This window comes from Macaca mulatta, chromosome 14, assembly GCF_049350105.2.
Source record: "Macaca mulatta isolate MMU2019108-1 chromosome 14, T2T-MMU8v2.0, whole genome shotgun sequence".
NCBI lineage: Eukaryota > Metazoa > Chordata > Mammalia > Primates > Cercopithecidae > Macaca > Macaca mulatta.
Genome location: NC_133419.1, coordinates 54,736,401 through 54,947,612, shown reverse-complemented (window position 1 = coordinate 54,947,612; position 211,212 = coordinate 54,736,401). Strand labels below are relative to the sequence as shown.

Genomic DNA, 211,212 nt, shown 5'->3' with positions numbered 1-211,212 from the left:
GGGTCTCAGTGTTCTCATCTGAATCCTCTGGCTTTGGTAGGCAAAGAAGGGAGTAAAAAAAGGTGTGAAGTATTGGGCGGGAGAGTTTATTTTTAGGGAACTAGATTTGGAAAGTCCACATTCCCCTGCAGCTAACTGTAAGAAAGACCAAAAAACAGTTCAGCTGTGGAAATCAGGTTGGTTAAAAACTCAGCAAACTCAATCACAGCAAAATGTGTTAATTAAAAAAATCATAGACCAGGAAGATACAGGAAACTGGGATCAGGAATGGGGAAGGGAAGAGGAGTAGGAACTGATTCAGCCCCTGTGAGGTAGCCCATAGTACAACGACCAAGGGTTGGGGACCTCTGACTTGGTTCTGGGATGCACTAATATATCCAAAGGCATCTAATTCTTGGTTGGGGTAAGACTGTAACTCAGCTCCATAAAATGAGGAGGCATTTGGCTGCTGCCAGAGGTTTGGAAATGTGCTTTTATTTTCAAACTCAGGTATGTGACACTCTACAGTTCAATGCTAGCACACCTGTGTGAGGCTTAACAACATGAGGAACTGACAGCCAGTGATACACGAATCCAGCACTCCCTCTCCATTTACTCTGTCAGGCTGTATATGGGGAGCAACACATATGGCTTTGTGGCAGCCAGAAAGTGAAGGTCTTTTTAGGAGGTGACATCAACAATGACACAAACACATTACTCTGCAACTGAAGACAGGGAACCAGACTCCTAGGGCTAAGCAGAGATGTCAGACTTCAGAGGCATTTGGGGCGACTCTTCTTTCAGATCCACATCCTCATGGAAAATCCAGGGCCTGTTTCTCTCCAGTTCACTACTGCTTGGGCAGCAGCTCCCACTGCTTCAGGCTGGTCTTTGCTTTCCAGGAAAGATAGACCCATGAGCACTTTTTCAGTCTTGCCCTTGCACATATGGCTACTCTTATGCTCCCTTTTGGAGATGTCCTTTTCCTTGACCTCCCTTCTTACAAATGGAATAGGGTGGGAGAGGGCCTGTGCCTGGAAGTACTCTTGCAGGCCTTTCTGTGGGGCAGCTGGAGGTGCAGGAGCTTCCACATCTGCCTTCCTGGCCGTTACTCATCCAGAAACAAAGGTGGGAAAATTGTGACCAAGTGAACAATAAGAGAGGCAGAGATTGAACATTCCCCACCCGGAGTCCTGCTTCCATGGCCACTCTCTGGAACTCCATTTGCATCCTGTCTTTGGCTCTGAGGGCCTCATGTAGCTAAAGCTCCTTCAGTTGTATCCAGACCCCCTGGAAGAGGCCAGGAAAATCATCCACTTGTGCCTCCAAAGTCCCTCTGCCCTGCTCTGTAGCTCTTTACCTTAATGGCACATCCTTGATCAACCCTGGCTTGGGCCTCAGTCATTTTCTAGCTACTGTAAAGGATGCCCCCTTCGGTAAACATCCTGTTTTAAAGTGGGGCATCCTTGGGATGGGGTCTCTCTGAAGGAGTGACTGCATTGAGCCCAGTCCTTGAGCTTGGAAACGATGTTGCTAGTCTGGTCTCATTCCTGCTCTCTCACAGAGTAGACTGAGAAACAGAATAAGCTGAAGTTAAGAGAGATGTTGCTTTTTGCATTGTGATGGTGGTGATGGTGGTGGTACTGGGAAGCATGCAGCATGTCAGCTGTCCCCAGGCTGCTCTCCACCACCTTGAATGTTTGTTTGTTCTTTTGAACAATATTTACCGACCAACATTCGAACAACGCTCCCAAGCATCAGCCACCATGCTAGGCACTCACCCGAGAGATGGGTAAGACATGGTTCTTGTCTTTGAGGAAAAATGCTAGGGGAAACATAAATAAATAGGCTGTGATATACTATAGGTAAAGGTCAATAATAATAATGTTTAAAAAGTGCCAGAAAACATAGAGGAGAGTGTGACCTATTACATTGTGTCTGGTAAGGAGTATGGAAGGAAGGTCATCAAAGTTGGTATGGAGGGGATAATTTTTGCACTTGGTCGAGAAGAGTAACCTGAAGAAAAGAGAAGAACAGCTGGAGAAAAACTAGTGAGTGGAGGTCCAGTGCTATGAGAGAAACTGTTTAGTTTGGGAGCCAGAGATGGAGTAGCTGATGGGCCACTTTGGGGAGTAAGACTGGAATGTGAGGCTTCCAGCTAGGAGACTATCAGAAGAGTCAAGGAGAGCACAGCTCTGGAGCCAGCCTACCCTGGGGTTGAGCTCCAGCCCCATGATTTACTAGTTGAGTGTCCTTGTCAAGTTACTTGTTCTTTTTGTGCTTCAGTTTCCTTATTTGAAAATGGGAAGGGTAGTATCCACTTCATATTTTTTTTCTTTTTCTTTAGGACTTAAATGAATTCATGCCTATATAATACTAAGAACAGTGCTTGGTTCATAGTAAGTCATATATGAGTTTTAGCAATGAAAGCAAACAATATCAATAACAAAACAAAACCGCAAAACAATGACAATAAAACCCACATGGAAATCAACACCCCTACAAAACTGATGAAGGCAGTGGCTGTAAAAGTGGGGAGAGAAGCTGAAGAGGGGATGTGCTCTTTCCATTATGTGCTAAACAACTGGGGATGCTCTAAAACATCCCCAATTATACTTGGGTTGGAAATCCTATTTGAACTGAAGCACTGAGGTGCAAGTTTACCCTTGCATGTAGTCACACACAGAGTAAGAGACTGAAGAAGAAAGCACATCTTCTCTCCTCATTCACCTGTGAGGTGGGTTAACTGTTTTCAAAGAGAGAATAGGGAATAGATTGTGCTGTACAGCAGCTCAGAGTCAGCGTTTGAAATGGAGACTAGTGAGTCTGCCATTGAAGCCATGAGTTTTCAGTGTTTTTAAAACATCTTCAATCCATGTGGACAGCTTATTGAACAGGTGTCTGGTAACTGCCCCACACTAGTGAAAATCTGTGGGTTGGCTTGGCATGCATCTTATTTATCCAGAGGTACATACCCAGAGCACACTTTTGAAGGGTTTTTGGCTCTGTGCACATGCATGTTGTATGTGTGTACACAACAGTGTGTGTGGACAGATGCATATATATAATAATTCATATCTTCCCATTTCAAGCACTGAGCTAAATTCAGCCTGTACTTTTTTTTCTGAGAGCCTTTCCTACTTCTGTAAAAAGAAACTCTCATTCCAAAGGAGAGAATGGGAGGCTGAAGTTATTGAAAATGAGATGGGAAATGGGAAGACAGTCACTTTGCAACTCCAAATTCCAGGTCTGATCCTTAGGGTATTAATCATTAAGCAAATTCTTCCTGATAACTGATTACAGAGAGGAAAAAAGAGAGTAAGTTTTTTACTGCCCGCTACCTCCTCCTCCCCTATGCCCCACTCCCTACCCCCAACCACCAGTGAAGGTGTTTTAGTTCTCCCCAGCCACCTGAGCTAGGGGCAGGAGACCTTCCCTTCCAATAGAGCTCCTTGGTGAAGGTGACTTCTTTATCCACTGGATGCTTTCCCAGGGCAGTTTTGTTGATCCTCAAAGAATATCAAGTCACTGTGTATGAATAGCTCCCACAGAAGTGCCAAATGTTAAAAGAAACCTTCCTCATGACCTGATGGGATGGGATGGGATGGGATGGGATGGGATGGGATGGGATGGGATGGGCGGCAGTGCGTCCACACCTGGGCCTGACGTTATACTTAGGGAAAGGGTGGTAGTCTGAGTGTCTCACAGCAGGGCACTGGCTAGGTGTGAGGTTTCCTACTGCTCTGTAGGCTGCTCATGCTGGAGTCCTGAGCTCCACCAGGAGTCCCTCTGGGCTGCAGAGCAAGTGGATCTTCCAAGGGGCCCATCAGCCTGCTCTGCACAAGAGTTATAGGAATTGTAGAGCCCCAGCACAACAGTCAAGACCAGCATCACTGCAGCCATCATCCAGATCACTTGCCAGTGCTGACACAGTTTGGGATACATGACTTGTAAGAAATGGACCAATTCTTCAAATTTGCTGTCAATGAAAAAAACAGGCAGAGGCTTTAGTATACGGGGCACACATATGATACGCAGACCCATAGTTCTCTCTGCGGATAGCTTCTATGCTGTCTTGAGCAATAGTTCTCAAACTCAGCTGTGCCTAGATTAGGTTGGCAGTAATTGTTCAAAATACTCCAAGCATACTGAACGAGGATATCCAAAGTTATGGTCTAGGAATCATTGGCTACATTTTCCCAGGTGATTTTGATTCCACCAGTCCACAGCCTTGATGTTGAGAGCTACTTGTCTAGATCATTCTACCTGCTTGTTTGATCATCCATCCATACATGCCCTCATCTATTCATGGGGCGATTCCTGATATCTGCACTCTCCCAAGCCTGGGAGTACAGGTTTGGCTGGCCATGTATCTTTTTAGCACCTAGCTGCATTAATGGTCAGTTCCAAGCTCTAACCTGTCCCTTGCCTCAGATGCATAATTCATTGTTCTCAGTTCCACATCTAACTGTGTCCAGAGTGGAAGGACTGTGCTAAACTCTAAGAAGCTTGATATCTAGTGATAAATGACAAGGGACTAGATCAACCTCAAGAGTTCCCTTCAAAACATTCAAGAGCAGGCAGAAGATTAGAAGCCTCTTGCAATGTCTGGGTGGTTTGTTCATGATGTTATCTCGACCTCATTAATATTTATTCTCTAATTTCTCCCTCTTCCTCCTTTTCTTTCTTCACTCTCTCCACACTTCTTTCTCCTTCCCTTTCATGTGTCTCTTCCTCTCCATTTTTGCCCCTTTCCCCTCTTGATTCCTTCCCAACTATCTTTCATTTTGTCCTCTCTCTCTCTCTCTGTGGTGTGGTGAAAAGACAACAGGCAGATGGCCTGCTTTGACAAGTCCATTCTAGAGCTCTCTGAAGAAGCCCTGAGCCCCTTCATTAAGCTAGGATTTCCTGCTGTTTTTAACCTCTAATTCAATTTAAAAAAATAATATGAAAAATGAGAATACTGAGGATTCCTAAACCAAGGAGGTGGGGAAAGAGACGAAAGTGCTTTCTGAAGATCCTGAGGCTCACACACACACTGCAATGACCAAGCCATTGGCTGAGAAGCAGAGAGCTCAAATTCAGAGCTAGCAGAAAATGCATGACTTGCAATGGATTGAAAGACCCAATAAATGCCATCCTTAGAAAGGGACCAGATGCTCAGAGTGCCTGCCTGGGATGCTAAGGCCACAGGGAACATTGACAGGTTTCTCTTCCATGCGGGAACCCCATCAGATCATTTCAGTCACAATTAAGGGAAGCACGAAAGTGAGCACATTTGCTGATTTGAAAATCATTAACTATTTTCACAACTGTTGGGAAGGGAGGGTTTAGAAGTGGAAGCTTTTTTTCTCTCAGCCCTTTGTAGATTCTCTAGATTCTATTTAGACAGAGTTGGATGCTAAAATGGAGACTTTGGGGCTGTATTTCTATCCTCCAAAACAAGCTGCCGGAGTGGCCTCTCCCTACTCTAATCCCACTCTTAATTGTGGCTCCAAAGGAAGAGACCAAGATCTGGCTGTGTGACCTTAGCTGGTCACCCCATGCCTGGCCTATAAGAGAGGTTAGAAATAGATTAGAAATAGAATTTCTTTAGAAGTCAATTTTTGGCTGTTATAAGTAAACTTCTGTTTCTTGAGAGTTATTGGAAAAGTAAAGGAACCAGAATGTCCTCTTAACCCCACAGAGCTGGTTTGAACAGCTGTTGGGAGAAAAGACAAAAGTTTTATTTTGTCCCCTTATGAGTCTCACTTGTTCAATGTCAGAAGGCTGTGCTCTCTTTTTTAATATGGTTAAGATATTGGGGTTCACCCAAAGTTTATTTAAACTGATCCTCAGGAGAGCAATATTTGTAATATAAATTGTTATATATAACAGATATGTGACTCAGACAAAAAGACTTTAATGTGTGATGTTGAATCTCTTAAGTGATCAGCAGCTGGGCTGAACCCAGTGTTTTAAAAATGCACTAAGTAGGACATGGAACTTTTAATAACCTCAAACCTTGCTTGTGAGTGAGGTACCAACATTTCAGGGGAGAAATCATGTTTGAGAGCAGGTGCATGATAAATGTTACAGGCACCATTGCCACGCACTGATGACCAGGAGCTGGACAGAAAGGAACCAACCTAAGCCTTACTTCCCCGGGGGTTTCATGAAATGGGAGGGAGCCAACAATTGCCTGAGATTGAACTAGCTAGATAAGACATTGATCCCCTTGCTTTGCAAACCAGACTGTTTATATTCCACGTACTCTCTCTCTCTCTCTCTCTGTTTATTTCTCTTTTGTTCTTTCTCAGTGTTTGGAAGTGTTAGAGGTTCCAGTTGGTTTCTGCTGTATTCACGGGTGCCAGAGGAAGGGCTTTTTGTCCAGGGCTTTGGTTGACCGCATTAAAGGGGAGGAGGGCAATGTGGTGGCCTGAGAAATACGAGCAGAGAACCCTCAGGAGGGAGGTGAGGCCTAAGGAGAACAGGATCTGGTTGCTTGGAGTAGGGATTGCACTTTAATTGTTAAACCTGGAGGTTCTTTCACTGGGAAGGCAGTGTGTGATTTGTTTTCAGTGGAGAAGCGTTTCTCCAGTTCTCCTAGTGGCTCTTCCCTTGAACAATGGGGTTGACTAGCATGGGTGGAGACCTCTCACTTTAGTTGAATCCTCCACCAACTGGGCTCTGTTGGTAGCTCCTGTGTGCCTATCCATTTTGCTTCTAATCTTCACTTCATTACCTATTTGTTGCATGCATGTGGTTTCCAGAGTTTTCCAGCAATGAGGCACAGATACATACCCGGATTAGATAATATTTCAGCAGCTGGTTAGATATTTTGTCTGGAGCTGCCCTGGACCCCAAGATAGCCCAGGGGTCTAAAAGCAAAGATTTTGGTAAAGTTTTTCCAAGGTGGCTATTACTACATTTTAAAAAATCAAGATTCAAGACTTGTGGTTTAAATACACTAATAGAGACAACACAGCTGAATAAATGAAATTGGGCTGTCCTGAAAATCCAGAATGTTGGCATGGTTATTATATCTATGGGGTAGAGTGTACCTCTTCTATGGGTGCTAGTTTATCCTATCCCTAAGCATGTACTTCTGCGGGATAATTCAGGCCAGGTGGGGCGAGACCTCATTACCATAATACTTTATTGCATGGAGTGCCCTGGAACTAAATGAGGTCATTTCTATGATTCTGCATCCTAAAGGCCAGGCAGGAACCACAAGTGGGACAAGATACAGGTCTATATTCTCTTTATCTACATGTTATATTCTCCTCCCCCAACTTAGGGGAACGTACCTTTGAAATAGAAAGTATTTTAAAAGAAAACCCCAAGTATTTCCAAACTAAAGTGAAAACACTGTCTGGGTGACCAAGCTTGATTGGTCAGCATGGTAGGCACCTGCTGGAGACTCACCTTTGCCACTGAGCTGAGTTTGCCCTCTATTCCATGTGTCCTCCCTGTCCCTGTTCTTGTAAGAAACACACTCCAGGCCTTCAAGTCAACTCTCTTGGTCTTGGGCCTTTTCATGCGGATGGCTACCCATAATTTCGTCTGGGAAATGAGCTAACCATGGCTGGGCTGGGAGGGACTCCACTTAGGGCCCTTCTCCCTTCCCATGACTGCCCCTGACCTCTCAAGCTCTTGCAAACTTCTCATTGCTAGCTATCTTGGCTCTTTGGGATTTCCTCTACTTCCTTCCCAACATGCGTGCCCTCTTGGTTTCTTTGGCTACTCACTGGGGCCCGAGATTCACTGCTGCCCTGGACTGGCAATTCCAAATTAGACGAATTGTAACCCATTTCAGCAATGGCAAGGACTCCAAACACAGGCTTCCTACCTGCTTCTTGGGCCCTTTTCCTCTTCCTCAGTTTCTTCTACCTCTTCAGGTTCCTCAGGACTCTCACTCTTCTGTTCTTCCTCCTCCTCCTTCAGGTCTTGAAGTTCTTTGGTCTTCTTTAGACCTTCTTGGAATCTGGGGGGCAAAAAGGAACAGTTGAGTCTGGAAAGGCCAGGTGCAATGCATCCTCTCCTGAGTTCCTAGGGGAGGGGACTTGAGCAGCACCTCCAATAATTATGCGCTTCCTGTGGTTCCACAAAACAGGAAAAAGCTGGGAAGCTCCACTGAATCCCAAGGCAGCTCGTGCCAGTACCATTTCCCCTCACTCCTCAGTCATCCTTCCTGTTTACGTGAAAGTGTGATAAAACTGACAGGGAAAAAATGTGGCACAGGGTCTCCTGACTGGGTTCTTAACCCACAAAACATTCTGTAGGGCTGAGATTGTATTTGTTCTCCACGTGACCATGGAGCTTCAGCCTCTCATCTGTAAAAGAGGAAGGGTGACACTCATTTCGCAGGGTGTTGGAATGTTTTTTGGAAGTGCCAGGTGCATGGCTTAACCTAGAGAGGTACTCAGTAAATGTTTACAAAACCAATGAAGGAGTTCATGCCTATGCATTCCAAGGATAGAGGACAGTGGTGGGTGAAAAAGGCAGACTTTCCAAGAGAAACCTTTGTGGTTTTTCTCCCCCAGGATCAATATTACCCCAAACATACTCTGTTCACTTGTCCTACGCTGAGTGTCTAACACTAGCAATTTGGCTGGGCAAACCTACCACTGAAGTCCATGGGTTCTGTGTCAGTGGGAAGCTACGTCTTTCTCATGAGCTATGGAGACAGGAGACGCTTAGGGCACCATACATGGTTGGAGGTCATTCTCTACCTTGAGGCTTGGGCCCTGCTCAGGACTTGGTCTCTCCAGTGCTGACAACTGGCCATGGGTGCTATTGAAGCTCAAATGGAGGAGGAGGCAGTTGGAAGTTGAAGAGACTCCATTTATAGGAGGAAGGAGTAACCAAAGCAGTTCTAGGAAGCAGAGCTGCAGCTGCTCCTGGACACTGCTGGCTGCAACATGACTGCTCTGAGCACGTGTCAGGAAGCCTCAGGCACCACCAAGAGGAACCCACCCAGGGCCCCTGATTTCCAGACTATTCTTAGCGGTGGCATTCTGGTGGCTCTCTGCCTAAAAAGAGGGCAGTCTCGTTATTGTCTAACCACACCCTCTGACCCTGCTTCCTCCTGTCCTTCCTGTGGAACAGTCTTGCTATTTCCAATGTAGTTCCTTCCCGTGGCAAGGAGGTCCTGTGGCCACTGGTTACTTCCCTAAAGCCTCTAAGAAACGGGAAGGACCTGTGGGAAGGCATCTTCTGAGACCTGCCAGGTGCCCTCCGGGTGGCTGAGGTCTGACTCACCCCTTGCTGTAGGCTTCTTCCTGCATCCTGGCCTTGGTCTCCTGACTAAGCTCCTCCAGGCAGCTCAGGGCCAGCGCAGGAGCACAGGCTTCACAATCTGGGTCCCCATTTGTCTTTCCACTAGTGAGAAGAGAGAAGTACAGGGCATCATTTCAGAAAAAGGTGGAGGCCTAAAAACAAAACCATGTTTTTGGCCCAATTCCTGATGAGGAGTGAGGAAACTCAGGCTTTTTCAGTAGCTTTCAGATTTTTTCTCAATCCTTCTACCCTGAGACAAGATTTTATAAAGGTCCTAGTCCATGAATAGTCCCCAGCCCATTAAATACCTCACCAGCTTTCCTTCTCCTCATGCTCCCAAACTGGCATTTATTCTTATTCCAGGAGGTGCTGTAATGGGTGCTCTACAGCACTGAGATGAGGAAAATGGGGGCAGACCAGCATGTTTAAGGTCATTCCATTCCTGTTGTCTTTCACCAGAAGACCCTCACTCATTTTTTCAAATATCCACTTATTTTCTCAAATAAGCCACAGGCACATTGTAATGTGCTGGGGGCACATTAGAAAATAAAGAAATGGTTTTTTACCAACATGGAACTTAGCAGAAGGAAAAACCCCAAAAAAGGAAAGAAAAAATATGTGATTAATTACAAATTATAACTTTTATGAAAGAAATACTGTACAATGACAGAAAATAACAAGGAGAGAATGTGTTTAGAGTGAATAGTTAGAAAAGGCCTCTCTGAGGTGCTAAAGTTGAAGTACAGGCCTGAAGCATGAGAAGTCAGATGTATTAATAGCAGACAAGAGGGCTGGGAGCAGTGGCTCATGCTTGTAATCCCAGCACTTTGGGAGGCCGAGGCAGGTGGATCACCTGAGGTCAGGAGTTTGAGACCAGCCTGGCCAACGTGGTGAAACCCCTACTCTACAAAAAATTCAAAAATTAGCCAGGTGTGGCGGCACATGCCTTTAATTCCAGCTACTCGGGAGGCTGAGGCAGGAGAATCACTTGAACCTAGGAGGCAGAGGCTGCAGTGAGCTGAGATCGCACCACTGCACTCCAGCCTGGATGACAAAGTAAAACTCAGTGAAAAAGCAGAGGAGAGATCATTCCAGGAAGATAATGCAGGTTATTTAAAGACTCTGAGACACAAAAGGTGCTGAGTTGTTTGAGAACTTAAAAAGAGGCAGAGTGGCAGGAGTTAACTTTTGGACAAGAGATATTTGCAATGCCTGTGAGGTATCCAAAAGGAGATGTCAAGTATACAGTTGAATTCATCAAAGTGAGTCAGGGAAGAATTTTAGGCTGGAGATATTCATTTGATGTCATCAGAACATAAATGTTACTTAAAGCCATGGGGATGGACAAGATTGCTTAGGGAGATAATATGAGGAAAGACAAGAAGAGGAGCCAGGACCAAGCCATGAGGCTTTGCCACACTTGGCTCAGGTGGAAAAGAAGGTATCTTCAGAGGAGGCTGAGCACTAGCAGCCTGAGAGGTAGGAGGAAACCCAGGAGCGGGTGGAGTCTTGGGAGCCAGGAGGTAAGAGCACATCAAGGCGGGAAGAGTTAACAGTGCCACACACTTCTGAGTTTGAAGCACACAGACAAGGTGACTATTAGATTTGATAATACAGAGGTCAAGAGGAGCCTCTATGTAATGGTGGGAGCCAAGCACAGGTTGGAATGTAAAGTAAAGAAGGGGAGGTGGGAAAGGGGAAGTTACAGACACAGCAATTCGAGTAGGAAGGAGTGTAGAAGTGTGTGTTGGAGGGAGTGTGCAGCTGAAGTAGGTCAAGGGAGGATGCACATTTGAAGGTAGGTAGAAATGATCTAGTGGAGAGGATGAGAGAAAGGGATGCCCAAAGGAACTCAGTCTTTGCAAAACGAAACAGGGACAGACTTTGGAAAAGTAGAGAATCTCTCCTTGTTTGTAACAAAGGGAAGATGATGATGAAGTTGTTGGGCTGGAGATCTGGTGAAGGAAAGTGAGAGGGCTCCTATGGGAGTGTAGCTTAGGTATTCTCTATAAAGTAGACAGCAAGGTCATCTGCTGAGAGTGAGAGGTAGAGGGGTCTAGGAAGGTCTGTGGAGAGAGGAGAGGTGTAAAAGAGTTATATGAGAAAGAAGAAAAACAGACATGCTAGAACATCATGGTAGGATGTCTGGGTGGTGCTGGGAGATCATTGCGGGTATGAGATCACAAGTTTAAAGGAAGTATCCAGACGGCTATGCTTTCCCTAGGAATCCTGCAGCCCACCTTCGTGTCCTGATTCCCAATGGGAGCAACGTCGTCATGGAGGAGTCCTCCAACAAGGCAACACTGTGAGCAGAGCTTTCTAGCCAGGACTCTGAAAGATCACAGCTGCCACCCTCCCTGACCTCTTAGACAGGGTTTATGAGTGAGCCTTGTATCTTCTCCTCATTCTTGGCATCAGTTTCCCATCTCTTAGTTTTCCTCAGACCTTTTAAAATTTACATTTAGTCAGGCTGGAAACCACAACCCATTGTGAACAAGAAAGATAACGCTCTAAAAATACCAGCTATTCATAACATTTCTCCTTTTGCAAATTACATTATCCACTCCCTTCCATGTGACCTTGGCCTAATGTGCAGTTTCCTATTTATCCAAATCACTAGAGCGAGAGGAGAAAAACACAGCTACAGCCAAGGGCAGGGAAAGTAATTCTTTCATGAAATATATATATATATATATATATATATATATATATATATATATATGAAATGAGATACTGGTATTAGACTTTTGATTTATACATAGCTGTCAGCCTTAGAGGTTCCTTAAGGTTAAGCATGCATGAAGGAGGACAGTGTAGTATAGAGGAAAAAAACTTGCCTGAGGCAAACTTGGATTCAAATCCCAGCTCCAAGACATGTAAATTATTTAATCTTCCTGAACTTCAGATTCCTCAACTGTAAAATGGGGATAGTAATACATACCTGATGGTGGGGGTGTAAGAATTAATGAAGAAATGTAAATAAACTTTCTGGAATATGTTTATTTACATACTCAACAAATTATTATATCTGCTATTATTATTGTTATATAGGAAATGTATTGGTTCATTTTGGGAGCAATCTGAGCTACCTCCAAATATGACTCATAAAAAATCCAGGCAATTATTTATATCATCAAGGAAGAATTTGTTATATATTACTGAGACACGTCAGAGTCAGAGGAACCCTAAATGTGAACCAATTTAAGGTATGGTAAAATTAAAATTACATTTTCATAAAATGGCTTTAGGAAATTTCTCAGGTGCACATGTATTGCATGTCATCACACACTATGCACCTTAGAATTTTGCAGAAGAGTGACCGTAAACAAAGCTCTCATTGTCCTTGGGTCATTGATCTCTAGAGAAGAAAACTTTTCCTTACCAGGGCCAGGAAGCCCATTTCCTTGACCCTTTTACATGCAGATCTTCTGTCCATTTCAGCTCCCCTATAGGGCTCTCATATACATCCTCTCACTTGATCTTTCCAATGATGAGAAGAGCTAAAAATTAACTTATATGTATCAGACTGTGGTCTAACATCTCACTTACGGCTCACAAATGACCCAAGAAGGTTTTACTGTTCTCTGTTTGACAGATGAGGAAACCAAGGCTCAGAAAAATTAGGCTGAGGCATGAGGATCGCATTTCAAGTGATTTCATATCTGTCATATGATCTTGGGACCAGCCCAAGATCATACAACCAGTGTGTGGTAGAACTCAAATTTTACCCTGTGCAGTCTGATATGCACCCATTCTTCTGACTACACTATCTGTCACCTAGGTGGGGTATTATCCCATTTCACAGATAAGAAACCCGAGCTCAGGTTGACTAAGTGACTTGCCTAAATTCACGTTATTGGTGCTGGGACTCTCATCTTGGTCGTCTACGTTTGTGTCAAGATGGACTTTCCAGCCCCCATGAACCCCTGCCTTTCTTTCAATAGAAGTCTCTTCCTTTCACTCTGGTGAGTGAAGCCCTTCCTGCCCTCAGACTGGACTGTGGCTTCTATGGTGTCCCTCTTTTCAAGGCTGCTTGTCTAGAGTGTAAGTGGTTGGGAGGGCCTTTGTTTAATGTGTGTGTGGGGGTTAGGGGGGAATGGAGGGGTTGTGGGTAGGGTGGGAAGTGGGGAAAACACAATATGTAGAATGTTTGCTGTCCTCTCCTGACCTCTGAACTGAGCTTGTAGTTTTTTAAATATCTTATCTAACTATCTGGAAGTTTCTCCCTAAGCATCTTTAAGACTAAGCTCAAATGTCTTCTCCTCTGTGAAACCTTTGCGGGTGTTCTCCCCTCCCTCACACCCTCTGGTTAAAGTTGATCTCTCCTTTTTTTTTTTTTTTTTTTTTCTTGAGACAGGGTCTCGCTCTGTCACTCAGGCTGGAGTACAGTGGCATGATCTTGGCTCACTGCAACCTCCATCTCGCAGGTTCAAGTGATTCTCCTGCCTCAGCCTCCCAAGTGGCTGAGATTACAGGAGTGCACCATCATGCCTGGCTAATATTTGTATTTTTAGTAGAAATGGGGTTTCACCATGTTGGCCAGGCTGGTCTCGAACTCCTGGCCTCAAGTGATCCACCTGCCTTGGCCTCCCAAAGTGCTGGGGTTACAAGTGTGAGCCACCGCACCTGGCCCTCTCTCTCCCTTTATTCTGCAACCACACCTCTATGACAGCGTGACTCACAGGGAGGGCATTGATGTTTCAGATACCTGCATATGACTGTAATCATAGGAAGGAGGACGGTGTTTAGGTCAGAATAGTGCCTGGCACACAGTGGATACCTTTAAGTGCCTGTCAAGTTGCATCGGTTTCACTATGACTTATCCAGTCCCCACCTAGGAATGTTGTAAAAGGCACAAGTCCTCTCTGTAAATGGTTATTTCCTGAGAACCCAGTGTTTGGATTGGGCTAAAGAAATCTGTAATCATGGCTGTAAACTGGAGCTGAGCACAGCCTGTGCCTACCCTAGGGATTTCTGGCCCAAAGGCTCATGGATCTTGGCATCTGTTCCCTGCCTGAAATCCTATGTGCTTTCTTTCTGAGATGATTCATGGAAATGAGGCTCATTGTTCTCACACATGCACCAGGTCAAAAATGTTTGTCATTGTGCTCAGCTCTCAGTAATGTGAAGAACTATTTAGTCAAAATATGTTTTTGGACAGGCAGGTATATTAGATTCAACTTTTCCCATGTGGAAAACAATATTTGAAAGTGACTACTATCCTTTGTGATGGGCATATCTTCTTGGGCTCAGCAATGTTTCCAAGTCACCCCCACTGACATGGTTCCCTCTGACAAGCCCAGCCCAGGGAACCCAAGCTTCCTTACTCCCCGTTACTCAGTCCTAGATACCTGGGGTCCTCCACAAGTTTATTGGGGTGGTGGGGGGAGGGCGGAATTCACTCCAAAATACTACCAGCAAAGGGGAGTTGCTGACTGTACACATTTAGCGTCCTACGAAATCTTTAAGGAATTTACCCTGGGTGCTTCAAGAGTATAGAAACATGGCTAGTTTTAGACAGTTAAAATTGCTCTGTGATACATTAACATAATAACCCCTTTCTGACACTAACGCTGTGCATCATCTACATCCTGGTTTTGCTGATCCCTCTGTGAACGGTTCCATGCATACCCTGTCTCTCACCCAACTCTACTCTCCATTCCATGCCCAGTTGGTCACCAGGCTCTTTCAAAAATAGCTCTTAAATTCATCCTCTTCTCTATGGTCACACTGAACTTTGTTTTATCCTTCCAGTTGGGCCGTCTATTAAAAGGGTAAGGGCATGTGCTCTGCTATCTACCAGCTTTGTAACCTCAGGCAAGTGACGATTTCTCTGAGCTTCAGTTTCCTCATCTATAAAACAAAGATATTAATAGTATACCTACCTCATGGGATTACTGTGAGGATTAACTGAGATTCTTAATACAAAGCAATTAGTAAAGCACTTGGCATAAAACGAGGTGCAGTAAATAGTTAGCAGTAATTGCCATTGTCAACAGTGCAGTAAACAGTCAACAGTAATTACCATTGTCATCGGTTATCATTGTCATCCTTATCATTATCATCATTCCTTGAATACTCCATACTTTGTCACATGGACAAAGCCTGGAATGTTGCTAACCTCCTGGTCACCTAGTTAATTATGTACCCTTTAGATTTTACTTTAAAAGTAAGTTCCTAGAGGAAAACTTTGTGGGGTTTTTTGTTTTTTTTTTTTTTGAGACAGGGTCTTGTTCTGTCACTCAGGCTCCAGGCTGCAGTGCAGTGGTGCAATCTCAGTTCGCTGAAACTTCTGCCTCCTGGGGTCAAGCCATCCTCCCACATCAGCCTCCTGAGTAGCTGGGACTACAGGTGCATGCCACCATGCCTGGCTAATTTCTATATTTTTTGTAGAGATGGGGTTTCATTATATTGCCCAGGGTAGTCTCAAACTCTTGAGCTCAAGTGATTCACTTGCCTTGGCCTCCCAAAGTGCTGGGATTACAGGCGTGAGCCACTGCCCAGCCAAGGGGAATCATTTCCTAAACTCCCTCTTCCCCCTACTTCCCCACTTCCCCCAACCTTACACCAAAATCGGATTAGGTGCTCATTTTCTGCTGCGTCATTCCCTTAGCAACCTACACTTCCTTACGATCCCACCCATCGTGTTGTATTAGAATAGGCTGCTTCCCATCTGTCTTTCCCGCTAGACTGTGAGCTCCCTGAGTACATACTATGTGCCTGGCCCTTGGTGATTAATTGTTAAAGGAATGAAAGAACAAAAGACTACAATTACATAGCTATTTCTACTTGCAGAACTGCTCTTGGGCTTTGTTTTCTCTTCAAGACTAATTTTAAATATCACTCTCCACCCATATGTTTAAGTCTACAGATTTCTAGGCCCTTGTTGAGTGAAGAGCAGTTCATTACTAAATGACCTCCAAGAACAAGGCTCAGCATTCTCTGAAATCTCACGGAGCAGTGTAATCAGCTCTCAAGTATTTTCCTGTCAACTAGCCACAGGGTATTTGACCTTCTTATCCTTTGCTTAGCCAGCACCCTTCCTGCTTCGTCACTGTATGCTTAGGAAAGGTGAAATCATTTTAATACAAAGCTGAATACAACACTCTCTGAAGCAATGTATATTAAACTATAACACATTATTTCTCTTTCGCAATATGGCTAGGGCAGCTAGAATTGACTAAGTATTTGTGTATAGGACAGAAGATAAGAATTCACTTTTACTCATATATTGTCTGATTGTTAGTGCACTGGGAATCAAGTAAATGTTTCCAGTTTTTATTTATTTATGTATTTATTTATTTGTATTTTTAGTAGAGACAGGGTTTCACCATCTTGGCCAGGCTGGTCTTGAACTCCTGACCTTGTGATCCACCTGCCTTGGCCTCTCAAAGTGCTGGGATTATAGGTGTGAGCCACCATGCCTGGCCATGTTTCCAGTTTTAAATGGAAATCACTTAACATCTTTGAGAAATCCAGAAGGGGAAGCTGTTGTTCATCCTGAACCCCTCTTAATCTGAAGATGCCCTCCCCTCTTTGCAACCATTCTTACATGGGTATATTCCCAACTGGAGAGTCAACCCCAGTGTGCTTGACTTGCCTTAATCCCCACTCTGTCCCTATCTCTTCAGGTTCTATAAGCCCCTGGAAAGGTGATGGCACTATTGACCATTACCCATTGACGCTCCTAATTTGGGGCTGCTGCTTATTGTCTCCAATTTTGTACCTCAGTTTCCCTTACCAAGGATAATTCATGTTTTCATGATCCCCACTGCCTTGGACAGAAGTGCTCAAATGGATTGGCATAAGTTCTACAGAGTTCAGGCCCTGCTCTGTCATGATTAGAGTCTGTTGAAGAGATCTTCTGCCTTGAGTGGCTCTGCAGGCCTAGAGTTGGGAATGGGGCTAGAGTTGAGGGTTCTCTGAAGTAGGGATTCATGCACCCAAAGGGAAGGTTGGCAAGGAGAATTTTAGTGGGTTTCTCAGTCAGAGCATCAGGTGACCATTTCTGGAGAGATTCTATGACTCTAGGGTGAGGATGAGGCCCTATGACTCTAGGGACTTGGTAAGTTTCTGTAAACTCGGTCACTTCCACGTGGTCCACATGGTGGTGGTTGTGTCACCTCTTGACAATTTCCCTGTAGTGATCAAGAAAAGGCAGAGAGAGAGACCCCAAGAGACCCTCTATAACACGAAGGACCTGTGAGCTTATGGGGGTGAGGTGGTAAAGAGAAGAAATGCTGGGCAAACTTCAAGACTAACAGGGGACAAATCACTGGGTGATAAGCTGGTGGCTGCACATAATGAGAGATGTAGGAAACAGGCTGGGTCTGGAGGTGGGAGCCTGTCTGTATTGAAAAGGGTCCCAACATACACTTTTCCTGCCAGATAGCAAAACTTTTCTCACAGCAAAGAAAAATGAAGGACTAAAGCTGTCTTGAGGCAAGAAAGAAGGAAGAATAAGGTATATGTTCTACCAAGTGAGAAAAGACACAAGGGGAAAATTCCGAGAGGCAGCAGGTGTGATCCAGATGTTTTTCAGCAAGCAAATGAAAGAATTTGAAAAGTAAGCTATGAAGTCCTCTGAGTGCATAGAAACAGCCTCCCTTCCTCTGGCTGAGGATGAAAAGATCTGCACATTGCACAGATGCCTAGAAAATCACAGACACTGCTGGCTGCCAATCCAATATGCATTTTCCTTCCTCGTTCCCAACAGCAACACGATTCTGTTCAGGAATTTACTCTTCTTTATGGAGTCATTTTGCTTTTTGGGAAGCTGACCCTCTCACCAACCCCAGGGAATAGTGTAAATCCCATGATGACAATCCCATTCCCAAAGTGATTCTTTTAGAAAGGGACCTCCTTCCAGATTTGTCAATGAGATAATAGGGAAGACTGGTGAAAGGTTTCTGGGTTTATTCCTAAGAAAGGAACACGGCAAGAAACAGGCCCTTTTCTTCCTCTAGGTATTGTCTTGTCTGGAGGGGATGCCAGTAACTACCAGCCGTTTGCCACAATCCTGATGATGAAGTTAACATACAACGTGGCCAGAGGCAAGGAAGTTGTAGGCATGCTGAGCTAGAGCCCTGCTGTGCCGTACCAGAAGCAGCTCTACCTTGGACTTACTAAGTCCCATTGAGTTGGGGCTTTCTTTTGTCTGTAGCCCAAAGAATCCCAACTGGCAGAGAAGGCTCCAGTCTTCTCTGGGCTCTCTCATATTGGGTACACTTGGCCTCAGTCAGGGCATCTTCCCGGTTCAAGAATCTTGCAAGCGGATTCTGAAATCTTTGTGGGTCTCAGACTCTCATTCATTTCCCTTAAAACTTAATTTGCTTTCCCCTGCATTTTGGGGATGAAAATGGGAGGAAGGAAAGTAAAATGGGGAAATTTTCCTGAGAGATCCCTGAAGCAAAGAGGAAAATCAACAAACTTACTTTTCCAAAAGTGCAGGCAGTGCTGAAGTGACAGGTAGGCTGCCTTTCCCATTGGGTGATTCCGACTGAATGAAAAACAGAAGACAGAGAACTGAGGATGTGCTATGCAAGGAAGAAGCCAGAGCTGCTGGGTTTCTGATGATGGGAGGGGGGCTGCTGCTTCTCCTCTTTCCTCCATGCCCCCACTTTCCAATCTTCATCTGAGCCCAGACCTTGGCCCTTTCCCTCGGGCCTTCCCTGTCCTCCTTTCCTCAGCATTCCTTTCCTCTAGGGCACATGCAGCTTGCTCCTTTTCCTTCGCCTCTGCTAAGTTTCCTTAAGCAAAGAGGAGAGTTTACATCTTGAGGCTCCATTCTGGAGAGAAGCCATCAGTTTTTCTCTGTCCTGTTTACTGACTGTGACTGAACACCAGTGGGCCTCCTACAAGTGCAGGTCCCAGGCTCCCTGTGATAGATTCACACACGCCCATCACTGTCCCGAGAGACACAGCTCCAGGTACAATTCTCAAGAGATGCCAGTACTATTGAAAGCTCAAACAATCAGAAATTTCATTACAATATGTTCCCCAGGATTTCCACGTTGTGTTGTTGCAATGGATTTGGTTTAAGTAATGGTTCTCAATGTTGGCTGCACATTAGAATCACCTGGGGGAAGTTTTAAAAAAGTATTGATCCACTCCAGAATCTTGGTGTGGGGCCTGGGGGAAGAATGTTTTAAAAGTACCCTGTGTGGTTTTTAATCTATGGCCCTGATTGCCAGCCCCTAGTCTAAAGGAACATATGTTTGGAAAATAAATTTATGCTTTTAGGCAAAATATGGGAAATAGAACTGTTAAAACACACTAACCAGTCCTCTCCAATATCCTTAAACATTTTTTTCAGGTTGTTCTATTTTAGTGGGTAATTTGGGAGTTTAGGTTGATTTCATACATGATTGAAATGCTTGAGGCAGGAAACAGTGAGTACCACCCATTGGTATTACATAGGGCTTGAATTTCCAATTGCTTACACAATCAGATTGTTTCCTTATATGGTAGTGCTAGTCATAGGCAGGGGATAGAGAAACCACTGAAGAAAGAATTAGAGAGAATTAACCAGATGCACAAAGGCCTGGGATACAGAAAATATTTTGTTATATTCAAACTGTCTTTGCCTAAAAGAAATGGAAATGTATTTTTCCTGATTATTACTAATACATTCGTATTATAGAAATATAAAAAGGCATCAGGAAGAAAATAGAAATGAACTATTTTACCATTGCCTAGAGATAACCATTGTTAGCTGTTTCACGTATCTTCTACCAGAAATTTCTGTCTACGCACAGAAACACACTCTTTTAAAAAGTACAAAACAGAATTATACTGTTCATACACTAGGTTTTGTATATCCTATTTTACTTGCTTTTGATTCATAATAAGTTACGGACCATTCTACAGAAACCCCTTATAGGGATATCCATTTGCTTAACCAGTCTCTTATTAGTGAACACGGAGTTGTTTCCCGCTTTTCATTGTTATGAACAAATGCTACAATGAACTGAGGCAGGAGAACAATGGGTTGGTTGAAGAACTCAGGCTCCTGAAACAGAGAACCTAGGGTTCAAAGCTGTTCTACCACCTATCACACATTACAAACTTCAGCTACTTAAGCCCACTGCAGAGTAGAAAAAAATTATAACCACCTTGGCGGATTGTGGTGTAAGCACAAAAAGAGTTATCGTTTGCAAAGAATGCTGAGCTGCCAACACCATGCTCAAGGGCAGTAGGACTTCCCAGAGTAGTAGAATACATGCAGCCTGGTCTGTATTGGGTTTTTGAGCCTATCACTCAGATTCTATTCTGGAAATTTCCTCTCCTTGTTGACCCTGCTCCCATTTGGTCACCCCCCTAGGACTGAGTATGAAGGAAAGGTTATTTTACTATTCCGTGCTGGGAGGCAGGCATCATCATACTTACCAAGGCTGGTAAGGAGGGGATGGGTGATGAACTGGGAGTTTGGCCAGGCAGATTCAGGGCATTAAACTTAGGAACAACGGCAACGCTGACCCTCCGGCGAGGCATATTCTGTGGGGAGAGAAGTGACCAGGCTCATTGTCTTGGAGGTAGCAATAGCCATAATTCAGAAGGGCTTGGGAAAAAAACCTACTCATTTCTAATGCTGAAATGGCATTCACTGGATATTTTGGTTTTGCAGTAGCAATGATGGAATTGGTGCGGAGAGAGTGGCCAAAGTTGACCCAAATTTCCCAAATTGGTGGTGAGTGAACGCTCAATCTGTTCTATTTTAGCTTATGAGATCTTGGAGATACAGAATGGAAATGACCCCACAGTCTCTGGGTAACACCCTGGAGACTGTATTAAAGCTGCCTGTAGCAATATGAAGGCTTATGATCATTTCATGTTGATTTAAGGGATGTATACATAGTTAAGGAAACCACGAGCAAGAAAGGTAAGATGTCAGAGGCTAAACTTGAGACCGTGGGAAGCCGAATAGAAACTCTGTTCAGAGATTCTCTGGCATCCATGGATCCCAGAATGAATGATTGTTTGGGTGACCATGGAAACTTCTGTCATACTCTTTCCAGGAGCCCTGGTATTCCTTGAACATGCATACCTTTCCCAGCGTGAGGGACATGGACCGTGCCGTGCGAGGGACCCCATCTTCTGCAGCAGGAGGGAGCAGAGAAGAGAACACAAGTAAGTTTCAGACTAGGCACCAGCAGGAAACAGAAACTAGGCTATGGTATCCATGAGCCAGAACTGGCCCTCAAGGGATAGCCCAAGGATCTGGGTGTTGGGGACGCTGAGTTTGGCACTTCATCCTTTGAGATGGGGCTGCAGAGTGGGGGTTTTTTTGGACAAAACCTTTATCCTAACTCCGCTTCTCACTATAGGAAGCCCCAGTCTTGGACCTCTGATCTTTATCTGACCCCACTAAACACACTCTGCATAACACCCTAGATAGTGTATGACAACTACTCAGCAATACCAAGACTTATTGGGTTATTTCATGCTCGTTCAAGGATGTACAGTCAGAGAAACTATGAGCAAGGAAGGTGTGGTGCCAGTAAATAATGAAAACTTGCTGACAAAAGTAGTTTCAATATGTTACCTACCAAATGACTCAGAACAAAGGAAGCTACCACCCCAGGATTTTCTTCTCCTTACTGCATACATTAAGTGATATAACTCATGTAATATGTTTAAACTTCGCACCTGGATAATACTACCACCAGGAAACACCTGAGTACTTTCAGAGAAAGGTATTTGCTAGCTCAATTCAATTTGATTCAGTTTGACCAATATTATTTAGCCTGCATCTCTCTCTCTTTCATATCCATGCATTTTTGGTGTGTCTCTTGAAAAGCACATAGCTGGTTTTTTTTTTTTTTTCAAAAAAAAATTTTTTTTGAGACTGTCTCACTCTGTCACGAAGGCTAGAGTGCAGTGGCACGATCTTGGCTCACTCAACCTTTGGCTCCTGGGTTCATACGATTCTTATGCCTCAGCCTCCCGAGTAGCTGGGATTACAGATGTGTGCCACTATGTCTGGCTAATTTTTGTATTTTTAGTAGAAACAGCATTTCGCCATGTTGGCCAGGCTGGTCTCCAACTCCTGAGCTTAAAGTATCTGTCTGCCTTGGCTGCCCAAAGTGCTGGAATTACAGGCATGAGCCACCGCGCCTGGCCTGTTTTTTTCATAATCTAATCTAAGATTCTCTATTAACCAATAGATTTATACTAGTTATAGTTCTTGTGATTAATATATTTGTATTTATTTCTACCACGTAATTTTATATTTTCTATTTGTTTTATTCATTGACTTTTTCCACCCCTCCTCCCACCCTACACATTTGTTTGGAACTTATACATTCTATTTTTAACCTTCAGCATGTCCTCTTAACTTTTGAACATATTGACTTTAAATTTAAAATTAAACAAGATCTCTATTCTTTTCTTGAATAAATCTTAAAATAATAACCCTCCCTCTTAATTATATTGCTTTCCAGTATTTTTATTTCACCTTGCTTTTGTATTCCTAAATTATTCATTATGTTTGTTGGTTTCTACAGAAAGTGCTTATTTAGATTTACCTACATGTTTACAAATGTCTTTGTTGACTATTCCTTCTTGTATCCTACTTGTTTCTTTTGAGCTCAATTTTTTTTTTAACTTTTATTTTAGGTTCAGGGTACATGTGCAGGTGCATTACATAAACTTGTCATGAGGATTTGTTATACAGATTATTTCATCACCCAGGTACTAAGCCTAGTAGACAGTATTTATTTTTTCCGTTCCTCTCCCTTCCCCTACTTTCTACCCTCAAGTAGGCCCTGGTACCTGTTGTTCCCCTGTTTGTGGCCATATGGACTCAATGTTTAGCTCCCACTTCTTAGTGAGAACATGCAGTATTTGGTTTTCTGTTCCTGTGTTAGTTTGCAAAAGATAAGGGCCTCCAGCTCCACCCATGTTCCTGCAAAAGAGGTGATCTCATTCTTTTTTATGGCTGCATAGTATTCCATGGTGTATATGTACCATATTTTCTTTATCCAGTCTGTCATTGATGGGCATTTAGGTTGATTCCATGTCTTTTCTATTGTGAAAAGTGCTGCAATGAACATTTGTGAGCATGTGTTTGAGTTCAATTTCAATCTTCCTTAGGTACATCCTCTAGTTGTTGTTTCAGCGGGGGTCTGTGAGAGGTAAACTTCCTCAATTGTCTCCAAATGGTCTTTACCAAGCCCTCAATCCTGCATGGTATCTTAGCCATTTGTGTTATCTCTAGGTTGACCGTTATTTTCTCGTAGTTCTTTTAAGAGATTATTCCATTGCCTTCTTCTACTATTGCCATTGAGAATTGTCATTCCTTTGTAAATAATCTTCTCTCTTTGATGACTTTTAAGATCTTCCCTTTGTCTTTACTGTTCTATAGTTTCTCTTTGGTGTGTTTTTATTTTTCCTGCTTGGAATTCACTGTATTTTCTGAATCCAATGATTGATGACTTTCCTTAGTTCTGGAAAATCCTCAGCCATTCTTTCTTGGAATATTTTCTCTAGTTGTCTTTCCCCTTTAAGGATGGACCAATAAATGTATTTGGGACTTTCTCATTCTACATTCTATATCCCATATCTCAATGCTTCTTTCATAATTTTAATCAATTTATTTCTCTGAACTGTACATTGGGTAACTTCCTCAAACCTATCTTCAAGTTAACTAATTTTTCTTCAGCTGTGCCCAATTTGATTTAAATGTTATAATCAATCAGGCTAAGCTAGGTTATACTAGTTTAACAGCATAGTAATAATAAGCAACTCCAAAGTATTAGTGGCTGATAACAAGGAAGATGTGATTTGCTTATGCTACACGCCCATTTACTTTTGAGTCTGTAGCAGGCTTGGTTCAGTGTTTCCTCATTCTGGACTCAGCCTAATATTGGCCTTCTAGTATTCTGGAGCAATGATGGTTATCACGTTAGGAGGAAAAAACATGGCAGATTGCATACTAGTTCTTGAAGGCCTAGGTTCAGATGTGACACGTCCTTCTACTCACATTTCATTCACCAAAGCAAGTCCCATGGCCTTGCCTTGTGACTTTAAGGGGATGGGAAAATGTGCCCAGAAGGAGATCTGGAATAACGAAGAATAGCCTCAAATATAGTAACTAACACACCTAAACTCTTGAGTTTTTAATTTCCGTGACTTTATTCCTCACTTTGAGAAGTTCTATTTTATTCTTCTTTGATAACTATTTTCTTTTACTCTGTTTTTGATCCATTCTTTTATGTCTCCAATGATTTTTAAGTTAGAGACAGGGTCTCACTCTGTCATCCAGGATGAAGTGCAATGGCACGATCACAGCTTACTGCAGCCTTGACTTCCTGGGCTCAAGCGATCCTCCCACCTTAGCCTCCTGAGAAGCTAGAACTATAGGTGCCCACCACCACATCCAACTAATTGTTTTTTATTTTTATTTTTTGGAGAGACAGGGTCTCACTTTGTTGCCCAGGCTGGTCTCAACCTCCTGGCCTCAAGCAATCCTTTCACCTTGGTCTCCCAAAGTGTTAGGATTATAGACGTAAGCCACTGTACCCAGCTACCCCTAATAATTTTAAGCTTATCTTTAAAAAAATTATCAGATCATTTTATTTTCTGAGGTTCTTAGGATATGATCCTATTCTTTGGGGTACCTGATGATTTTTGTTCATGATGAATTGTTTTCTTGCATATTTTATAATTTTAGGTTGTGAAGTCATCTTCAGTGAGGCTTTATTAGAGGAATCCTGTGTGTCTGGGTGCAGCGTCTGTCTCTCCAGAGTGCTTTTCTACTTATTTCTAATATGTCTTAGAGGCACCATCTTGCTGTTCTTTTCAAATCCTCTGCATATTGCATCATCACTGCTGTCACTTTGTGAGTATGTACTTTTCCTATGAGGAAGGAGAAAGTGTTTTTTCCTACTAGAGCCCAGGGTGAAACAAATTTCCTTGTTTCTCTGCTGGTTGGTGATTATTATTTTTCCTTATCCAAATTCCATCTGAGGATCTAGTCCTTGGACAGCCTTAACTTTCTGTGGGAATCTGTGTCAACTCTCTACCATAGGTGTTCCAGGTCTTGTCTCAGATCACAGGCAAGTGTAAAAGCTCAGCTCCCCGATAACTGAGGTTGCCACTTGTCCCCAAGGAAGCTGCAGGGTCAGCTTGGTTTCAGTTCTCTTTTCTTTTCTCGTATCTGGATATTTCAATTTCTTTTCTTGTGGATTCAGCTATTTAGACATAGGTTTGCTTTATTTTGTCCAGCAGAAATTTCTAAGTGCTTGTGGTCAAAAGATTCTCAAGTTTTCCAGTCAGCCAAAACAGCAGAACCAGAAAATATTCTTTACATGTGAAGAGTTCATATACATTAGTAAACTACCAAGCTTACAAGTGGACAAAGATCATAAATACAGAATTTTTAAAAGTAGAAATACAAATGTTCCATAAACATTTGGAAAGGCCGAGAAATACAATTAAACCAGTAAGATAAGACACAATTTTGGTCTATCGAAGTCATGGATACTTACCAAAAGAAAGAACAAGAATGGTGTCAATGGCACAGTGAATTGAGTATTGTAACCCATTCAGTGAAAACATAAATGGGTTATTTGAAAATAATTTGCTTTAAGAGCCTTAAAAAATTTCTTTCCCCTGAGCTAGTATTTATACTTCTAGAAATCTACATTAAGGAAATAATCCAAAATGCAGACAATTGGTAAATTTCATATTCAGAAAGAAACATATTATTTTTAAAAAATGTATATCACCTTCCTTGAAATCAGGGATATTTTATTTACTGTAGTCTTCAAAACCCCAGGCATAGACAAAGATTGCAGAGGTTGTATAAAAGGCTTAAGACACAAACACTATTAGGGAACGGTCATAGAGTGTCTTATGGAAACACCTGCTGAGTGGGTACGGCCCCTCTGCCTAGCCCAAGCTGAGGTATAGCTTGGAAGAACAACTGGAGTGGAAACAAATATTGGAAAAACATGTACAGCTATCGTTGACCTTTGCTATGGTAAGCGTTTTATCATCCTCCTAGACTGAATATGGGACTCTGTCGTGTGTTCTCCTTGGAAGTCTGCTTTCTTCTGTCATAGCACTGGCTACACTGCCTTGACTTCCCAAAGGTTGAGAGCTCCTTTGGGTCTGTGACTGTGTGCCCTTTACCTCTATATTCCAGTATTATATGGGGCAAGCCAAAGGTACTTAGTAAATGTCTGTAGAATGAATGAATGAGACTCATGGGTAACTGCTCATCCTATAAATCTTAGATAAGGTAGTTTGCAGGAGGCCTTGTGCAGCAATAAACGTAGGAGCCCATGGCATTAGGATTCCTTTGGCGGCAGCTTCCCCAGCTTGCAACATGGACGGAAAATGGTTTGTTAGAAGCCCAGGTGCATATGGGTCAGGAGCCTTGCTGACAGATCCAAAGCAGACAGTCTGGAGCATGTGTGCATGCTGCCTTTGGACTCTGGGACGTGTCACTGATATTCTCCAGGAAACTTGTGAAACCTCCTGTTTATAAAGGTTTCTCCATCTGTTATACTTTCTGTACTTTCCCTTCTGCAGCTCTTGGTAACACGGATGTTTGCATTCCACAGGGATTCCTGTTGCTAAAAGGTCTGTTTTCTCCTGCTGGCCACCCTCATCAGCCAGAGTCCAAACCCTGACAGTGCCCACAGAGAGATCTGGTCCAAGGCACCAACCTCTTCCTGCTGGACTGAGAAAGAGTCTCCGACTGTGTCTTTCTTTACCTCAGCTTTTGCACACCTCCAATATATTGTCCACTGAAGTCAGAAAAATCTCAAAATAAAGCCTGATTACATCATGAGGTATAAACTTACCATTAACTCCCCATTGCCTAGAGGTTTAAATTGCTAGCATGGCCTGGCATGTGGCCCTGGTCTACCAAGTCTCACTTTCAACCTGTCACTACCACACCCCGACACTGCCACTATGGAAAACTGTTTGTTTCATCTTCTTTTCACCCCCAATCTCCGCATCTTTGTCCATGCTGGTTTCTCCACCTGGGATGTATCTTCCTCTATTGACTGGAGAACTCCTATTTTTACTTTAAAACACCAAGATACCATCCCTCTTTGAAGCCTTCCTTGTCTCCCTTCAAGCAGAATCAGGTGGGCCCTCCTCTGTGCTCCTATGGCAATTCATATAGAACTTCTAAACAAGAATATTTCTTTGAAACATTTGTCTTATCCATGAGTCTACTGTTTTTCTCTGTAACATCTTCAGCCAGACTCGCACTCCACCCTAGCTGCCCAGGTTTCACCCCTCACCTGGACTGTTGCAAGAACATCTTCATGGAGTTTTCTGTCCCTGGTTTGTCCCAGTAATGTAATTGCCACACCATAGTTCAAGGGAATCTTCTTAAGCTACATATATGATCAAGTCATTTTCTTGATTAAAATCATTGGCTGGATCCCTAATGCTTTCCAGAATAAAGCCCAACTTCCTTAGCATGTGCTGCCTAAAAGGGGGTCCCAAAGCACACAGACTTACAGGGTCTAGGGTCACTCTCAGACCCTATAAGTCCAAGAGTTCTAGTAGCCTGTGGGCTTTGTATCCATGGTCAGCCACTGTGATTTATTGCTTTGGGAGTTAGGAAGTCACTTTGGGAATGCTCATGTTTCCTGCTTCCAGACTGCCCTGCCAGGCCCACTGAAGCAGCTGCTGGGAGGCCCCTGTGGACAGTACTGGACAGGGGTGCTGCTCAACTGGAAATAAGTCATGGGGCTGCTCTGACAGCTCCAATCCTAGCCAAGAGCTCTTGGAAGTCTACCATGTAGGGCCAAGATGGGGCAGGAGCCTAGGTCCTTACCAGAGGGGCCACAGCTGCGGCTTGAATTCTGATTTGCAAGCTTTTTAAACTCCATGAGCTCCGCATGGTCCTTCTCATACGTCCTCTTTAGATTCTCCACATACTGCATCATCACTTCTGTTGCTTTCGACATGCGCTTTTCCTGCAGGGATGGAGGGTGTGAGTACATGAGGCCACTGGAGGAAAGGCTCCATTGGCACTTATTTGCTCTGATCAAGCCCAAGGGTCTGGGCTAGGAGAATCAAAAGGATACAGGGACGAGACTGTGCCTGAGCTGAGAGGTGGACTCAGCACCTGCACTCAGGGAGAATGGGAAAAACACAGCCACCACACTGCAGGAGGTGACAGGCAGAGGAGAGTTGTTTCTGCTTGCAGAGAACAGGTCGGGGAGGCTTCATGGAGATGGAATGAAGTGGATATAGGATGTGAACAGCATCTGGGCACATAGACAAGGGCAGGAGGGACAGAGCATTCAGGCCAGGGAACTCCAAGAGGATTCTAGAGGCAGGGAAGCACAGGGCTTATATGTAGATGAGGTTTTATCCTCTGGATAGGAGTCCTCTGGAGAGTGAAGAAAGGCACTATGACAAATTGTGCTGGGACAATCGACATAAACCAGGGCTGCCCAGAAAGCCCAGACACTACAGGTCTCCTGCCTCTGTAGGAATCAGCAAGCAGTTGGGTCTATTTGTAAGTCTGGGTTGTGAAGGACCTCGAATGCTAGACAAAGGAACTTGAACTTACTCTGAAGGAAAAGGGAAGCCATTGAATATCTCCCTTAAAGTAAGAGAGTAACATAATCAGGTCACAGATAGAGATGGGACTCAAGGGAGTGAGACTGGTGTCAGTGAGAGCAGCACGGAAAGACCGAATGAAGCCTGACCTGGCCCAGTGGAGCCAGAGAGGAAGGCAAAGACTGAGGCATAGAAGCCAAGACGAGGGAGCCATTTGGAGAAGGGAGCAGATGGCGTGAGTGGCAGTTGGGCTTAGGCACACGTTTGGGAAGCCTGCACACAATGAGAACAATTTCTCTCTGCTCATACCCTGGTTAGATCCCTCAGAGGATCTAGCTCAGGCCCTGCCTGGCCACAGAGGGACACACCCAGTGGCTTTGCAGGAACAGGTCCCACAGCCATGCATGGCTGAGACCAGCCACTTCCCTAGAGTCCTCCTGTGTTGCTGCTCCCAGCTGGAGTGACTTCCTGCGCACCACTGCTGAGTCAGGTGTCCTTGTCCTGAAGGACACAGGGTGGGACGGCCCAGCGGCAAGTCCTTTAACAGGAACTGCTCAGGGCTGCACCATCCCAGGAACCTCCTCTCTTGTAACCAGAGCAGCAGGACATAGATTCATGTCATAGCAACATAATAACAACATCTAAACGCTTTACAAGTACGGCAGCAACCCGCTATGGGAAATACTGTGACCATCCTCATTTTATACTTGAAAAGACTGAAGCAGAGAGACCTCGGTAAGCGGCCCAAGGTCACACAGCGAATGAAGGGTGGAGCCCGGATTGGAACTCAGGCAGTGTGCTCCTGCTAAAACATGCGGGGCCAGGGCGGGGCTCTCTGTGGTTCAGGACTTCAAAGTGGCCAAGAGAGAGACAGACCTGGGCCTGTGTCCCGCTCTGCCACTCACTAGTGCTTTTACTTTCTGAGACTCTGCATCTTCATCTGGGAAACAGGATATTTATAGGGTTGCTGGGTGGATTTAATGAGACAAAGCAGGTTTTCCTAAAGCATGTTTTGCCAAATACTAGCTCGATGGGAGTTGAATAGGTATTTTTTGAGAAAAATAAAATGGAGGGCTGTGGGGGGAATTCTTCAGTTCAATATGTTTGGGAACTACGTAGGTAAAGTGAACCAGCCTTCTCCAATCAAAGCCTTGATTAGGCCAATGTGTTAGACACCACTATCCTCCAATCAAAGCCTTGATTAGGCCAATGTGTTAGACACCACTATCCTCCAATCAAAGCCTTGATTAGGCCAATGTGTTAGACACCACTATCCTCCAATCAAAGCCTTGATTAGGCCAATGTGTTAGAAATTTCCAAGAAAGAAAGAGAGTATGCAGTAGTCCCCAAACTTGTGCGTCCACAGAAACCTTTTTCCACAAAGCCCCTTGAGGGTTCAGTGATCTGCCAAAAATACTCTGAATAACACTGCAATGGTATACATAGGATGCTTGGCCCAGAGGCAGCCACCTCTAAGTGGTATCTGTAGTTGCTGCTGCTTGGGTGATTGCTCTACTTTATGTAAGTGGAGCAGAGTCGGCAAGACTGGGGGCTGGAGAGGCTCACCTGGCGGACGGCACCCACCACCTCAGCTCTACTGGAGAGGCGGGCAGCCAGGCGGTGCAGGACAGCGATGTCCTCCAGCAACTTCTGGTAGGTCTCCCGGTGCTCACAGTGGTGCCAGAGTGAAGCTGAGGACTGAAGAGGAGTAGGAGCATCAACTGGGGTCCTCAAATAATGTTATGGAGTAAATCAGCAGTCCCCAACCTTTTCGGCCTCAGGGACCGGTTTCATGGAAGATAATTTTTCCACAAACCTGGTGGGGGCGATGGTTTGGGGATGAAACTGTTCCACCTCAGATCATTAGATTCTTATGAGGAGGGTACAACCTAGATCCTTCGAATGCTGGGTTCACAACAGGGGTCGTGACCCTGTGGGAATGGAATGCTGCTGCTGATCTGACAGGAGGTGGAGCTCAGGAGGTCATGCTCTCAGGCAGCTCACCTCCTACTACGCAGCCTGGTTCTTTTTTTTTTTTTTTTTTTTTTAATTTATTTATTATTATTATTATTATTTTTTTTGAGATGGAGTCTCGCTCTGTCGCCCAGGCTGGTTATTATTATACTTTAAGTTGTAGGGTACATGTGCATAACGTGCAGGTTTGTTACATATGTATACTTGTGCCATGTTGGTGTGCTGCACCCATCAACTCGTCATTTACATCAGGTATAACTCCCAATGCAATCCCTCCCCCCTCTCCCCTCCCCCCTCCCCATGATAGGCCCCGGTGTGTGATGTTCCCCTTCCTGAGTCCAAGTGATCTCATTGTTCAGTTCCCACCTATGAGTGAGAACATGCGGTGTTTGGTTTTCTGTTCTTGTGATAGTTTGCTAAGAATGATGGTTTCCAGCTGCATCCATGTCCCTACAAAGGACACAAACTCATCCTTTTTGATGGCTGCATAGTATTCCATGGTGTATATGTGCCACATTTTCTTAATCCAATCTGTCACTGATGGACATTTGGGTTGATTCCAAGTCTTTGCTATTGTGAATAGTGCTGCAATAAACATACGTGTGCATGTGTCTTTATAGCAGCATAATTTATAATCCTTTGGGTATATACCCAGTAATGGGATGGCTGGGTCATATGGTACATCTAGTTCTAGATCCTTGAGGAATCGCCATACTGTTTTCCATAATGGTTGAACTAGTTTACAATCCCACCAACAGTGTAAAAGTGTTCCTATTTCTCCACATCCTCTCCAGCATCTGTTGTTTCCTGACTTTTTAATGATCGCCATTCTAACTGGTGTGAGATGGTATCTCATTGTGGTTTTGATTTGCATTTCTCTGATGGCCAGTGATGATGAGCATTTTTTCATGTGTCTGTTGGCTGTATGAATGTCTTCTTTTGAGAAATGTCTGTTCATATCCTTTGCCCAATTTTTGATGGGGTTGTTTGTTTTTTTCTTGTAAATTTGTTTGAGTTCTTTGTAGGTTCTGGATATTAGCCCTTTGTCAGATGAGTAGATTGCAAAAATTTTCTCCCATTCTGTAGGTTGCCTGTTCACTCTGATGGTAGTTTCTTTTGCTGTGCAGAAGCTCTTTAGTTTAATGAGATCCCATTTGTCAATTTTGGCTTTTGCTGCCGTTGCTTTTGGTGTTTTAGACATGAAGTCTTTGCCCATGCCTATGTCCTGAATGGTACTACCTAGGTTTTCCTCTAGGATTTTTATGGTATTAAGTCTAACATTTAAGTCTCTAATCCATCTTGAATTAATTTTCGTATAAGGAGTAAGGAAAGGATCCAGTTTCAGCTTTCTACTTATGGCTAGCCAATTTTCCCAGCACCATTTATTAAATAGGGAATCCTTTCCCCATTTCTTGTTTCTCTCAGGTTTGTCAAAGATCAGATGGCTGTAGATGTGTGGTATTATTTCTGAGGACTCTGTTCTGTTCCATTGGTCTATATCTCTGTTTTGGTACCAGTACCATGCTGTTTTGGTTACTGTAGCCTTGTAGTATAGTTTGAAGTCAGGTAGCGTGATGCCTCCAGCTTTGTTCTTTTGACTTAGGATTGTCTTGGAGATGCGGACTCTTTTTTGGTTCCATATGAACTTTAAAGCAGTTTTTTCCAATTCTGTGAAGAAACTCATTGGTAGCTTGATGGGGATGGCATTGAATCTATAAATTACCTTGGGCAGTATGGCCATTTTCACGATATTGATTCTTCCTATCCATGAGCATGGTATGTTCTTCCATTTGTTTGTGTCCTCTTTTATTTCACTGAGCAGTGGTTTGTAGTTCTCCTTGAAGAGGTCCTTTACATCTCTTGTAAGTTGGATTCCTAGGTATTTGATTCTCTTTGAAGCAATTGTGAATGGAAGTTCATTCCTGATTTGGCTCTCTGTTTGTCTGTTACTGCTGTATAAGAATGCTTGTGATTTTTGCACATTAATTTTGTATCCTGAGACTTTGCTGAAGTTGCTTATCAGCTTAAGGAGATTTTGGGCTGAGACAATGGGGTTTTCTAAATATACAATCATGTCATCTGCAAACAGGGACAATTAGACTTCTTCTTTTCCTAACTGAATACCCTTGATTTCTTTCTCTTGCCTAACTGCCCTAGCCAGAACTTCCAACACTATGTTGAATAGGAGTGGTGAGAGAGGGCATCCCTGTCTTGTGCCAGTTTTCAAAGGGAATTTTTCCAGTTTTTGCCCATTCAGTATGATATTGGCTGTGGGTTTGTCATAAATAGCTCTTATTATTTTGAGGTACGTTCCATCAATACCGAATTTATTGAGCGTTTTTAGCATGAAGGGCTGTTGAATTTTGTCAAAAGCCTTTTCTGCATCTATTGAGATAATCATGTGGTTCTTGTCTTTGGTTCTGTTTATATGCTGGATTATGTTTATTGATTTGCGAATGTTGAACCAGCCTTGCATCCCAGGGATGAAGCCCACTTGATCATGGTGGATAAGCTTTTTGATGTGTTGCTGAATCCGGTTTGCCAGTATTTTATTGAGGATTTTTGCATCGATGTTCATCAGGGATATTGGTCTAAAATTCTCTTTTTTTGTTGTGTCTCTGCCAGGCTTTGGTATCAGGATGATGTTGGCCTCATCAAATGAGTTAGGGAGGATTCCCTCTTTTTCTATTGATTGGAATAGTTTCAGAAGGAATGGTACCAACTCCTCCTTGTACCTCTGGTAGAATTCAGCTGTGAATCCATCTGGTCCTGGACTTTTTTTGGTTGGTAGGCTATTAATTATTGCCTCAATTTCAGAGCCTGCTATTGGTCTATTCAGGGATTCAACTTCTTCCTGGTTTAGTCTTGGAAGAGTGTAAGTGTCCAGGAAATTATCCATTTCTTCTAGATTTTCCAGTTTATTTGCGTAGAGGTGTTTATAGTATTCTCTGATGGTAGTTTGTATTTCTGTGGGGTCGGTGGTGATATCCCCTTTATCATTTTTAATTGCGTCGATTTGATTCTTCTCTCTTTTCTTCTTTATTAGTCTTGCTAGTGGTCTGTCAATTTTGTTGATCTTTTCAAAAAACCAACTCCTGGATTCATTGATTTTTTGGAGAGTTTTTTGTGTCTCTATCTCCTTCAGTTCTGCTCTGATCTTAGTTATTTCTTGCCTTCTGCTAGCTTTTGAATGTGTTTGCTCTTGCTTCTCTAGTTCTTTTAATTGTGATGTTAGAGTGTCAATTTTAGATCTTTCCTGCTTTCTCTTGTGGGCATTTAGTGCTATAAATTTCCCTCTACACACTGCTTTAAATGTGTCCCAGAGATTCTGGTATGTTGTATCTTTGTTCTCATTGGTTTCAAAGAACATCTTTATTTCTGCCTTCATTTCGTTATGTACCCAGTAGTCATTCAGGAGCAGGTTGTTCAGTTTCCATGTAGTTGAGTGGTTTTGATTGAGTTTCTTAGTCCTGAGTTCTAGTTTGATTGCACTGTGGTCTGAGAGACAGTTTGTTATAATTTCTGTTCTTGTACATTTGCTGAGGAGTGCTTTACTTCCAATTACGTGGTCGATTTTGGAGTAAGTACGATGTGGTGCTGAGAAGAATGTATATTCTGTTGATTTGGGGTGGAGAGTTCTATAGATGTCTATTAGGTCTGCTTGCTGCAGAGATGAGTTCAATTCCTGGATATCCTTGTTAACTGTCTCGTTGATCTGTCTAATGTTGACAGTGGAATGTTGAAGTCTCCCATTATTATTGTATTGGAGTCTAAGTCTCTTTGTAAGTCTCTAAGGACTTGCTTTATGAATCTGGGTGCTCCTGTATTGGGTGCATATATATTTAGGATAGTTAGCTCTTCCTGTTGAATTGATCCCTTTACCATTATGTAATGGCCTTGTTTGTCTCTTTTGATCTTTGATGGTTTAAAGTCTGTTTTATCAGAGACTAGGATTGCAACCCCCGCTTTTTTTTGTTCTCCATTTGCTTGGTAAATCTTCCTCCATCCCTTTATTTTGAGCCTATGTATGTCTCTGCGTGTGAGATGGGTCTCCTGAATACAGCAGACTGATGGGTCTTGACTCTTTATCCAGTTTGCCAGTCTGTGTCTTTTAATTGGAGCATTTAGTCCATTTACATTTAAGGTTAAGATTGTTATGTGTGAACTTGATCCTGCCATTATGATATTAACTGGTTATTTTGCTTGTTAGTTGATGCAGTTTCTTCCTAGCCTCGATGGTCTTTACATTTTGGCATGTTTTTGCAGTGGCTGGTACCAGTTGTTCCTTTCCATGTTTAGTGCTTCCTTCAGGGTCTCTTGTAAGGCAGGCCTAGTGGTGACAAAATCTCTAAGCATTTGCTTATCTGTAAAGGATTTTATTTCTCCTTCACTTATGAAACTTAGTTTGGCTGGATATGAAATTCTGGGTTTAAAATTCTTTTCTTTAAGAATGTTGAATATTGGCCCCCACTCTCTTCTGGCTTGGAGAGTTTCTGCTGAGAGATCTGCTGTTAGTCTGATGGGCTTCCCTTTGTGGGTAACCCGACCTTTCTCTCTGGCTGCCCTTAAGATTTTTTCCTTCATTTCAACTTTGGTGAATCTGGCAATTATGTGTCTTGGAGTTGCTCTTCTCGAGGAGTATCTTTGTGGCGTTCTCTGTATTTCCTGGATTTGAATGTTGGCCTGCCCTACTAGGTTGGGGAAGTTCTCCTGGATGATATCCTGAAGAGTGTTTTCCAACTTGGTTCCATTTTCCCCCTCACTTTCAGGCACCCCAATCAGACGTAGATTTGGTCTTTTTACATAATCCCATACTTCTTGCAGGCTTTGTTCATTTCTTTTTCTTCTTTTTTCTTTTGGTTTCTCTTCTCGCTTCATTTCATTCATTTGATCCTCAATCGCAGATACTCTTTCTTCCAGTTGATCGAGTCGGTTACTGAAGCTTGTGCATTTGTCACGTATTTCTCGTGTCATGGTTTTCATCTCTTTCATTTTGTTTATGACCTTCTCTTCATTAATTACTCTAGCCATCAATTCTTCCACTTTTTTTTCAAGATTTTTAGTTTCTTTGTGCTGGGTACGTAATTCCTCCTTTAGCTCTGAGAAATTTGATGGACTGAAGCCTTCTTCTCTCATCTCGTCAAAGTCATTCTCCATCCAGCTTTGATCCGTTGCTGGCGATGAGCTGCGCTCCTTTGCCGGGGGAGATGTGCTCTTATTTTTTGAATTTCCAGCTTTTCTGCCCTGCTTTTTCCCCATCTTTGTGGTTTTATCTGCCTCTGGTCTTTGATGATGGTGATGTACTGATGGGGTTTTGGTGTAGGTGTCCTTCCTGTTTGATAGTTTTCCTTCTAACAGTCAGGACCCTCAGCTGTAGGTCTGTTGGAGATTGCTTGAGGTCCACTCCAGACCCTGTTTGCCTGGGTATCAGCAGCAGAGGCTGCAGAAGATAGAATATTTCTGAACAGCGAGTGTACCTGTCTGATTCTTGCTTTGGAAGCTTCCTCTCAGGGGTGTACTCCACCCTGTGAGGTGTGGGGTGTCAGACTGCCCCTAGTGGGGGATGTCTCCCAGTTAGGCTACTCAGGGGTCAGGGACCCACTTGAGCAGGGAGTCTGTCCCTTCTCAGATCTCAACCTCCATGTTGGGAGATCCACTGCTCTCTTCAAAGCTGTCAGACAGAGTCGTTTGCGTCTGCTGAGGTTTCGGCTGTGTTTGTTATTGTTTACTGTGCCCTGTCCTCAGAGGTGGAGTCTACAGAGACAGGCAGGTTTCCTTGAGCTGCTGTGAGCTCCACCCAGTTCGAGCTTCCCAGCGGCTTTGTTCACCTACTTAAGCCTCAGCAATGGTGGGCGCCCCTCCCCCAGCCTTGCTGCTGCCTTGCTGGTAGATCACAGACTGCTGTGCTAGCAATGAGGGAGGCTCCGTGGGTGTGGGACCCTCCCGGCCAGGTGTGGGATATGATCTCCTGGTGTGCCTGTTTGCTTAAAGCGCAGTATTGGGGTGGGAGTTACCCGATTTTCCAGGTGTTGTGTGTCTCAGTTCCCCTGGCTAGGAAAAGGGATTCCCTTCCCCCTTGTGCTTCCCAGGTGAGGCAATGCCTTGCCCTGCTTCAGCTCTCGCTGGTCGGGCTGCAGCAGCTGACCGGCACCGATCGTCCGGCACTCCCCAGTGAGATGAACCCAGTACCTCAGTTGAAAATGCAGAAATCACCGGTCTTCTGTGTCGCTCGCGCTGGGAGTTGGAGACTGGAGCTGTTCCTATTTGGCCATCTTCCGCAGCCTGGTTCTTAACAGGCTATGGTTTGGTACTGGTTTGCGGCCCAGCCCAGGGGTTGGGGACCACTGGGCTAAATGTGCCCCCCACAAAATCATCTGCTGACTTTTGGGGGGACATATCCTAACTCCTCAATGTGATAGGGAAGTGGGGCCTGGGCGAGGTGATTAGGTGAGGAGGGTGGAGCCCCCATGAATGTAATTAGTGCTCTTATAAAAGGGACCCCAGAGAGTTCTGTTCTCTTTCCACCACGTAGGATATAATGGAAAGGTGGTAGTCTGCAAGCCAGAGAGGGCCCTCACCAGAACCCGACCGTGCTGGTGCCCTGATCTTGGACTTCCAGCCTCCAGAACTATGAGAAATAAAGGTTTGCCATTTAAGCCACCCAGTCCATGGCCCTTTGTTACAGCAACTCAAACTCACTAAGACACACACCAAGCCTAGACTAAGCTCTCATGAAACCAGCTCTGGGCCCCATCCAGGCTGAGAGAAGTGGCCTCTGCCAGGCCTGGGCCACAGTTTCTTCTGGTGCTTGGAGAAGCTCGATGTGAACACACTATCCCTGGCTGGTCTGAAAGGAGGAGTCATACCCAGGCCACCCTGCCCCCTTCTGAGAAGCTCCCAAGGGTTCGGAGGACTTGCCCACAGCCCTGGGGGAACCAGGCCTTTGGGATCTCTGCCTCAGTTCCCCCCAGCTCTCTGAGGAACACTCTGTCAGAGTCTTGGCTCAATTTTTCACTTCAGGAGACTCTACTTGGTACCTGAGAGAAGGATGACACCCTGTATGGCCCTTGGAGACAGTTCCTGCTCCAAAGATTCCTCACATCAGGCTCCACAATTACCGTAATGGAAGCTTTGAAGTTTTCCAGTTCCTTCTCAGTGTTCTCCTCTGTCAGGTTGCGTTCCCTTTCAGCCTGGTGAATTCTAGATTCCAGAGTGTAGCTGTCATTTCTAAAGGCCAAGGACAGTTGTACAAACACGTTCTGTTGGGAACAAGAGTGTGAGAGAGGTGCTAGGAGGAGTTATTGCAGAGGACAAGGCTACAGGTGTGTTCCTTGTACGAGCATTTTGCGGCAGTCCCTGGAACCAGCTGCCAAAGCAGCCATGTGCAAGTGAAATGCTCACTTCATAGGAAACCACAAAAAAGATGGTAAAGCAGTAACCCAAGGCCCATGCTAGGCCCTTCCCAGAATTAGAGGGCCAAATGTATTCTACCAAAAAATAAGAGAATAACACTTCACTTTTCCCTGAATTTTAAGAAAATAACATCCTGTATCTGGATTTAGATAAACTCAGGCCAACACAGCTAATTGTGTAAGCATTTGGATTTATGCTGGGATTTATTGCATGGGGGGTTTTGGAGATTTTGCATGAAAATACTGTGTTGAAAGAAACTCCGTGTGAGATTTAAGCATTGGTGACTTAAAGCAAACTTCAACCAGCATCTAGCCCGAGTATTCCAAATTGTATATCGATAGGAGCTTTAAGTAGCTGCCAGGATATTAAATAAGGCCAGGTATGATTCTGTTAGGTTAAGCTTTCTGGAATAAATAAATATTTCATGCCAAAATTGCAGGCTGCATGAACAGACTTTGAAAAGGTAGTATTGGTTATACATGGAATTCCCGGAATAGTAGGAAACTACTAGGGAGAAGAAATAGACAGATGGACGTCACTCAGGAAGGAAGCAATGGTCTTCAATTTTTTAGCCATCATCTGCCCTGAGTGGTAGCAGATTTATACCCTGCGGGGTCAGTAACCACAGGGGCTTGTGAAGTTCATGTAACATGGCCCATGGAAGGCAATCATCTCCAGATACAGAACTGAAGGCACAGAATTGACCCAATGACGATGTTTATGGCAATATTGAAAACTACTCCTTGTTGAGCATCTACTATATGCCAGCACTGCTATTCACTCTACAAATTCATGTGATCTCACAATAACCCTCTGGGGTGGGAACTGTTATACCTGTTCATGGGTAAAGAGACCAAGACCAGAAACATCATTAACTTGTTCAAGGTGACACAGGGAGTAATGGAGCCAGGATTTCACCTCTGACTATCTGATTTGAAGCCTGTTTTATTTCCACCGTGCTGAAAGCTGTGTCCATATACATCTGTGGTCAGCATTTGGACATTAAACAAACCGCCCGTGGCCCATCTTCACAAATGTCAGGGGGTGGGCTTTGAACTCATAGCCCAGTGATGGAAATTTTCCGCCTTATCCTGACTTGGCCAAGTCTATGAATAATGCTCAATGCTTAATTTTCTATACTTTGATTACCCCTTAACAGCAGTGTGACGAAACAAGTTCTGAATTCAGTGAGAACACTCGGATCCAGGTCTTGGTTTTGCCAACTACAGTATCTAGAAACTTGGTGCGGTTATTTACTCACTCAATTTCCTCTTTTGTGCTGATTCTTGCTTCTTTTCAGAGCTGCTGGGAGGATCAGCTGAAAGGATGGCTATGAGTGTGTTATAGACCGCAAGTGCAATGCCTATGTGCAAGTTATTGATACTATCTGCGGTAGATACTTCATACTGTCTGTCTTCCTCTGCTCATCTGGTCCACATCAGCGGTTCTCACTGTCTCACCTCTGATAAGTTCTCTTTGTCCACCACAGAATGAAATGCAGATTCCCCTCAGCTCTCTCACAACCCTGCTGGGACAAGGAGGCCCCAGTGAGGAATCAGGGAAGGCTGGATTGCTGACAGCACAGCTTCCTGGCTCCGCTGAGCTGGCATTCTTGTAGCTGAAACCCTGAGGTGGCCAGCCCCCTTTCCCACTAAACCAAAGCTTAGAACTTGAAATCTGATCATTGTTCAGTAATTTTGAAATAAATTTGAAACAATTCTGCAGGCTCCCAGCTGGTTTTGTGTATCTAAGTCGCACATTTAAAGAATATAAACGATCCTTACAGAAATGTAAAATTTCCAGCTACCTTCTCCCCTCTGCCCAAATTTGTCAAAATCTTCCATGAACGGATGTGGGAATGGGGATCTCATGGTTCAAGAGGGCTGGTCATGAATGTTCATATTATCCCACAGTCACTCTTTCTCATTTTTGTCTAAAAATGTCAGGGCTAGAGTCTGGAGGAAGAAATGTTTTAAATAAGCCCAGTCAAGCACAGGCACTAAATTTCATAACACACTTGAGCCACTTACCTCAACTTCCTTTTCAGTGAGTGGAGGGGCACTGTGAAAAAGAAAACACACAGTTGAACTTTATGCAACCTAGTCAATAGACCCAAAGGTGACTCTGAATGACCAGCAGACCATGTGTTTCCCGGGGTGGAGTAAGCTGTGTTGGTGAGAAGGAAAAGATGCAATGTCCCCTTGCCTGTGCTCTGTCACCTGTGAGATACTGACTCGTACAGCACCACAACTATCTCTGTGACTTTGGACAAGTTATTTAATCTCTCTAAGCCCGGGCTTGCTCATCTGCAAAATGGGAATCATATCACCTACCTTACAGAGGTGCTATAAGCACTATACGTACTCATGTATATATGTATATGTGTTTGTATGCATAAATATATGGCATCCACACTCAGTGGGCTCTCAGAAAATGTGACCTGTTCATGTTAACTATGAACTCACAGCCTTGCTGTGAGAAACAAGAAAATGCCTGTGATAAGGACTTGATAACTCACACACATCTAAGTTGCCATTGTAGTTGTTCTGGGGATATCCCCCCAGGTCTGCAAAGCCTCACCCTCCTCTGTCTGAGGGCCATGACAAAGGTGCATTCAGGCCAGAGAATAAATGGTAGGAGAGAGTGACCAGGGTTCTTCTCCACAGCAAGAACTTCTGATGGCTAGAATTACAGAGTGGCAAGAAAGCCCCAGCCGACACAGAGGTGTCCTTTTGAGCAGCTCCTCCTCTGTGCCATTCCCACAGCCAGGGCTCTCCAGCCATAGGCAGTCCCTGTATCTGCACGTCCACTCGGTGTTGCTGCTGCTGCTGCTCTTGCTGGTAACTAAAGCTGGTCCCATCTGAAGCCCAGACAATGTAAATAATACACAGGCCCTTTCCTGTGCTGGGGCGGGGAGGCTTGGGAGGGGTCCTACCAGCATCACAGGACTTGGCAACAGAGCATGCCATTGATAAGCTTCTCAGGAAACACAGCTTCCTCTCTTGAACGGGTGTGAAGGGACCCCAAGAGCAAAGGTAAGGGTCAGCCATCTCTGCAAGGGGCTGGTTCTCACCCCGAGGGAATGATATGAGTGCCTTCCTGTCAGGATGAGGTGACAAGACCCCATGGCCATGAAGTCAGCAGAGTCCAGAACACGGGACAAACAGCTGCAGGGATGTTTGATGCTTACAGTTCTTGTCACACCCATCAGACCCTTGCCTTAACTGTCATCTACAGCATACACATGTGATTTAAATGATTTGGCAAAACTTGCCAGGTTTGTTTCTGACTCCTGGGTTTGTTGGGATATTATGTGAAATGTACGTATTTTCGTAAATTATAAACCAAACATTTTTCTATTTCAATGACTAACATTCTGCTTTTTTGCTATAGAAGACACCCACCTTATTTTTATTTTATTTATTTATTTTTGGGGACAGGGTCTTGCTCTGCTGCCCAGGCTGGAGTGCAGTGGCAGGATCACTGCAGAGGTGGCTTACTGCAGCCTTGAACTCCTGGGTTCAAGCAATCCTCCTGTCTCAGCCACCAGAGTAGCTGGGACTATGGGTGCATGCCACTGCACCTGGCTAATTTTTTCTTTTATTTTTTATTTCTGTAGAAACAGAATTTCACTCTGTTGTCCAGGCTGGTCTTAAACTCTTGGCCTCAAGTGATCCTCTTGCCTCGAGCCTACAAAGTGCTGGGATTACAGGTGTGTGAGCCACCACAGCCAGATAGAATATACCCACCTTAAAAAAAAAGTGGGGGTCGGGAGGAAGCTCTGAGGACTCAGAGAAGTATGATTTAGGCAGAGAAGCTACATGGCATGTCTGGTGTCTGATACAGATAACTGTGCCTCATAAATGAGCATAGGTACCCGGGGGCAGAACTGTGAGCCTCTAAAAGGACAGAGCATCTTTTTATGTGACCATTTGTATATCTTCTCTGAAGAAATGTCTATTTAAATCCTTTCCCCATTTTGAAAAATTGGTTATTTATCTTTTTATTGAGTTGTAAGACTTCTTTATATGCTCTAGAAACAAGTTCCTTTTCTGATAAGTGATTTGCAAATATTTCATTCTGTGGGTTGCCTTTCACTTTCTTGACACTGTTTGCAGCACAGAAGTTTTTATTTTGAGGAAGTACTATTTATTTTTAAAATCTTGTCTCTTGTGTTTTTGGTGCCGTATCTAAAAAACCCAAAGACATGAAGACTTACATTTTTTCTTTGAAGAGTCTTATAGTGTTCTCTCTGACATTTAGGTCTATGATCCATTATGAGTTAATTGGTGTGTTTTGTGTGAGGTAGGGGTCCAACTTCACTCTTTTGTATGTGGCTATCCAGTTGTCCCAGCACCATTTGTTAAAATTATGATTTTTTCCTCTGTAAATGTTACCAAAACCCTTGCATGAGTGGCTTCTTTTTGTCATTTGTCATTTGCACATCTCAAATTATTACTTTATCACAGAGGCCTTCCTTGACCTCCTACCCAATGTCCCACTCCCATGCTATTCTCTAGATGTGCCCTATTTCATGGTCTTTCTACCAACTTTACTTTTTCAAATCATTCATTTGGTTACTTAAATGTTATTTGTACTTTGGGAGGCTGAGGTAGAAGGATCACTTGAGGCCAAGAGTTTGAGATTATCTTGGGCAACATAGCAAGACCCTATCTCTACAAAAAAGCTTTGAAAACTTAACTAGTCATGGGTAAATGGTGTATCTGGGATTGAAACCCATGTCTCCTGGCTCAAAGTCCATTCTCTGCTGCCATGAGCTTCTGGTGACCTTCATGCCTTCATGAGCTGTGCCCACCTAAGAACCCCACCTGGTCTTTGAGTTGAAAACACCCAGCCTGGCCTTTCATTATTCTTTTTGTTTTGAATGCATTATCCCTATCTAGACAATTGGACTTTGGCCCTTCTGGGCTCAAGAATTAATACTGGTGTTCCTCTGTGTCCCACCTAGAATCCAACACAGGGGCCACTCCGTACAGGGTCTTCTGTAACCCACATCCTGATTTTACCTTCCAGGGAGACTCTTGTGGACCCGCAGTTTGCGCAGCAGCACATCAGAAATATTAGGCATGACATCTAGGCCACTCTTTGACTCTTCTTCCTCAATAGCTGGGGAGAGTTCAGAAGAAAGCCCTGAAAAAAAAGTGCTTACTTATGAAATGTCTCTTTGAAATCACAGTAGTAGTGTTGGCAGTTAGCTTCAGGGGGCAAGGAAGAGCTTTAACATTTATAAGTATCCAGTTCTATGTTATGGGTTTTTTATTTGTTATCTTACATTATCCTCACAATAAGCTAGAATTTAGTCATCCCATTTTACATGTGGAAAAGCCAAGGCTCAGGAAGGTTAAGTCACTTGCTCAAGATTACAGAACTAGCAAATGGCATGGCCAGACTTCAAGGTCTACCTGCTTCAAATGTTATGTTCTTCCCTTTGCTTCCCACAGTATTAAGCTGGCAATTGGAAGCTGGTTGGCTCTTTGGCTATAATGTTTGGGGAAAAAACCTACTCCTTGGCAGGCTTCTCAGGAGACCTGTTGTGCAATTATTCCTCCTCAGATAAATTAAATTGTTCTATATTCTGTATACTACTTAGAAATTAGCATCTGATTCCATACCCCATAGATAAGAGATTTTCCAGAGTAAACCTAAGGTTGCTAGATCTTTTACAGATCTCAGAAACATAAGTGCCTCCTAGTCAACAGAGACAATGAATAGCTTTTTGTTTTTTAACCTTCTAAAACTATCTTGGGTCTGTGCTTTGAAGACAGAATGAACAAACCAAGTGTTCTCTTTTCCATAAATCTTTCTCTGTTTGAAAATAGCTCCTGTGCCTCTCTAAAGCTTCTCTTCTCCAGACTCCATTTTTCCAACAGCTCACTGTGGTCCACTGTGGCCCATGGTCTCTAGACACCATCCCATTCCTGCACACATTCTGATTTGTTGCTGTTCCAGAGGCCCAGATGTTCTCTAACAAGCTCTTAGCACAGGAGGACTTTGGTAAATGTCCCTGGCATTGATGTTTGTTATCCATGCAGCACAGATTTTGTATGCCTGACTACAGGCTTACAGTATACTTAGCATTAAGCAAAACTCTCAACCTCTTTAGTTGACCCAAATCAGGCATCCTCATCCTGTACAATGGTTACTTTCCATTTGCATGCAGAACTTCATATTTATCCATGTTTTACTCTTTCTCATGGATTTTAACCTAGTATGTTTCCAATCTGCTCAGTCATTTTCCAGGATCCTAGGCTAGGCTAGAGACCAGGACTATAGGCATAGTTGTAGCCACCTAAAGAGTTAAGATTGGGAATCATGTGAATAGAAAGAAGTCTCACCAAGGGAGACCATGAAGAAACAAGAGGATATCTAGTTTGGCTCAAGGTAAAATATATTTAAATACTTTGAACTTGCCAATAAGAGAATGGTAGGCATGGATACCTTGGTACTCAAGGTATCCAAGTGAGTTGAAGGATCATCTGTCAGAGATGGGTCAGTTAGCAACTCTTCTTTGGATATAAGATTGAACTAGAAGTTATCTTAGCTACCTGTTACCTCTGTGGTTCTGTCCTGGCATTTATAGCTCTCTGACAAGGTTTCTGTGGTAAACCTTGTGGCACCCCTGGCATCATTCTACCTTTATGTTTGTATCCCTATCACACTCAAAAGAGAGTCAACTGAGCAGCAAACTCCTGAGATATCTATAGGATGATTGAAACATGTGAGGTCTAATAATCAAGTGAAATCCATACCAGGGTTTTTGCCTAGAAAAGTTTCCCAAAATGGTGCCTGAAGAGTAATGCCAGAATTGGTGGGTTCCAGGAACCAACCTCCTTTCTCTTGAATCCAACCAAATTAACAACAAAACACTTCAGAACAAAGAAAAAATATACCAGAAACTCTAAGATACAAGAAAAGGCAATAGTCTTTAAAAACATTGACTACAGAAAGAATAAACATGACTAGGAATAAATGTAGGGCTTCCACCCATGATAGCCCTTTCTTCTTCTCCAAAGAAACAGTATTGAAAGGAAGATGGGAGAGAAAAAATTCTTACAAAGAGTGCAACACCACAGAATAGAGAGGGAAAGGGATGGAGGGGGCAAGTAGGCAGTTGTCAGAGGAGATTCAGAAAGTTTCCCTAGAATAGAAGGTTCGCCATTCCATCTTGCCAGCATTTCAAAGAGAGAAAAAAACCGCCTGGGCTGCCTGCCATTTTGCTTTTCTTACTGATGAGAAGAAGAGAGGAAAGTCAGAATGATTGCACAGAGTGGATTATCTTGAATGATATGAAGGGATTTATAAGGAAGGAAGACTAAAGATAAAGTAAATAAAACATGCCCCTCTGAAGGAGTGAATGGCAGGAGACACATGGAAAGCCCCAAATACCATGTTCTCCCCCAACTCCTGAAAACCAGTGGCTAAACTCCTTGGAATTGTCTTTTTTTTCCCTTCCTTTCCTGGCAGAGGAGTGAGAGGCTGTTGGGAAGCATTGGGTCAAATCTGGAAAATAAACCCATGGACAGCCTGTCTCTACAATTCCAACCCAAATTGGTGAAACAATCTGAAACCCACTACTAACCAACCTCCAAAGGAATAAGATGTGCCCCCAATTTGGTATAACAAACTCATGTTTTGGACTATGAAGAGAGTTATGGAAAAAGAGCAGAAACCAATTCTACAAACAGCTCTATCTTAACTTCCCCTTTTCCCCACCACCCAAGCAGTAACAAAACAAACACAAAATATATAATCCTCAACTAAAGCACTAAAGGGAAGGCAAAGAGATCTCAGCTAAGGTGGGAAGGAGTCAACAAAAATTAACTTACAATACAATATATCTAGGGAAAAGGAATCAAGGTAGAAATGTACAAATCAGAAAGAAAGAAAACGAAAACAGATGGCATGGCAACTATACAAAAATACTACAGACAAAAGAGGAAGGATGGTAGAAAGGAAGGAAAAGGGAAACTTGAAGGAGACAGATGTCAGGATGGAAACATAGTTGCAAGAAACACATCAAAAAATGCAAAAGTACACTTTTGTGCAAAATATATACCATAAATACTTTGACTCTAGAAAAAATAAGAACTTGAAAAAAAATTAAGAAATTAGAGTTGGGATGAGAAGATCATGCAAAGATGGAAGATGATTGCTATTTAAGGAATCAAATTGAAGACCAAAATAAAAGGACTAATCAAGAAATTGGGAAATATACAACCAACCAATTTATTGGAAAAATGAAGGAATAAAGCAGATATAGCTTCAAATGGAATTACAGGAGGGTGGTAGAGATTGGGTAACCATAAGGAATGCAAAGAAGGAAAGAAAGATTGAAGTATATAGAGATAAAATAATGGACCTGGAGTTGAGACACTGATGATCAATCTATGCGTTATGTCGTCTCCAAAGTAGTGAACAAAACAAATGGAACAAAGGACATATTCAAAGATATAACAGAAGAAAAATTTTCCTCACTTGAAGGGAAAGTTGAACGCTTCGGGTTGACAGACCACATCATGTTGAAAAATACATTCAAATGCTTCATACAAAAAAAAAAGGCAGACATCTACAAGGGAAAGTGAAGATTAAGAGGTGCTAGAAATCAGCTGGTCCCAGCCTTCTCCATAACTTTGAATACAGTGGAGCAACATCTACACAGTTCCAAGGAAAACAGTCGCCCAAGAATTTTATAACCATGCAAGATGTCCTTCAATAATTAAGACAAAATTTTCAAATGTGATAGAACTCAGGGAACATAGCACCTCTGAACTCTTTCTGGAAAATTGTTGGAAAACAAAATCCAGCTAAACAAGACATAAATCAGAATAAATTTGGGAAATATGAACCATGGTAAAAGGACCAGTGGTGAACGTGAGATCCTTTTACATTTAAGTCTAAGGCTAAATAACTGTGGAAACCATAATTACAGAATATGGAATGTAAATGTTATAACCTTGACGATGTACAAAGAAGAATTCAAGATGTGTAGAGGTAGAAATGGAAAGGTAGGAAGAAACGTGAAGGTGGGAAGATATTCGGCCATTCTCATCTTTTCCTGCAGGAAGTCAGTAGCTACCACTGTAGTGACTAAATATTCTTATCTTCTGTATTCTTGATGTTCTGTCACTTGATGACTTAATCCTGGAGAGACAGCCCCTCTCAAGGCTAGCTGATTCTTAGAGTTAGGAAACAACTCTCCTTCAAGTGCGTCTTTGAAATACAAACCAACCAATACAGAACCCATACCTGCAAACATCGCCTTTATCAAATTTTCACACACCAAGCCAGTACTCCCCCTAAATCACCCCAGGGCCAGTACCTGACAACTGGGGGCCTAGAACCTGCCAAAATTATTCACACTAGCCAACTCTAAACATACTCAGGGTACCTACCCTGCCTCTACCTTTCCTTCCCAAGAAAACCCCAGTAAAGGCTTGGGGCCATCATTCCCCTCACCACTTCTACCTTCTGACCCACCTTGGTCCTTCCCTAAGGGGCTTTGTGTGATGTGCCACATGTCCTGCTATTAGGCATCTGTGAGTACATTCCTTCATGAGAATCATTTGCAGGTCTCTATGTCATACCATACCTGATTAAAACAAATGCCAGGTCCAAAGTTTAGATCAAATTTAAAACATATAGTACAAAAACACTACCTCAGTAACTCCAAACCCTTTATGCATTTTATAATACATTTTTTGTACTTTTAGAAACCAATTTCTCTTCTTTGGAGGAAGCAATTATCAAAATTCAGCAAGTCTTATAGTTCCACTTCAAATTCAATTAAATTCTAATACTTTGAATTTCAAAAAAGTATATGTAGTATAATCTCCCTCTTTTTCCCTTCTTCCTTCTGTATTTGTGGGGGAGGAGGTGTTTAGTGTAAGCTATTTTTACTTTCTTCCTTGTATTTTTCACTATTGGTTGAATTTTTAGATATGAAGATAAGCCACTTTCAACAAAAGTAATACAATTATTTTCAAATATATCTCCCAGTACTATCTCATTCCAATGAAAATATTTGTTTCTGACCATGTCAGCAACTTGCAAAAATTGCTTTTGGGGCTCTGGTTAAAGATGCTCTGAGTCCTAGGATGGTTCCTAAAAGTCAAAGCTGCTAGTTGGGGATAAACTTTCTTTACCTCTTTCTTCTCAGGGAGGCCTCTTTCCTGCCCGAGACCTGAGGCTCTCAGTCTAGACTGGGGGTTTTGGAAGGACTGTCCATTCAATGTACTTCTCTGCCTCAGCCTACATGTCCCTCAAAATCCAGGTCCAGATAGCCAACTACCTCCTAGATATTGCCACCTGGATAAGGAGAATAAAAAATCATTTCAAGAGCCACCATTTACTGAACATCAACTATGCGGTAGATACACTTTGTTACTTCTTACAATAGTCCTGCAAATAAAAAATAGCTTAAACACGTCCTTATCCACAAATACAGAAGTAGCAAGGGAAAAAGAGGGAGATTCTACTAGATATACTTTCTTGAAATTGAAAGTATTAGAATTTAATTGAACTTGAAGTGAAGTGAAACTGTAGGACTTGCTGAATTTTGGTCATTGCTTCCTCCAAAGAAGAGAAATTGGTTTCTAAAAGTACAAAGAATGTATTATGAAAGGCATCTTCTGGAGAAACTGAAGCTCAGCTAAGTTAAAGTGATTTTCTAGGGTCCAGCTCATCGCTGTAGAGCCAGAATGCAAAACCACGTTTGTCTGTTGCATTCAAGTTGTTTTCCATGGGCATTTGACATGTCCAAACTCAAATTCACTGTCTTCCTTCTCAAGCAGACTCCTCCTCCTGCCTCACAATTCATCACCCTCACAGCCATACAGACAGGTACCTGGTGGTATTCCTGGTCTGCCTCTCAGCTCCATCTCCTCGTCAAGTCCTGACAAGCTGATCTCCAATAGCTGTCAAACTGTCATGTCCACATTCACTACCACCTCATTACCTCTCACCAGGCTACTTCCCTATCCTTTTACCTGGTGTCTCCCTGTCTCTAGCCTCTCCTGTTTCAGGCCAGCTCTCACAATCTGTCCAGAAGAATTATTCTAAAATATAGATTTGATCCTGATGTTTCCTTACCTGCAGGCTTCTCTGACTTTCCAAAGTGTCCTAAATGAAATTCAGACACATTAATTGGCCTTCAAAGCCTCCACTTACCCTGGTCCCAGCCCACTGTTCCCACCGTGTTGCCCATCTTTCTGGGACATGTAGCTCACACTTAGTTCACATGACATTCCTTCTGTTCCTGAAGTATGCCAAGCACTAAAAGATGCCTACATGCTTTTGCTTCTGCTGTCGCCCTGCTTGGGATGACTTTCTCTTCCCCAAATCAAGGTGGCTCCTCCTGAAAGCCTTCCCTGACTCAACCCCACTGAGCTAGCTGCTTCTTCCTCTTTGTTCCTAGGTACTTTACGGCCTGTTAAAGTTTTATCATAATTTATCGTAGTGACTTTTTCTATCCTTACGTTTCCTCTCCTAGACAGTGAAGGTGAGCTCATTTGTTCACACATTTATTTAATGTTTATTGAGTGTTTACTATGTCCCTGACAATGAGCTGGGAGCTAAGGATACAATGCTAAGCAAAACTGACATGCCACATCCTCTGGAGCTCATTGTCCAGAGGGACAGAGATTAATCAGAGAAACATCCAAACAATTTCACACTGAGAGATTTTACAAAAGAGAAGGGATCTGAAGGTACCAGCAAACCCTTCCCAAGAAAAGTGACGTGAGCAGATATCTAAAGATTGAGTGGGAGTTAATTAGGCAAAGAGGGAGAGAGGAAGAACATTCCACGCCGAAGACAGCATGTGCCATGCCTAAGAAGAGGAAAGAATGAGCTGCTGAAGGCAGGCCAAAATATTGTGAGTGAGAGAGTGTGGCCCTAGAATATTCTGGGGAAGGGGGTGGGGTTAACCACCCAGGAACTTGCAGGTTCTACTGAGGATTCAAGTGCTCTTCCTAAGAGCAGAATGAAGCCTCTGAAGATGCTGAAACAGATTTGCCTTTTAGAGATCCCTGCAGCTGCTATGTTGGCCATGGTGTGAGCTGGGTTGGGGGTTGGGAATGCAGGGAGAGGACTCAGGTTGCAGGCTGTTGCGATAGCCAAGGGGACTGATAATGGTAGCTGGGACAAGGCCTTCTCCCTGATGGTAGGGCCTGAACCCTTTCCACTTAATGCATCCCCAGCACACAACCTAAGAACTGGCCCAGTGTCAGTCTCACATCTTTGGCTTGAAATAACCTGCAAATGATCAAAGATCAAAACAGCATACAATAGAGTTTCTGAGAAGGGAACTGATTGTGTTGTTGGAAAGACTAGATGCCGCATAGAAATGAGCCTCCCAGTCCTCACAAACTGAAGCAGAGCCAAAATTCTTCAGACTCCAGAATGTTCTGATAATTATCTTTTCCCATTTCTCAAAGGAACAGCCAACAACCATCATAAGAGACTGGAGTTTTCCCCACGAGTTCATATGCAGGGTTGTATTTAGAGCCTATAAACATAATCTGAGCCAGCTCTCATAAAATGCTCCCAAAGCCTTTTATCCTGGGTATGGGAGGGGATGGGGCTCTTTGATGGGGCTTTCAGAATATGAGAAAAGAAAGTCACAAGTCTGCAAGTATTCATTAAACACAGAGGGTTGCCCACCACATCTCTAGCACTGTGGAGCACAGTGTACGAAAATATCCATTTGGCTGGCAAGATAGAGTTCTGCAACCTAAATGACAGAAATGAAAATGTATGCCAGGTTCCTGCTGGAATAAAGACCAGTATCACATGCAAACATTACAGCAGCTTAGTAAAGTAGGTACTATTATTAACCTCCTTTTAAAGATGAACAAACTGAAGCATGGAGAGAATTAGAACTTTGACCAAGGCCTTGCAGCTGGTAAGTGACGCAGTTTGAGCTCTTAAGCATCCAGACCCTAGAACTGACAGAAAATGAGAGGGAGTATATGTTGTTGGACACCGACCATGGTTAATTTTAGTTTTAAAATTTGGTGCTTATAGGAATCAAATTCATTTGACTGATAATTTTACTTCTAAGATCCATCTTATGCCCTATTAATATTGGATAATAAAGTTTTGCTGTAGGTAGTAGATGTCTAAATTGGTGTATTTTTTGTAAGTTAATCTGGCAGTATGCACATATATATTTAAAAGTAAATACTTTTAATAAATCAATTGCAATTCTAGAATAGTAGCCCATGGAAAAAAACAGATCTCTATAAAGATCTATGTAAGAGTGTATTCATTATAACATTGTTTTTAATAGAGAAAAAAGTGGAAACAACATAAATATTAATGAGATAGGTCAAATAATACAGTGTTTCTTACATAATACAATAAAACAGTTAAAAATGTTTAAAGTTCCATATGCTTTAAATGAGAAACTGTCTACAGTATGTTGTTCAGTAGAAACGACAATGCGACAGAAGCACCTAGTCATCCCCCAACATGTCTTGTCTGCCTTCCATGCGAATGGAGTTTAATTTGGGCATAGGGCCAGCTGTCCCACCAGCAGTCACATTCCCCAGCTTCCCTTGCTGCTAGGTATGGACATGTGACCATCTTATCACCCACGCAGTGGGAGCTGAAGGGGTATGTGCAACTCCTGTGCTAAGAAAGGAAGCTTGGACTTCCATTCTCTCCCCTTCCCTCACATGAGAAGCCAGATTTGTCCATAATCCAGCTTTGACCTTATATCAAGTCTGACACCTCAGGGCATGGCAAAATGACAACAGGGAAGGAGTGAGGGTCCCCAGATGATCATATGGAGCACTGCCTGCTGCTAACCTGATCAGTTCACCTTGGAGTTGTTTCTTGAGAGTGAAACAATCTTCTCTCTCCTATACATTATTGTATTTGGGCCTCTATGTTATAGCAACTTAGATGTTATCTTAACTAATGCAGGAAAGTTGCAGAGTACTTTAAAAGAAATACTCATGTATAGAATTTGGTAGTACATATAAAAGAAATAAACTATGATCAAATGAGTTTCACTGTCACACCACAAGGGTTTATTTCTATGGAAAATCATTTTCATATATGGGAAATATTTATTAAATATAATACATGATTTTTCAGTAGATATCCATAGCACATTTAACAAAATTCAACATATATCTTGAAACTTGAAAAATATTTTCTTAAAGAAATAAAAAGTTTAAATTCTGTATTTTAGTATTTTATATTACCTATCATATACTTTAGTTTATAACTATAAAATAAAAATTGAAATTGTGCCTCTATTTAGTAACAAGATACAACATGATGCTTGACAGAAAAATATAAAAAACAACTCAGTTAAAAACAGAAACAAGGCTGGCCGTGGTGGCTCACACCTGTCATCCCAGCACTTTGGGAGGCCGAGGCAGGCGGATCACGAGGTCGGGAAATCGAGACCATCCTGGCTAACATGGCGAAACCCTGTCTCTACTAAAAATACAAAAAATTAGCTGGGCGTGGTGGTGGGCACCTGTAGTCCCAGCTACTCGGGAGGCTGAGGCAGGAGAATGGCGTGAACCCGGGAGGCAGAGCTTGCAGTGAGCTGAGATCATGCCATTGCACTCCAGCCTGGGTGACAGAACGAGACTCTGTTTCAAAAAAAAAAAAAAAATCAAGGCACATGTTCTCCTTATCACCATTATTGAATTAGGGAATATTGCCAAAGTAGTAAAACATATACAGATACAGACTGAGAAATACACACACACACACACACACACACACACACACACACAAGCATACAACTAAGACAAATGGCGAATTGGGTAAAATAAAAATAACAGATGGTTTGATTGTGAATTTGAAAAAGAAAGGTGTTCTGCAAAGTGGTCAAGAGTCTTTTAAGTTAGACACATCTGGGTGCCAGTTCTGGCTTTAGCAATTGATAACCACGTGACCTTAACTTCCCCAAACCTCGATTTCCTTATTTGTAAAATGAGTGAAATAAGGTCACCTCCCAAGATTGTTGTGAGCATTAGGTATCAGAAGGCACTTAGCACAGTATCTGGCATGTAGTAATCACTCTAGTAATAATAATCATACTGATTAATCACTATAGTAATCACTCTACCATTTGGTAACAATATTTTTTATGCAAGAAACATGTATGACACCAAGCACTATTCACCTATGCCACAAATTATTAGCTAGAAAATCTAATACGAAAAGAGTCTTAAGCAAAAAGCTGCATAGAATGTGCCCCAGTAAGAGAGATGGAAGATGTATACAATAGAGGAGAAAGAAGGAAATATGTAAATTAGTAGCGGAACAAACCATGTGCCTGAATGAGAACTAAATGTCTGCAAAGTACTTTAAAGGTCTATAAACTGTAAAGCAAACAAAACTTAGACAGTTCTTCTGAATTCAATGTGTAGGTTTACAGCAAACACAATTAGAATGTTATACAAAATAGTGTACATTTCAAATGGGAATGGAGGCCCACAGAGGTGGAGGAACACATTTAAGGACTCTGTTAATTGGTGTCTGGACTGGGACATGAGCTCAAATCTCCTGACTTGTAGTCCAATTGCTCTATTATTTTGCACTGAATCGCTGTATCTAGAATATCAATGAATATTCTGAAAAAGAAGAGCAATGAGGAAAAACTAACCCCATTGCACACTAAAATATAAGGCAGCAGTAATTAAAATGGGGTGGTATTGATCCCAATAAAACAGAATCAGGAGCCCAGAACTAGTTTTTGGTGTATATATGAAAAAGAATGTAACATATGACTAAGCCACAAGAGAACTATAAACACTATTAAAATATTATTGAGGTAAAAAGACCTTAAATCTTAAAATACATATATATTAAAATAAGTTTCAGAGGTATTAGCAAAATAAATATAAACTAGTAAAAAATAGATCTATTATTACAACTGGGGAGAAGTAGTATTTTTATAATGATTGAAATAATAGAAGACTTCTCAAAGGGAAAGATAGGCAAACATGATTATATAAACTCCTTAAAATTCCTCTAAAAAAACACAAAACTTACTAAAAAGCAAAAAAAAAAAAAAAAAAAAAAAAAAAAGACTGAAAATATATTAAAATACAGACCCCAAAAAGAGTTAAAGCCAATTAAGGGCTATTATCTATAATATATCAAGTTTACATATGTTACCAACAAAAAACAAACAAATCAATGAAAAACCCCAGACCCAAATGGATACACGGGCAAAGAAGTGAGAAGTTAATTCATCCAAAAAGAAAATAAAATGACTATTTTAACATTTTAAGTTTGAGCTTCCTAGCAAATTAATTGAAATAATAATGAAACTTCACACTAATAATAATAAAGTTATAACAATGATAATTACTGATTATTCTTAATATATTCTGAATAACAAGGAGCAGAAGCAAACACCAGTGTGGGTAACGCGTAAGAGAAAGATGTCCATTCAGTCTTTGTCAGTAGCATTATTCATTGCAAGTAATTTGGGAAATGCAAATGTTTCTATTCTTTAACTTTGTGATTCTCAAGTCTGAACATTTATCTCAAGGGAATAATTTAAAGGAAGAAAGAAAAACAGCTAACAGTCCATAATTGTTTATACTAGTGTTGTTAATCCTAGTTCAAAGAACAACAGATATGTTAATACAAAAGGAATTATGCACCCATTAAATCATAACTGAGGAGAAGTTACTCAGTATAAAATAATAAGAAAAAGAAGCCGTATCTATTCATCGAATCAACTGAAAACATTATAAATACAGGCAAATATTGCAAAGGAAAAAAATTGTTTTTCAGAATTTATGGGGTTGTGGGTGAAATTTTAAAGTTAAGGTTTTTTTTCCAGTGTTTTAAATATGCTTTAGTAAATTTAAAATTATAAGTAGAGAAGTATATACTGCATTTTCAAAAGATCCCTCTAAAGATGGTTAATTTATTTAAAACATTTAGCCCTCGAGGAAAAATACCATTTGAAATTTTACTTCTGGGAACCTTCTTACTAAAGCTGAATAAATAGGTAGGTGTAAGTTACTATTGTTCAGACTAGGGGCTTCCACCATTGTTAGTGACATCCTGGACACATTCACACAAGCATCCATAAACAGAGGGCTCTTATGCTGAGACTGGCTCCCAGCAGCTTGAAGCGGGGCAAGGAATTTCAAATGGTGCTCTGTGAAGCCTGGGTCCCTGGAGGTACCTTGGGCCCACAGTCTCAGAAGATGCAGGATCCAAGCCCTTCTATCCCCTTCAACTAGAGCAGCCCCACTTGTGTCTCCCCAACACACTGGTCTCCTACAAATCAGCTTGTCTGAAATGTTGTACAGCTAAAAAAAAGTTGTAAAACTGTTCATGAGATGGCCAAACCATGAGATTTGGAGTCAGGAGATCCTTGGGCCTCAGTTTCCTCAAATATAAGAGCAAGAATCCCTGCTCCTCTTAGCTAACTGGGAAGATTACATAAAATCAGAGGTGAAAATGGTTTATACTGTGGAAAATGCCATGGGAAATTTATTAATTAAGATTGAATTTAAAGGAGTAAGTGACATGGATGAAACTTGAAGGTGTTTTACTAAGTGAAATGAGCTCGACACAAAAGGACAGATACTGTATGATTCCATTTCTAGGAGGGATCTAGAACAGTCAAATACATAGAGACAGAAAGTAGAAGGTGATCACCAGCGGCTGGGGAGGGAGGGAATAAGGAGTTATTGCTTTAATGAGTGTGGTGCTTCAGTTTGCGATGATGAAAAAGTTCTAGAAATGGATAGTGGTGATGGTTGCATAATATGAATGTACTTACTGCCACTGAACTGTATACTTAAAAATGGCTAAAATGGCAAGTTGAAAGTTATATATATTTACAATAAAAAATAGTCCCCCACCCCCTCTGAAAAAGGGAATAGTATATAGAGTAAAATACAAAAGAAAGTCAAGAAAGGAGGAAGATTGCAGAGCTGGTGGGACTAACCCACTGCTTTAAGGAATAGGTATCATAGATTCAGAGAGGAAGGCAACAGCCCAGCAGGAGGGAGATGCCGCGGGGACAGAGGCACAGAGGCAAGAGGGTGAGTGGCCACAGAGAAGAGGCCCTGGGAAGAGGGAAGAGCCAGGAGTCTCGCCTGTTGGAAACACTCATTCCTCTCCACTTGCCCATGCCTCTTTGTCCACCTCACGGCACTATGGTTACAATTACAGATTATTTTCACATACCTATCTCAACGCTGCTGTCACATCTTTTTAAAAATTTTTATTTTGAGACAGGGTCTCACTCTGTACACCAGAGTGAAATCCTGGAGTACAGTGGCACGATCACAGTTCACTGCAGCCTTGACCTCCCAGGCTCAAGCAATCCTCCCACCTCAGCCTCTCGGGCAGCTGGGACTACAGGTGTGCATCACCATGCCTGGGCAATTTTTGTATTTTTTGTAGAGATGGGGTTTCATCATGCTGCCCAGGCTGGTCTCAAAGTCCTCAGCTCAAGCAAGCCACCTGCCTCCCAAAGTGCTGGGATTACAGGCTCACCTAGGCCCCTGCCACATCTCATACAATTTCATTAGTTCATTCAACAAATACCTATGCATGCCCTAGTAGTGCCAGGGATTGTTGTAAGCAGTGGACACACACACACTCCTGCCCTTGGGGACTTCTTCTCTAGGGATGATAATAGCTGACACCTAGATAACACCTGTCATATACCAGGTACTGTTTTAGGTACTTTACAGATATTAGCTGCTTTAATCTCCATAATCACCTAAGAAGGCAAGTACTGTTCTTAGCCCGGTTTTACATGCAGCGGGGATCAGGCCCAGGGAGGCTGAATAGCTTGCCCGGGTCACATGGCTGAGTGATAGCGGGGCTTACAGTTCCAACTCGCAGTGGGGCTCGACATACACATGCTGGAGAACGGGGCCGAGGAAGGGTGCTGGGGGCACTGGGAACAGGGCTGGACCTGCCCAGCCAGATCTAGAGGGATCAGAACCCTACTGAGAACATCGGCAAGGTGAGTGCAGACAGGGAGGCAGGGTGGGGACTGAAGCCTCATTTTCAGAAGATGGTTCTGGCAGGAGGTGGGCGGGGAACCGGAGGCTCGGAGGAAGGCGCCTGCAGCTACCCAGCGGGGCAGGGCTGGGATATGGACTTTGTGGTGACAGCAGATTAGAAAGCAAGAGATGGTCGTGATGCGTCGAAAAGAGGAACTCTTCAATTTGGGCAGCTTCTTGGGTGTACGAGGAACAGGAAGTGTCAAAAGTTCAGGCCTGAGTCACCCTTCCAGGCCCACTAGATGCCAGCAGGGCTCAGGGATGGCTGGCAGCAAGGCCTGGGGGCTGGCTGGAAGGAGGCAGGTTTGGAGGTGCTGAGGGGGCAGAAGACACAATCGGATTCATTCATTCACCTGCAAATGTTTCCTGAGGAAGACACAGGAAGTCTTGTGTTTACACATTCACTTTCCTTGATCTGGCACAGATAAATCAGCACTCGCTGAGACAGTATCTGCCCCAATCCCACCTACCTTTTTCCTGCTCAGTCGCTTCACTAAGGTCCGGAAGCTTGAGCCCCACTAAGTTCTGATTTCTCATCAGGATGTGCTCCTTTGTGGTAAAAGAAAGAGACAACATTTCAGATGATGACACTGGGCTGGGTTGTTCTCTTGGCTCTGTCTATGGTTCTGTAACCACTATCTGAGGTGGGAAAGCGGGGCAGCCTGAGAGGTGGGTGGGCAGGTATGGCCATGGTGAGGCCTGAGAAGCACCAGGAAACAGTTCCTCTCCCAGTCCGTGAAGGTGCCTGAAACACTACTGTCGGCACCACATTCCACAGGTGAGGGACTACCCTTGGCATGGTCTTTTTAAACAAGTCTGTGGGCTTCAGGGTAAATGAACTGCTTGGCCTCACTGTGGCTGAGGTTTGTAAAGGACATACAGAGGCAGAACTAAGGGCTCTGGGACAGGAGCGTCCCCTGGGTGTGTATGGCGCTGCTCCTGGAAACAGCTTTGGTGCTCTCATGGCTGGCTGGATCTTCCTGACTGCTCACTTCCAGGAGCTGCAATTAGCCTACACACTCGGGTCCTAAATGGCCTTTTATGGAACCTCTTGAGTTTTTAAACTCTCCAGAAAAGTGAGGCCTGAGAATTGCTGGCTTGGGGCCTCAGCTGGCAGAGCCCAGGGAGAGATGGGATGCTGACCACAGGTGTGCGGCCCAAGTGGGCTCACACCTGCTCTAAGCCAATGAGCACCAGACCAAGGCCCTGAGTGAAGGCACCTGGCAGAGCTCCTTGCCCCTGTGACTTATGGATCTTCAGTCTGCTGTGTGGCAGAGGGCACTTGGGAATGGTTTGTGCCCCGAGAAAGGAGGAAAGGAAGGGGCCAGCAGAGGGTGCTCGTGATCCAAGTGGAAGTCATGGTCAAAGACCCTTTACCCATTTGCTTAGCAAGTCAGAGGCCCACAGCCCATCAGCTTCAGCACTCTGGAGTCGGGTAGGGGCTGGGCGCTCAGGTGCCAGGGTAGTGGTTAGTGACATGGGGCCTCCAGGTTCCCTGTAACTTCACTGGGTGAGCAAAACCTACAGAAGTGTAGGGAGTGAGGAGGCTCTGATGACCAGAGGCCCATGAAGGCAAATCCCTGGCTGTCAGCCCCTTGGCTCCAACTTCCGCTAGAGATCTGGGACCTTGGCAACCCCTCTGGGCCCTGTGCTGTTCGATCCACTAGTTAGTTGGGTCTTTCTGACTAGGTAGAGTTTTGTGTGTAAAATGTTAACATCAGCAGCCACACCCCAGCTCCCCTGAGCCTTCAGTTCAGAGTATCATGAAGGTTTCTGAATAGGATAGTGGCCAGCATTGGAATGTGTCTGTGCCAGCACAGAAATCCCCTCACTTGTACTTGAGTGTTATCGGGCACATTCTTTTCTTCCTTGCCCTACATTCCCCTCTGTAGAGGAGCCAGGAGGAACCTCCCGCTCTGGGGGTGCTGGGCCCCACTCTGTGGAATCCAGGTGCCTTAGTTTGTATTCCAAGTGGGCCTTCTGGAGGAGACAGGACTGGTCAGGATTGCTTTGTCCTGTTATCTGGTCTCTATCTCTGGATGCCCCGCCATACCCTGCGTAGGGCGGCAGCCCCGTGCGAGACCGCTGTGCCTGGTTTGATGGCCAGCAGAAGCTGGGGGGGACACCATGGGCACTGGAAGAAACTCACCATGGGCGGAGCAGCCGTCACACTTGCAGATGGACTTAAAGCCTTTGTTAACAGGCATCAGGAAGGAAGGCTTGGGGCCATCGCAAAGGAAATCACTATTTCACCCTTGTTAGCTAATCCTAGGCATGACTGGGCATTCCATCAGGGGATTCCTGTTTATGAGCCACTGCACTCCAGTTGGAGGAGGAAAGCAGCCCAGGACTGAGGGGCCCACATGTCCCTCCACACGTCTGCCTTCCCCTAGATTCTAGACTGAGCTCTGCCTGGTAACTGACATAAAAAGCACCTAAAACGGGTGTTTAGGAAAGAGATGCCACATAAATAGGCCTGACTTCTCAGAGTGGCAAAATTTACGCCTCCACAAGGCCCAAGTCCAGGCCAGAGCTGCCCTGGCCAGGGGCCCTAAGTTTACTTTGTTCAGCCCTAAGGTCTTCAGCCCAGGGGGTACCTGGAGTACACATTCTGCCCAACTGGCCCCCAGGAACCCACCTCTCGGAGCTTGGTCAGTTTCTGCATCCGCACGGGCTGCACTTGTATCTGAAAGTCTTTGAGTCCAGGGGCCTTGGCCAGCTTGCCACCGGCTTTGCCTGCAAAACGTTTTTCTTCCTCTGCCAGTGGCAGCTTGGCAAGCACTTTCTGCAGCCGGGGGCCAGGTTCTTCAGGTCCACTGTCCCAGGAGAGCCCTCGCAGCAGGGGGGGGCGGGACACAGTGGGTGGAAGCTCAGCTTTGGAGCCAGCCTTGGGCCCCATCGGCTCTCCAGCTGGGCTTCTCCCCTGGGGGGCTGGGGGAGCCACTCCTCCCGCATCCTGGGTTGGACTTCTCGGCAGAGGGCTGCCCTCCCAGGCCGTTTTCAAGAGCTGCTTCCCCAGCTCGCTCTCCACGGGGCCAGACTGAGGGCTGTTCAGGGCCATTTTCCCACTGCTGTTTGTGACAGGAGCTAGGCCTTTGGGTGTGGTCTCCCGGTACTGGAGGGGATCAAAGTTTTCCTTTTGTTCTATTGCAATCTCTTTGGACTTCTCAACTGGAGGAGGACGAGGAGCCAGCCTGCCCTGAGACACTTTCCTCTGGTCATTCTGCTTCCTGTCAGCTAGCCCTTTGGGGACATTCTGAAAAAGACAAGGTAGAGCTGGAACCCTGGGGGCAGGTTGAGGGGAAACAGGTGGGGCCACTTCTGCTGTGGAGTCTCTGCCCCCACACACCTTGCCAAGGGGCCCATTTGTATAAGTGTGTATGGGGTATGAGTGGATGATGTGGAAGGAGAGGGCTTCTGCCTGAGGTTTGTAAAACAGGAAAATGGAACCTGCAATTCAAAACCAGCCAAGAATTTCCCAAGGGATAGGAGCTGAGGAAACTTGAATAGAAAGCAGCTTTGGCCCTAACTCAGTTGCCCCAGATCTAGCCTTGGTGCTGCTTAGCAAGGCCCTTAACTCTTAGGGACCCAGGTTGGTGAACCCTCTGAAATGACGTATGTGTATGTCTGTGTGTGGAGGGGCGTTTTTCCAGGAAGAGCATCCACAGCTTTCAACAATTTCTCAGAGTTCCATGATCCAAAGAGGTTAAGGATCATTGGATGGGGCGATTCTTGCAAAGGTGATGTCTTCCCGCTCAGAAGCTCTAAGATTCTGCAGTGTTAGTTTACTTTGTTCATTCCCCAAGGGAAACCTGGGCTGTGAGCAGCACGTGGGTCTGGAGGTCTGTGTGGCTGCCTCAAGTGTGCTGAGACTCTTCCAGAGGACTGTATCCCCGACCCAGTTCCAGGTGACACTAAATTCTACTGCCGCGCTTGAAACACTGAGCATGTGGGCCCCTCGTTGTGAGCAGGGTGGGGTGCTTCTGTTGCTCATCAACAAACATGAGGTTTTCCCGGCTTCCTCAGACAGAATCCCAGGCAGGGGCTGGCGCTTTCCTGCCCTTTCCACTGGAGCTGACAGGAGCCAGTCTCACCTGGCCTGGAGGTCCCCCTTGTCTCCAACCAGCAGCCTGACTAGGGGTCAGCGCTGTGAGTATTGCCTCCACGGAGTTCATCCCCCTGAATCCTGCCTCCCCACCCCTCCACCTTAGACTTCTAGTCACTATAGGGCAGGGGAATCTGCTGTTTTCCTGGCCCTGACCCTCCACTCATACGTGTGCATGCACACACACTTGAAGGCTGCCCAGGGGCCAGCCTAGCCTTCTAGGAGACTGTGCCTCCCACACTCAAAACATCCAAAGGGAGCAAAGCTCAAACTCACAGGCTCGCCAGGGTGAGGTGAAGAGATGTCGGCCTCATCCCCCTTCTGCTGGAGAAGGTGAACACGAGTCAGTCAGGAATGGGAAGAGACCATGTTTCCTCTTGAAATATCCCCAAGGAGGCCCCCTAGCATGCCCTCCACCCAGCACCCTCATCTCCAGTGGGTCACGAAGGGGCTCCTGGTATTCGGAGTAAGGGGAGAGACCCATTGGCATAGAAACAGCCCAGCAGCGGGGAGGGGTGGGTCCTGTCACCTGTGGTGGCGCTCCAGGCAGAGGGGATGGCGGACCACTGCACACATCCAAACCTGGAAGGGTCCAGACACTAGTGAGTGAGCCCCAGCAGCCCAGGCCCTCAGCCGTGCTTTCAGCCACATCTCCCTCCCCAGACTATCCTCCCTTCACAGTCTCAGGCCTGGAAGATTTGCTGACTACTTCCCATGTGCCAGGTTCTCAGGTGGGCCCTCACCGAATGTTCAGAGACCACAGAAGGAAACTGAGGCACAGAGAAATCAAAGTCTCATGGCCAGGAAATGTCAGCACTGAGATTTGGGCCCAGCCTGCCTGGCCCCAACCTGAGCGTGCCCCGCTGTACTGATGAGGGCCAGCTGCCCTTCCTGGCACCCTCCCTCTTTCCTTGTTGGCTGGAGGGTGTAGTTCTGGGCACAGCCTAATGAAAGGGAAGAAGTCAGACCCCAAAGAGGCCTTTCCGTATAAGCTCTTGGGGGCTTCTCTGAGCCTCCCTAAGCAAGAGAGGCTGTCCTAGTCCCCTTTCCCACCCAGCCTTCCTGACCCTGGGGTACATCTGCCTCCCAACACAAGGCCAAGACACTAACAGAAAGTCTATCTGCCTCCTCTGGGTGGCCCAGCAAATGGCCCCTGGAGAGGGGTCTTGCTGTGGGTGTGAAGGGGCCAAACAGAGTTCTTGAAGGAGAAGTCTGCAGGCTGGCAGACTTCTGATCAGTCCAGGCTGAGTTGCCACCCAGAGCGAGAGGCAGGGCGGGAAGTCCCCGGGCAGCTGGGCCTCACCTGGCGGGGTGGGGACTGTAAGCGAGTTGCTTCGAGAGGATGTAGGAGAAGCGCTGGGGCTGAGGTTTGGGGAAACAGCTGTGAAGACAGACACAAATTGGCTGGCATTCGTAAAGGTTTAGGACTTCAACCTGGCAAAGACATCCTTTTAGGTTTTCCCAGGCCCTGGGAACTGGGTCTGCCTTGCTGGGCTCAGGGGCTGATGCTGGACTGCCATATGATGCTCCTGTTACAGCCCAACCCCTCCCTGCTGCTGCCCAAGAGGGGTGTCCTCAGGCCATTTGGGGGTTCGAGGATAGAGTCACACTCCTCAGCCTGTCTGGCCTGACCTCAAGGCACTGTCCAGAAACTGAGGCCTGGCGTTGGTTGTCAGGTACAGCTCCAGGGGCTGCTCCTTCTAGACTTCCCAGGGTAGCCCTGACTTCAAAAGCTCCCCTTGTCCTCCTAAGTACACTTACACACTTGCCCAACTTTTTGCTCAGGAAGAAAAGTGAGTCTAGCATAGAGGAAGCAGGAGGATTTCTGGGCCCAGGAAAACGTTCCCTCCAACCCGGAAATTCCCCGTAGACCATCTCCCCTTCCCCAGAGGGCCTAGGATCCTTCCCAGCACCCACAGTTAGAGATCAGGGGAAGGGAGCCCAGGACAGAATCCCTACCTCTGCTGAGAGGAGCAGGCGAGTCCAAGGCAACCTCCTCAGAGGTGAGGTGCCCCCTGCAGCTGGTGCCAGGCCCTTCTCTCCCCACCCTAGAGGGGCTCAGGGTAGCCACCTGTACATCCCGGCCCATCCTACCTGATGGGGAGTCTCCGGGGCTGCTCCTGGACTTCCTCCCACGGCGGGTCAGGAATCGCTCACTCACTAACTTGGCTTCTTCCAGCAGCGCCAGGTTTTTCTTCTTGTCCTCCTCTGAGATGCTGATATCTGGCAGCTGGTCATTCACCAGGTCAATGATGTGCCCCGTGGGATCTGCAGAAGGAGGGTGAGCTGGGGTGAGAGCCGCTGCATCCATGGCCCCAGGCTGAGGCCATGCCACACCATGCCTCATCCCAGGGACTCTGCCCACAGCTGACCAGACAGCCAAACCTCAGCCCAGTGCCATCAAGAGAGTCACATAGGGACAGACACTGGCTTCCTCTCTAGGCCTGGTGCTTCTGGCTTATGGCCTGTGGTCCTCCATCACAAATGGTCCTGGAGCCATCTCAGGTTCACAGAATTTTCCTAAACTCTGTTGGGAAGGGAAGGTCACCCAGGAGCCCTACCTCTGGTGCCATCTGCACCCCCAGTGCATTCCTGTTTCCGGTCTGTTTCTTTCACAAGCTAATGCGCTTAAGGTTTGTGAATAAAAGAAGGAGACCAAAGATCATCGGCCACGGCCACAACCCCGTGACCACCTTCCCTCCACTCACATTGTTCACGCCCGTTTTTCTCCAAAACTGCCCCTCTGGATGAGGTGGGTGAATGGCACCACCTCTCACTTGGCTGCTCAGGATCACGGGAGTCATTCCCCACTTCTCCCTCCCCCAACATCCAATCAGTTGATCAAGTCCTCCCTGCATTTACCTATAAACATCTCTGGAGCCTGTTCCTCATCTCCATTCTTGCTCATTAGCTTTTTTTTTTTTTTTTTTTTTTTTGAGACAGAGTCTCACTCTGCGGCCCAGGCTGGAGTGCAGTGGCACAATCTCGGCTCACTGCAACCTCCACCTCCTGGGTTCAAGTGATTCTCCTGCCTCAGCCTCGCTAGCACTCATTAGCTCTTACCTGGACAACTATGTCTGCCACCTAAGAGGTCCCTGCCCTCAGGCAAGCCCCTCCGTCCTATCCCCCACTGCCTATCAGAGTGGCTATCAGAGCCATATCTGGCCAAGCCATTCTCTACCTCATCTCATGGGGATTTCTCATGCTCCTCAGTGTGGCATCCAAACCCCAAACTGATCTCAGCCGATCTTGCTGGCCCCACATACTCCCGAGTCCCTCCACTTCAGCCCTGCTGGAGTGAACAGCTCCCATTTCGCCTCCATCAGGTTCTATTCTTCTTTGGGCAGCAGCTCCTTGGTTTTCACTTGGTAAAAACCCCTCTGATTCCCCATTAGCTAACCCCCCTCCCCTGTGCCAAGAGTGGGAATGTGGACCAGTCTTGGCCAATCAATGAACCCAATCCTCTTGGCCACAGAGATTGGCTCAGGGACGGCCATGTGAAGCCATTGAGAGGCAATCCTGGTGTGGAGTATATGGGGAAGAGGAACTCTCCACTGATGGGGCGTGAGCTTGGAGTTGCTGGTAGCTGTTGGCTACCATGTGTTGAAGAGTCTGCCAAGAAGAAAGCTAACACACAAGAAAAAAGGTTCAAGAGATGGAATAGGACAATTGCTAATAATCCACTTTGAGCACCTGGATCTAGCACTACCTGAAATCACAAGTGCTGGCTTTTGTAAATTTTTTTTTGGTGTGAGGTAGTTTGAGTTGGGTTTCTATCATTTGAAAAAGTCCCAATTGGTACACATGGCAGAGTTTCAGTTGCCAGCAACACGCTCCATGGAGGTTCCTGCTCTTTCAGTGTGTTTCATATTCCCCCTGGCATGCCCTTCCTCCCTCACCTATCTGTCCAGCTCTCTAAGGCACAACTCAAGGTATTCCTCCTCTGGAATACCTTCCTAAAACTTCCTCTCCCCAGAGAGACTTGCTTGGTCCCCTTCTTGCCTTGGCTGGCCTAGCTCTTCTGTGCAGTCCCTTATCATACAGGGTCCCAATTATCTGCTCATTTCTCAGTCTCTTCATAGTCTATGAGCAGCATTAAGGCAGTGACCAACTCTGTATGATATCTATGTTCCAACAGCCCAGGGCAGATCGTGAGCCACCATCTGGGGATGAGCAGATGACCAGGGTAGCCGGCCTTACACTCAGGCACCCACTCCAACCTGGATGTGGGCCTCTCTAGCAGAGGCTGGAGGACTCTGCCCCCTAAACCTCAGAAACAAGCTTCACTCAGCTGTTCTTTCTTTCTTTCTTTGACTTCTGCATCTTCCTCTTCGTGCCCTGGTCTTGTCTTTTGAGCAACGAAAACTGAATTAAATATGTTTCTCCTAGACCCAGATGGGCTGATCTACCCTGTCTTGTTGGGCATATAGGGAGGGACCACCTTGAAGAGAAGGAGAGAGTAAGGGGTCAAGCCCAGCCATGCTGCCAGACCTCAGTCTTTCTACTCAAACATGACTTAGATTGCCCTGGTCCTTACCCACAGATGTCAGGGAGGCAGTGGACACCTTCAAGTGTCTGTGAGAAGGCCTCTTGTGGGGACTGTGAACTCTGAAAGACAGAACAGTCATCTTGTTCAGAAAATCAATCCACGACTTGAAAATAGGTGAAAAGATGCCTGTATATTATTTCTTTCTTTCTTTTTTCTTTTTTTTTTTTTTTTGAGACTAAATTTTACTCTGTCGCCCAGGCTGGAGTGCAGTGGCGTGATCTCGGCTCACTGCAGCCTCTGCCTTCCAGGTTCAAGTGATTCTCCTGTCTCAGCCTCCTGAGTATCTGAGACTACAGGCATGCACCACCACACCCAGCTAATTTTTGTATTTTTAGTAGAGATGGGGTTTCACCATGTCAGCCAGGTTGGTCTCGAACTCCTGACCTCGAACTCCCCTGCGGTGATTTATGCTTTTCTTAAAGACTAGCCCTTTCCATGGGAGGCCAAGAAATGGAAAAATTCCAATTTCTCTCTCATATTTTGAAAAACTGCTTGATTATAGTTTAGTCAATAAAATGATACAAGAAAAAAGAAAAGATTTATTTAAAAATATAGCTGTCAGATCCTCATGTTCTAGGACATATTGTTCGTCACAATGCAAGGATCAGGCACCTGTACCTGTTGGCCAGGTTTTTGTCAGTTTCTCCTTCTGGTGAAGTGGCATCCCCAGTCAGGACAATCGTGGGGGGTGGACTGTAAGATATCCCTGTGGTAGGAGGACCCTGCTGGTTTAGAACAAAAACACAGAGTTAGGCTTGGGCTGGTGGGAGCTTCCAGGGGCAGGAGCCGGAGCATTTATTCTCACATCATGATGATCAGAGCCATCTTGATTAGGGGACAAATGCAGTTTACTCTTTATTCCCCCAGCCTTATTGAGGTATAGTTGACAAATAAAAATTGTATATATTCAAGGCATACGATGTGATGTTTTCATTACCTCGATACAATGTTTTTATACAATGTCATATATTCCAGGCATACAGTGTGATGTTTTGATGTGAAATGATTACCACGGTCAGGCTAACTAATATATCCACCAACTCACATAGTTACCTTTTTGTATAGTGGACAATACTTAGCAAATTCCAAGTACACAATACATTATGCTGTACATTAGATCCCCAGAACATATTCATCTCATAACTGAAATATTAAGTTGAATCCTTTGACCAACATCTCCCCATTTCTCCCACCCCCAGTCACTGGCAACCACCATTCTACTCTCTGTTTCTGCAAGTTTGACCTTTTTAGATTCTACATATAAGTGAGATCATGCAATATTGTCTTGCTGTGCCTGGCTTATTTCACTTAGCATAATGTCCTGCAGGTTCACCCACATGGTTGCAAATGGTGGGATTTCCTTCTTTTTTAAAAGCTGAATAATATCCTTGTGTGTGTGTATGTGTGTGTATACAGATACAATATTCTATTGTGTATATATTTTTCACATTTTTTAATTCATCCATTGACAGACATTTAGATTGTTTCCATACCTTGTCTATTGTGAATAGTGCACACATACAGGTTATTTGGTTTACTCAGAAAACAAAAAAGATAGGCAGTTTCTCCTTTATTCCCCCAGCAGGCTCTCACCTGAGCTTAACACAGTTCACTATTCATGCATTAAGATTAGGGACACTACAAGCTATCCCTCGTTAGTTCTCACTAGCAATGCAGGAAAAGAACTATACAGAGTCCTCAGATTGAGGCCAGCCTGGCTGGGGAAGAATGATGGCCTGGAGAAAACGTAGTGGCACCCACACACCCCTGATGTTCCATGACAGTCCTACCTTTGGGTAACTTTGACATTTCAGTAATCGTAATTTGTTAGAAGAGACTCTTTTGGAGTTCTCTCTTAGGTCCCTCCATCAACTTAAGAGGGTGCCTGTCATTTTCCTTCTCCTCCTTCCCACCCCCTTGACTGGCGTGTGCTGCCACTGCTCCCTCTGTGAGCACCCGACTGCCTTCGCCAAAGACCTGCCTCCGAGCGCCTCAGAGTCGCTGCCACCTCCACTATTGGTGCTGCCTCCTGCAGCTTCAAAGCAGTGGGTACCCACTGTCCCTACTGCCACTTTCCCTGGGGGGCCAAATCCTTCTAGAGCCCCTGCACATGAAATGTTTTCACCTCCACTAGCCCTGCTGGTGGAGGGTGCTGCCGATGGGCTGGAGCCTCTGGCAGAGCCAGGCTGTGTTCTTGAGCCCTCGATGCGCAGGTGTTGGTTCCCTGCAAGGTAGGGAGGAGGCCCGCTCTCCTTTTCACATTATGCCTTGTTGTGAAATGGGTCTCATACTGCTATCTGGACTTCTTAAGTCCCACAATTTTAGTGAACCCAGCTTTTCCCATTTTCATTTTTCATCTCTTCCCTTGTTTGGCCCCAAGCATAAGGCCACATGAGCTGGAGAAGTCTGGGTGAGAGTCCAGCCTGGGGAGCACCATGCTGCTTCTCTTGTGGAAAGGATGCTTTTATGTGGAAACTCAGAGCCAGATCCTTGAGGAGATGTTCATGGGGCTCTGTGTTCTTATCCAGGAGCTCTTCAGTGCAGGGAGCTACAGTGGCTGAAGGAAAAGGAGGCACTCAGAATCTCCCGGGACACGGAAGGGAAGCTTGGGCTGTGTAGAAGCAGTAGGAAGCAGCATTGCCTATTGGAAGAGTCAGACAAACCTGGGCTCAAATTTAAACTACTAGCTGTGTGTCGTGGACAAGTTATTTAACCTCTCTATGCTCCATGATTATAAAGTCTAACTTACAAGGTTAGTGTGAAGATTAAAAATAACATTGATAAGGTACCTACTGCATGATTGATATTTTTATTTATTTAATTTATTTAGTATGGAGAGGGACTCTCACTCTGTTCCCAGGCTTCAGTGCAGTGCCACAATCATAGCTCGTTGTAGCCTCTGCCTCCTGGGCTCAAGGGATCATCCTGGCTCAGCCTCCTGAGTAGCTGGGACTACAGGTGTGCACCACCATGCCTGGCTGACTTTAAAATTTTTTTCTGCAGAGACAGGGTCTTACCATGTTGGCTAGGCTGGTCTTGAACTTCCAGAATCAAGCGATCTTCCCATGTCTGCCTCTGAAGGCACTGGGATTAAAGGTGTGAGCCACGATGCCAGGCCATGATTGATATTTTTAATGTGCTAGGCTTCTAGCATATGATTAATATTTTAAATAAATGTTTATATTACTTCAGATTTCTTTCTCTTTCATTCAACAAACACTTTATGGTTATCCACCATGTGCCAAAAGCAACTTGAGATATGAAGAGAAGACCCTCAAGGGCTCGGAGTCAAGCAAGGGATACAAGGAAATAACTCATAATAAATATAAGGTAACAAGGGATGGACCACATTCTGTGAAAGTTCAGAGGAAGGAAAAGAAAACTCTTTAGTGAGAGGAGTTGAAGAGGACTCTATAGAGGAGTGGACTTTTGAGCTGGGTCTTGAAGGATGAATAGGAGCTTGCACAGCAAAGATGTTAGAGGACAGGATTCGGCCAAAGGGAATAGCATTAGCAAAAGGCATTACTGGGAATCAGGGATTTGTTAGTGTAGCTGTTGCAGGTGCATGGACTATGACATGTGAGATAGGAGAGGTCAGGGCTAGGGGAAATGTGAAACTACAATAAGAGATTGAGCCAGCTTCTGAAGGACCTTGAAGCTACTCTAATGAGTTTGGTCTTTATGGTTTTGGAGATGGGAAGTCCTGAAGGTTAGGCTTGAGAATAGCTTAACTACCCAAAGGGAAATACAGAAATGTTGACAGCAGATCATCCATGCATCCCTCTATTCATACTGGTTGAGATGACAGAAGAGGCCCAGTTATTAGAATATCCATCATCCCCTATAGGAATTCTGAGGAGTTCCCTGGTAAATTGGAGCTGTGTCACTCTCCATTTGGAAACCTAGAGTTGGCCAAGAGGGAGTGACGAGAAGTCGGCATGGTGCTTGTGGCTGAAACCAAGACTGGCTGACCTGTCCTCATGACCCCAGAGCTCCGGTCCCTCCGAGGACAGATACCCATGCTTCTGTCAAGGACTCCAAGGACTCCCCCTAGAAGAGACATCCAGGGAGTTTTCTAAAAAGCAACAACTCATTCTCTGGATAGTATGCCTTGAGGGGCTGGTGACAAGCTTGTCCTCCTGTGGCTTTATCCCTCCGTTCCTATAAGGGTACAATGGCCAAAGGCCTGCTCTGTCTCACAGGAAGATTATGCAAGTAAAAAGAAATGACGAATGTGTATACACTTTGGTAAGTGTCATATGGTCTATAAGTACCCTTGAGTCATGATCATTATTAAAATTAACGGTGGTTCTATTCAAGGTGAGCCAGTTTTTCCCATCTTTTGTCCAGTGGGCTCCCTTGGTGGGAGGCCAGCAAGCAGCAGAGAAGCTGGGGATTTCCAGGGGACCAGAAGGGAGGTGGAACAATGATCTGGGGTCCTGAGGACATGCAGTGGAACAGTATTCACACGGGCTGGGGAGGTTAAGAAGGGGAAGCAGCGTGTCAAATGGCAGGTGGCCAGATAGAGGGGGCAGCAGGCAGGGCCAGGGGCAGGTGCCAAGCTTAATGGGAGAGCCAGGGAAGAAGAAGGAATAGGGAATTTTCTACTGTGTGGGTTTTCTGGTGAGTAGGAAGAGCTGAAGTCTTTCCAGAGGAATCTCTTCACATCATTAAAAAGGAGTAGCATTAGCAAAAGGCATTACTGGGAATCAGGGATTTGTCAGTGTTTCTGGCAGGTGTGATCTCTTGGATGTCAATTGAGATGAGCATCCTCTGACACATATTCTGAGCTCAGAGGTGCAAATTAGAGACCCATGTGCCTGTTTGCTAGCAGTGTTTACAAGTTTTTAAATTAGTTATCAATGTTCCATAATTGTAAGAATTCACATAAAGGTCTGGATAGCCTGCTTTTCCTTAAACTGAAAGATCAAACAATCTTGGGCCCACATTTCTGCAGAGTAACCCGGTTTGAGCTATCCTAAATTGGCTTCCTTCAGTGATTTGTGCTCAAAGGCATCTGAGTTACTGCCCTGTGTCATGTAGTTTTCATCCTGGCCTGGTTTTCTAGAGCACAGGAGGTTTGTGCTTAAAATCTCTCCCGCCCACATCATCTGGGCAGCCTCATGCCTATCACCATGGGAACGCCAATGGAAACTCTGACTGTGCTTATAGCATGCACGGGCTTCTTTCCCTGGATTTTATTCTGACCGTGAAAATTTGAGCTCTGAAAGTTGCCTTTTTCATGTCTGTCATATTTAGAGAATTTCTTTCTTGTATGAGTCCTCTGATGAACAAGAAGAAATGCATTTTGGCTAAAATATCATTTTTACGTGCATTCTATCATATGGCTTCTACCAACCCTTGTGGTGGGGCTTTACAAACTCCTGGCATGCATTGATGAGGATGAGCTATTTAAAGTGGCAGGAGGGCCAAGCGTGAGCTAACTCCATGTTGTAGTCTGAAAAAATAATTGTGGTGGTATTAGGAGAGTTACAGTATGTATCCATTTCTAAGAGTTTCATATATTCAGGCTGCAAAATAAGTAAAATACATATTTTATTTTATTTATTTATTTATTTTGAGATGGAGTCTCACTCTGTCTCCCAGGCTGGAGTGCAGTGGCATGATCTTGGCTCACTGCAACCTCTGCCTCCTGGTCAAGCAGTTCTCATGCCTCAGCCTCCCGAGTAGCTGGAACTATAGGCATGCACCACCATGCCCAGCTAATTTTTATATTTTTAGTAGAGATGGGGTTTCACCGTATGGATCAGGCTGGTCTCCAACTCCTGGCCTACAGTAATCTGCCCACCTTGGCCTCCTAAAGTGCTGGGATTACAGGTGTGAGCCACCACCCCTGGCCTTTGTTTATTTATTTTTAATCTTATTGACACTATCTACTTCTCAAAGCGATTTAAAGTAACCAACAATAAAATATAAGACATGAAAACATGAGACTATATAAATGCGGGAATGATGGATGATTTGACAAACATAAATATCCCGCAGACAAAGAGAAGCTCATGCTCCTAACTGTCTATGATTGGGGGTTGTGGTTAAACTATTTGCCCTGAAACCTAATGAAGCCGTGATCCATGTGGCCCAGTCTCTGAGAAGGCTCGCCTTACAGAACTGTTCAACAGAAACAAAACAAACATAGAAGGAACTTCTTTCTGTACTCTCACCTTTCAAACGACATGGAAGGGGAACAAATCTTCACTCCCATCCTCACCTCTCCTCTGCCTTTTTCTCTTTGCTTCACTTTTCTCATGCCCTGCTCTCTGCTGACTCTTCCCCTGCTTGCCTCGCTGCTCAGATCCTCTGTCTACCTTCTCTCTCAATTTCTCCCGCTCCAGCCTTTACTCCCGCAGCTCCATCTAGTTATTTTTTGTGCAGATTATCTTCATTTGTTCGTATGATTGACTCATAAACATTTACTGAAGAGTCTTGCAAAGCAAAGAACTTCTCGGAGAAGAGAGGGGCACTGGGCTGGCAGTGATCAGATTCTGTTTGGCATCCAAGAAAGGCATGTAGCCTGTGAACACTCCCACATTATTGGACCTTATTCTGTCCATTCATCCAGCAAACATTCATTGAATGCCTGTTGTGGCCAGGGTCTATGCTAGGGTCTGGGGAGACAAAGGTGAACTGGGCAGGCCTCTGCAATGCTTCTCATTCATTAGCATGATGGAATGGGGAGAGAAGGGGAAGTAACCTCCACTGTTATTACTAATAGTGCCCTTGGTGTTGATACCTACCAGGTAAATGGGTACAAGGCACTGGAGTGAGCTGCCTTCCGATAGAAACTTTCTCTGCTTGCTGGCTAATGGCTACTTGAAGCAAAGCTCTCCTAACTGTAGGCACCTCACTGGGGAGGAGGACCAGGGCAGAGGTGCCCACACAAAAAGGCAGAAAGAAGCCATGGGTGGCAAGTGCCAAGCATGTAACCGCAGACACTCACAATTCTAAGTGGCTTACAAGGCAGGAAGCATAAAGCAATCGGGGGAAATCCTCTAATCCCTTGATGGAACATCCTGGAAGGCTCTTCACGCTTGCCTTCTAATGTGTGCAAAATACCCAAGTCATAAAATCATAGTGTTATTTCCCTCATCAGCTCACAGAATCATTGAGCAGGCTCTGGGCGACTTCTCCTTTTCTGCAAAACTGTTTTTGTGGGAACATTCAGGTCTTGTGGGGGCTGTTTTTCACTCTGTCAGGGACTGGGGAGACAGTAATCCAGGAGAGAGTGTGTGGGAAGATTCTAGGGGCCCTCTGGGGTGAATTCTGCCAGATTTTAACGCAGTGCACACACGTATCCCTGCTCCCATTCTGAGCTGCCAAGCACAAGGCAGGCATTCAAGAAAGCTTGGGAGAACCGTGAGACCAAGTATCACTGGCCAGGCAACTTACTGGCTTAGGGGCTTCCGGGCCTCAGGCTCAGAAGTCACACCACCTTATGGCATACTTTTTAGCTGTATAACCTTGGGCAAGTTACCTTGCCTCTCTGTGCCTCTGTTACCTAATCTGTAATGGAACTATCTCACAGGGTAGTTATAAGAATCAAAGAGGTTGATATAGAAATAGGATTTCTGGATAAAGCACAGGATGTCCCTGTTATATTTGAATTTCAAATGTACAACAAATAACTTTTTAGTATAAGTGTGTCTCAAATATTCCATGGACATAACTGTATTATTTCTCTCTCTCTCTCTCTCTCTCTCTCTCTCTCTCTCTCTCTCCTGAATCTTGCTACGTGCCCAGGCTGGTCTCAAATTTCTGGGCTCAGGTGATCCTCTCACCTGAGTAGCTGGGACTGCAGGTGTGAGCCACCATGTACAGCACATAATCATATTTTCATTTGCCAAATCTGGTAACCCTAGATGGCAAGCCTGTGGAAGGGCACCTAGCACTGAGCAAATGCTCACTAAGCATTAGATGTTATGTTCCCTTATTATTCCCTTTGGGATTGAATTAATGACTTTGGCATTTGGTTTGGAGAAGATTGTTGCTCTTAGTTCTGGGTCTCATCAACCATTTGGAGTTAAATTGGGAGGGTCCAGCATCTCTCCTGCGGCTTCTGACCACATAAGCCCAAGTGATGAAGGACCCACCTCCAAGGCCACCTTCACCTGGCTCCACTCCCTCTCTCACCCTCTGCTTCTCAAACCAATCAATGCCCTTCCTGGGTTACAGACATGGAAGCACAGAAACAAACGTGGCTAGAGGGAAGTGGCAGTTACTCAGGTCCACTGTACGGTGGGCCCTGTCCCAGACCCTCCTTGTGTTCTCACCGAATCCTCCCAGAAACTCAGTGAGTAAACCTCAGTACACCATCTACAAATTGGGGGTGATAATACCTCTGGCACTCATAGAACTGTGAAGAGGAAATGAGAAGATGAAAGTGCAGGCCACGAGCGTGGAGTAGAAGATTGATATCTTTCTTTTTTCTCTTCTGCTTTTCTATTTTGATCTCCACTTTATCAATGCAAAAATTGACTTGTCCAGGGCTGTGCCACTTGTAAATAGTGGAAGTGACTGAACACAGGCTGTGTCCTTCCCATGACACCATGCTGCTCTTACAGCTGCATCCCCAGTCTTTGGTCTCACCTCCCCTGGTTCCCGGTGCCCTGCTGGCCTCTGACACTCTTATTCTTCCAAGCTGCACTCTCCTTCGCAGAGGGTACCTCTTCCTCCAGGAAGCCTTCAAACCAGCACGAGGCTGAACACACAGCTGGAGAAAGGGACAGCAGGGGCAGAGGATGCCCTTGGTTCACTGCCCTTCTCGCTCATCCGTGGGCCCAGTCTCCCTGGGGGTCCATTTCCCTTCCCTGGAATCAGCCAAGCACTGAGGGCTGGGTCATCTCCCAGAAGCTCACCCTCGAATAAGCCAGCAAGCCACATTTTGTTCTCCTTAAATAAATCTTATAGAAACATTTCAATGTTTATTTCACTCATAAATTCTCAGGAATGCACAATAGTTTTCCTAACTGCCTGGGCACAGGGATAAATATAGGCCAGTGTCATAGATGGGAATATTAGCTTCCTTTCCCCAGAGTCACACGGCTAGGCTCAGGCTAGGAAACCGTAAGGAATAGCCCCAGCCCCAGCTCCAGTCCACTCCAGCACAGGCAGGCATTGGGGGTTTAGATCCTGTAGATGGGCACTGGCAGATAGCCCAGGAGAGGAGGACCCGCTGGGAGGCAACGCGGGCTAGTGAAGAAGTCCGGTAGGCCTAGACCAGAATCCCACCTGGGTGACCTTGGGCAAGTTACTAGTTACCAAACTTCTCTTTCATGGTCTAAAACATTATATAGAGCTAATAATCACTATTCTCTAGGCTTGTTTTAAGTATTAAATGAGAGAAAGCAATAATAATGACAGTGAAGGTGCTGGTGGTGAGTGGGCACTGTGAGACTGTATCCCCAGATCCCTGTCTTATAGCCTGGAGGGCAAACAGGGACTGCCTTGGTAGAGAGGAGATCCAGCAGCAAAAGCAGCCAGTGCTCTTACAATAGGATAAAAGGACTCTCTGGGCCGGGCGTGGTGGTTCACACCTGTAATCCCAGCACTCTGGGAGGCCAAGGTGGGTGGATCACAAGGTCAGGAGATCGAGACCATCCTGGCTAACACAGTGAAACTTCGTCTCTACTAAAAATACAAAAACAAAATTAGCCGGGCATGGTGGTGGTCACCTGTACTCCCAGCTACTCGGGAGGCTGAGGTGGGAGAATGGTGTAAACCCCGGAGGTGGAGCTTACAGTGAGCCAAGATCACACCACTGCACTCCAACCTGGGTGACAGAGCGAGACTCCATTTCAAAATAATAATAATAATAATAATAATCTCTGGGGACTTGAAAGAAAATTATTATCCCAGCGGCAAGTCCTAGGGGCACAGGAGAGAGCAGAAGTGACTCTGCTGAGGTCTGCTGGACATGGGACTCCTCCCTGCCAAGCACAGAGGGCCAGTTCCCTGGCTCCCCGAAGGCTCCACGGTGTCCTCCCTTGCACCAAGGGCCTGCCCTGCCTCTGGTGGATCCTCTTTCCTGCCATTGTGCATTTATTTCTAGAAGTCAGGGATAAAGAACAACTGCCTTGTTGATCACTGTTTTTACTCTCATACCAACAGACTCTGGGAGTGTGGAAAAGCACACAATGTGTGTTAGCTTTATTCCAAGGAGAGTAACTCAGCTAATAGTTCATCCATCATATCTTCTATCCTCCCTTCCTTCCTCCCTTCCTAACACTACTCCACCCTCCATTTATTCTGCTTTTTAACGCAGTCATTTAATTATCTAGCCAGCCAATTATCTACCCAACCTATCACAACACAATCAAGCATCCATCCACCTTTCTACCTATCCCTCCCTCCCTCCCTCCCTCCTTCCCTGAGCTCCCACCGCAAGCTGGAGCCTATGCTTATGGGTGGAGATACACATGTGAAAGGCACAGTCTGTGGCCCCCAAGTAGCTCACACATAGCCCGATGTGGGGAGACAGAAAAACAAACAACAGCAATCTGTTTCATTTGCTTACAATAGGAACTAAGGGAAAATAATTGTAATATGCATTTCTGACTGTCCGTAACCATCAACATTTCTAAAACACTTTTTGCCTTGTTTTAGGCACCTCCACAGCTAAATTCTCACAGCTCTTACCCTGTGACCAGAACCACTAGAGGCCAGCCTGGTGGAACTGTCCTCTTGAGCTCTTTTTCATAAGGATGGGGCATCAAGCACCTGCTTCCCATGCCTGGGGCCTCTGGTATCCTTGCCAGGGCCAGGAAAGGAAGGACAACCTGGCAGGATGACATCAGCAGGAAACTTGAGTTTGAATCTCCATTTGACCATAGCACAGCTAGGTGATCTTTGACAATTACATAAACTCTCAGAGACTCCATTTCTTCATTTATAAAATAGAGATAATAATATCTACCTTGGAGGGATTAGACCACGTACCAGGTGCCCAGTATTTGCTACCATTATCTTGTATACCAGATACTAATATTTTACTGATAATTTATTTTATTTTATTGAAGGCCTTAATTGAGGCTGTTCTTGCACAGGATGTGATAAGTGGAAATGAACTCAGAATATGAATTCAGAATCCTCGATGGAAGCATCCAAGTACTTCCTGGTTTCTGATGATTACAGTGCCCTTACCTGCCTCAGTTTTCTCATCTATAAAGTGGGATAACAGTCATGCCTGTGTCTTGGAGTTGTTGTGAGTTGTTATGTGTAAAGTGCCTAGAGCAGTGCCTGGCACATGGGAGGCACCGTATGAGGGTTCTCACTGGGAAAATTGGGGGGCAAGGGGATCCCTACTCTACACAGTCCTTACCAGGTTCCAGGTGTTTTACATGCTTTGTCTGTTTCTTCTTCTTCTCATTCCTGACAGATAATTGGTCCTTTGGGTCATATAACTTTTCTCCAGTGGGGGAGCGCACACGGTTCCCAAGGAGTTTCCAGGGAGGTATAGGCAGAACCTCTCTGTTGGCCAGTGAGGACAGGGCTTGAATAGCCAAAAGGAGTCAAATGGATAGAGAAGTTGGCAATCTGCCTTCAGCAGTAAAGTATATGGCTAAACTCGAGATATTCCCATAGACAGCACAGAACAAGGCTTCTCCAGGTCCTGATGGGAGAAGGCCGTGGGAGAACACAAGAGCAAATTGGATCTGACAGAACTGGCATTTGGTAGTAAATCTACCAGGAAGTGAGCTTCCTAAGAGCAGGACCTTAGTTAGTTAATGCTCAATAAACATTTGTTGAGCAAAATTCAATAAACATTGACTGAGTAAATGTACTTCATTTCCTCAATTCCATATTTATTGAGTGCCTACCGTGTGTAAGTGCCTCTGTGCTCAAGCTCTATTGCACATAATGGGGTATTTTTGGAATAGAAATAAGAAAACAATTAATTATAGCCCATTTCCTCAGCTTACAACCATTAGACAGTAGAATCAGGCCTTGCTATTTCCTTATTATGTGATTTTCAACAACTGGCTTAACCTTTCCAAGCCTTAGTATCCTCATCTGTGAAATGTACGTAGTCATCACTACCATGTAGGAGTGTGTTCTGAAGGTTAAATGCCTAGAAAACACTATGAACCTGTGTGTTAGTTTCTTTCCCTTCATCTGGATGAGATACCTAACTTCTCTAAATTCACACTTTCATGGGGGTGACTCTCTCTGCTCTGTCTACCTCACAGTGGTTTTGCACTTGCAATGACACATGTGGAAACTTTTTGCAAACTATTTTGTGCTATAGAGACTGAGCACCTCTTGTGAGCTAAGTACTTTGCTCATCACTTTATATATACTATTCTGATCATTAAAGTCAAGCTGACTGGGTTTGAATTTAGCCTCAGTCACTTCCTTAGCTATGTTACTGCATATTACTCTTCTGTGTTTAAATTCTTTATCTGTTAGTGGGAATACTAATAGTATTCCCAGGAGTATTGTCAGAATTAGGTGAGATGATGTAACATACAAAACAAGCCTAATATGGTGCCTGGCACATAGTGAGTTCTCCATAAAGGTTAGCTGTTGTTAGTGGCTATTCCTATAACTCTTAGTTTCTAGATAAGGAAACTGGGGCAAGGTGAATCACTTATCCAAGGTAGCAGTCAAGGATGTGAAGCCTAAGTTCTTCCTGCTCTGCCATGCTGCTTCTACCTCACATTCCTATGAGCCTTTCCTGTACCTTCTGGAACTTCCGGCTGCTTGGTCATCCTCTTCTTCTAAAAGGACAGATGGGTTGACTCTGAGCCCAGCCCACTGACAGAGGATGTAAGCCAGGAAAGGCCTCCTACAACCTTGCTCACTATTTTTACTCTCATGCCAACAGACTTTGGGAGTGTGGAAAAGCACACAATATGTGTTAGCTTTATTCCAAGGAGAGTAACTTTATTCCAAGGAGAGGATATCTACTATCCTCCCTTCCTCCCTCCCTTCCTAACATTAGTCCTCCCTCCATGTCTTCTGCCCTTTAATGCAATCATTTAATCATCTAGCCAGCCAATTATCTACCCAACCCCAGATTTCTTATGGTGGCACTTATGTCAGTCCCCATTTCTGAGCCAAAAGAGGAGGAAGGCTAGCAGCTCCATGGCCAGAGGTTCTAGGTGCTCCACAAGCAGATCCCTTCCTATAAGGGCCACACAAACAGGACTGCTTCTCCAGCGCACACTCCAACCTCATCTTGTTACTTAAAAGTTAGGGGAGGGGTGGGGCGTGGATGCCACTCATCAGTGGAGTGCTGCAGTGACCTTAAGTCACAACAGCTACTGCATAACAGGGCTGAGCATCCATGTCTGCCTAGAGCATCAACGAATGAAACACAACGTAGATGCTCGGGGAGACCCAGAGTGTCTCATGTATGTGGCCTAAACCAGGCAATAGCATGGTGGACTGTGTTTCTAGGAGTCGACGTGACCTTCCCCTTCCTCAATGTGTCCATGCCCCTTCCTCATTCTTCAGCCAAGCAATCAGACAGCCCACTCAGGTTAAAGTTGGGCTGTTTGATTACCTGGCTGAAGGAGAATGAGGAAGGGGCATAGACAGGCATGTGACATGCAGCTTTGGTTGCTGGCCCCATGAGCTTGTGCTCCCGAAGGGCTGGCAGGCAGAAGGGTGGTGCTTTGGCATTCCCCTGACAGCGAGCTCTGAAGTTGGCCCCTCTGAGGTGAGTGCCTTTGGGAACACAGGACAACGTACTGTTGGCCCAGGTCCCAGAGCTCTCACAGAGGACCCAGGGGCAGTAACAGTGCTCAGTGCAGGGTATGGACTAAGCATGGGCTCTGGGGTCAGGCTGCCCGGGCCCAGATCCTGGGCCTGCCACTTATGAGCCGTGTGACCTTGGAGGAAGGTAGTTAATTTCTCTGTGCCTCAGTTTCCTCAGCTATATAATGGGAATGATAATACCTACCATAAGGCTAATTATAGGTTAAATGAGTTAATACGGTAGACAAGTACCTGGCACAGGGTTAGCTATTATTATTAAGTGGCTTTGTGTGCAATGGAGGTAGGGGAGCAGGGGGAGGTGGTAGGTAGCTGGGGTGCTGGAACTGGTGATATGAAGAGGTGAAGTCTGCTTATGAGTTCACACTGATCTGCCGCTGGGGGCTTCTAAAACCCTTTGGAAGAGGATGGGAGTTGTTCAGGTGGAAGCGAGAGCCAATGAAAACTGGGCTCTTTCAGTTAACGTGAGCCTCTTTGTACCCTCAGGTTTACAAGGCACTTCTGAGATGCTGCACTGTCCGGGTGAGTCAGCTTCCTACTGTGGCTGCTGGTCACAGTCCAGGAAATCATCCAGGCCTAGGTAAGATTGCATCTGGAGCCTGGGGCCAGGTCCGGGACCCTACAGTGAGGGGGAGGTGGGCTGGTATGTGTCCTGAGCGGAGGTTAGGAAGGCTCTGAACACTGTCATGGGAGCAAATACTGAAGAAACTAGAGAAAAAGAGACTCTGGGAAGACTCAGAACTGCCTTCCTGCATCTGTAGGACTTCACCCCACTATAGGTTGTATGGAGGGCAGAACCAAGGGAGAGTCTTAGGGGAGGCAGATTCCAGCTTGACCAGGACAGAGCTGGCCAACCAGTGCACAGGCTTCCTTGGGAGGTGGTGAGCTTTTCATTATAGAAATATTCCTACAGATTCCTACACCAGGCCCAGTGGTACATGCCTGTAATCCCAGCACTTTGGGAGGCCGAGGTGGGCAGATCACTTTAGGCCAGGAGTTCGAGACCAGCCTGGCCAACATGGCGAAACCCCATCTCTACTAAAAATACAAAAATTAGCCAGGCATAGTGGTGCAGGCCTGTAGTCCTGGTTACTCGGGAGGCTGAGGCATGAGAATCACTTGAACCTGGGAGACGGAGGTTGCAGTGAGCCGAGATCACACCACTGCACTCCAGCCTGGGTGACAGAGCAAGACTCCATCTCAAAAATAAAAAGATATATTCCTACAGATCCCTGAGACCTACCTCAAGAGATTCCAATTCAGTAGGTCTTGGATGGCTGAGGAATCTGGTATTCAAAAAATTCCCAGGGTGACTGAGTGGGGTTCACATTATAGAGAGCTTTGCCTGCCTAGGCAGAGCTTAGATGGGACCTGGGATTCTTCTAGCACTGGCAGTCTGTCATTCTGTGGTCCCCTAAGGTCCCACGCTTGTGTCCTGACAGCGTCTATTCCTGCTAGAACCCCTTGGCTACAAACTCTTCCCTTTGAGTCTCTCCCTGTTCAAGGGCCAGTGCAGAAAACCCCACTCAGGACGTAGCCTTGCAGAGTACATTGTTGCGGGGCTTTTTTTGTGTGGTATTTGATTGCAGCTTCTGATTAAGGACCTGAAGGGTATGTCTGTCTGTGCATGCATGTGTATCTGCGCATGTGTCTGTGTGTGTGTATGTGTGTGTACATGCAGAAAGAGAAACACGATCTAGTCCTACAGATTTTGTGTTTGTGTGTGAGAAGGCCTCGGCTAGTGCTCATGCCAGTGATGGGAAATAGGGGCTGGGACCTGAGGAATCACAAGTAGGGCTGGACCCCGGGGAGCTGTAAACTTAGAGGGATGCTCTGTTCTTTGCCTGCTTCACAGACTGGGAATTCGGGCAGGATTGGGACTTCCAGCCGAGTCATCCTGGCCAACCCCGCTTCCTTGGCTCCCTGGCCTCAGATGCTCCTAGGGACTCAGGTTCCAACCCCCTGAAGGCTCCAGGCCAGCTCCTGAGGCCTGACCCTCCCGAGGCCGTGACTACCTGAGAAACCCAATGTGGGTTGTCTGGTGGGTGCAATAGTGGGAGAAGCACTTTACCTACCATGCCTGGTTGCCTTCTGAAAAGCTTTGAAATGCCCAGGGCAAGGCAGTAAGGGAAGAGGGCAAAAGAAAGTTGAGTTTGATGTGGACTTTGGTTGGGGAGTCTAAACTGCCCCAGCTTCATGGTCCCTCAGGCTATAGAAGGCACTTGAGGGCTGGGCTGAACAGGCAGAGTCCAGGAGGCAGCAACTAACCCTTGTACTGGGTAACACACAAGAAACCAGCAGCACGGCAAAGTTGACAGACTTGGTCTCAAGTTTCTTGGCCAAGACAAGGTCTCTTGACCAGAACGTAGAGGAGCTGGGATTGAAGCCCAGCTTGGTATGACTGCACAGTTTATATTCTTAAATCCTGTGCTACATGTCCTCCCTGATAGGATCTAGGCCTCCCAGCTCCCGGCTCCCCTGAATTCCTCCGGGCCTTCCTAACCATCATGGTTTCAAAATGCTCATAGGTACAGCACCATTAGGTTGGCACGATGAATTTCTAGAGGTTGCCACAATGCGGGGAGGGTTCCATGAGCCTGCCTGCCACGAAATTGAGAGTAAGGGATATCTGATTGGCTAGTGGGAGCTCCAAATTCCAGTTCCCCACAAGTTCAGTCTCCCTGTGACCCTGAGCCAGAACCAGACTCTTATTAAATAATGGATGGTCTCTGAAGACCCTTCAAGTGCCATGATTCTCTCTGCGCTCGTGGGAAATCAAGACTATAGACAGAATGTTTGCAGGTACTGATAGTTTCTGTGTTATTGGGGCCCAGCAGAAGGACCCATGAGGGAAGAATGCATGAGGGAACATTATTTTTACAAATGGGTAGATTCTTAGTGAATATTCTCAAGTTATGATTACATTTGTTTTCTTACACATTACAACTCTGGGAACTTAAATAACAAACACTTTAAAAAGAATGGCCCTTTGGATCTCCATATCCCAAACCCATAGGATCAAGATATTGTAGAACTTGGCAGTCTTATGGGTGGGGAGATGCCCTTCCCTTGAATGTCTAAGTGACAGGCGTTTATGTTGTCTGTTTTGTGTTTCCTGAGGATATACTTTGAAAGAACTTTTAATTATAAAGCTTTGTAACCAGGAAGAACTTAACTCAATATAAAAGCCTGTCTTCACTGACAGCAGAGGTGCATCTTTGCTGGTCTTTCATTATCTTATATTTTAGGAACGCTTTCATTCTTGGGGCAGCTGTTTGGGGGAGTTGCCCAGGATGTAGGAGCTAGATTTTGCCTGAGAATCTGATTCAAGGGCACTACCATTGTTAGTGAAGTGGAAGGGGCCCGGGATGGTCATTTTCAGAGGAGTCCAGGGTAAGGAAATAGGGATGCTAAGGAGACAGAGGCCAAGAAAGTCACGGCCTGAGGGTCTGGAAGCAGTCGCCTTTGAACGCAGTTGTGAGTGTCTTGTCTCCTTTCCTTAATCCCTAAGCTTTTGGAACTTGGCACCCTCCAGCAGCAGGACCCACTATTTCCCAGAATGGGGGCCTGGACTTGATAAAACCCTAGGCTGGGCTGCCTGAGGCTGAAGGGCAAGGAGGTTGGCCCACTGTCACTTAGACATTCAAGGGAAGGAAAACCCCCTCACCCCTAAGGCTGCCAAGTTCTGCAACATCTTAATCCCATGAGTTTGGGATATGGAGCTACAAGGGGCCATTCTTTTCTAAGTATTTACTATCTAAGTTCCCAGAGTCGTAATGTGTCAGAAAACATATGCCATCATAACATGAAAATATTCACTAAGAATCTGTCCATTTGTAAAAATAATGCTCCACTCACAGATTCTTCCCTCACTTAACAAGTGTCTATCCCACTGGCTCAGTCAGTTTGGACGACTGTTTGATATAACAGGATAATACCATTTCAATGCAAATCAACTGCAAAGTTCATGAAATCAAAGAAAACAGTGATGGAGAATTTCACATGCAAGGTCTTTGACCAAGGAGATCAGATAGAGCTTATCAATTAAGTGAAGAAAATACAATGAGGATGATGCTCAAATAGGTTCTTCAAAAGGGAATAATTTGAATATTGAGGGATTGAAAGAGATCCTTAGGAAAATGGATGAAGCCCTTAAGTATTATATTAAACAGATAGAGTCTCTTAATTAGGTGCTGTAAAGTAAAATGTGAAGAGGATATTACTATGTGAACAGATCATTTTGCTGGTATAATAAATAAATATACCCACACCAAAATCAACATTTTATTCTTTCTTCAATCTAAAAATTAGTACATAACCTATATTTCATAATCTGTATAGCTAAAAATAGCTTGTTTTGAATGCCTCATTTGTACAATAAAAATCTCAATGTCCCTTTAAATTAACTTGCTTTCATCATTTCCTTTCTATTATAAAATTTCACTGAAAACCTTTTTTGCTATTTACTATACAATTTTGATCTCCATTTCAAGTGGATTCACTTTAAGTGGCCTTTTCTCGTGCCCACTCCCCTGACATAAGAGGTTCTCAGTGCTAATGGTTCTCATCTAAGTCTTTCCCCAGTTTCAGAGGGAGCCTGCGTGGTTTATAGTTTGGCTTCTGAGGCCTCAGTCAGACACAGCCTAGATGGTTGGTTCTATACTCAGAATATTTGGGGCCTCGGTCAATTCAAACCAACTCAGAGTAATTGGTTCCTCAGTATGGAAGCCACATACCTTCTCCAGGTACCCACTGCAACCTACATGAGCTGTCAGCAAACCCTCTGGCCAGCCTAAGAGCTGTGGCCTCAGCCCAGGGTGCTTGGCTTGGCCCCCAGCCAGGCTAGCTGAGGGCAGAGAGGGGGCACTTACTTGGCCGGCAGGGCTCTGGGCTGCCTGTGGCTCTCCGGGGGGCTCCTCGTCCTCGGGAATGTGGGGCATGGCAGCCTCCTGCTGGGAGTGGCCACGTGTGCCCGGAACCTCCGCTGCGTCAGCCCCAAAGATGCTCCAAGAGGCCTGGGCTCCACAGGCTGGGGAGACGCCAAAAGGACAAGTCAAATCCGTTCCCATCCCTGTCCCAAGCTGGGTTCCATTTCCCGGAGCCACAAGCCACAGTGAGAGCCGGCTTGAGTTTGCATCAACACCGGAGGTCAAACCAGGCTAGGCGAGGGCATTTGGAATTTCATTTCCTCCGGCTCTCTGGCTTTGTTTACAAAGTCAGAGGTGACCTTAGAGATTTTGCATCTAATTTGGTCTTTACAGTAAACACAGCTATCCCAGAAGGGAGAAAAGTGCTTCAAACTCCTCAAAGCTGTAGCTAAAGGAAGATACTCCATTGAGATTAGATTGGCAGTTGTTTACCACTTACTGAGCACCTACTGGGTGCCGGGCCCTGTCCTAGAAGCATCACCATGATCTAATTGAATCCTCAAGATGACCTCTGATGTAGGCATTAATATTCCCATTTTACAGATGAGAGAACTGCCGCAGAGAGTGAAAGTTACTTGCCCCAAATCATACAGAGAACCAATAATTTGAAGCCAGATCTTCCTGATTTTGAGGCTGGGGCTCTTTCTGCTATACCACACAGTGTTCCTCAGCCATGTAGATGGGGAGTAAGGGGTGCTGTTTCCTGACTTCTTCCCTGACACCTCCCCTCATGCTCTTCTTACCCTCAGCACACTCTCTCTCATTTGAGTTCGGCCCTCACGGGGCCTACACCAGCCCTGCTAAAACCTGGAGGCTCAGGCAGGGTGAATTCCGTGTGCCCTGTGCCCACCCCCAGCAACCTTAGATTGACTCCCAGAAGCCAGGCTATCCCCTCCCCATGGTGCAGCAGCCCGGGGCCACTGGGGTCCCAATGCTGATCAGGACTGCAATCAGCACAATCTCATCCACCTCCTACAGTGACTGGCTCAGGGACAGACAATGGACCCAGCCTACATCCATGAGCTTCCAGTAGTGTTCTAGGACCAGATGTTTTCTCCTGCTCTGAGTGGTGGAGTGTGAAGATATGAGACCTGGTGCTACGGACACCATTTTGCTTCCATGAGGAAAGCGAGACAGAATCTAAATGACACACACAGAGGAGGGCAGAGCTAAGGCACCTGCAGAGAAACAGAACTGGAGCCCTGATTAAAGTATGCCTGAAGCCCAAACACTTTCTGGACTAGCCAGTGGCACGAACAATTAAGCCTCTTGGTGTTGAAATCACTTTGTGTTGGGTTTTTGTTACTTGTAACTGAAAACATACTCCACTACTCTTTCATGCTTCTTGTCTGTCAAGATGCCTAGGAGTATGATCCTGCCAACAACCCTGAGCCAATGGGTCTAGCTCCTCTGCTTCCTCTTAGAAGAGGAGACTAGCAATGCCAGGTTTCCATAGGGAAAGGCAGGATAGCAATGTCGAAAGAACACAGGCTTTGGAACCGGATATCTGGGCGTGAGTCCTCACTCTGCCACTCACTGTCTATGTGACCTTGGAAAGTTGGCTTCATCTCTGAGTCCCGCTTTTCTTGTTGAAACAGAGATAAGAATGCCTCCTGAGCAGGATGCTCCAAGGATGAAACACACTCATTTCAGAGTAGGTTCCCATAGAAGCCACCTGCACAGGGGTCTGCAGCCCAGGAAGTTTGGCCCAAGTTCCAAGGGCTCTGCCTGGCCTCTCCCCATTGTTAAACTCCCTTTTTCTTCTCTTAGTGGGGTGGGCAATACCTTCAGGGATCTATAGAACTAACAACTGGCCTGGTTCTGCAACTTTTAGAGATTCCCCGAAGGAGCTGCTCCACTGGAGAGTAGATTAAGACCACCGTGCAGATAACATAGGCAGGCGAACTTTGGCTGATGGGACACATGGTGGGTGGGCATGGAGATGAAGGACACTGTCATTTACTGAGCACCAACTGTGTTCCAGGTCCTCTGGGAGGTACTGCTGACTGCTGGAGGCTGTAGGAGGAAGAGCCAGAAAGCCCTGCACCTCCCATAATACTTGGTGTTCTTCCTGTCCTTCAGAAAGGGCTCAGAAAGGCCCTAGAGCCAGAGTGCTGCAGAACAGGCCTGAGCTGCCATCAGCCCAGCTCTGACAGACCCCCCCACTCCCCACCAGCCAACACACATACCTCTAGACTCCTGGACTGGGCTCCTTGAGATAGGCAAGGTGTCAGATTCATCCTAGGTACCCAAAAGATTCAGCAAAGAATGATTGTTGATTTATGTTTAAAGAACTAGGGACTTTGAGTCCCAGGATTGGTCAAGGTGACCACCATCTTGACTGCTGTCTTTCTCTGCAATGAACAAGTTAGCCCACTCAGCTCTGGAACAGTTAGGGTAACCCCTACTGGTCACCTCAAGAAATCTCAAGTAGAGCATCCATACAGTCATTCATTCTTTCACTGCCAACACTTTACACCTACTCTACCAGGCCTGTGCCAGGGGCTGGTGACACAAATATGATAATCTTGGCCCTCAAGGAACAGAGTCCAGTGGTAGGAGACACTGGAGAACAGTATAATGAGGTAAATATTTTGAAAGTGAGAAGTTGCAGGACCCCAGAAAAGGGTTGCCTAACTATGGAAACTGGGATGGTGGGACATGATTTTAGCTGATTTTAGCAAATATTTCACATTAGAAATGACGTTTGAGCTGAGCCGTGAACACAAATGCTGAGTGGAATTTCTTGGAGCAGATTAGCTGGGTGTCTAGTGGGGAAGATAAGACAGGATGGGGAGAAGCCATACTGGACAGACTTCACCTGGCTCTTGGGAATGAGAACTATGGGGCCAGGTCATGCTGTCTATGTCTTCCATGCCAAATTCTTACTATATGAATAAACTGAGCATCAGGTTCACCCAAAGGTAAGCTCTGTGATTAATTTCTATCATCTTTACTTGGATTTCAGCAGCAGTGGCATCAGTGGTGCTGGGTAAAGTATTTGGTAACAGGGGTTGAGGGTAGCAAAAGAGTAGCTACAAACCCTGATTCTACTAAAGGAAGTTGGCTACATCTCCTAGGAAACCTTTTTAAGTTATGTGTGATGTATGTACAGGTCCAGGCTGTCTTAACAGGTGTATGGTTTCTAAAACATGGGAGGTGACTATTCCACTTTTCTTTTGTCTTAATCTACACAAAGTATATTGTGCTCTGCCTGTTAAGAAGGATTTAGACAAATTGGGACATGTTTTGAAAACGGGAAGCAGAAGCTAGGAGAACAAAATTTGTGTTTAAAGAGCTAGAGAACTTTAGCCTGGAGAAGAGGAAGTGCAGGGAGAAATAAAAATCTCTTCTCAGATGTTTGGAAAGCATTCATGTGGTTCTACTGTCCCCAAAGAATAGATGTCATAACTAATGACTGAAAGGTCAGATGGCGGCAAGGGACAACCTTCTAGTGGTTGGAACCACCCGAGGATGAAACAGGCTGTTCTTTAAGGTAGTGAGCTCCCCATTCCTTGGAGGGTTCTGGTAAAGGCTGGGACAAGGGTCACAGGATTCCTAACCAGTTCAGGGGCCTTTTCTAACTCTGAATGTCCCTGAAATCCTGGACTCTTTTTAGCTACAGCAAACTGAAAGACCTGACAATTCCATCCCAGGATTCTGGGATTATGGTCTGAAGTCTCATGAGACATATCTCATTTTCTAACCCTCCACTTTCTTTCCTCCACCTCCCTCTCTTCCAAAAAGAGCTTAAGTCAGTCTCTGTGACAGAAAGCAAAATAGAACAAATGAATTAAGTCAGATGTCAGCTGCCACAACATAAAAGTAGAGTGGATGCTGGCTGAGGCCCCACTCTTGACAAGATGGAACCCCAGGCTCCTCAGGGGGAGCCCCAGCAGCCCCGCCTGCCAGGGCCATTCCCACGCTGCTCCTGCCCTGTTTGCTGTCTCTCCCATCCATTATTATAAACTCACTGCTTAAAATAGCAAGGTAAAAGCAGAGTCCCTCCCCCAGGGTGACATCTGGGTTCTGCTGGAGCTTGTGGGCACACGGACCTCACATCCATCACAGCAAAGTTTAGAATATAATCTCCAGGAAGTGGTGATCTAGAGCACCAGCCCATAAAAGGAAAAAATATTTAGCAATGTTTGGTCTCCAAGCTGTTCCTTCTTTAACCCATGTTCAGGGCCCTTCTTGCTGCCTCTCCGGTCTGGTTAAGAAAGGGTTAGGTGGGCCAGTGCCAAGAGCTAATCAGCTCTTATGACTCTACTCATTCTGCCCCCAGCTAGTGCCTAAGTAGAACCTGGCCCATTTTACAGGCCTGGAAACTGAGGTGCAGAGACGGAAACAACTTGACTGGTTCAGCTACCCTTGTATCTGGTGCAAATTTTCCAAGAGACTCTGCTGGGATAACTATCTAATCATTTGTGCAACTGAAGAGGCTAGAAGTTCCTAAACCATATTTAAATATTTTATCTGCCCCGCTCATGAAAGAAAACAAACTAATATGCTTTTGTTCATGCTTGCATTCTTCAGTTATTTCTAAGTTGCCTAGTGAGCATCAGACACTATGCTAGATGTATTTCAAGTGCTATTTTCTTTAACCCCCGTGAGATAGGTTTTATTATTTCCATTTAATATATTAAGGATCTAGGGCTCAAAGAGGTTTCACAAATTGCTCAAGATCACACAGCTAGTAAGTAGCTGGCGAAGGGTTATAATCCAGGCTAGTCTGACGCCTAGGCCCGTCATCTTTCCTCTCTTCCACTCTGGCTTCTTCACCAGGAGTTTTGCTTGAGTGTGGCAGAAAAGCCTGCCTCCCAGGGGACGGCTACAGTGAGTACTCCCAGTGAGGCTAAAGATGGTGGGAGGCAGAGGGGAGGAAACAGGACCTACACTTCGGTTGTCGGGCCAGGGGTCTTATGAGGGCTAAAGAGTGGCCTACAGTTGAGCCTGCATGTCCTCTGGAAGGTGATAGCAGCAGGTGGAGGAAGGGGAGGTCAACCCTGCCTTGTAGGCTTCAAAGGCCTTACAGTATCCTAGAAAGCACAGAGCCATCATCAGGACGCAGGGTTCAGGAACAGAATTTACAGAGACTATCTCCTTCAGTGCTTTCAGCAACCCTGTGAGATGGGGAGAGTAAGTAGTATTATTATTAACATTAAAATTAGACCCATGTTATAGATGAGGAAACAGAGGCCCAGAGACTTGCCCAATGTCATCACTCATGAATGGCAGTGCTGGGAATTCACTGAATCTGGGTCTGATGCTCCCCTTTCTTGCAGGGCCAACACTATTCTCGGCAGGCAGCAGCAGTCTCTTATCGTGGCCCCAAAGATGCCTCTCCCAGAGCCTTGTGACCTGCCTAGAAGAAACCAAACTCCTCTCTGAAACCACAATATCTCAGGAGCACGGCCTGTAAGCTGAGCGGCTCTCAGATTCTCTCTGTGAATCTCTGAGCATTGAGGGAAGAGCCAAGAAGCCTTTTCGGGAAACAATGGGTTAACCTAGCCTCCACTGACCTTTCTGGAGTGACTCAGTATTCTCAGAAGGGAGTTTTTTTTGTTCTTCCAGCTTTGAATTTTTGCTTTCATTTTAGCAGCACAAAGAATGTGAAAGAGATTAGGTTGCTATTAATACCACGAGTCGATCTCTAGATGAACAACTGATGGGGGGAATTGTTTGGGGTGACTGCACATGGAGCTCTCTTAGCCCTTCTGCAAATCCAGAGGGTGACGGAGGGGCCACTGGGAGCCCACCAGTCTTACCCATGCACCCATTTTTACCAATGGGGAACTGAGGCCCAGAGAGGGGCAGGCATGTGACCAAGGCCACACCCACGGGTGAGGGGCAGAGTCAGAGGAGGCCCCAGAGCCCCCACGCCCCGAGCCCGGCTGCTTGCAGCAGCTTTCTGACTTTTCATTTTGACGGTTTTGCTCATAGTAAAGGGTAAGCCATTGTGTCTGTGCTGTGGAAGCAGGTGTCCTTCGGCAGTGGCTCGTCATTGTCCTTACTCTCATGGTCACTCTCGCAGGAGAGAGGATGGTCCCCACAGGAGGTCTGCTGAAAGTGCTGAGAGGTGCCTCTGGGGGTCCCCTGGGCCTAACCAACTGCAGAACTGGGTTCTGCACCTCCACACGTGAGCCGGAGGGGGAGTCCGCCTCGGGAAAGCCCCATCCTGCTTCCTAACCTGGGCCTGCTCACGGGGCTTTGTTGCTTTGCAGATTCCGTTCTAATCCTTTCTCTGCCTCTCCCTTGCTGGATAAATCTCCCCTGGCCTCAGTTTCCTTATTTGAAAATGGAGGTAATAGCACCTACCTTTTAGGGTTGTTGTAAGGATTAAACCAGGAAATACATGCAAGCTGCTGGCACATAGAGTACACTCAGCGCCCTTGCCATTCTCCAAACAGGGCAACTGAGTTCTCTAAGCACGGCATCAACAAAACCAAGCCCAGGCTCAGAGAAACTCTGGTGTTCATCCTAGTTGGCTCAGAGCTCCCAGATTTGTCTCCTGCAAGTAAAAGAGACTCAGTCCTGGTCTTTGCTGTGGACAGTCCCAGGTCTGTGCTGTGCTCAGTCCCAGGTCCATGCTGTGCTCAGTCCCAGGTCCATGATCTTGTCAGTCCCAGGTCTGTGCTGTGCTTGCCCCATGTCTGTGCTGTGCTCAGTCCCAGGTCTGTGCTGTGGTTACCCCATGTCTGTGCTGTACCCAGTCCCAGGTCTGTGCTGTGGTTGCCCCAGGTCTGTGCTGTGGTTGCCCCAGGTCTGTGCTGTGCTCAGTCCCAGGTCTGTGCTGTGGTTACCCCATGTCTGTGCTGTACCCAGTCCCAGGTCTGTGCTGTGGTTGCCCCAGGTCTGTGCTGTACCCAGTCCCAGGTCTGTGCTGTGGTTGCCCCAGGTCTGTGCTGTGCTCAGTCCCAGGTCTGTGCTGTGGTTGCCCCAGGTCTGTGCTGTGCTCAGTCCCAGGTCTGTGCTGTGGTTGCCCCAGGTCTGTGCTGTGCTCAGTCCCAGGTCTGTGCTGTGGCTACCCCATGTCTGTGCTGTACCCAGTCCCAGGTCTGTGCTGTACCCAGTCCCAGGTCTGTGCTGTGGTTGCCCCAGGTCTGTGCTATGCTCAGTCCCAGGTTGGTCTGGTTTCAAAGCCACAGTTCTTTCCACTATCCCTGTACTGATGATGACTCCCTGAAAACAGAGGTTTTCATTCCACAGGTGAGACATGAGGACTAGCGTGGACTCCCTCCTGGAAGAGGGTCAGCCACAGTGTCTGGCCACGTAGGTATTTGTGCTGTGCTGAACGAGTGGGTAAGTGAGTGACCAAAGGGGGTAGACCACCCCCAGTGTGTGGTAGAAGCCCCAGGATTCTCTCTTGAAAGTGGATCTAGATTGAAGGGAATTGTGGGGGAGCAGGAATGGTGAAGGGTAGAGATGCAGGGAGAAAGCCTCGGTGGCAACAGAAAAGGGAGGATGAGGAAGTGGAAGGCACTTCCCCCATGACTGTGTCCCCTAAACAAAGTCATGCACCCCAGCACTCCTGGGGTTTGCACCTCTGTGGGAAACCTTCTCAGCGCCTGATATTCTCCAGCCCTGCTCTCCACTCCTGTGGATCTCGTATAGGCTTTGTTGGCTGGGGGTGCCCTGGGAAGGAGCCAGTACCTGCTCAGACCAATGACAGGAAATAAGCCCAAACATCTCCCCAGGTTTCCTTTCCGGCTTGTTCACTTCAGGAATTCTTTTTTTAAAAACAGGTCCACTTGAAAAATTTTTTTCTTCTTCAAAATATGTGCAATTGCTCAATCGGAGGCAGTTCAAAGGCACCGAGAATAGCAGCAAAGTATCTGAGCCTCCCATTTAGTGCCTAGCAGATATAAATCTTGCCCAGTTCTGTTTGTTCCAGACTGCTCAGCAGCCTCTTCCCTGAGTCACTCACTCCAGAGTGACATGAGTCATCATCCTGGGGTCAAGGACCACACGGCATTCCCGGGTCTGTGAGATCCCATAAAGGGCAGGGCACCGAGGGGTCTCCAGGAAGACATGGAGGATCAGGAACTGTCTCCTAGGCCCTAGGCTTGGCTCTGCCTCCCCACATGGGTGACTTTAGAGAGTCACTGAGCCTGAGAAGTAGGTGGATTTCTGGGACCTTCTAACTTGTACTTTGGAGGAATCTCTTTAGTGGTGCACAGGAGCCTGCTTGTTCTAGCTCATAAGAGTCTAATGTAATTTTGAAGAATTTTGTGAACTGGCGGTTAAACACAGACATTATTAAAAAATAAATTACATTAAACAAAAAGGAGATACTAAAAATAACTGCTTTTTAATTATTTTACTACAGTTTACTATTATCTATGCTCTTAGGAAGATTTATTTCTATTGTCTCTGCATGGTGGAAACACTATAATGATTTGCTACTGCCCATCTCTTCTCAGTTCCATGATCAGTGAGGTGGAGTTAGTAGCTTGCCATTGGTCATAGGGGAGTATCTATACCATGGAAATCGGCAAATGCTACATACATATCAGGGCCTTTTCCCCCAGACAGCTGGCTGTGAAATATTGCCAGCACACAACTGAGCCACTCAGCCCTAGGCTCCCTGATTCTTGCTCCTACCAGGGTGCAGAAGGAACACAGATGACTTTAATATCACCCCAAGATAGCATAGTTATGGAGATTTCATTGCCAATTGTCTTTGGACAACTTTTCTCAAGTGGACCATGGATCCCTGACACTCACCATGTCCCTGACAGAGCTCATTGTTTCTTTCCCTCCCCAGCCCACTCCTCTTGTGCCCTAGAGAATGGCACTCAAGCTACAAACCCAGAAGTCACCGTGACTCCTTCATTTCTGTCACCTTCCACATTCAATTAGATGCCTTTGAGTCCTGTCAATCCTAGTTAAGAAATGCCCTTCCTCCCATCCCCGCCACCCCTGCCCATGGCTCTGTGTGACCTGAGTCACTGCAACAGCCTCATGTGTCTCCTTACCTCTGGCCTGGTCCCTTCCAATGACCCTCCATAATGATATCAGAGCAGTCTCTTTGAAACATAAATCGGATCATCCTTCCCCTTCGTAAACTCTTTGAGGATTCCCTTTTACCATAGGGGCTAGTTCTGAGTCAAGCTTCTAGCCCCTCTCTCGGGGCTGATCCCCTCTTTCAGCCTTCATACACCTTATGCCCCAACCATAGTGGACCAAAAGCCAACCTCCAAACATGCCCTGCTTTTTTTACATCCTTTGCATACATCCTCCTCCTTATACTTGGGCTGCCTTCTGTCCTCTTTCTATACCTTATGGGTTCCTACTTATCCTCCAAGACCCATTTCACATATCCCCTCCTTCCTAAACCCATTCCTCCTCTTCAGCTCAGGAAAAGTTACTCCCTTCCTGTGTTAGTTTCCTACTGTGTCTGTACCAAATTTCCACACATTTGGTGACTTAAAACTGCACAACTTCATTATCTTACAATTCTTGAGGTCAGAAGTTCAAAATCCATCTCAGGAGGCTAAAGTCTAAGAATCGGCAGGGCTGTGCTTCTTCGGGAGGCTCTAGGGGAGAATCCATTTCCTGCCATTTCCAGCTTTAGAAGCTGCCTACATTCCTTGGCTGGTGACCCCTTTTTCTCCATCCTCAAAGCCGGCAGAGTCGCTGGCATCTTTTCTCCCCTCTGATCTCTGCTTCCCCCTTCACATTTCCTTCTCCTCTGACTTTCACCGTCCTGCCTCCTTATAAGAACTCATGATTACATTGAACCCGCTCAGTTAATCCAGGGTAATCTCCATCTAAGTATCCTCAATTCAATCATGTCTGCAAAGGCCCTTTTGCCATTTAAGGTAACATCTTCATAGGTTCCTGGGTTAGGATGCAGACATCTTGGGGAGGGGGTAGTATTCAGCCTACTGCCCTATCCTCCCAGGGTACTTTGCACAGAACTCAACCCAACTAGAATATGAACACCTCAAGAGCAGGAACTCTGCCTTATTCATAGCTTTATGAATATTCTTATAAATATTCATATTTTTATGACCTGCCTCCAATACAGTGTCAAACACAGAGTAGCCATTCACTAAATGTTTATTGAATTAATAAATGAATGACACTGTATTTCTAAAAAGAAGATAAGAAGGTTTTACATAGGCCAGGTGCAGTTGTCCATGCCTGTAATCCCAGCACTTTGGGAGACCAAGGCGGGTGGATCACTTGAGGTCAGGAGTTCAAGACCAGCCTGGCCAACACGGTGAAACCCCATCTCTACTAAAAATACAAAACGTAGCCATCATCTGGCTTGCTATATAAGCAGGTGGGTAGCCTTGCCTGCCCTCATTCTCATTGAACTTCCCCAGGTTAATGGCCAAGTTTTTCTCTCGATGATGTACCTGGGTTTCATGTCTTCCTTGTCACACAGATGTGCAAATTTCCCCCATAGTATTCAACAACTAAAACCTCACAAAAGGGCAGGGCCTCCTTCTCTGACACCTTCATGCTTCTATCCTACCACCTAGGAGTAATTTGCAAAGTGAGTTTTCGGATTAACTTATCAATGACTCTTCTAGCTTTAACCTAAGCCCAACAGAAGACCACAGAGCAGCCCCACTAGCCTTTCTGGCTTCGCTTGGAATGCTGACCAAACCTTTTCCTCAAACAGCTGGTTGTGTGTGTTCAAATGAGGCATCACCCTCGTGTCTGCTGCCATGGTACTCTGGAACCATCTCCTTCCTGACAGAGCAGAGCCAGGAGGCTTTGCAAGGTGGTCACTGTCTCTAAACCCAGACCTGGACTCATGGCTTGATTCCTGCTCCAGCAAAGGCACAGACTCTGGTATTAGGGTTCCTGGCAATCCAGCACCTGGGATTGCCCATTCCCATGAAGCAGACCTCTGGGAAATGTACCTTATTTCAGGGAGAAGGCAGGAGGCATTGCACCCACCTGATGGGATCTCACTAGGTCTTGACGGCCTTGGCTCTTTCAGAAGCCAACAAGTGGGCTGAATCTGAGCCAATGGCCTCTTCCTTGGATCTCCTGGCCTCTGAACCTGAAGATGCCCTTTTCTTAGGATGGGGGCAAGGATGGATAAAGGCAAGCTGGTGTTTTGTCCAGGCCCAGAGATCTGTCAAGGGCCATCTAGACCACCAGGAACCAGAAGCGGCACCCTATTGCCTTGGATTCTTTAGAAATTTTGTTCCAAATAAAACTAAAACTTCCTTGCCTTGGCAACACCACAGCCAAATAAGTAAATAAATAAGTGAAAAAAGAAAAGAAAATTAGCACCCAGTTCCCAGTGTGGCTCTCTCATTCAGTTCCTCCTACTTCTCCTTCATCTCCCCTTCCCTTCCCAGTTTTGTTCTAGGAAGAGGTCATCAGGGTCTATTAGGAACATGTAGGAATACATACAGGAATATACATAGAAACTGGTTTGGGAAAGTTAGAAGGAAAAGATGGCCTCCATGGTGCCTGCCTAAATCATTCAACCATTCTAGAAAAGCTTGTTGAATGCCTCCTATGTATCAGGTACTGTGCTGGGCACTGGGGCTCTGGGGTGTGTCCTCCAAGCCCACCTCCTCCAGAAGAGCCTCCCAGACCTCTCCTGGAAGCTATATTCTCTCTGGTCTGTGACAGCACTGTGTGGCTATCCCAGTCTGCCAAGCAGTGGTTTCTGTATCTCATTTGCAAAGTCTGAGGGCAGATAACTTTCTTTTATGCTGGGAACATAACACAGGCACAGAGAAAGTTCTCAATACCTGGTGGATCTCTTCTTTTGAAAGCAAGGACTCTAGGAATCCAGCCTCACTTTTCACATGGCCTACTACACACCCAGCACAGTGTAGATATGCTAGCTCTTGAACCATCTCAGGTCTGTGAGAAAGGAATTATATCTCCATTTTACATATGAGGAAACAGAGCCTTAGACAAGCAAAGTGACTCGCTCTAGGTCACACAGTCAGAAGGCAGAGTCAGGATTAAACACTGGGTCTCCTGTGCCCAAAATGGGATGTTTGGCTCGTCCTTAGAGAGAGCTTATTCCTGTGCTTCTCTAATCCTAGCAAAGACAGAACAAGGGTATTAGGAGATATTTTTTGACATGGCAGGGCTCTTGATCGTTCCAGATCCCAGCCCTTCTTCAGGGCCGACAAGAACAACACCAGCTGAGACGCAGCCCCTCTCTGAGGAACTGGAAGTCCTTCTCACGGCATCCCCTGGGGTAGATAGGAAGCAGCTGTGACTGTGATCATCTAAGACCAGGAGGAGAGAGTGTTCTTCCCTGCTGGGATGGAGCACCCCAGCTCAGGTCCCTGCCTCCTGTTCATCTCCACTCTGGGAATCCCAGTTCTCCAAAGCCATGGAAATAGGCCCAATAACCTTGGACTGGGCTTCTGGGCAGAGTCTGGTGTGAAGCGTGCTACAGAAAGCTAAAACAGGATTGAAATGGGGGTTCAGGGACAGGGCCTTCTGGGTAGTGAAGAGCAGACTGCCGTGTTAACTGCCTGTGTAGGAATGAGTTCCTTCACCATTCAGGCCTCAGTCTCTCCATCTCTATAGTAAAGGCTGGGCTAACTTGCCAGCCTGATCCCTGCTTTCTGTCCCATGAGTTCAAGTCCATGTTGCCTATTGAAAGCAGTCACACAGAAGGAAGTTAGGGGCCTTCCTGGCATCCCAGGGCTGGAAGCAGCCATCACATCCCCCTGATCACAGTGATGGGCTGGAGGGTGAGCATGTGAGCTGATGAGAGCCAATGACATGCAAGAAGACTTTACTGGGCATCCTGGGAAAGCCATCCTTAACTGCAACCTTGAGTTCCAGAGGGTGAAAACAGAATCCCTCTTAAGATGATGAAGAAGAACTTGTCTAAGGATGAAATCAATGTGAGACAGAGCACAGCTAAGAACCAGAAAGAAACTAGGTCCTGAGGCTTTCTTCTCAGGTCCTGATCAAGCCATGCCTGATATCCCCAGCCTTTTCTGTTTTGAGAAACAGTGAATACCCCTTTTTTCTTAAGTTGGCTTGTATGAGCTTTTCTAGTACTTGCAATAAAGAGTTCCAACTGGTGCAAACAGCCTATCCTTTATAATGCTGCCTGTGGGGTCCTTCTTGGCACCAAAGTCTTCTCTCACCTCTCTGCTCTGCTGCTTACCTGAGAATTTAAGCTGGGAACTCAGATCTAGAGCTGATGAGCTCACCCTAAGTTATTCCGTAACTTAGAATATCACCATGCCCTTTTCCTTAGAACCTGTTCCTCTTTCTGCATTCCCTGCTACCATTGATGGGCCCAGCATGTGGCCAGAAACCCCAGTCCAAACCACAGAACCTTCTCCCACCTCTCCAGCATGCCTGTCCCTACTTCTTCCTACTAATACACACATCTAAACTCTTAAGGCTCCAGAGGAGGGACTCGGTTTGACCAACCTCCATGTTCCTGCCTACAAGATAGACTGGTACACACCAAGATATGTTTGTTTAGTCAAATTTCAACCTTCAAATGATTTTCAAACATCATTACTTCCTGGGGGTGACCACTCCACCTGCCTATCCCTCAGCTCAGAGTTGGATAGGCTGTCACTCTCAGTCCTCCCCAGAAGAGCAGACCCCAAGACCTGGACAATGATTAACTGTGTGAACAGGCTCACATCCCTCTTCTTGGAATCCCAGCACCAGAGTTTAGGGTGGGGACTCCCATGCACAGGACAGGAAGGAAGCTCACACCTTGCCCATTGAGGCCAGTAGCAGGGTGGGAGCAGCTGTGGATGTTGGCCAGGGTCTTTTTGTCACCAGTAGACTCTGAGCTGAACTGCAGGATGGTGGATGTGTGCACAAGAAGCTACATGATAAAGTAAATGTCCCTTGGTTATCCAGATCAATGCAACCAGCTGCATTAGCTGAGTCTTTAAGCCCAAGTTGAGAACAGGCTTTGGCAAACAGTGATATGCAATGGCAGGGGTGGGTAGAAGCCGGGAGGGTAGAGCCTGGGAATGGCTCTCCCAACAGCAAGCTTTGGTGATGGGAGGCACATGTATTTCAAGGTCCTACATGCAACTGTGACTGCTTAATGATATGAGATTGGAAGTAACCATAGAGAATTTCTCCCCAGGGGAGCCATTTTTCCACCATGGAGAGGTGGGGATGGTCTGGGAGTGATTCTGAGGCATTAGCAGGAGAGAAACTGACATTTATTGTACCAGGTGCTCTATCTGACTCTTTACATCCTTTATCTTATCCATTCCTTACAACAGCTCTGTGTGGTACAATTTTTCCCATCTTACAGGTGAGAAAATTGAAGCTCAGAAAGGTGAAGTAATTTGTTTCAGACATCACAATTACTAAGTAATGTAAACAGGGTTTGAGCTCAGGGTAGCCTGACTCCAAGGCTAGGGTTCTGCTCAGTATACCATAATGAAGTCTTCTAGGCCAATACAGAGCCAGGCGACAGCAGCAGCAACAACTTCAACCAAAAATGAAAGGCTGACATAGGACCAGAAGAGGTTTTTCTGGCTAAGGCTTCACCAGTTTGTCATTGTGGAGAAGGTATCATCCCTAACAATCAGATTTACCTATGTTCTCTGTTAGCCTGCAGTTTGTTATATGTGCAATATCTCTGCTTAACTGGTAAATAGCACAGAGTTTATCCAAGGGGTTAAGCTGAGTCATTCTTATGAAGCATTTTCTTGTTTTTAGAAAAATCTGAGTAAAGAGAGATCTGAGGGCAGGTTAAGGCCAGGGTCTGCCAGGAGATGCCTCAGCAGTTTTGCAGGAGCTGTTCTGGGCTGTGAGTGGGCAGGCAGGTGAGTAGACCCCCTTCCTGGCCCAGGTTCCACAAGGAGCATAGGCAGTGGAAATCACTGGGTTTTGGCAGGGTTTTCTTGGATCACACTAGCAACATTACCAAGGCCTGAGTGGAGCTCCTGCACCTTGGGGAACATTTTCCCAGGGTGGCCCCCAGGCTCCTTACGTCAGCCCAGGCACCCCTCTTTCCTGTGCCCACAGTTGGTATTTCCTAGTTATAAAATGATTTTTTCATTAATGCTATGATAGAATGTAGAGGAATGTAGATACTTTCAATATGACAACATACATTTATAGAACAGAATTTTTTTTTTTTTTTTTTTTTTAAGCACCTAATTTGGAGTCACCCTGGATCCTAGAAGCCCCAAAGGCCTGGAACATTGTTCTCTTGGCCTTTCATCTCTTTTCCTCTGATCTTCTGGATCCCCTACACAGGCCCTTCCTCTAGGGTTGGCAGAGTTTGGGAAAAGCAAAGGCCCTCTAGGGCCCTGGGCTGGAATGCTGGCTGGGGTATGGCTGGCAGGCTTTGTGGTTGGGACTGGTTGGGAGCAGCAGCAGAGCTGCTGCTCAGCCTGCAGGTCAGCACTGGAAGGCCCAAGTTGGGCAGGGGCCCCAGGACAGGAGGGAGGGAGCAGCTACTTAATGCTTTCCTGATATCCTCTTACTGCCTCAGTTACCTCCCAATTTCCTACTCATCAAAATCTAGCCATCCTGCAGCCCTGTTCATTCTGCATGTCCAGATGAGAAAAGCTGATAACCAGAAAATCAACTCCTGGGGTGGGTGGAGGGTGGTTCTCCTATGAAGTAATCCATCTTCCACACAGCTGGAATTCTAAAACATAGCTGTGGTTGCAGGCCTCCTTCAAGTCAAACACTTCAGTGGCCCTCTGTGTGCTGACTCCCAAATCTGGCTGCTTACTAGAAGCATCTGAGGTGCTTGATAAAACGAAGATTCCTAGGCCCTTCCCAGATCTACTGAATCAGAATATCTGGGAATAGGGCCCGGAAATCTGTATGGCTAAAAGCCCCTAAGGAGAATCTGATCCAAAGACCAGAGCTGGAGAAACCCTGGTCCACAGATGAAGTGTGGGTTCCTGGGCACTCACGCAAAACTTTCTGCTCTGAGACTGCCAAACCTCTCTGTTTTTTTCTCTAGCCACTAGCACCAAGGGATCCTGCACCCCAGCCTCACCTAATGCTCAGTTTCCAGAATATTCCATGTGCCATCAAACCTCAGTGTCCCTCCCTCTGCCTAGAAGCCCATCCCCCCCATCTGTCTCCATGAAAGACCCTACTCACCCTTCAGGAGCCACCTCATGATCCTCACCAGATTAAACCCTCTGCCCTATTTCCTTTTAGCATTTTAAATTGTTTAGTTGGAAACATAGACTTTAACCTTCTATTTGCCACTTTCTAGCTCTATGACTTTGGCTCTTGAATTTCAATGTCCTCACAAACTATTATGAAAAATATTCAAATTTGAAAAGTATGTAAATATATGTAAATTCGATATACAGTGTCTAGTACAGGGTCTAGCACAAAATAACTAACAAAATGGTAGCTTTTATTATTATTATTCCTATATTATGATGGCATTCCTCTATTACAGAGTTCAACAAACTATGGCCTTTGGGCCAAATCTGACCAACTAATGGTTTTTGTAAATAAAATTTTTTCAAAATACAGCCACAACCATTCATTTGTATATTGTCTATGGCTGTTTTCATGCTATGAGGGCAATTGAGTAGTTGAGGCAGACACTGTCTGACCTACAAAGCCGAAATATTTACTAGCTGCTTTTTTTTTTCAGAAAAGTTAGCCAACCCTGCTCTAACATAATTGCAATTATTTGTTTTTAGTTTGGTCTCCTCCATTTGACTGAGAGACACTCAAAGATCTTCATGGCAGACTCCTATTCGTCCTTTAAAACTAAGTCTTTCTTATCTTTGTATCTCTAACATTTGGTACATAATTAGGGCTTGGTATATGTTAAATTAAAGTGAATAATTTTTTTTTTTTTTTTTTTTTTTGAGACGGAGTCTTGCTGTGTCTCCCAGGCTGGAGTGCAGTGGCGTGATCTCGGCTCACTGCAAGCTCCGCCTCCCGGGTTCACGCCATTCTCCCGCCTCAGCCTCCCAAGTAGCTGGGACTACAGGTGCCCGCCACCACGCCCGGCTAGTTTTTTGTATTTTTAGTAGAGACGGGGTTTCACCTTGTTAGCCAGGATAGTCTCGATCTCCTGACCTCGTGATCCACCCGCCTTGGCCTCCCAAAGTGCTGGGATTACAGGCTTGAGCCACCGCACCCGGCCAGTGAATAATTTTTTAACCCAGTTTAAGTACACACATCTCCTGAAAGCCCTGGTGGGAAGATGGGGTAAGTGCAAGTGCCAGCAGACCTGGCTCTGAGCCTGCCTCGTTCCTGGCTTCAGGATCCCACAGTCTCACTGCCTCCCACCACCCAAAACCCAGCACTCTGTGCTTTGCAGCTGTAATATTTCTCCTGATAGAGAGGGGAGGAAGAACTCCTTCTAGGAAATTGGCTTTTCAAAGGTTAGTATATTCCCATTATCCAAGAGTGTACAAATGGATGGTCTAATGGTCCCCATGGTCCTTAGGGGGCAATTTGGTGGACCCATTTTTAATAAATGACCTAATGGATTGGTATTTTTTCTCTGGAGATTTATGTGTTGTTTAGTTTTGACTACCCATGAATTTGCATTTCCTGACCAAAGCTCCTTTGGAGAAGAGAACTAGGATTTCCAAGCAGTGAGACCGTTTCTTTGTGAGCTGGTTATGAAACTACTCTGTGACCTTGGGCCAGTCACCCGCCTCTCTGGGCCTAGCTTTCAGCTTCTGTATAACAACTTTCAGGCTTGACTCCCTGGAGTTCCAGCCAGAGGGATGAACCAACTCATGGTGAGTGAAAACAGTGGCCTGGCAACATGCAGCTTGATAGAGAGTCTTCCCTTTTCCATGCTGCAGTAACACATTCCCTGTCCTCCCCAGCAAATACAGCGACTCATTTCTACTGCCTTTTCTTGAGACTTAAAGAAGATGCTTTAGCCCTGAAGTAGATCTTCAGAAGATAAGAAAATGCCCTGGTGTGGAAAACTCTGTGCTGGATGAAATGGAAACACTCAGCTCTCCCCCAAGGCCAGATGAAAAGCACATGGATAAGAGCCCAAGTCCATCCCTTCCTTGAGCCTTTGGGAGCAAAAACCCGCCCCCTCTTTCAGAAAGTAGTTCCCCCGCTTACCCTTCACCCTCCTTGCAGACACCCCCATGGGATAAAATACTGAGCCTGCAGGATCCTGGTTATCTGGGGGCAAATCGGTGTAACTGTGGATTGAACTGACTTTTATTGATTTCCCAGCAGGTGATTTATAACTGCCTGCTTCCTAAAAGGGCTTGTGGCCAGATGGCAATAAAAACACTCAGAGGCCAAGCGAGTTAAAAATAAATGCTGAAAAAGAGAGCGGAGGAAAGAGGGAGATAGATAGCTCCACTAGCTGAGGTGGGATGACTGCTCAGTCCGGATAACAGGGATGGGAATCTTGCTTTTCAGTTCCTACTGACATAACAAATTGAGATCAGCAGCATCTTGTTTTTGGCTATTGCAAGAATTGCAGAGAAAGGAGTAGCTACATCTTGAGCTTCCAAAACTAACCCTTAGCCCAACAGAGAACAAAATTAAAGCGAGATATTGCATTTTAGAACTTTATAAAGCTCACTTCATAGAGGGACTCCTCATACAACTATGTCACCATAGTGTTCACACAACAGGATCTGGAAGTATTTTAAAGCTGGCAGTGTAAATCAAAATTCTAGGTGTTATGTGCATGTCTGAGTCTAATGGCTGGTCATCCACCCTCCCTGACGTGGCTTTAGAGTAGTCCTTAACTAAAATGAGTTCTAGGATCATGCAAAACCATGCACAAGGATCCTTTAGCTCAGTGGAAATAGGCAGTGCTTTCTCATTCTGGCCATAGGTCACTGTTATTTGGTGGTCATGGAGAATGAGTTATTTAACAAATCCTGTCTTCACTAGTTGCAACTAACCAGAAATCAGATCTCTCAAAGGAAAACTAAGAAGGTTATTGTTATGGGCTTAATTGTGCCCCCCAATCCTCCTCCTAGTTCTTATGTCAAAATCCTAACCCCCAATACATAATAATGTGACTGTATTTGGAGACTGGGCCTTTAAATAGGGGATTAAGTTTAAATGAGGTCATTAGAATAGACTCTAATCCAGTCTGACTGGTGTCCTTATAAGAAGAGGAAATTGGGATGCAGAGGCACCAAGGATGTGCCTATACAGAAGAAAGACCATATGAGGACACAGAGAGAAGGTGGCCATCTATAAGCAAGGATGGAGGCCACAGAAGAAACCAGGCCTGCTGATACCTTGACCTGGGACTTCCCTAGAACTGTTAGAAAATAAATTTCCATTGTTGAAGCCACCTGGCTTGTGATATTTTAATACAGTAGCCCTGACAAACTAATATAGCTATTGATAGAATCTCTCAGCCATATCAGATTTAAATTCAAGTCTGTTTCAAACACTTAATCTTTGAAGTTGCGATCAATACATTTTGGAGAATAATTGCTTTAGTATTTTTCCAGGCCAACCACAAAACTCCTTTCAGAAACTTTCTAATAAAATAAAAATTCTCTAGACTAGGTCCCAAGAATTCTACCTTTGAAGAAGTAAAATTATCTCTATTTGCAGGTGATATGATCTTATATATACAAAATCCTGAGTAATCCACTTAAAAAACTATTAGGACTAATAAATGAGGTCAGTAAGGCTGCAGGATATATGATTGATATAGTACAATTAATTATATTTCTATACACTAGCAATGACCAATCAAAAAATGAAATTAATAAAGCAATTCCATTCAAAATAGCATCAAAAGCATAAATACTTAGGAATACACCCAACGGCTGGCCGGGTGTGGTAGCTCACACCTGTAATACCAGCACTTTGGGAGGCCAAGGTGAGTGGATCACCTGAGGCCAGGAGTTTGAGACCAGCTTGGCCATCATGGCAAAACCTCATCTAAACTAAAAATACAAAAATTAGCAGGGCAATGATGGCGCACACCTGTAGTCCCAGCTACTCTGGAGGCTGAGGCAAGAGAATCACTTGAACCCAGGAGGTGGAGGTTTCAGTGAGCCAAGATCACACCACTGCACTCCAGCCTGGGTGACATGGTGAGACTCTGTCTTAAAAACAACAACAACGACAACAACAACAAACAAATAACAACAACAAAAACCAGAAATATACTTAACAAAATAAATGCAAAACTTTTACTTTCAGAGATATGAAATATTTTTGAAAGAAATTAAAGCCCTAAATTGTTGGAATGCCATCTCATTCCAATTTCATATGGAAGCACAAGGAACCAACAATAATCAAAACAATCTTTAAAAAGAAGAAAAAATTGAATTATCTACACATTGCAATTTCAAAACTTACTATAAAACTATTGTAATATAGTATGATACTCTACACTATACAAGAAGAGACATACACATCATACACATCAATGGAACAGACTTGAGAGTTCATGAATAAGCCCTTACATTTATGGTTAATTGATTTCAACAAGGATGCCGAGACAATTCAATGGAGAAAGAATAGTCTTTTCAACAAATGGTTCTGGAACAACTGGATAACCACATGTAAAAGAGTAAAGTTGAACCCCTTCCTATACCATACACAAAAATTAACTCAAAACATCTAACTGGGAGAGATATAACTATAGAATTCTTAGATGAAAGCATGTGAGTAAATCTTGGTGTCCTTGGGTTAGACAATGCCTTCTTAGATACAACACCATAAGTGCAGGCAACAAAAGAAAAAGTAAATAAATTGGACTTCATCACAATAAAAAACTTCTGTATTGAAAGTGATGCTATCAAAAAAGTAAAAAGACAACCCACAGAATTGAAAAAAATGTGCAAATAGCATATCTAATAAAGGACTGGTATCCAGAATAAAGAACTCTTATTACACAATAATAAAAAGATAAGTAATACAATTTAAAAATAGGCAAAGTATTTGAATGCACATATCTCCAAAGAACATATGCAAATGGCCAATAAGCACGTGAACAGATGTTCCACATCATCAACCATCAGGGAAATACAAATCAAAACAGTAATGAGATACCACTTTACACCCATTAGGGTGGCTAAAATAAAAAAGACAAGTAACAGCAAGTGTCGACTAGGATGTGAAGAAACCAGAACCCTTATATATTGCTGGTAGAAATGTAAAATGGTGTAACCACCTTGGAAAATAGCTTAGCAGTTCCTCAAAAGGTTAAACATAGGATTACCGCATGATCTACCAATTCTCCTAGATATGTACCCAAGAGAAATGAAAATGTATATCTACATAAAAACACGTACACAATGTTCATAGTAGCACTATGTATAATAGCCAAAACATGGAAACAAACTCAATGTCCATAAAGTAATTAATGGATGAATAAAATGTGGTATATTCCTACAATAGAATCTATTCAGTCATAAAAAGGAATGAAGAGCCAGACTCGGTGGCTCATGCTTGTAATCCCAGCACTTAGGAGGCTGAGGTGGGCGAATCACTTGAGGTCAGGAGTTTGAGATCAGCCTGGCCAACATGGTAAAACCCCGTCTCTACTAAAAATACAAAAATTAGCTGGGCTTGGTGCTGCGCGCCTGTAATTCCAGCTACTCAGGAGGCTGAGGCACGAGAATTGCTTTAACCCAGGAGGCGAAGGTTGCAGTGAGCTGAGATCATGCCACTTGCACTCCAGCCTGGGTGACGGAGTGAAACTCTGTCTCAAAGAAAATGAATGAAGTAATGATATGTTTTAAGTTTCATGCTAAAGTATGAAACTTAAAATGAATGAAAGGATGAACTTGAAAATATTATGGTAAGTGAAAGAAGCCAGTCACAAAAGGCCACACATATTATTTTATTTATATAAAATGCCCATAATAGAGAAAGCTATAGAGACAGAAAGTAAATTAATGGTTGCTTAGGGCTGGGAGGATGGGGAAATGAGACGTGACTGTTAATAAGTATGGGGTTTCTTTTTGGATGATAAAAAATATTCTGGAATTAGATAGCTGCATAACTCTCTGAATATACTAAATTCAGAGATGATGGCTGCATAACTCTCTGAATATACTAAAATCCATTGAACTGTACACTTTAAGTAAGTGAATCATATGGCATGTGGGTTATATTTTAACAAAGCTGTTTAAAATTTTTTTCTAACTTCCATTAAACAAAAAAAAGAGAGAAGGAAGCTAGCTTTGGTCCTTAGTGCCTTGTGACCTCTCTGGGCATAGATTCCTCAAACATAAATATTAGACATTAAGCTCGGTGATTTATAAGGTGCCTTCCATCTCTGAAATTGCTGAGTGTACATAATGTAAGAAAACAGGTTGAGGAAAAGAGATAGATTATGTGTCTAGGATGGGCTTGTGTGAGGTGAAATGAAGGAGGAGGCAACAACAAGAAGATTAAGAGAAATAGAGATGAAGGGGCAGGGACACGGGCTCAGAGAGACAGAAACATGGAGACAAGACTACACCCCAAAAGAAAGACAGACTCATTGGGATGAATGTGCAGATTACTCATCTGTTCTTCCATTTAACAGATATTTACAGAGCGTCTACCAAGTGCCAAGCTCTGTGCAGTAGTAAACCAGGTAGACCAGGGCACTGAGCTCAGAGGTAAGAGACATAGCAGTAAGCAGGCAATTTGCAAGCAAGCACAAAGAGCGAGAGCTGGGATGCAGTAGTTCAAGATGCTCCAGAAGTGCACAGATGCAACACACACCCCACATCACTCAACATGCACAACATTCCCAAAGGTAGAATCATTTTTGTAGGGAGAGCCACTCCTCATCTGAGGCATTTAGAGTTCTGCTGCAAAGACATTCAAATAAACGGGTTTTTACAAGTATGGGCACGAATGGGGGTGACACCTTTCAGTTCTCACCCTGAAGTCGCTATAAAAATTAGGCTGAAGGACAGGACTCATCCCTCACTCCAGAGCTTCCCAGTACTCTTTCCCTCTCATCGGGAGAGACTGGCTTTGGAAACAGAGAGGAATGTGGCCTACTACAAGCACACTGCTCCTCTGGGCTTTCAGCTGGAAACTTCCCAGAACACATTCTGTTCCACGCTCCTTTCATCCCATCCAGACCTGGCGACCTGGCCCAATAAAGGTATCACATGTTGCCCCTTCCTCTGTCTTGTGGCTTCTCTGCTGCTGACAGGCTCATGAAAGGGAATTAAAGCTCCACAGAAACGTGACTGCTCCCTGCACAGTGTCAGTTCCCTGCCTGACTCAGATTCAGCCTACTCTGAGGAGGGAAGGTCAGGGACGTTTTTGGATATCTCTTGCCCGGGTCCCTCTTCTTCTAACTCCAGATTTAGCAAGAATCCAAGCTGCACAATATTCCTGAAATAGCCTCAAGTCTTATCCTAAGATGAGGGTTCATCCCCTCATATGAAGGATTCCCTTTGGAGAAGATGTTGGGGGCTTTGGACACCGTGTACTGCCACACGAATAGGAAATGCAGAGTGACCCGGAGCAGAAAGGAGTGGGCACCGCCCTGTGGATTCTGGACAAGCTGCACCAGTACTGGGCTGGGAAACAGCCCTTGGGCTCCCTGAAGGCCTCCCTGGCTGTGCACCATTTGGAGCAGCAGTGAATTAATGTGATTCAGGCTCCAAAAATAGTAGCCAGAGCATCTAAAATTGCTTACCACCCTGGGCTGGGCCAGTCCCCTGGGAATGTCAGCATTTCTAAAATGTCCCCATTCACCCAGAGTGCCTTTGTCAGACCCCAAGTGGGATCTGGGCCACTGTTAAGCTCTCCTGGGTCCGTTGGCTCCTGCCCGATTCCCCTCTACTGTGTCACGTGCTCTGCCTCCCAAAGAGGAAATGCTAATTTATGCCTGCCACTTGTTGTTACCAGGTCCAAGAACTTTAACACTGCAAATGACTTGCAAGGGCAGAAATGGCTCCTTGCAGAAGTAGCCTGGGTGGCTCTCTATCATTGAGTTGGGACTTAATTCCTAATAATGATGACTGGGGAAGCAGAGTCACCTGAGGAACCCTGAGCGTCTGGTCTGCTGCTGATGCCACAGGGAGCCATTTCCACAGTGGCTTGTCTTTCTCTGATAAAATTATTTTGAAATCTCAGGGAATTTCATCATCATGAAGACTTGTCACTCTAGGCCTACCTCAGTGCCTTTGCACATCCTGTGCTCTATGCAGGAAACACCCTTTTCGCCCTCTTTCCTGACTGACAAATGCCCCTTCATCCTCTTATGTAGCGCCTTCCTGAGAGTGGGAAGCTGCAGTCTTTACTAAGTTTGTCAGCAATGAATGCTCTGGAATGGCCACCTTCGCCCAGGTTACACTCCCATGCCTAGAGATTCACACCCTGCATTCTTCTGCACACTGATCAACCATGATTCTCAGCTGCCTTATTTATGGACAGGAGTGAGGAAGGAACAAGCCTCTCCCCTGCCTCATGGAGGCTGGCCTCCCAAACAACTAAATGGCCAGGATCTGTAACCACTGCATGGGCTTCTTGATTTCAATGCACTTTGGGTATCTCTCTGCCTAGAGAATCGTGATTTGATCTTTATGATCATGTGCTTTAGTTCTCAGGTTCTTAGCTGTGATGCTCGTACTGCCTCTTAGTGGCTTCACTTTGCCTCCCTAAGAGATTCCAGAAGAGCAGAACAGAGAAAGTGATGGAGGGGTGAGAAGGAGGATAAGTTAATCTACACCTTGGCTTATTCCTATGCAGTGGGAGAAAACAGTTTCCACCTCAGAGTGGTTGAGAGGATGACATGAGATGTGTAAATGACTCAGCACAAAGTCAGTACTTTGCGGGGACAGCTGCATTTTTGCCCATGTGGCCCCCAGTCCCCCTTCTTCTGGTAACAGCAGCATATTCATCACACTTGTGCTTGGGATGCGGGTGGTCGACCCCACTGTGGAATTGGAGCTATAACACTGGACTGGCCCCACAGAATATCCCATGCTCCCAGCTCTGGGTTGTAATTGAGGAATGAGCACATGACTCAGACCAGGTCAATACATTCAGTTCGGTGGCTTCTGTTGGAACTGTTGGAGGAGTTCTTGCTGCAAGCATTGCTGAAAGGATAGGCTGGGAACTGCAGGTGCCACAATGCCACCATGCAGGAGAAGTCACCTAAGAATACTTCTAATACCAAGGAGAGCCGAGAGAGAGAGGGAATGAGGCCATGGACCCAGCCATGTCCAAAATTGCCCTAGAACTCTCAATGATACGATCCAGAACATTCTGCTAATTTGCTAATCTAATTTGAATCCGTTTCTACTCCAGGCAAACCAGAATCCTGGCAAATGCAAAACTCAATATGTTTGGAGGTTCACCCTTCTCACGGCCATTGCTCTGGGGCGGGGGTGCTCCTTGGCCTCTGCAGAGACAATGCCACAGCTCATCTCTCCATCCTCAGTCTCTCGTTCTTCAGTCTTTTACTGCACTGACTGTTCTCAAACACAGGTTTAAAAGATGCCTTGACTCCCCACTGCCTGGAGATCATGTCCCAACTTCCTCAGATCCACCTGCAAAGCTCCACATCTGACCGTAATTCCCTTTGCGCATCTCTCCCATGACCTTCCCCTCTGGGTCCATGCATACTCTGTGCCCCACTCATGCCAACCTCTTCCCCACTCTGAAATGCTCCCTCCACTCTCCCAACCCTATCCCTTTCCCAGGAAGTTCCTCACTTCCTTCTTACCTACCTGGCAGATCCACAACTACCTTCTCTTCCAAGAAGGCTTCATGGATGGCCCCAGACTGAGTCAATGTCTCCTTCTCCTGAATCAATGTCTCCCTTGTACATACTATAGTACCTCTTGGTGGTTATGATGTGAGAGTAATTTATACATTTTTTTGAGAGCAGGGAGCATGTCTTACTCCTTTCAGGATCCCCTGGGACACTTGCACAAGATTTGCTCACTCTAGACCCTCCGTGAATTTTCTGACACAAGACTTTGGCTTCCAGCTGACAAACCCTGACTACCCTGTCACCTCCCCTTAACCATACTGTAGGAGAGGGGTGCCTAAACTTTGGGTCACGTTTCCTCTTCACCAGTAAGCTTCTTTTTTAAAAAAAATATTATGATAAAATATGTGTGACATAAAATTTATCATTTTAACCATTTTAAAGTGTACAATTCAGTGGCATTAAGTACATTCACAATGTTGTGCACCTATCACCCCTACCTAGTTCTAGAACTTTTTCAATATCGCAAATGGAAACTCTGTACCCAGGAAGCAGTCACTTCCTGTTCCCCCTTTCCCACAGGTCCTGCCAACCACGAATCTGCTTTCTATCTCTGTGGCTTTAACTGGTTTTGGATAGTTATATGAATGGAACCATACAATATGTGACTTTTTCTGTCTAGCTTCTTTCACTTAGATGTTTTTGAGGTTTGTCCACATGGTAGCATGAATCCATACTTCATTCCTTTTTATGGCTGAATAACATTCCATCATATCTATCTATCTATCTGTCTATCTTATCTTATCTATCTGTCTATCTTATCTTATCTTATCTTAATCTTATCTTATCTATCTATCTATCTATCTATCTATCTATCCATCCATCCCAGATTTTGTTTATTCATTCATCACGTGATAGGCATTTGGGTTGTTTCCTCCTTTTGGCTATTGTGAATAGTGCTGTTACATTGTTATACAACTTTTGTTTGAACACCTGTTTTCAATTCTTTTGCATATATACCTAGGACTGGAATTTCTGGGTCATATGGAAATTTTACATTTACCAGGAAGCTGCTTATCCTTGCTCTCCCCAAGCCTCACCAACATAGTGGGTCTATTTAACTGCCTTCACCCTGAGAGAGCCCAAGCTTCTCAGAAGGAAGGGATTTCATCTTGTCATCTCCCAATGGCAATCCTTAAAGGATGTTCTTAGTTTTTAATACTGACCTCTTGCTGTTTAGAGCTTTCCTTTGTCTAAGACATTTCAGACATATGATTTAATTTGTTCCTCACAGAAATACGATAAGAAGGAAACTATTATGTCTGTATTTTAGATGCGGAGGCTGACAGATTCAGAGGATGAAGTGATGCGGCAAGGCCACACGGCCATTAGGAGCCCAGCTGAGACTGACCCCAGCCCACTGCCCTTTCCACGCCACCACAGTAGCCCTCTCTCAGTTTGCCTTTTTTCCCAAAGTCTTTGTAAAATACCCACCTTCTGAAATGTATTCTCAGACCCACCATTGTTTAGAAATGCCCTCTTGGTAGGCGACTGGTCGATGTTGGCACAGACCTCTGCACACACTCTACCAGTTGGCACCTCATTTATAATCGAAGCTTTTTTCCTGGGGCAGATTCTGCCTGTACCAAATAGACCAGTGTTTACCTTTTCTGGGTCTTCTGTCACCTTCTGCAATCCCAGGTTAATGTTCCCTTTTGATGCTGCTATGAGTCTAAATCTGAGTGTGCCCCACAAGCTCAACCTCAGCTCTCTAAATTTCCTCCCTGTTCTTTTGTTCAACCCAAGGTCAACCCAAGAGTATCCCCTTCCCTTTCTCAGGAGGAAACTATCCTTGGACCGAGGGATCCCCTGACCTCTTTGGAGTAGAAAAGAGGCACAAGGTCCTTCAGCCTGACATGGTGAAGTTGTCTATCCTGCTCCTTGGAAGCTTCCAATCTTAGTGTCCTAGTTCTACATGAGACCAGGGGACTGTAGAAATAAGAAAAACAGGCAATGATAACAATAACAACATTCTATCCATCAGAGGCGTAGAGCTTTTTAAAAGCATACGATTCAGTGGCATTAAGTACATTCGCAATGTTGTGCACCTACCTCCCTTATCTAGTTCCAGAACACTTTCATCATCCCAAATGGAAACTCTGTACCCATAAAGCAGTCACTCCCTGTTCCCCTTCCCCCCAGACCCTGGCAACCACAGATCTGGTGCTTAGTGCTTTAGGCATATTTACTCATTCAATCCCCCAACTGCCCTATGAGGTGGATGCTACTTTGCAGATAAGGAAACTGAGGTTCAATGTGATGCTGTGACCTCCAGAGTTACAGAGCTAATGGGTGGCCAAACAGGGATTGAAGCCTTCAGAGCCATGCCTTCCCCACTCTGGCCCACTGTCTGTCTCTCAGGCAGAAGCTTTGTGAGCTGACCTGGCTCACTGAGAGCCTTTCTTAGCAGTTCTGCAAGCAGCGAGAACTCTCTAGATGCCATGTGATCCATCCTGTGTCCACCCAAGTAGGGATACCACTAGCCACTTTTCCCAAAGTTGTATAGAGTTCTATACAACTCCAGTTCTGGGCGACGTTGTCAGGAGCTCTGAAAAGAAAGGTTATGTGTTTCATTATATTTGGAAATATCAGCAGGAGATAGGTTTCTGTCTTGCAGGACATCTCAGAGCCTTTAAGAAGCAAATGTGCAGTATAATCTCCAAGAGGGGTGGGAAAGGATATATTTCCCAAATTTATTTGACCACGAAATGTTTTTCCAGGGAGTATCTCAAAGTGTCCTCTTTAAAACTCCACTCTGGGCCAGGCATACTGGCTCACACCTGTAATCCCAACACTTTGGGAGGCCCAGGCAGGCGGATCACCTGAGGTCAGGAGTTTGAGACTGGCCTGGCCAACATGGTGAAATCCTGCCTCTACTAAAAATACAAAAATTGGCCAGGCATGGTGGCGCATGCCTGTAATCCCAGGTACTCAGGAGGTTGAAGCAGGAGAATCAGTTGAACCCAGGAGATGGAAGTTGCAGTGAGCAGAGATTACACCGCTGCACTCCAGCCTAGGCAACAAGAATGAAACTGAGAAAGAAAGAAAGAGAGAGAGAGAGAGAGAGAAGAAAGAAGAAAGAAAAGGAAGGAAAGGAAGGAAAAGAAAGGAAGGAGAAAGAAATAGCCACTCAGAAATGCCCTAAACCCTCTCAGGTTAGAGGGTGTCCAGAGGTGAGAGGGGACAGTAATTTTGTCCATTGGCCCTGGAGCTGTGCTGCCTGGGTTCATATCCCAGCCCTGCCATGTGACCTTGGGCAAGCTGCTTCAGCTCTCTATGCCTCAGTTTCCTCACTTGTAAAACATGGATAATAATAATCGTGTGAATTAAGTAATATAAACTTCTTAGAACAATGCCTTTCGTGACATAGGGCTCACAAAAGTCTTAATAAGGTCCTTGGGGCCGGGCGGGTTGGAGGGGGCAGTGAGAGGGGTTATGTTACCTATGATGCATAAAACTGTAAAATCCAGATAATCAATGAAAGATTACACAGATAGCATGGTTTCATGGTCCTCAGGGAGGGTCAGTGAGTTCCAGTGGGAGGAGAAAGTGCTATGCAGATGTTAGTTAGCTGCTTGATCCATTTTCCTGGGTCTTTTCAAGTTCACCAGGTCTCATCTACTTAGGGAGCTCTTAGGGGGTGCCCAATGCCTTCTGGAGGCCCCTCAAATTCTGGTGCCTATGAGTTTCATCCCTTCCAAGGAACAGAAATCCTGTCCTTTTGTCACCACCCACTACTCCTGTAGGGCATAGTCATCTGCTCCCAGAGCTGGAGACTTTGGAGAAGCTGGCCCTACAGTGTGAGAGGAGAGGGGCCAGGTTCTAGTGGCTGCCTGGACCATCGTTTCCAATCTGAGCAGTAAATATCTAACGCATGAGTCAAGAGCCTTGTTAATAAAAAGGAGAATAAATAGACATTCCCTTTAGCAGTAAATTAAAAAAAAAACAAAAAACACAACCTTCCATTAACTTTGGACCCGATGCCAGTTCTAACTGTCACCAAACGACTTGAATGGGATTGTAGAAAGCAAACAATAACAGTTGACTCTTCAAACACACCTGCAGTCCTCCTGCTTGTCACGGACAGTGCCCAGCACAATTATTACTCTGGGACAGGCTCCATTAAGCAACTATTGGGGTGAATCACTGGGCCTTCGGGGGTGAATGGTTCACAGATGAGGAAAATGAGAACTTGGAAAGAAGATTTGATTTGCTCAAGAGCACAACATGAGTTGAAGGCAGAACCAGGTCTACAACTCAGGACCACTGCTTATACGCTGTCTTCATTTCAGCCTAGGAAGTGGCACCAGGGATGGATGCTGGAAGACCTTAACTGCCCTTAAACCTGAGCGGTTTCATTCATGCGCGCATTTGTTCATTCACTTAATGTCCCTACCAAACGCCTGCTGCAAACTTGCCATGGTGCTAGCTTTCCTTAGTACCTTTCTATAAACCCATAACGATCTAACCCTTTTTGACATCTTATTGTCCCAGCTCTACTCTCTCCCAGCCTGATAAACTCCACATATGAGTTTCTATCTGTTGATGGGCTGCATGCACTTTGCACCAAGGGCAATATGGCCTTGGCTCTGCCACTTTCTAGCTGTGTAATCCTGAGTGGACTACTCAGCCTCACAAAGCCTCCATTTTCTCATCAGTAACATAGAGTTATTATTATAACCTGTATCATAGGATGCTGCAAAAATATGGGATAATGTACGTAAAGAACTTAACATAGTATTTAGCTGGTGCTCAATAAATCACAGGTGTTACAGAAATAAGCACATTATTATTGTTCTTGACATGTGAAACAAGTCTCTGGAGATTCAGCAAATGGAATCTTCCCCTCTGGGACTCTAAAAAGTCAGGCTCTCTTTGTTCATATGCCTAAGCAACTTTTGTGCTTTATAAACTATAGGAATCGTGATATAGGGACAACTTGCCAAATGTTTTCAGGTCTAATGCAACAGATCCTTGATGTCTATAACCAACCATATCTTTTTTTTTCCTTTCTGGGCCCAGCTGGCCTGAGAAATAGTCTTCCTCTAAGTCTGATAAGGTCTGTGAACCCCAGACCTGTTAGGAATGTTGGCTATACATGGAGATAACCACAAGGAAATGGGGCTGCCCTCCAATGTATTAAAAAGGTTAAAAAAAAAAAACCCTATACCCAATGGACATGATTAGTTACCTATGGAAGTAACCCAAGAAATTCTCTGTATATGGGGTTGCAGAGTTGGGAGGCTTAACAGACATCTCTAGAAGGCAGGACAGAAAGACAACTTTAAATAAGTAGGTGTTGACATTCTTCGAAGACACTTTTACTTTAAGCAATTTTCCCTTCTTTAGTACGAACCCCTGTATATGACGGATGGCTTCCCCATGACCACATTTATACCCCACAATCCTGTCCCCTGGCCATGACTGATTGATCCTGATCAAAGCTGGACTTATCAGATTATTTCTCTCAAGAACTAGAGACCAGGAGCTTCTGGAACCTAGTCAAACTGGGCCTGTGGCCTGGGCAGTGGTCTTCAGAGTAGAGTATGTCATCCAGGGAATGCAGGATGATTTGGTGGGATATAGGAAGGAAATTTAAAATAAAAACCTTCAATTTTTAATTAAAAATAGTAACAAAGTACACTTCTTAATATTTAATAAACAGGTTGGCAATGGTGCTGGTTCATGTATTGAAAGGCCACTGTTACGTCCAGTTTGTGAGCTGTTATAAGGGCTCACGGGGAGTTCTACAATGTTACGGAACTGATGTAGCACCCTCATGTATCCATTTGCTTTCCCTGAAGGGTGACACAGTTTGTGGGTGCCCATGTAAGTAGGTTAATAAAACATATTTATCTAGTTTTAACCAAACCTACTATCATAAAATGGGTATGCGGCTTCAAAGGCTTATGCAAAAAAAAAAAAAAAAAAAAAAAAGTACAATGAAAATACTTCTACCAATAAAGCTAAAAGTAACTCTCAAAAACTTTTTTACAAACTAGTGGATGAAACTGAAAATTTAATATAATAATTCAGGAAGTAAGGATGTCCCTCTTCCACATGAGGTATCTGAGTTGGTTTTCCTCTGCCCTCCTTCCCTTTCTCTCTGCTCTGCCCCCTGGTTCTCTGCTGTGTGCTTCAGGATGACACCTATGGAATGTATAACCTGGGCTCTTTTGCTTGCTGGCTGAGTTTGGCCAATGGACCAGTAGGGGATGGGAGGAGAGAGAGGCCTGGGCCTTTCCTTCCTTGCTCCAGCACCACATCTCTGACAGTGACTGTGCCTCTCCTTAGCTACAGCTCATTCTAGATGGACCCTCTTCCCTGGCTGTTGAGCTCACTGGCTTCTGGTAACATGATTTTCTTCTCTTTCCCCTTGAAGAAGCACATAGAGTCATGACTAAAGAACACTTATTTAGAGAAAGCAGAAAAGTCATTGACACTGTTTAAAAAAAAAAAGCATGATTTTCAAAATATTATTTCATCTTTCTTATTCTTTAAAAAATTCTATTTTTATATGTTTTATAAAGTAAAACATTAGTACAATAGCTCATGAATATGATTTATAATAAAGAAATATACATAAATTGGAGGTGCGTGCTAAAAAAATTTTCTCTAAACTAATAAGATGCAACATCCAAAATACCTGAAGACCACTCCTGTAGAGAAAAGGCTGGCAAGTTCCTACTGCTGGGACCCGAAAGCTGCCCTGGGTCCTGCCTTCCTGAGGCATTGCTGTCTACCTACCTTTTCCTCTGATTTTCTCAAATACCTTATAATAAATCCCACTTTCTCTTAAGTGAGCCAACATAGGTTTCTGAGACCTGGCAATCAAAGAACTTTAACCAATATATAGGTGGGATCTGCAATTTCTTGTGTGCTGGAACAGACTATGTAAATATCACATAATAACCACCATTGTATAGAGCATTTTTCTACAGCAAAGAGAAAGGCTTGTCCAAACTTCCCAGAGGAAAGAGGCCCTTCCTGAGCTCTGGGGAAGTCTCTCTGCTGCAGGCAGAGGTGGCTCATCAGGCCGCATCACAGCCTAGGTGACCCACCCCTCAGAACTTTCTGCCTTCCCCTCATTGGAAAGGGCTTCTCTCCCATTATATATCGGCACATAGACATTCAGCATTGTATACTTGGCTGGGTGCAGTGGCTCACATCTGTAATCCCAGCACTTTGAAAGGAGGCTGAGGCAGGTGGATTACTTGAGGTTAGGAGTTCGAGACCAGCCTGGCCAACATGGTGAAACCCTGTCTCTAGTAAAAATACAAAAAATTAGCTGGGCGTGGTGGCACACGCTTGTAATCCCAGCTACTTGGGAAGCAGAGGTTTCAGTGAGCCGAGATCACACCACTGTACTACAGCCTGAGTGGCACAGCAAGATTCCGTCTCAAAAAAAAAAAATTAAAAGAATTGTATACTTTAGTAATCTCAGTGCTTTAGGAGTTTGAGACCAGCATTGGCAACATAGCAAGACCCTGTCTCTAAAAACAAAATGTTTAAAACATAAGTCAAGTGAGGTAGTATATGCCTGTAGTCCTAGCTACTTTGGAGGCTGAGGTGGGAGGATCACTTGAGCCAAGGAGGTCAAGGCTGCAAGTCAGCTGTGACTATACCACTGCACTCCAGCCTGGGGGTCAGAGTGAGACCCTGCCTCTCTTGAAAAAAAAAAAAAATTGCATACTTCAGTCTCTTGTGAGTTTGATTATTGTGAGTCGGTCTCTGCATAAGCAATCAACTAACCAATTCCAGGTCACTAACCAGGCTTAGGGATAGGTCCAGGACTCTAGAACAGCCCCAAGGTGATGCTCCTTGGGGAAGCCTCTTAGAATCCAACTAGCCTGGTTTTTCTTGACACCTAGCCTTATCATCATTGCCTTGCAACCTACATCAGGGACCAGTTAGATCTCAGGTGGGAAACAAGAAAGATGTCTTAGGTAAGAAGCCCAGGAAGACATTACATTCTTTCTAACATTCTTTCTACCATACCCATACAAGTCGAAAATATAACAAGAGAGTCCTTGGGGAAACCTGACCATTTGGGGGTATCCAAAATAGAGGAGACCCGTGTGTTCAATATTAATCTGGGCTCCATAATAATAATTACTTATTGGGTACTTATTCAGGTATAAGTACTTTAGATCTAGCAATCCGTATCATAGGTAAGGGGACTCAGAGGTTAGATCATTTGCCCAAGTCAAACAGTAAGTTGTGGGGCTGGGATTTGAACAGACTGGGTGACCTTGGCAACATTTATAGACTTTTAGGGCACAAATCTTGGTGAGCCATAGAAAGCGACTCAAGACACACAATGTAGGACATGGCATTTCTTGCCAGTAAAAAGCTTATGATTCTAAATTTGTATTTTTCCTTCTAAATAGAGGAAGGAACTTGTTCATAAACAAGATTAGGAGACCTGATAAAGATCGTTACATACTGAAAGAAACCAAGAGAGGTGCAAAAAAGAGCAAGCCTAGTGGGGAAGCTGCTCCAGTGTCCTGCCCCAATAGCTCTGGACCTCAGCTCTGAGCAGCAGCACTGGGACCTCCAGGGTCTTATAGGGGCAGGAACGAAGGGTCAGGCATTATCACTCTGTCCCGCAGCCGGGCCTATAGGCCACAGAGAGATGGAAAGAGATGGGGCGTGGTGGTCTGATGGTTTTGGTTAGACTCTCATTCTTCTCATACTAGTTACTATCCTCCTTGAATCAGTTTGTTCACATGGCTAAAGTACAGATTTAATGAGATATTGTATAAAATGTGCCTGGCACATACAAACTTGCTCAAACAATTGTAGTTCCTTTCCCATATATTTTCTCATCTACCTGTAAGAAGTAACCCAGAAGAAAGGAGTTAAGTGATCACTTGCTCCCTGTCTGGAGTTGCCTAAATGAAACTTCTGTGAAAAAAGGAAAATTCATCCCCACAGATACTTCTAGTCAGATGCTTGCCTTGTCTAAGGAAGGTCTCTGCATTAAACAAGTTCCCCACCAGGCATCTCTGGAGAAAAGGTGAGGATTGATCAACTGGAAAAGGGAGGAGAGGGGGTACCCATGGGACCATGTGGCAACTCCTGCAGCCTTGGCCCTGCCTGTCTCTCACTAGGGCAGGGCACAAGTCTCACCAGGTGCCCATGAGAGACCAGCCTTGCAAGTGGGCTTTAGCCAGGCCCTCACTGTGGTACCCCAGAGTTCAGTGCCAGGCTCTTCCATGCCTGGAGAATGGCTATCTGATGGTGAGTTCTGAGAAATGTCTGCATGAAGAGCTCAGCCCTCCCTCTTCTGTTTCTCTAGGGAATTAGCTGCTTTCAGGGGACACACTTTCTGCTCTGTTTCTCCAAGCTTTAATATTTAAAGGGCCCTACTTTCCCCAGTGAGCATCCCATAGGGCTGGGGGATAAATCTATTCAATACAGTATTAGAAAACCTACTTGCCTGTTGATCCAAACCACATTCTCCAATACCAGCTTCATCAGTCATAAGGGTGATATTAGTCTCTGAATTCCCAACAAGCCTTAGAGCTTCAGTGAAGGAGGAGGTGTTATTTATTGGGCCTCCTTAAAGACTTCACCAGATACAGATGCCCAATCCTCTTGAGAGTAAGTCCACCACTCTACTTGGGGTGTTTTTGGAGTTGAGAATAGGACCCAGGATTGTGCATGGTCAGAGCCTCAAACCCAGTACAGAAGTCTTCTTGCTGGAATCTCTGGAGGGGAACAAACAGGGGCTAGAAATAATAAGAGCTAACGTATACTGAGCGCTAAGAATAGACACTGGGCTAAGCGATTTAACTTTGCAAAATGGACACTATCATTACTGGGCGAGCATCCCAAACCTGAAAAATCTGAAATCTAAAATGCTCCAAAATCCAAGACTGTCTGGGCACTGACGAGACATTCAAAGGAAATGCTCATTGGAGCATCTCAGATTTTGGATTTTTGGAATTGGGACGCTGAACTGGGTAAATATGATGCAAATATTCCGAAATCCAAAAAAAAAAAAAGTGAAATCTGAAACACCTCTGGTCCCAAGCATTTTGGATAAGGGATACTGAACCCATATTACAGGAGAGGAAACTGAGGCTCCAACAGATTAGGTGCAGCTCAAGGGATACAGCTGGTCAGTGGCGGAGCCACACGGTCGCTCCAGGGTCCGCACTTTCCATAGGGACACTGTGCTGCCTCCATTACAAGATGTCATCTCCCCACTCTGATAATAAGAGAAGAGCTGGCCAACACTGAGTCCACCTCCTGACTCAGGGTCCAGGGTTATTTTCACCACACCTGTATGAGCAAAGTCGTGGACGTCTTCAGGCTTTCTTCTCCTTCTGATGAGCCAGCAACCTTGGGGTCTCTGGAAACACCCTCTTGATTGGCTTGTCAGCCACAGAACTCCTCTCTGTGTCCCTTCCCTGGTGGCCACTCTGGGAACCACATCCCACCCCTAGAGCCAGGCTGTGTGCAGTGTATAGTCTCATCCCTCCCAGCCTCTCTCACTGAGCCCATTGGTTCCTAAATTCCTGTTGGTTTTGCTGGGACGACTCAACTTCCCCAACACCCTGCACTCACCAATACCGGGATTCCACCCAGTTCATACAACCCGATTTCCACCAAGCTGTGGTGGAATGACCTGACTCATTCATACACCATGCTCACAATTTTTGCCATGTCTGTGTTTCACTTATGCATTTATTTACTTAATATTCTTTCATTTAAGGAGCAATGGGCCAGAAAATGAAGACTGAAACCCCACTTGGCCATTTACTAACTTTGTATTGTTAGGCACGTTTCTTACCCTCTCTGTGCCCCAGTTTCCTGATCTGTATAAGGAGGACAATGACAGTAACTACTTCAGAGGGTTGCTGTGAGGACTAAATGAGCGACTGCAGGTAAAGCATTAGGAAAGTGCCTAGCACATGGCACACACTCAACAAGTGTTAGCTACCATTGTCATTACTTTTATTTAAAAGGGAAACTTCATATTCCTACCTTAAATGGATAAAGCAATACCACTTACCACAAATAGAGTTATAAAAATAAATAAAATGAAAACAGTTATTAAACCTTAGGTAAGGCCTGCTCTCATTTTGTCAAGAAAGGAAACAAACAGAAAGATGTTGAAGGCATATGAGGCTTAAATGAGGGTGATCAACCTTTTGGATTTGTCCAGGACCTGTGCCAATTTTAGCACTGAAGGTCCTGCAGCAACTCTCATTCCTGGGTGGCCCTGGACGGTTGGTCACCCTACCTCAAATAGAGGCTTTCTCTCCTTCATTTAAAGGAATAAAAAGAACTTAAGAAGGAATAATGTTCTTACAATGTGATGTTGTGTGTTTAAGGCTGGGTCCGTATCCCACATACAATCATCTTGCAGAGCAAGCCCACACCACACAAACCCACCTCTGAGAGCTAAGTCTCCAAATGCTATAAATCTATGGAAAAGCCGTCACGTCACATGTGCTACTGAGAAAGTCCCCAAAGAAAAATTACATTTGTAAATGCCAAGAAGAGGAACGGTGATTAAATTGCTGCACTGCTAAAATGACTCTATGTTATAAAACCATTGAAAAATCATGTTTTGGAGAATCTTCAATGGTATGGAAAAAAGGATTATATTAGAATGCTCAGTTGTAAAAAGCAGACTAAAAAATAATATATACACTAAGACCCTAGTTTTACAAAATATAGAGAAATGTAAAGAAAGAAACACACCATAATATAAACAATACTTATCACTGAGGAATGGGATTCTAGAGGGTTTTTTTATTTCTTTATATTTATTTCTGAATTTCTTATTTATATCCATTTCTGTATTTTCCAAGAAAGTCTGGCAAAGAACATGCATTACTTTTTTTACTAGAAAAAACTGAATAAAAATTACAAATTACAAATAAAAAAGTAATAGGAAGAAAGTAACCAGAGCTGATTAAGCCCAGCCTTAGCAGACTTTTTTTACATCTGTTCCCTGCTAGGAAAAGTTTTCAGTCTGGCCAGGTGCAGTGGCTCATGCCTATAATCCCAGACTTTGGGAGGCTGAGGTGGGCTGATCACTTGAGATCAGGAGTTCAAGACCAGCCTGGGCAACATGGCAAAACTCCAACTTTACTAAAAATGTAAAAATTAGCCAGGCATGGTGGTACTCCCTGTAAGACCCAGCTACTTGGGAGGCTGAGGAATGAGAATCGATTGAACCTGGGAGGTGGTGGTTACACCACTGCACTCCAGTCTGGGTGACAGAGCGAGACTCTGTCTCCAAAAAAAAAACAAGTTTCCTGTCTGAACAACTGTCCTCTGCTTTCCACCTCCCCTGGAGAAAGTCCTTGCAGAGAAGGCAGGGCTTGTCCAGGGTCACGGGCATGGGCTGCCTCTGCTAAGACTCTGAATTTGAAGGCCCATTGATGAGGCTTCCCTGGACTGTCACCTGAACTCAGAGTCTAGCCTCCAAGGTCCACAGGACTAACATGATATCCCCTTTCCCTCTATTCATGATTTTCCCATGATTTGGACTGTGACACTCAATAACTGCCCCAGGACCTAAGTTACTAACTGGAGGCAAGGTGACATCTAATGCAGGAAGTACCCACTTCGGACCAAGGTGGCTTGAGCTGGAGTCTACCACCTACTGGCTGTATGCTTCTCTCCTCATCTCTAACATGAGGCTTAAATTAAATAACAGATCTAGCACAGATCCTGGCACAAAGTAGGAGCTCAGTTAATACCAGTTTTCTCCCCTCTTTCCTTTTGTATCACTATCTGAGAACTCAGCTCTCCATCTCCCTCTTCTGACTCAGCTCCCCAAGGGGCAGGGGCAGGGCCAGAGTCTAGGGACCCCAAGCTCTCTTCTCCCTATCTACCCAGGCCTCTGCATCTACTCAGTCAGCAAACAGAATTCCTCTGCTGATAATAAGCCCCAGAGAAAGTGGCTGAGGGGCAGTCCAGGCTCTGTGAAGTGACCCAGGAGAGGAGGCAGGGGGAGAGAGGTGGGTAACTTCAGGCCCCGACATTGTATTCTCTCAAGTCAAACTAGATGAATCTGATCATCAGGCACATGTACAAAATCACCCTGGGGCCCTGTATAACCAGAACCCACTTTATGAGCATTGTGTCCATGTGTTCACAGAAACGTGGTTGAACCTGAGTACTTTGTGTGCTCCCAGCATCATTCTTGGTGCTAGACACATAGCGGGTGAGGAACAGGATAAGGTCTCTGCCCTTGCAGGGCTCAGTCTGCTCCTCCAGGAGGTGTGGGGTGCTTCTGCCCACCTCTGTTACAAAGGCTTAGAGGAGAGACGCAGGGCTTTTTAGAAAGCTGAGGACCCATCATGTATAGTTCAGCCCATCGGGCAAGGAACCTAGCTTCCTTACACAGACCCACAGAACTCCTCATCCCCAAACCATGAGCCCTCTCAGCCTCCCAGGGATTCAGTTTCAAGTAAGTTTCACATGGCCGTAACTTCCCTACCCAAGATACTATTTAAATTCCCTGTTTTGTCACTTGGTGGCTGGGTGAGCTTGGACGAGTCATTTAACATCCCCTAGCCCCAGTGTCCTCACCTGGAGCAGTGAGGTAAAGACACACCCCTCATGGCATTCTGTGAGGGGCATGCAAAGTCCCTTGTGGAAAGCCTCAGATGCACCGTGTTGCAAGGGGGCCAGTGATTCCCCCGCTGCACTCTGACACGAGGTCCCAAGCAGAGGGGAGCTGACCATGGAGGTCAAGAGCCTGCGGAGACCACAACCTGGGGCCGAGCACCAGCTGTGCAGCCTCTCTGTGCTAAAGTGTCCTCTACAAAACCAGGGTGGAAAGAATGACTCCTGCTTTGTAGAGCTGTGGGAGTCATGAGTTACTGTATGGGAAGGGGAACAGTGTTCAATACACAGTAAGAACCATGTGTTTATTTTCTTGCGGAAACACATTTATGGGGATAACCAATCATGTCGTAGCAGCTAGCACATGGTTATCCTTCCAAGATGATAAAGGACACAGGAATGCCTCCCTTACCTCCAAGCATAAAGATAGGTACATCTGCTGTGAACATAAACAGCCACCCACCAAACATGCATGCGCGCGCGCGCACAAACACACACACACACACACACACACACACACACACAATGGAATCATTGATGGCACAAACATGATAATGACAATGGTTTTCTCCATTAGGTCAAAAATTGCAAGACACAGTTGGAAGTAGGATCATACCCTGGCATTCACGGCTGTGTTGAGAGGCACGGGCACTGGAGTTAGAGTCATACAGACCTGGGTTTGAGTCCTAGCACCACTCCATCTTGGTAGAATGACCTTAGGCAAGTGACTTAACCTGAGTTCCCTCCCCCATAGAAGTGTTGGGGTAGGGGAGTGCAGGGGGATGGGCAACTCCACCTGCCTCACTAGCATGTCATTGTCCCTCTGTGGGGGCAACACAATCGTTGGCAAGTCCTGACTCCTTTGGACCCCCCAGCCTCACAGTCCCGGGAAGCTTCCTCCTTTTCCCTGCAAAAGACCCTGCTCAGACCAGCTTTACTTCCCTGCGCCACCCCGGCGAGCAGCCTGAAAAGTGTTAGGAAACAACAGCTGCTGAGTTCTGGGAGGCTGGAGCGCTGGCCAGGGGTCCCAGACCCCGGGCTGCTGTTTACTCAAACTGCAGAGCCTCTATAGCCTTTACAACTGTTTCCTGGGCAGGAGGGAGCAAGACAGCTGGGCCTCTCTCTGGCCTCTGGCTTCCACTGGCTTTTCCTCTGGAAAAAGCCAGTCCAAATGCTGCTCACTCTAGGAATCGCTTCAACTCGGAGCCCTGGAGGAGAGCAGGGCCAGGCATGAGCCGGGCACATACACCCCCTCTAGGGAGCGGGGAACTGCACAGGCCAGGGGAAGCTGGAGACAAAAGAGGAGACAGGGACAGAGATAAAAACAGGGGCTGTGACCAGAACATAGGATGGGAAGGGCAGGGACAGAAATAGGGGCAGGGTTAAGGATCTAGACAGGTCATGCCGCCCAGGTTCAAGGCAGAGGGGCGTAGGGGGACAGAGAGAGAGAGACATGGGAAGCACAGAGGGGAGAAAGCCCTGCCTAGCAGACTTGCCTAAGCTGAAGACCCCATTGTTGCCACAAACGGGCCCACAGGAAAGCTACGGGTTGCAATCGCCTGTCACGACCCACATTTTCACCCTGAGCTGTGCACACTTTCCAACAGCAAGCAAAAGGAGCACAATCTAGTTAAGTTAGGACTGGCAAGATTCACTTCTGATTTAAAACTTAAGACAGCAACAATAAAGATACTCAGCTGAAATGCCACCCAAGAAAGCCAGCTCCCCTGGAAAGTTAAAGTTTAGCGCCCCCATCCCAGCACCCTGTACCTTTAAGGAGGAGAAGATTCCCTCTGCTTCCCAGCCGAAGAGGCAGGTTATTCTAGGATATAGGGGAGGCTTACCTAAAACTGAGTTATTCTCCTTTCCTCCTCTGGCCAGCCTCCCTTCACTCTGGGGAGCTTTTACCATTTAAGGTCAATGTTACATCTGGCTCCGGAGCTCGGAGCCGAGAAGCCTCTGGCTGTAGAACCTCGGCCGCACGCCTCCTCTGAGAGGGGCTGGGACTTAGAGCCGAGAGCTCCTCTGGGAGCCCCCTCCGGCCTGGCTCGGGGCATAATGGCAGGGAAAGCCGACCAGCTGGCCTCAGGGTTCAGGGCAGGCTGGGCCTTTGGGGCAGTCGCTCACCCTGGGCCCTTCCGATGGGTATCCACACAGCAGATGGCAGTCCCCATGGCAACTCATGCCACTGGACACTGTCCTGGCTGGACGGGGACAAAGGGACCCTGCAGATCTCGCCACCCGCCTGGAGCCTCCAGCAAGCATGTGAGCCTGGAGAAGACCCTGGGCCAGCGCCAAAAGAAACTGGGAATGGTTCCTGTCCTGGGGATTTGGGGGCAGGGGCTGCTTCCACTGCGTTAAACTCTTGGGATTGCCAGAGAGAATGGCCTGGGAGATTCAGCTACTCCCAGACTTACCAGACTTGGCACAGGCCCCAGGGGTGTCAACCCTGCTCCTCCACTTAACAGCCTGTGGTCTTAACATCGTGGAGCCTCAGTCTCCTCATCTCTAAAGTGGGAATAATAATGATAATGCCTAACTCACTGGGTAGTCAGGGGATTAAATGAGATATTAGTCAAGTGTTTAACACACTGCCAGCATCTCATAGAGCTAGATCAGCACGAATGAGCTTCCTGCCCCTGCCCAGGAAATCCACACCCTGTCCATACACACTCTTCACCTGCCTTGGGTATAGGACCCGCCCAAGACCAGGGTCATGGAACTCCAAGCTGGCGGCAAGCTACATGGGGACTTCAGCCCCTTCTGTGGTTAGAGCGGCACAGAGAAACCCTAGGTAAAGTTGCTAGATAAATTACAGGACACCCATTTAAATTTGGATTTCAGATAAACATGGGACATACTTGTACTAAAAGACTGTTATTTATCTGAAATTCAAATTTAACTAGTCATCCTCTATTTTTGTTTGATAAATCCCGGAACCCTAGTTTTGGCCATCATTAGCCATCTAGAAAACATTCAGTATTCATGGTAGAGAGCACTAGGGATTGGAGCTCCAAGGCCTATGGCCTCAAGCCCTCCTGGCAAACACAGTCCTTATGCTCAGCTCCTGGCCACAGATCAGTGGTGCAGCAGTGGCAGACGTTCTCCACTGAGCCTGGCCCACTGAGCCTCCATCCCTTCCTCAGGCATGTGGTTCTGAGGAAGTCCTGTTTTTTCTGTGTAGTTGTTGTAAGAGAGATCACTAACAGGGGTGTAGCGCATGAAGTCTGCTACCCTCATCAATAATTGTTTTTCGTAAATGAAACCAGAGCAGGCTGTCTTAGGTAGTAGCCAAGCTTTCTCTCAAGTGTCCACACCTGTCCACGTGGAGGTGCAGGCTCCCCACACAACCCCCGTCCCCTGCAAAGCCACATGGCAGTAACTACTAGAATTGCAAGTATATGGTATAGAAGGAACCGACCAAACTCTTCAGTGCTGTTTCTCCAACTTCAATGTGCATTAGAACCCCCAGTTTTGAAGCTCCTTGGGCTCCTCTTTCAGAAATTCTAATTCTATGGATCTGAAATGGACCCAGAAATCTGCATTTTAGTGAAGACCCTTGGGTGATTCTTATGCACTTGGTCCAAGGATCCCACTTTAGGGAATGTTGCTTCAAAGGTTGATCTTATGAGTCCAGCAGCAGGTACTACAGGGACAATCAAAATCAGAAGTTGAAATGGAACCTAGGGCTGGCTCTGTGTGTGTGTGTGTATGTGTGTGTGTGTGTGAGAGAGAGAGAGTTCAAAATCATATATTGTATTGAGCACCTACTATATTCCTAGCATTAGATTAGATGCTTTACATAAAAGCACTCTATGTATCCTCACAAGTACCTATGCCTTTCCTTTAAAGGAAACCGAGGCTGGAAGAAGTAAAACAACTTGCTTGATGTTCCGCAGCCAGTAAGTAAGTGACAGTGCTGAGATGTGAATTCAGGTGGTCTATCCCTAAAGCTCTGTCCTCTTTATCATGCTGCCTACCCTTCAGCCAGGGTTTCTGAACCCAGGGTTCATGGATGACCTTGAGGGATCTCTGAGCCAACTGACATTGCATGTAAGCCACTATGTGGTTTGTGTTTCTCTTGGGTAAAGACCCACAGCATTCACCACACAAAGGTATCACCAAATAACTTTTTAATCATTGCATTAATGATACCATTTTATAAAACACATGACTGGTCAGTGTGTAAAAATGGAACAAGTTCTATAGAGGATAACTTAGCACTATCAAGATTATACCCTTTGACCCGATTCCACTTCTAGGAATTTATTCTATAAACACACTCCCACACTTGGGAAATGACAAATGAACAAGGTTATTCATTGCAGCGTTATTTACAAAAGCAAAAGGATTGGAAACAACATAAATGTCTAGCAACTGGGGCCATAAAAGAAGATGGAGTGCAGCCACAACAAAGGGCGAGGAAGCTCTTGGTGTACTGACCTGAAAAGACTCCAAGATACATTAAGTAGAAAAAGTAAAATAACAGTGTCTATCAAATGCTACTATTTGAATGAAAAAGAGTGTGTGTGTATGTATTTTAATATGTACATATATTCACACAAATACATATATACACTTATGTTCATGTATACATACAAGTTCATATGTGAGTATGCATATCATCTCTAAAATTAGCACGAGAAATGAATAACATTTAGATTAGTTGCCAATGGGGAGGAAAACTAAGTAACCGGGGTAAAGACTGACCATGGTACGCCTTATTGATACATTTAAAGTTTTGAATTGTATGAGAAAACGTGTTTACATTCACAAATAATAATAAAATAAAAGCATTGCTATAAACAGGGATTTACTCACTTCATCTTCCAGCACTGCTTCCCCCAAGTGTCAAAGGGTATTGGCATGATCCTGACTAAAGGTTATTATAATTTTTTTTATTTCTTACTTTGGAATAATTATAGATACACAGGAAGTTACAAAAATAGTACAAAGAGTCCTACATACCGTTTACCCAGCTTCCCCAACGGAGACATCTTACATCAGTGTTGTACAGTATATTTCAAAGCCAGGAAATTGGCACTGGGATGCTACTGTTAACTAGACTACAGATCGTATCCTAAAGGTTATTTTTAAAAGCATAAATTTCTCACAGCTCACTCATCCATTTAAAAATACTTATTGGGCACCTTTAGTGCGCCAGACATCATGTTGGACAAGGGGATGTGGCAGGAACTCCTCAGACCCATCCCTCCCTCGTGTCAGGTAGACTAGTAAAGGCGATCCCTTAACTCCAGTGGGAATAGCATCATGGAAGCCTGGGATCCAGCAATGCAGAAGGAGTGCTGACCACAATTCTAAAAAAGGAACTGTGTCCCTTGCTATCATGGAGCTTCACAGCTTGCCCAAAAGCTGACTTTTAATCCTTAAAAGAGCATGAGCAATTACTCTGGCTATATTTATCCTTGTTCCTGGAGCCACACAGGGATTTGGCCTCGCTCTACCAAAATCTTCAGCTCCTCACTCATTCCCATCAGAGACAGTCATGTGTCCTCCGCCTAAAAGCAGGGGCCCAGCAGAGGCACACTGGCACATAGCTCGGGGAGGCTCTCCCAACAGGCCATTTAGTCCAAGGCCAGGGAAGAAGTTTTAGAGTCTCGGGCAAAAGGCACATCCTGGAACCAAGGGGAGCCAAGCAAGGAAAAACAGCTTCTTGCCAAGAATGCTGCCAGCTCTGCAACCACTTGCTGGTTGGCTTCACTGGGTGTTTTGACTTCCCTACCCCTTTTAGACAGGAACTCTGTGATATGCTCAGCACTCAGCCTTGGATGAGTGAGTGAGCAAATAAGAGACCACATCTGCAGGAATTGCATCCAGGCAACAATGACAGGTATCATTTACTGAACATGGTGCCCGGCACCATCAGCCACTTTATATACTGAACATGGTGCCCAGCACCGTCAGCCACCTTACATATATGGTAGAGTTCATCCTCACCAAATCCATGTGGTGCGGAGCTTCTCACCCTTATGTCCTAGATGGGGAAACTGAGATGCAGGGCGGTCAAGATGCTTGCCGATGTCTTGCAGGGCATAAACCCAGATCTCTCTGACTTTAGAATTCCTGGGTGTCAGGTTTGAGACTACCGACTTTGAGAGACACAGGTGTCTCTCCCTGTCCCACAATCCCATTAAAATGATAGCAAAGAACTCCTTAAAAAGGAATAAATTCTTACAAAAGAATGGAGGGAGAGGGCAGGCATGGAAACTGGGAAGAGCATGGAAGAGAGGCGCCTAATGAGGCAGGGAGAAGGAAGCTTCGGCCTAGCCCTAGACGACACCTAGAGAGGGAGTTCACCAGCTTTGAGACCCCTGAGAGGTTCTGGACTTGAAAAACCAGGGGTGACAAGGACAGGAATGAGTTATGGAGCCAAACAGAGAGGGGATGAATTAAAGTTTATGGGCAGAAGGGGCAGAAAGGGAATTAATTCAAGAAACTTTTGTAGTAGATTTGGACTAGATGCCATCAGGCTAAAGTCAAAAAGAACTATAAACAAATATTGAATAGACTTCTTTTTCATAGACATGTGTATTAGCAATTCTGAAATACTTACTTTGTATTCTGTGGTTGAACAAATTAGTAAATATTGGATAATGAGAGCAAAGTTTCTCACTGTCAAAGGAAGGAGTTACAAATATGAAAAAGGAGGGAAAATGGAATAAATTACGCAGTATTGTGTTAGAATTATAGGAATTGGAGTAAACTAGATTGCTAGATAGGCAGATAGATAGATAGATAGATAGATAGATAGATAGATAGACAGACAGACAGACAGACAGACAGATAGATAGATAGATAGATAGATAGATAGATAGATAGATAGATAGATAGAGATGTACATGGGTATATGCCTGCTGCCATGTAAGACATGACTTTTCTCATTCATCTTCCACCATGATTGTGAGGCCTCCCCAGCCATGTAGAACTGTGAGTCCATTAAACCTCTTTATTTCCTTTATAAATTACCCAGCCTCAGGTATGTCTTTATTAGCACCCTGAGAACAGACTAATAATGTAAATGGGTACCAGTAGAGGGGGTGCTGCTGTGAAGATACCCAAAAATGTGGAAGCGACTTTGGAACTGGGTAACAGGCAGAAGTTGGAACAGTTTGGAGGGGTCAGAAGAAGACAGGAAAATGTGGGAAAGTTTGGAACTTCCTAGAGGCTTGTTGAATGGCTTTGACCAAAATGCTGATAATGACATGGACAATGAAATCCAGGTGAAAGTGGTCTCAGATGGAGATGAGGAACTTGTTGGGAACTGGAGTAAAGGTGATTCTTGTTATGTTTTAGCAGTGGCATTTTGCCCCTGCCCTGGAGATCTGTGGAACTTTGAACTTTAGGGAGATGATTTAGGGTGTCTGGCAAAAGAAATTTCTAAGCAGCAAAGCATTCAAGAAGGGACTTGAGTGCTGTTAAAAACCATTCAGTTTTAAAAGGGAAACAGAGCATAAAAGTTCAGAAAATTTGCAGCCTGATGATGTAACAGAAAAGAAAAATCCATTTTCTGAGGAGAAATTCAAGCCAGCTGCAGAAATTGGCATAAGTAACCAAGAGCCAAACATTAATCGCCAAGACAATGGGGAAGATGTCTCTAGGACATGTCAGAGACCTTTGTAGCAGCTCCTCCCATCACAGGTCCAGAGGCCTAGGAGGAAAAAATGGTTTCATGGCCCCAGGGCCCTGCTGCTGTGTACAGCCTAGGGACTTGGTGTCCTGCGTCTCAGCTGCTTTAGCCATGGCTAAAAGGGGGCCAAGGTACAGCTTGGGTTGTGGCTTCAGAGGGTGCACACCCCAAGCCTTGGCAGCTTCCACATGGTATTGAGCCTTTGGGTGCACAGAAGTCAAGAATTGAGGTCTGGGAACCTCTACCTAGATTTCAGGCAAAGGAAATGTACGGAAATGCCTACAGAAGTTTGTTGCAGGGGCAGGGCCCTCAGGGAGAACCTCTGCTAGGGAAGTGCAGAAGGGAAATGTGGGGCTGAAGCTCCCACACAGAATCCCTACTGGGGCACTGGCTAGTGAAGCTATGAGAAGAGGGCCTCTGTCCTTCAGACTCCAGAACGGTAAATCCACTGACAGCTTGCACCATGCACCTAGAAAAGCCACAGACACTCAACACCAGCCCATGAAAGTAACTAGGAGAAGGGCTATACCCTGCAAAGCCACAGGGGTGGAGCTGCCCAAGAGCATGGGAATCTACCTCTTGCATCGGTGTGACCTGGATGTGAGACATGGGGTCAAAGGAGACCATTTTGGAGCTGTAAGATTTGACTGCCCTGCTGGATTTCAGACTTGCATGGGGCATGTAGCCCCTTCATTTTGGCCAATTTCTCCCATTTGGAATGGGTGTATTTATCCAATGCCTGTACCCCCATTGTATCTAGGAAGTAACTAACTTGCTTTTTATTTTACAGGCTCATAGGTGGAAGGGACTTGCCTTGTCTCAGATGAGACTTTGGACTGTGGACTTTTGAGTTAATGCTGAAATGACTTAAGACTTTGGGGGACTGTTGGGAAGGTATGATTGGTTTTGAAATGTGAGGACATGAGATTTGGGAGGGTCCAGTGGCAGAATGATATGGTTTGGCCATGTCCTTACCCAAATCTCATCTTGAATTGCAGCTCCCATAATTCCACACATGTTGTGGGAGGGACCCAGTGGGAGATAAGTGAATCATGGGGGCAGTTTCCCCCATACTGTTCTTGTGGTAGTGAATAAGTCTGATAAGATGTGATGGTTTTATAAGGGGAAGCCCCTTTTACTTGGTTCTCATTCTCTCTTTGCCTACTGCTACATAAGACGTCTCTTTGCTCTCCCTTCACCTTCTGCCATGATTGTGAGGCCTCTCCAGCCATGTGGAACTGTGGGTCAATTAGACCTCTTTCCTTTATAAATTACCCAGTCTCGGGTATGTCTTTATTAGCAGTGTTATAACAGACTAATACAATATTCCTGCCAAAGATGCATAACCTGACTGTAATCGTGAGGACAAATCCAAATCCAACAAAACTAGCCTGTACTCTTCAAAAATGTCAATATCATAGGAGACACAAATAGAGCAGTTATTTGAAGAAAACAAAAAAGGATACTAAAGAGACATAACAATTGAATGCAACAAATGATCCAGGATTTTCTTTTGCTCTAAAGGACATCACTGAGACAATTGGCAAATTCTGAAAAAGGTCTGCAGACAGTTCAGGGTTGGGGGTAGGCAGGAGATGGCTAACTAGATAGAAGGATAAAACAAAGTATATATAAAATATAAATATTTGGGTAATGTGGGTGAAGGATCTACAGTAATTGTTTGTACTATACTTTTTTTTTTTCTTTTTCTTTTTTGAGATGGAGTCTCACTCTGTCACCCAGGATGGAGTGCAGCGTCGTGATCTCGGCTCACTGCAACCTCCGCCACCCAGGTTCAAGCAATTCTCCTGCCTCACCCTCTGGAGTAACTGGGACTATAGGCATATGCCATCATGCCTAGCTAAATTTTTTTTTTGTATTTTAGTAGAGACGAGGTTTCACCATGTTGCCCAGGCTGGTCTCGAACTCCTGAGCTCAGGCAACCCACCCACCTCGACCTCCCAAAGTGCTAGGATTACAGGCATGAGCCACTGCCCCTGGGCAATTTGTACTATTCTTGCAATGTTTCTGTAAGTCTGAAATTATGGCCAAAAAAAGAGGGAGTTGGAGTCTATAAGACAAATCTCAATATAGACAAGATCTAGAGACACACATCAGTCACCCCTTTACTCTCACCCTCTCCCCTACCTCTGCAAGCAGAAAGCAAGTTTGGCAATGAGATATTTGATTTTACAACCCCCAACAACAAGAACAATAGCAACAGAGGGCTCTTTCTAAGGAAACTGAATAACCTGGGATAAATTAGACCAGCTCCTGTGGGAGCTGCTGCTGCCCCTAAGTTAAGAAAGCCCTCTGCAGTCCAGCATTTGGGGGTGGGGTGGCAAAACAGAATGGGCTGAAAGCCCAGCCCCATCCTCTAAAGCAGAGGTCCTTAACCTTGGCTATATGTTAGGATCACTGCTTTAACTGTTTTCGGAGATGTGGCCCCAGGCATTGGTAATTTGCTAAAGTTCTTCAGGTGATTCCAGTACTGTGCACTGTCCTGATGCACCAGTTCTCAAAGTTGGCTGCACATTGCATCACCTAGGGAGTTTTTTAAACCACTGATCAGCTGGGCTCTGTAGCTCACACCTGTAATCTCAGTACTTAGGGAAGCGGGAGAATCATTTGAGTTCAGGAGTTCAAGACCAGCCTGGCCAACATGGTGAAACCCAGTTTCTACTAAAAATACAAAAATTAGCCAGGCATCGTGGTGGGAGCCTGTAATCCCAGCTACTCAGGAGCTGAAGCAGGAGAATCGATTGAATGTGGGAGGCGGTGGTTGCAGCGAACCAAAATTGCGCCACTGCACTCCAGCCTGGGTGACAGAACGAGACTCTGTCTCAATAAATAAATTAATTAATTAATTAATAAAACTACCAATGCCTGGGTCCTATCCCCCACCCCAAAAATGTTCTGATTAAATTGGCATGATTTGTGATTTTGGAAAGCCACTCCCTAACAGGGAATTACAGTAAAGTGGAACAATCCCCACCCTTGAGCAAAGCGAGCCAGCAAAGCAGGCCACCTGTGCACTCAGAGCTAGCAGCTCCTCTATTGCTTCACTCTTACCTGGGCAGCAAAGGACAACCAGGTATTTAAGGAAAGCCCACATGAAAGGAAAACATAAAACCAAACACAGTCATGCCTCAGGGTCTTTGCACTTGCTCTTCCCTCTGTCTGGAATGCTCTTCCTCTAGGTCTCCACATGGCTCACACACTCACCTTCTTCTGGTCTCTGCTCAAACATCGATTCCCAAAGAGGCATTGTCTGATCACCCTATTCATGATATGGAGCCCCACCCTTGCCAAGGCAGTCCTATCCTTATTTTCTGTTTTACTTCACTGCACCTATTACCATCTGACAAACTTTGTATTTTAATTAATTTATTTATTTATTTCTCTCTCTCTCTCCCACAGCCTCCCTGATATGAGTTCCATAAGGATAGGGTTTTTGTCTATTTTGTTAATCTCTCTTTTCCTGGTACCTAGAATAGTGTATGGACATAGTAGGCCTGCAATGAATTTAGACTGAAGAAATGAATGAGCAGAAAAAATATGGTCATGGAGAAAACAAAGACAATCCAGGAAACAGAAGATAATTGTTAAAGTAATTCTAACTAGTATCCACAGAAAGATTTTTTTAAAAATGCAATCTAATTTTTAAAATGAGAACAAAAGAGAACTCTTGGATATCAAGATAGTGCCAAAATTAAATTTCCAAAGGTGAGGTGGGAGAATTTCACTTCCATAAAGCAGAACAGACAGATAAACGTGTAGGAAAGAGAAGAAATAAGAGGCATAGAGAACCAAACCACAGGATCCCAATGAATAGAAATCCCAGGAAAAAATAAAATAAAACAAATAAAGTAGAAGGAAGGACATTATCAAAGAAATAATAGAAATTTCCTCTGGCTCAAAGGACATGAGTCTACAGATTGAAAGAACTCACAGGGTGCCTTGCACACAAAAATGAGAAAAGGCGTACACTTGGACATAACACTGTGGAATTTAGACCAACAACGAAATAGAGAAGAAGCCAAAAACTTCCAGGAATGAGGTGGGGGTCGGGGGAGGGGGAACAGGACACCTGCAAAGGAATGAAAATCGAAGTAGTGTGAGTGAGCTCCTGCAACGTCTATTATGGCATAAAGTCAAAGGATAAAGTCTAAATCTCATAAATTACTTTTATAATTTAGAGTTATGGCAGTAACCATCCAAAGAGACAATTAAAGAGGTCCTCTTGGGATATGTCTATAATTCATACATTATTTATATTATTCATCATTACAGTAGTATCCATCTAAAGACACTGTTAGGCTGGGCATGGTGACTCACGCCTGTAATCCCAGCACTTTGTAAGGCCAAGGAGGGAGGAATACTTGAAGCCAGGAGTTCGAGACCAGCCTGGCCAACATGGTAAAACCCTGTCTCTACTGAAAACACAAAAATTAGCCAGGCGTGGCGGCAGGCACCTACAATCCCAGCTACTCAGGAGGCTGAAGTGGGAGAATTGCTTGAACCCAGGAGGCAGAGGCTGCAGTGAGTTAAGATAACAGCACTGCACTCCAGTCTGGGAAACAGAGAGAGACTCTCAAAAAAAGGAAAAGAATTTAAAAAGACATTGTTAAAGGGGTTCCTTCTAGCAGCGGAACTTGGGGTAGGAAACCAGGAGTTTTTGTTACAAGGCTTTCTCTTCTGATTATTTTAAAAAGCAATGTGGAGGTATTGCTTTTATTTAAAAATTATTTTAAAAATAAAATAAGAGCCTAGGTGTTGTTTCCATTAGAAGGAGGCCCTGAGGTAGGCTGGTGGGGAGAAGGGGGGAGCAAAGGGGTCTTGGCACCCTGACTGTAGGGAACAGCTACTGAAAACATTGTCATCTACTTTCTGCATTCCGCCCCAGGAGCATGACTTACCCATTCACTCCACAGATGTGCACTATGCACAGACCTTGTGCCTAGGCCTCTGCTAGGCAGGGAGGCTCCGAGGTGGGCAAGATATGGCTCCTGCCCTCCAGGAGCTGATAGTATAAGACTCCACCAAGTCAGGAACATCCATAATACAAGCTATGTGAAAGTGGTGTGCAAGCTCTGTTGGTGTGCTCACATGAGGTGTTGTTAGTAAAACTATTCTATAAGGAAGAATACAGTCAGTACCATGGGTGGGCAGTAGTTGGGGGTCATTGAGCTTGAATCAAGTGCTGCAGGAGCTCTGAGGAGGAAGTGGAGCACTGGGAAGATTTGCTTTCTTGTTGACATTTGAGGCAGTTATTAAGTCCAAATAGGTAAAGGTTTCAAAGGATGGAGAGTGGGTCAGGGAGGGTCTTCTTCCTAGGGAAAGAAGTAGTACATGCCTAGGTATGGCGAAGTGTTCAGGAATGCAGTAGTAGGGGTTCTGTTTTGGGGCTGGCTGAGTAGGTCAGATAATGAAGAGCCTTAAACCCCAGGCTTGGGTGTTCGAACTTACTTTTATGTGGGCTGGAAGCCCCAGGAAGTTTCTGAGCAGAGAAAGTGTCTGATATGAGCTGGGCTTTGAGAAGATTGGTCTAGGGCAGGGGACAAGTCAGGGGATTATTGCAAAATGCCATGGAAAGAAAGTGGACTTTGGAGCCAGACAGACTCCAGGGAACTGTGGAAAAATTAATTAACCTCTCCAATGTCAGTTTCATCATCTTCCAACTGACATTGGAAATGTCAGTTTCCAATCAGTAACACTGGGGATTGCCTTCAAGAAAGTTGGCAACTGTTATGGCCTGGGTACTGGCCACTTAGTTTGGGTACCAGTGACTGTCCTACTAGAGCTGGGTCCTGGAGGTCCCCGGAAGTCCCAGGCATCCATCAACCCTTCAGTTGCCAAATTATGACAAGAACCAGGTAATCCTAGGGAAGGAGCCAGAGTGACTGGGGTGATAGGGAGAGGTCTCAGGGCAGCAGCAATATACAACTGGCAGGGAAGTACCTTAATATTTGAACAATTCATGGCCACAGTGGGGTGGATGGGCCGAACATTAGCCTGGGCCCTCCTGAAATACCCCATAAAGATGTGGCCCTCAGGAGATAGAAGGCTGTCCAGGATGACCAGTTGAGCAACCGATGTAAAGTAAAATCATTTCTTGAGATGAGAAAGCCTGGGAGGAGCGAGCTGGGGACATAGGAGTAATGGACACAGAATATTATTTTGGACATGTTAAGTTTGATTGACTGTGAAACATCCAAGTAGAGATGGCACTTGGACAGTTGAACATGTGAAGCTCCACAGAGAAGTGGGAACAACAGTGATGAGGTGGGCAGATGAGAGAGAGACTCGAGAAACTTGTGCCCTAACTGCATGTGGGACATGGGAAGAACAGAGTGAGTGACTCCAAAGTTTTGATGTCTGGACAGGTAGAGAGAAGTTAATGCCCTGAGGAAGCCATGAGCAGGAGTGCATTGGTTAAGGATGACATGAGTTCAGTTTGAAATGCTGGTGGGAGGTCCAGATGGAGAGGCCCAGCAAATGGTTAGAAATGCAGAGTGACAAGGATTGTGGCTTAAGAGAGGTGCAGACTGGTGACATCGATTTCAGAAGTATGGATTTCTAGGAGAGCTTTAAGTCACAGGCCTTTGTAAACTGATTAGGGTGGATGTAAGAGAAAAGAGAGCTAAGAGAAGAAAGTCAGAGAGAGAGAGAGAGAGAGAGAGAGAACATAATAAAGGCTTGGAAAGAGAGAAAGGGGAAAATCAACACAAAAGACCAAAAAATGAGGAGCCAGTAAAAAACTGGCAAGAAACAGGAAGCTGCTGTCAGTACATGGAAAAGAGGAGGAGGTGGCCTGTAGAGTACTGCAGGGAGCCCAGGAGATGAGGATTGCAAACAAGCTATCAGATCTTAGAAAGCCTTGTCAGTAGACTTGTGGGTTTCATGAGGTCATGGAGGTGAAGGCTGTGAAGGTCACTTCATCATTCACTCAGCAACTATTACTGTCGTATATGGGGGAAGAAGGAGGGAGGTTGTGAGATGGACTGTGATACTAGGGAGACCTAGAAGTCCCGAAATGAGGTGGAAGCCAGGTGAGGATTTCAGAGCAGGCAGTACTGCTCTTTGGAGAAGTGTGGTGGATGAGTTCGTTCCCTCCTCTGAGCTCCCCTGTACCCTGTGCTCACACACATCCTTAGAGCAGAGCTTTCCATGGCTGTCTACCTGCTCACAAGGGTGAGTGAACAAGACTGTTCATGGCTGCAGGTGGTCAGTTGGGGATTGTGGTAGCCCCACACCCTACCAATACATTCAAAGAACAGGTGGGAATCAGTATCTCAGCCTATCTTTACCCCATTCATAGCCCGTGAGAATGCTGGAGCACACCAAAGAGAAACTCAATATTGCACACCTATCATCTGATGTTGGGACTTTACATTTTTTTATTTTCTTTATTATTGTTATTAATTTACATGGACAATGGTCAGTGGCCTAATGTTGGGGCTTTTCTGCCTCCTCTACCTGGTTGTGAGGTCCTCAAAGATAATGACCCATCTTTATAATAATAATAGTAACAGCAATGACAACAGTAAAGCATAGATTATCTATTATATGCCAGGCGCTGGGCTAAGCCCCTCCTATGGATAATCTCATTCGATCCTCACTAAAGCCCTACAAGGTAGGCATGTTGTTGTTATGAACATCAACCCATTCTAAAGGTGAGGAAACTAAGGGTTGGGGATGATAAGTAATTTGACCAAGGTTACAGCTGTCAGAATGCAAGCTTAGATTTTAATTCAGTTAGTCAAATTCTAGAACCAGCATCCAAAACCAGCAGCTCACACTGCTTCCTGATGCAATAGCCCCCGTGCCTAGTTTAACATCTAATACATGTTAAGTGAAAATGTTGGCTGAATTAAACTGGGAAGAATAAAAAATCTAATTACGGGGTATGGAGAGATAGGTTCTAGGTCTTTGAGGGGAGATCTGAGCAACTTGAGCATGGAGAAAATGAGTCAATAGGGAAGAGAAAACGAACATGATAGGAGCCTTGAGAACACCAGAAACACCATGGGAACACAGGAATTGAAATCACATCCTTGCTAAGAGGAGAGGCCCAAGTGTAGCCAGTTTGGGGTCTGAGTGAATAGAGCCAATGGCTACTTGCCTGCTGGGCTCTGCTTGGTTCCAGGCACAGGCCAGGCTAGGCAAGGATGAAATGAGGTATGGACTCTGCCCACAAGGAAACCTCTACCTGGCTTGCCCATACGAAGATGGGGCAGGGCTGGGAATGCTAGAAAAGCTGTAGATGCTCTGGGGAAAAAGAGGTCTCTGACTCCTGGAGTGGTCAGGAAGGGCTTCATAACAAAGGCAGAAGCTTCGGTGGGGCCTTAAGTGTTGAATTGAATAGGGAAAATCAAGAGAGGAGGAAGGGATTCCAGATTGGGCCAGCTGGGTGAGCGGACTCTGCTGGACCCAATAGCAGAATGGATGGGGAGAGTACAGGATTCTTTGAGTTGCAAAGAACAGAAACCAACTCTGGCTGACTCAAATGTTAAAGGGGCCTGTGTCAATGATAACTGAACCCCCACAGAACCCAAGGACTGGTAATTAAGTACACCCAGACCTTGACGGAGCAGAGGGCTGTCAGGAACTGAAGCCCTTACTCTGTCACTCTGTGTGAATGTCTGCATCCCTGTCTCCCACAAGCCATGTGATCTCACAGGCCATGTAATATCTCTCTCTCTCTCCCCCTTCTCTCTGCGAATCTATTTTCTCCTCCTCCTCTTCCTCTTTCTCCTCCTCTTCCTACCTCTTCTCCTGCTTTTTCTGCACACTCACCTTGCTATGGGCCATCATGGCCTCTCAGCTCTAGCCTTCTCCTGCCCCAACCCTCTGACAGCTATCTCCTGTTTCAGATTTTAAAAAAAAAAAGACCTAGTTTGTCTGTTTAAGCCAAGTCTCCAAAATTACTAGCTACCTTTAAGGCAGATATCCCTCTCTGACCAGATAGCCATAGCTGGGACCATGTGATAAACAGGGTGACTGTAGGTGGGATAGGCAATAAAATATGTCAGAGAAAAGGAGCGAGGAAAGGACCTCGCATTTACTAAGCTCCTGCTATGAGCTAAGAACTGTGCCAGGTGACCTGCATTATGTGATTTAATGGCCCAGTGAGATTGATTTTATTATTCCTATTTTACAAATGAAGACACTGAAGTTAAGAGAAATTAAGCAATTTGCCCAGAGTCACAAAAGTAGAAGGTAGCTGAGCTTGAATTCAAATTGAAATCTGTCCAACTGCAAAGTCAATGTTCTTTCCACAGGACCACTCAGTCAGGGAATGGGGGTTATTCAAGCTAGTTAAAACCATTGAACTTAGTCTAAGGAGACCACAGGGTTCAAACCTTGCAGCTTATAGGTATTTGCTATGGCAGCCCTTCTTAACATTTTTAGGGTTCCATAACTCTAAGAATCTGATAAGAAGCTATGAATCTTCTCCCCAGAAAAATACACACATGCCTATACCATTTGGCATTTACTTTCATGGGATTTACAGACTTCCTGAGGCTCATCCACTGGCCCCCACCTAAAAGTCTTTGCTCTACAGCATCCCTGACTATTGATTACTTACCCTCCATTTGAGAGAAAGGGTGAGAGAGCTCATTACCTTATGTGTAAGCCCATTCTAACCATAAAAAGTTCTATGTCACTTTCTCTCCTTTAGTTCTCTCTGAGGAGTAATACAGAACCCATCTCCCTGATTCCCTGGCAAGTATCTAAAGACAGGTGACTACAGCATGTCCAAGGCTCCAGCTGAGGCCAAACTCCTGTTGTTTGTTTAAAACCTGTCCCATGTGGGTCTCTTCCACCGAACACCACACACTTTGCCAAAGTCCCTCTCATAATGCAATGCCTGGAATAGCGTCGTGGACTGCTTGTGTCATCCAACCAGCATCCTCTTTATTCAGGGGATTCTGATTTCCTATGACCAGTACACTAGACTTCTTTGATTGTGTTGGCTCTTGTATCAGCCATGTCATTACTTGGCTCATAGGAAATCTATGGTCCTCTGAGACCCTAAGATCTTTATCACAGGAGTTGAGCTATCCCTACTTTGCCCTTTCCTAAACTATCCTGAGAAACACTATGTTTCTTCAAACACAGGATTTTTATGCTGGTGCCATGACACAACAGATTGTTTATCTCACTAAGGAAGAGTCAAATCTTTCTCAGATTCTCCCTTCTAGCTTCACATAGTTTTTCTGTTAAACGGAAAAAAGAAAGAGATGTGGAGCAGAAAAGGATTTCTGAGGTTTTCACGTTGACATTCCACCATTAGATGAATGCTAACAAAAGCTCGATTTCACTAATCCTAAAAGGAACTTGATCTCCAGATGCACTGGCCTTCCTGGTTCAATGCCTGCACCACGAGGCCTTGTTCCACAGCCCAGAGTTGGGTGTTTTTTCTTTTTAAAAGTCTTTGAAGTTAAAAAGTGCACATATTACTTTCAAAGAGTAAACCCAAATGAAGTTTTGTAAGCAGATTTGTTCAAGTGAAGGCTAACTGCATTAAAGAAAGAAAAAGAAGGAGGAGGAGGAGTGGGGGAAGGAAGGATGTATCTGTTCCTCATCTCTCTCATGTGCAACACTTGATGGCTCCAGGGCTGGGGCCCCAGACCCAGGTTCTTTTCTATCCTCACTCTCAAGATGATCTTATTCAAGCTCATTATTTTCAATACCATCTACATTCCGAAAACTCTCCAATGTTTATGTCCAGCTTGGACTTCTCCCTTAACTCCAAATCATACACCCAGGTGCCTACTCAATACCTTTTCGGGGGCATCTTATAGACATTTCTAACATGTATCCAACCCCAAATACTTGTTTTTCCCTCAGTCTTCTCCATTTCAGTCAATGGCAAGTCCATCCTTCAAGTAGCTCAGGCACAAAACATGAGTCATTCATGATTTTCCTCCAGTTCCCCACGTACCCCACAGGGAACTCATCAAAAAGTCCTTTTTCTCTACCTTCAAAATATATCCAGAATCTGGCCATTTCTTACCATCTTTACTGCCATTACCCTAGTGTAAGCAACCACAATTTCTTGCCACGTAATCAACACAATTGCTTCCTAAATGCTCCCCTGCCCCCACAAAGCAGGCAGAGTGATTCTTTTATTTATTTATTTATTTATTTATTTATTGACAGGGTCTCACTCTGTTGCCTAGGCTGGAGTGCAATGGTGATGATCACTGCAGCCTCAACCTCCCTGGGCTCAAGTGATCCTCCCACCTCAGCCTCCCAAGTAGCTGGGACTATAGGTATGTGCCACCATGGCAGGCCAATTTTTATATTGTTAGTAGAGATGGTGTTTCCTCCCGCCTCAGCTTCACAAAGTGCTGGGATTACGTGCCTGGCTTGATTCTTTTCATTTATGAGTTAGAACATGTCACTCCCTGCTCATAACCTTCTTTTTTTTTTTTTTTTTTTTGAGATGAAGTCTCATTCTGTCACTCAGGCTGGAGTGCAGTGGCGCAAGCTCAGCTCACTGCAACCTCTGCCTCCTGGGTTCAAGTGATTCTCCTGCCTCAGCCTCCCGAGTAAGTGGAATTACAGGCACCCACCATCACACCTGGCTATATTTTGTATTTTTTAGTAGAGATGGGTTTTCACCACGTTGGCCAGGCTGGTCTCGAACTCCTGACCACAAGTGATCTGCCTGTCTTGGCCTCCCGAAGAACTGGGATTACAGACATGAGCCACCACCCCTGGCCCCTGCTCATAACCTGCTAATAGCTTCCCACATCACTCAGTATGAAAAGCCAACATCTTTTCCATGGCCTAAGAGGCCCTACATGATCTAATCTTGGTTTCCTATACCTTATCTCCAGTCTCACTCCTCATTGCTCTTCCAAGTGATCTTCCACTCTCGGGACCTTTGCACTTACTGTTACCCTGCCTGGAAGACTCTTCCCCAGTTATTATCTGCTGGGCTCACTCCCTCCATGTTCTTGAGTCTCTATTCAAATGTCACCTTATGCAGGGTCGCCTTCCATGACCATCCAATCTAAAGCATCACTTTCTACCCTGTCACTCCATCCCCTCTTTCATTCCTTTACAGCATTTATTGCTATCTAAAATGTGATATACTTATTTGTCTGTTGTCTATATTCTGCCTCAAGAATGTGAAAGCAGGAACTTTGTTTTGTCAGCTGTTGTGTTCCTGGTGCCCACAACAGCACATAAGTAAGCAGTCAGTAAATGTTTCTTGGCTGACTGGCTGAATGAATTAATGAATTTATTGAGTACCTACTAAGTGTCATTATGAGTCACATTTTATAAATTAGTCAACTGAGGTTCAAAGATCTCATAGATAGTGAGAGCCAAGATTTGAACCCATATCTAAGGATGATAACAGTGTTGGATCTGGATAGGATCATATGACCACCCCCCGCCCCACCCCATCAGAATCTGACATGCTATGTCTGTTCTCGTGCTTGGGTATGCCGGAGACCCTATCCCACTCACATGGCCTGAAGATTGTCCCTCTCAAAGCCAGCCTACCGTGACAGATGGCACTCTCCTTCTACTTGACAGACAAGCTCTTGAGGTCCTGCATGGCTCGTGGCTTTTGGGATCTTGGTTTCTTCAGGAGCCACGCAGGTGAGAGCATTCCCAGGGTCCTGCTTAGCCTCAGGTCAGACTCCTATGACTCCAGGATGCTCCAGGTCCTCAGTGGATGGCATGAAGACCACCTCTCCAGGATCCATCCCACCTGACCCTGTCTGATCCCAGGCTGTGACCTGCCTTATGCAGGAGTGCCCCTGCCCTACCAAGGTGCTCAGCCCTCAGCATTTAGTCCCTGCCATGGAATCTGAATGCAAATCTTATACATTTTTAAGCTCTTTGGGTTTAATTCCTCCAAAAATTTCACAATGAAACTGGAATATTTGAAGAACTCTCACCCAGAAGGAAAATACACACATCTGAAGCACCCACATGCATCTGCCTTATTGGCACATTGATCCCTTATTATTTTCATCTTATTAATTCATGTAGGCATTTATTCATCCCACAAGAATTTTCTGAGGGTCTCCTTCACAGACTAAGCCCTTGTGCTGGGTGCTAGACATGGGGCACAAATTAGACATACTCCTTGCCTCAAGTTTATAGTCTAACAGGGGAGACCACCATCATCATCACCATCCCATCATCATCACTGTAGCCAACATTCAAATGCTACTTCTAGTGCTAGGTACTGTTCTGGGTATTTATATATATTAAGCTGTTTCATCACAGGTTAATTCTGTAAGTTAAATGCTATTCTTATCTTCATTTTACAGATGAGGAAACTGAGGCCTAGAGGGTTGTGACTTATCCAAGGTCATATAAGTGGCAAAGTTAGAATTTGAACACAGACAGTTTAGCTCCAGAGCTCATACTCTCTTCCACTCTACCTTAATTCCAAAAATTAAGTATGAGAGTTTATGCTGACATGCAGCTATGGACACAAAGATTTTCAGAGCCACATTTCAGATCCAGTGGGAAAGTCATAATCATTGAAGGAAACCAGTCAGCCAGTCTTTCAGCTTCTGAGACATGCCCTCGAAAAACATCTCTCCCAAAGTGCTAAAGATGAACATCTTGGACACATGCAAAAGTCAAAGAGGGAGATAGGAGAAAAGGAAAACAAGCAGGTCTCAAAGACTTACTTTGTATAATACCAGATACCATAGAGGGCAATTTATATACATCACCTACTCTCAAAGCATATTCACAAAAAGAGTTTGGTCTGCATTTTCCTGTTAAGATAATGAAACTTAAAGAAATGAAATGCCTTATCCAAGATCACACAGGTGCTATATGGTAGGACTAGGCATGAACACCCAAAGCCCATCTCTTTCCTTTAATCCAGTTACTGACACTGAATTCAATTCTTTCCCCCAAGAAATACATTTCCAAAAGCTATCTAATCAAGTCAATGCAATCTAACGCCAAGGTCATAAAAAGAGATTTTAACAAAATCAAGTGGTTAACGACAAAGAAAAAGTAAACATTCCACTTCTGCAGATCAGTCTTCTTGACAACAGCTTACCTGGCCAATTTGTTCCATTCATTCAGTAAAGCCATCCAGCTCATGGTTTGGTATGTCAGGAAGAGACTTTTCATTGAGGTGTTCTGGGACCATGTGAGAGTAAGACCAAGCAGGACCACATTTTCTCTCCTTCCCTTCCTTGGGACCCTGGGGCCTGTACTGTTGTTTATTTATTTTTTACATCATTCTAAGTGCAATGTTCCACAGCCTCACTACCTCTTTTATTTCAACAATGACAAAAATTGCACAAATATCTGAGCGCAACTTTCAAACATGAAGAAATATCTATGCTTCAGAATTCACAAATGCCCCATCCAAATCATTTGTTTTTGTAACCTTGAACTTTCCCATTTAAAATAAACCATGTACTAGATGAAGAATTCACTTTGGATCTGAGCCTTCCTTTGTGATCTTCCTTCCTTCTTCTAGATTAAAAGAAAAAGATATCTTCTTAAAGCATCTAAGCCTGCCTTAGATTCTCCAAAAGCTAGTTTAAAAAAAAAAAAAACTTTTTTTTTTTTTTAATAGAGATAGGATCTCGCTATATTGCCTAGGCTGGTCTCAAACTCCTGGCCTCAAGTGATATTCCTGCCTTGGCCTTCCAAAGTGCTGGTGTGAGCCGCCATGCCTGGCCCAAAAGCTAGCTTTGAGGGGTGCTAGAGACCTCCCTCATCTTTCACGGATAGGAATAATGCCTGTTTTTTTCCTGAATATTTAAGCATCTTGGGATTGGAAAACTGCAAGGCAGAACTCTGGGGACACAGCACCTAGGTGGTGGGTTCCCCAAGAGCAGCAAGAGCCTGAGGAGAGTGGGTAACCCCCTCAAAGGTGTACAGACTTTGGCAGCCACCTTCGCTCTGCATGTAAGCTGTCATCCCTTGGCCCAGAGATTACCTGCCTTTGTTTCAAATGTGGATGTAGAGGGCAGGGGTGGGAATTCTGGTGGGCTAAAAATGTGGTGCGAGCCAAACAGGCTGTGAAAAAAAAAATAGTGTTTGCTATTAAGCAAGCCACAGCTCAGACTACAAGAGACAACAAAGTGGGGTTCACCGAAGCAGAACCAGACTTAATACCAGCTTGAGACTGAGCTCCATACACACCAGAAAGCACAGAGAAAAACAGGATGGGATCTCAGGGGCTACAGCCACAGGGACTTCCCAGGAAGGGGAAGAGTGGAGATCTACAGGGTCAGTGGAGAAGAGTAGGAATAGAAGAGTTTTACTCTTTTAGAAGCCTGATGACCTACCACAGTCCCTAGGGAACATGGTGCAAGTGGCCTTTGCCCAAAGCAGGGACCCAAAGCCACAGCTCAATATCACAGCACAAAATTCATTCCTTCAATAAGCATATACTTTTTTCTACTTCCTCCTAACTAGTCTCCTTGTTTCTTGCTCCTGTCCAATCCAGTCTCCCCGTAACAGCCATGGAGAGACTTCTAAAATTGACTCTGTTGCTTATGGTCTCCGGCAGAGGGGGACCAGATATCAGGGACTGAAAGGCCTTGGCCCCTTGCAGGTCCTTCTTCATGTCTCTGCCTGTTTTCTCAGATGCTCCCTCTGCTGCTGCAGTGCTGGGAACCTTCTCCAAAGGGAAAAAGGATCTCCACTCTCCATCTCCACACCCTGAAAGTCAAAACTTAAAGCTGCCCAGTTCCAACTCAAAAGATCAAGGCTACCCTGGAGTGTCCTTGATTCCATCTGCTCCCTGACCTGCTGAGAGTGGACACCTTTTCTGACTCACTGCATCTCTACTGTATCCGCCTCCTCCACACTGGGAGCTTCCAACTCTGCCAGGAAATGGGGCAAGAGGGGCAGAACCCCAGAAGCAGACTCTGCAGCCAGTTCGCGGTCCAATGTTAACTTGACCTAATTCACAAGGAGAGGTTCCCATTTATAAAGAAGCAAACCTATTCAGGGAAGACCAACTTGGGGACTTCAACACCCTGAAAATACTCCAAGTACCAGAGTCTTTTCTTTCCAGGCCCAGACTGTTCAAGGTCTTAAGCAGCCCAACACTTGGCATTTGGAAAACAAGCAATTACCACTTCATCCGAACAAATGACATTCTAAAGTCTAGTTAGGAAGACAGCCTAGTGAGAGATTTGTTTTCTGAGTTGTAAATGTACTTAAAGGAAAAAAATGTCCTGATGATCTAAAATTCATATTACCTTTGCTTTTGCATTCCTCAAGTCCCTCGTATAAACAAAAATGAAATTATATGAAATTAGAATTGCCCCCCTCTCTTCAGTTAATCTATTAAAGCAGGGTTAGATCGGCATAACTTCTCCTAAAATAGTGTTTCTCAACATGTGGTCACCTCTGATACATACTTTAAATATACATTCCTAGATTCTACTCCAGATTGCAGAAGGGGAGTGGGGGAGGGCACAGTTATTTCTAACAGGCTTTCTAAGAAATTCCCATGGAAATTTGAGAACCACTGTCCTAACTAGTGAAAGGCAAAAAATAAAAATAAAAAAATAAAAAAATACAAATACAAATAAAAAACAGACTCTTATGAGCTTGTGTGAAATGGAAGTTTTGGAATCCCCCAGATGCCTGTAACTTCTCTCAAAAAATATTTCATGCAATTACTTACAGAAGGCTGCTAGCATGTTGTAAATAGAAAAACAAAGACAAGAATACAAACTCCTCAAATCATAAGAATAATTTACTCCAGGAAGGTGATGGGTTGCCCTTGGTGCAGAGATGGGAGGAGACCTATAAAGACAGAGACATTCAGGTCTGGCAGCTTCCTCTCTGGTTGCTGCTATAGGAACAGACAGTGATATTGGGGGAAGACAACCTGCCATCAGGCAGGGCCAGGAGGCAGAATAGCAGGAATGCTGAGGTGCCCCAGCTTTGCTGGGGTGTCCATCCTCCTCCACACAGCTTCATGCTTCACTGCATGCCCTCCACACCCTATCAGCTGCAGAAAATGGTTCCTGCTTAATTTAAGCCAGTCGCAGATCCCACTCAGGTTTCAGTCACGGGTTTAAACATGCCCAAACCTGGCCAATGAGATGGGAAGGCAGTGTCTGCTCAGGGGCTTCTGGGAAATGACTCCTCCCTATAAAGAAGAGCTATGGAAAGAGACCATTCCTTCTTGTCCAGCACATTGTGGAGTCTGCTACAAAGACTAGAACTGCAGCAGTCATCTCGCTACCAGTCGGAGACTAAGCCTGGAACAGAACAAAGAGATAGAGCTGAGGCCCTGAAGCTTGCAGCCAACTTGCCTCTGGCCTTCTAATTTTGTGAGATAATAATAATCTTTAGCGTTTAGGCTGCTTTGAATTGGGTTCCTGTTAAATCACATCCTAATGGCTAAAGGGAACTTCTTAAAACCCCCAACTCTGTGGATGAGAAATGTGAAATCAGAGAGAGAAATTTGTATTATTGTAAGAGGTGACGCTTTAGAATTTTTTCTAGCAAGAAAATGGCTTTGTTGAGGAAAGCACCTTGAGAACTATTAGGCAGGAAGAGGCGCTTCAAAGATCCGAGTGTCAGCCGGGAAAGAGGTGTCAGGTGGCGGACTGCTCTGTGTTGTAAAGGAGGAAGCGAGACAACACTCTGGAGGAAGACATGACAGTAATGGGAAAGAGACGCCAACGAGAAGGCTTTGTGGTTTCTGAGCTGATCCCTGTCCCTCTGCTAAGTTCATAAATACTCCCTGTGAGTGGATTCCTTGTAGTCCCAGTGAAGGGATGAATTGTGCATACAGGGGACGTGGGGTATTTGGATCAGCGATGGCTTACACAGTTGCAAGAGCCCAGAAGCAGAAGCACCATGAGAATTCACAATAGACTTGGGGAATGCTTTGGACTTCCCTAGACTGTGGAATTCGGGATTGGGAGCAATCTTTCCCAGAGCTCAAATACTAAGGGGAGCCTGACAATTAGGTTACAAGGGCAAGTTTGTCACCCCATTTGAAAAGAATGCCAATGGCTTCATCAAAGCCTCTCTGGATTGTAGCTCATCAGTAGAGGTGCAAAAATCCTAGAGAATGTGAACAAAAAAGAAAAAAAAGGAAAAGAAAAAAGAAAATAAAACAAAATCCAATTTCAATGTTCAGCATTTGAAGAATGGAGTATCCCTGAGAGGTGGAGTAGCTGGAAATACTAAACAAATATAGAGCCATTCCCACAAAGCCAGCAATGAAGAAGCTAGTGCAGCTGGAAGAGTGTGGGCCTAGCTGCCGCTGGCTCCAGGAGAAGAGGTGGGTCATCGTCTTTTTGCCAGACCTGGCCAGATGGAAGTATACCATCTGCCTGGCCCCTGCATCTGCATGTAACAAGGCATCTGCTGAGGCTATCCAAAACTAGCACAGCCTCATAGACAAAGCTGAGTGGCTGCCCGCCACTCCCCCTTCCTATTTCATGGGAAGAGCAATGAAATCATTAGAAGACCCAAGACACATCTCTAAGGATGATAGAGGATCCCAAAGGGCCCAAGACCAGCTGGCACTTCCATATCTTTCTCACAATGGAATCCTGGGCCTCGGAAAATGTGGATGACTTTGGAGAAGAAGCACTGGCTACAGAGATCAGGTTGGGGATGGAATTTGCAATTCTTGGACCATAGCACCTGAATAAGGGCAAACCTGGAAGCCACAAGATAGCCTGGACAGTGGCTGATCTGACCAAGAGACCTGAGTATGCAGCTGAATGGAGAAAATGCCTAGTTGAAGCTGCACAGCTAGGCAGGGCCGGTAACAAAGCTCCTGGCTCCAGGAGACCTGCCTGGGGTTCCAGCTATTGCCGACCTGGGCTTCCCTGCCTCCTGCTCACTACTTAAGATGCCCCACCAACTTACTTGATGCAGGTGAGGGACAGGAAATAATTGTTGCTTACAAGTAGATCACTGCATATACCAGGCAGAATCCTTGGTATGACCTGCCACTGGGTCACATCTAAGCTCCTTCTCAGCTACAGAGTAGGTGGGGGAAGACCCTTCTGCTTGTCCTGCTCTAAGTAACCATTCATCCGCTCTGATTCCTCATCCGTGAAACCCACCCCAGCCATCTTAAGGTGAGACTCGTCTCTCTCCTGGACTGTTGCCGCAGCCCCTAATGTGGTTTTCCTGCCTCCAGCTCTACTATATAAACCCATGGCACAGAAAGATGCCTGGTGAATCTTCTGAAAGCATTCTGATCAGATTGTTAATTTGGTCCAGATCTCTACATGTCATCTTCGTTGCTTACAGAATGAAATCTAAATCATCCATGGGACATCCAAGATCCTATATGATCCGGGCACAACTTTCCTTTCTAATTTCATCTCTCGCCCTATCCCTACCACCATCCTACGCTCAAACCACACCTGAATGCTATCCTTCTACAATGCCCTGCATGTTTCAACCTTCCTAACTTTGCTCCATCTGTTCTTTCCACTCCTCCCTCTTTACTCATTGAAATCCCATCCATTCCTCACAATTCAAAACAAATACCTCCTCCATGGGGCCTTCCAGGTGCCTTAATTGGAAGTAACCGCTCTTTTCTCTCTGCCTCTTGGTACTTGCCATCACCTAAATAGCTGTCCTTGTTGCTCTCTGCCTATGTTGCAATGAATGCTTTTCCACGTCTTTTTTTTTAACCCTCACTTGAATGTAAACTCCTTGAAGCCTGGATCATATATTATTATTCAGCTGTAATTGCTAGCATGATGTGGATATTCAATAAATATTTGCTGAATCAGAGCTGAGCTAGAAGATGAAATTAGAAAGGAAATTCCAATTTCCTTTAATAAAAGAGAGAGAAGAGAGAGGCCTTGTGTCCTCCATAAAACTAGCACAGCCTCATAGATGAAGCTAAGAGTGAAGTAACAGCAGCCTCGGGCTTCGCCATTCTCCAAGGGCTCACTAGGAATCCCCAGCTGTCTCCAGCCTCACGAATCCTGCTGCAACATTCAGAGACAGAGCCTTGACCTGGTGAGAAGTAGACACAACAACTGTCCAAACTACAGGTCATCTGGGTGCTGAGCTGCTGAGACATTGACACCAAAAGTGCATGTCCCAGGCCGGGTGCAGTGGCTTATGCCTATAATCCCAACACTTTGGGAAGCCGAGGTGGGTGGATCACTTGAGGTCAGGAGTTCAAGACCAGCCTGGCCAACATAACGAAACCCCTGTCTATTAAAAATACAAAAATCAGCTGGGCATGGTGGTGCATGCCTGTAACTCCAGGTATTTGGAGGCTGAGGCATGAGAATCACTTTAACTCAGGAGACAGAGGTTGCAGTGAGCCAAGACAGTGCCATAGCACTCCAGCCTAGGTGACAGAGTGAGACTCGGCCTCAAAAAAAAAAAAAAAAGTATGTCCCAGACACTCAAGCTCCCCACTCTTGGACCTTACTTTCAGAGCAGTTTTCCTGAATATGGCTCCCCTTGGAGGAGGGCGAAGGGAGAATCAGCCAAGATGTTAGGCTTCAGCTAACCCTGCCAAGATGGACTGGGTGTGCAGAAGACTTACTGGTCATGGAAGCTCTTCTGTTCCACCTGCATCACACCCAGTGTCCCTTGGGCTTTCCACTTCCCCATTGCCTTCCATGTGGCATAAGAAGGGCTGCTTATCAGCTGCTGGGCACTGCTTCTGTGGGAATCGAGCTCTCCTACAGAACAGGGAGAATGATGGAGGCTTCCCTAGGGCTGCCATCCCCTCCACTTCTTAGGGAGAGAATTCCCAGTCAGACTGGAATCTGCAGTGAGGCATGAAGCATCTTCATAGTGACTTGGGTTGGTGGTAGGGTCCGAAGGAGGCCCCAGGCCCTAAGAATCCAACATGGGCACCTGGCTCAGGTGTAGCCTGCATGACACTTGGGAGCCCACCACTGCCACTGCCACTGTCATCACTGTCACCACTGTTTAGAGAAAAAGGGGTGAGGGAGTTTTTCGGCATTTGGCATTTGGCTTCTACACATGGACTTGGAGGCTGGTGGGGCCACCAACTGACCTGTTACTACCAGTGTGTGACTGATACAACAGGCATCTCAAGGAGAATGCAGCTCACTGGAAAAGGCTGAATGGTTACCATTTAATTCCACTAAAATCCCATCAATATTCAGGGCTTTAGTAAAACTTATGACAAATAGCGACAGCTTACTATGGGTTGAATCGTGCCACCCCCAAATTCACATGGTGAATCCCACCCATCAGCACCTCAGAATGTGACCTTATTTGGAAATAGGGTTGTTGCAGTTGTAATTAATTAAGATGAGGCCATTAAGATAGGCTTTAATCCAATATGACTGATGGATGTCCTCATTTAAAAAAAAAAAAAAGAAAAAAGAAAAGGAAATGTGGACACAGAGACACAAACACAGGGAGAAGATGGCCATCTCCAAACCAAGGACAGAGGCCTGGAACAGATGCTTAACTAACAGCCCTCAGATGGAACCAACACTGGGAACACCTTGATTTTGAAATTCCAGCCTCCAGAGCTGTGAGATGTTAAGTTTCTGGTTGTTTAAACTCCCAGTTTGCAATGCTTTGTTACGGCAGCCACAGGAAACTAACACACTTTTAAAATCCTCACTGTAAATCATGCTTACTTATTTCAGTCGTCCTTACGACAACTCAATGAGCGAGATATTTTTATTTGGCCTCATTATCCAAATAAGAACTGCGAGACCCTGAAGAGTTAAGAGATTCATCCAGGGTATTAAGTGGTTGAGCCATTATTCAAACTTCGCTGCTTGACTGTGAAGTCTGCTTGACTCTGAAGTCCCTTTTCTTTTCTCTACACCACCCATTGCTGCCTCAGACAGAAGGGATGTCCTTATGAGTGATGCTACCATGCATCCTAGGCTCCAGTGAGCCATGCCTGGTGGTTGTACTTCCCGTTTAGATGTGCCCAATTCATTGTATTGTCAACACAAATGGGCTTCCTGCTCAGACCACTCTGGACAGACGAATATTGGCAGTTCCCAGATGGCCACACAGGAGCTGGGGCTGACAGCCTAGTGAGGGATGACAATTGTGGCCCAGCTGATAGGAGGATGCTTGAAGGTGAGGCCAGTATTCAAGGATCTGGCAGGTTGGGTCACTGTCCTATAGAGGGAGTGGCTTGGGCACTAAGAGAAGCCTGTGAGGATCCTGGGTAGGCAGGAGACAGGTGGGCAGTTATGTGGGATGGGGCCTGGGGAGATATAAGCACAAGATAAGGAGCAAAAAGGCAGGATCTGGGACCCACAGAGACCAGGGAAGCTGCAATTCAAGGTCAGAGTGACCCAGGACTGACCAGAAGGTGGGATGTGTGGGAGGCCACAGGAGCCCCTCAGGGAAGACACTGCCCCAAAGTCAGAGGAAACTGGTCTCTGAGGATGATTCCTTGGGTCTTTGGTGGGAATGAGATAGAGAAGAGAAGGCACTTCTTGCCTAATTTCCAGAGAAGTAACTACCATTGGACAAATGAAGCAAAGGGAACCAACCCTGTGCAAGGCAGTTCACTCAACGGCAGGCACAGAGCTGCTGTGGGCTTTCATGTGGCTTTCACATCTTCTGGCCCTGCGATGTCTGGTTCAAGTCCAAGGATCATGAAAGGCCTTTAACGGCTGCTGGGCAGAACACTCCCCTCATTTATCTTCTGATTCCAGGCCCTGACTTCCTGGCAGATAGCATACCAACTGGCCCAGCGGATGTGCTCCAGCCCCTTCCTGAGGTTCCCCTGCCACTATCAGCCAGCCACCATTGCTTCCTCAAGTGGCTGGGGCTTCCAGTATGGGCTTCCAGGCTCACCAGATGTGACCCAGGCCAGCCTCCGGAAGTGGGTACAGGGGACTTGCTCCCCCTCTGAGCTCCCCTCACCCATCTTCCCACCATGCCAATATTTTTTGGCCGGGCACAGTGACTCATACCAGCAATCCCAGCAATTTGGGAGGCCAAGGCGGGTAAATTACTTGAAGCCAGGAGTTTGAGACCAGCCTGGCCAACATGGCAAAACTTTGTCTCTACTAAAAATACAAAAATTACCCAGGCATGGTGGCACACGCCTGGAATCCCAGCTACTCAGGAGGCTGAGGCACGGGAATCACTTGAACCCAGGAGACAGAGGTTGCAGTGAGCCAAGATCATGCCATTGAACTCCAGCCTGGGCAACAGAGTGAGACTAGGTCTCAAAAAAATAATAATAAAGAAAGAAAAATAAAATTTCTGTACAAGGCAACATTTCAGAATCCCATTTTAAGTTGAGCCTATAGCAGAGTGGCAAATACATCCCATCAACCATCCAATTCTGACTAATTGGTGACAGCTGCCTGTAGCACTGTGTTGAGAAGATTCCAAATCAGCTTCTGGGCTCAGCAAGAAATACTTCCGTGATCAATCAGGGACATTTGCCAAAAGAGTAAATGTGGGGAGTGGAGCGGCAGAGGCGTCACATACTTGTAATTCCGTCTGTGGCTCTCCTAGTATTTGTGGCCACTCTCTGTTTTTCTTTTGTTTTGTTTTGTTTTTGAGATGGGAGTTTCGCTCTTGTTGCCCAGGCTGGAGTGCAATGGCACAATCTCAGCTCACCGCAACCTCCGCCTCCCGGGTTCAAGTGATTCTCCTGCCTCAGCCTTCCCAAGTAGCTGGGATTACAGGCATGCGCCACCACACCCAGTTAATGTATTTTTAGTAGAGATGGGGTTTCTCCATGTTGGTCAGGCTGGTCTCAAAATCCCAACATCAGGTGACCCACCTGCCTTGACCTCCCAACTGCTGGATTACAGGCGTGAGCCACCACGCCCAGTGTGGCCACTCTCCGTATGCATGCCTGACCCTAAGCTTGTCAGCCCCGTGGGGCTGGGCACTGAGGTTGATGCCTGAGTCAGCTCAGCCTCGGCATTTCAGTGCAGCACAGGGGCTGGCACACAGCAGGCCTCCATATTCATGGGCTGTTCTGCCAGACCTTGTGAAGATCATCTCCATTCTCAGATTTCAGAAATGCACATCCTAAACTATGGTTTCTTTCCACTTCCCCACACAGAGAAACATAAGTAGCAAAGTAATTCTTACAGACCTTGGAAATAACAATTTCACAAACAATGTCCCAAGAGCTATAGTCATCCTTGAGATATTAGGTGGGGAATATGTTCATTCACTGATTTAGTCAACTTGTTGAAGATGTGAGGGCTGTGGGGAGGGTCACTGGGGCAAGGCACTCATATTCCATCTTGTCAGCAACCTCTTCCTTCCCCCAATCTTCCTCCACCCCAGGGAGCTTCAGAAGCTCCAGATTCCCTCCCGTCTGTTGGAAAGAGTAATTCAGCTCTCCATTACTCTGTCCCCAACCCTCACCATCCAAACCCTTCTGGATGCTCAGCGGAACTCCCCATTCAACACCCACACTCTTCACTCTACTGAAGGTTCTTCCTCTTGCATATACTATTATATATTTCACAGCTCTCAGAAAAATGAGTGAATTCGATCTGTACATACATGAAAAAAGATGAAGAGAAGAAAAAAACAGCCAGGTTGCAGGGCAACATATAATGTGTGATACTACTATATCCACGAGGTCTGGCAGGCTGCATGCCAAACTGTTAGCCATAGTTACCTGCAGGGAGGAAATGAGACTGGGGGGTAGGTTGTCAAGAACATTTGTGTTTTTACTGCATATAATTGTACTGTTTAAACTTTTTAATAATGAAAATTTGTTAGTTGTGTAATTAGGAACAAAAAAAACAGGATTTCAGCATCGGAAAAGCAGGTCAAGGAATGCCAAGGCCCTGCCTTCTTGAAGAAGTAAATTTCTACACTCAGCTGGTTTGCTTGAGGGCAGCTGCTCATTTATCCCCAGCTGCCTCAAGAAACAGAGAAAAGGAGGGCCTTCCTGTTGGATGTGTTGCTTGGAGAGCTGGGCTTAATGTGCCTGCATTAAATGCTCTTGCATTACTGCTGGGTAACAACCCTTCTCTCTCCCTGCTGTGGGGTGCAGCCTTTCCAGACCACTTGCTTGCATGCAGGCCAACTAGGGTGGTCCAGGCCTGGAAGATGGCTTTTTTTTTTTTTTTTTTTTTTTTTTTTTTGAGACAGGGTCTTGGCCTGTTACCCAGGCTGGAGTGTAGTGGTGCAAACATGGCTCACTGCAGCTGAGTAGCTGGGACCACAGGCACATGCCATCCTGGGACCACAGGCACATGCCATCATGCCCAGCTAATTTTTTAATTATTTGTAGAGACAGAGTCTAGCTATGTTGCCCAGGCTGGTCTCAAACTTCTGGGCTCAAGCAATCCTCCTGCCTTGGCCTCCCAAAGTGCTAGGATCACAGACATGAGCCACCATGCCCAGCCAAAGCTACTCTTTGATGAGCTCTTCTTCCTCAGGTGTGATACATGCCAGAGACTCTGGGGTTCACCAGGACCACAAGCTTCTGTTTGATGAGGAGAGGTGAGCGGGCTCTGAACTGCAGGTGTCTTTCCTCACCTTCCTCAGTGAGATTAGTCAAACCTGGCCAAGCCAAAACCAGTAATACTGATGAGAACAGGGAACTCCCAGCCTCAGCTCTATTTTGTCTACCCTTGATTCCTTCTCCTATTGTCCACCATGCCTCAACTCATAGGAAACAAAGAGGATGGATGAGTCAACAGGCTGTGGTTTTTAACCACATTAATGGATCAGAGAAGACAAGAAACTTGAATGCCCTCCCACATTAGATGAGAAAAGAGGTTCCCTCCTGGGAGAGGAAAATGCCTCTTAAGTTAGCGCTGGTTGTGGAAAGGAGGCCTCAGTTCCTTGACACATAGATCCCTCCAGAGGGCTGCTTGAGTGTCCTCACAACATGGCAGCTGGCTTCCCCCAGGGCTGGTCATCCAAGAGAGACCAAGTCATATCTTTTGTGACCAGCCTCAGGGTCACGCATCACTTCCACCACATTCTATTCATTAGAAACGAGTCAGTAAGTCTAGCCCATACTCAAAGGGAGAGGAATTAGGTTCTACTTTTTGAAGAGAGACATAGGCAGGTCCGAATGCCGTGATGTTTACAACTAATTGATCACAACCAGTTACAGATTTCTTTTCTTCTTCTCTCCTTCCACTGCTTCATTTGACTAGACTTAAAAAAAATGAAAAGTATCAAAATATTTCTGGGCATGTTTTAAAACCACTACAGATATGACTTATCTGGCCAGGTACAAGGTGCTAGAGACATAGAAATGAATCAAAATCCCTGCCCTCAAGAAACTCTCAGCTTAACACAGGAGACTGATATGTTACCTGGATTACAATAAACCAGGGATCACATGGACGAAATTTTCTACTGGGATGTGGGCAGGTGACAGTGAGAGAGGAGTCTCAGTGGGGACCTTGATGTGGGCCTTGGAGCGTGAGTAGGAGTGTGTTAGCCAAGGTGAAATGATGCTCAGCACCCATGCTGGTGATCACCTCCTCCTGGTGATCCTTCCTGCACTGCAGAGGCTCATGAAAGAAAACTACATCCCCCATTCTCCTTGCAGGCAACCCTTCCAAGAGGATTTAGGTCCTGCCAATGAGATGTGCTAAAGCTTAGCTCCCATGCCTTTTGCTATTTCTGCTGACAAGCTCTGACATGGAGGTGTGTGCTTTCTTGGCATCATAGGTGGCAGCAACCCCACTGTTCAGATCCTGACTCATGGGTGTCCAGGGAAAGGGTGGGACATCCTTTTGCTATGAGATTGTGGCTAGTATGGCATGGTTGTGGGGTGGCAGTAGTATAGAGTAGTGGGGTGGCTTTCTGAGAGTAGAAAATGCTCAGACCTGGTGGGGTGCAGTCCCAGTGCTTTGGGAGGCTGGGTCAATCACTTGAGGTCAGGGGATTGAGACCAGCCTGGCCAACATGGTGAAACCCTGTCTCTAATAAAAATACAAAAATTAGCTGATTGTAGTGGCATGCATCTGTAATCTCAGCTACTCAGGAGGCTGAGGCAGGAACCGCTTGAACCCAAGAGGTGGAGGTTGCAGTGAGCTGAGATCATGCTACTGCACTCCAGCCTGCGTGACAGAGGAAGACTCTGTCACAAAAAAAAAAAAAAAAAAAAAAAAAAAAAAAAAAAATTCTCAGACCTTCCAGAACCCCTTCTGGAGTTGGAGGGTTACGGGGGTACTCAAAGCACACAGACAGCTTTCATCGAATTCTTCCTCCAATGGCTGCTTCTCCTGGCCACCTTTACTTCAACTCTTTTATATCCTTAAGTGTGTGAGGGGCATAGGTGATCTTAGCTTGTGAAGTGCAGGGATTTTGAAGCCTCAGTTGCAAATGAGAGTTACACAGTTCCATTTTAACAACCAATTACTCCAAGTTAAAACCCATAAAATGCCAACCAAAAATTAATCTGGCCCCCTCCAGTCTTTTATTGTCTCCCTTACTGAACTCATCCACACACCCACACGCCATGCTGTCAAATAGAAGTGGCACTGGATTAATTTCAGAGATAAATATGGGAACTTTGGAAAGTTTACAAACTCAGCAGTTGTCAGGAATCCAGCTTTGCTTTGCTGACATTCGCCCATGGTTTCTGGCCTGAGATGTGCAGGTTAGAACGGAGTTCATCTCCTACCAGCCCTGAGCTGCTGAGATACAGACTCATGATGGGGTTTTTATTATCATTCTTGTCTTAAGGCATCACCATCACATACCAGCTTTCATGGGGCTCTCGCTCTCCAGCACCACCCCCGCACACACCCACACACTGCCCTAGACACTCTTTGGAGCCTGACATCCCCACATTCGCTTGATAAATATTTACAGCTGAAGAGACAGCAGGCTGGAAAGCACATGGCAGCCATGGATCCCACCCACAGTGGGACTCACTTGGTGTCGGCTTGGCTTGTAAACCTCTCTGAATGCAGGGCAAGGCGTCCTGGGGAAGAAGCTATAAACAAGCATTGCTTGGCTGAACCCCTAATTGACAAAATCTTGAAACCAGAGACTGAGTCTAAGTTTCCTGCATAGCCCATGAGCTTTAGATCTCAGTGGGCACACACCCTCAATGGAAGACAAACTTGAGGATATGATGGATTTGACGTTTGAAAGATGACTCTCCTTTGCATGTAAGTCAAGAAACAATATCCAGACATCCCCCAAAAGACTTCCTCATGCATATTCTCAACATTTTCTAGGTTCTGGACTCATTTGAGAATATGATTAAAGTTGTAGGTACTCTACCCAGAAAAAATACACAAAGGCACATACACACAGCACTTGCATGTAATAACTTTAAAGACTGAAAGATGAATTAGATCCAAGCCTCTGTCTTCCAGGAGCTGACAGTCTTGCAGAAAAGGTAAACAACAATAAACAAAATGCATATCAATATAGATGAGACAGTGACCCACACTTTGAAGGGCTGCGGAGCTTATGTATTTTGAGTTCAGGGAGACAGAGATCAGGTTGTGAGGTAAAGAGCCCAGCAGAGGGCAAAGGACTCAGCCCTAATTGCTATTCATGTGTACTCCAGCTGTCTGCCGAGGGCCTCTGCTCATCAGCACCTAAGTGAGATGGCCTCAGACTTCTGAATCCCATGGACTGGAGATCCAACACCCTCCCCAGTATTTCTGTTGGTTCCCTGGGAGGACTCGTGGTCTCCCGCTCTTTTTACCTCTCAGAACTCTGGCTTCCTCTCATATCTCTTCTGTCCCCATAGTATGTTCTCCCCATAAAATTCAGTCACTTCATTTGTTTCCACAACAAAAAGTTGACCACCGCCAGCATTTACACAGGCTTTGTGGAAAAATGGGGGTGGGGGTGGGGTTCCTGGAAAAGTGCCACATAATACACACCTGGCTTCCGCCATCTGCTGAGTCCTTCTGCCTTCTCTCCATACTTTTGTCTCTTTTCCCCTCTTTTTCAGGAGTAACTCAAAAAGTTCCTAAAGATTTAGTGTGAGAGGACACCGAGGGCTGGGGCCCACCCCAGTGAGGTGGGGGTGTGTGAGTGGGGGGAACTACTCTCCTTGCAAGCCCTTATCAAGGCATCTTTCCAAAACACACACAGAGTGATTGCTCCAAGAGGAATTCGGCAATAAAAATCTCTCCATACCATTTATATTGGTTAGCTGAAGAGACAAAATCCACTCTGGGCAGATTAAGCGAGAGAGGATTTATGACAGGGTATTAAGTGTCTTACAAAACTACTAGGAGGGATTTAAAAGAGACTTTAAGTTGAGATTTCAGCAAGGCTTCCCAAATGAAACCTGGGCCCCATGCCAATAAGGGGGCTGCTGGGTTGCCTCTGACCAGGACCCGCTCCCAGCAGAACAGATGACCCTCGCCTCCCAACGTCATGAGGACGGTGACAGGGCTCCAGTGCCAGTCCCCCCACGGCAGTGCCCGCAAAACACAGCGGGAGCAGCAGGCAAGGGTCTTCCCTGGCTTCCGCCCAGATCTCCCACAGTGCATCTGATTCGCAGAGCCTTAACGCCCTCGAACTCCCTGACCGCATGGGAGTGTCTGGGAAATGTAGTTTTTAGCTTTCCAGCCTTTGCAATACCGGACAGTTCAGTGGAAGGCAGACGGAATGAAAGTTGAGTGTCAATCTACTGTGTACAGATAAAACACACCATTATCATTTCGAATGGGGGGAGAGAGGAAGAAGGTGGAGGGGAGAAGAGAATTTGCTTTTATTAGGCACCTACAAAAAAAAATAAGGTTTTTTTGTGGGGTTTTTTTTTTTTTTTTTTTTTTTTTTGAGACAGGGTCTTGCTCTGTCACCCAGGTTGGAGTAGTGCAGCAACATGATCACAGCTCACTGCAGCCTCAATTTCTCAGGCTCAAGCAATCCTCTCACCTTAGCATCCTGAGTATCTGGGACCACAGGTGCACACCATCATGCCCAGCTAATTTTTAAATTACTCGTAAAGATAGGGTCTCATTATATTGCTCAGGCTGGTGTGAAATTCCTGGGCTTAAGTCATCCTCCCACCTTGGCCCCTCCAAAGCACTGGGATTACAAACATGAGCCACCGCCCCCAGCCCATACAGAAGATGTGACCTTTGCTCCAGTCACATCAACACAGCTGCATCCCAGGACAGTAGGGGAAACTCCAGAAATCATACAAGCTAAGGAAAGGTAGCTTAGCTTATAGGTCCATCTACTAGAAATTCCAAATGTTCTGCATGGTCCCCACTTTGCTGTCCTCTATTCACAAGTTCCTCCTATTCTGACTATCCTGATCATCTCAGGACCCACCTCGTCTTCCAACTTCTGTCTGAGGCAGCCATCGGGGTGACACTCCGCTGGGCTGACAGGCCCACTGACACCCTTCCAGAAGCACAGAGGCAGCTTGTCAGAGGACTTCTTCTTGTAGGAGCTTGTGGCTGTTTCTTCCAACATCATGGACAATTCAGGAACATCCATATGCAGTGGCTTCATAACTCCAATCCCAACCTCAGCCTCTGGGGAGCTGTCCTGCAGTCTTGTTGTTGTCCCCCACACATTTCATCACAAGAGAGGAGTCTCCACCTTCCCCACTCAAGCAGTGGCCTTGGGTTCGAAGTCAGCTTGTCTGTCAGTTGCCAACCATGCTACAAACTTGACTAATCTCTGAACTCCAACCTCAGGGCCCCCACTTGTAGTTTCTCACAGAACTCAGACTTGTCTTCCTCAGATGTATATGGGCCTCCCAAGTGGGCTTCAATTCCTCAGAACCTTCCTCGATGTTCTTTTGTGCAGAGAATAACAGAGGCTGGTCTTCTCACAAGCCTAACATGAGAATCTAATGGGGTCAGGCGCGGTGGCTCATGCCTGTAATCCCAACACTTTGGGAGGCCGAGGCGGGCAGATCATTTGAGGTCAGGAGTTCGAGACCAGCCTGGCCAATATGGTGAAACCCTATCTCTACTAAAACTACAAAAATTAGCTGGGTGTGGTGGCGGACACCTGTAATCCCAGCTACTTGAGAGTCTGAGGCAGGAGAATTGCTTGAACCCAACCAGGAGGTGGGGAGGTGGAGGTTGCAGTGAGCTGAGATCTCACCACTACACTCTAGCCTAGGCAATAAGAGTAAAACTCCGCCTCAAAAAAAAAGAAAAAGAAAAAGAAAAAGAACCTAATGGGATAATTATGAGATGCCCTCACACATGTTTAGACCTTAGTAAATCCCAGTTGTTTGCCTCTACTCCCTTCCTGTGGTAGGCCACTTCTGAAATGATCTTGATGATCTGGGTACTCATGAAACCGCCTTTGCAAAAATTTCAACTGAGAAATTTATCATAGTGAAAGAGATCTAACCTAACTGACTCCATCTTGCTTCTAACCTCCAAGCTGTCCGTGTTCATTCCTGGGCACAGGCTGAACTAACTTTGGGAGGAAGTCAGTTTATAGTTTAACTTTGAAATAAAGATAACAGCCCTTTCCCCAAACAAACCCCCTTCCTGCCTGGGGACTAGACTGCTTTTGCAGGACTAACAAATTCGCCACAAGATTAGAAATTGTGGTTTAGGAGTCATGCAGCTGGAGGCTGTAAGATTCTGAATCTTCCCAAATTGCATCCTGGGGCTAACATCACTATTGTAAAGCCTAAGATCAGTGCTTGGGATATTTTGCAGACCCTGCACTCAGAGGATGAGCTGGTACCACCCAGACTGATAAACTGGCTCATCCAGTCACGTGGCCCCTACCCAGGAACTGACTCAGTGCAAGAGGACAGCTTCCACTCCCTATGATTTCATATCCCACCTGACCAATCGGCACTCCCCACTTCCCGACCCCCTATTCAGCAACATATCATTAAAAACCCCAATCCTCTAGTTTTCAGGGAGACTGTTTTGAGTAATAAAACAACTCTGGTCTCCCACACAGCTGACTCTGACTCTGTGTGAATTAAACTCTTTCTCTATTGCAATTTCCCTGTCTTGATAAATTGGCTCTGTCTGGGCAGCAGGCAAGGAGAACCCAATAGGCAGTTACAGTCACATCCTGGTATGTCTCCTCATCTGTGCGTGTGTGTGTGTGCGTGTGTGTACTGTACAGAGTGAGTTGCTTCTAATATAATAAGACTAAAGTGATGGGGTGTCACTTCTGAGATTAGGCTATAAAGGACTATGACTTTCATCTTCCTTGCATTCATTCTCTCTCTCTCTGTCTCTCTCTCTCTGCCCCCCTAGCTAGTGAGGCAAGGGGGGTGCCCAGGGCACAGAATTGAAGAAGACACTCCTTCCCTGGCTCATGCAAGTGCAGGGTCAGCACCTGAGAGCGAGTGTCTCCTCAAATGCTGAGCCCCAAGTGCCTTGCCTGCCTCACCTTCCTTCTAGCCAGCTCCCAGGGCAGACCTAACCCACACTCCTATCCCAGCCTTGACAGTCTCTGAACAGGTCCTGGCCAAGCATGGTGATCAGATTTCCTACCACCTCCAGCTTGATTTCTCAGCCAGATATCAGAGGGGGCACCAGGATCTCTGAGAACCAGCTCTTCTGTGCCAGGCTTCCTGGCACAGAAAAACCAAATATATTTAAATCCCTCTGTCCTCATGTCTCCATGAAGGATACTGGTCTTTTGTATAGTAAGCAGCTCCTTCTTCTTTCATACCAATAGCCAGTGACTGAGGTAGTCCAAACTGAAGCCACTTCCAAAGTGAAGCCACTTCCCACCAGCTTGGGACAAAAACACAGAAAAGCACTGTGCATGAGCTGCCTTCCTGTGCCCTCTCAGTATGGCGTAGTATATGAGCATGGCAACGTTTACCAGCAAGGGACTTTAGAATGCCTCCGAATCTGCCAAGCACTATGTATTTTAATGTGTATGATGACAGCTATCATTTGAGGGATGCTAGGCACTATGCTAAGTTCTTTACTTGTGGTTTTTGGTTTGATTTACTCAAAGACCTTAGGAGATAGGTCTCATTTTTAGGGATGAAACTCAAGTCTCAATAGGTTTACTAACTTGTCTGAGATCACGGTTAATACATCATGACCCTGGGACTTGAACTCAGTCTAGCTGGGCTCTAAGCCTGTGTGCCCAGCACTATGCCACATTGCCTCCCCAGCAGAGTTTGACTTTCCAAGGTCCACTGGGCTTCTCCTTCTTACCATGATCAGAATCCTGGTATAAGAGTTTCTCTGCCAGGTGCAGTGGCTCACGCCTGTAAGCCCAGCACTTTGGGAGGCAGAGATGGGCAGATGACCTGAGCCCAGGAGTTTGAGACCAGCCTGGCCAACATGGCAAAACCCTATCTCTACTAAATACAAAATTAGCTGGGTGGTGGCATGCACCTGTAGTCTCAGCTACTCAGGAGGCTGAGGCACAAGAATCACTTGAACCCCAGAGGTGGAGGTTGCTGTGAGCCAAGATCACACCACTGCACTCCAGTCTGGGCAACAGAGTGAGACTCTGTCTCAAAAAAGAGAGTAGAAAGTTTCTCTATTCTCCCCATTCCCCCTCCATCACTCCCATGAAAGTTTAAATAAACATGAAAAGTTAAGTAAACATACAAATAAAACTTGCCTCCTACCTCTTTAACACTTCCCTTCCCAAGAAGCCCACCTAGACCAAATGACATGCAGGAGGCCGCTATGAGGGTGGCAAATGGCATTCTGTTCTGGAAGGCCAACCACAAACTTTAGAGCCAAGAAGCCCTGGCTTGGAAGTCCAGTTCTACCCCTTTGTAGCTGAGCGGGTGATTCTGTCTCAGCCTCATTTATAATCTGTAAAATGGGGAAAGTAATGCTCACTTCTTAGGGTGCTTAATTCACTCATTAAATGAATACATTTAAGTATATATAATATATACTGATATAATTGAATATATTACATATATAAATAATAATCCTGTGCCTTGAGTGCCACCATGTCAGCCAAGGTTTCCTGCCCTTTGAAATGTCCAAACATTGGCTGGAATCTCATCTTGGCCTCTGCAAGGAACACAATCCATTTAGAGATTTGTTACAGATTTCTGTTGTGTCACTTTCCTTTTTAAGGCAAAGCGGCTACAGTGGGCCATGGTTTTAAATACTATTTTCTTCTTCTCTGTTATATGCATAAGGCTCCAAGAACCATGTCAGGTGCATTGTGGTGACTTTGAGGACCAAGAGGACAAAGGAGGGGGAGGAAGGAGAAGTCCTCCTTAAAGAGGAGGCTGGACCCCTCATGGGCTTTCCCATAAAAAAGTTCTGGGAGCAGTAGTTCCATTCTGAGGTTTTCAGGCATAAGAAACAGAAAATTGCCAGGCGCAGTGGCACCCGCCTGTAATCCTAGCTATTCAGGAAGCTGAGGTGGGAGGATTGCTTGAGCCTGTGAGTTTGAGCCTATAGGAACCACGATCATAACCACTGCACTCCAGTCTGGGTGACACAGTGAGATGGAAGGAAAGAAGGAAGGAACGGAGGGAGGGAGGGAAAGAAAATCAAACTTGAAGGCCTTAAACAACCAAAACAATGTATGGGTTCACAAAATCTAAAGTTTAGAGGTAACATGGGCTTCTGGCACAGGCTGTTGAGAGCTCCCAGCATTTGGGGGGCTGCAACTCTGCTTGTCTGAAAATTTCTCACCTCTGCCTCCCAGTCGGCTTTTTCTAAACCAGTCTTTCCTTGAGGTAGCACAAGGCAGCTGACAGCGTCCAGGGCTCAGCGCTTCCTCACTCATGTCTGGGGGATCAGTGTGGTTGTATGCCCACCTCTAAAACAATCGCAGTGGCCAAGGGAATGCCAAGGGGGCAGGGATTATGTTGATGGGTTTAGGCCAATTGGAACTGACCCCTGCAACTAAGAGTTGGTTTGATCCTAGACTCAAACCACATTGCTGCTTTACACAATGGGCTGGGGGTGTGGAAGGGAGAGCAACTGCAGGAATGGCAGCTGCAGGTCTTCACCCCAAAGACCCTTCTTCAGTGTGGGTGTAGGTGGATCGTGTTGTGTGTGTCAGTGTGAATGTGTGATGCGTCAGTGTGTGAAGTGTGTGCTTGTGGGGATGAGAGTGTATTGTGCACATGATGTGACTGTGTAAGTGTGTATGTTGTGTGTGATTGTGTATATATGGTAAAGTGTGTGTGTATGTTTGTATTAGCTGAGAAGACCATATGCTGGACTAAGTGTGCCTTCCATTTTTTTTTTTTTAATTTTTATTTTATTTTTATTTCAATAGGTTTTGAGGTATAGGTGGTTTTGGTTACAGGCATAAGTTCATCAGTGGTGATTTCTGACACTGTCACCCCAGCAATGTACCCCCAGCAATGTACGCTGTACTCAATGTGTAGTCTTTTATCCCTCACTCCCCTCCCAACCTTCCCCCAACTCCCGCCAGTCCCCGAAGTCCATTATATCATTTTTGTTGGGGCTTTCCATTCTGACTCTGCTGCTGCCACCTTGCTGGCCCCCAAGGGGCTCCCCCATCCCCGCACCCTCACCCCAGTTCATGAGCAAAATCCCTTTTCCCCTAAGCAGAGATGACAGGGTGGAAATTTTAACAACTTTCCTAACGAAAAAGGAGAAGAGAAAGGAAATCCATTCAGAGAGCATAAGAAACCCAGAAAGTCATTTCTGACAATGTATGTCCTTGAGCCAATTATGACCTCCTACTTCCACCACCCTGCTCCCTGCTGTCTCAGAGCCTTCCCAGCTCCCTGCCTGGTGCTAACTGCTGGACACCACCCTAGGACGTTTGTCCCCTAGCAGCCAAGGCCAAAAATCCCATTTGCACATTTGTACTCACCATTCCACCTCAGGGCCCTCCGTCACCCCCACCCCCTCCGTCAACTTCCCCCACCCAGAAACTGAGTGACCTTCAAAACAAGGGCCCCTCGGTAAGAAAGACGGCTTCCTTATACTCTGTGGCGAGGATCGGCACATGTAAACACAAATAGGAACGTTGCCTCAAGCGCTTCATCAGCGCACTCTAGAGTCCTACAAAGGACTAGACAAAACAAGGTCATCTCCCCAAGTCCCAGCCCAGTGCCTGGCCGCCCACCCTTTCCTCCACCCAGGGCCTGCTCCTTCCGGCAGATCCCAGTCCAGTGCAGCCCTCTGCTGCCCTCTGCTGGGCCCTTGCCTACACAGCCCCGGGGCTCACCAGTAACCAAGAACACCGGGGGTTCTTGGCCAACCTTTTCATGTTCCTCTGTGGTCCGGAGGCTGGAACAGGTTCACCAATATTTTCACCCACCCATCACTCCTCAGCGTGCTGGAACCTGTGAACAGTCACCTAGTCGTTCTGAGTCTCATGTCCTCGATTTTTTTTAAAAGCAAAACAGAGGTTATAATCCCTACCTCACAGGACCAGGGTGAAGATTAAAAGGGTTTATACATTCATTTATGAGTCATATGTTTACTGCATCTCTACTGTTTGCTAGACACTGGGTTGGTACTAAGGATACAAAAAGAAACTATCCCTGCCCAAATGGCACTTACTGTTCTGTATACACAGTACAAAGTCGTGAATCATGATAAAGGAACTTAGTAGGATGCTGGGATAGACTAAGACAAGGGGAAGCTTCCGAGAAGATAAGGAGGCAACTTAAGCATGAATACGAGTCACATCCAAGGGGTAAGGGGTTTGGGGCGGGTCTTCCAGACAGAGGCGCAAGAAGGCTGTCATGAAGGCCCCAGAAAAGGTGATAGGAGGTAGGGAGTAGCTGTAGCTGGAGGGCAGCCAGAGGGGGCAGGGCCTCGATGAGAATGCAAAGGGGTTTGGACTCTATTCTAAGTGCTGTGGGAGCCATGGAAGGGTTGAGAAGTGGGGTTATGAGGCAGTGGCTCACACTTGTAATCCCAGCAGCTTGGGAGGCCAAGGTGGGCAGATCACCTGAGGTCAGGAGTTTGAGACCAGCCTGACCAATATGGTGAAACCCCGTCTCCACCAAAAAAAAAAAAAAAAAAAAAAAATTAGCTGGGCATGGTGGCATGTGCCTGTAGTCCCAGCTACTGAGGAGGCTGAGGTGGGAGAATTGCTTGAACCCAGGATGGGGAGGTTGCAGTAAGCCAAGATCACTTCACATCACTGGGTGACAGAGGGAGACTCCATCACAAAAAAAAAAAAAAAAAAAAAAAAGGGCCGGTGTGGTAGCTCACGCCTGTAACGCCTGTAATCCCAGCACTTTGGGAGGCCAAGGCGGGTGGATCATGATGTCAGGAGTTTGAGACCAGCCTGGCCAACATAGTGAAACCCCATCTCTACTAAAAATACAAAAAATTAGCCAGGTGTGGTGGCACACACCTGTTATCCCAGCTACTCTGGAGGCTGAGGCATGAGAATCTCTTGAACCCGGGAGGTGGAGGTTGCAGTGAACTGAGATTGTGTCACTGCACTCCAGCCTGGATGACAGAGCAAGACTCTGCCCACCTTCCTCTCAGCAAAAAAAATTTAGCCAGGTATGGTAGCACATGCCTGTAGTCCCAGCTGCTTGAGAAACCAAGTCAGGAGGATCACTTGAACCCAGAAGTTCAAGACTGCAGTGAGCTGTGATTGCACCACTGCACTCCAGTCTGGATGACAGAGTGAGACACTGTCAAAAAAAAAAAAAAAAAAAAAAAAAAGCAAAGCATGGTGTAGAGGACAAATTATCCCCTTTGTATAAATTACAACACTGACACACAATGTAGGTAAATGCAATTTTTTTTTCTAGAAAAAATCATAGAAAACTATGCTTTTAGGAAGAGAAAATTGGATGAGAGGAAAGAAAATTGAGTCTCTGTTTTCATTTTGTATCTTTCTAAAGTAAAGTTAAAGGATTTGAAAATTTTTACCTTGGATTTATATTATTTTTTGACTTGAATTTTTTTTAAAAACCTGGTGCTCAATTGTTCAGTATCAATTTATTGCCTCTCAGCTCACGGAATGAGCCTTTCAATGTATGCTCTGCACTAAGCAACAGATTTCCTTTAAGTGTCTCTCCCTTAAAGTGGGCATGATGTTAAGCTTTCTCAGTTGGAGGCTGGAGGGACGTCGAAGGAGGAAAAGACCTTCCTGCCATTTTGCCAAGGTTGAGGGTTGGTGGGGTGAGCATGAGGACACATGGTGACTTTGCCCCAGTCAGGCATGCAGAGCACTGTGTCTCTGCAACCCTGTGGCTCGGCCTAGCCACAACCTTTCCAGAGTCCTCTCAGCAAAACCCAGAGCCCCTGTGCAGCCCCCGTGTGGCTCACATGCTCTGAAGGCCTCCTGCCCAAACCAGTGCCCTGACCACCCAGACCACCACATGCTGATGGCCTGCATGTCTTCCTGCATTCTAGGGGTGGCCAACTGCTTGTCCAGCAACTCCAGCCAGCTCCAGCCTGTCCTAAACAGACACTGCTCTTGGTGGCTGAACCACACCTTCTCCAGTGAGATCTGAATTACTCCCAAGGTTGGCTTCTTTCGGTGCCCTGCCTCAGCCCTAGGGTACTGAGCAGAGTTTCTTTACATAGTATAGTAATCCTTTCAGCACAGTTAATAATTCCTTATATTATCCTCAGCCAACTCACACAGGAATAGAAAAACAAATACCCCATGTTCTCACTTATACGCAGGAGCTAAATGATGAGAACATATGGACACAAAGAAGGGACCAACACACGCTGGCGCCTACTTGAGGGTGGAGGGTGGGAGGAGGGAGAGGAGCAGAAAAGTAATTATTTGGTACTGGGCTTAGTACCTAGGTGATGAAATAAGCTGTACAACAAACTCCTGTAACACAAGTTTACCTCTATGACAAATCTGCACATGTACCCATGAACCTAAAAGTTAAAAAGTTAAAATTTAAAAAACAATACAAACAAACAAACAAAAAAACCCTTTCCCTGTTTGACCTAACATGTGCCTCCCTTTCTTCATCTGTAAAATGTGGACTATAACAGTACCCACGTCACAGGAATCTTGTGAGGATTAGTTAATATATATACAAAGCATTTAGAAGAGTTCCTGGCACATCATAAATACTGTATAAATGATGTTACATGAGGAAAAGCTGAGGGGAATAAAAAGTCTAGAGGCTGGGCGCCGTGGTTCACGCCTGTAACCCCAGCACTTTGGGAGGCTGAGGCGGGTGGATCACCTGAGGTCAGGAGTTTGAGATCAGCCTGGCCAATATGGTGAAACCCTATCTCCACTAAAAATACAAAAATTAGCCAGACATAGTGGCACACACCTGTAGTCCCAGCTATGTGGTAGGATGAGGCAAAAGAATCACTTGAACCCAGGAGACGGAGGTTGCAATAAGCCGAGATTGCACCACTGCACTCCACCCTGGGTGATGGAGTGAGACTGTCTCAAAAAAAAAGCAGTCTAGAGTCTGGTAGAATGAGTACTGTCTTCAAACATCTGAAGGACTGTCATGTGCAAGACCCTTTTACAGAAAACTGTAACAGAAGTGGAAAACCATGGGAAGAAAGGCTTGGCTCTTTATAAAGAATCGGAAATGGTTTGAGCTGCCCTAGAGTGACCAAACATTCCCAGTTTGCCCAGGACTGTCCCGGTATTAAAACTGAAAGTGCCATCTTGGAGAACTGCTAGGACAGGCAAATGGGGCCAAGAGATGGTTGGTCACTCTAGCTGTCCCCCAGCAAGGCATCCTTCCTGAAGCAGAGAGTACCTGTTGCTGATGGAGCTGAGCAGAAGCAGAGGAATCCTGGTTCAGGGATGGTAGAGAAGCTTTCCCCACACGAGGAAGGAACTGGGACTAGATAAACTTTAATCCTGATAAGGCATATTTTTGTGGAAACAACTTGGATCTGGAGATAGAAAAAAACCCACTTCAAATTCTGTCTCTGCCACTTCCTAGCTCTGTGATCTTGGATAACTTGATTAATTTTTCTGAGCTTCAGTTCCTTGATCCATAAAATAGGAATAGTCATTCCCAACTTGTAAGGCTGTTGAATGGATTAGACATAATGTATGGGGGGAGATTTGCACAGTGCCTGGCACAATGTAAGTATCCAAGAAATTATAACTTCTCCCTCTAAGGTCCCACTCTAGGATTCTCTAATCCCCAGGTTCTCTAAGCTGTGGTTCTCAAACCAGCAGCATCGACAGCACCTCATGAGAAGTGCGAATTATCCACTCCACCCCATACCTACTGAACCAGAAACTGGGAGTAGGGCCCAGAAATCTAAGTTTGAGTCAACTCTCCAGGTGATGCTTGTTACCCAAAACATTTGAGAAGCACTGCTTGAAGGGACTGTCCTATCGCTGAAATCAGAAAAGTAGAAAGTCTCTCCAAAACTTGAAAAGTTCTCCCTTTATTCCACTGTAAAATAAAGTTATTTTAAAATGCTATTAACATTGGAACATAATTTTTTCAAATAAAACAGAAGGAATTAAAAATAGTGCTGATCCCAATGCTTTTTCTTTTTTTAAATTGCCTTTGTAAATAGCCTTCACGTGCGCCAGCGGTCTGCACTCTGGCGTAGATAAGTCAGTATGACCTGGCTTTGACACATCCTCAGACCAACAGCACTGATGAGTTGACTAAGTTTGGTTACACTGTGTTAGCCACTAATGTGGCCAACCATAAACTACACAGTCAAATTTATTTTCCACATTAACTGAGGAAGCAAGTGTGGGTAGAATAGTTGTGAAAGAATTTTTTTTTTTTTTTTGAGACCGAGTCTTGCTCTGTCGCCCAGGCTGGAGTGCAGTGGCGCAATCTCGGCTCACTGCAAGCTCCACTTCCCAGGTTCACACTATTCTCCTGCCTCAGCCTCCCGAGTAGCTAGGACTACAGGCACACACCACCACGCCGGGCTAATTTTTTGTATTTTTAGTAGAGACGGGGTTTCACCTTGTTAGCCAGGATGATCTCGATCTCCTGACCTCGTGATCTGCCCGCCTTGGCCTCCCAAAGTGCTGGGATTACAGGCATGAGCCACAGCGCCCAGCCAGGAAAGAATTTCTTAAATGGTTACAGCATACTTCTTTATGCATAAAAGCACCCCAGGGGTAAGTAAAAATAATTCTCATTGGAGTGCATGTTAATTTTTTTCTCTGCCCTGACAGGTCCCAGAACACGGTATATTTATAACATACATAAAGATAGAGAAAGAATCAGGAAAAAATATTTTAAAACAGTTCTAAACCCATTTTATAAAGATCTTTTAATATACAAAATCCAAGATCATTTGGTCAAAATGACCCATCTTGTTTTTAATTTGAAATACTTCTTACAACTTTTAGGAATGAATGTGAAGAATAATCTTTTCAAGGTCCTGAAAATATCTTCAAAATATTTACTTAAACACTTAAGCAGAAAGTTTCTTCTACACAACGCAGTAACATGCAAAGTCCATGTGTACATTTGTCAGGTAAATGCACCTGTAGCAATAACTTAAGCATACCTTAGAATGACTTTGTATGGTAGATACACCTGAAATGTGTGTGTTTCCGAGCTAGGGAATCCGTGCATGGCCAACCTGGAGATTCTTTCCTTGTCAATGAGGAACATCTGAGCCTGTGGCCCATCCAGTGGAACACAGGCTATACAGGAGATTGAGGCCCTGAGTTCTGGGTTAAATGAAGGTTGCCAGGTGGAGGTTGTTAGCAGGAAAGTATTAAGTGAAAATGCTGTATAAACTGCATGCTGTTTGCAAGCAGTATGGTTTTCCTGCCCAGCCCGCTGCCTCCACTAGGTCATACGGTTATGCAGTCCATCCCGCCACCACTGGACCGTTTCTGTAGGTAGGTAAGGCGGGTCTCCTGCCCAGTCCACCGCCACTGGACTCTCTCCTCTATATGTGAACCCTAATAAAACCCCATGTCTCCTTTGCTGGCTCTGGGTCTCTTTGACCTTTTGAACCTGGAGCTTTCCCTATTGAGGTTAATAGGGGTTCCACACAACATTTGCTTTTAGAAACAAAGTTCTTTACTATGTTTCCCTTTTTTTTTTTTTTTAATACAAGAAAACTCAAAATTTATGTAATGAGCATTTTCCAGCATTCTTACCCTGGGAGAGGGGGTGTTCAGAAAGTATCTCTTCAAGGACAGAGGCAGAGGAAAGACAAGACCACACACACAACAATGTATTTTAAAGAGAAAAGGGTAAATATACTGTGATATACTGTTCTCCAAAGCTGAATATAGTTCAATGCCAAGCTATCTTGGGAGACGATAAAAATATAAAAGAGAGAGTTCCTTGTAGAAGGATAACAAGGAAGGCTTCCTGGAGGAGAGGGAACACACAACGGATGTCAGATAATCAGTAAGTTTTAATGCTATGACGTGTGCTCTTGTTGCTAGCCTTAAAGAGTGTTCTTGTCAAGATTTTGCTCATGATACCCTTTCTGCATAAAACATCCTTCCCACAATTCTGCTTATTTAAATCCTACCCATCTTTCAGGGCCTACCTGAAGTTCTATCTTCTTTCCTTCCTTCCTTCAATAAGGATCAATAATAAAATCCTTCAGGAGGGAGGAGCCGGGTATAATGGCTCACACCTGTAATCCCAGCACTTTGGGAGGCCAAGAGTTTTTCTTCAGACCAAGGGTTCGAGGCTAGCCTGGGCAACATAGCAAGCCTCTGTCTCCACCAAAAGAAATAGTAATAATACACACACACACACACACACGAGGGGAGAGATCATGTGCTTCTTGTCACTGGGGACAAGAAAGAGAGGATGAGAAGAGCTGGAGAGTCTATGTTCCACCTGAAGTGAGAAAACTCCAAGAGATAGAGTAGTGACCGCTTCCAAAGCAATGACCACTGCGAAAGCAATGACACATATGCATTGAACTAACACCTGACACCCCATCTTATTTTCCACACCAATCCTCGGAGACAGATATGACTACCCCAGCCCAACCTCACTCCCACCCTTGTCATCTACACTGTTGACAGACTACTGTGCCCCTGTTATAGGGTTGTTCTGAGGATTAAATGAGTTTCTGTATGTAAAATTCTGACACAAGTAAATATTCCATACCTGTTAGGTGTTGTAATTTAATTACTACTAGGGGAAGTAAAATCAATGACAAAAGTAACTTGTTCAGACATCCCAAAGATATCACATACTTAGGGATAACATCCATGCTAATCACTTGCCTTGGAGATTCCCAGACCAAGCAGACAATGTTAAACACCAAACCCACCTGAGATACAGACCTGTGGTTTTAAGTGCTTAGGAGAGACTCTTCCCCCATTGCACCATCTATAACTTTTATACCCAGAACATCTGTGTTGGTGGGATTTTTTTTTAGTTCCCCCACTTTTACTTAGGGTGTAATCTTTTAATGGTTCCAACGTGAGCCCAAAGCTTCTAATTCTGTTTCCGTGTGAACATTAAGACACAATTCACTGGAATATGGAACATCCTGCTATCAGCCACCACTACCTGGGTAGTCTTAGCATGGGCTTACATGCCTGTTCTTCAGATTATTAGATAGCTCAGCTATTCATTTATGAGGACATTTACTCTGTGTGTGTGTGTGTGTGTGTGTGTGTGTGTGTGTGTGTGTGTGTGTGTGTGTCAATCTGGCAGATCTAGGTGTTTTTAGCGGGAGGGTTTTCTGGTTATTCAAACCTGCCAGAACTAAGATTTCTATCAGTGTTTTACTAACAGTCAAATTAGGTGTGTTGACCTGTATTTCCAGTTCTTACCTAAGGGAGCATTTTATGTAATTTTAAATTCCTGAAAATACAGTGATGTTTTGGAGATGAATATTTATTGAAACCCCAGAGGAAACTATGACACAGGGTATTCTAAGACAACTGCCCAGGCAACTGTACTGATAAATTATAACCCTAAAACTTTTGCCTAATGATGATTTGTCCTAATATTTCACAAACATACCTTATTTTAATAATTAATAGGGAAAAGTATAATTTAAAAATTCAGCTGCAACAACATGGGATACTCAGCCATAAAAAGGAATGAAATAATGGCATTCACGGCAACCTGGGTGGAGTTGGAGACCATTATTCTAAGTGAAGTAACTCAGGAATGGAAAACCAAATGTCATATGTTCTCACTTATAAGTGGGAGCTAAGCTATGAGGATACAAAGGCATAAGAATAATGTGATGGGCTTTGGGGACTCGGGGGTGGGAGAAGGGTGGAGGGGTGACGGACAAAAGACTACACATTGGATACAGTGTACACTGCTCGGGTGACAGTTGCTCCAAAATCTCAGGAATCAACACTAAAAAATTTATCCACATAACAGCAAACACCTGTTCCCCCAAAACTACTGACTTTTTTTTTTAAAAAGGAAAATAATAAAAATAATTCAGCTGCAGAGATGTGTCCTGCTGATAGGCTTCTGTTATGGGCCGTATTGTGTTCACCTCAAAATTCATTTATGGAAGTCCTAACTCCCAGTACCTCAGAATGTGACTATATTTAGAGACAGGATCTTTAGAGAGGTCATAAATTAAAATAAAGTCATTAGGGTGAACCCTAATTCAATGACTGAAGTTTTTATAGGAAGAGGAGATTAGGATTTAAACTCATAGAGAGGGAAGAACATGTGAAGCCACAGAGAGAAGATGGCCATATAAGAGCCAGGGAAAGAGGCCTCAGGAGAAACCAAACCTGCCAATGCCTTGAGCTCTCACTTTCAACCTACAGAATTGTCAGAAAATACATTTCTGTTGTTTAAGTCATCCAGTCTGTGGTACTTTGTTATGGCAGCCCTAGCCCCAGCAAATTAACATAGCTTCGTATTGTTTCTTAATAATTTATACAAACTACTTAAAACACTTTGATTTGTGTCCTGCTATTTAAAAGATATCTAACTTAAGATCTAAACTATTATTTAGGTTGAGCGTAGTGGCTCATGCCTGTAATTCCAGCACTTTGGGAGGCAGAGGCTGGAGAATCACCTGAGCCCAGGGAGGTCAAGGCTGCAATGAGCCATGATCACATCACTGCCCTCCAGGGTGACAGAGTGAGACCCTGTCTAAACATATCTATATCTATATCTACACACACAAATAATTATATATAACAAATTATATGTATATATCACTTGTTAAGATCAACTTTCTTCACTCCTTTTTAATAATTAGCATATTTTGCCAGATGTGGTGGTGTCTGCCTATAGTCCCAGCTACTTGGGAGGCTGAAGCAGGAGACTGCTTGAGCCCAGGAGTTTGAGGCTGCAATGAGCTATGATCGTGCCACCATACTTCATCCTGAATGACAGAGTGAGACCCTGCCTCAAAAATAATAAGTTAATTAAATAATTAGCATATTTTATCAACATATAAAATAACTTACTCTTCAGATTGGCTAAATGTATATATTTACCAACATTACAGCCAACTGCAATATCAACAACAAAAAACTAAGAATCTTAGCAATCTATTTCGAACATGTACTCAACAAAACCCACAGTGGCCAAATACACTAATTGCTATGCCTTGATCTGGTGCACTCAGGCTCAATATGGAGCATGGCGTTTTGTGAATGGACGTTATGCAATCATGCCAGTTGAAATAAAATATTTGAAATCGCTCCAAAACTGGTTCTACAGCTTTAAAACATCTAATTTCATCAGTGTCTGCTACAGTTAGGGAAAAACAAAAGGTTGCTTGTAGCAACCTGTACCAAGAGTGTAGTTTAAGTCTCAATTGTTGCCAGGCCCCTGATAGGTGATTCTCTCTTCATTGTCCTCGATGATTCCTTGCCGGCCACCTTCCTCTTCATGCCCTCTGTGTGCTAGAATTCCTCAGGCTGGGAACTAGGCCCTTCTCTTGTCACTCTCCATTCTCTCTCTAGGTTATCTAATCTAATTTAATACCACAGTTTTAAAATTTATCTTTATGCCAATGGCTCTCAGACTTACTTCTCCAGGTTAGAAACTGTCTTCTGAATCACAGATCTGTATATCCAATAACTGACTACCTGAAATCTGCATCTGGCTGTTGCAGAGACAGCACAAACAACACATGTGAAATAGAACTAGTGGTCTACCCTTGCCCAAATGTGCTCCTCCACTAATCTTTCTTATTTTAGGAAATGACACATCATTCACCCAGTTGTTCATGCCAGAAGCTGGATGTTCTTCTTGACGCTACTTTTTCAGTGACCCTGGCCTATATCCAATACATTGGCAAGTCCTAGTGACTAAGGTATCAACAGATGATTGACAGATAGATGATAATCTTAAATCCATCCACTTCTCTCCACCTCCACTGTCTTAAACCTATTCCTATTTATCATCTGTGACCTGGACAGCAGTTTCCTAAGTGGTCTGCCCACATCCTCTCAAGACACTTTCCTATCCATCTTCCACAACGTAGCCAGAACAATCTTTTAAAATTAATTCTTTTTTTTTTTATTTTTAGATAGAGTCTCGCTCTGTCGCCCAGGCTGGAGTGCAGTGGTATGATCTTGGCTCACTGCAACCTCTGCCTCCAGGGTTCAAGCGATTCTCGTGCCTCAGCCTCCTGAGTAGCTGGGATTACAGGTGTGCACCACCACACCCAGCTAATTTTTGTATCTTTAGTAGAGACGAAGTTTCACCATGCTGCCCAGACTGGTCTTGAATTCTTAAGCTCATGCAATAGGCCCACCTTGGCCTCCCAAAGTGCTGGAATTACAGGCATGAGCCACCACGCCTGGCCAAAATCAATTTTCTTTTATTCTTTCTCCCTCTCATTGACACATACACATCACTTAAAACCTTTCAATCACTTTGCATGTAAGATAAAACCCCAAATCATTAATATATACTAAGTCAAAAGAAATTCTGAAGGACAAAAGCATTTAGAAAAAAAAAGTTTACTTACAAAAACACTTGCAAAAGTATACAAGTGAATTTAGGCTTTAGAAGAACTGATACATCAAATGCACACATACCAAGGTTTACAGTTAATTGCTTCATGGTAGGAAAACGGCAATTTTCTCATATGACTGCCATATGACCCCAAGCTCCCACATGTCTTCAGACTGTAGCATTACAAAAGTCAGCAATTAACTTGTAAGAGAGTCAGTAATATATGGGAAATGCTGAAAGTTTTGTTCACTTTGGAGACTACAGATAGTGTGATACTCTTGTTTCACGGTTTATTTCAGAACACAAAGTATTTTGTTTTTCCTGTGGGATATAATGTGTACACTCATTCATTTTGGAAACAGGACAAGATGTCAGTTTTGCTTTATATGAATAAAGCCCAGCATGTCTGGGTACTTCTTATACCAACTTCAACTTACGCCACTCTCCCCCTCATTTTCTACATTCTAGTCACATGACCTTGCAGGTTCTCAAAGCTCTTCCCCAACATGCTGTCCCCTCTGGTACACATTCCCCTACATACTTTACCTGTCAAACTCATTTTCCCAGATGCAACTTAATGTCACTTCCTCCAAATCCCACTCTAAATTGAGTGCCCCAATCATGGCACTATGCATTATCAGGTATGATGCTTTGGATGCAAATAACTGAAAAACCAAACCTATCAATAGAGTTTTTAATATCAGGGAGGCTTTTGGGCATGGAGAATAACAATCACCACTATTTGTACTTTTGTTTAATGCTTACTTTATAAACTTTAAAATGTATTAAACAGTATTTCTGGGAAATACTATATGATGCCATCCAATGCAGTATTCACTAACCACATGTGGCTATGGAACACTTGAAATATGACTAATCCAATTAAGGAATTTAATTTCAAAAAAAATTAATTAATTTAAATTTTGGAAAAACTAAAGTATGCGAACCTATTTTTTCAACTGCAAACTTTATGAAATCTAAACACAGATCCAATATTTCCACTTAAAATCAGGCAACTGAGACAGTGTATACATGTGAAATACATACCGAATTTTCAAGACTTAGTATTAAAAATGTAAAAATTATCTGAATTTTTATATTGATTACATGTTGAAATGAGATTTTGGATATATCACGTTAAATAAAATATATTACTAAAATTAATTTCTTTTTTTTTTTTTTTTTGAGGTGGAGTCTCGATCGGTCCCCAGTCTGGAGTGCAGTGGGGCCTACCCGGCTCACTGCAACCTCCACCTCCCGGGTTCAAGCGAGTCTCCTGTCTCAGTCTCCCGGGTAGCTGGGATTACAGGCGCCCACCACCGCGCCGAGCTAATTTTTGCATTTTTAGTAGAGACAGGGTTTCACCATGCTGGTCAGGCTGGTCTCGAACTCCTGACCTCAGATGATCCGCCCGCCTTGGCCTCACAAAGTGCTGGGATTACAAGCGTAAGCCACCGCGCCCGGCCTCTTCTGCAATTTTATTTAAATCACAAATACACTAGATCCTCTTACATGCTTCGAAGAACCAAAAAAAAAAAAAAAAAGACATGAATTATCACAATGATTACCGAATTAATTGTAAATTTTTTATTTAAACTAATCACAAAGGTATCATAGGTATGACTTTTACACCCAACGGGGACCAAAAGATGAACTAATGATTGGGTTGCAGAACGAAAGACAGAATTATCCACAACAATCTTGGGAAGACAACAGGATTGGCCAGGCCCATCCCAAGAGGTCCACGTCAGGCAGAGGCCCCGCCCACCGCGGGACTAAGCGGCTACGCCTTCCAAGCTTTCATCTGGGGCCGAGCCAGCGCTGAGGAAAGTCAAACGCCACATGGTTCCGAAGGTCCTGCAGGCTCTCGGGTCACACCCTACAGCCCTACAGCTGACACGCCAACGAAAGCTTCTGAACCGCCAACACCAAAACGGAAACACCGGAGCCACAGGGCGAGCTCGCGTAGGGCACGCTCCCGCGGGAGTGCTTCCGGGACAGGGGGCGGGGTCGCCGGAAGTGGCCGACCGCCGTCCGCTGCTCGTTGTTTAAGCGGCTGACGGGAAGGAGAAGCCAGAGCTCTGGCGGCGCCGCGGGGCGGCAGTCAAGACCAGAGCCGGAGCCGTCACTCACCTCTGGACTAGCCTGAAGCGGAGACTACCGGCTGCGGAGCGGCGGGGCGAGACACTTGCTCGCCTTCTGACCCCATCATGTCGCGGGGCTCCATCGAGATTCCCCTCCGGGACACTGACGAGGTAAGTGTCGTGTATGGAGGCGGGTGGGGGCCGTGAACTTGTACGATCGCCCCCACCGACTTCGCTCGACTTCGTTTCTGAAGCGAAAGCATCCTCCTTCCCTAAGAGCCCTGATCAAAATCCCTGGCCAAGGTCTGATCATCTTCTTCTTCAGCTCCTGTGCCCTCTCGGGCAGGGAGCACCGCGTCTCTGCAGCCTCAGGGCCACTCGGAGAAGGAGTTCTTGAAAGTTCCTCTCCAGCCTATTCGTATTTGACAGTGCGCTACTCTTTTCCTAAACAACACGCGGGAGCAGAGGTGTGAGAGTACCCGATAAACTGTAAAACACCTCGCAGATTACAGAGGTGGGCTCTGATGTTACCGGGGTTTATATGCTGCTCAAGCTCGAGATCTTTCCCTGGGAATATATAGGAGGTCACCTCTTCTCCCTTAGAAACTCGAGTCTGTCATCGTGCACTATGTTCTCTACATCAACTCTCCTTCAGCGAGATAGCCCAAGATTTAGCCGCCCCTGTGTGCTGATAGAATTTAACCTCCTCTCGTTTACCTATGTCTCACTCATGGGTGGCCTGTGGCTTGTCTGAGTAAAGCTCTCAGCTTTGATGTTCAGTCTTCTTGTATATCTTATACTCTTATTTTTATTTTTTTGTTTGAGATATAATATTGAGGTATAAAATTCAGTGGTTTTTAGTGTATTCGCAAAGTTGTGTAGTCATTGCCTCTAATTCCAGGACATTTTCCTATTATCATTTTTGTGCTTACAGTCAGGACTGTCTGTTACACGCAGGTGCCACCTCCATGATTAATGTGTGCAGTGGCATTCAACTTTGCATGGCCTGTAGGGTCATGCATCTCAAGGAGTCAGACCTATGGCATGAGAGTCTCTAGGGTGCTTATCTGCACTTTACTTGGATTCTATGTTAAGTAGGATTTTGTTTTGTTATTTTTGAGTAAGCAGACCATTTCTAGCATTTTATAGTTCCAGTGATTTGGGGACAAGTAGCAGGGTTTGTTTGCTTCTCTGTGCTCGCTCTTTATTATAGTATAACCTATTTGTCATGTACTCCTTAAACATTAACATGTATTAGCTCAACCGTAGTGAAAGTGAACACCTACTCTATGTATATGCATGTTGATTATATTCAAGAAAAGCAGCACAGATGAAATTTGAATTTTAAAGCGGAATAAGAGTTAAGACCTACATTTTGTATTTTAGGTCATTGAACTTGACTTCGATCAGTTACCGGAGGGAGATGAAGTTATCAGTATTCTGAAACAGGAACACACACAACTGCACATATGGATTGCTTTGGCGGTCAGTATTCAAGTAGCAAATATATTTTATTTGTTGACTGGAAAATATGTAGTTTCTGTTTTCAGATATAGTAATAGCCAGCTTGGCTGCATGATAGATTAATTATACCATGTGTATGGAAATTAATTGTGTTAATAATTTATGAAACAATAAGGCCATTTTCCTAAGTGATATGCTACTCTACTGGTGAATTAGTATATGTTGGTAAAGGCAAAATTCATTTAAGTACTACTCTATATTGAATATGTGATTATTTAGTGCTTGCTCAGTGAAGGCTGCCTTATGGTTTATAGACAAGCTGAAAAGAAGGGAAGTGCTTCTGTGTGAACATTGCTGCTTAACATTGTTTCCTATAATAATAAAACATTTCCCTAAAAATATTCTAGAAAGTGATTAGGTTCCAGGAAAACCCCACAGAAGTTCTTTTGGGTGAAGTTTATCTCAGGCTTACATTTTTTGTCCTATTTAGTCTCCTTCAATGTGAATCTTACTGGAGATTCTCAAGAAAATCCAGTCAGAAAGCCTAAAATTCTATATCCTCTACTTGCCAGCATCAGCTGCATAATGATGTTTCCTTTTTATAGGAATAGGTAATATAAATGTTACAGTCATTATTCCTAAGGAGATGTGCCACATTGCTTTCATACAAACATACAGAAGAGTCTCCTAATATTGTCTTGAAGAATCAGAGAAATAGGTCTGGAATTGGGCTTATATCCCATGCTCAAGACTGCTCTAAGAGTTTCTTCCTTTTGGATGTGGATTTACAGAGAAGTATTTTCAGTGACAAGCAGTGCCTTCTTGACTTGAAGTGCCAAGTTTGCTTATTCAATGGAGACCAAGCCTCCTTGTCACACACATTTTTTAAAACCATACAGTAATTTAGGGGGTGTGTGTGTGTGTGTGTGTGTATATATATATATAAAAAAAAATTTTTTTTAAGTACATATGCCTTCCTTAACAGCACTTAAACAAAAATTAGAATATTGGAGGATTAGCATGGCACCTGTAGTAGAATAGATTAATGAAACATTGTGGGATATAGATTTTTATAGGGAAAAGAATGTAGGCTTTGGGGTTAGATCAAGTCTCGGCATGGCTGCTAACTAGCTATGTGACCTTAAACAAGTGATCTAACTTCTGAGCATATGTCCGCATTTAAAATATAGAGATGTTAGCATCTACCTCATAGAGTGGTTGTACAGATTAGAGAATATGTATATGAAATTCCTTTCATGGTATATGACCAATAGTCAGTGGTTAATAAATGGTGGATAGTCCACATAGAGACAGAGTCTCTCTATTTTGCCCAGGCTAGACTCAAACTCCTGGGCTCAAGCCATCCTGCCACTGCAGCATCCCAAGTAGTAGATTACAGGTGCATACCACCACACCTAGTGGATATTTCTTTTATTATTTATAAGTCAGACAGATGCCTAGAGAAGTTATTAAACAGGCCCAAATCACAGATAATTTTTGGTAGATCTAGAACCAGAAGCCAAGTTTTCTATTTAGAATTCTTCATATCTTTCACTCTTGTTTTCTCTCTTAGGCTCCACTTGTCTGAAAATTTTAGTTAGAAATCAACTATTGCTAGATAAGTAGCAGATTTGGAACATTTTAAGTCACTCCAGTTTTTTAAACAGCTTTATTAAAGTCTAATGGATTTATAATAAATTGCACATATTTGACATTTACCATTTGATAAGTTTTATCATCTGTATATACCTCTGAAGCCATCACCACAATCAAGGTTAATGAATACATCCATCACCTTCCAAAACTGTCCTCTGTACCACTCCCCACAAGCCCCCCACCCCACCCCTAATCCCTGTGCCAGACAATCACTGGTCTGCTTTCTGACACTAGAGATTGTTTTATGTTTTCTAGAGTTTTATATAAATAGGATCACACAATATGTACTCTTTTTTTTGGTCTGATTTCTTTCGTTCAGCATAATTACTTTGAGATTTATCCATGTTGTAGCATGTATTAATAGTTCATTCCTTTTCATTGTAGGATAGTATCCTTTTTATGGATACACCACAGCTTGTTTATCCATTCACCTGTTAATCAACATTTTGATTGTTTCCAGTTTTTTGTTATTACAAAAAAAGCTGCTATAAACATTTATGTACAACTTTTTATATGGACATATGCTTTAGTGATTCTAATTTGTTTCATTACCTATAGCTGGAATACTACAAGCAAGGAAAAACAGAAGAGTTTGTAAAATTGTTGGAAGCAGCACGTATAGATGGCAATTTGGACTATAGAGACCATGAAAAAGACCAGATGACTTGCTTGGATACATTGGCAGCGTATTATGTACAACAGGCTCGGAAAGAAAAGAATAAGGACAATAAAAAGGATCTTATTACACAGGCCACCTTATTGTACACAATGGCCGATAAAATTATTATGTATGATCAGGTAAAAATAAAGTCAAATTTCTTTCCATTTATGAAGGGGGGAAAAGCACATGAAAGCAAAATGTGTGTGAGAGCAGATTTTTTGAAAGAGTTTTTCTTCAAATAACATGGTTGATAGAGTCAAAAAGAAGAAAGGTTCCTCATTAAAATTGGAATGCTTTGGTTTTTGTACTGTTTAAGTAATATGGGCAAATTTAGTACATAAAACTTGCACCAGTAATTTTATTATCTCCAGGTGAATTTCAAGGATATTTTAAGGAATTAAAATTTTTCTTTTGGTCATTGTTACTGGCGCAGAAGACTTACATTTCAGGATAATTTCTCATTTTGTAATTAAGAATTACTTGTTATTAGCTTAAGCACATTACATTTGATAGGGGAATTTGCGTTGTGCTCCACCTCCTTGCTATTTGGTTTTCACTTTAGTGTTACACGTTCATGGTATATGGGGGTAAAGTCTAAGATAATACATTACTTTATAGAACCATTTGTTGGGAAGAGCCTGCTTTTGCCTCCTTGAGGGTGACAAAATGGATCAAGCTGATGCACAGTTTCATTTTGTACTCAATCAGTCTCCAAATAATATTCCAGCCCTTCTTGGTAAGTGATCTTTGGCAACATATTAGGAAACAATTGTTTTCAGCATATGCCTATAATATATTTCTTTGTAATAGCTTCTTAATAACTCAGCTAGACAGCACAGTAGAAGAGCTTTATGTTGTTACAAATGAAATTACCTACAACAAATATTGTTGAAATTGTGGAAATAAAATATATACCCGTTAAGAGTAATTATTATTTAGGCCAGGCACAGTGTGATTTCAGCACTTTGAGACCCTGTCTCGTTATACCTGTAATCCCAGCCCTTTGAGAGACTGAGGCAGGAGGATCACTTGAGACCAGGAGTTCAAGACCAGCTGGGGCAACATAGCAAGACCCCCTCTCTACAAAAAATAATTTTTTCAAAAAAGAGTAATTGGTTATTCACTTCTGAAGAGCCAATAAGCAATCTCTACTTAGACAACTTCAAGCTATTTCAATTATTATTTTATAACATTTTTTAAACTGTTTTTAAGTTCAGGGATACAAGTGCAGGTTTGTTACATAGATAGACTTGTGTCATGGGGGTTTGTTGTGCAGGTTATTTCATCACTCAGGTATTGAGCCTAGTATCTATTAGTTATTTTTCCTGATCCTCTTCCTCCTCCCACCCTCCACCCTCCAAAAGGCCCCAGTATGTGTTGTTCACCACTGTGTGTCCATGTGTTCTCATCATTTAGCTCCCACTTATAAGTGAAAACAGGCGGTATTCAGTTGTCTGTTCCTATGTTAGTTTGCTAACTTCATAACATTTCACATAAAAACAGGAAGTTTTATTTTTAGACATAAATTAATATACTTTTATGAAAAACGAATTTTTAATATGAAATTTTGTTCACTGTTTTCAAGTATTTCTTACTGAGCGATGTATTTAACTTAGATAAGTTAGTGTAAAGCATAATAGACTTGTGGCCTTTAATCAGACACTATGTTTATTTTTAAAAATCTTTACAGGTAAAGCTTGCATTTCCTTCAACAAGAAGGATTACAGAGGAGCTCTTGCTTACTATAAGAAAGCATTGCGTACTAACCCAGGATGTCCAGGTAAGAGAAAAATTTATGTCCAAACTGTGTATGACCCAGCTTAAAACACTGAGGATTTGTCAGTTGCTTATGAAGTTAGTTATGAAAAGATATTGTTAGATTATTGAAGTGTCAGAATCATGATTTTTTTTTTTTTAGTGCTACGTTTGAGTCAAAAACTGGATGGTAAGGCCAGGTGCAGTGGCTCATGCCAATAATCCCAGCACTTGGTAGGCTGAGGCAGGAGGACCACTTGAGCCCAGGAGTTTGAGACCAGCCTGGGCAATGTAGTGAGACCCTGTCTCTACAAAAAATGAAAAAGTTACATCAGCATGGTGGCACACACCCATGGTCCCAGCTCCTTAGGAGGCTGAGGCTGGAGGATCGCTTGAGTCTGGGAGGTTGAGGCTGCTGTGAGCCATGATTGTGCCATTGCATTCCAGCCTGGGCAACAGAACGAGACCCTGTCTCAAGGGGAAAAAAAAATAGATAGGGGCTGGGCGCAGTGGTTCATACCTGTAATCGCAGCACTTTGGGAGGTTGAGGTAGAAGGATTGCTTGTTGGGCCCAGGAATTTGAGACCAGCCTGCACAACAAAGTGAGACCCCCGTCTCTATAGAAAATCAGCTGCACATGATAGTGTTTGTGGTCACAGCTACACAAGAGGCTAAGGCAGAAGGATTGCTTGAGCCTAGGCATTTGAGGCTGCAGTGAGCCATGTTCATGCCATGGCACTCCAGCCTGGGCAACAGAGCAAGACCCTGTCTCAAGAAAAAAAAAGTCTGGATAGTATATTATAATATAATCTTTTTGCCCTATATTATTTTTCTTTCCGAAATGTCATTCATGTAGCAAATTTTTATTGAGTATGTGACAGGCACAGTTCTAAACCCTGAGAATGTAGCAATTAACCAAAGAGACAAAAGTTCCTACCTTCATGGAATTCAGTTTTCAGTGGGCAAGATAAATAGTAAAATATGTATGATGTGTAAGCTACCAGTAAGAGCTAAGGAGAAGAATAAAGCAGAAAAAGGGTGTGAGAAGCATCAGGAGTTGCTTAGAAAGGATGACCAAGGAAACTCATCAGAGATAGTAACGTTTGTGTGAAGACCTAAAAAACAACCAGAAGCCAGGCAGATATATAGGAGAAGACCACTCCTAGAGAGAAAGCATAGAAGGTACAAAGGTCCAGAGGAAAGAGGAAAGTTTAGGGAAGAATAAGGAGGCCATTGTATCTGGAATGGAGAAAGAGTGGGGGTGAGAAGTAGTAAGAAATGGGGTCAAAACTATAACCAGGAACTGACTAATCACACAGGGCATCACAGATTATTGTAAGGACTTTAGCTTTTACACCGACAGAGACGGGAAGCCATTGGAGGGCATTGGGCAGAGGAGTGACATGATCTGACCTATATTTAAAAGGATTGTTGGAGCTTTGGGGTTGAGATTAGAGTGGGGCTCAAGGGGAGGGGGTCAAGGACAGAAGCAGGGAGAGCAGGAAGAAGGCATCTGCAGGCAGGCAGGTCAGAGGTGATTGTGGCTCACACTAGGGAGGTAATAGTGGAGTTGGTACAAGTGGTCAGATTCTACACGTGTCTTGAAAGGAGAGCTGATGGAGTAGATATGATGTGTGAAACAGAGAGGAAGAGTCAAAGATAACTCCCTTGCACAAGCAATTGGAAAAGTAGAGTTATATTTTATTATATTTGGGAAATAGTTTAAGTGGAACTAGTTTTAGACATGAAAAGTTTGAAATACCTTTTAGACATATAAGTTGGCAAATTAAACAGTTCAAACTTAAAGCTTTTCGAGCTTTATCCTGAGCCTTGAGAAGAATGTGGCTATACAATCTGAGTCACGTGGCATGCAGTTGCAATTTCTGCCTTTTTTTTTGCTGTAAATAATTAAGATCAAATGGTGCCACAAATAAGACCCCCCTCACATGGAGCAATAAAATAATCTTTTTAGAATATAGCAATTTGTAACCAATCAAATTGCTGTAACATATGCACCTGGTGTTATATTTTAAAATGTTATAATCCTGCTAGAACTTCTCTGTTTCCCCCAAATAATTAAAACTTTAACTTTTTCACTTTGGAAAACGCTGATATCACTCATTTGGAGTCAGTACTTTTCCAGTGGCCATTCTCACAGCTTGCACCCCAGTAAACTCTATACTTAATCATATTTTCCAAATCCCGTTATTTAAAATTGACAAAGAGCTCAGAAAGGCTGGAATTCAGGAAAGAGGTCTGGGCTGAAATCATCAACATATAGATAGTGTATAAAGCTGTGAATGAGTGCAAATAGAAAAGAGGTCTGAAGGTGGAGCCCTAGAGCACTCTGGCATTAAGAGATAAGGAAAATAAGGAAGAATCCGCAAAGGAGACTGAGAAGATAATAGCCAGAGGTATAGGAGGAAAATAGGGTAAGTGCATTGTCCTTAAAAGCAAATGTAAAATGTTTCCAAAAGAAGATGATGACCAACAGTGTCAAATTCTGTTGTTAGGCCAAGTAAAATAAGGACAGAATTGATCATTGGATTTAGCAGCATACAAATCCATAGTGACCTTGATAAAAGCAGTTTTACTGGAATAGTGGGGTGAGAGCTTCACTGGAGTGTATTCAAGAGAAAATGGAAGGAAAGGAATTAGACATAGCAAGCGTAGCTAGATCTTTCTGGGAGTTTTGCTATCAAAGGAAGAACAGACATGATTGACAACTGGAAAGAGATATTCAAGAGAGGATTTTTATAAGATGGAAGAATGTTTATGTATAGATGAGAATGAATGATCCAGTAGAGAGAAAAAATAGGGGAGGGTTGCTGAAGCAGTATCCTTAAATAGATAAGAGGGCATCTAGTGACCAGTATGGCAATTGGCTTTAGATGGGAACTTGTTTGTGTTTTGGCATGGTCTTGAAATGAGGTAGCACATGTGAGCATAGCTCTGAAGGGAACAATGGTATGTGCACATAATCAGTCACATTTAAGGTCTTAGTGGAACTTTTGTTCTCTGTTTAAAAATCATTCTTCAGTAATGAGAAATTGAAGATATGGTTAGCAGCATTGTTAGAAGACAAGAAAAATACCAGTATTATAGTATTCTGTTCTATGGTGAGAAATGTGTCGGTGATAGGGGAGAGGGTTGGAACGTGGTATGATGTAGCCTCCAAGGAAACCAAGTTTGTGATAGATCAAAAGATTTTATAGTGTAGTTATACTGAGGTTAATTTGGGGGATTTTGCAACTCACAAATAGAGAATGTTTAAGCATTTTTGTAATTGAACCCTAAAAAATGCCCTAGTTTAACAAATTGAATGACTTCATTTTATAGCGGAAGTTCGTTTAGGAATGGGTCATTGCTTTGTGAAACTTAACAAACTGGAAAAAGCTCGTCTGGCATTCAGCAGAGCCCTGGAACTCAATTCCAAATGCGTGGGAGCATTAGTTGGACTGGCTGTTCTAGAACTCAACAATAAAGAGGTATGTAAGTGAAAAAAGTATCTAGCTTCTAACTGCTTTGTCAAGCCCACAGCCTCTTACCTAAAACTCTCGGAGCCAGATGTGTCTTAGAAATTAAGACTACAGATTACAGAAAGGTACCTATACTTTGTAATGTATAATACCCAGTTATTGGGGCACTACCCCAAAAGCAAACTTACATTTGTGTGGCAAAATGATAGACTGTTCACACTAGTAGGATAGTGTTACAATTCAGGTAGTATTGCCACCAAATGAGTTTGCTCCAAGATTACCAAAAAAAAAAAAAAAAAAAAAAAAAACTTGTTTTTTAGAGCATTTAGATTTCAGAATCTCAGATAAGGGGTTGTAGACTTGTATATCAGTTTGGAATGCTTCCACTGCAAGTAACAAAAAACACATCTCAGTGCTTTAAACATAAGGGCTTTTACTGTTCACTAAACCAGTTGTCAAAGGTCTCAAATTTGATAGCTCCTTGTCATCAAACCTATGATTTTATATAATTCTGTCCTCCCTTCCTTAATGTGCAGCCTTTCTTCATCATGTCTGTCACCTCATAGTCACAAGATGGATGCAGCATCTCCAGCTTCTCGTTAATTACATTGATCTTATAAAGAGGGAGGAAAGGGAAAGGATAAAAAGGCATTCTCTTAGAGAAGCCCTGTCTTGTATTGAGAAGGAAGCTCTCCATTATGCTTCCCTTTATGTATAATTGTCCAAAACATGTATGCCCAGGTTTCTCAGCCTCATTACTATTGACATTTTGGGCTGGATAATTCTTTGTTGTGGGGAACTGTCCCTTCCATTGTAGGATGTTTATTTTAACAGCATCCCTGGCCTCTACCCACTAAATGCCGGTAGCATTCCTCCAGTTGTGATAACCAAACATGACTTCATCCTCAGTTGAGAACCACTACCTTAGGCCAGAGGAATAGATTATCTGGACTGGTGTAGGTCAGTCATGATTCATGCCCCAGGCCTGGGGAAGAGGGGAAGGGAGCTTTCCTTCGTAAACTCAAAAGATTTTCACAGGCTACAAAATCTGGATTCTGTTAGCAGGATAAGTGATAAAATGGCTGTTGGGTAATCCACCAGTATCAGCCACATGAAGAAAACAGCTCGGTTCAATAAAACCAAAGGTGGTAAAGGCCAGGCATGGTGGCTATCACCTATAATCCCAACACTTTGGGAGATCAAAGCAGGAGGGTTGTTTGAGCCCAGGAGGTCAAGGCTGCGGTGAGCTGTGTTCATGCCAATGCACTCTATCCTGGGCAACATGTGAGATCCTGTCTGGAAAAAAATAAAAATGAATATAAATAAATAAAAACAAAGGTGGCTTTTTGTGGGAGAAGTAGGGGCAGGGACTAATAAAGTAGGTAAGTCTCAAGCAAGAACTGAACAAGAAAATAAAGAGGGAAAAAAAAGTGACACACAAAAAAATTAAGGATTAAAAGGGAGATTTAATTACAAATGCAATACAGATATTTAAAAATCATAAGAGGCTTCTAATCTGTTTTAGTGTCTGATCTTAGGGTTTATAACCTTATTTCTTGTGACTGAAGAAACCTTTGAAAAGTGCTGATTTAGTATTGTTTTCACTCCACCTTGTTGCAATGTTTTCTTTTAGGCTGATTCCATTAAAAATGGCGTCCAGCTTCTTTCCAGAGCCTATACTATTGATCCTAGCAACCCTATGGTATTGAACCACTTGGCAAATCACTTTTTCTTCAAAAAGGTAGAAATCATTTATTTTTAAATTCTGATTTTTGTTTTTCTATACTGCAATCGATATTTTATTTCTTTTTTAAACTTGGAAAGAAACTTGAAAATGTCAGATTTTCCCCCCCTCCAAATTATAGAGTTTGTTGTATTAGTTACGTGGGGGTACATACGTTTGTTTATTCATTTATTTGCTTAATATTTATTGACCCCTACATACTGTACCCAACACTGTGGTGGTGATGCGGAGATGAGTAAAACATGGTTTCTGTACTCAGGGAGTTCAGTTTCATAGAAAAAGCAGCCATGTAAACAAATGTAAGTGTAAAAATAAAGGTATCTACTCATTTATGGTAGAGAAATGAGGAAGTGGTCAGGTGGCTAAGGTGAATTTTCACCAAGGCTGCAGAGCTTTTGAACTAGGTTTTTAGGAAGAGGTCACCAGAGAGTTGAAAAAGGAAAGACACACATATCTATGAAATAGTATATAATATTTTTATGGTAGGCAATGCTTTGGATTCAGATAGTGGAGCATTTGTGTAATATCAGAATTTGGACATACTATGTAGGGAACAAGGAGTCACTGACGGTTTTGTTTATTTTGCATGTTGATCATGTTTAAGTTGCCACTAATTCTGTAGAAGCAGTGGTATTTTAGGTTTCTTAAAATACTAAATCTACTGAGAGTAGTGGCTCATGCCTGTAATCCCAGCACTTTGAGAGGCTGAAGTGGGAGGATTGCTTGAGCCCAGGGTTTCAAGACCAGCACAGGCAACATAGTGAGACCTCATCTCCACAAAAAATTTTAAAAATTAGCTGGACATGGTGGCACATACCTGTAGTCTCAGTTACTCAGAAGGCTGAGGTGGGAGGATCACTTGAGCCTGGGGGGTCGTGGCTGCAGTGAGCCATGGTGGCACCATTGCACTACAGCCCATGTGACAGAGTGAGACCCTGTCTCAAAAAAAAAAAAAAAAAAAAAGTGCATTTTATGAATTTACTTATGTAATCTTCACAGTAATTCTATGATGTAGGTAATCTTATTCCCATTTTGTGGATGGGTAAATTGAGGAAGAGTTAATAGTCTAAAGTCAATAATTCACTATGAAAGGAGCATATGTTTCTACAGCCAGAGAGAGTAAAGCACTGTGGTTAATAGCTACGTGACCTTAGACTAACCACAGTGCTTTACTCTCTGGCTGTAGAAACGTACTACCCTTTCATAGTGAGTTATTGATTAGGCTATAACTGTTATAGCACTGAAAGGCAATTATTTATGGAGAAGATGGAAATGTATCTTACAGGTAAATGAAATGTTAGTCTAAGATAAAACAGCTATGCAAGCTAGTCTTACGAGTTCACTCAGTTGACTTTCTGATCTTCGTTCAGGATTATAGTAAAGTCCAGCATCTGGCCCTCCATGCATTCCATAATACAGAAGTGGAAGCTATGCAAGCAGAGAGCTGCTATCAGCTAGCTAGATCATTCCATGTTCAGGTAATTTTATAACTTCTCTAAATGTCTAATCTTTTTACTTATGGTGTTTTAAGTCTTTCCAATACTTCTGTTCATATTCGTCTTGTTTTATTTTCATTCTTTAGGAAGATTATGACCAAGCTTTTCAGTACTATTATCAAGCCACACAGTTTGCCTCTTCCTCTTTTGTGCTCCCGTTTTTTGGTTTGGGACAAATGTATATTTATCGAGGTGACAAAGAAAATGCATCTCAATGCTTTGAGAAGGTTTTGAAAGCTTATCCTAATAATTATGAAACTATGAAAATTCTTGGCTCTCTGTATGCTGCCTCAGAAGATCAAGAAAAACGAGATATTGCCAAGGTACGTCTTTTTTTAAAAATCTTAGCTGTTTACTGTTAGTTATCCCAAAACTTCCATTTCTCATTTCCTGTTACTGCTAGTAGAAACATGATATAAACAGTTTTGTTAGCTGAGCTTGTTCCAGTTTAGATAACAAACAATGGACTTATTAAACAAACTTAAATAGCCCCCACTTTTAATTTTGACAACCTATTCATGGAATACTTCAGCTTAACAATCTCTTTTATCCCAGGGCCATTTGAAGAAGGTCACGGAACAGTATCCCGATGATGTTGAAGCTTGGATTGAATTGGCACAAATCTTGGAACAGACTGATATACAGGTGTTTGAGTCATGTTTTTTAATCTCCCACATGATGTGTTTTTTGTAAGCCTGGTGTAGTGTTTCTCTTCCACTTATACCTTTTTCTGTCAATCATGATACAGGGTGCCCTTTCAGCCTATGGAACAGCAACACGAATCCTGCAGGAGAAAGTGCAGGCCGATGTCCCCCCAGAGATTCTCAATAATGTGGGTGCCCTCCATTTTAGACTTGGAAACCTAGGGGAGGCTAAGGTAGGAAAATAGAAATATTTCCTTCTTTTATACTGAATCAAGTTGAATGCACGGCTTTTTAAAAAGTGTATAAACTAAGTCTTTTAACTGTGATTTTTCTTTCTCATAGAAATATTTTTTGGCATCATTGGACCGTGCAAAAGCAGAGGCAGAACATGATGAGCATTACTATAACGCCATTTCCGTGACCACATCATACAACCTCGCCAGGCTATATGAGGCGATGTGTGAATTCCATGAAGCAGAAAAACTGTATAAAAACATCTTACGGGAACATCCTAATTATGTTGACTGTAAGGATTTTAAACTTCTTTATGTAATGAAATCCCTTCATTCCCACAAGAGCAGCAAAAATTTAGCCTGAAAAAAAATTTAGATTTGATAGTCAAAAATTTTTAAGGTTCTGATGTCCCCATTTCTCCAGGGCAGATTTGTGGCCTTAAAACAAAGGTGCAGCTTTACTTACATTTGTGCTATAAATAAGCAACTAAAACCAACTGGACCATATTTCAATGACTACGCTATCTTCAGTGGGTCAACTACTTTTGTTAGGCTTTTAACAACTCCTTGGCGTATTTGATAATGCATTTACCTTTGAAACATCCTGTTTTGATTTCATATGAACATTTTTGCAATGTTTATAGAGAAAGAGAAGTGCTTTTCCTTGAAATAATTATTACTAAAATGTCCTAATTTGAGTTTTGCAACCTATACATTGTAGAATATGGAAAGCTTTTAATTAAAAAATAATTTAGGCCTGGCATAGTGGCTCATGCCTGGAATCCCAGCACTTTGGGAGGCCAAGGCAGGGGGATCACTTGAGTCCAGGAGTTCGAGACCAACCTAAGCAATCCCAATAGCGAGATCCCATCTTTATATTTTAAATAATAATAATTTACATAGGGTACTTAATTTTATTTGTGTGTATGAGGGTTTTTTTGTTTTGTTTTTGTACTTTCTTTAAAAAGAACCTAAAGCATGATGTTTTCACTCTAGTAAATCAGGAGCTTTTTGTGTGTGTGTGTGTGTGTGTGTGTGTGTGTGTGTGTGTGTGTGTGTGAGATGGAGTCTTGCTCTGTCACCCAGGCTGGAGTGCAATGTCATAGTCTCGGCTCACTGCAATCTCTGCCTCCCGGGTTGGTGCAATTCTCCTGCCTCAGCCTCCTGAGTAATTGGGATTACAGGGGCCCACCACCACGCCCAACTAATTTTTGTATTTTTAGTAGAGATGGGGTTTTGCCACATTGGTCAGGCTGGTCTGGAACTCCTGACCTCAGGTGATCTGTCCACCATGGCCTCCCAAAGTGCTGGGATTACAGGCGTGAGCCACCATGCCCGGCATATCGGGAGCTATTAACTTAGTGCCTGTCATGCTGTTATGGATGCAAAAGTGATTTAAAATAAGCAAGATTTCAGTTGAATGCCAGACTGAATTTGAATTGATTTGATAGGCAGTAGTGAACCATTATTGGTTTCTTTAGAGAAGTGACATTTCCTAGAGAAAACAACAACTTACATTTGTGTAGCACTTCACTGTTATTTAATGGAAGAACCCCAGTTAGAGCCCAGGTCTTCTAAGTAGTAATACCTATTCATCAGACTTTCACTATTTTGCCATATTACAAGCAGCTTTTTTTTAAAAAAGGTAACTGACAATGGTGTGCATTGGAGAGAAATTAGAAATGGGCCAGTTCCAAGCTTTTTAAATAACTTAGCTTGAGATAAGGACTTAGACCAGGGACCTAGAATTGGGAGTGGAGTGGCAGAGGTAAGTCTTAGATTTCAGACAGTAAGTCTAGTTGGTGACAAAATTATTCTTTAACTTGTTGGATTGATGATTGATTATTGACCTTTGGGACTTTTATGTTTCTTGTATGGCTGTATTAATGAAAAAAATTTGTTTCAAAAGTACGACTTTAAAATTATGATACTTTATAGCTAATATTTGGGATATAAAATCTTTTAAATATGTTTTCAGGCTATTTGCGCCTAGGAGCCATGGCTAGAGACAAAGGAAACTTTTATGAGGCTTCAGATTGGTTTAAGGAAGCTCTTCAGATTAATCAGGTTGGTAATATTAACTCTTAGGTTTGAGAAATAATTATTTTCACTTTTCCTTCCCCATAAATCAGTTTTTCCTTTTAATGGCTACATCTTCCTGGTTTTGCCATCTTTTTGTTTTGTTTTGTTTTGTTTTCATTCACTCGTTAGATACTAAAGAATGTATTAGGTTGCATTATTAATCATGTTATAAATAGGGACCATGTTTTTTATATAAATCTTTCCTATTGTCTTCCTTGTTCTTTCTTCCCTTCCCCCATCCTGTCCCTTCACTCCACTTCAACAAATGTGACCTGGCTCCTGTGTTTACTCTAGTTTACTTCACTTTCAGTTTAGTTAGTACCATATGAGAGAACTTTATAGGATCATAGTATCTTAGGATTTTGGATGGAACCATAGAGGTCATCTAAACGTTTTGAGGGCCCACAAAAAGAAATAGATTTCACATCATAGCCTAGTACACACAAATGTGTATGTAGACAACTGAAATGAAAGTTTCACAAATCATTATTTGCTTTTGCCAATGGACGACACACTGATATTTTTACTTTATTCCATTCTGTTGCATTTACTATGCAGATAACTGAATACTAACTAAATTGATTTTATAACTCACTAATGGGTATCAACTCTCAGTTTGAAAACCACTGTTATGTGGGGGTCTACAACAAGAAGTGTGTATTTTCAAACAATTTTTTAATGATTTAACAATTTTTGTAAATCATTTTCAGGCTTCTGCAGCTGTAGATTCTCATTGTGAATCCCTTGCTTGCTCATGCATAAGTGTATTTGCAATACCAAATATACAGGTTTAGTATTTTTGCCTGTTAGTGATGGTTTCACATGTGTAATGTTTTGGTTGAGATTTTAAATGGTGGACGAGTACTATGGATGTGAATGTGGGGAAGTAATTTTAATCTTATGTAATTGGTCACAAGGCCTAATTTGCAGTAAGTATTGCTGTTTTATTTAACAATGCCTTGTTGCTTTGTATGCATTAATGTTTGGATGTAAAGATTGTGTGTCTATCCAACAGGGAGCCACAGTATTTAAATTGACCAACCTAATGTTACAACTACTTTGAGGTGGCCAAATGTAAACTGAAAGCCTTAATTAAAGTGGTACAATTTTGTATAACTTAGCATCAGTAGTTCAATAAATTTGGATTGCCATGCAAAAAAAAAAAAAGAAACAAAAGAAAGAAAACCACTGTCATAATATAGCTTGTAAACCTCTTCAGTAATCAACTGTTGTGGGAAGATGATTGATCTATCTCAAACTAAACTGCAGATTTTCCTTCTTCATATATGTATGTTTCAGGATCATCCAGATGCTTGGTCTTTGATTGGCAATCTTCATTTGGCAAAACAAGAATGGGGTCCCGGACAGAAGAAGTTTGAGAGGATATTAAAACAGCCATCCACACAGAGTGACACCTATTCTATGCTAGCCCTTGGCAACGTGTGGCTCCAAACTTTACATCAGCCCACCCGAGATCGAGAAAAGGTAATCTCTTTTTGTCCTTTTAAACAAAACTGATACTCTACTTTCTTGTTTGAATCTTAAGAGTGCTTGTTTCTATAGGAAAAGCGTCATCAAGATCGTGCTTTGGCCATCTACAAACAAGTACTCAGAAATGATGCAAAGAATCTGTATGCTGCCAATGGCATAGGTGATTATAAAACTTGAGTACCTATAACAATTTGTCTTAAATGAATACTTTCAGAGGAATGTTTGTAAATCAGAATTTTTCTTAAAATGTGATGAATGTAGTTGTTTTAAAATATAATTTTTAGTTGTTTTTCTGGCTCCAACTAGAAAATTCTTAAGTGTGAACCTTTTTATATCTTTAGGAGCTGTTTTGGCCCACAAAGGATATTTTCGTGAAGCTCGTGATGTATTTGCCCAAGTAAGAGAAGCAACAGCAGATATTAGTGATGTATGGTTGAACTTAGCACACATCTATGTGGAGCAAAAGCAGTACATCAGCGCTGTTCAGATGGTAATAGCTTCTCTTTCAAGATATTTTTATATCTTGTTCGTTGTTGAGCAGATATTTTCTTAGCCATTCTGGCCTGCATGCTATCTCTTGTGATACTGTGTCTATTTAGAGATTTATAATTATATAATGCTAAGGCCAGGCTTTGGTATCCAGACAGAGATGGAAGTCCTGGTTCCACCATTAATTACATGCCTCAGGCAAAGGACATCCCTTCTGAGCCAGTTTTCCTATCTATAAAATGGAGATAATTGTACCCTAACGTCATAGAATTGTGTGAGGATCCAGTATGAAAACTACTTGGCACTAGCATGCCTAGCATATTAGTAATACCCAGTTAAGTAGTAGGATTTAATATTCATTTGTGTATTCAGTTTCTGAAACTGAACTGTGAGTTTCAGAAAGGTTAAATGACTTATTTAAAAGAAAACGGGCCAGGCATGGTGGCTTACACCTGTAATCCCAGCACTTTGGGAGGTCGAGGTGGTCGACGTGGATGGATGATGAGGTCAGGAGTTCAAGACCAGCCTGGCCAACTTGGTGAAATCCTGTCTACTAAAAATACAAAAATTAGCTGGGCATGGTAGCACGTGCCTGTAATCCCAGCTACTGGGGAGACTGAAGCAGGAGAATTGCTTGAACCAGGGAGGCGGAGGTTGCAGTAAGCCGAGATCGCACCACTGCACTCCAGCCTGGGTGACAAAGCAAGACTCTGTCTCGGGAAAAAAAAAGAAAGAAGAAAACAGGGATAAGATTTAATGACTGTAGGATTTTTTTTATGCTTACATTTGTTGAGTGCTTGAGTTTGAAATAAAAGTCATACTCAGCATCCATAACATTAAAAAGTAAAAAAGATCTTCGGCTCTCTGGGATATATTATGGTCAGAAAGGAAAAGCTTACAAAAAGTAGAAGAAAAGAGCAATCCAGGCTCTGAGAAGTGGTTTACCTTTTTCTAAAATGGGTGGGTTATTATCAGTATTCAGAGTACTGGAAAGTCGATAATCACAGAAACTCACAGAACCCAGATTGTATATGGTAGCTTCAGAGGCTGTAGTTTGTGAGGTTGGCCTTCCTGATCTGCTGAATGATAATGTTGCCTTTTATAAATGCAAATTACTAGGGATATTCAGGAAAAACCTGTCTTAACCATTTTTCATGAAAAAGGTCTTACCTATGACAAGAGGTATTACATGGTCAAAAAATACTATGTTCATGTCACAAATAACACTAGTATTGTATTGGTTTTACCAAGAAGTTAACAATCAGAACTGTAAGACTCCTTGTACTCATTGCCAGTAGGTATGTTCTGCCAATTGTTAAGAAAGGTATAGACAGTAAAACCCAAAGGACACAGGTATATGATTTCTAGTCAGTGGTCAATAAGCTGATTCTAGATAGTATTGCTAAAAATATGAAAAAGGCTTTCCAATCTGTTTACCCCTTCTTTCAGTGTTGGTCCACATTTCAAATGGAAAGAAATCATTTCAAGCATCTAGTTTTTCTAATGGTCAGATTTTTATGTTATCAAAATGTATCCTGATGAATGTCAAAAATCATTCCCCAAGTTATTCTTTGGAATTAACCATTCAAAGGGTAAAATACCTTTTTACACAGAGCTTTAAAATTGCAGTGCCATTTTGCTACAAAATGAAAATGTCATTTATTCTTTGTTGTGTTTTAATTAACTTTTTTCCTTTTTTGTAGTATGAAAACTGCCTCAGAAAGTTCTATAAGCACCAAAACACTGAAGTTGTGCTCTATTTGGCACGGGCCCTCTTCAAGTGTGGCAAGTTACAGGAATGCAAACAGACTTTGCTAAAGGTAAAAAGGAGAGCTATTATTCCCATCCATTTCTGTGCTACATTGTATTTTTTAATTCTTTGTTATGCATATTCACATACCTACTACTTAGTAATACCCTGCTGTCTAAAATCCTTTTCATGTCACTTGACCATATGAAATATTTATTTTTTATTCACAGGCTAGACATGTGGCACCCAGTGATACAGTTCTTATGTTTAATGTGGCCTTGGTCCTACAAAGATTAGCTACCTCTGTCCTGAAAGATGAAAAAAGTAATCTGAAGGAAGTACTTAATGCTGTGAAAGAACTGGAGCTTGCACATAGGTAAAGATTTTGTAGAAACAACCTATTAAATGCTTTGTTTGGTCTATGACCATACCATCATGAACGCTCCCGATTTTGTCTGAAATACTTTGTTTGTTTAAAGCCATTTGTCTCAAGCTGCTGAAAATCACTTACTTCTAAAGGTGGTCTATTAGAATCATTCCAGCAATAGTTAAGCCAAAGCAGACAGCTGCTGCCACCAGGTGGTGCCAAACTATAGTCAGGATCCTGCCAGATTTGGATCTTGTAGCTCAACCTGTAGGACTGGCTGGCTTGCTTTGCAAACTTGCCATAGATTTTTCATTAATCTGACAGTAATGTGACCCAGCATTTTACACATGTGAAATTTTTTAGACACTTAACGTTGGTTTTCCATTTTACACCAATGTGTCTTTTAATGGGATGTTGATTTTCATTGAACTAGGATTCAGGTTTTGCCTCTTAAATAATGCTTAATAGTTTTATTCAGTTCAGCTCAAAATTTATTTAACCATATAGTATTTATATGGTGATTCAGTGTGTGGTGAAATTAAAACCTGTCATCTATTCAGGTTTTGTCCAACTTTATTTGTATTCTTGTTTAACAATTCTTGCCTTGCCTGGTAAATTATAAGTGCTTTCATGGCCTGAGCCCCCTAACCTCCGTCCTGACATATTTAGTAAATTTCATGTTTAGTAAATTGTCGTTGCTTGAATTGATTTGTGGTTATTTGTGAATTTACTGATAATATTAAATATAACTTAGACCATCTTGATGAACGTGTCTATTAAATGTAATGAGTGGCATAAATTTGTGTAAATCAGTTAATATGCAAACCTATTCTCAGATTTTGTAGAACAGATTAAATTTTTTAAGGGCCTTATTTCATTACAATCTCTTTTTTTTAAAGTAAAGTATTTTTTCATTTCATTTAGATACTTCAGTTATTTGAGTAAAGTGGGAGATAAAATGAGATTTGATTTGGCCCTTGCTGCTACAGAAGCCAGGTAATGTTACTATTTATGGAAGGTGACTTTGGGTGAGGCAGTGATATTTGCATGGGCTGGGAAAGTGACACAGTAGGGAACAGAGGTTCCTGACCTTCCACAGGTCGGTCTTTCACACTTCTCTTGGGGACTTTGTAATCTTTACCAGGATTTTTTCCCTTGAGGGAACTGGGCAAATTGCCTTACAACAAGTACTTGAGTTGTGGGGGAAATACTTTTCTATTTTACTTATGTCAGCTGTGTCAGCCTAGTCAAGATAAAATTCACGACTCTGAGTTATATGGAAAGATAATGTTGGAAATCTTTTTAGCTGTGCTTTCAGAGGACATTTATAGTTTGGAAACTTAACATAGTTGGCAGTATTGGCTTATAATAAACTAAGTTAATTTTGCTAATTAAGACTTCATACATTGATATAGTGTGGGATGTGTAATGCAAAAGTAAATTATTTTTTTTGACTGGGTGCAGTGGCTCACACCTGTAATCCCAGCACTTTGGGAGGCCGAGGTGGGCAGATCACCTGAGGTCAGGAGTTCGAGGTCAGCATGACCAACATGGAGAAACCCCGTCTCTACTAAAAATACAATATTAGCCAGGCGTGGTGGTGTACACCTGTAATTCCAGCTACTCAGGAGGCTGAGGTAGGAGAATCGCTTGAACCCGGGAGGCAGAGGTTGCGGTGAGCCAAGATGGCACCATTGCACTCTAGCCTGGGCAACAAGAGCAAAACTCCGTCTCAAAAAAAAAAAAGAAAAAAACATTTAAAGAAAAAAGACTTCACATAGATCAGCTAATGGTCCTGCTTCAGATTTTTTAATTTGTGTAAGGAAAATAGATGTGCTGAGTTTTTCAATATAGTAGTTGCAGTCATGTTTCTCTAAACCTGAAATGTTCTAGGCAGTGTTCTGACTTACTGAGCCAGGCCCAGTACCATGTGGCCCGGGCACGCAAACAAGATGAAGAAGAGCGGGAGTTGCGGGCCAAGCAAGAGCAAGAAAAGGAACTGTTAAGGCAGAAACTTCTTAAAGAACAGGTATCTTGTATTTTCCAGTTATACTGGAATTAATTGTGTGCATGCATACACTTTGTATGTTTAAAAAAAAAGTCCTCTGCCAGGTGTGGTGGCTGACGCCTCTAATCACAACACTTTGGGAGGCTGAGGTGGGTGGAGGGCAGCTCACTTGAGGTCGGGAGTTCAACACTAGCCTGGCCAACATAGTGAAACCCTGTCTCTACTAAAAATACAAAAATTCGCCAGGAGTGGTGGCACACATCTGTAATCCCAGCTACTTGGGAAACTGAGGCAGAAGAATCACTTGAACCTAGGAGGCCAAGGTTGCTGTGAGCCGAGATTGCACCACTGTACTCCAGTCCAGGCAACAGAGTGAGACTCCATCTCAAAAAAAAAAAAAAAAAAGAAGTCCTCTACTTAGGATGGTAGCCATTAATTTTTCATCATAAGAAAATTTTCAGTGGTGTTTCTTTTCTACCATTTTTCCTCATAGGAAGAGAAACGTCTCAGAGAAAAGGAAGAGCAAAAGAAACTTTTGGAACAGCGGGCCCAGTATGTGGAGAAGACCAAAAATATTCTTATGTTTACTGGTGAGACTGAAGCAACAAAAGAGAAGAAAAGAGGTGGTGGTGGTGGACGGGTAAGATATAATTCCTGCTAGCACGAGTGACCTCAGTCTCTGTCTTTGGCTTTGAGAAATAAGGATAATTGGTTAAATTCCTTCTGTACTTACTAGTTTTGACTTCCTCTTTTGTTAAGAGACAGTCTTCCAACACAGAGAATGATTTCAATGGTATCCAGTATTTAGCAATGCATTCCAAGGTTAGCTAAGTATATTTTACCTTGTAGTTGTCTTTTAAATAGTTGATTTTTGCAAAGTTTTAACCAGTTGAGACTTTTATCTCAATTAGAAGTCTTTAAAATATGGGCCTAGCCAAGAACCTTTTCCACGTGACTTAGTAAAAGATCATTCGGGCCAGACACCGTGACTCATGCATGTAATCCTAGCACTTTGGGAGGCCGAGGTGGGCAGATCACTTGAGGTTAAGAGTTTGAGACCAGCTTGACCAACGTGGTCCATATCTCTACTAAAAAGTACAGAAATTAGCCAGGTATAGTGATGCATGCCTGTAGTCCCAGCTACTCGGGAGGCTGAGGCACAAGAATCACTTGAACCCAAGAGGCAGAGGTTGCAGTGAACCGAGATTGCCCCACTGCACTCCCACCTGGGCAAAAGAGTGAGACTTCATCTCAAAAAAAAAAAAAAAAAAATCCTTCATTGTCAAATGACTGATAGGATATGGCCCCTTTCTGTACCTTAGCATTCTAACCACATTCCACCAACCACGAAATAACTAACTGTAGGCTTGTTTGGATTTTAGCGTTCTAAGAAGGGAGGAGAGTTTGATGAATTTGTCAATGATGACACTGATGATGACCTACCTATATCCAAAAAGAAGAAGAGAAGAAAGGGTAGTGGCAGTGAACAAGAAGGTGAAGATGAGGAGGGTGGTGAGAGAAAGAAGAAAAAGAGGAGAAGGTAATGTCATCATTAATGTGTTTTAAGTAACCTCGTAAAAGTGGTGAAAGACCTTTTACCTTCTGAATCTTTTGATGTTTAGAATTTATGAACACTTGATCCAAACAGTGAAGCTTTTTGTGCCCCCACTTCCTACTTTAATCCTAAGATAGACCCCAGTACAAAATCCACTGAGTACCTGGGATTTCCATACATCTCCACAGCTTTCCTTCTAAGAGCTACAAGTTAGTCATAATTGCCTTTCTTGTGTCTCTAAATATTTATTGGAAAACTTGTGATTTAGAATAAGACCTGGATTGTGTCCACACTAACTGTGCATGTGCAATGTTGGAAAAATCACTAAGCTTCAGTTTCCTCTCTGTCGTTGGTAACAGCAATGCCTACTTCATGGTTTTTGCTCAATGCATAAGATGTGAATGTGTGTGAAAGCACCTTTAAAACCGCTCAGTGTTCTCTGCTGTTAAGATCAAGGATGCCCTACCCATTTCTTATGTGGAGGTGCCTCCTAAGCTAATTTGTCCTTCTCTTATTGTGCTATCCTGGAGTCCAGGAACCTCCATTCAGCTATCTTACCCCTAGACTGCCCTTCCCAACCCTTGGCCGACTGTATTTGGGAAAGAACCTGATAATTCATTAAGACACAGACTTGTGAAATTGAAGCTGTGGTGAGGATATTAGTAGCAGGCCTGGAATCAGTAGTTGGGAAAGAAGGAAGAGGAGGGGAAAGATGTTGAAGTCTGGAGCCTGTGTCTTTTCTCATGTTCTCTATCACTCCACCAAGTGCAAGATTCAAATGCAAATTAATGAGACCCCAGCAGTGACTAAATTAATCAGCAGACATTGCATAAATACATCATTTTACAGATTTCTGAGCCACGTGCAGCAAGAGTAAGTTATATCTTCTGCCCTTGAGGAGTGTACAGTATGATTGAGGACAGCACCCATATGGAAGAGGATTCAGAATGAATAATAATTTAATGGCAAAGTAGTCTGGAACTTTATAGGTAGGCTCTTGACAAACTCTCTTTTGGTGTTCACTATTTAAGACTTCCGAAGGGAGAAGAAGGATCTGATGATGATGAAACAGAAAATGGCCCCAAACAGAAAAAACGACGTCCACCAAGAGCAGAGAAGAAAAAGGCTGTAAGTTTATAGTACTGTGTTTTTCTGTCCCCTAGTAGACATGAAAGATTGCACTAGAATACATTCTTTCCTTGCAGCTTTCTCAAGCACGAATGCTTGTTTTCAAAGTTCATCAGTGGCTGTTTGATTGTATCATTGTAATGCAAACCCAATTTAACAAGATGGCCTAATGTAAGCGTCTTGACAAATCTATTATGTTTGACATTCTTTAGCCCAAGCCAGAACGTCTGCCTCCATCAATGAAGGGAAAAATAAAATCCAAAGCCATAATTTCATCAAGTGATGACTCTTCGGATGAAGATAAACTTAAAATTGCTGATGAAGGGTAGGATATTTTCTCTTTGTAAATTCTTCTCATGATGTAGATAAATCAAAAGTGATTACTAATCTGCCTGTCTATACTAGAAAAATATACTTTTCTTTCTTTTTATTTACAAATAATAAGAGGGGTGGGGACAGACTTGAAAATTGGAGGAAATAGATAACTGGGAGTGTTGCTGTGCCGAAATGTCTTCTCCGCAGCTTCTTAGAATCTGAGAGCTGGAAGAAAGTTTAACTTGTCATTTTGTCCTACTACATCTTTTCTCTCAAAGAAGAAAACCTTTTTTGAAATCTCATTTCTTCATAGATATTAGCTGAAATTTCCTAGATGACACCCTTCTAAATGAAATGTATCATTTTGCTGCCCTACTGTTGACATACTAAAAGTGTTACAGGTAGCCAAGTCCTGGTCATATGGAGATAGGCTATTTCTTTTTATTTATTTGTTTATTTATTTATTTATTTTTGAGATGGAATTTTGCTCTCGTTGCCCAGGCTGGAGTGCAATGGCACGATCTTGGCTCACCACAACCTCCACCTCCTGGGTCCAAGCGATTCTTCTGCCTCAGCCTCCCGAGTAGCTGGGATTACAGGCATGCGCCACCACACCCGGCTAATTTTGTATTTTCAGTAGAGACAGGGTTTCTCCGTGTTGAGAGAGAGCCTATTTCTTGACTGTTTCCTCCCCTGTTGTGCAGTGGTAAGTCAACAGTACCTGCTCCGTGGAGGACTTATCCTAGACTCCTTCCGCGAGGCTCTTCTTTAGTTCGTGGCCCACCCAGTGAAGCATAAAATCATTTGTCCTAAACTTGCCCCTCAAGCTCAAGTTGTCCCCCATTTGGATTTCTCAACCAGGTCTCTTAATACTGTACTACACTGTGTTCTTCTGTAGCCATTGTTTTCATTTATTCATTCAACAGACATTTGAACATCCAGTGTGTGAGATAGTATAAGTGCTGGTAATACAGAGAGAAAAGATAGGCCCATAAATTCTCCAAGGAATTTCTGCTTCAGAGGCAGTGGAGAAGAACAGATAAACCAAAACCATGTTGTAGACTGGGTGCAGTGGCTCACACCTGTAATCCCAGCACTTTGAGAGGCCAAGGTAGGTGGATCACTTGAGGCCAGGAGTTTGAGACCAGCCTGGCCAACATGGCGAAACCCCATCCCTACTAAAAATACAAAAGTTAACCAGGCATGGTGGTGTGTTCCTGTAATCCCAGCTGCTAGGGAGGCTGAGGGACAAGAATCGCTTGAAACCAGGAGGCAGAGGTTGAAGTAAGCCGTGATGGCACCACTGCACTCCAGTCTGGGCGACAGAGTGAGACTCTTGTCAAAAACAACAACAACAACAAAAAACCCACATTATAGTTGGATTAATGTTATCGTGTAAATTTGCATTATTGCTCTCCAGGAGCCATACCTAGTCTTGAGTTTGGGTGATGGTAGGAGTTGTAAGAGATGTTTTTTTTCTAAAAGAAAGGGTGTTTGAGTTGAGTCTTAGAAGAATTGGGATTCCTGAGGCAGAGGTTAGCATGTTGAGGAGGCTAAGGCTTCTGGTGGAGATTGGACTCATATGGTGGTAATCTATAAAGAACCAGATTTGCAGTTCTGGCCAGGTGAGGTGGCTCACGCCTATAATCCCAGCACTTTGGGAGACTGAGGCAGGATGATCACTTGAGGCCAGAAGTTTGAGACTAGCCTGGGCAACACAGTGAGACTCCATCACTACAGAAATTTTATAAAAACAAAATAAACAAAAACAAAAAAGATCTGCAGTTCCCTTTTTCTCTGAAGGCACCGGCTGACACATCTGGATTGTTTTTCTGTAAAGCACTGTTTAGCCCTTGTCCCCATGGTGTTATCCAGGTCTGTTTAGAGACGTGCATGATCAGTGTAATGAAATACATGGTTTTCAAAGACTGAGCACTGTTAAATGTGTTGGCAGAAAGGTCCATTGTGAGATGCTGAGTGGCTTCCAAATCTGTACCTGAGGTCAAGGCCAAGTTTGTTTGAGCCACTTGCATCAATTAAGCTTTGTCCTGACCATCATAAAGTGTGTTTGCTTATTTGGCGAGATGGAATGGAGTGAATTGGATCCCAGGGAAGACCCACAGGTCTTTAATATGTATACAGAAAGAGAGTAATATATTTCACCTCCCTCACCGTTCCTAGACCGAACTCTGGGATTCAGTATTCCTTTACTGGAATATCTGTCATGAAAACCAGAACTAAGGAAGGTGCCAGAGAAGTGTGTCTGCTCCAAAGGAGCAGTCACAGTGGTTAAGGGAATGTTCTTTCCTCAGAGCCTCCAGGAGACCAAGACTCTGAGGGTGCTGCCACCATTCTAAGCATAAGCATGACTTCCCCTTTCCTTCACATATCAACTGAGAAGTAGAGGGGAGAGCTTGGGAGCAAAGGCAAATAAACCAAAGGGCCCCTTTAGCCCCAGTTCCCTATCTTGAGCAAGTCTGGTCATGGTGGAGGGGACCTAGTGCAGTAGCAAATCTTAGGACAGGAATAATGACCTCACTCTTCAGGTACCTATTAGCACCGATGGCAATAGGACAGGGAAATGTCCTTTGAAACCCTTTTCTGCCTTTGGAAAAGGGTTAATTCTTCAAAGTCTTCAAGCCAGTTGAGATCCTGGATTTCACCTTTGTTGCTGTTAATTTGCTTACAAAGATAAACAAATGTATCCCTTCCTTTTCATAATTTTATATATGAAATTGGGAAATGCTTCATTCTGATTAAAAGTGCCCAGTGAATCACCCTCCCGGTTTATATTTTGACTTATGGCTAAAGTGCCTTATCTTTTTTTCCTTTTTAAACCTTTTTGAATTGTGAAATATATTACATTTACAGAATAGTACACAAAACAAGTATCACAAAATGATACCTGTGTAACCACTACTTAGGTCAAGAAATAGAATATTAAATGCCCTTATGTTTTAAAAGTACATTCTCTGCTCATCAAGGCCCCAGTTAGCCAGAATCCTCAGCTTCTAACCAATGATCATCTTTGCCAGACATCCCAGGAACAGCAACAGCAACAGTGACTCAGACGAGGACGAACAGCGAAAGAAACGTGCCTCATCAGAGAGTGATTCTGATGAGAACCAGAACAAGTCTGGCAGCGAGGCCGGCAGTCCCCGGAGGCCACGAAGACAGCGGTCAGATCAGGACTCAGACAGTGACCAGCCATCCAGAAAGAGAAGGCCCTCTGGTTCTGAGCAGTCTGACAATGAATCTGTGCAGTCAGGGAGAAGCCGCTCAGGAGTTTCTGAGAACGACTCTCGCCCAGCTTCTCCAAGTGCCGAATCAGACCACGAATCAGAGAGAGGATCTGATAATGAGGGTTCTGGCCAAGGCTCTGGAAATGAATCGGAACCAGAGGGATCCAACAATGAGGCCTCAGATAGAGGCTCAGAACATGGGTCAGATGATAGTGACTAGGTTTTATTTCATCAATAAGCTTCATCTCTGGAGGAGACTTTTTTAATATATGAAAGCTGTGATAAAAATGTTTCAGATGTTTAGTCAATTGTGAAATTTTTCTTAAGGCAATTTTCTTTTCTATCAGTTTGTATATTACTAAGCCCCAAGAGACATTTCCTGTGCTAGAGTCCAATATTTGAGTCTCTTGTGCAAATGAGACTATTCTTTGTGGTACAATTCCACCTATCATATGTGAAAACTGCAGTAAAAATAAACCCAGATGCTAAATCATTCCTACAAAGGTTTGACTGAAACTGTGGCAGATGGCTCATCTTTATATGTTAAGCAGCATACTCTTTTGATTTTTATTGCAATCTTTTACCAAGTGGTGCACAAACTTGGTATTGATGTCTTTATTCCGTTTTGAGTTTAGATTGAGAATATTTTATTTTCTGAAGGCAGAGATATCTACTGTATAATTGCACCAAAGTACATTTGAAAGGAAGGTTTTCAATAGTGTAATACTGCAGCGATGTAGATAAAATCACAAATATATAATTTGTTAGGTTGAATAAGGTGTGGAAAATGCTTTTCTGTTAGTAGAATGCAAAAACCTACCTAAGCCACGTAATAAATTCTTTTACCAACTTTTATGGGTAATTTTGTGTCTTTTTTGTTTTGATATATTTGTGCATGGCAGTTTAGCAGAAATTATGCAAATATTTGAAAAATCCTACATTAAGCCTCAAGACTTATAATTCTTATAGATTTGTGGAGTGTTTATTTTAAAGATGCAAGAAAACAAAGGTACCAGCATGTATTTTTATTTTCAGTAATTCAGTAATTAACAAGAGTAACATTTTAATGTAGCAGTTTGTAAGAGCTTTAATTATTGTATTCAACAAGTAGTATTAAATGTGCTATATTAGCCATTGAAGTGAGAATGCAGAGATAAAGTTCCCTTCTTGTCTTCAGAAATTGAGTAAAGATAAATTTATTGCCCGTGTGACGTGAGAAATAGGGTGGTGATGTTTGCACAGGTTGTGGGAGCAAAAAGGAGGTTGGAGGAAGCAGTGAAGACAAGGTTTCTTGAAGGACAGGAGCCCTGAGATGACTCAGCCTGAGCCAGGGCTCCTGCCTGTACCTCAGGATCAGTCTCCCATTTCTTAGTGGAGTTGGTGTCAGCAGGAGCAGGCAGCATAGATAATGGGCCTAGTGCAGTGGCTCGTGCCTGTAATCCCACCATTTTGGGAGGCTGAGGCAGGAAGATTGCTTGAGGCCAGGAGTTTGAGACCCTCCCTGAGCAACCTAGCAAGGCCCAATCTCTACAGAAAAATTTAAAAATTAGCCAGGCGCTGTGGTATGCACCTATAGTCCCAGCTACTTGGGAGGCTGAGGCAAGAGGACTGCTTGAGCCCAGCAGTTCTAGGTTACAGTGAACCGGGATTGTACCATTGCACTCAGCCTGGGTAACAGAGCTGAGAGCAGAGATACTGGAACCCAGGAGTCTGGGACTGGAATCTCACTTCATGACACTAACCAGCCATGTGACTTTGGGCAAGTTACTTCCCCTAGATAGGCCACGTGCCTCATCTAAATCAAACCATTTCTCCACTGTTAATCTTGAAAGCCTCAGTTCAGTGTCACAATTAGAGAATAAGACTTGCATTGTCTTTGATGTTCATTTGGAACTAGACCAAGCAGCACAATTAGAGCTATTTAATTAAAAAATAAATTTTGTTGAAATTTACACAAGAAAAAACATTATTCTGAATCCGAAGCTTTAAACCCTTTCCCCACTGAAATTACTTAACAGTCTTTTTAAGCAGACTATCCCATTATAGCAAAAGACTATCTACCCAACTCAGGAATGTTGTGAGGATGATGAGTTAAGGTAGGTTAAATGATGAATGCACTGTAAATTCCCAATAAAATTATGCATGTGATTGAATTGGTTCTGAATGTTTGGCACCATTCATCAAGCTTGGCTTGTTTAGCCTAAGTGGGGACTAGGTCAGTTACTCTTTCACAGGTCATCCTTTAAAAAATTCTTCCTAGTTCCCTTTGAGAAAAATATTTTGAATCTCCAGGAAATGTGATTTTCCTGGAGCTTTTAAAGTATCCCTTGTTTTGGTTCCACTAATGAACAATTTCCATCCCTGGGAGTGTAATTAGCCAAAACAGGCAAGAAAGACCTTTTAAAGGATAATAATATCATCTCCTCAAACTGGAATTTGGAGCCTATGATCAGTGCAGCTTTTGTCGCAGGGGTAGTTTCTGATGCTCTGGTCTTTTGGGTGTGTTAGGAAGTATGGGCTGGTGGCAGCGCTTCCTGTAATGGCATTATGGGCCCAGGAAAGGCTATGTGCTACAGGCAAATCAAATGCGTCTAGACTGCAGTGCATCCTCCGATTTGGGCCCGAGCAAATGAGACTGCAGCTAGAGGCAGAGATTCTCACTTTGGATCAGCCCCTAATGATAGGAAGGCTGCCCTGGCTCCTAGTTTGACTTTGACACTCACTTGATGTGACAAAATGCTTCACTTTTCAGCCTCAGTATCCCTATCTATAAAATAGGTTGTTTATGATCCTTTTAACATTCTGGGGGCTTTCTCAATTATTTTATTCATTTATTTATTTATTTATTTATTTTTGAGACAGAGTCTTGCTCTCATGCCAGGCTGGAGTGCAGTGGTATGAGCTTGGCTCCCTGCAACCTTCACCTAACTGGGTTCAAGCAATTCTCCTGCCTCAGCCTCCCAAGTAGCTGGCATTACAGGCGCTGGTCACCACGCCTAGCTAATTTCTGTATTTTTAATAGAGACAGGGTTTCGCCATGCAGGCCAGGCTGGTTTTGAACCCTGACCTCAGGCGATCCGCCCAGCTCAGCCTCCCAAAGTGCCGGGGTTACAGATGTGAGCCACCGCGCCCAGCCCAAATAATTTTAAATACGGTGTCTCTACCTCAACTGCATTATTCACTTGAGGTGTTTCTAGTAATTGAAAATCTTTTCTGCTATTTTAAGCCTAATTTCTTATAGACACATATATTTTTGCTTATGAAATACATTTATTTGGGCTAGGTGTGGTGGCTCATGCCAGTAATCCTAGCACTTTGGGAGGCTGAGGTAGGAGGATTACTTGAGGCCAGGAGTTCAAGACCAGCCTGGGCAACAGAATGACACCCTGTCTCATTTTTTTAAAAATACATATATATATATATATGTATGTAATTTTTTTTTTTTTTTTTTGAGATGGATTTTTACTCTTGTTGCCCAGGCTGGAGCGCAATGGCTCTATCTCGGCTCACCGCAACCTCTGCCTCCCGGGTTCAAGCGATTCTCCTGCCTCAGCTTCT

The 211,212-nt window shown here is 44.2% G+C and overlaps 2 protein-coding genes across 52 annotated transcripts; one reads left to right on the top strand and one right to left on the bottom strand.

Moving 5' to 3' along the window:
• Positions 1–454: 454 nt before the first annotated feature.
• IRAG1 (inositol 1,4,5-triphosphate receptor associated 1) lies at positions 455–126,063 on the bottom strand. 50 transcript variants are annotated; one of them, XM_077963368.1, is made up of 22 exons: positions 125,590–125,866; positions 86,709–86,760; positions 84,463–84,620; positions 66,476–66,582; positions 65,846–65,916; positions 63,403–63,576; positions 62,612–62,689; positions 61,838–61,890; positions 61,585–61,632; positions 59,842–60,459; positions 57,674–57,752; positions 43,194–43,317; positions 40,197–40,227; positions 37,872–38,012; positions 30,346–30,477; positions 28,046–28,187; positions 21,287–21,336; positions 20,629–20,736; positions 18,675–18,739; positions 9,223–9,342; positions 7,811–7,945; positions 455–3,958 (listed from the first exon to the last, which is right to left on the bottom strand). In XM_077963368.1, exons 3-22 carry the CDS (start codon positions 84,529–84,531, stop codon positions 3,715–3,717), a joined length of 2,589 nt encoding a protein of 862 aa, XP_077819494.1. In that variant the 5' UTR covers positions 84,532–84,620; positions 86,709–86,760; positions 125,590–125,866; the 3' UTR covers positions 455–3,714. The 50 variants fall into 50 exon arrangements, with proteins under 50 accessions (XP_077819494.1, XP_077819497.1, XP_077819493.1 ...); XM_077963371.1 differs by having other exon boundaries at positions 61,585–61,629; XM_077963367.1 differs by lacking the exon at positions 125,590–125,866 and adding an exon at positions 90,838–91,032.
• A 53,966-nt stretch (positions 126,064–180,029) lies between these two features.
• On the top strand, positions 180,030–208,507 carry CTR9 (CTR9 homolog, Paf1/RNA polymerase II complex component). 2 transcript variants are annotated; one of them, XM_028833686.2, is made up of 25 exons: positions 180,030–180,266; positions 181,482–181,580; positions 183,774–184,013; positions 184,495–184,612; positions 185,567–185,656; positions 188,971–189,119; positions 190,744–190,851; positions 192,225–192,332; positions 192,437–192,673; positions 192,906–192,995; positions 193,099–193,227; positions 193,337–193,520; positions 195,206–195,294; positions 196,609–196,794; positions 196,873–196,960; positions 197,142–197,290; positions 198,993–199,109; positions 199,270–199,415; positions 200,331–200,402; positions 201,300–201,435; positions 201,908–202,054; positions 202,797–202,954; positions 204,001–204,097; positions 204,310–204,422; positions 207,448–208,507. In XM_028833686.2, the coding sequence occupies exons 1-25, from the start codon at positions 180,222–180,224 to the stop codon at positions 207,872–207,874; spliced, it is 3,522 nt and encodes a 1,173-aa protein (XP_028689519.1). In that variant the 5' UTR covers positions 180,030–180,221; the 3' UTR covers positions 207,875–208,507. The 2 variants fall into 2 exon arrangements, with proteins under 2 accessions (XP_028689519.1, XP_077819472.1); XM_077963346.1 differs by lacking the exon at positions 200,331–200,402.
• The last annotated feature ends 2,705 nt before the right edge of the window (positions 208,508–211,212 follow it).

Coding starts and splice junctions, on each gene's coding strand:
- IRAG1 (XM_015114867.3), bottom strand. CDS start 125,656: ATGGTAAAAGCTCCCCAGAGTGAAGGGAGGCTGGCCAGAGGAGGAAAG. Junction 66,583..84,462: donor CCCAGAGCCCTGCCGGCCAA/GTAAGTGCCCCC, acceptor GTTCTAAACCAG/CAGGGTCCTCCTACCACAGG. Junction 18,740..20,628: donor TCCCCTCCTTACCAGCCTTG/GTAAGTATGATG, acceptor TTTTTCATTCAG/TCGGAATCACCCAATGGGAA.
- CTR9 (XM_028833686.2), top strand. CDS start 180,222: ATGTCGCGGGGCTCCATCGAGATTCCCCTCCGGGACACTGACGAG. Junction 193,228..193,336: donor GAAACCTAGGGGAGGCTAAG/GTAGGAAAATAG, acceptor TCTTTCTCATAG/AAATATTTTTTGGCATCATT. Junction 200,403..201,299: donor CTTGCTGCTACAGAAGCCAG/GTAATGTTACTA, acceptor GAAATGTTCTAG/GCAGTGTTCTGACTTACTGA.